This window comes from Brienomyrus brachyistius, chromosome 4, assembly GCF_023856365.1.
Source record: "Brienomyrus brachyistius isolate T26 chromosome 4, BBRACH_0.4, whole genome shotgun sequence".
In the NCBI taxonomy this organism is placed as follows: domain Eukaryota; kingdom Metazoa; phylum Chordata; class Actinopteri; order Osteoglossiformes; family Mormyridae; genus Brienomyrus; species Brienomyrus brachyistius.
This window is the reverse complement of record NC_064536.1, coordinates 177944-418186: the sequence shown is the minus strand read 5'-3', so window position 1 is coordinate 418186 and position 240243 is coordinate 177944. Positions and strand designations below refer to the sequence as shown.

Sequence of the window (240243 nt, the reverse complement as noted above, 5' to 3'; positions counted from 1 at the left end):
TCTGTCATGAGAATGTTTAGGCCCTTGGACTTTTGCTTGGATATGGTCGAGTAATGAAAACCTAAGCAAATACAAAACACAACATAACTTTTAATGGTTAAAGACAAATACAGTGAGGGATGTAAGTTTTTGAACCCTTGCTGAATTCTTAAGTTGACCTATTAATAAAGAACTGGGAAGTCTGTAATTTCACTGGTATGTTTATTTAAACAGGAAAAGATAGATAATTAACAAAATAAGTAAAAAAATCATTATATAACAGTTGCAAACCAATTTGTCATTTATCTAGGGAAATAAGTATTTGATCCCCTACAAGCCAGCAGGAAATTAGGTCAAGTACATGTGCACTAACACAACACAAGTAATACTTAATTAAGTATTAACAGATACCAAGCCATCATTGTCATTTAATAGCACTAATTTGTTAAATAGTATTCTTGGGTCACTAACCTGTCTACGTCTTCAACCTTATCACTCTGGGAAATACCAAAGACACGTCTAAGGACAGCAGAGAAAAGACTGTTGACCTTCACAAAGGTGGAATCGGCTGCATTACCATTAGCAAGCAGCCTGGTGAGAAGGTGACAACTGTTGGTGGAATTATTCATAAATGGAAGAAAGACAAATTAACTTTCAATCTCCCTCGGTCTGGGGCCCCAAGGAAGATTTTATCTCATGCAGCATCACTGATCATAAGAATGGTGAGGGCTGACGCCTGATATACATGGGAGGAGCTCGTTAATGATCCCAAACAGCAGGGACCACAGTCACCAAGAACACCATCGGTAACACATCCTGCCGTTATGGTTTGAAATCCTGCAGTGCTCACAAAGTACCCCTGCTCAAGAGGGCCCATGTTCAGGCCCGTCTGAAGCATGCTAGTGGACACCTGAATAATGTTATGCGGTCAGCTGAGACCAAAATCGAGCTGTTTGGCATCAACTCTACTCGCTGTGTTTGGAGGAAACAGAATGCTGACTAGGAAAACCATGCCTACTGTCAAACACGGAGGTGGAAGCATTATGCTTGGGGGTGTTTTTCTGCCAAGGGTACAGGATGGCTGCACTGCATCGAAGGAAAGATGGACGGGCCATGTACCGTAAAATCTTGGATGAGAACCTCCTCCCTTCCACACCTTCAGCCACCCCTTCAGCGGGTGGGTCTTCCAGTAAGACAACCACCCTAAGCATATGGATAAGGTAACAAAGAAGTGATTCAAGAAGCAACACACTAAGGTCATGGGGGGCCATAGCCAGTCTCCGGACTTTAATCCCTTAGAAAATCTATGGAGGGAATTCAAGCTTCATCTATCCAAGTGACAGCCTAAAAACCTTAAAGATTTGGAGGAGATCTGCAAAGAGGAGTGGATGAAAATTCCTGATGATCTGCACACAATCCTGGTGACCCACTACAAGAAACGTCAGACAGCTGTGCTTGCAAACAATATTTATTCCACCAAGTACTAAAGTATGTGTTCTAAGGGATCAAATACTTATTTCCCTAGATAAATGACAAATTGGTTTGCAACTGTTACATAATGATTTTTACTTGCTTGTTTTGTTAATAATCTATCTTTTGCTGTTTAAATAAGCATACCAGTGAAATTACAGACTTCTCAGTCCTTTATTAATGGTTCAACTTAAGAGTTAAGAGAGAAGTGCTTGGGTGGTACTATACCTTTGCTGGTCAATTTTCTATTATGAGTGCACATCCTTAACCGTTAAGCCAGCACTCTCTCGTAGACGAGATAAGGATAATAAGGAGCCAATTCCAGCCTCCTCACGCAGACGGAGCGAGGAGAAGGTGGAAGTGGAAGAGCAAGATCCGATGGACGAGGTAGGCAGAGGCTCTTTGGTCTCCCGCACTGACCGTAACAGGTCTCACTCCGGAAATCCGATGAAATTTGAGAGCCTGGTATTTAAGTCACATGGATAAAATCCCCAAAAACGGTCCGCCGTGCCACTGAGTCCGCGTTTGACACGAAGCGGATCATTTCCTGTCTGTAAATGAAAGTGAAAGTGGTTTAAAGTTGGACTGGGATAATATAAAGTGATTTTGTATTGTAAGGTAAAATTATAGTTAAGAAATATAACTAATAATAAAATAAACATGAACTTACATGTTACAGGTAATATGGGGAGCTAGATCATTTAGAGCGGGTGCTGTGACTTCGCCCCTTTTGTAGATTTTGGGATCCCCCTCGGTTCATTTCGGGGGGCGGAATTATCGGAACTGGCTGCGGGTGTCTGATCGACAGCAAACACATTTCTCGGAGGGTGAGAGTTCAAATCAGTGAAATCGGGGTGGGGGGTGCAGGATCTTTAATCTCTCCAGTTTGCGTATTAATGAATTACATTCTGACCTCGAAAATACCCAGGGTTTCAACCACTTATTCTTAAAAGAAAAGAGATGCATTAATGCCAAAACTGTACTGTATAGGTACATGCAGTACTTTCAAAGCTACACATAGTTCCATGACAAAAGGTGATCATACTGCCCACAAGATTTTTGGTGGTACTGCATATTGTGTATGCATAGCTTTAATTGCATGCATAGGTGCAAAAACGAAATGTGCAATGAATGCAGTATACACGTGGCAGCATGATGCTTAAGCAAATGCATTGTGAGTGTTGAGTTTAAACCGGCCCTGAGAGCTGACGCCCTTTGCTGGGCAGCTTCTGTAACCGCCCACTCCCCTGTAGATCAGTGGCCCTGGATGTATATCTGCATAGCATGATATGGTACCGCCCACTCCCCTGTAGATCAGTGGCCCTGGATGTATATTTGCATAGCATGATATGCTTTGATTTAACCTATTTATTTTTTTATTCACTGAAGTGGTGTGGAATAGAGCAACAGTATAAAACCCCAGTTATACCAAAGCTCATTGGCTGCTGACATGGTGGGATCTGCTCTTGTGTCTTGATCAGTAGCTGATTCGGAGGCTTTGGTTTGTTCAGGGTGCGTCTTTGTGTGAGGCTCCCTGGTTGGGCCACTAAGGTTCATCTATGGGGGGATGCCATTGATGGAATTAAGGGGATGGAATGACAAACAGGATTCATTAGCCTTTTGAAATGGGCATCCTGGTTCCCTATCCAAGTTAGCCTCATCCCACAAGAAAAATACCCCAAGACCTGTTCATACTAACATTGCTAGACCCCACCCACCAGAGAGAATCCTTCAGGAGTTCTTTGGAGTTACACACCTGTAAGTACTTCTGCAGCACTAAAGGCAAGAAGCCAGTCAGCATACAGCAATGAACTCAGGCAACCTAAAGGATCCTGAAAAATAACTAACAATCAAATGTAGTAGAGACTAATATCTATGGTATACCATCCTTGATCACGCCCCTTATTATTCAGCACCAGGTGCTGGTATTCCCCTTGTTATTTATCATTATATGCAGATACTCCCCTTGTTATTTGGCACTAGGTGCTGGTACTCCCCTTCTTACTAAGTACTATGTGTAGGTACTCCCCTTGTTCTTCAGCACCAATTGCCGGTACTCCCCTTGTCATTCAGTACCATGTACCAGTACTCCCCTTGTTATTCAGTACTATGTGCAGGTATTCCCCATTGTTATTCAGTACTATATGCAGGTATTCCCCATTGTTACTCAGTACTACATGCAGGTACTGTCCTTGTTATTCAGCACCAGGTGCAGGTACTCCCCTTGTTACTCAGTACTACGTGCAGGTGCAGCCCTTCTTATTCAGCACCAGGTGCTGGTACTCCCCTTGTTATTTAGTATTACATGACAGTATTCCCCTTGTTGTTCATTTGTAGGTGTCAGTACGCTCAGCATATAGTGTGAAGTGCCATTGCAAAGAGCTGCTGTACTGAGTACCTGTGAGTACTGACCCATTTCAAGTACTGAATGCATTTATAGAAAAATGTATAATTTCATTATCCAAAGTGCCCATTGAATACTGGAGGAACATGTAAGTATAAATAATAGGGGTGGGTATTGGCAAGAACCTCATGATACAATACGTATCATGATGCATGGGTCACGATACAATTATATCACGATATATTATGATATTCTACAGCAGAGGTCTCCAACTCCGATCCTGGAGAGCTACCGTCCAGTAGGTTTTCTATCCTACCCCGCTTCTGATGAGCCACACCTGCTCTCAGGTAAATACCAGGAACAGCTCATCATAAGCCAAATGGGACAGAAAACCTACTGGACAGTAGCTCCCCAGGACCGGAGCTAGCGACCCCTGTTCTACAGTTCACTGAAAATGTAAAAACAGAGCTGAAATGCAAATTGCTGTGTATGATCTGGGTGGTCTTACTGAATCACATTCCATTAATAATTCAGCCAAAACAACATAACTCAATTGAATTTTAACTTTACCAAACACCAAAAACATTAAGAATAAGTGCATAAGATTGAAAATAAAAAATGAAAGTGCCAGTCAGTTATCTAAGGCTGGTGTGGTGCTTGTAGAGGACTGAGCTGAAATGTAAATATCTACAAAATAAAGCGCATATACACACAGACATCCTCAGTGAACAGACTGACATAGGAGGGGAAAATACTGTGCATATTAACTGCTCTTATAAAGAAAATAAAGTCAGTGAGTATGACGTTAATTAACATACTATAAACCAACTCAAATGTTATTTGCTTGTATTCACTATACTTTGATAATTAACATGGATACATAAAAACAACATGCATACAATGGCAGACCTACACTGAATTCAAATTTTTGTTAGGGTATAGAATTTGATGCAGATGGTCTGGTGTAAGTGCACGCCTCTGAGCTGTAATAATATCCGCTGCGGTAGAGCAAACTCGCTAAGGGGAGACACTAGTCCCTGGGATACACAGGTATCTCTTTGCAATGTGCGACAAGAGAGGATACTGGCTTTGATGCGCTTTCCACCAGTCCAGTGGATGGACAGTGAGAGACAGGGGAGCTTGCTCTCTGTATTTCGCCATCTCCTCCTTTGCCTGGTCCTCTGCAGTTTTTAACTTTCTTTGCCGAACCTGTGGCAGAGAAGGGCAACACAATAAATCAGTATCAGTAACGTCACAATAAAACATCATTCTAAATCCATTATTTTACAGCATCAGGCACTGAGTGACTTTGTCCGACAGCCTTCCATCACAGGCTGCTAGTGATTTGCAATTTTTTAAAGCAAACAACACGTCTTTCAGGGATGTTTATGATGAAACATTATGGTAATTCTTTTTTCCAGGGACCTTTAAAGTAATATCAAACTCATGTTTGACCAAGCAGGTCAGCTAGAGAGCAAGAATGCCTTGATCTCTTTGATGTTACTGCAGAGATATCTTCTTGCTGAGGACCATGGTTGCCGTCCATGTCTTTTTCTGGCAGCACCATCACTTTCTGCCTCTACAATCGCAACTCCTGTCTCACTCCAGAGACGGATTACGGACCGGGCCAGCGGGGCCGCTGCCCAGGGGCCCTTGGGGTGCAGGGGGCCCGTGGGGCCCCTAGCCCAAAACAATTTGCAAAGCTTATCAACAATGTATTTTCGTTTGTCTATTTTAGAGGGCCTACATTCTTTGATCCTCTGCTTACAAGGGCCCCTGACCCTATAGGGAGGGCGTTTGGCTGCCAAGGGCCCTTGAATTGTGGTGGTTGTGGTGGTGGTGCTGGTGGGGGGGCCTCGCGAACGTTTTGCCCAGGGGCCACACAACCCATAATCCGTCCCTGTCTCACTCTGCTGTGAAACAGCAATGCATCAATATCAGCTTTAGAGAATTAGTAAATATAAAATTAGTAAATACAAAATCCAAATGCCAGTTGAATTAAATTTACCAGACTTGTCATATCTGACTATCATTCACCAGTATGTATGATTTTTAAATATGGATGATTTTTAAATGAATAGAAATTTAAAATGTTTATAGAGCGTAAAATATTGTTTACAGTAGTTAAATATTTTAGTTTATGGCATTGTCTATCTTATCTGTAGTGCCCTTTTGCTCCTTGCATACGTTTCTTGGCGCTGGTCCTCTGTAAGATGGGGCAGGACTTTAAACCTTGAATCTACAGCGGAGGCCACATAAAAAGTCTCTTGTTTGTCCAGGTGCCTTTTTTTAAGATACTGGCATATGGCAGATTTTATTTCCTTTGTGAAGCTGGAATTATGTGGGCTGTCTTGTAGATCATGGATCAGTTGGACATGGAGCGAAGCTAAAACTGATAGTGTTGGAGTGGTCTCTTCTGGCATAACGAGTATAGCTACCTTCATGGCAGTGACAATTTCTTCAGCAGCTGTTACGTCTGACTCGCGGAGTATGCATGTCTCCTTCTCCGTCTTCCTCACTTCAGCTGAGAAGAGGGCGGCATGGATTGCTGGCCGTTGTTCTAAAAAGCGCTCCAGCATGTCATGTGCACCATTCCACCTGCTAACAATGGCAGTGAGCAATTTGTGTTGAGGCAAGTACAGCAACTTTTGTTTTTCACGGAGTTCATGGCTGGCTGTAGTGCTGTGTTTGAAAAAGCTGCTTATTCTTCTAACCCTTCCCAGCAATCGGGCGACTAATGGTAGCTTTAGCGCGCGCTGCGAAGTTAAATTCAGTGCGTGAGCAAAGCATTTAAAATGTGGCATATCGGCAAGCTACGCTGCAATGGTCATGTTTGACGCATTGTCTGTGACTATGGCAGGGTCCTTGCTTTTTATGCCCCATTCCTCCACTGCCCCATTCAACACCTCGGCGACGTTACCGCCAGTATAACTCTTATACATTGACGTAGTCTTTTCGGCATAACAGGTCCTCATTAATGTGGTGCGACGTGAACCGGCAAGATTCAGTGCGACGGTAAGATTCAGTGGCTCGCGAAGTCAGGCAATCGTACGTATCGAGCGTACTTTGTCTTTTTGTGTCGATGTTGCTGTACTGTATCTGGATGGTGGCTCAAATGAGCTCGTAAATTGGTTGCGTTACCTTAATATTTTACAGAAGTGTGTCGCAGCTTGCAAATTGCATTTCCTTTATCCAAATCCATACTACCTAGTTTATTTTTAAAACCGAAGTGTGCCCACACGTCGGCTTTATATGTTGAAGTTGTTGTTGATATTATTATTATTATTATTATTATTGTAGTCTGTTAACCGTAGTCTGTGACAAATACAGCCCTCCAGGGCATATAGTTGGAAAAGTGCTTAAAAGTGCTTATGTCAATGGATACACTTTTTTTGACTAAATCACGGTTTCTTTCTTTTTTTAAAAATCCCAAAATAAGTAAATAAAAAAATCAAATTAATAAACTAAGGCTTGCATGTGCAGCTTTAAATTTATTTATTTTTTAATGAAAATTATCATGTCAACATTCTCAGGTAGAAGCAAATTCACAATGTCCCCAGCAGTTGAAAAATCCCTTTCACTAGGAACAGATATGTCTTTGGTAGAGATGAAAGCAGTGGGTACAACTTAGCATTCTCCTTCCACCACCTGAGTGGGCAGCCTTTGCTGAAAATAGACGTTTCACTTCCGTATTTATTAATTTCCGCCTCAATCCCATTCATGGAATCAAACAGTGCTGTTCCTGCTCGTTTACTGAAAGTCCCTCGAAGAAGATCTTCCAATGCTGTCTTCTTGGGAGGAGGTTGTACAGTGGCTCAGCTTCTTCTGTGTCTGCCTGGTTAGCAGGTCGCTGTGCTGAAGGTGTGGGGACATTGGTACCTGCTCCTCCCTCATCTGTTTCCCTCACAGTGAAGTTGGTCTACATATAAAGTAGTATGAGTAAATTGGTAGTAAGTCAGGAGTGGCATGACAAAACCGACATCTGGAAGAAATTTAGGAAAAAAATATAGGCCACAAACTAAGATACTAAAAATCCATATGTGAACATTCAGAGAAAGTGCATCTGAGAAAATAAGTGTATATACATTAAACAATAAAAAATAAAAATAATTGCAACCCCAATTCCAAAAAAGTTGGGATGTTGTGCAAATTGCAAATAAAAACAGAATGCAATGATTTGGAAATCTCATAAATCCGTATTTTTTTCATAGCAAAACATAGAAAACATATCAAATGTTTAAACTGAGAAAATGTATCATTTTAAGGAAAAAATAAGAATTCTGAATGTCATGGTAGCAACATGTCTCAAAAATGTTTATGTCATGTTTACCACTGTGTGGCATCTCCTCTTCTTTTAACAGCAGTCTGTAAATGTCTGGGCACTGAGGAGATCAGTTGTTTGAGTTTTGGGAGAGGAATGTTGTCCCATTCTTGTCTGATACAGGATTCTAGTCGCTCAATTGTCTTAGGTCGTAATATTCGTTTTATGATGCACCATGTTCTCAGTGGGTGAAAGATCTGGACCGCTGGCAGGCCAGTTCAGTACCCAGACCCTTCTTCTACGAGTCCATCATGTTGTAATTGATGCAGTGTGTGGTTTGCCATTGTCATGTTGGAAAATGCAAGGTCTTCCCCGAAAGAGATGTCATTTGGATGGGAGCGTATATTGTTCTAGAACCTGGATATACCTTTCAGCATTGATGGTGCCTTTCCAGATATGCAAGCTGCCAATGACATATGTACTAATGCACCCCCATACCATCAGAAATGCTGGCTTTAGAACTGAGTGCAGATAACACACTGGGTGGTCCTTCTCCTCTTTAGCCTGGATGATACGGCATCCCTGGTTTCCAAAAAGAGTTTCAAATTTAGATCCATCTTACCACAGAACAGTTTTCCACTTTTAAATGAGCTTTAACCCAGAGAAGACATCAATGATTCTGGATCATGTTCAAATACGGCTTCTTCTTTGAATGATACATTTTTAACTGGCTGCGTCGAACGCACCCACAGACAAATACAGGAGCAGGAGGGAAGGAGACGCGCGCGCCAAAATGAATGACTGCAGGAAACACAGTAAAATTTGGATACATTTCAATTACATTCATAATACAAAGGCAGAGTGTAGAGTGTGCAAGGTTAAAATCTCATATCGAACAGGCTCTACAAATAACCTAAATTGGCACTTCAGAACTGTACATCCATCAGTGCAGTGGGAAGTGGGAAAAAAAAGTCAAGCAAGTGAACCTGCTACTAAGGAAAGTGACACTTTGTCTACTGCAACTGTTGAAAGTGCCAGTTTGTCAATGTCTACACAGTCATCCAGTACAGCACCACAACCTCCTAGACCTACAACCTAGAGCTCTGTGAGACAGTTTGTCACTGTCTACACCGTCATCCAGTACAGTGTGATATAAAATTCTTGATTATGCTAATCAGTAATCAATAATGGAATAGAGATGATTATGCAAAATGCATTACCTAATCAGTAATTAACAATTGAGTTTATAATGTGTTGTTGATTTACCTATAATGATTGAAACAATATAACCTCACTTGAATCAATCTGATGTATCAAGCACAATGTACTAATGCAAGCTTGCTTACTGTAAGTAAAGGGATTTATATTTTCTATGAAGGAACTAACGTTTGCCATAATGCAGCTTGCTCAGCAAGGGCCCGGGTCAGCATGACCTGGAAGTGAGATAAAAGTAATTGGGTAATTGGATAAATTTAACTCGACTCAGTATGAAACCGCAAAGGAATTTCTGTGCTGATAAGCCTCAATAAGCAGAAGTGCCTGGTGTCTACAGACACCTGATCCTTTTCTTTGAACTGTCTGATGACTGCATTTTTGGCTATAAGAGATGTATGCACTTGTTGTTCGAGGAGCAGAACACGAGATGCAAGATTGCTGAGTGTCTGTTCCCTTCGAGCTCATCGAATAATAAAGTTCTGTCAAACACTTAAACATCGGACTTCGAGAAATTTCTTCCACAACAGCACCGCAACCACCTAGACCTACAACCTAGAGCTCTATGAGACAGTTTGTGCAAAAAGCTATGACTCCAGTAAAACAGAAAACAATTGATGAGGAAATGATTGCATGTGATTTCCAACCATGGTAATTCATTTCACTAATAATTTGACATTATTTTTTGATAATAAATTCATTTAAGCACTAAAAAAATCTGAAGAGCCATTTGGGAGCTGAAAGAGCCGGCTCTTTTAAGTGAGCCAAGCCATAAGAACCGGCTCTCTTAAAAGAGCCGGAATTCCCATCACTATTGTGATTACCGGAAAGCCAAAATGCTGCCACACCGCCGATTTAAAAATGGGCTGTGCGTCCTCATTTTCAAATTCGCTCGCCATTTCACGTTCTGTCAAAACCACGTACGACGTTGACGTGAAGTACTCCTAAAATAGCTATTCATTTTCTTCATCAGCCGGTTTAAATCGTCATACTGATTTTTACTGATACTGATTTTTAACCGATTCGCGATTAATCATTTAATGCCTATAAGTGAACATCTCTGTCTGTGATTAAAAAATGTCCTGTGGGCTATGTTTGAAAGATATTACAGCTGGTAAACTGACTTTTGAATATAAAACTAACATTACCTTTGGTTTTTATTACAGAGTCAGACTGCGATACACAGGAACTGGTTTCTTTACAGCCATAATCATCTAAGCGATGGCTCATCATTCCCATGGAGAGGTTTGGCTACAACGTTTCAGCATAATGATGTTGTCTGTAAAAACCTGACACTGAAAGGCAGGAGAGCATAAGCTGAGTAACTAAATTCAGATGAAATTTCCTGAAAATAGCAGACAAAAAGCTCACTCTCCGCAGTGCTCTTCCTCAGGCTACTTCCTTACCATACCGCACTGCACCAAATGTTACAGACGTACTGTAACAGAACAGAATAACTTAGCAGACAAAAAGCTCACTCTCTGCAGTGCTCTTCCTCAGGCTACTTCCTTACCATACCGCACTGCACCAAATGTTACAGACGTACTGTAACAGAACAGAATAACTTAGCAGACAAAAAGCTCACTCTCCACAGTGCTCTTCCTCAGGCTACTTCCTTACCATACCGCACTGCACCAAATGTTACAGACTCACTGTAGCAAAACAGAATAACTTAGCAGACAACTAAGCTCACGCTGCACAGTGCTCTTCCTCAAGGTACATTCCTACCATACTGCACTACACAAAATGTTATAGAAATATTGTAACAGAACATCGTAACTTCATATAAAATAAGTATAATTATATTGGATGCTGTCTTAAAATGACATATTTAATCTACATTGTTTTTGACCTTATTGTTTTAATGTGATCTGTTGGGTCTTAAACTATTAGACTCTTACTATAGACTCTTGCTGTCTATCTTTGACAGGTCTGTCTTTTAAAAGAGATTTTAGCAATCAGTGAGATTAACCTGGTGAAAGATTTAATAATAATGCAGAAAATATACGCACACTTGTGCTTCTCATACTAATGAAAGAATCACAGCAGGTGTCTCCTGCAGACATATAAGACTGTGAGCAGGAAACCTGCCTTCTGTTAACGGAAAGGTCAGTGCATGTGTGGGAGTGACATGTACGGGTTTGTGAGTCTCATGGACTCATCTCCGACACCCTGCAGACCCAGACCTCGCTCGCCGACCTCTTGGAGGACTACCTGGAGGAGCTCGATGATGAAGAGCTGAAGATGTTTAAATGGAAACTGAGTTGCACAAAATATAAAGAGTTAAAACCCCTTCCCAGGGGTCTGGTGAAGGGCCTGGATAGAACAGACCTTGCCGACAAGATGATAAGTTCCTACTGTGAAGTCGATGCTCTCAATGTCATGCTTGAAATCCTGAAGAATATGAACATGAATGATCTTGTTCAGAGACTGAATGAAGACCTGCAGAAGGGTAATCATATATTTAACCTTGCTTGTTTTTTTGTCTAAATTGTAAGCTTTTTAATATCTTGAAAAAATAAAATATTGCGTAGCATTATATGGTAAATATTGATGTTTGTTAGATACTGATGCCGAAGACAGAAATGAATCTAAAATTCTTCCTTCTTTCCGGTCCCCGAGCAGGAAGTGAGCTGGGTGACATATTGGAGCAGAGTAAGAGCTGGATGCTGTTCTGTATTTACACTTTGCTTTTATAGCCCACACTTCCTTTTTATATACTGTTATCATGTCTGTGGGGGGGGGGGGGGCAGGGACATATATAAATGCTGCAGGAATGGATCCCAACATGCCCATGTAAAGTGAATGCACCTTGGACTCAGTAGTGAAAGGCGCTATATGAAAATACATTGAATTGAACCCTGTACATCAGGGAAGCCCAAGGCATAGGCAGTACAGGAAAATGCCGGGGGGGGGGGGGGGGAGATCCATTCCAAAGGGGTAGAAAGGGGAGGGGGGAAATAAAATTTTTGACTTTTACTATATTGATTTACTACAATTTTACTCTATTATTTCGAAATAATAAAAAGCTTATTTTATAAGCAAGCCTTATTATATAAGGAATATTTATTTGCTTTGCCTGGCGCCCCCCCCCCCCCCCCCCCGTATCACACACTGTAAGTGACATTGATATGATAGATAAGCGTGTGATACGATTAATGGTATCTAATTCAAACAGACACTATCATGGCAGAAAGACTAAAGCCTACTGGTGCCCAGGAAGGAAAAGGAGGAAGAGGAGAGGAGGAAAAACAGGAAAAAGACAGAGGTAATTACCACTAATCAGAGTAATTACCGTGTTACTGTCTGTGGTCCGTAAGGGCAGAGTGTTACTAGAAAATTTCACTTTTCTTCAGGCAGAGGGCGCCAGTGGTGATGCTCTCCTAGGGCTCCAGATCAGCTAGGACCGGAACTGCTGTACAGATATCCGGGGCTTCAGTAAAAATATGTAGGATGTGAAATTTAAAGCTTAATTTTAACACAATTAAATTCTAGAAAGTGTTTGTTTATGTGTGTACTGGGGGGGGGGGGGGAGAGATTATGTATACCAACAAAAATGCCCGGTTATTTTAATGGAGCGGGGGCCTTTTCTCGGGTCCCCTGAAACATCCTTCAATGCAATCAAAAAACTAAAAATGCCAAAAGTCTCATATTTTGATTGGTACAGTAGCCTGTGGTTAAGGTTAGTGCTGGGTAGGGGTTAGGGTTACACATTGAATGAGGTTTTGCCAGCCAGCTGTAATTTCTCTTGCTGTTTACTTTGTGTTTAGAAATTTACAAACTTCTGTGAATGCTATCGAAAAAACTGAAAATGCTAAAAGTCTCATATTTTGATTGGAAACTTGGTTTTTGATCACTGGTCAGGATCATCTTGGAAATTTTCCTCTCATTTTTCTTCAGGGGAGCTCATGTCCAGCACGATGAAATGTAACCTGAAGCAGAAATGTGAGCGTGTATTTGAAGGGAAAGCTAAGGGAGGACAGCCAACACTTCTCAATGAGATTTACACAGAACTCTACATAACTGAAGGTGGGACTGGAGAAGTCAATGATGAACATGAAGTGAGACAGATTGAAACAGCATCCAAGAAAAGGCAAACAGAAGATACTACAGTCAAGTGCAATGATATATTTAAACCCTTATGTGGGCATGAGACACCTATCAGAACTGTACTCACTAAAGGGGTGGCAGGTATCGGGAAAACAGTCTCTGTGCAGAAATTTATTCTCGACTGGGCAGAAGGAAACGCAAACCAGGATGTTCACTTCATATTTGCTCTTCCTTTCCGGGACCTGAATTTGATTAAGGATGAATACAGTCTGATTGAACTGCTTCACCGCTTTGTCCCAGAACTAAAATCACTTGAATCCACTGAGCTGTTTAGGTACAAAGTCTTGTTCATCTTTGATGGTCTGGATGAGTGTCGCCTTCCTCTGGATTTTCAGAACAATGAGAGCTGGTTTGATGTAACAAAGAAAATGTCACTTGATGTGCTGTTTACTAACCTCATTATTGGAAATCTCCTTCCATCTGCTCTCCTCTGGATAACCTCCCGGCCAGCAGCAGCCAATCAGATACCTCCTGAGTGCCTCCACCGGGTGACAGAGATACGAGGGTTCAGTGATGCCCAGAAGGAGGAGTATTTCAGGAGGAGATTCAGTGATCAGAGCCTGGCCAGCAGGATTATCACACATGTGAAATCATCAAGGAGCCTCTTCATCATGTGCCACATACCTGTGTTCTGCTGGATTTCAGCCACTGTGCTTAAGAGGCTTTTTAGTGAGACTGACAGGGGAGAAATTCCAGGGACTCTGACTGAAATGTACACACACTTCCTGATCTTTCAGTCCAGTTTAAAACATGAGAAGTATATGAAAAACGATGAAATCAAGCTTAAGGAATACAACAAGGAATTCCTTTTGAAACTTGGTAAATTGGCTTTTGACAACCTTGAGAAAGGCAATCTCATATTTTATGAGCAAGATCTGACAGAGAATGGCATTGATGTCACTGAAGTTTCAGTTTACTCTGGAGTGTGCACAGAAGTCTTTAAAGAGGAATATGGGTTGTATGAGGAGAAGGTGTACTGCTTTGTGCATCTGAGCATCCAGGAGTATCTCGCTGCTTTATATGTGTTTCTGTCAAACTCATCAGCTGACCTGCTAAAGACTGCAGTGGATCAGGCCTTAAAGAGCAAGAATGGACACTTGGACCTCTACCTCCGCTTCCTCCTGGGCCTCTCAACAGACTCCAGTAAGACTCTGTTACAAAGGCTACTGGGACAGACAAGAATCAGCTCACATACCACATTAATAAGATTCTTAAAATGGCTACTTGGACAGACAGGAATCAGCTCTCATAACGTAAGGAAAACAGCCAAATACATCAGGGAGAAAATACAGGAGAATTTATCTCCAGAAAGGACCATAAATCTGTTCCACTGTCTGACTGAACTGGGTGACAATTCTTTAGTAGAGGAGGTACATAGATACCTTCATTCAGGGCATCTTTCAGCAGAAGACCTCTCACCTGCACAGTACTCAGCTCTGGCCTTTGTGATGCTGATGTCAGATGAGGAGCTGGATGTGTTTGATCTGAAGAAATACATCAGATCAGATCAAGAGCACTGGAGGCTGCTGCCTGTGGTCAAGAACTCCAGGAGGGCTCTGTAAGTGATGTGGGGATGGGAAATCATGTCTGGTCTGGCAGTAATACATGAATATTGTTTGAAATGTCTGATCCATCCATCCATTTTCTAAACCGCTTATCTTACTCGGTCATGGGGTGTCCGGAGCCTATCCCGGAAGCAATGGGCACAAGGCAGGGAACTACCTAGGATGGGGGTCCAGCCCATCACAGGGCACACTCACACACCATTCACTCACACATGCATACCTACAGGCAATTTAGCAACTCCAATTAGCCTCAGCATGTTTTTGGGGGGAAACCGGAGTACCCGGAGGAAACCCCACGACGACATGGGGAGAACATGCAAACTCCACACACATGTAACCCTGGCAGAGATTCAGAGGGTCTGAGGCAACAGTGCTAACCACTGCACCACCATGCCGCCCCTGAAATGTCTGAAGAATATTATTATTTCGATAATCTCGGCTACAGCTGTTTCTATAGCAGTAGCTAATCTGGATCACAGACTTTATAATGACTGAAGGTAGTGATGTAATAACAAATAAAAAAGTGAGGTTTCCGTTCCCATCCAGTCTGCCTTCTGATCACAGGCACAGCATCCTAACCTGCTATAGAAACAGTGAGGGCTCTTTATCCACAGGGTGTATAAGTGGTATGTGAGTGTTATTGTCAGCAGGCGTGTTCATGTGGTGGAGCCCAGAGCTGGGAGCTTCTGTATGACTGCTGTCTCTGGCTGCTCACTGGCGGCCTCTGCTGGCCACAGCTGCTCCTGGTTGAGGAGCGAATGGAACATAATACAGACGCTCCTCTACTTACGAACTTTCAACTTACAAACTTTCAGACATACAAACAAAGAGGGACTGTAAGTCCAAATTATGTTCATTGGGCTCCCATTTCCTGTCTGCAGCACCAATTGCAGTGCTAATTCTGCCCTGTTCAACTTCTAGCTGCTACTCCCGCCGCACAGCAGCGTAGCGTGCGTACTCCCAGCATCCTAGTTCTTTGTTATTACGTATACCCTTACAATGATGTTGAATAACCACTTACGAACATTTCAAGTTATGAACGGCCGTTTGGAACGTATGTCATTCGTAAGTAGAGGACTGTCTGTATCTTTATTGTTACAGTACATGTACAAAGAAACTGTGTGTTTTCCCACCAATAACAACACCTCCAGTCGGGCTGTTATATATTAACATTGTTTAATGTATATAATGAAAATATACCATTTATTTCCCCTGTGGATTAATCATGAGGCTGGATTTATTTTTTCACCATGACAGTCTGGAAGCCAGATTTTATATTGACTGAAGTTAGTGATGTAGTAAACTGACAGGTTTTCTATGACCGTCCTTTGTGTGACAAACTGCCAAGAGCCAGAATTTCACAGAATGTTCGAACTCTGTGCCTGTGAGTAGAAGGTCACTGGTTCAGATCTCCTGGCCGGCAGAGTGATGTCATCACTGGGCCCTTGAGCAAATCCCTTAATGCCAATAACTGCAGGGGTGCTGGATGCTGGCCGACCCTGTGCTGTGACCCCAAACTTCCTCTCACCTGTGTGTGTCTGTGTGTCTCATGGAGTATAATGGGAGGTGAAAAGACAATTTCCCCATGGGGATAAATGAAGTATCACTGTTCATAAATATGTCTTTTAAATGAATGTTCCTTTTAAAAGCATATCTGAAAGGATTGGTAGTCCTGCAATTAGGGTATTGGTGATGTTATAAGTTCCCAGGTAGAGCAATACAGAAAAAATGATTTCACTGACAGGATCAGGAATTCAGGTGTCATTTAAAAAGCATAAACTCCTCTGGACATCATTCAAATCCCACATAAACACTCACACACACACATATATATCCCAGGCAGGAACCAAACCTGACACCCTAGATGGTCGGCTGTAGTGCTGATCATTGAGTCACAGCGCTGCTCAGAGCTTTATGGAAATACTTATGCAGATATTAAAGAGTCTCAGGGTAACTGGCCCTTTAAGGAACTGAACCCGACACCCTAGATGGTCGGCTGTAGTACTGATCACTGAGCCACAGTGCTGCTCAGAGCTTTATGGAAATACTTATGCAGATATTAAAGAGTCTCAGGGTAACTGGCCCTTTAAGGAACTGAACCCGACACCCTAGATGGTCGGCTGTAGTGCTGATCACTGAGTCACAGCGCTGCTCAGAGCTTTATGGAAATACTTATGCAGATATTACAGAGTCTCAGTCTCAGCCCTTTAAGATCATTAAATAGCGATGCATTAAAAATCTTGGAGTTGAATACAGAGTTTCATGGACATTGAAACAACAGAATAACTGATATATATTAATTAAACTGTGACTGAGTAGATTTTAGAGCATATTCACACTCATGCCCTCATTCAAACCGGCTCTGGAAGATAATGCAATATAACACATATAGAATGTAGCACTTTATACCCCAATGTGAGGTACAATTGTACACATCTGAGACTTGCTTTCTTTTAAATTTCGAGTGTAATGAGCTATTTATTATACAATTCACCAAAAACATATAAATATTTAATGCCATGTATAAAATCAAACGACCATCCTTGAAATAATAACCATTCAAGTAATAAACAAAAGGATTCGCAGAATGACCATACGAATTATAGCTCGAAAAATAAATAAGTAAATAAATAAATAGGTAACAACGAAAATTGCATACGTGTATGCAAATGTCGGTTCAGTTGATAATAAAGTAACACCAACAAAATTAGCGAAATTCAGCACACGGGTGATTATTGGAAAAGATAAAGAAAAAATAGAAACAAAATCATATCTGGAAGTAGGTCCGTATGTCATATCCAGTGATGCTTTGGGATCTATCGGGACTGACTCGCTATCCAACTGGGGTACAATGTTCCAGAACAACAACCAAAAAAACAATTGGAGTTATCAAAAACGGACAAAAAGGGGATTACAACTATAAGGTAAGCGACCTTCTAACCGCAATGTAATCTTCAAATTAAAGTAAAAAAAAAGAAAAAGTTTTGTTCAATCACTATGTTGGGTTCTCCTGTAAGAAGTGCCTGTCTGTGCCTCCACCATCCAAAGCTAGAGCAGAGAAAGGGGATTGTATTTAAAAAAACTCACGTCCTTTTTTGATAAAACGGGATATGACATTAAACCGAGGATCGTATACTTTTCTCTGTACGTGAAAATAATTTTTGAAAATAATGAAAAACTATTTTGATAACCAAAATACACAGTAAACTCACAGGAGATCCTGTGTTGTTCCAACAGCTGCTCATCTGAGTAGATTGATCCAGTTCCTGAATATTCTGCACACAAAACCTTTCAGGATATTTGTGCTTTGAATTGAAAATGTTCAATGTATTGTTCATGACAGGGAATATGATGACCATCAGAGGACTGGCCAGCATTAAAAATGTACCATATTTAATCACTTTTCCTACTGTGGTGATTTAATTTTGTGTTGTGTTTAGCCACTAATTCTCTTTGAACTGTATTCTCTGCCTCTTATTAGGCTGAAAAGAAGTTTGATTGGATATTTCGTATCACTGTGATTACTGATGTGTAGGATATATACTGGTCTCTGTGTGTATAATAACACTGCTCCTTTTGCAGGCTGAACCGCTGTGATCTCACAGAGAAATGCTGTGAGGTGCTGGCTTCAGCTCTCAGATCAAACTCCTCACCCCTGAGAGAGCTGGACCTGAGTGACAATGACCTGCAGGATTCAGGAGTGAAGCTGCTCTCTGCTGGGCTGGGGGAATTACAATGTAAACTGGAGATACTAGGGTCAGTATTACTAGGTATCCCACACTGTAAACTGGTGATACTGATGTCAGTCATATTTGTCCCGTCAAATAGTAAACTGGTATTTCATGATGACACTGCAACTGGCACACAGGTTAAACCACAGGCCACTTTACTATAACTAAGATAGTATTCTACACTGTAAATGGGAGATACTGAGGTCAGTATTACTCAGTATTCCATGCTATAAACTGCAAGTATTGAAATATTTATTAGAGCAGACATACTTGCTTAAAAGTAGTACTTTTAATGGTGAGATGATATTATTTGTTGGAGAGTTTTTGTCTGTCTCTCTGCAGGCTGTCAGGCTGTAGAGTCACAGAAGAAGGCTGTTCTTCCCTGGCTTCAGCTCTGAGGTCAAACCCCTCACACCTGAGAGAGCTGGACCTGAGCTACAATCACCCAGGAGACTCAGGAGTGAAGCTGCTCTCTGCTGTACTGGAGGATCCCAGCTGTAAACTGGAGAAGCTGAAGTGAGTACAGAGTTTGTGTCTGACACGCTACAGATACTTATGCATGTATGTGAAGAAGAGGCACCAATAAATAAATGGATACAGCAGTACTATGTCATTCTGCTTCTCCTATAGTGTGGATCACGGTGGAGAGTGCAGGACCAGACCAGGCGTACAGAGATGTAAGTATGTTTGCATGTTTTTAGCAATAATACCAATAATACAATTTTTTTATTGTATTCATGCAATTGTTGTGATGCGTCAAGTCACATTTATTTATAAAATACTTTAAAAACAGCAATAACAGCTGACCAAAGTGCTGGAGAAGCTAGGAAATATGACCTGATAGACAAACAGAACATACAAAAATAAAATTTAAAAATTAATTAATAAATAAATAAATAACACATTCACGCTGAATTGAATGCCAGGACATAAAAATTAGTTTTAAAACGAGATTTAAAAACAGCCAACAAAGGAGCCAGGCGTATGTGCAGTGGCCAGGCGTATGTGCAGTGGCAGTGCGTTCCAGAGCTTAGCTGCAATCACTGCAAAGGCCCGATCACCTCTGCTTGTTAGTCTAGAGGGAGGAATGACTAGGCGGAGTTGGTCAGCTGACCTAAAAGCCCTGGATGGTGTATGAACTTTCAATAGACCCGATATATATGAAGGCGCCAGACCATGTACAGATTTTTTTATTGTATTCATGCAATTGTTGTGATGCGTCAAGTCACATTTATTTATAAAATACTTTAAAAACAGCAATAACAGCTGACCAAAGTGCTGGAGAAGCTAGGAAATATGACCTGATAGACAAACAGAACATACAAAAATAAAATTTAAAAATTAATTAATAAATAAATAAATAACACATTCACGCTGAATTGAATGCCAGGACATAAAAATTAGTTTTAAAACGAGATTTAAAAACAGCCAACAAAGGAGCCAGGCGTATGTGCAGTGGCCAGGCATATGTGCAGTGGCAGTGCGTTCCAGAGCTTAGCTGCAATCACTGCAAAGGCCCGATCACCTCTGCTTGTTAGTCTAGAGGGAGGAATGACTAGGCGGAGTTGGTCAGCTGACCTAAAAGCCCTGGATGGTGTATGAACTTTCAATAGACCCGATATATATGAAGGCGCCAGACCATGTACAGATTTGAAAATGAATAAAAGAATTTTTAAATGAATCCTATAATGGACAGGGAGCCAATGAAGGGCTGAGAGCACAGGTGTAATATGCTCACGCCTTCGCATTCTGGTTTTGGCTGTGTCTTTCACATATGGTTCTAGGGCGCCTAGGTCTACATATGCATGACAGGCAGAACTAGGCTGAAAGACTAGAACCTCGGTTTTGTGTGCATTAAAGTTTAAAAACTTTATGCGTTGCAGACGAAATTTTCCGGTCCTTATGTAATGCAGTCTAAATTAAGTGAGACTGATTATGTCATAAGTACACCGGATCGCAGGCGGAAAACTCGTGTTTGCCACATCAATATGTTGAAGCCTTATGTTACACGAGAGTTCAAGACGTATTTGGCCTCCGCTGTACTTGTGGCTTTTGCTGCCGTGAGGCCGACTTTATATTGTCTGGAGGAGGATGGTTTTCGTTTGTGTTACGTTCGAGTTACTGGGGGGCGTTTGCCAAATTCTAACATTTTGGGAAAACTGAATGAACATTTGTCGTATTTGTCAGTAAATCCTCGAGAGGAGATCATTTGGGTAAATCGTTTACACTTACCGTTATTTAGGGATGTCCCCTCGCAATGTTATTAGTCACAACATTGATGTTTGTGGTCATGCTCCAATTAAGCAGCATGCGTATCGTGTGAATCCTACAAAACACGCTGTGATGCAGTCCGGGGTTCATTATCTTGTGGAAAATGGTTTTGCTGGGCCTAGTTCCAGTGCCTGGAGTTCTCCGTGTCTGTTGGTTCCAAAGCCAGATAGAGCTTATAGATTTTGTACTGATTACCGTAAAGTTAATGCACGTCACTAAATCCGGTTCATTTCCATTGCCTTGCATGGAGGACTGTGTGGACAAGGTGGGTTCAGCTCGCTTTGTGACTAAATTGGACTTGCTTAAAGGCTATTGGCAAGTACCGTTAACACCTCGAGCAGCTGAAATTTCTGCTTTTGTCACACCTGACAACTTTGTGCAGTATTCGGTTATGGCTTTTGGGCTTAAAAATGCACATGCCACGTTTCAGCAGCTAATGTATATAGTTTTGTCTGGGGTTCCTCGCTGTGAAGCATATCTTGATGATATCGTGATTTATTCCTCCACTTGAGAAGAACATGTTACGGATCTTTTTGGTGGTCTTTTCTCGGCTGGAAACTGCATGCCTTACTCTAAATCTGGCTAAGTGTGAATTTGGAAAAGCCACTGTTTCCTATTTAGGGAAGCAGGTTGGTCACAGCGAAGTTCGCCCTGTTTTGGCTAAAATCCAGGCCGTGGCTGATTTTGTTGTTCCTACTACGAAAAGAGATGGCTGGAGACTACGGTGGGTTTTGCAGGAGTTTTTCTGATGTGGTTTTACGAACTTGCTTGGTGCATCTAGCACTTTTGAGTGAACTAATGATTGCCAGACTGCTTTTGAGGGTATAAAAGCTATTCTGTGTGGTGCCCCTGTTCTTTCAGGTCCTGATTTTAAACGCCCATTCAAGCAGGAAGTAGATGCCAGTGCCACTGGAGCCGGTGCAGTGCTCTTACAAGAGGACAGTAGTGGTCTAGACCACCCTGTTTGTTACGGGTTAAGGAGACATTGGCTCTGCTGCTTGCACTGAAGTATTTTGAAGTATATGTGGGCTCCACCTCGCTTCCTGTCTTGGTTTTTATGGATCATAACCCATTAACGTTTTTATCTCGCATGATGTTTTGGCGGATGCGTTATCGCGTAGATGTTTGAGCTAGTTTGCATAGGATGCTATATTTGTTGGTGAGGGTGTTACGTCCTGCATGGTTTGGGACGAGAGTGGGGATGCTCTGTGCTCTTCGTGTGTGTTCTTTTTATTCTCTTCTAACAGGCAGACACGTCAGGACCGGATTGCAGGATTGATGACTCAGCCTGTTGTTCCGGTTGGCCGTCTAGCCGTCGCGGCGTTTTTAAAGCGGGCTGGCTTGCTGGACGGGAATCTCTTGGAGCACAGCAGCATTTGTTTTCATATGATACTGCCCGTGGCTGTCCGGTGATAGCCACGACCAGTAGTGCTAACTTGGTGTCTGGGCTACTTTTGCTTTGTGAATAAATAACTGGAGGTAAAAACAGACCAAGGACATTGACCGTTTTTTGTTTGCGGCTGGTTATTAGCGTGACAGGGACCCTTTTGTCATTTGCCCTGACCCTAGACAGGGACGTGACACTCGCAAACAAGTCAGATCGGGCGAAGACACTTTGAGAAAGTTGAACAACAAAAAAATTAACAGAATGTCTGTCAGCAGGTGCAATTCATCACATTCAGAGTCATTCAGCTAAATATTCAGGGCACATACTATTCGTGGAGGACAAATTAAATTACAAATTTGCACAAATGTTTTCAGAACCAAAAAAAAGTTGAGTTACAACGGTGCCATTTGTCTGCCCTCCTTCTAAACCGGCGCCGATGCCGGACTCTCAGTCCGCGGGCAGCGCTGCTGTGAAGAGGCGTGCGGTTCGAAGGAAGGTTATATTTTAAAGTAAAGACACTCACTTTTAGTGAGTGTTTTAAATTTTATTTACCCGTAATTACGCTGTTAGTTTAGCTCGCGCCGCATTTTGGCGGCTCTTCCCGCCGGCGTCGCGCGCCGTCCGACATTTCCTGAGCTGTTTAATAAACTTCGGTTCCCGCTTCGTTCGGGGAAGCTGCGCTGTTTTTATATTGTACAGAAACATAAAGTACAGGCGGCCTGATGGTATTAATAATTCTTCCTCCTGCCTACAGACTCCTGCCAGCTGACGCTGGACCCCAACACAGCAAACAGAGAGCTGTCTCTGTCAGGGGGGAACAGGAAGGTGACATGGGGGGCGGAGCAGCCATATCCTGATCATCCAGAGAGATTTGACCACTGTGCTCAAGTTTTATGCAGAGAGAGTCTGACTGGCCGCTGTTACTGGGAGGCTGAGTGGGATGGAGATGAAGCTGATATAGGAGTCACTTATAAAGGGATCAGGAGGAAAGGAGACGGTGATGACTGTGTGCTTGGAGCCAATGACAAGTCATGGAGTCTGTGGTGTTATCCTGACAGATACTCTGTCCTACACAATAATATACAGACTTCCATACCCATACGGCCCTCAAGCCCCCACAGAGTAGGAGTGTATCTGGACTGGAGGGCTGGTGTTCTGTCCTTCTACAGAGTCTCTTCTGATGGACTGACCCTACTACACAGATTCACCTCCTTATTCATTGAACCCCTCTATCCAGGGTTTGGGATTTATAAAAACTCCTCAGTGTCGCTGTGATGTGTTGCTGATTCTCCTGGCAATAAAGTCAAATCTCTGCTTTTTAACCTTTATAATCCTTTTTACTCTGAAATGTATACGTTTGACAAAAATAAATGCCTGTGTTCAGCGAGCTGAATAAACATGAAAAATAACAGATTTTCTCTCTGACTAAAATGTAACTAAATGTAATCCTGATGAGTGGGGGGGGGCTTTCCCCCTCCCCTGTATATGTACATTTTATATATTTATGCCTATTTACTGTATTTCCTCCCTGTACAATAACAATAAAGTCTTTCTGTTCTGTCCTATTAATGTCCTGCTTCAGCGACACCCAAAGCATGACTGAGTAACATAATGAAACCACAGTCTGCTGGATTAAGTTAAATTCACTTTACTGCTGCAGCTGAACATAACTAACATAATTACAATAAATCAATGTATATAATAACCATTTAATTGGAGACATAACAGAAACAAAAAACATAGGAAAATATGATTAGATTCAGTTACTGCCCTGGTTCAGTGGATTAAAGTAAATAAAATTATTATTAATTTATTTTATTAAGTAATTACATTTGTTTTAATAATTATTAATTAAAATAAGATTAAAGTACTATACTAAAGGTACTATATATATATTTATATATGGGGCGGCATCAGGGATGGATTATGGGTTGTGTGGGCCCCTGGGCAAAACGTTCGCTAGGGCGCCCCCCACCACCAGCACCACCACCACAACCACCACAATTCAAGGGCCCTTGGCAGCCAAATGCCCTCCCTATAGGGTCAGGAGCCCTTGTAGGCAGAGGATCAAAGAATGTAGGCCCTCTAAAATAGACAAACGAAAATACATTGTTGATAAGCGTTGAAAATTGTTTTGGGCTAGGGGCCTCATGGGCCCCCTGCACCCCAAGGGCCCCTGGGCAGGGGCCCCGCTGGCCCGGTCCGTAATCCGTCCCTGGGCGGCATGGTGGTGCAGTTGTTAGCACTGTTGCCACACACCTCTGGGACCCCGGTTCAAGTCTCCGCCTGGGTTACATGTGTGTGGAGTTTGCATGTTCTCCCCATGTCGTCGTGGGGTTTCCTCCGGGTACTCCGGTTTCCCCCCACAGTCCAAAAATATGCTGAGGCTAATTGGACTTGCTAAATATCCCGTAGGAATGCGTGTGTGAGTGAACCCATCCTGGGTTGTTCCCTGCCTCGTGCCCATTGCTTGCGGGATAGGCTCCGGACCCCCCACGTCCCAGTAGGATAAGCGGTTTGGAAAATGGATGGATGGATATTGTCATGCCCAGTTCGGACGATCCTCGTGTGTGCCACGCCCCCTGATTATCCACGTATGCTTCCCCGATCTAGCATCTGATTAATTTTGCCCAGTCTTGTCTATTTCAGTCCGTGTCTTGCCTTAGTTCTTTGTCCGTCATTGATGTTAGTCGATGTTCGAGCTGCTGTTCTGTCCTGCCCCTCCTGTTCTTTAATAAATCCCCAGTTTTCCCCGACTTGCGGCTCCTTGCCTGCTTCCTGCTCGCTCGCCTGCCCGTGCGCATTACCCGCTCACCAGCGAAACGTGACATACAGACACACACAAACACACACACACACACACACACACACACACAAACATCCGGATAGATCACACACACAGGTTTGTATTTATATCTTTGTGGGGACTCTCCAGTCATTCTGATGCGGAAAAATCTAATGACCATATGACCTTAACCCCTACCCAGCCCTAACCTTACCCATAAGTGACCAAACAAAATGCGAGACATTTTTACTCTTTTGATTGCATTTACAGATCTTTATGGGGACCTGAAGAATGGTAATGTAAGCCTAACCAACAGCGCCCAGTGTGGTAAAAGAATTATAAATCAACCCAGAGAGTTACTTGGATAATACAGAGAGTTACTTAGAATAAAAGTCTGGATCTCTCAGTGGGTGAGTAAAGTAATCTTTTTTATTCAAGCAATTAATCCAGCAAAGCGCTCCCGTCACACTCTGCCACTCGGTAGCAAGTCACCCGGAGCACACAGAGCATCCAGTTGATAAACCATAAGTCACAATTCCCAATAAGGACTTCTAAGTCCTGATTGGTCACAAAACACCAACAAAACAAAACGTATAAGAAACACAATTCTCCTGCTCTATTGGTTTATCTTGGTAGCGGGGTGAAATCCACCCATTTTGCTCATTTTACCGGAATCTGTCTCGCCTTCTAGACTGTACTTGAGATATGTATATAGATATTGACTATTGACATTTAATCATTGTTAATGTTTGGGTGTTACATTGATTGATTAACACATTGACGTATTGTCATTGAATCACTGCAAATACATGGTTAACAAATGATTAATGTAACAATTACTTATTACATTTGCACTACCGCGTAACATATTGTATATTGTGTACCGCGACTATTTTATAATGGTATAATGGCACCAGTTGGGGCAGCATCAAATCTCTTCCTGCAGGTGGTTTCTTCTCCCCCCTCCGCTGTCTGCTTTTTCGAGATCCGAGCTATGGAGTGAGATCAGTGTCAAATATACGAGTGCAGATGTATAGCTAAACCGAGCAAAACAGATAATACGAGCGCGCAGAATGAAGGAAAACCGAGTTAATTAAGAGGCGGCGAGAGCACAGGATAAGCGCTACGCCTTATTTGAGGCGAATTAAGTTAAATTAAGGAAACTGCTAGGGTGCCACGCCCCCTCGTTAACCTCCCTGTCCTCAGCTGTTTCGAGTTGTTTTCAGTAGTCCAATGTATTTTAGTCTGCGTTAGGGGTGTTTTCCCCATTCCGGTCATTGACATCTGTTTTGCGTTTCTTCCATGGTCCTGTTTTGTCTTCCTTCTGATAAACCCTAATTCACCCGATCTCACGCCGTTTTGCTCGGTTTAGCTATGCATCTGCGCTCTCGTATATTTGGCACTGATTTCACTCCATACACATACACGGACACACGCACACATTCACAATGCCTTGTTAGAGCTTTTGTGACCACACATGCACACACACACACACACCACCCAGTACCAGCATACGGTTACGATCCTCAGTCTAGGGTTGAGGACGGTCAGAAAAGGTAAAGGGAAAGGAGAGGGGAAAACGAGACAACCAGGGGATGGGGAAAGGGAACACAAAGGGATCTTTTGTATATTTATTCACAACACTTTCACAAACAGTAGGGTAACAGACTTCGAGAGTGACACGGCCAAAACAATAAACAAACAGCACTAACGAACACGTCTCAACTAAGCTAATTCTAAACGAAAAGAAAACGGGAAAACAAAATGACAAAACTAACTCTCACTCCCTCACCAAAAAATACAGTAAACCACACGCATAAACTAATGGGCAGTCACTACTTACACATTTAACAGACACGAACATACAGGAAACACCAAAGCCGAAACACAGTATCCGAGGGGCAAGGAAAAGAGAGGGGTCAGTAAGAAGGCAGGAGATCAAAACGGAAGGGCAAAGCAAAAGTCGAAAATCAGGAAACCAAAAATGTCATACACCAATAATCGACACGCAAGCAAACCACATACAAACCAACCAAAAGCAGAGCTGCCGCTAATCTCCCACCACGGCTTTTTCAATACTAGATGCGGAAGCAGCGTCGAAGATCGAGGGCGCGGCCAGGTCCGGCAGGCGGAGTCGAAGGGAGCAACGGGCGACGATCAGGATCAGCAGAGCAACCCCTCCCCTGAACCTTACAGCACGTAACAATACACACAAACAGCGCCCAGGTAGAGCACACACACACAGCACCCAATTAAACCGTGCGCGCGCACACACACACACACACACACACACACACATACACACTGCAGCAAGTTAGAGCATATACACTCACGCACACACAAAGTGCCAAGTTATAATGCATGAACCCACATACACATAGAGCACCCCATTTTACCAAAGTGAGAAGGATGATGAAGGTGTAACCTGTGAAGAAGAAGATGGAAAAGATGACAGTGGTGAAGGTGATGATGATGGAGAAGGTGAAGTCTGAGGAAGGTTTGGTTGCCTATCTTTGTATTTGCTGTTTTCCGTGTACCGATTCCCTGCTTCTGATTTTGATTAGGATTAAGCCCAGTCCCTGGTTTTGGTGCCTGTGAGTGTCTGCTCTTATGTGTGATGGAGTGACTGCCATTTTCTTTGATTCTCTGTTTTATATTTTTGTTTATGGAGATAACATTAGTTGTCTTTTGTTTTCCTTTTTTTTCTTTTTGCAGGTAAGTCAGGCGTCAGACTGTTTTGTTTGTTTTGTTGGCCGCAGTCAGATGTAATACTCCTCTGGTCCAAAACAACCCACATCAACTCAGCACAACTAAACAAACAGTCCTCAGGAGCCGCTTACATCGCTGAGTTGGTGCTTTTCTTCAGGCGATGGAGGAGTTTGTAACAGGTAGACTATATGGCAGGACTACAGCAAGTCTCAGTATGAGAGCGAGCAGCACCAAATCACGCCCTGAAACCATCAAAGAGCCACGTGAAGCTCCTCCACAGACAAAAGCTCTATGTCACGTGGAGGAATGGAAATAAAAACATAATCAAAGGAAAGGAAAATACTCCTCTGGTCCAAGGCCTGAGGTGATGGTCTGTGTCACAGTCAGTGTCCTCCATGGTCAGGGGAGGGCAGATTCAAAACAGGAATAGTGAGGATGTAATACTCCCCTGATCCAAAGTTAGACACGCCTCTGCAGCAGGTGACCGTGCCATCTGAGGGGCAACACCCACGGCCTCCCCCATCTCAGGCAATATACCCCGAGATACCAGATCGCCATACAGCAGGGCTTTCACTTCCATTTTGGAAGCAGCTCGAGGCACCGACACATAAAAGAAAGCAGCGATCTGTAATAGATCTGTCTTTCGACAGGCATTGAAGCTTTCCAAGGAGGGGCACAGAGTAAAGTGCGTCAATTCAAAATCTGCTATTGCCACACCACACTACAGTATACCAGCCCGATACTGTTAATCACACACACCCCACGTGAAAATTATCCCCGATGCCAAGCGAGAACTATCCTAGATGAGCCCCCAGTTCTGGTACATCCCGGTCTAGGGTTGATGCGTAAGCAGCGATAGAAGTAAGGAACAGGGAGTGGGGAGGTAGAGGATATGGAGGTCGAGAAATAATTAACATCCAGGGCGATGATATTAAAAGAAATAGATTTATATATATGTGGGATATATAAATGTGGGATAAGTGAACTTCAGGAGTGACAAAGGCGAACACAATACACAAAACCCAGTGAACTACCTACATGCGTATCAACGAAAACGTCCCTAACCCAAAAGAAGAATAAAACAAAAGACAAATCGCTAACTTCACCCTTTCTAACCGCAAAACAGAGACAAAACAAACAGCAGTCACTCCCTATGACCCTTACACACACACACACATGGTATTTACACAGTATTTACACAGGGCAAACAAATCCAATCTGTAATCCAAAGAATAGCTGTTAATTAGAAAATAAGTCAGAATATCGAATACAAATACAGGAGTATAACAACCAAATCTAAATCGCAATCCAAAAGAGAGTGTACCGAAACCAAAACAGATCATAACAGGCAGTCAGATACAATAATCACAAGCCAAGACAAAAATAGCAAACGCTAGAGCAGAAGCTGTCCGATGGGTTTGTGGGGCTTCATTTATAGTCCATGAGTGGAGAGGCGGGAAACAGGAAGAAGGCGACGGATCGACAGACTTGAGGAGCGGGATCTGAAGGGAAAGATGGATACACATACACACTTTCTCATTAAAATTGGCTTGCAATAGTGATTGGCTAAAGTAGCTTTATGTAGGTATATTTCTTGTTGTTATAAGCCGGTCAGCTGTTCGAATGACGAAATTCTCCTTTTACAGTTGTCATGGTTTCAGTTTCACCTTCAAAAACTGATTTTTGTTTTTAGTTACGGAAAGAGAAAATTCTCACAATGTCTCAAAATTAAAAATGACTGTTTTCTACTCCAGTATGATCACAGATCATTTATTTTTGCTTTACTAACTGCAGTAGGTTTTCAGGGGCTCAAACTGATTTAATGAAAACCAGTGTAAATGTCAGTTGATGTTTCCCAGCTGTATCTGAAGGTGCAGAATACATCGAATATTTTTTTTTTTCAGGTTAATCTTTCCTGCATATTTCATGCAGTTTCCCTAAAGCGCAAAACCGATTCAGGATCGTGGAAAAAGTTGATTCAGTGTGTAACGAAAATTGCAGAGCTGTTCCGGGTCCAGCCACATGAAGCACCGGCCCTGCTTCTCGATCCGTTATTACATGCATTGTGAAAAAGAAAAAGTTAAGATTTAATATTGCAAGGCAACTTACTGCACTAGATTTTATATTTTGAGGCCAACTCAAAGTTTTATGTGATGAAGAAAACCTCATCATTTAACAAACAATATTTGGCCAGATAATTTATCTTTCATATGTATAAAAACTTTTACACATATTAAGAATTCCAAACAATGAAAGTTGAGTTGACTTTGTCTTTTGTTTAGATGATTTATCTGTCATGTGTAAAAACTTTCAAATTTGAGTTTAACATACTAAGATTTGGCAAAATGGCAAAATCTGTGCCAACTGAATATTATTAAGATAAACAACAAAACAATTTAATTAATGATAGTAATTAATAATAATAATTGAGACATTAGAGGGAAGTGGGCGGATCCAGGAGTTGCACTGCAAATCGAATCACAGCTCTGCTAATATCCTTCTGCATGTATTACCCATCAACCACCTGGTAATCAAAACACCCCCACATCCACAAATATACACCCAACCCCCCAGGAGGCATTTCATGAACAACCACAGCTGTTTGGCTTTTGTTATAAATAAAGAGCATCCTGTAAGGTCAGTGTCTGGCAGAGTCTTCTTCATGATGGTGGGTGAAATAACCCACATATGCTTTTAGATTATATACCTAATTTAAATGGAACAAAAGTGATTCAGGTGGTTTAATTAGACATGAGAAAATGTGTGAGATTAATAATAATAATAATAATAATAATAATACATTTTATTTAAAAGCGCCTTTCAAGACACTCAAGGGCACTGTACACAACAAATGATAAAACAAACACAAAAGCAGATAATTAACATAATCCTTAAAAAACAATCCAAAATAAGAAGACAGATTCAAAAAATGGTTATATGGAATAAGCAGTTTTAAACAAGTGAGTTTTGAGTCTAGATTTAAACAGAGGAAGAGAAGTAATGTTTGTAATTTCGGGAGGAAGCGAATTCCAGAGCCGGGGAGCAGAGCAGCAGAAAGCCCTGCTCCCCATAGTGGCAAGACGGTGGGAAGGGACAGAGAGAAGAAGAGAGGAAGAGGATCTGAGGCAGCGAGATGGAATGGCGACCTGAACCAAATCAGACAAATATGGAGGGGAGAGGTGGTGTATGGCCTTAAATGTATACAGGAGGATTTTGAAATTGATGCGATATTTAACTGGTAGCCAGTGAAGCTGCTGCAGAACAGGAGTGATGCGGTGGATAGAAGGGGTCCTGGTGATAATGCGAGCAGCAGAGTTCTGGACAAGTTGGAGCTTATTGATGGATTTTTGAGTAAGACCAAATAAGAGAGAATTACAGTAATCGATACGGGAAGTGACAAGGCTATGGACAAGAATGGCGGTGGCGTGTGGGGTGAGAGAAGAACAGAGACGATTAATGTTGCGCAGATGAAAATATGCAGACCGAGTGATATTATTGATATGTGAATTAAAAGATAAAGTGCTATCTAGTATGACACCAAGGCTTTTCACATGTGGGGACGGGGAAACCAAAGAGTCATCTATGGCAATGGGAAAACAATTAGTTTTGGATATTGTTGATTTGGAGCCTACTAGAAGAAACTCTGTTTTAGTACTATTAAGTTTAAGAAAGTTTGAAGAAAACCATGATTTAAGTTCAGCTAAACAGAGGCTAAGGGAAGGTGGAAGAAGAGTGGAATCAGGTTTAGTAGACAAATAAAGCTGGGTGTCGTCGGCATAGCAGTGAAAATGAATATTATATTTACGGAAGATATGACCAAGAGGAAGAAGGTAAATAATGAAGAGGAGGGGCCCCAGAACAGATCCCTGGGGGACACCAGTGGCAACAGGGGAAGGCTGAGAAGTGAAAGATTTAAGCTGGATAAACTGAGTGCGGTCAGACAAATATGATTTAAACCAATCTAATGGTGTATGGGAGAGACCAATGGAGATTAACCTACTAAGGAGAACAGAGTGAGAGATAGTGTCAAAGACTGCACTCAGATCAAGGAGAATAAGAATGGTAAGAAATCCAGAGTCAGCTGCCATAAGAAGGTCATTGGTTATTTTTATGAGTGCTGTTTCAGTGCTATGGAGAGGGCGAAAACCGGACTGAAACTGTTCATATAAATTGTTATTAGTTAAGTGAGAATGAATCTGGGTTGCAACTATTTTTTCAAGAATTTTTGAAAGGAATGGTAAATTTGAGATAGGGCGGAAATTATCAAAATGATTAGGATCAAGACCTGTTTTTTTCAATACTGGGGTGATAGCAGAAGTTTTGAAAGAAACAGGAACGGTTCCAGTGGTTAGTGAAGAATGAATGATTGCAAAAATAAGGGGAAGCAGAGAGGGTAGACAGGCTTTGACTAGAGGTGTAGGAATGGGGTCTAACTGACAGGTGGAGGATTTTGACTTACAGATAAGATCTGAAATATCAGAAACAGAGGGAAGCTGAAAAGCAGAAAAACAATGTAATGGCAACATAATTTCAGGAGAGGTACTACAAAAAACATCAGGAACCAAGTCTTGATGGATTTTGTGAATTTTGTTAATGAAAAATAACATTAGAGAGTCACAAAAGGAAGATGAATAGAGGTGAACAGGTAGAGAATCTGGTGGCTTGAAAGTAGAGTTAAGCAGTGAAAACAGTGATTTAGTAGAATCTTCATTTGAACAGACAATGTTAGTAAAATAAGTAGATTTGGTTTGGTTAATGCATTCCTTATAATATGAAATATGATTATTATACATTTCTTTATGGATTGTGAGACCAGTTCTTTTATACAGACGTTCAAGCTGTCGACCCTTTGCTTTCATAAGCCTGAGTTCAGCTGTAAACCAGGGTGCTGACTGAGAAAATAATACAGATTTGATTTTTATAGGAGCAACAGAATTTAAAATACTATTAAGACTACTGTTATAATGAGAAACCAGATCATCTAAAGTGAGCAAGTTATTGAAATGCAAAATACTTGAAAAAGCAACAGAAAGGGTGTCAGAATTAATTTGTTTGATGTTACGGTAAGAAATGGTGCGAGGATTCTTTAATACAGAAAGGGTCATTTTAACATTAAAAGAGAGTAACAGATGATCAGTGATTGGCAGTTCGTCAGCCTTACAGTTGAAAGGAGTTAATCCAGAGCAGCAAACTAAGTCCAAAGTATGGCCCTTAGTATGAGTGGGAAAGTTTATATATTGATTGAAACCAAAACTGTCGAGGCAGGATGAAAAGTTTATGGTGAGAGGATGATTACTGTTGTCCATATGTATGTTGAAATCACCCAGGAGTATTATATTAGGAGAAATAGTAGCCAAGTGGGTCAACAGATCGGCAAAGTCACTTATGAAATCAGAATTTGGCTTTGGAGGACGGTAGATAGCAACTACAACAGTTGGAACAGGTCCCGAGAGTTGGCAAACAACGGATTCAAAAGAACTAAAGATAGGTACCGACAACGACCGAACTTTCCAATTCTCACGATAAATTACCGCAAGACCTCCACCACGGCCGGACTCCCGAGGTTGACAGGTGTAAACAAACCCCGGGGGAGTGGAGTCGTTGAGCTGGGAGAAATCTTTGGGCTGCTGCCACGTTTCAGTCAAACAGAAAAAAATCAAACTTACGGTCGGTGAGGAGGTCTTGAACGAGATGTCCCTTGCTCGTAAGCGAGCGGATGTTAAGCAGACCGAAGTTGACACAGGTGCTATCAGACTTGGCGAAAGTGTTAGCCGACCTGGCCAGGCTGGCTAATACACTGTGGTTAACAGCCCGGTCAGAGTTCAGTGGAGAACAACGAGAAGTGGACCAGAAAGATTGTATTGGCTTGGCGTTGTCATAATGAAAGTTCCGGCGAGAGCCCCGATGAATATACTTTCGGCGAGGGAAAAATGCGATGTCCGTGTAAGGATGAAGCACAGCCGGCGGTAGAGCAGCCAGGTGAAAACGAAGTCGGAGGAGCGCATCAGCTGTATACTGGTAAAGGCCAAAACCAGGTCGATGTCGATGGACCAACGACATGAGAGTCCAGGCAAACACGAACAGTACACAGGTCCTACCAGACAACATCACAGGCGAAGACGCCGGAAAACCAAGCAGCCAGGTAAAACGAATCCGTCAGATATTGTAGTCCGTGGGAGACCGCAGCCAAAACAAACCGGTAGGTTAAACTAGGCCCAATACTCAAACTCTTGCAAAATCCGCCAGTAGTGTCAGAAAATATAAATAGATAAAAGGTATTTACTAAAAATATTTAAAAATAAAATTAAAAATAAGAATACCGGTGAGCAGCGGCAGCAAAAACGCGCCAGCGTTCACTCAACCGAGTCCGAGTTTGTATGATTAACTCAGCTATGTTCTGTTCTCAACACAAAGTCAATCCATTACCTTAAAAAGGATGTTTCATTCTAAGAATTCTCATTCCAGGTCGGTGGAACCACTGTCCAAGAATCAACTGAGTTCATTCAACTTTTTTTCCAGTGTGGTTGGTCGACACAAAAACCTTGGTCTGGATTTGTACTTTCTGGACACGAACTTCCCACCTCTGTCTGTAATGGGTTACCTTTGTTAGTAACTTCCCCAACACTGCGTATATGGTTATGCGTGTTGGATCTTCAAAGCAAATACAGACCAATGGTAATCATTTAGTATTCTGGACAGATTCTGGTGCAGACTGTCCTGCCCGGATGGTGCTGGTAACCAGCTTTAAGGAGACGCAGGTGGATCTGACCCAGAATCAGTTGCATTGCAGGTTTTTAATGCATCAAAACATAACATTATAAACAACTTTTGTAGGGAATTTACAAAACAATACAGTTGAATGACAGTCTTATAATGAGGCTTTTGGAATTAAATAATGTTGTTTGGGATTTTTCAGTGAAACTAAATGGGATTCGATGTACAGTAAGTGATAACAGGATGTAAATTTTACTGAAAGGAATTGTAGTTTGCATTTAATTACTATTGATTGCTGGTACTCCCCTTGCTATTCAGCAATATTTTCCAGTACTCCTCTTGTTATTCAGCACCAGGTGCCAGTACTCCCCTTGTTATTCAGTACTGCATGCAGGTATGCCCCTTCTTATTCAGTACCAGGTGCCAGTACTCCCCTTGTTACGCAGTACTATCTGCAGGCACTGCCCTTGTTATTCAACACCAGTTATTCAGCTGTTATTCCTCTTGTTATTCAGCACAGATTCTGGTGCAGACTGTCCTGCCCGGATGTCACTGGAAACCAGCTTTAAGTCGGGGAAACACAGGGTTTAATAAAAGGGCAAGGCAACGCAAACACAGGGTGACGATACAATGACCGGACACAGGAAACAGGAAACAGCTTGTGAACATGGAGAATGGGGGCGTGGCACACAGAAGGAGCGGCCAATCGGGGCAGCACAGGACCCCCCCCCAAAAAGAGGGCGCCCTTAAGGAGAGCGAAGTGACAAGGACCGGGGACACAACAGTACCTGGGAAGACAAAAGCAACAACATCAACGGGGCACAGAGAACAGCACAGACACACAGAACTGGCACAAGGAGGACAACTCACACAATAAGCCACAAACCACGGGGAAGGCGAACAAACACAAAGAGACCAAACACGGAAACTCAGGACCGGGGAACACTAAAGGGGACAACGGAGGGACCACACCAGGGAATGAAGGCACGGAGGGATGAGGAGGAAACACAGGGGGCTCACCCACATTAGGCACGTAGGAACCTGCAGGGGACGAAGGCACAGAAGGACTTGGAGCACACATAGGGGGCACAAAGGAAATGGAATGAACACAGGGGGCATGGAAGCCAAGGGCAAGGGGTAATGTGAAGCTGAAGGGATCCTCAGCGGGCGTAAGGCGTGGGCCACCGGAACAGCAGGCGACTGCGAGACCAGAACAGGGGCTGAATGGGATGCCGAGGGGGGTGAGGAAGCAGGTAAAGGGGCTGGTGGAGATGGCAAAGAGGATTTTATTCTGTTAAATTTACACATTGTTCCCTAATGATGGTTACGATTTTGTATATTTTTTACAGAATTATTCTGGCAACCGCAGCTGCTAGTTTTTCTTCCTTAAAAACAACTTTTTTTTACAGTGTACTCTTACTGTTAGTTGTTTAACAGTTAACATTTTTAACAGTTACTTACTGTAATATTCTGGGCAGCCTGACTCCAGAACATAGCCTGGTGGTAAAATGTCAAGTGTTATGCCAGTATCTGGCAACCTTTTTCAGTTGATTGGTGCTGAATTGTAGTTTGCACTTGATAATGTTTGTTTTGCCTCAGGTTCATGGAACATGGACTGAATGTGGTGCCAACACAAAAGCACTGTTTACAGTTTTATAACTGTAAAATTCTGACGGCATGTGAGTCTTTTGGGAGCAGTGTGTGACTCAGTGGGCCAGGCCTCTGTGCCTGTTATCAAAAAGGTAAAACAAAAAATGTTTTTATAGATAGGAAAGAAATTACCTGAGAAAAATAACAACAATGGGTGGTGCAGTAAGTTCCTTTGAAATTTGACGTTGTCATAACTTTTTCATTTTTAGAGTGCAGTATTTTTTCCTTTGCCTCTGAATATATTAGGTTATGAGTATGTTCTGACCAAAAAGAGATGCATTAATGCTAAAGCTGTACTGTATACATACAAGCAGTGCTTTCAAAGCTGCACATAGTTCCGTGACAAAAGGTGACCATACTGCCCCCAAGATTTTTGTAAGTACTGCATCTCTCGTAATTCCATGCAGAGGTGCACAAACGACATGTGCCACGAATGCAGAATACACATGCCAGCGGTTATGCTTAAGCAAACGCATTGTGAGTTTACACCGGCTGTTAAATCTGATGCCACTGTAGACCAGTGGCCCCTGATGTATATCTGCATAGTATGATATGGTACCGCCCACATCCTTGTAGACCAGTGGCCCTGGATGTATATCTGCATAGTATGATATGGTACCGCCCACATCCTTGTAGACCAGTGGCCCTGGATGTATATCTGCATAGCATGATATGGTACCGCCCACTCCCCTGTAGATCAGTGGCCCTGGATGTATATCTGCATAGTATGATATGGTACCGCCCACATCCTTGTAGACCAGTGGCCCTGGATGTATATCTGCATAGTATGATATGGTAGCACCCACATCCTTGTAGACCAGTGGCCCCGGAAAACTCCACACACATGTGACCCAGGCGGAGACTCGAACCCAGGTCCCAGAGGTGTGAGGCAACAGTGTTAACCAGTGCACCACCATGCCGCCCCTGATTATTGTAATATATATTATAATTTACTGCAATGGTGTCAAATAGGGAAAGTATAAAACCCCAGATATAGCAAAGCTAACTGGCTGCTGACATGGTGGGATCTGCTCTTGTGTCTTGATCAGTAGCTGATTAGGAGGCTTTGGTTTGTTCAGGGTGCGTCTTTGTGTGAAGCTCCCTGGTTGGGCCACTAAGGTTCATCTATGGGGGGATGCCATTGATGGAATGAAATGTGGTAGAGACTAATATCCATGGCAACAGGTGCCAGTACTCCCCTTGTTATTCAACATCAGGTGCTGGTACCCCTTGTTATTCAGTACTACTTGCTGGTACTCCCCTTGTTATTCAGAAACAGGTGCCAGTACTCCCCTTGTTATTCAGTACTGCATGCAGGTACTCCCCTTGTTATTCAGCACCAGGTGCCAGTACTGCCCTTATTATTCAGCACCAGGTGCTGGTACTCCTCTTGTTATTTAGTATTACGTGACAGTATTCCCCTTGTTGTTCATTTGTAGGTGTCAGTACGCTCAGCATATATTGTGAAGTGCCATTACAAAAAGGTGCTGTACTGAGTACCTGTGAGTACTGACCCATTTCAAGCACTGAATGCATTGATAGAAAATGTATCGTTTCATTTCCAAAGTGCCCATTGATTACTGGAGGAACATATAAGCATAAACAAGGTGAGTTATGAAACCAACAGATACAAACAATTTAGAGAGCAGGGTCATTATATCTATCTATCTATCTATCTATCTATCTATCTATCTATCTATCTATCTATCTATCTATCTATCTATCTATCTATCTATCTATCTATCTATCTATCTATCTATCTATCTATCTATCTATCTATCTATCTATCTATCTATCTATCTATCTATCTATCTATCTATCTATCTATCTATCTATCTATCTATCTATCTATCTATCTATCTATCTATCTATCTATCTATCTATCTATTTACAAACTTGGACGAAGGCAGGAGCAAAGCATTCTGGCTAATTTGGGGGTCATTATGGGGGCAGTGTGTGGCTCAGTGGGCTAAGCCTCTGTTCCTGTGATCAGAAGGTTGCTGGTTTGAACCTGGCTTCAGCGCATCTGTAAGTCCTTCAGCAAGGCCCTTAACCTCTGGGTGCTGCTGTGGGAGGCTGCCCTTTGCAGCCAGCTTTCTCTCACCAACCAAGGAGGAGACATACAGCAAAGAGAATTTCCCCATGGGGACTAATAAAGTGTCTATTATTATTATTGTAGTCTGTTAACCTTGGTCTGTGATAAATACAGCCGTCAGAGCATATAGTTGGAACGATGCTTAAAAGCGCTCATGTGTCTAGCATGTAGGCTTTTTTGACTTAAGCACACAGTGAAATACGGCCCATAGTTATTAGTGCAAATGACCTGTGAACATCTCCGTCTCTGATTATAAACTGCCTGCATGTGAGTAAAAACTGCCCAGTTTGCTGTGTTTGAAAGATATTACAGCTGGTAAACTGACTTTTGAATATAAAGCTAACATTATCCTTGGCTTTTATTACAGAGTCAGACTGCAATACACAGGAACTGGTTTCTTTACAGCCATAATCATCTAAGCGATGGATCATCATTCCCATGGAGAGGTTTGGCTACAACGTTTCAACATAAGATGCATGTTGTCTGTAAAGACCTGACACTGAAAGGCAGGAGAGTTTAAGCTAAGTAACTAAATTCAGATGAAATTTCCTGAAAATAGCAGACAAAAACCTCACTCTCTGCAGTGCTCTTCCTCAGGCTACTTCCTTACCATACCGCACTGCACCAAATGTTACAGACGTACTATAACAGAACAGAATAGCTTAGCAGACAAAAGGCTCAGTCTCCACACTGCTCTTCCTCAGGCTACTTCCTTACCATACCGCACTGCACCAAATGTTACAGACGTACTATAACAGAACAGAATAGCTTAGCAGACAAAAGGCTCAGTCTCCACACTGCTCTTCCTCAGGCTACTTCCTTACCATACCGCACTGCACCAAATGTTACAGACGTACTATAACAGAACAGAATAGCTTAGCAGACAAAAGGCTCAGTCTCCGCACTGCTCTTCCTCAGGCTACTTTCTTACCATACCGCACTGCACCAAATGTTACAGATGTACTGTAACAGAACAGAATAACTTAGCAGACAAAAAGTTCACTCTCTGCGGTGCTCGTCCTCAGGCTACTTCCTTACCATACCGCACTGCACCAAATGTTACAGACGTACTATAACAGAACAGAATAACTCAGCAGACAAAAAGCTCACTCTCTGCAGTGCTCGTCCTCAGGCTACTTCCTTACCATACCGCACTGCACCAAATGTTACAGACGTACTATAACAGAACAGAATAACTCAGCAGACAAAAAGCTCACTCTCTGCAGTGCTCTTCCTCAGGCTACTTCCTTACCGTATGATATTTTGTTTTTGACCCTATTGTTTTAATATGCTCTAATGGGTTTTAAAGTATTTTATTGTGATTTATTTTGGATGGGTCTCTTTTAAAAGAGATTTTAAAAATCACTGGACTGACCTGGTTAAATAAAGGTTTAAAAATAATGCAGAAAATAAACACACACATGTGCTTCCTATAGTAATGAAAGAATCACAGCAGGTGTTTCCTGCAGACATATAAGACTGTAAGCATGAAACTTGCCTTCTGTTAACGGAAAGGTCAGTGCATGTGTGGGAGTGACATGTACGGGTTTGTGAGTCTCATGGACTCATCTCCGACATTCTGCAGACCCAGACCTCGCTCGCTGACCTCTTGGAGGATTACCTGGAGGAGCTCGATGATGAAGAGCTGAAGATGTTTAAATGGAAACTGAGTCGCACAAAATATAAAGAGTTAAAGCCCCTTCCCAGGGGTCTGGTGAAGGGCCTGGATAGAACAGACCTTGCCGACAAGATGATAAGTTCCTATGGTGAAGCTGATGCTCTCAAAATCATGCTTATAATCCTGAAGAATATGAACATGAATGATCTTGCTCAGAGACTGAATGAAGACCTACAGAAGGGTAATCAAATTTTTAACCTTGCTTGTTTTTTGTCTAAAATGTACCCTTTTATGCTCTTGAAAAATAAGTATAGTATTTAGCATTATAAAAAAAATTATGAACAATGAGATACTGATAGGGGCGGCATGGTGGTGCAGTGGTTAGCACTGTTGCCTCACACCTCTGGGACCCGGGTTCGAATCTCCGCCTAGTTCACATGTGTGTGGAGTTTGCATGTTCTCCCCATGTCGTCGTGGGGTTTCCTCCGGGTACTCCGGTTTCCCCCCCACAGTCCAAAAACATGCTGAGGCTAATTGGACTTGCTAAATTGCCCATAGGTGTGCATGTGTGGGTAAATGGTGTGTGAGTGTGCCCTGCGATGGGCTGGCCCCCCATCCTGGGTTGTTCCCTGCCTCGTGCCCATTGCTTCCGGGATAGGCTCCGGACCCCCTGTGACCCAGTAGGATAAGCGGTTTGGAAAATGGATGGGATGGATGGAGATACTAATATAAGAGCATAAGAAATTCTCAAACGAAAGGAGGCCATTCGGCCCATTAAGCTCATTTGGGGAAAACTTGACTAATACCTCAGAGTGGTTAAAATGTTATATATGGATAAGAAGACTATTCCATACTCTATCTACATGATGTCTAATGAAGTGCATCCTCAAATTCATTTTAAAATGTTCTCCCACTAATTTCCACTTGTGGCCACCAGTTCTTGTATTTAAACTAATATTGAAATAGCCATTTGGCTGAACAGCATCCAGACCTGTTAGAATCTTATATACCTAGATCATGTCCCCCCTTAATCTCCTTTGCTCGAGGCTAAACAGATTCAGCTCAGATAACCTCTCCTCATAAGACATTCCTCTAAGACCAGGAATCATTCTCTTATCCCTACGTTGCACCCTTTCCAAGGCAGCAATGTCCTTCTTAAGGTATGGTGACCAAACCTGCACACAATATTCTAGGTGTCTTACCAAGGAATTATATAATCGTAGTATCACCTCCCTTGACTTAAACTCCACACACCTTGAGATGTAACCCAACATCCTATTGGCCTTTTTTATTGCTTCCCCACACTGGTGAGAGTGGGACATGGAAGCATCAACATACACACCGAGGTCTTTCTCGTAATCAGCTACCGTTGTTTCAGTGGAACCCATAAAATATCTGTACTTTATATTTCTGCTCCCTACATGGATTACCTTACATTCATCTACGTTAAATTTCATCTGCCAGTTATCAGTCCAGTCGCTAATTAAATCCAGATCCCGTTGTAGCCTCTCCGCTGCTAGATTAGTATCTGCTACACCACCCAACTTGGTGTCATCAGCAAATTTAAACAGTTTACTTTATGTATTGGAATCAATATCATTAATGTAAATAGGAACAATAGTGGTCCTAAAATTGAACCCTGTGGTACCCCACTATGACATTGTGCCTCTAATAACTACTCACTGCTTCCTGTCTGTTAACAAGTTCTCGATCCAAGCTGCTACAGTTCCTTAAATCCCTGCATCTTTGAGCTTAAGCAGGAGCTGTTTGTGGGGGACAACATGAAAGGCCTTCTGGAAATCTAAGCAGATCACATCGTAGTCCTTTTTGTGATCAATTTCTCTTATAGCTCCCTCAAAGAACTCAAGTAAATTCATTAAACAAGATCTACCTCTCCTAAATCCATGTTGGCAATCCCTCAGAATGTTATTTGCATCCAGGAAATCTACCTTTTTCACTTGTATTATAGCTTCCATTATTTTTCCAGTAATGCTAGTTAAACTGATTGGCCTATAGTTTGCTGGGTTATTTCTATTCCCTTTTTTTGAGTATGGACGTTATATTAGCATACTTCCAATCAGAAGGTACCACACCCACAGATAAGGATTTCTGGAATATTAAAGTTAAAGGTTGGCTAAGAATATCGCTCATCTCTTTTAAAACTATAGGTAAGATGCCATCAGGGCCCTGCGATTTATTTATTTTGAGCTTAGCTAGGCTTATTACCATATCAGCCTCAGTTATACATATATTGGTCAAAGACGACGCTATTTTCATACTAAATGGTGGAAAGTTACTCATGTTCTCTACTGTGAACACCCGTGAAAAATAATCATTAAACCCATTTACTATATCAATTTCATTTTCAATTATAAGGCCCTTACTATCCTACAAATTAGCGATTTCAGCTTTTAGAGCTCTTTTGGAGTTAAAATTTTTGTAAGAAACTTTTATTGTCATCCTTAGCCTCCAATGCTATTTTTCCTTCTACACTCCTCTTAGAGAGTCTAATGTTATTTTTTGATTCAACCTGTAGACTTAGATACTCCTGCTTAGTTTTTAAATCATTAGTTATTTTCCATTTGTGGAACAGAGCCCTTTTCCTCCTGACTTTATTCTTAATTTCCATAGTAAACCACCTTGGCTGCAGTTTCCTAGATTTAGTTTTTCTGGAAAAAGTCCTCTTGCACTTAAAACAATGTGCTTTTAAAAAATTCCCATGCCTCTTCAACCGTTTTGCTATGTAACTTCATCCAGTTTACAGTTTCTAGTTTCAGTCTCATACTATTGAAGTTAGTCTTCCTAACATTGTATACTTTTGTTTTGGATTTTGCTGTTTGGACACTAAGATTAACCTCAAATTCAACCATCTTATGATCGTTACCGTCCAGTGGTTCTAAAACCTTTAATTTTCCAATCCTATCTTGGTTATTAGAGAAAACAAGATGAAAAAGGGCTTCTCCCCTGGAAGGGGTATAAAAAAAGTGAGTAAAAAAATAATCCCATAGTAATTCCACCATCTCAAGTTATTGGAGACAGAAATTGATCTGAAATTCTTCCTTCTTTCCCGTCCCCAAGCAGGAAGTGAGCTGGGTGACATATTGGAGTGGAGTAAGAGCTGGATGCTGTTCTGTAGTTTACACTTTGCTTTTATAACCCACTCCTCCTTCTTCTATACTGTTATCACACACTCCGTATCACACTCTTTAGGCGTGTTTATGTGACACTGATACGACTGATAAGCGTGTGATACGATTAATGGTATCTAATTCAAACAGACACTATCATTTCAGAAAGACCGAAGCCCTCCGGTGCCCAGGAAGGAAAAGGAGGAAGAGGAGAGGAGGAAAAACAGGAAAAAGACAGAGGTAATAATCACTAATCAGAGTAATTACCGTGTTACTGTCTGTGGTCTGAGGAGCAGAGTGTTACTAGTTTACCTTGGATAATTCGGCATTTGCTAATGTAATACTGTAAATAGCTAGAATTAACGTCAGTTACTCCCAGCGTAAATTCATTAGGGAAAGTTGTTAATACTTTTCAGGTGTTTGTGATGGGGAATAACCTACAGCATCATTGTCAGAAATACTCTTTATCTTTAACGTGTCCTGCTGCACCTGCATGAACCGTCCACTGTGTCTGTCTCAGGGTAGTAAACTGTAATAGGCAAATAAAATGTTTTCCTGTTCCCATCCCCCTTTTTAACTAATAGTTTAAATCCTCTGCATTTTTATTACTGATTAGTCTTATATGCATAGCAAACAGCATCATCATGTGAGCGACGTGCTCATTGAAGGAGGTTTTGTGCATGAATGTCAGCCAGCTGTCATTTCTTTTGCTGTTTACTTTGTGTTTAGAAATTTACAAACTCCTGTGAATGCAATCAAAAAAACTGAATTTGCCAGAAGTTTCATATTTTGATTGGGAACTTAATGTCAAGATTAGGGCTTGGTAGGAGTTAAGGTCATCATGTTGGGATTAATGTTGTGTGTTTTAATCCTCATACCATACTGGTCAGGATCATGTTGAGAATTTGTGCATTTTCCTCTTTTCTTCAGGGGAGCTCATGTCCAGCACAATCAAATGTAACCTGAAGCAGAAATTTGAGTGTGTATTTGAAGGGAAAGCTAAGGGAGGACAGCCAACACTTCTCAATGAGATTTACACAGAACTCTACATAACTGAAGGTGGGACTGGAGGAGTCAATGATGAACATGAAGTGAGACAGATTGAAACAGCATCCAAGAAAAGGCAGACAGAAGATACTACAGTCAAGTGCAATGATATATTTAAACCCTTATGTGGGAATGAGACACCTATCAGAACTGTACTCACTAAAGGGGTGGCAGGTATCGGGAAAACAGTCTCTGTGCAGAAGTTTATTCTCGACTGGGCAGAAGGAAAAGCAAACCAGGATGTTCACTTCATATGTGCTCTTCCTTTCCGGGACCTGAATATGATTAAGGGTGAATACAGTCTGATTGAACTGCTTCACCGCTTTGTCCCAGAACTAAAATCACTTGAATCCACCGAGCTGTTTAGGTACAAAGTCTTGTTCATCTTTGATGGTCTGGATGAGTGTTGCCTTCCTCTCGATTTTCAGCACAATGAGAGCTGGTTTGATGTAACAATGAAAATGTCACTGGATGTGCTGTTGACTAACCTCATTATTGGAAATCTCCTTCCATCTGCTCTCCTCTGGATAACCTCCCGGCCAGCAGCAGCCAATCAGATACCTCCTGAGTGCTTCCACCGGGTGACAGAGATACGAGGGTTCAGTGATGCCCAGAAGGAGGAGTATTTCAGGAGGAGATTCAGTGATCAGAGCCTGGCCAGCAGGATTATCACACATGTGAAATCATCAAAGAGCCTCTTCATCATGTGCCACATACCTGTGTTCTGCTGGATTTCAGCCACTGTGCTTAAGAGTCTTTTTAGTGAGACTGACAGGGGAGAAATTCCAAGGACTCTGACTGAAATGTACACACACTTCCTGATCTTTCAGTCCAATTTAAAACATGAGAAGTATACGAAAAACGATGAAATCAAGCTTAAGGAATACAGCAAGAAATTCCTTTTGAAACTTGGTAAACTGGCTTTTGACAACCTTGAGAAAGGCAATCTCATATTTTATGAGCAAGATCTGACAGAGAATGGCATTGATGTCACTGAAGCTTCAGTTTACTCTGGAGTGTGCACAGAAGTCTTTAAAGAGGAATATGGGTTGTATCAGGATAAGGTGTACTGCTTTGTGCATCTGAGCATCCAGGAGTATCTCGCTGCTTTATATGTGTTTCTGTCAAACTCATCAGCTAACCTGCTGAAGACTGCAGTGGATCAGGCCTTAAAGAGCAAGAATGGACACTTGGACCTCTACCTCCGCTTCCTCTTGGGCCTCTCAACAAACTCCAGTGAGACTCTGTTACAAAGACTACTGGGACAGACAAGAATCAGCTCATTTACCACTTTAATAAGATCCTTAAAATTGCTACTGGGACAGACAGGAACCAGCTCACATAACATTAGAGAAACAGCCAAATACATCAGGGAGAAAATACAGGAGAATTTATCTCCAGAAAGGACCATCAACCTGTTCCACTGTCTGACTGAACTGGGTGACAATTCTCTAGTAGAGGAGGTACAAAGATACCTGAATTCAGGAAACCTTTCAGCAGAAGACCTCTCACCTGCACAGTACTCAGCTCTGACCTTTGTGATGCTGATGTCAGATGAGGAGCTGGATGTGTTTGATCTGAAGAAATTCATCAGATCAGATAAAGAGCACTGGAGGCTGCTGCCTGTGGTCAAGAACTCCAGGAGGGCTCTGTAAGTGATGTGGGGATGGGAAATCATGTCTGGTCTGGCAGTAATATATGGATATTGTTTGAAATGTCTGATGAATATTATTATTTTGATAATCTCAACTACAGCAGTTTCTATAGCAGTAGCTAATCTGGACCACAGACTTTATAATGACTGAAGGTAGTGATGTAATAACAAACAAAAAAGTGAGGTTTCCGTTCCCATCCAGTCTGCCTTCTGATCACAGGCACAGCATCCTAACCTGCTATAGAAGCAGTGAGGGCTCTTTATCCACAGGGTGTATAAGTGGTATGTGAGTGTTATTGTCAGCAGGCGTGTTCATGTGATGGAGCCCAGAGCTGGGAGCTTCTGTATGACTGCTGTCTCTGTCTGCTCACTGGCTGCCTCTGCTGGCCACAGCTGCTCCTGGCTGAGGAGAGAACAGAACAGAATACATGTACAAAAAAACTCCCACCAATAACACCTATTCAGGCAGTTATATATTAATATTGTTTAAAGTATATAATGAAAATATACCATTTATTTCCCCTGTGGATTAATCATGAGGCTGGATTTATTTTTCACCATAAGAGTCTGGAAGCCAGATTTTATATTAACTGAAGTTAGTGATGTAGTAAACTGACAGGTTTTCTATGACCATCCTTTGTGTGACAAACTGCCAAGAGCCAGAATCTAACAGAATGTTCGGACTCTGTGTCCGTGAGCGGAAAGTCACTGGTTCAGATCTCATGGCCGGCAGAGTGATGTCATCGCTGGGCCCTTGAGCAGATCCCTTAATGCCAATCACTGCAGGGGCCCAGATGCTGGATGCTGGCCGACCCTGTGCTGTGACCCCAAACTTCCTCTCACCTGTGTGTGTCTGTGTGTCTCATGGAGCAGAATGGGAGGTGAAAAGACAATTTCTCCATGAGGATAAATATTTCTTATAAACGAACGTTCCTTTTAAAAGCATATCTGAAAGGATTGGTAGTCCTATGATTAGAGTATTGGTGATGTTACAGGAAGTGAAATACAGAAGAAAAAATGATTTCACTCACACGATCAGGAATTGAGGTGTCCATTTATAAAACATAAACTTCTCTGGACATCATTCAAATGCCACATAAACACACACACACACACACACAAGTAGGCTATACCTAACCTTATGGGGACATTCACTTCTATGGGAAAAATGCTAACGCAAACTATGATAACCTTAATCCCCACCCTGCTCTAACCATAACCATAAGTAATCAAGCAAAATACAAGAGTTTTTGCATTTTTTTCCATAAGGGAAAAAAACGGATATTTATCACGTTATGGGGACATTGTGTCCCCATAAGGATAGTTATACGCACTCACCCCCACACATACACACACACACACACACACACACACACATATCCCAGGCAGGAACTGAACCCGACACAGCTGTAGTGCTGATCACTGAGCCACAGTGCTGCTCAGAGCTTTATGGAAATACTTGTGCAGATATTAAAGAGTCTCAGGGTAACTGGCCCTTTAAGAAACTGAACCCGACACCCTAGATGGTCGGCTGTAGTGCTGATCACTGAGCCACAGGGCTGCTCAGAGCTTTATGGAAATACTTATGCAGATATTAAAGAATCTCAGGGTAACTGGCCCTTTAAGATCATTAAACAGCAGTGCATTAAAAAGTGGTTTGCAGTTGGCTACAGAATTTCAAGGACATTGAAACGACAAATTGACTGGTATATATAAATTAACCTGTTACTGAATGTATTTTAGAGCATATTCACACTCATGCCCTCATTCAAACCGGCTCTGGATATAATACATACTGAACATTATTAGGAATATGGTCTGTATGACTTATTAAAATGTACAGTTTGAATAAAACTAAAGGCTTTTAACCTATGATAGACTTACTTAACCACTGTCAATGATTATATGACTGCAAAAAAATGGCCAAAATACACAGTAAACTCACAGGAGATCCTGTATTGTGCCAATTACTCATTTGAGCATATTGATCCAGTTCCTGAATATTCTGCATACAAAACCTTTCAGGATATTTCTAGATAGATAGATAGATAGATAGATAGATAGATAGATAGATAGATAGATAGATAGATAGATAGATAGATAGATAGATAGATAGATAGATAGATAGATAGATAGATAGATAGATAGATAGATAGATAGATAGATAGATAGATAGATAGATAGATAGATAGATAGATAGATAGATAGATAGATAGATAGATAGATAGATAGATAGATAGATAGATAGATAGATAGATAGATAGATAGATAGATAGATAGATAGATAGATAGATAGATAGATAGATAGATAGATAGATAGATAGATAGATAGATAGATAGATAGATAGATAGATAGATAGATAGATAGATAGATAGAACGATAGAACTTTATTAATCCCTCGGGAAGGTTCCTCTGGGAAATTCTAGTTTCCAGCAGCAGTACACCAGCATATTACAAGTTATAAAAATACAATAAAAAAATACAATATAAGAGAATTTAAAATACACGTACTAAAGTAACAGCCAACATACAGATAAGGATACGAGTAGGGAGGGGGGAAAAGGAAAAACTATTCCCAATAAAAGGGAAATAGAGGGATTTAGCAGCAGTTATGTAGAGAATAGATATTGCGGTATTGCACATGAGATTGCACAGTTATGTGGTCCATTTCTGCTTTGAATTGAAAATGTTCAATGTATTGTTCATGACAGGGAACATGATGACCATCAGAGGACTGGCGAACATTAAAAATGTACCAGATTTAATCACTTTTCTAAATGTAGTGATTTAATGTAGTGTTGTGTTTAGCTACTAATTCTCTTTGAACTGTATTCTGTGCCACTTATTATGCTGGATTGAATATTTTGTACCACTATGATCACTGATGTGTAGGATACATACCGGTCTGTCTGTGTATAATAATTCGGCTCCTTTTGCAGGCTGAACCGCTGTGATCTCACAGAGAAATGCTGTGAGGTGCTGGCTTCAGCTCTCAGATCAAACTCCTCACCCCTGAGAGAGCTGGACCTGAGTGACAATGATCTGCAGGATTCAGGAGTGAAGCTGCTCTCTGCTGGACTGGGGAATTCACACTGTAAACTGGAGATACTGAGGTCAGTCACATTTGTCCATTGTAATAGTAAACTGGCATTTCATGATGATACTGTAACTGTGACACAGATTAAACCACAGACCACAGTATTTGACAGTACAACTGAGACACCCTCCGCCCTGCAGACACAGAAAGGAGTGTCCTGGGAAGGGCTGAGGGATCAGCCACATGGCCACTTCATTTACTCTGACTTAAGCTCCTGTTTAGGCCTCTAGATGCAGCAGAAGGACTAATATTATAAGAGCCTCTCATGTCTGAAGTGCCTCAGCCAGTAATGCGGCTGATCCTGAATCCAAGCTGTCTAAGCATGAACTATGTCAGTACTTTATATTATAAAGTGTTTCTGTGACGTTTGCAAGGCAAGTCAGACGAGTGAACCGCTGCACTCACAGCATTTCATTCCCACTAAGCAGGTATAGATTTTTATTTCTCAGAAAAGAGGACGTGATGCGGATGTTTTGTTTTAATATTGTTATACTGACTTAATATTGTTACACTATGTGCTAAAGTAAATACCTGGACTGGACTTTTCACAGTTTCATAGCAGAGGAACCTAAATCACATTTCCTCAGGTGGAATTACACCAAATAAAATACTCCTTTATTTTGGGTGCCTGCTGCCTGGGCCCCTTCCTGTGTGACATCAGCCGCCTGTCAGCTATGAGAGAGAAATCACTCCTGTAATCAGCTCTCACTGCTCTGTACAGATCTGTGTGGACCACAGTGTTTAAAATGTTCATATGCTAAGGTGTGCTCCTCCTGGGGACTCTCTTGTTCTACTGGGGGACTTCAATGCTCACGTGGGCAATGACAGTGAGACCTGGAGTAGCGTGATTGAGAGAAACAGCCCCCCCGATCTGAACCCGAGTGGTGCTTTGTTATTGGACTTCTGTGCTCGTCACGGACTGTCCATAATGAACACATGTTCAGGCATAAGGGTGTCCATATGTGCACTTGGCACCAGGACACCCTAGGTCACAGTTCGATGATCGACTTTGTAGTCGTGGTCATGCCTATCGCGGCGGCAATCCCCGAGTTGACACACATCTGCAGCATTGCATAGACATCGGGGGCAGTGCCTCTGGACTGGCAGACCGGGGTGTTATGCAGCACCATATAATATTCCATATGGTCTTTATTTCAGGGGGTTAAGGGGGGACATTTAGGAAGGGCAGCTAAACAGCAGCCCAGGTGCAGAATAATGCCCCCAAATGGCAGCTTTTTATAAGGAGAGAACAGGGATGGAGGAAAAAGAGGAGGTGCTGAAGGGCTGTTTGGTCTGGGGGGGTCCAGGCCAGTCGCTGGTCCCAGTCAGGCTGTAGCTGTGGGCATGTCTGCACTGGTGTTTTAATGGGTCACTGCCACTTGTATTTTGTCTGACATTTTTTGGTTTCCTTTCTGCAGTCTGGCAGGCTGTAGAGTCACAGAAGAAGGCTGTTCTTCCCTGGCTTCAGCTCTGAGGTCAAACCCCTCACACCTGAGAGAGCTGGACCTGAGCTACAGTCACCCAGGAGACTCAGGAGTGAAGCTGCTCTCTGCTGTACTGGAGAATCCCAGCTGTAAACTGGAGAAGCTGAAGTGAGTACAGAATGAACATTTTATGTCAGTTCAGATCACGTTTGTTTATGTAGCACATGTTCATACATCAAGGTCATTCAAAGTGCTTTAGAGAAAAGATAAGAAATAAAATGAATAAAGTAAAAGCAGAGAAAGTTAAAGCGTAGGAATAAATATGAAAATAAAAATAAATGAACATGAAATAAAGAACAGATATTAAAAGTGACAAAATGCCATTGGCATCAGTCACGGTTACACAGTCGCCCATGGAGCTGCGGCCTGGGTGCTCTGGTGCCAGGTGTCCTTATAAACACCCTTATGCTGGAACACGGTGTTCGTTATGGACAGACTGTGGTTGGCATAGGAGTCCAATAAGAGAGCAGCTCGGGTTCAGATCGGCCAGGCCGTTCCGTCCAATCACAGCCCTCCAGGTGTCACTGTCGTTACCCACGTGAGTGTTAAAGTCCCCCAGCAGAACAATGGAGTCCCCATGGGGGGGGGCGCCTTCCAACGTCCCACCCAAGGTCTCCAAGAACGCCGCACACTCTGAGCTGGTGTTCTGTGCATAAACACAGACAACAGTCAGAGCCCGTCCCCCGACTCGAAGTCGAAGGGAGGCGACCTTCTCGTTTATTGAGGTGAACTCCAACATACTGGCACCAAACCGGGGGGCTATAAGTAGACAGACCCCTGCCCTCCGCCTCTCACCATGGGCAGCTCCAGAGTGGAATAGAGCCCAGTCCCTCCCCAGGAGTTTGGTTCCAAAACCTGAGTTGTGTGTCAGCAGTCAAACCATCCATCCATTTTTTTGAAGCCGCTTAATTTAATCCCAACTGGGGTTGCAGGGGGGCCTGGAGTATATCCCAGGAACAATGGCCACAGGCAGGAACCAACCCTGGGCAGCCGCCAACACACCACAGGGTGCACACACTCACACAACTACAGGACCAATTTAGACTCACCATTCAACCGATCCTACACACTTTTGGACCGTGGGAGGAAACTGGAGCCCACGGTGAAAACCCACGCGAACACAGGGACCCGGGACCGAACTCAGGACACAATAACCCAAGATCCAGTGAAATCATGTTACACATTATTAAGCAGTAAAGCTGGAAACAAATAATTCTTAGCACATGATTTGTGTTGGTTAGCAGAGCTAATAGATGAAGAAAAATGACAGTTATGTTGCAATTGTGTGCTTGGTTTAAGAAAAGTTACAAATAAAAATATAATGAACACCAGTCAACACCGGTGTGATTGTTATTATGCTTTTTATATATTGTACAATTAAGTCATTGTTTTAAAAAATCTCTTCTGTGATGCTGTGATAACTCACATTACAGTAATATACAGCACAGAGATGCAAAAAGTGGTTTTACAAGTGTTTCATTTTCCTAAGGATGGACCACTGTGAACTCACAGAGAAATGCTGTGAGGTGCTGGCTTCAGCTCTCAGATCAAACTCCTCACCTCTGAGAGAGCTGGACCTGAGTGACAATGACCTGCAGGATTCAGGAGTGAAGCTGCTCTCTGCTGGACTGGGGGATTCACACTGTAAACTGGAGATGCTGAGGTCAGTATTACTGGGTATTCCACAGTGTACACTGGAGATACTGAGGTCAGTATTATTGGGTATTCCACACCGTAAACTGGAGAAACTGAGGTCAGTATTACTGGGTATTCCACAATGCAAACTGGGGATACTGAGGTCAGCATTACTGGATATTGTACACTGTAAACTGGAGATACTGAGGCTAGTCATATTTTTCAGGTCAAATAGTAAACTGTTCTTTCACAATGACACTGCAAATGGCACACAGGTTAAATCACAGGCCACAGGTACTTGACAGTACAACTGAGATAGTATTCCACACTGTAAACAGGAAATGCTGTAAACTGCAATTATTGAAATATTTATTAGACCATACTGTCACGAGAAACAGAACAGAGAGGTTCGGATCCTGGATTGCAACCCCACAAAAGGTTTATTGGTACTCGCCCAACTACAGCACCGAAAGGGACAGGCAGAAAGCAAGGTCGAGGGACAGGCGGAATGGTCGAAAGCCGGAAGGTCAGTTTTACACGTAGGCACGGGACACGACCACACGGGGAGGTGGGGACGAGACGTGCCGGGCTCGGCAGGAAGGGCAGGTCAGGTACGGGAACGGGTCTGGAGAGGGAAGGAGAAACAGGTAAGGAACATACACTGGGCAAACAGATTAGGTCAGGAGCAAGGGTAAGACGATAGACTAGAGAGTGCTTGGTAAGGCTCAAGTACATCGGCGCAATACTTCGCGTTGGCCAGCTGTGATCGGGTTGCCTTTATCCCTCCAGTTATTAGCCCTAACCTCCCACACCGTGTAGGTCCCGCCTGTGTGGGCGTGACACATACATATTTGCTTAAAAGTAATACTTTTAATAGTGAGATGATACTATTTATATTGGAAAGTTTTTGTCTGTCTCTCTGCAGGCTGTCAGGCTGTAGAGTCACAGAAGAAGGCTGTTCTTCCCTGGCTTCAGCTCTGAGGTCAAACCCCTCACACCTGAGAGAGCTGGACCTGAGCTACAATCACCCAGGAGACTCAGGAGTGAAGCTGCTCTCTGCTGTACTGGAGGATCCCAGCTGTAAACTGGAGAAGCTGAAGTGAGTACAGAGTGTGTGTCTGACACACTACAGATACTTATGCATGTATGTGAAGAAGAGGCACCAATAAATAAATGGATACAGCAGTACTATGTCATTCTGCTTCTCCTATAGTGTGAATCACGGTGGAGAGTGCAGGACCAGACCAGGCTTTCAGAAATGTATGTGTGTTTGCATGTTTTATTAATAATACCATTAATACCATTTTATGGTTGTACTCACACAGTTGTTGTGATCGTGGTGCTTTTTACACTGTGTGTAGATGGATTTCCATGTTTGTGTTTAGGTGAGTTTCTCTGTGTGACAGTTTAGACAGAATCCAAAGGGAAAAGACAAAACTGACAAAACATCCAGCCATCACTGTAACTGCTTAATCCCAACTGGGGTTACATGGGGGCCTGGAGCCTATCCTGGGAACAAGGGGCACAGGCAGGAACCAACTCACCACAAGGCGCACACACACACACACACGGCCAATCAGCCTGCCCTGCACACTTTTTGGACCATGGGAGAAAACACAAGGAGAGAGCATGTGAACTCCACACAGAATGGACCCGGGACCAAACCCAGGCCCTTCTTGCCGTGAGACAGCAGCGCTAACCACTGTGCCGCCAACAGAATAAGCAAACATCACCAAAAATATTATTGTCACACTGGATCGCGGGCAGAGCGGCGATCGTGCGGGCGAGCAGGCAGAAACGGGCAAACACGCCGTAATCAGGGCAAACAAGGGGTTTATTCCGAAAGACGGGGCAGGGAACAGAAGACGCCAACTAACATCAATGACAGACAACCGGTTAGTACAAAACAGGAACTTAAATACATGGAACAAGGCAGCAGGAAACAAGACATGACTGGGCACGATCAGGAAATCACACGTGGGTAATTAGGGGGCGTGGCACACACGAGGAGCGGACGGAGCGGGTGTCACAGAACCCCCCCCCAAAGGCGCGCTACACCGGGCGCGCCCGGGAGGAGGCGAAGGACGGGACGAGACCGGGAAACCAGAACCTGAAAGACAAGGGCAAAAAAAATCAACGGGGAACAGGGAACAAGACAGACAGGCAAAACTGACAAAGAGGCAGGAGCCAGGACAGGACACTACACAAGACAGGAAAGGCCGACAGACAGACCAGGAAGGGAGAAACAGCGGGAACAGGAGGAACAAAAGGACCAGGAGTGAACGAAGGGAACAGAGGAGGACGAGGAGCAGAGACGGGAGGAACAAATCGAGGGGGAGCAGAGACAGGCGGGACAAAGAAAGGGGAAGCAAACGAAGGAGGGACCAGGGCAGGAGAGAAGGGAGAGAAGGCGGGGGAACAAAAGGGAGCCCGTGGGAGCCCCAGCGGGCGACGGGCGGCAGCCGGAGGGGCCGCAGACGGCCGGGAGGCCGGAGCCGGAGGGGACCTCGGAGGGGCCGAGGAGACAGGGCGAGGGACCCGCGGAGGGGCCAGGGAGGGAGCAGGAGGGAGCACCAGGGAAGGGGACGAGGGAGTTGGAAGGGGCCAGGGCGAAGGCCCGGAGGAGGGGGGAGCCGCAGCAGGCGGCGACGTCCGGTGGGGGGCCGGAGGTAGGGGCCCCGCAGGCGACCGAGGAGCCGCCGTCGGGGAACCCCCAGGCGACCGACCAGGCACCGGAGGGGGGAGCGAGGCAGGGCGACGAGGCATCGGAGGGGGACCCGCAGGCGACAGCCGACCCGGAGGGCCAGGACCCGCAGGCGCCAACCGAGCCCCAGCGCAGGCGAGGCAGGGCGAGCCAGGGGGCAGGGCGGGCGGGACCCCAGCCCTACGTCTGTGTCCCCTTCCCCTGCGGGACACAGACAGGCCGACCCTAGGTCGGGGTCGACGCTGCCGGGGCGAGGGACCAGGGGTCACAGGAGCGGGGCCAGGGACAGGAGCTGGGCCAGGGACCGGAGCTGGGCCAGGGACCGGAGCTGCAGCAGGCGGCTGCAGTGGGGGCGCCTGCCCGGGAGCTGCAGCAGGCGGCTGCAGTGGGGGCGCCTGCCCGGGAGCTGCAGCAGGCGGCTGCAGTGGGGGCGCCTGCCCGGGAGCTGCAGCAGGCGGCTGCAGTGGGGGCGCCTGCCCGGGAACTGGAGCGCGGTCAGGAACTGGAGCTGGCTGCAGTGGGGGCGCCTGCCCGGGAGCTGCAGCTGGTGGCTGCAGTGGGGGCGCCTGCCCGGGAGCTGCAGCAGGCGGCTGCAGAGGGGGCGCCTGCCCGGGAGCTGCAGCAGGCGGCTGCAGAGGGGGCGCCTGCCCGGGAGCTGCAGCAGGCGGCTGCAGAGGGGGCGCCTGCCCGGGAGCTGCAGCAGGCGGCTGCAGAGGGGGCGCCTCTGCAGGAACAGGAGCGCGGTGAGGAACAGGAGCGCGGTCAGGAACAGGAGCTTGCTGCAGTGGGGGCGCCTGCCCGGGAGCTGCAGGTTGCTGCAGTGGGGGAGCCTGCCCGGGAGCTGCAGCAGGCGAAGGGGGCGCCGGGACAGGAACAGGAGCGCGGTCAGGAACAGGAGCGCGGTCAGGAACAGGAGCTTGCTGCAGTGGGGGCGCCTGCCCAGGAGCTGCAGCAGGCGGCTGCAGAGGGGGCGCCTGCCCAGGAACTGGAGCGCGGTCAGGGACTGGAGCGCGGTCAGGGACTGGAGCGCGGTCAGGGACTGGAGCTGCTGGTGGCTGCAGAGGGGGCGCCTGCCCGGGAGCTGCAGCAGGCGGCTGCAGAGGGGGCGCCTGCCCGGGAGCTGCAGCAGGCGGCTGCAGAGGGGGCGCCTGCCCGGGAGCTGCAGCAGGCGAAGGGGGCTGTGCAGGCAGCGAAGGCGGCTGCGCAGCCGGCTGCACGGGAGCGGGGTCCGCCGGCAATGGCGGCTGCACGGGAGCGGGGTCCGCCGGCAATGGCGGCTGCACGGGAGCGGGGTCCGCCGGCAATGGCGGCTGCACGGGAGCGGGGTCCGCCGGCAATGGCGGCTGCACGGGAGCGGGGTCCGCCGGCAACGGTGGCCGTTCAGACGGCGTAGCCGGGACCGGTGCTCTCCGGACAGGAAAAGCTGCCTGGGGAGACAGCTTAGCAGAGCTAGGGACCTTCCGGGCGATTGGGGAGACCTCCCGATCCTCCTCCGGGAGGGCCGCCGGGATGAGGGCACATGCCCTCAAGGCGATCGTCGGGGCGATCGCCGGTTCCTTCCGTCTCCTCCTCCGGCTTTTGGTAGCGGCGGGAGGTGGAGCTACGTCCGCCAATGCGGACGGCGGAAGGACGGGTCCCCGCTCGCAGGGAGCGACTGAGCGCTGGGTCCGGAGCTGAGCTATCCGCTGGAGACCCTTGCGCAGCGCCTCGGCCAAGCGGGCTTCCAGGTCTAGGGCTAGCTCCCCGAGGGTCCTCTCACACCAGCGGACAAGGCTCCACGCTGGACGATCCTCAGTGATACCGGGTTGGGATCTCCTGTACGCTACCTGTTCTCCGAGGCGGAAGTACTCCTCCTCGGAGATGTAAGCAGCCTTGTTGTGGTCTGTCATTCTGTCACACTGGATCGCGGGCAGAGCGGCGATCGTGCGGGCGAGCAGGCAGAAACGGGCAAACACGCCGTAATCAGGGCAAACAAGGGGTTTATTCCGAAAGACGGGGCAGGGAACAGAAGACGCCAACTAACATCAATGACAGACAACCGGTTAGTACAAAACAGGAACTTAAATACATGGAACAAGGCAGCAGGAAACAAGACACGACTGGGCACGATCAGGAAATCACACGTGGGTAATTAGGGGGCGTGGCACACACGAGGAGCGGACGGAGCGGGTGTCACAATTATTAATGCATTAATCTTTTTTTTGTACAAACAAATACTTTATAGATGCTTATATCGTCTTTGTGTGGGAGTGTAACAGGAGTAAAATATGTTCTGATATAGTTCTGCGTATTTGATTTCACAAAGAAATCCTTTGCGTTTGTTCCTCATGCACATACGGCGAATTTACTTCTATCTTTTTGAGATTCGTTAGTTTTGTCCTAAGATGGCACCTGTAGTCTTCCCCAAACCAGGAGAATGGTCTGGCTGCAGAACACTGGGCGTCTCCACTAGGAGGACTCTTCTGTGGGACCAGGAATCACATGACCTCGACTCTTGGGCCGGACATGACATTACATAAACTTCAGAAACAGAGCTGAAGTATAGGATAGAGATATTATTATTGTTGTTAATAATTATTGTAGTATTATTCTAATTCGTGTTATATATATGTTATATATGTGTCTGTATAATGTTAAACATTGCAACATTTTATATATAATTATAGCATTATATAAGTATTATTATTACTGATAATAGATCATAATTATGTATTACAGTAATATAGGATAGGATATTATTATTATTATTATGATCTCTACTAGGATTATATCGTATCACCCTGTATGACATAGGATATACCACCACTAGAGGGCGCCGGAATCACATGACCTCCACAATAGCGGTGCAGATGACGTCAGTGCAACATCGGGAACTAGCTTTAATAATCCAGCCTATCGAGTTCTCTTTAGTAGCGTCGTGTCCGGGTAGGAGTGGAGTTTCCAGCCCCACAGTAGAGACCCTCCTGGCGGAGTCTGCAGCCAGGTGCTCTTGGGCGAACAGGCACTGATTCTCAGGCGTTTCACACCGTCCGACAGTGGTGTCACACGACCTTTAAGGGGAGAAATATACAGCCAGGAAGTTTAGCTTTAATAAATAGTTTCACTCACAGACAAGTCAGATCAGGATAACCCATAATTAAGCTGTTAGTTTAGCTCGCGACGCATTTTGCTCTTTTTTCCCGCCGGCGTCGTACGGCTGTCGGACATTTCCTGAGCTATTTCATAAACTTCAGTTCCTGTTTCGTTAGGGGAAGCTGTGCTGTTTTTTTATATTGTACAGATAAATACAGTACAGGCTAAATGTAAGTGATAAAATGGCGGAGATGCTGGTCTGCCTGATGGTATTAGCGGCTCTTCCTCCTGCCTACAGACTCCTGCCAGCTGACACTGGACCCCAACACAGCATACAGAGAGCTGTCTCTGTCAGGGTGGAACAGGAAGGTGACATGGGGGGCAAAGCAGCCATATCCTGATCATTCAGAAAGATTTGACAGCCGCCCCCAAGTTCTGTGCAGAGAGAGTCTGACTGGCCGCTGTTACTGGGAGGCTGAGTGGGATGGAGATGCAGCCTGGATAGGAGTCACTTATAAATGGATCGAGAGGAATGGATGGCGGGACTGTCTGCTTGGAGTCAATGACAAGTCATGGAGTCTGTGCTGTGATCCTAACAGATACATTGCCTGGCATAATAATAAACGGACTCTCATACCCATAGAGCCCTCTGGCCCCCGCAGAGTAGGAGTGTATCTGGACTGGGGGGCTGGTGCTCTGTCCTTCTACAGAGTCTCCTCTGATGGACTGACCCTCCTGCACAGATTCACCTCCTCATTCACTGAGCCCCTCTATCCAGGGTTTTTGGTTCCTAAAAAGTATTTAGTGTCACTGTGACGTGTTGCTGGTTCTCCTGGCAAAATGGTAAAATCTCTGATTTTTAACCTTTATAATCCTTTTTCAGGGAAATATATGTTTGACAAAAAATGACTGTTTTCAGCTAACTAAAATATAATTAATTGTAATCCTGAAGAGCGGGGGAGCTTTTCCCCTCCCCTGTATATGTACATTTTATATATTTATGCCTATTTACTGTATTTCCTCATTGTACAATGACAATAAAGGCTTTCTGTTCTGTCCTGTTAATGTCCTGGTTCAGCGTCACCCAAAGCATAACTGAGTAACATAATCTCACTGTGTGGAGTGACAGTGTTCTCCACCATTTATTCTGGAAAATGCTTACTTCTAGTCACCACTTGAGGACACCATGAGGACACGCAGTTTGTCAGCTTTTATCACTCATAATTGACTGTTCGCATTTTGTCGTGTCCCATGTGAGCTTGCCTCTGGCCCTCCGCATTCCAGATGTTGTCCACAGTACTGAAGGGTCTGCTGAATGTTGATAACTATCTGGATGGACGCACATGATCAGAACATGGGACACTGGAAAATGTTCTGCAATGCTTCCAAGAGGCAGACCTCCAGCTGAATACATCTAAATGTCACTTTAGCAGGTCCAGCCTGTGCTTTCTTGGACATACAGTGACAGCGAATGGAATCCACCCAGACGAGGATCACATTGTTGCCATCCTACATGCCCCAGCTTCATCTGATACAGCCAAGTTAAGATCATTTTTAGGACTTTTATCGTGGTATAACAAGTTCATTCCTAAGTTCATTAAAGTGAAGGACTTACCTGTGGGGATGCAGATTTACACTTTGCACAGATCACCAGGCCTTGCTCACCCTCCTGTCAACAAAAGGATCTGATGGCATCGGCATGCATATGACCCGCTGGCCAGCACGACTGCTCTGCTGTCACTGTGAGGTTCCCTACTTACCTGGGTCAGAAAATAAAGGCGTTTTCCACCTCACCAAGTACCATACTTTTGGTACAGTATTTTTGGTACTTTCGCTTTTCCATTGACTTCCAGTGGAGTACCAGTACCAAAAGTTCCAAACCAGCTGGGGTACTTCTTTGGTACTTGATACTTTGGGGTAGGACTTGAAACATTTTCTATGTCAATTGATTATGCAAATCGACTGCCTATGAAACACAATACATGCATTGTCTTGAAAACAATGATAAACAAAGTAAAAAAAAAAAAAACATTGCTATCTGGTCAGAAAAACAGACAAAAAAAATCAGGATGGCATTACAAGAAATTTAGTATTTTGAAAGTATTTTGCTTAATCCACCAGGACAACATGTACACAGTGTGCTGTCCTAGCAATGTGATTTTGTTGTAAAAAAAATATTGGAGTATTTATAAAGCAAAAAGACGTTCATAAATTTCTCACAAACCCATCTAGTAGTGATTTAAACAGCAAGGATGATAATGATTATGATTTTCTCAGAAAATGTGTGCAGAGGTAAACTGATTTTTAAACATATATTAGACAATCTATAAAAGGAATAATAATTTAAATTGCAAAGCTACTGTAGCTATGGTTTCACCACATAGTGAAAATGTTTTAGCGAAACTTAAACTCCCTGCACTGTATTGTGCATACAGAATTGAAGGTAAGAAAATACCTGATCTTAGTCTTGCTTACTAACAACATAAGAATTACATGTGCATAACATGCGATGTTGGTACTGATATCGCAAACTGTCCAGCTCTATGGTATACTACAGCCATTTTTCAAATTCAGTACAAAATACCCCACCTTGCGCTGTGATGTCATCCGGCACCGGTATCAGTTTTACGACAGTGGAAAAACGACACCTTCAAGTATCAAAGTTAGCTGTTGCGGTAGTAAAGCACCCTAAGACTGCGGACTGCCTTTGCTGGCTACCTTTGCTGCCTGCCTTTGCTGCCTGCCTTTGCTGGCTGCCTTTGATGGCTGCCTTTGCTGGCTGCCTTTGCTGCCTGCCTTTGATGGCTGCCTTTGCTGGCTGCCTTTGCTGCCTGCCTTTGATGGCTGCCTTTCCTGCCTGCCTTTGCTGCCTGCCTTTCCTGGCTGCCTTTGCTGGCTGCCTTTGCTGGCTGCCTTTGATGGCTGCCTTTCCTGCCTGCCTTTGATGGCTGCCTTTCCTGCCTGCCTTTGCTGGCTGCCTTTGCTGCCTGTCTTTGTTGGCTGCCTTTGCTGGCTGCCTTTGATGGCTGCCTTTGCTGGCTGCCTTTGCTGGCTGCCTTTGCTGCCTGCCTTTGCTGGCTGCCTTTGATGGCTGCCTTTTCTGCCTGCCTTTCCTGCCTGCCTTTGCTGGCTGCCTTTGCTGCCTGCCTTTGATGGCTGCCTTTGCTGCCTGCCTTTCCTGTCTGCCTTTGCTGGCTGCCGCTGATGAGAAGGTGGAAACTGAACTGGAGTCTGTCGTTATGTTGTCATCTGCTTTGTCTGCTCTCTCCCCAGATGAGTTCGCTTCTGCATCTGCTTCCTCCCTGAACAGTGAGTGTTTCACACACAGATATCAGAGGGTCGGCTCCCTTTCTCTGTGGCTGTCAGTGCTGTCCGATGCCCATACTTCCGACTTTGCAATGAACTGACTGTGCAAGTCGCATTTGTGTTCAGAGGCTTACAACTTATCGCTCCCGTCCCACTGCACTACACCTTGGTTGGGCTGACACATGTAGGCCACCAAGGTATAGTGAGAACAAAGCAACGTCTCCGTGAAATATATCACATCACTTTAACCCTCAATTAGGCTGGAGTCTGGCATTGTTTGGTCTGGTTCCAGAGCAGGGCCAGTCTGACATGCTTTCAGCACAGCAGTTAGATTATACACATAGTCGAACTCAGGAATTTATGCCTTTATAACTTTTCTGCAAGAAATGTCTTCATCATAATGTTATTTTTGAGAAAGTATTAACATCTGCAATAGAAAAGTGCTTGGGTTCACACAAAAATTTTATTGCTTCAAAGGCATTTGAAATAGCGATTACTTTGAAAATCCCCCAGCAGTCCAAATACATGCTGAGGCTAATTGGACTTGCAAAAATTGCCCATAGGAATGCATGTGTAAGTGACTGGTGTGTGAGTGTGCCCTGCGATGGGCTGGCCCCCCATCCTGGGTTGTTCCCTGCCTCGTGCCCATTGCTTCCGGGATAGGTTCCAGACCCCCCGCGACCCAGTAGGATAAGCGGTTTGGAAAATGGATGGATGGATTGAGACTTCAGTCTTCACTTGGACTCTATTTCACAGACTTGAGACTTAACCCTGACTCTGATTTTGTGACTCGTGAACATCTCTGGAAAGCTCTGGTGTAAAGCTCCGGATTGTGCCAGTCTTCAGATAAAACTGCTGCACCTTCTGCTGCTCCACTCCAGGGCCATGGGAGGAGAGGCATCGATGTGGTCGGCCCCTTTGAGACGGCTGCTTACGATTGCTGGTCTGCCCTGACACTAACAGATTACCACAGCAAGTGGCCTCTGCTACTGCTAGGAACGTAATTAGTTTCATCAGTCTTTAGTAGGTTTGGTAACCCACGCACAATGCAAATAATAATAATGGCTTAATTTTTTGTCTGCGGAATTCGCCACATTCCTGACATACAGCACATACGGACCTCAGTGTATCACCCAGCAGGAAACACAGCTGTAGAACGTTTCCAATGCATCCAGTCCACCATTCTGTAAGGGAACCAGTGGAAGACCATGGTCATGGTCTTCCTCCAAGTTGCTCCACATGCGACCACCAGATATTCACCATTTCAGTTATTACACGACAGCAAAATGCACACTCGTCTTAACATCCCCTCTCCACCATTGTCAAACAAAGACTCCGGTGCGCTTTGTCGCAGAGTGTCCTCTCGTTAGAGTAAAATGAAAGCGTACACTGACTCCCAACACAGAGCTTGAGTACCTGATTTTAAAGAGGTGGATAGGGTGCGCATTCGGAATTCTGCTCAGGTTCCCAAGGAGCATCCAGGATACTCAGAGCCACTGGAGATCAGAACGAATGTTGGCCCTTGCAATTACCTACTGACTGACAGTAGGCCTGTCACAATTATTACATAATCACCATATTTGAGCTGACGGTGATTATTTTTGCATAATTGCTAGAATAGTCTCTATTTATCTGTAAAAAAATAGGTGAATGACACTGTTTTATGATGAGCTTTTAAATAAAACAGACGACCATGGGTTCGATGTAGCCTTTACTGTGCACTGGGGTTCTTCCATTAACACGTTTTTACCGGGACTCATTTCCATACCACAATACCCTTCGACATGCGGATTAATCTAATTATTCTAATATCATGACATCCCCCTTCTTTTAGAAAAAACTAAAAAGGTCTTACTATCTTCATTAACCATCCAACAGGTATATTAAACCACTCAAAAGCAAACGTACATATTCATGTTTTAAACCAACATTACAGCATTACCAGTCTCTAATTTCTACTTCTTTCTTTTTCCTTTCTTTGAACAGGATTTTCTAGTAGTACACAACCTCCCTACACATTGTACCAAACATAAGAACATGAAGTATGTACTGGTTACTGAGGCTACTCCTCAATAAGCCTCCTTGGTTTCACAATGACACATCCGCTCGCTGTCTTGACTGGACGCGGTTCTGGTCCTGTTGGACTTACACTCCTTTCTGGTGTGCTGTTTTGAATGTCCTGTTCCTTGGGTGTGCAGGAACTGTCACAATCTTCCTGATGTGGCATTTGCTTACTGTCAGAGTCCAGTAGAGCCATGTTTTCTTGTTGCTTGGTATTCCTCAGAAACTTTCTATTTCTCCTGAACACATGTCCATCCGGTGTTTGTACCACATAAGATCTGGGGTGCCGATCAAGTGCTGTAACCCGTGCCTTATTCCACATGCCATCCTGCCAAAGTCTTACATGGTCTCCAACCTGAAGCTGTGGAAGCAACTTGGACCCTTTATCAAAGTATTGCTTCTGTGTCCTTTGCCTGGCTTCTAACAAACTTTTCACTGGACTGTGCGAGGCTTTAGCAGTTTTTTAGAAATTGGAAGTCTGGTTCTTATCCGCCTGCCCATCAACAGCTGTGCTGGTGATGCTCCAATGTCTTCCATCAGGGTACTTCTCCAGTTTAGCGGAGCGAGGTAAGGATCTCTTCCTGCAGCCTTAGCCTTTTTCACCATGCCTTTGACTGTTTGCACTCCTCTCTCAGCCATACCATTAGACTGAGGATGGTGGGGGCTAGAGGTCTTGTGACAAAACTCCCACTCTTTTGCAAAGTTCTGGAACTCCCTAGAACTAAATTGTGGACCATTATCAGAAATAACAGTTTCAGGGATTCCATACCTGGAAAACTGCGACTTCAGATGGGTTATGATGTTAATACTTCTTGTGTTTCTCTTCAGCCACTCAATTTCGATTAATTTGGAGTAATAATCCACCAAAATCAAATAGTCTTGCTGGTCAAATGTGAATAAATCAACGCCTATCTTTTGCCACGGCCTATCTGGTGCAGTATGTGGACACAGTGGCTCCTTGCTTTGAAACTTTTGGAATGTGAGACACACATCACAATTGCTCACCATATCAGTAATGCTCTTAGACATTCCAGGCCAGAAAAGCACATCTCTTGCTCTTCTCCTGCAACTCTCTATGCCTAGGTGACCTTCATGAATTAGTTCCAACATCTCACCTCTCATTGTTTCTGGAACAATAATCCTCTCTCCTTTGAAGAGAATGCCTTCCATGATCGAAATTTCCTCTCTGTAATTCCAATACTCTTGTATTTCTTTAGCAACGTGACATCTTCTTTCAGGTCATCCACTATGCACAACATCAATTAGCTTCCTCAGTGTCCCATCCTTACTTGTCTCTTCTCTGAACTTGACCAATTTCTGTTTTGTCACAGGTAAGTGTGCCATAACCAGGTGAACCTGAGCTTCAATCTCTTTGTCAGTCATATCAGTCTTTGGTAAGTATGCTCTGGATAAAGCATCTGCAACATACATTTCTTTTCCCGGTTTGTATTGCACACTGACCTGATACTTCTGTAACCTCAGCAACAATCTCTGAATTCTGGCTGGTGCTGTATTCAAGGGTTTTTTTCATGATTGCTTCCAGAGGCTTGTGGTCAGACCATACTTTGACATCTCTGCCATACACAAACTGGAAATGCTCAACTCCAAATACTATGGCCAACATCTCTTTCTCAATTTGCGTAGCGTTGTTCCGTCTCAGTCAGTGCATGTGAAGCATATGCAACTGGTTTGTCTTCTTGCAGCAATACAGCTCCCAATCCACTTTTGGACGCATCAACGGAGACTGTCACTGGTTCATGAACATCGAAGTATCTGAGTACAGGTGTTTTAGTAAGCAGACTTTTTAGCTTTGTAAATGCTTGCTGATGCTTTTCTTGCCATTGCCATGTACTGTCATCTCTGGTGAGTTGACGTAACTGCTCAGTGTGTCGTGACATGTTAGGAATAAACTTGGCAAGATATGTGACCATTCCAAGGAATCGTTCCACGTCTTTTTTGCACTCTGGGCTGGGCATTTCTCTAATGGCCTCAATTTTACTGGGGTCAGGCTTCAAACCATCTCGTGAGAGAATATGACCAAGATATTTGATTTCCTCAACTCCAATTTAGCATTTTTCTTTATTCAGTCGAAAATTCTTAGCTCTGGCTCTCTCCAACACTTGTCTTAACCTTTGGTCATGCAGTTCTTTTGTCTCCGCCCAGACAAGAATGTCATCAATATACGTTTCAACACCTTCAATCCCTTCAAATAGCTGTTTCACTGTTCTGTGGAACACTTCAGGTGCCGAGTTGATCCCAAAGGGAAGATGAAGAAACCTATAGCGACCAAAAGGGGTGTTAAATGTACAAAGATGAGAGCTGGCGTCATCTAACTTAAGTTGCCAAAATCCTGAGCTGGCATCCAGAACTGAGAAGTATTGAGCTTTTGCCAGTTGACTTGTTATTTCTTCCACTGTTGGTAGCTGATAATGTTCTCTCATCACAGCTGTGTTGAGCTCCCGAGGGTCCAGACAGATCCTCAAGCTGCCATTAGTTTTTTCCACCATCACAAAAGGGTTGACCCACTGTGTTGTGTCACGCCCGTCTGGGAAACGGGCGACTGCGCTGGCAGGCGAGCTAACAGGAAACAGGCGAGCCGGCAGAAGTAGGGCAAATGGGGATTTATTGGCAGGACTGGACACAGGGAACATCGCTCGAGGACGCACACGCGGTAACGTCAATGACCGACAAGGGTAACAGGCAAGACCAGGACTTAAAACAGGACAAGACTAATCAAAGTAATCAGACACAGGTGGCAACGATCGGGAAGGAACATGTGGGTAGTCAGGGGGCGTGGCACACACGAGGAGCGGACGGGCCGGGCATCACAGTGTTGGTTCGTCAATCCTTTTAATCACCTCCATCTTTTCCATTCTGTGCAATTCTGTTCTAAGTTTTTCCCTCAATGCAACTGGAACCTTTCTGGGTGGGTGGACTTTTGGAGCTACTCTCTCATCTGTCTGGATTCTGTGATCACCCTCAAGGCAACCTACTCCTTCAAACACATCAGAATATTCAGCGAAAATATCATTTGTGCTCAGTGTCATCACCCTCTGAATAAGTTTAATTTTTTCACAAGTTTGAATTCCCAGTAAGGGTTTTGCCTCATTTTTTACCACTACAAATTCCACAATATTCTTGTCATTCTTGTAGCACACTTCCAGGTTACATGTTACCTTTACAGGTATTTTTTCTCCTGTGTAAGTAGACAAGTTTACAGTGCTGGTTCTCAGTACAGGCTTCTGGTCCAGTCTGTACAACAGACTACAAGGAATTACATTTGCCTGTGCTCCAGAATCTAATTTGAAACTAATGTCGTCCTATTGACGTCCTATTTTTAAGTCAACTCTCCATTCGTCTGATGGTGGTTGTGTCTGCACAACACCCACAAACAAAGTTTTACATTCTTTAGAGTCTTCTTCATCATCAACCACATTAATTTTTTTCGATCTGCACATTTTAGCAAAATGATTCATTTTTTCACAGTTCTTGCACTGTTTACCAAAAGCTGGACAACTTTGCAGTGCATGCTCGGTGCCACATCTTTTACAATGAAATGTGTATTTTGTTTCCTTTTCACTTTTATTTTTATGCATTGGAACTTTTCGGCGCATCTGCTTGTGCTTCACGGCATCAATATGCCTGCCATCACGTGGAGATGCTTGCGCGGTCATATCCTCCTCTTGCATTTGCTGTATTTGTGCCTTAGTAGTCTCCGACTCAACACATATCTGTACAGCTTTTTCGAGAGTAATGTCTGCCTCCCTTAATAGTCGTTCCCTTAAAGCATCAGAGGAAATCCCACAGACGACACGGTCCCGAATGAGTGAGTCAAATAAATCACCGAACTGCCCCGCATGACTGTGCCCTTCGTTTTAGCTCCGTTACATATTGGGTAATAGACATATCCCCTTGCAAACAGGTGAAAAACTTGTACCGTTCGTACGTTATATTTTTTTCGGGTTGCAGTACTCCTCGAATTTCATCATGAGAATTTTCAAGCTATACTTGTCATCAGCATTGTGAAACGCGAAGGTATTATACACTTCCACTGCATTTTCACCAGCCACATGAAGAAAGAGCGAGGACTGTACCTTAGCAGGTTTGCTAGCGCCTCCAGTAGCAGCTAGATACAATTCAAACCGCTGCCGAAATCTTCTCCAATTTTCGGAAACGTTGCCAGTGCGTAAATCAAGTCCTGACAGCGGCTTTAACCCTTCCATTTTTTTTTTCTTCAGTAAGTTGTTTATTTTGTTCTATTATTTTAACAACCAACTTCTGACACCATGTTTTATGATGAGCTTTTAAATAAAACAGACGACCATGGGTTCGATGTAGCCTTTACTGTGCACTGGGGTTCTTCCATTAACACGTTTTTACCGGGACTCATTTCCATACCACAATACCCTTCGACATGCGGATTAATCTAATTATTCTAATATCATGACAGACACAACCGTCATATTTGTAGCACTATTGCGACATAATTTTCTACTGTGTAATGCTTGACTGGGGCTCGTTTAAAGACATCATCTCGTTGCACTTCTGAAGCGATCCGTACCTTCCCTATTTGTACCTCGCATATCTGCGCGTGCCCGTGTGCAGCATTACGCTTTTGTTCATAAAATGAACAAAAAAGACAATTAAAGCATCAATCGTAATTATTTGTATGACAATCGTCAACAAAAATTTCATAATCGTGACAGTCCTAGCCGATTTCTAGAAGTGACATGATCCAGCTTAGCCAAATGCCATGTGTAAATAACCACCTGAAAGGTTTATTATTTTAGTTGAATTACCTGATTGATATTTCACAGTTATTTTATTTTTAATATTGTCTAAAATATTGTAATGACCAGATTAAAAGAAATAAGATCTCCGGTGGTTGCTGCAGAAAATGGATTTATTAACAGCAAGTGGTTCGGTTATATCCCACACACACACTCGTGCAACGGCACCCAAAACCACCCCCAAAAAACCGACTCCCCCCCTCATGTCCCACGTCACACGCAATTCCATAGGCGGGAATGGCAAGTGAGATTAGCAACGCTTACATAGACGGCCACAGTGCATTCAGGAGATAAACTGAAACTAAAGTATCGATCTCATTAAATTGGTATTGATTAATATCAATATTAACATTATTATCGATAGTATCGATACTTGGATCGATCCGCTCACCACTACTGTGCCGATGTGAGCGAGCGTGCAGGCTGCGCTGAGCGCGCGGAGCGGGGACGTTGTGGAGATGCTGCTTGTGAAAGTCCGTCTATGAGCTCAGGAATGAGGCACAAATATAACGCCATAGGTCCCAAGTGACATCAGCGTGTCCCTGGATGAGCAATGTGACCAGAAACAGCTGGGATTCACTATGCAAAGGGCAAAATGTACCACTATGCTTTTGCACTAATTCGTAATAGAGAATTTAAGAAATTAAAAGGTGCCTGTAATTCAGCGCACAGGAGAAAAATAACGAAAACATCAGTGTAAAGCAGCACGGCGACAAATGTGAATTTTATCGTGGTTAGTGCACTACCCCCCGCGACCCAATAGGATAAGCGGTTTGGAAAATGGATGGATGGATTTTATCGTGGTTAGTACACTACCCCCCGCGACCCAGTAGGGTAAGCGGTTTGTAAAATGGATGGATGGATAGTGCACTACCGCGTTTTATATGCACAAATACAATGCAGAATGTGCGTAATGACAGAATTATGTGGCGGCGGAGCTTGTCCCCTTCCGCTTATCGTTTATTATTAAGTTACATGGATAAAATCCCCAAAAACGGTCCACAGTGCCACTGAATCCGTGGTCTGCTCAGACTGCTTCCGCGTTTCACTCGAAGCGGAACATTTCCTGTTTGTAAATGAAAGTGATGTAAAGCTGAAATCGACATTCTGTGAAGACACACAAATAAGATTCTGGAAAAAAAACAAAGATATTTTTATTGCAAGGTAAGATGATCCTTAACAGACACAACTAATAATAAAATTAACATGTATGACACACTTATATAGAGCGGCGGTGTCAATGATTTAAGCGCTACCTCACTTTTTTATCTTTCTCCTTTAAAGTAGAACGTCACTTTGCGATTTCTGTAAATTCTATATATTTTTTCCAAAGCATTTATCAGTAAAACAGTTAAAATGTGTTGCATTGCATATCGATCTAAGTGCTGTGCCTAAGTTTTGTGCTGATGCTCCTAAAATCTTCAGTTACTTTTTCAGTACTAGTGGAGAAAGTCAGTCTGCAGCCCGGACATGAAATTAGGGACTTGGAAATTTTTCACCAAATTGTCTTGATTAACTTCACTATTTTAATGGAAAGAGATTAAAAAACCATAAAAAACGATACCTCATTTGTCAATATATCTTTAATAGAACCAGAGATATTGAAGATTTAATATGCCTGAAATGGGATTTTTGTTCTAATGTAATTACAATTAGAGCTGCAGAAAAAACTGTGACTACTTAGAACAACTTCGCTCTGCATAGGCGGAGGGCAGCCTGCGCCTCATTCAATAAATGTAAGAAATTGTAAATAGGGTATGGTGCACTTAAACAACCAGAACTTTGCCAATATCTAACCAATCTTAGTGATTTTTGTTGTTGAATGTTGAAATGAAAATTTACTTGGGGGTATCTACATTAACTGGCATGATGTCCAACCAATCAGGAGCCAGATCGGTGGTCACGTGACATTGATCCATCCTCCGTACAGCACATAAAATCCCTTCAATCTTCAATCATCCAGAAGTGGGCACACGATTGTATAGTGTGGGCATGCGTCAATCGTCATCATAGTTGGCAATTTTCACATTTAGGGTGCAATAAATATGCCTGTGCACAAATAATCGATGCCCCACGATTCTTTCGATTTTTATTTAGTGCGTGAAAGTTACCTTGTTTTCAAATTGTTGCTCCGCGAATACTGAACCGATTTTGATCCGGTAAAAAATAAGAAAATCAAGGATAAATAAATTATTCAAAACGGCGGATATCTCATAAGTTGAATGCAGAGCTAGCCGCGAAAACCGCATATTCGCACCCACCCCGTAGCCACCGCTGAAAAAATGATGACGTCAGCACACGGAATATTAGAGTGAGCGACGAAAGCAGGATTTCCAAGTCCCTAATGAAATGTGTCAGAGTAACAGAATGGAGACCCAGTGCGCCGATTCAATGCAAAAGTGCCGAGTACCAGATATTGTTTATGTATGTATCTATTTACCCTTCATGTTCACAGAGGCCCCAGCGGGCATCATCTGGTCTGGAAAAAAATGGGAAAGGAGAGAGGAAAACTAAGAGCTGCTTCTGAAATGTGCCCCCCTGTGGGGTGTAAGAGAAAGAGCACTGAGAGGTACAGTAACAGTGTTACAGCCCACTAGCATGCATGTCTCTCTGGGTCTATAGTCAGGCCATAACATAAAGTAAACTGGGACCCTAGCTAGGGCTGGCTCAATGGGCAGCACTGTAATATCTATCCACCCTTCCATCATTTTCCAAACCGCTTATCCTACTGGGTCGTGGGGGTTCCGGAGCCTATCCCGCAAGCAATGGGCACGAGGCAGGGAACAAGCCAGGATGGGGGGCCAGCCCATCGCAGGGCACACTCACACACCTGTCACTCACACATGCACTCCTACGGGCAATTTTAGTAACTCCAATTAGCCTCAGCATGTCTTTGGACTGTGGGGGGAAACCGGAGTACCCGGAGGAAACCCCACAACGACATGGGGAGAACATGCAAACTTGTGTAGCTTAATAAAAAGACCTCGCCATCTTCTTTCTTCGCCTTTTTCTTCCACAATCAGCCAGTTATTTTGTATTATCTTATACTCTTGTCCAATATGGCCACAAAAATAAACAAAAAGAAATATATAAACAAGAAAAAACTACCAAAGACCTGTGTAATGATATAGCTTTTAACAATGATATGAAACCTTTCCTATAATTTACAATAATGTGAATTATAGGTGAGACAATTTATTTCACGGTAAAGTTTACTGTAAACTAGTCTGTTTACATCAAGAGCTTCACAGCATATCAAAGTACATGAAGACAGAGCAGAAGGCTAAACAGCAGTGTGATGCTGTCCCCATTGTATGAATTATATTTATACCATGAGGGTTTGTTTCCTCTCGCTGCCCACAGTGTCCTGATGAAGAGAGCAGACTCCCCTGTACCCAGCAGTGTGATGCCGTCCCCATTGTATGAATTATATTTATACCATGAGGGTTTGTTTCCTCTCACTGCCCACAGTGTCCTGATGAAGAGAGCAGACTCCCCTCTACCCAGCAGTGTGATGCCGTCCCCATTGTATGAATTATATTTATACCATGAGGGTTTGTTTCCTCTCGCTGCCCACAGTGTCCTGATGAAGAGAGCAGACTCCCCTGTACCCAGCAGTGCTTCCCTGAAGAGTGACTGGTCAATGGATCATCCACCACTCAACTTCAGAGAGGAACCTTTTCCTACAGATCAAAGGTAAATGTGCGTTTCAACAAACAATGTTAAAAACACTTAGACTCTAAGTCAAATGGCACAGAGACATACAAGCTGTGAGGAAAAACATTCATAATGAATGCATCATTTTTTAACTTTGTGAAATGCAGTTGTTTTTGAGAATTTAAACAGATGTCCTGTCTGTGTTCTACACTGTTTGGCTAAAAAATGTTGCTATTATAATTTATATCAGTAAATACTTAAAATCCAATGACTGGATCGGTATTATACTGTAGCTCAGCAACGTTATGCTGCAATAAAGTGAAGTCAGCTGAGTACCTGAATCTACTGACAGGCCAGGTTATCACATCAATGGACTTTTTATCTTTATTTTTTCAAATATATTTGCTGCTTCACATGCAGAAGTTTATGGTATTAATAGATACTGTAACACATAGTAACTGCTTGGGATAAAAGAGGCATCAAGATTCATTAATGATGAATTAACATGATCAGTATGTACCTAAGACTTAGTTTGTGGTAATAATACTGTATTATTTGTGCCCTATCAAGTAAAGTCTTACCATTTAACCTGATATTTTTTAGTTAAATCTGGCTACTTTTTGGAAGTGAAGTATAAAGTGTTTTAAATAAATTAAGCTAAAGTCTACCTTCTTTCACAGAACCACTCTATAGGATTTACTCAGATTAATTAAGGCAGCGTTTTTCCACTCACTTTGTTGGTAAATTTATTATTTTTATGAGGAAAATAACCCTTAGTTTAACAAATAATATATCCAGTGCCAATTAAGATAAAGGGTCCTGTTCAGCATCTGGTGCAAAGTGGTACCAGGCATGATGCATGTGTCTCTGTCAGTTTGAGCCTGATGCTGCTTTCTGTCCAGTTGTAAGTTAAGGGCTTTGCTCAAGGACCCATAGACATGTGACCGTTCTGCTGAGGCTGGGCATAAACCGGCGACCTTCCGATCACAGGCCCAGAGGCTCACTCTGCTGAGGCTGGGCATAAACCGGCGACCTTCCGATCACAGGCCCAGAGGCTTATTCTGCTGAGGCTGGGCATAAACCGGAGACCTTCTGATCACAGGCCCAGAGGCTCACTCTGCTGAGGCTGGGCATAAACCGGCGACCTTCTGATCACAGGCCCAGAGGCTTACTCTGCTGAGGCTGGACATAAACCGGCGACCTTCCAATCACAGGCCCAGAGGCTCACTCTGCTGAGGCTGGGCATAAACCGGCGACCTTCTGATCACAAGCCCAGAGGCTCACTCTGCTGAGGCTGAGCATAAACCGGCGACCTTCTGATCACAGGCCCAGAGGCTCACTCTGCTGAGACTGGGCATAAACCGCCAACCTTCTGATCACAGGCCCAGAGGCTTACTCTGCTGAGGCCGGGCATAAACCGACGACCTTCTGATCACAGGCCCAGAGGCTTACTCTACTGAGGCTGGGCATAATTCGGTGACCTTCTGATCACAGGCCCAGAGGCTCACTCTGCTGAGGCTGGGCATAAACCGACAACCTTCTGATCACAAGCACAGAGGCTTACTCTACTAAGGCTGAGCATAAACCATCGACCTTCCAATTACAGGCCCAGAGGCTTACTCTGCTGAGGTTGGACATAATTCGGCGACCTTCTGATCACAGGCCCAGAGGCTTACCCTGCTGAGGCTGAGCATAAACCGGTAACCTTCCGATCACAGGCCCAGAGGCTTACTCTGCTGCGGGCGGGCATAAACCGCCGACCTTCTGATCACAGGCCCAGATGCTTACTCTGCTGAGACTGGGCATAAACCGCCGACCTTCTGATCACAGGCCCAGAGGCTCAATCTGCTGAGGCTGGGCATAAACTGGCGACCTTCTGATCACAGGCCCAGAGGCTCACTCTGCTGAGGCTGGGCATAAACCGGCGACCTTCTGATCACTGCCCCAGAGGCTTACTCTGCTGAGGCTGGGCATAAACCGGCGACCTTCTGATCACAGGCCCAGAGACTTACTCTGCTGAGGCTGGGCATTAACCGGCGACCTTCTGATCACAGGCCCAGAGGCTCACTCAGCTGAGGCTGGGCATAAATTGGCGACCTTCCGATCACAGGCCCAGAGGCTCACTCTGCTGAGGCTGGGCATAAACCAGCGACCTTCTGATCACAAGCGGAGAGGCTTACTCTGCTGAGGCTGAGCTAAACCATCGACCTTCTGATCACAGGCCCAGAGGATTACTCTGCTGAGGCTGGGCATAAACTGATGACCTTCTGATCACAGGCCCAGAGGCTTACTCTGCTGCGGGCGGGCATAAACCGCCGACCTTCTGATCACAGGCCCAGATGCTTACTCTGCTGAGACTGGGCATAAACCGCCAACCTTCTGATCACAGGCCCAGAGTCTTACTTTGCTGAGGCCGGGCATAAACCGACAACCTTCTGATCACAGGCCCAGAGGCTTACTCTACTGAGGCTGGGCATAATTCGGTGACCTTCTGATCACAGGCCCAGAGGCTCACTCTGCTGAGGCTGGGCATAAACCGACAACCTTCTGATCACAAGCACAGAGGCTTACTCTACTTAGGCTGAGCATAAACCATCGACCTTCCAATTACAGGCCCAGAGGCTTACTCTGCTGAGGTTGGACATAATTCGGCGACCTTCTGATCACAGGCCCAGAGGCTTACCCTGCTGAGGCTGAGCATAAACTGGTAACCTTCCGATCACAGGCCCAGAGGCTCACTCAGCTGAGGCTGGGCATAAATTGGCGACCTTCCGATCACAGGCCCAGAGGCTCACTCTGCTGAGGCTGGGCATAAACCGGCGACTTTCTGATCACAAGCAGAGAGGCTTACTCTGCTGAGGCTGAGCTAAACCATCGACCTTCTGATCACAGGCCCAGAGGATTACTCTGCTGAGGCTGGGCATAAACTGATGACCTTCTGATCACAGGCCCAGAGGCTTACTCTGCTGCGGGCGGGCATAAACCGCCGACCTTCTGATCACAGGCCCAGATGCTTACTCTGCTGAGACTGGGCATAAACCGCCAACCTTCTGATCACAGGCCCAGAGGCTTACTCTGCTGAGGCCGGGCATAAACCGACAACCTTCTGATCACAGGCCCAGAGGCTTACTCTACTGAGGCTGGGCATAATTCAGTGACCTTCTGATCACAGGCCCAGAGGCTCACTCTGCTGAGGCTGGGCATAAACCGACAACCTTCTGATCACAAGCACAGAGGCTTACTCTACTAAGGCTGAGCATAAACCATCGACCTTCCAATTACAGGCCCAGAGGCTTACTCTGCTGAGGTTGGGCATAATTCGGCGACCTTCTGATCACAGGCCCAGAGGCTTACCCTGCTGAGGCTGAGCATAAACCGGTAACCTTCCGATCACAGGCCCAGAGGCTTACTCTGCTGAACCACATTCTGCCCCCCCCCCCCCCCCCCCCCGCCCAAGCAAACCCGCTATCACCTCTGGCTGGCTCTCTTGGGGCATTTGGCAGGAACAATGTAAACCGCTTTTAGACAATATAATATTGTGAAAATGCACTGCATAAATAAATTTGAACTGGACTGAATTAGATGAACTGTTCTGTCTTATTCACAGTGACCAAATGGAAGAATGCAGTTCAGATCTACATGACAAATCGGGTATATCATCCATATTGAAGGTATGTACTTATACATATATATCCTTAGCCATTACGTGAATTAACTTATATTTTATACAGCTGTATAATGAGATTATGTTAAAGGAAATATATTTTAAAATATGATTCACAAATGAAACTTTGAAAGGGTTTGCTGCAATTATTAATAATTAACTGGGATTGTGTATTTTAGTTACTAGAGGAAAAAGCCATAAAGTTCCTCAAGGATGAGCTGAAGAAGTTTGTGAGGCATCTAGATCAGAATTACCCAGAATGCTCTGAGCCTCAGCTGGAGGAGAACGATGACCTGGACAGTGATGGTCAGATGCAGAAAACCTGTGGCAGAGAGGGAGCTCTGAAGATCACACTGTACATCCTGAGGACCATGAAGCAAAATGATCTCGCTGACATGCTGGAGAAGAGTAAGAGCCTCATAACATTCTGTACATGTACAGCACTGTGCTAAAGTCTTAGGCAGCCAGAGAGAAAAGGATGTTTAGATGGTCTTCATGTTGGTGTGTGAATCAATCCAAAGCCGCAGTTTTTTGCAGAAATCGTACATCCATGTATTTTTTTGACTTGACCACTAGCAGAGGTCATGTGGCTAATCAGTATCTCATTAACATTTTTAACTAATTTAGTTAGTAAATGAAGTGAGCTGGTGGTGAAATGTAAGGATCACATGGACTGGCTGTGGTCCTCTGAGGAGGTTTGGGAGCTGATGTGATGCTTTAGGTTTTTTTTTCCAGAGCAACTTACTTCCCAGATAAATGGCTTTAAACTCGCGGTGTCAATCGAATAAAAAAAATCCAGTTAATCACAATAATAGACTGTGATTAAGATTGATGGTGGTCAATTATTTGCTACTATTTTTTGGAAGATGAAACAAATACATGTGTGATCTTGGAACAAAGAAATGCAGGACAATCTGGTCAGAGGAATCACGCATTTTTATAATATAACTTCTTGGTTTTGATGATTTATTAATCATAATTGGAATTCTTGCTTTACAAAAAAATAGACCAAATATGATAAATTTGACTCATCACATAATGTACTTCTTTTCTGACAGTTTTCACCCAGGGACCCCCTACCCTTCGTTAAAATGGTTCAGTCTCCCGCTCTGGGCTGCATTTCCTAAAAGCACAGTTGTTGATTTACATAGTTAGGAAACACGCCCCCTGCTGGCAGACGTACTCTTTCGCTGTCTGTATGCTGTTTGCTGAGTACCACAATACAAAATCTCTGGTCCCAGATCAGTGTACATGATTCATTTGCATTAAAAACAAAATAGAGCATTAAGGGTTTCTGATTAATCACAAGCATTAACTTGTTAATGTTGACAGCATCACTTTAAACATTTTCTTTGTCTGCCTAAGACTTATGCACAATACTGTACGTGGTGTTGCAGTAAAATGTATGGTAAAACTATACATTTCACTATCTGTGACCGAAGGCAGAATAACCAAACGGGGATCCAGAAATGCGCACAGCAAGACGGTTTATTGCAGGCGCAGTAAGAGATGGAGCCAAGGGGTAATCAGTAATGGGTAGTCGAAAGCCGAAAGCTGGGGTCGATAGCCGGAAGGTCAGTCCTACACAATCACACGGGACACGACCACACAGGGGAAGGGGAACAGGAGAAGTCGGTCTCAGCAGGTAAGGCGAGTCAGGTACGGGAGCAAGTCTGGGGAAAGGAAGAGGACAAGGTAAGGCGAGCACAGCAGGAACACGAAGCAGGTAAGGAATACTGGGACCACGAAAGACAAGTAAATGCTTGGTAAGGCTCATTGACATGGCACAATACTTCGCAGTGAGCTGTCGGTGTTCCTGGCTTATCTAGGAGTCTCATTAGTGAGACATACGGAACACCTGGGGAACCCTGCCTACTCAGGCGGAGCTGATGAGGAGTGGGCGGCGGGTTCCGCCTGAGAGGGCGTGACACTATCGTCTCAGTGAAATATCTGGACTTGTATGTGTAAAAAAGTGTGTTTTTGGAAAATATTCTTCCTCTCATACTGTTTGGAATCACAATAAGAATTAATGCATTTCCCTCTCATTTCTTTTCAGGACAGCTCATGCTGCAATATCAGCGCAAAATTAATTGTAACCTGAAGCAGAAATGTAATTTAATAAATAGCTAGAATTAACGTCAGTTACTCCCAGCACAAATTCATTAGGGAAAGTCGTTAATACTTTTCAGGTGTTTGTGATGGAGAATAACCTACAGCATCATTTTCAGAAATACTCTTTATCTTTAACATGTCCTGCTGCACCTGCATGAACCGTCCACTGTGTCTGTCTCAGGGTAGTAAACTGTAATAGGCAAATAAAATGCTTTTCTGTTCCCATCCCCCTTTTTAACTAATAGTTTAAATCCTCTGCATTTTTAATAGTCTGATTAGTTTTATATGCATAGCAAACAGCATCATCATGTGAGCGACGTGCTCATTGAAGGAGGTTTTGTTCATGAATGCCAGTCAGCTGTAATTTCTCTTGCTGTTTACTTTGTGTTTAGAAATTTACAAACTTCTGTGAATGCAATCAAAAAACTAAAAATGCCAGAAGTATTTTGATTGGAAACTTAATGTCAAGGTTAGAGCTCGGTAGGAGTTAAGGTCGTCATGTTGGGATTAATGTTTTGTGTTTTAATCCTCCTATCATACTGGTCAGGATCATGTTGAGAATTTGTGCATTTTCCTCTTTTCTTCAGGGGAGCTCATGTCCAGCACGATCAAATGTAACCTGAAGCAGAAATTTGAGTGTGTATTTGAAGGGAAAGCTAAGGGAGGACAGCCAACACTTCTCAGTGAGATTTACACAGAACTCTACATAACTGAAGGTGGGATTGGAGAAGTCAATGATGAACATGAAGTGAGACAGATTGAAACAGCATCCAAGAAAAGGCGAACAGAAGATACTACAGTCAAGTGCAATGATATATTTAAACCCTTATGTGAGACACCTATCAGAACTGTACTCACTAAGGGGGTGGCAGGTATCGGGAAAACAGTCTCTGTACAGAAATTTATTCTCGACTGGGCAGAAGGAAAAGCAAACCAGGATGTTCACTTCATATTTGCTCTTCCTTTCCGGGACCTGAATTTGATTAAGGATGAATACAGTCTGATTGAACTGCTTCACCGCTTTGTCCCAGAACTGAAATCACTTGAATCCACTGAGCTGTTTAGGTACAAAGTCTTGTTCATCTTTGATGGTCTGGATGAATGTCGCCTTCCTCTGGATTTTCAGAACAATGAGAGCTGGTTTGATGTAACAAAGAAAATGTCACTTGATGTGCTGTTTACTAACCTCATTAAGGGGAATCTGCTTCCATCCGCTCTCCTCTGGATAACCTCACGGCCAGCAGCAGCCAGTCAGATACCTCCTGAGTGCCTCCACCGGCTGACAGAGATACGAGGGTTCAGTGATGCCCAGAAGGAGGAGTATTTCAGGAGGAGATTCAGTGATCAGAGCCTGGCCAGCAGGATTATCACACATGTGAAATCATCAAGGAGCCTCTTCATCATGTGCCACATACCTGTGTTCTGCTGGATTTCAGCCACTGTGCTTAAGAGTCTTTTTAGTGAGACTGACAGGGGAGAAATTCCAAGGACTCTGACTGAGATGTACACACACTTCCTGATCTTTCAGACAAGATTAAAAAGAGACAAATATATGAAGAACTATGAGACCAAGCTTAATGAATACAGCAAGGAATTCCTTTTGAAACTTGGTAAACTGGCTTTTGACAACCTTGAGAAAGGCAATCTCATATTTTATGAGCAAGATCTGACAGAGAATGGCATTGATCTCACTGAAGCTTCAGTTTACTCTGGAGTGTGCACAGAAGTCTTTAAAGAGGAATATGGGCTGTATGAGGAGAAGGTGTACTGCTTTGTGCATCTGAGCATCCAGGAACATCTCGCTGCTTTATATGTGTTTCTGTCAAACTCATCAGCTGACCTGCTAAAGACTGCAGTGGATCAGGCATTAAAGAGCAAGAATGGACACTTGGACCTCTACCTCCGCTTCCTCCTGGGCCTCTCAACAGACTCCAGTAAGACTCTGTTACAAAAACTACTGGGAGAGACAAGAATCAGCTCACATAACACTGAAGAAACAGCTCAATACATCAAGGAGAAAATACAGGAGAATTTATCTCCAGAAAGGACCATCAACCTATTCCACTCTCTGAATGAACTGGGTGAGAATTCTCTAGTAGAGGAAGTACAAAGATACCTGAATTCAGGAAGCCTTTCAGTAGAAGACCTCTCACCTGCACAGTACTCAGCTATGGCCTTTGTGATGCTGATGTCAGATGAGGAGCTGGATGTGTTTGATCTGAAGAAATACATCAGATCAGATAAAGAGCACTGGAGGCTGCTGCCTGTGGTCAAGAACTCCAGGACGGCTCTGTAAGTGACGTGGGGATGGGAAATCATTTCTGGTCTGGCAGAAATACATTAACATTGTTTGACTGTATAATATATACATTTAAAATATATCAAATATAAATATCTTTTGTGTATTAATAACTAGGCTGGATTTCTTTTATAATGACTGAAGGTAGTGATGCAATAACAAACAAAAAAGTGAGGTTTCCGTTCCCATCCAGTCTGCCTTCTGATCACAGGCACAGCATCCTAACCAGCTACAGAAGCAGTGAGGGCTCTTTATCCACAGGGTGTATAAGTGGTATGTGAGTGTTATTGTCAGCAGGTGTGTTCATGTGATGGAGCCCAGAGCTGGGAGCTTCTGTATGACTGCTGTCTCTGGCTGCTCACTGGCGCCCTCTGATGGCCTTAGCTTCTCCTGGCTGAGGAGAGAACAGAACAAAATATCTTTATTGTCACAGTACATCCATCTATCCATCCATTTTCCAAACCGCTTATCCTACTGGGTCGCGGGGAGTCCGGAGCCTATCCCGGAAGCAATGGGCACGAGGCAGGGAACAACCCAGGATGGGGGGCCAGCCCATCGCAGGGCACACTCACACACCATTCACTTACACAAGCATTCCTATGGGCAATTTTTGCAAGTCCAATTAGCCTCAGCATGTATTTGGACTGCTGGGGGATTTTCAAAGTAATCGCTATTTCAAATGCCTTTGAAGCAATACAATTTTTGTGTGAACCCAAGCACTTTTCTATTGCAGATGTTAATACTTTCTCAAAAATAACATTATGATGAAGACATTTCTTGCAGAAAAGTTATAAAGGCATAAATTCCTTGGAATGCACTCCTACTGGCAATTTAGCAACTCCAATTAGCCTCAGTATGTTTTTGGACTCTGGGGGGAAACCGGAGTACCCGGAGGAAACCCCACGACGACATGGGGAGAACATGCAAACTCCACGCACATGTAACCCAGGTGGAGACTTGAACCCACGTCCCAGAGGTGTGAGGCAACAATGCTAACCACTGCACCACCATGCTGCCCCTGCCGGGATCATCTCGTTGAATAATTTTGTTGGAACAGGGTCTAGCATACAAGTAGATGAATTTGAAGATAAAATTAAGGACATCAGTTCTGAGTGATTATCCATGGTAAATGCTTCAAATAGGGTGGTTGCAGCATCAGCACATGCCATGTCAGGGCCAGAGAATGAAGTTATTGGAATATTCAAAATGTAATGTCTAATTGAACATATTTTTTGGTCAAAAAATTTCATAAAATCGTCACTGGAAAATAACGCATGCACACTTTGAGAAGTAGTCTGGTTATTAGTCAGCTTGGACACGATAGTAAATAGGAATCTAGGATTATTTTTGTTTATTTCAATTAGTTGTGATAGATACTCTGATTTAGCGGCACTAAGAGCCTTTTTGTAGCTACCCATAGCCTCTTTCCATGCTAGTTCGAACACCACTAGTTTAGTTTGACGCCACTTACATTCTAATTTCTGTGTCTCCTGTTTTACGCAAGTGGTCATTATACCAAGGAGCAGTTTTATTTACTCTGGTCTTTTTTATTTTTAAAGGAGCAATTTTTTCTAGGGTGGAATTAAGTGTAGATGCTAAACAATCCATAATGCTATCAAGTTCAGCAGGATTCGACATTAGTTTGGTTTAAAACGAAAGCTCAGGGAGATTATCAGTAAACTTACTCACTGTATTTGACATGATTGTATGTTTGGCATAGAAGCAAGTCGGGGGGCTAATATTTTGAGCAAGGTAAATATTGCATGTGATAAGATGATGGTCAGAGATAATACTGGTCTGAGGCAGTAGAGTTACATTATCTATATCAAGACCAAACGATAGGATTAAATCCAGGGTATGACCGCAGTTATGGGTAGGCCCAATTACATTTTGAGTGATACCCATAGAGTCTAGTATATTCGTAAAGACTGTTTTCAGGGGATGATGTTCGTTGTCTACATGAATATTAAACCCCCCCACGATTATTGCTCTCTCAGTTGAAGTAACTAGGTCTGAAAGGAATTCTAAAAATTCAGCTAAGAATTCCGAATAAGGACCCGGTGGACGATAAATTATAATGAGGGGGAGAGACAGAGTTTTAGGTTTTGAACAGGTGCTGGAGATTTTGAGGAACAATAATTCGAATGATTTAAATTTAAATCCCGACTTCTGCATTATTGGTAGTGCTTTTTCATAAATTGCTGCAACGCCTCCCCCTTTACCATTGAGTCGGGGTCTGTGCTCATAACTATACCCCGGAGGCGTCGCCTCATTTAAGGCTAAGTACTCGTTAGGTTTTACCCATGTCTCTGTTAGACAGAGCATGTTTAGGACGTGGTCAGAAATGATTTCATTTAGAATAAGTGCCTTAGTAGTTAGTGATCTAATATTTAGTAATCCTATTTTTAGCTTAGTGATGCAGGTGGTCTGTATCAGCTGGTCTAACTTAATACAAATTAAATTTGAAAGGGATGCTTCCCTGAGCCACAACACTGCTGAGAGCTTTATGGAAATACTTATGCAGATATTAAAGAGTCTCAGGGTAACTGGCCCTTTAAGGAACCGAACCCGACACCCTAGATGGTCGGCTGTACTGCTGATCACAGTCACAGCGCTGCTCAGAGAGTTATGAAAATACTTGTGCAGATATTAAAGAGTCTCAGGGTAACTGGCCCTTTAAGGAACCGAACCCAGCACCCTAGATGGTCGGCTGTAGTGCTGATCAATGAGCCACAGCGCTTCTCAGAGCTTTATGGAAATACTTATGCAGATATTAAAGAGTCTCAGGGTAACTGGCCCTTTAAGGAACCGAACCTGAAACCCTAGATGGTCGGCTGTAGTGCTGATCACTGAGCCACAGCGCTGCTCAGAGAGTTATGAAAATACTTGTGCAGATATTAAAGAGTCTCAGGGTAACTGGCCCTTTAAGGAACCGAACCCGACACCCTAGATAGTTGGCTGTAGTGATGATCACTGAGCCACAGCGCTGCTCAGAGCTTTATGGAAATACTTATGCAGATATTAAAGAGTCTCAGGGTAACTGGCTCTTTAAAATCATTAAACAGCAGTTCATTAAAAAGCAGGTTGGAGTTGGATCCAGAGTTTCATGGACATTGAAACGACAAAATATCTGATATATTTTAATGAACCTGTCACTGAATTCATTTTAGAGCATATAATTCACATTCTTACCCTCATTCAAACTGGCTCTGGAAGATAATGCAATATAACACATAAAGAACATTATTAGGAATATGCTCTGTATGACTTATGAAAATGTACAGTTTGAATAAAACTATAGGCTTTAAACTATGATAGATTTACCCACTATCAATGATTATATCACTGCAGAAAATGGCCAAAATACACAGTAAACTCACAGGAGATCCTGTATTGAGCCAACAGCTGCTCATTTGAGTAGATTGATCCTGTTTCTGAATATTCTGCACACAAAACATTTTGGGATATTTGTGCTTTGAAATGAAAATGTTCACTGTATTCTTCATGACAGGGAACATGATGACCATCAGAGGATTGGCCAGCATTAAAAATGTTCCATATTTAATCACTTTTCTAGCTGTGGTGATATAATGTAGTTTTGTGTTTAGCTACTAAATCTCTTTGAACTGTATTCTGTGCCACTTATTACGCTGGAAAAGATTTTGATTGAATTTTTTGTATCAGTATGATCACTGATGTGTAGGATACATACTGGTCTGTCTGTGTATAATAACACGGCTCCTTTTGCAGGCTGAACCGCTGTAATCTCACAGAGTTATGCTGTGAGACGCTGGCTTCAGCTCTCAGATCAAACTCCTCACACCTGAGAGAGCTGGACCTGAGTGACAATGATCTGCAGGATTCAGGAGTGAAGCTGCTCTCTGCTGGACTGGGGAATTCACACTGTAAACTGGGGATACTGAGGTCAGTATTAATGGATATCCCACACTGTAAACTGGAGATACTGAGGTCAGTATTACTGGGTATCCCACACTGTGAGGGAAGATTTTGTTTTAGGGAGATTAAGGGGGGGCATTTAGGAAGGGCAGGTTAAGGGCAGCTTTAGGGCAGCTGGAGTGGAGTTTAGCTCCTTCCTCACACGGCTGGGCCTGGCTCCTTGGTCGCTGACTGAGCAGGTGGGGGGCAGCAGTCCCTTCTGGGTGGTCATCCTCCAGGCTGTCTGTGTTCAGAGAGAGACAACAAGCAGGCTGCTCACCAGTCACCCTGTCCCCCCCTGCCCACGATGCAGCTCTGAGCCGTGCTGGGGGAGGCGATCCCACCCCCTCTCTGGGGTTGTTATCAGCTGTCAGCCACCTTCTGTTGACATTCCTCACTTCCTCATCGGTGGTTCTGCAGCTGACCGCGTGGGGATCTTGTGGTTTCTGTCCGGCATTGTGGTGCTGATCGTCCTCTTTGGGATTTAGCCGAATTTCCCGCCCCTGTGGCGTCACACCGTTTGCTTTTAGCGTCACTCCAGGGCCTCATCCTCTCTGCCATCAGAGCTCTTCTTGTGGCAGGACTGTGGATGAGGGAGTCCAGGTCTAAGTTTCATGCAGTGGGTCGCTGTCACTGGATGGTTTAATGCTGAACTGGGCTGATTATTCATGTCTGTTTCTACACAGTCAGTGAGGATAAAAGGTGAGCTTCAGTGAACAGTGTGTGGGGGCCGCAGGAACAGAGGCACACAGGCAAACCGGGTGCAGAATAATGCCCCCAAATGGCAGCTTCATATCAGGAACAGGGAGAACAGGGATGGAGGAAAAGAGGGAGGTGCTGAATGGCTGTTTGGTCTGGGGGGGTCCTGGCCAGTTGCTGATCCCAGTCAGGCTATGGCTTTGGGCACGTCAGCACTGGTGTTTTCATGGGTTACTGCTAACTGTATTTTGTCCAAAATTTTATGATTTCCTTTCTGTAGGCTGTCAGGCTGTAGAGTCACAGAAGGAGGCTGTTCTTACCTGGCTTCAGCTCTGAGGTTAAACCCCTCCCACCTGAGAGAGCTGGATCTGAGCTACAATCACCCAGGAGACTCAGGAGTGAAGCTGTTTTCTGCTGTACTGGAGGATCCCAGCTGTAAACTGGAGAAGCTAAAGTGAGTACAGAATGAACATTGTATGTCCATTTATGTAGCACATGTTCTTACACCAAGGTCATTCAAATTGCATTCAAGACACCACTAAGGTTCCCTGAGCAAGGTGCCGCCCCAAGCACTGCTCCCTGGGCGCTGAATTAGCTGCCCCCTGCTATGTCACGATGTCACATATGGGTTAAATGCAGAGGACACATTTTGTTGTTGTGCACTGTGTGCTGTGGTGTGTCAACAATAACCACTGATCATTAAATTCTAATTCTAAAACTGTAAATTCTGCTTTTCCTATAGTGTGGACCACAGTGGAGAGTGCAGGACCAGACCAGGCGTACAGAGATGTAAGTGTGCATGTTTTTATTAATAATACCATTAATACCATTATATGATTGTATTCATGCAGTTGTTGTGATCGTGTGGCTTTTTGCACTGTGTGTAGATGGATTTCCATGTTTGTGTTTAGGTGAGTTTCTCTGTGTGACAGTTTAGACAGAATCCAAAGGCAAAAAACAAAACTCCAAAACATCCAGCCATCCATCACCGCTTAATCCCAACTGGGGTCACAGGAGCCCCTGGCGAAACCCACGAAAAACACGGGGAGAGCGTGTGAACTCCACACGAAACCCAGGACCTTCTTGGCGTGAGGCCGCAGCGCTAACCACTGTGCCACCATGCTGCCCACAGACAAAACTGGCATCACAAAAAATATTATTAATGCATTAATCTTTTTTTGTACAAATACTTTATAGATGCTTATATCGTCCTTGTGTGGGAGCGTAACAGGGTTAAATTATGTTCTGATATAGTTCTGCATCTTTGATTTCACAAAGACATGCACATGCAGTGAGTGTACTTTTTTCTTCTGGAGATTTGTCATTTTTGTCCTAAGATGGCACCTGTAGTCTCCCCCAAATCGGGAGAATGGTTTGGCTGCAGAACACTGGGTGTCTCCGCTAGGAGGATCTCCACTGTGGGACCAAAAATCACATGACCTCCACTGCTGGGCCGAACATGACGTTCTATAAACTTCAGAAACAGAGCCGAAGTATAGGATAGAGATATTATTATTATTGTTAATAATGATAATTGTAGTATTAATATAACAATTAGTATAATTGTACATATACATGTATATATGTGTCTGTATAATGTTAAACATTATCACAACATTTTATATATAATTATTGTCACGGGATACGGTCGGGCGAAGCGGGCAGAGCGAGCAAGGAGCAGGCAGGCAAGCAGGATACGGGAAAACGGGGGTTTATTAGGAGCAATCCGGGGCAGGGAATACAGGACGGCAACAGACATCAGGAAACATCAATGACGGACGAAGGACTCAGGTAAGACACGGACTGAAATAGACAGGACTGAGCAAATGAACTGGATACAGCTGGGTACAATCGGGAGAAAACACGTGGGTAATCAGGGGGCGTGGCACACAGGAGGAGCGGACGAGCCGGGCATGACAGAACCCCCCCCCAAAGGCGCGCGTCTCCGGGCGCGCCAAGGAAGGGGGCGACGGACGGGACACGGGAACTGGAGCAAAAAAAAAAAAAAAAAAAAACAGAACCATCAACGAGAGACGGGAAACAGGACCGAGGCACAGAACAGGGCAAGCGACAGGACATGAGACAGGAGCTGACAAAGGGCCGGGAAGGCAGAGAGACAGATCAGGAAGGGAGACACAGCGGGAACAGGAGGAACAAAAGGACCAGGAGTGAACGAAGGGAACAGAGGAGGACGAGGAGCAGAGACGGGAGGAACAAAGCGAGGGGGAGCAGAGACAGGCGGGACCAAGAAAGGGGAGGCAAACGAAGGAGGGACCAGGGCAGGAGAGAAGGGAGAGAAGGCGGGGGAACCAAGGGGAGCCCGTGGGAGCCCCAGCAGGCGACAGGCGGCAGCCGGAGGGGCCGCAGACGGCCGGGAGGCCGGAGCCGGAGGGGACCCCGGAGGGGCCGAGGGACCCGCGGAGGGGCCAGGGAGGGAGCAGGAGGGAGCACCAGGGAAGGGGACCAGGGAGCAGGAGGGGCCCACGGCGAAGGCCCGGAGGAGGGGGGAGCAGCAGCAGGCGACGACGTCCGGGGGAGGGCCGGAGGTAGGGGCCCCGCAGGCAACCGAGGAGCCGCCGTCGGGGAGCCCGCAGGCGACCGACCAGGCTCTGGAGAGGGGAGCGAGGCGGGGCGACGAGGCCTCGGAGGGGGACCCGCAGGCGACGCCCGACCCGGAGGGCCAGGACCCGCAGGCGCCAACCGAGCCAGAGCGCAGGCGAGGGAGGGCGAGCCAGGGGGCAGGGCGGGCGGGACCCCAGCCCTGCGTCTGTGTCCCCTTCCCCTGCGGGACACAGACAGGCTGACCCTAGGTCGGGGTCGATGTCGCCGGGGCGAGGGACAAGGGGTTACAAGTTCTGTCCCCGAGGGGTCCCATTCCAGCTCCTCCACTTCCGAAGAGGGAGGAGCCAAGATGGAGTTGTCCAGGACCACCTCGGGGACTAGGACAGGGACTGGAGCTGCTGCAGGCGGAGGGGGCGCCTCTGGAGCTGCTGCAGGCGGAGGGGGCGCCTCTGGAGCTGCTGCAGGCGGAGGGGGCGCCTCTGGAGCTGCTGCAGGCGGAGGGGGCGCCTCTGGAGCTGCTGCAGGCTGCCGGGGCGCCGGGACAGGAACACGGTCAGGCTGCCGGGGCGCCGGGACAGGAACACGGTCAGGCTGCCGGGGCGCCGGGACAGGAACACGGTCAGGCTGCCGGAGCATCAGCCCGGAAACTGCAGGACGCTGCAGTGGGGACCTCGGCCCAGGTGCTGCAAGCCGCTGCCGTGGGGGCGCCCGCCCGGGAACTGCAGGACGCTGCAGAGGGGGCACCGGCACGGGCGTTGCAAGTCGCTGTCGTGGGGGCGCCCGCCCGGGAACTGCAGGACGCTGCAGTGGGGGCGCCGGCCCAGGCGCTACAAGCCACCGTCGTGGGGGCGCTTGCCCTGGAACTGCAGGACACTGCAGTGGGGGCGCCGGCCCAGGCGTTGCAAGCCGCCGTCGTGGGGGCGCTCGCCCTGGAACTGCAAGACACTGCAGTGGGGGCGCCGGCCCAGGCGCTGCAAGCCGCCGTCGTGGGGGCGCTCGCCCTGGAACTGCAGGTGACTGCAGTGGGGGTGCCTCGGAAGCGGCTGTAGCAGGCGGGGACAGGAGCGTCTCGGAAGCGGCTGCGGCGAGATCAGGAACTGGGGCGAGATCAGGAACTGGGGCGAGATCAGGAACTGGGGCGAGATCAGGAACTGGGGCTGCAGGCAATTGCTGTGGGGGCGCTCGCCCGGGAACTGCAGGGGACTGCAGCGGGGGCACCTCAGGAGCGGCTGCAGCAGGGCGGTCAGGGACAGGAGCGCGGTCAGGGACAGGAGCGCAGTCAGGGACAGGAGCGCAGTCAGGGACAGGAGCGCAGTCAGGGACTGGAGCTGGCTGCAGTGGGGGCGCCTGCCCGGGAGCTGCAGGCGGCTGCAGAGGGAGCGCCTGCCCGGGAGCTGCAGCAGGCGGCTGCAGAGGGGGCGCCTGCCCGGGAGCTGCAGCAGGCGGCTGCAGAGGGGGCGCCTGCCCGGGAGCTGCAGCAGGCGGCTGCAGAGGGGGCGCCTGCCCGGGAGCTGCAGCAGGCGGCTGCAGAGGGGGCGCCTTTGCAGGAACTGGAGCGCGGTCAGGAACTGGAGCGCGGTCAGGAACTGGAGCGCGGTCAGGAACTGGAGCGCGGTCAGGAACTGGAGTTGGCTGCAGTGGGGGCGCCTGCCCGGGAGCTGCAGGTTGCTGCAGTGGGGGCGCCTGCCCGGGAGCTGCAGGTTGCCCGAAGGAGGCTGCGCAGGCGGTGGCGGCTGCACGGAAGCGGGGTCCGCCGGCAATGGCGGCTGCACGGGAGCGGGGTCCGCCGGCAATGGCGGCTGCACGGGAGCGGGGTCCGCCGGCAATGGCGGCGGCCGCCGCACGGGAGCGGGGTCCGCGGGCGGCGGCGGCCGCACGGGAGCGGGGTCCGCGGGCGGCGGCGGCCGCACGGGAGCGCAAGCCGCAGGTGGAGGAAGCTGCGCAGACCTAACGGACAGCGGTGAAGGCTGCTCCGGCTGCGCAGGTTGCAGAGGCTGGAGCTGCGCTGATAGCGCAGGTAGAACTGGCACGTCCTGGGAGGGGGAGACGGGCGCGGTCCTCTTCGGGACCCGGGGTATCGAGTCCCTTACGGCCCTAATACCTCCCCAATTAGCCAGGTGTTCGAGCCGGTGATTATACCGGTGCAGGGGCGGTATTTCATCCGGAGCGAACGGCTCCAGCTCGGGAAACGAGAAGGGAATGTCCTCGTCGTCGCTGCTGGAAGCCCCAACTCTCGCCAGGAAGTGGACTCCCTTATGGAGCGGGTCAGGGATGGAGCCCTGAACGAGCCCCTCTCTCTCGTCCTCAGTGAGAGACCAGGAGTCGGCGAGGGAGCATGTACCCAGTCGGATGGGCTCAGGCAGGGGCTTCCCTCTCCTCTGCTTCCTCCTTTTCTTATGGTCCGTCATTCTGTCACAGGACGAGGTGAGCGATCGCGAGCAGAGCGGCGATCGTGCGGGTAGAGCGAGCAAGGAGCAGGCAGGCAAGCAGGATACGGGAAAACGGGGGTTTATTAGGAGCAATCCGGGGCAGGGAATACAGGACGGCAACAGACATCAGGAAACATCAATGACGGACGAAGGACTCAGGTAAGACACGGACTGAAATAGACAGGACTGAGCAAATGAACTGGATACAGCTGGGTACAATCGGGAGAAAACACGTGGGTAATCAGGGGGCGTGGCACACAGGAGGAGCGGACGAGCCGGGCATGACAATTATAGTATTATATAAGTATTATTATTACTGATAATAAATCATAATAATGTATTAAAATAATGTAGGATAGGATATTCTTATTATTATCATCCACTAAGATTAAATCGGATCACCCCTGTATGACATAGGATATACCACCACTAGAGGGCGCTGAATCACATGAACTCCACAATAGCGGTGCAGATGACGTCAGTGCAACATCGGGAACTAGCTTTAATAATCCAGCCTACTGAGTTCTCTTTAGTAGCGTCGTGTCCGGGCAGGAGTGGAGTTTCCAGCACCACAGTAGATACCGTCCTGGCGGAGTCTGCAGCCAGATGCTCTTGGGCGAACAGGCACTGATACTCAGGCGTTTCACACTGTCCGACAGTGGTGTCACACGACCTTTAAGGTGAGAAATATACGGCCAGGAAATTTAGTTTTACTAAATAGTTTCACTCACATACAAGTTAGATCGGGCGACGACACCTTGGGAAATTTTAACAAAACAAAAAATCTGACGGAATTTCTGTCAGCAGGTGCAATCAGTTATTCACCACATTTAGTGCCATACAGCTAAATATTCAGGAATATACTATTCGTGGAGGACAATTTAAGTTCCAAATTTGCACAAACGTTTTCAGAACCAAAAAAAGGTGAGTTACAACGGTGCCATTTTTCTGTTCCTGTTCTGTTCCTAATCCGGCGGCGATGCCGGACTCTCAGTCTGCGGGCAGCGCTGCTGTGAAGAGGCGTGCGGCTCGAAGAAAGGTTATATTTTAAAGAAAAGACACTCACTTTTAGTATTAATATCTGTGGTTTTGTGGTAAATATGCTTGTGATGAATATGTCTGATGAATGTCGCCGCTTTGTAATTTTATTTACCCGTAATTACGCTGTTAGTTTAGCTCGCGCCGCATTTTGGCGGCTCTTCTCGCCGGCGTCGCGCGCCGTCCGACATTTCCTGAGCTATTTCATAAACTTCGGTTCCCGCTTCGTTCGGAGAAGCTGCGCTGTTTTTATTTTGTACAGAAACATAAAGTACAGGCGGCCTGATGGTATTAATAATTCTTCCTCCTGCCTACAGACTCCTGCCAGCTGACACTGGACCCCAACACAGCACACAGACGCCTGTCTCTGTCAGGGGGGAACAGGAAGGTGACAGGGGGGGCAGAACAGCCATATCCTGATCATCCAGAGAGATTTGACGGCTGGCCCCAAGTTCTGTGCAGAGAGAGTCTGACTGGCCGCTGTTACTGGGAGGCTGAGTGGAATGGAGATGGAGCCCGGATAGGAGTCACTTATAAAGGGATCAGGAGGAAAGGATGGAGTGAGTGTCTGCTTGGAGACAATGACAAGTCATGGAGTCTGCGCTGTGATCCTGACAGTTACTCTGTCTGGCACAATAATAAAGAGACTCGCATACCCATACGGTCCTCAGGCCCCCGCAGAGTAGGAGTGTATCTGGACTGGGGGGCTGGTGCTCTGTCCTTCTACAGAGTCTCCTCTGATGGACTGACCCTCCTGCACAGACTCACCTCCTCATTCACTGAGCCCCTCTATCCAGGGTTTGGCGTTTCTGGAAACTCCTCAGTGTCACTGTGACATGTTGCTGGTTTTCCTGGAAAAAATGTATATGTACATTTTATATATTAATGCCTATTTACTGTATTTCCTCCTTGTACAATGACAATAAAGGCTTTCTGTTCTGTCCTGTTAATGTCCTACTTCAGCGTCACCCAAAGCATGACTGAGTAACATAATGAAACCACAGTCTGATAGATTAAGTTAAATTCACTTTACTTCTGCAGCTGAACATAACTAACAGAATTACACTCAATTAATGTATATAATAACCATGTAACAGGAGACATGACAGAAACAAAAACCATCTGTACAGTTGGAAACATAAAATTATATTGTGCACACACACACAGCACCTGTTGGGACAGACACACACAGCACCGACATACACACACACAGCGCTGAGTTAGAGCACTCTATTATTGGGTGCTGTGTGTTTCTGTGTATATGCTTTAACTTTGCGCTCTGTGTGTGTGTGGGCATATCCTTGCTGCTGCACTGAGGACCAACACCTCTTCCAGCAGTAGCCCAGCTTTCCCAGTTGGTCTCCCATCCAAGCACTGGCCAGGCCCAAAACAGAAAGTGATTGATCAATCAATCAATTACTTGATTAACAAACAGAAAAACAACTAGTAAACAGTATATGAAACTGTTGAAACACTTCACCATGAAATGTAGGTAATGATTAAAAATCTTTTTTGTATTAGTGAGCAGGGCCAGGAGACAAATTGTTTTTGTTAGTGTTCTATTGTTCTAGGTAGCTTTTATTAATGTTTTACATTATGTATCTTACATCTGCAATGAGGACATTGTGTTGGACACTTTGCTTGAAATAACCTGTTTTATAATGCTACTTTTCATGCATTTTTATGCATATAATGTCCTGGGGACAGAAACGGCACGGATTTGGCAGAATGCCCCCGAAACGGTTTGTCAATGAGGATCCTGTGGCTGCGGTAACGTTAGCTGTATGTTTGATATTCAGTCTTCCGGCTGTAGTATCATTCAGCATGTAAGCCAGGTACGTTTTAATCACAGGCTTTTCATGTCCGTGGGCAGAGATGCACACCGATCATTTTTCATTTCGAGTCCTTTGCTGACTGTTCCAAATCATGGTATTATCTAAGAAAAAAGGTGATCTCTGCTGTAACAAGAACATTCAGAAATTGGAGTTTATGGTCACTCTTGCACAACGTCTGGTTTTCCGTATTACTTCACGGGTGAATAGTAATTAATGGTTGCACTTCCGCATGTACACTTCACGTCAATAGCTGGTAGTGAATGGATTCGGTGCAGTTATAAATGACGACGTGTATGTTGTATTCCATGCATACGCCAGTAGGTGGCAGTAATGGTTCTGGAATATGACTTGTTGGGATACGGGGTAGAGGAGGGGAAAGGGATCGCGATAGAGATCTGTCACCATTACGTACCGATTTTATTGAAACTTGTTAACTGTGATTACGTCCAGCTATTCGTGTTCTGCCTGACAACAAAATTGGCGACGAGGTTGTTACCCACTAATGACAGATGACGGCGGCTATTACGGCTCTAAAAGCTCACTTTACCCACGTCGGAATATAGCGGTTGAGCGCCATGCTTTCCGACCGCGCGCTCAAACTTAGAGTGAATCTGTGCTGCGGTACGTTGTCGCTTTATGGGATCTAACGACTATGTGTGATTTTGCATCCAATTTAAATGAAATGCTATGAGACCAGTTGTTGGAAAATGTGGCTAACCAGCGCATACGAGAGCGCCTACTACTGGAATCAAATTTAATTGAACAGAGCCATTACTATCGCTACTCAGATCGAAGCGGCCAGTGAGCAAGCTAAGCAGTGTTGCCATACGTACGATAATTATCGTATTTGTAGGGTAATTTTACCCTCTGTACGATATACGATCAATATGTGCAGTCGTCTCATGTGCCTTTATAGCCAATCAACGCACGATGTAACGCGTGGTGCCGCACATAGTAAACAATGATGAGCGGTTTAAGCGCGGATTTGCGTGGCATTGTTGCAGTTACGGAAGACGCAAGAATAAGTATACGCCATCAGACTTACAGAAATTAATGGGAGAAAGACCCCAGTTTTACTGTGCTAGAGGTGCTGTTCTGCCCAGAGGTGGTTTTTACAAACGTTCTGTAGGTAAAAGTTGTATTATACACTATAATAAGCACAGTCTATGATAATATGTGTTATTGAAGCAGATTTTCTGAGCAACGTCAGAATGGAAATTGCGTGTGTACGATAATTTTTCTCAAAATATGATCATTTTAAGATGCCGGTACGATACTTAAACATTTTGACTCTTGCACAACGTCTGGTTTTCCGTATTACTTAATTCACGGGTGAATAATAATTAATGGTTACACTTCCGCATGTACACTTCACGTCAATAGCTGGTAGTGAATGGAGTGAAAGGTGGGGAAGTAAGCATCCACTTCATTCTCCCTAATCAGCGGCACTCGGTTCACTTGCCGACTTACGTCAAATCCAGGAACTTTACCCACCGGGGAGCCCTGAGGAGCGCAGAGAGCAGTTCCAACCTTCTCCTGGCTGTTTTGATACCCGCGGCTTAGGAACTGGCTTGGGCTGCCCCATACTCAGCAAAGTGCGCAAATACAAGAGCTGTGCATGGTTCTCCTGCTTCTTAATTTCCAGCTCCGATTCCTTCAGCTGGACAGCAAGACGAGGGTCTTCCGGAGCAGAGGGTGGGCTTCCGGGATCCATGCCCAAAGTTAGACCGGTCATCTCACACGCCTCCGCAGCAGGTGACCGTGCCATCTGAGGGGCAACACCCACGGCCTCCCCCATCTCAGGCAATATACCCCGAGATACCAGATCGCCATACAGCAGGGCTTTCACTTCCATTTTGGAAGCAGCTCGAGGCACCGGCACATCAAAGAAAGCAGCGATCTGTAATAGATCTGTCTTTCGACAGGCATCGAAGCTTTCCAAGGAGGGGCACAGAGTAAAGTGCGTCAATTCAAAATCTGCTATTGCCACACCACACTACAGTATACCAGCCCGATACTGTTAATCATACACACCCCACGTGAAAATTATCCCCGATACCAAGCGAGAACTATCCTAGATGAGCCCCCAGTTCTGGTACATCCCGGTCTAGGGTTGATGCGTAAGCAGCGATAGAAGTAGGGAACAGGGAGTGGGGAGGTAGAGGATATGGAGGTCGGGAAATAATTAACATCCAGGGCGATGATATTAAAAGAAATAGATTTATATACATTTGGGAAATGTGGGATAAGTGAAGGGGGCGGCATGGTGGTGCAGTGGTTAGCACTGTTGCCTCACACCTCTGAGACCAGGGTTCAAGTCTCCACCTGGGTCACATTGGAGTTGCTAAATTGCCCGTAGGTATGCATGTGTGAGTGAATGGTGTGTGAGTGTGCCCTGCGATGGGCTGGCCCCCCATCCTGGGTTCCCTGCCTCGTGCCCATTGCTTCTGGAATAGGCTCCGGACCCCCCGCGACCCAGTAGGATAACCGGTTTGGAAAATGGATGGATGGATGGATGGGATAAGTGAACTTCGGGAGTGACGAAGGCGAACACAATACACAAAACCCAGTGAACTACCTACATGCGTATCAACGAAAACGTCGCTAACCCGAAAGAAGAATAAAACAAAAGACAATCGCTAACCTCACCCTATCTAACCACAAAACAGAGACAAAACAAAAAGCAGTCACTCCATACAACCCTTACACACACACACACACACACACACACACACACACACCACACATACACAAGGTATTTACACAGTATTTACACAGGGCAACCAAATCCAATCTGTAATCCAAAGAATAGCTGTTAATCAGAAAATAAGTCAGAATATCGAATACAAATACAAGAGTATAACAACCAAATCTAAATCGCAATCCAAAAGAAAGTGTACCAAAACCAAAACAGATCATAACAGGCAGTCAGATACAATAATCACAAGCCAAGACAAAAATAGCAAACGCTAGAGCAGAAGCTGTCCGATGGGTTTGTGGGGCTTCATTTATAGTCCATGAGTGGAGAGGCGGGAAACAGGAAGCAGGCGACGGATCGACAGACTTGAGGAGCGGGATCTGAAGGGAAAGATGGATACACATACACACTTTCTCATTAAAATTGGCTTGCAATAGTGATTGGCTAAAGTAGGTTTATGCAGGCAGTTTACACTCTAAACACACACATCAGATCTACAGATTTTTTACAACAAACTCGGTGGGTTTACATACTGAATGTGGTTTAAATGTCCAATGTCAGGTGTCAAATCTAAACCTAAGACACCTTATATAGTGCTTGTTTGTTTGCTTGCCTGCTTCATACGTCTGTGACGTATTATGTACCCATTACATTGTTTCTACCTGGAGTTTTAAACAGTGTCTGTGGTCCTGATTTTATATCTCCCCTCCTGAACCACAGTCCAAAACCAGAGACATAGAAATTTCTTTAGAGAGGATAAGACACAAAAAATCACGTTTCCAATGGAACATCACCCTGCCCATATTTAGGGACATTACAGAAACTGAAAAAAGGATGCAGTGGACAAACTTAGAAGCAGAAATGACCTGTAAGCTCCGGAGTCCTTCCTGTTTACATTTACAGAAGCAGAAATGACCTGGAAGCTCCGGAGTCCTTCCTGTTTACATTTACAGAAGCAGAAATGACCTGGAAGCTCCGGAGTCCTTCCTGTTTACATTTACAGAAGCAGAAATGACCTGGAAGCTCCGGAGTCCTTCCTGTTCACATTTACAGAAGCAGAGGACCTTGATATGTTTTACACAGAGCGTGATGACGACCTCAGAGTTCATGGCATGACTGACGCCAAAGAGTGAACCTGAATGTAAGCTGCACATATCAGATCGTGGCTCATTGTCGCAAGGGAGAGAGAGACTGATGTTGTTTTTCTAGTTGTTATAAGCCGGTCAGCTGTTCGAATAACGAAATTCTCCTTTTACAGTTGTCACGGTTTCAGTTTCACCTTCAAAAACTGATTTTTGTTTTTAGTTATGGAAAGAGAAAATTCTCACAATGTCTCAAAATTAAAAACGACTTTGTTTTCTACTCCAGTATGATCACAGATCATTTATTTTTGCTCTACTAACTGCAGTAGGTTTTCAGGGGCTCAAACTGATTTAATGAAAACCAGTGTAAATGTCAGTTGATGGTTCCCAGCTGTATCTGAAGGTGCAGAATACATCGAGCCAGGAATGTAACAAGTGGTATAAGTTTCAGGCGTCGTCGTCTTTCATACTCAGCTGTGTTTTCAGTGGCTCAAAGTGTCTAAGCCCTTCAGGTGCTGATGGCAAATTGCTAAATAATGCCACATAATATCTTGTCAATGCGTATGTGAGCAGAGTTCCAAGCTGTATTTGAAGGTGCAGAATACATTGATCCAGGCAGGTAACAAGTGACATCACTTGTAGACATTATATCCTGTCATCATGAAGTGAGTTTTCACTGCCTCAAAGCGTTTAACCCCTTGAACTCCTGACTGGAAATCATCACATACTGTTACCCTTATAAAAAGTCAGTTTTGTTTAGATGTAATATTCTGTCATGAGAATGTTTAGGCCCTTGGACTTTTGCTTGGATATGATGAAGTAATGAAAACCTAAGCAAATAGAAAACACAACATAACTTTTAATGGTTAAAGACAAATAGAATGAAGTCATATCATTTTCATGTCATTTTCTATCGTGCTTAAGTGCATTTCCATTTGATCACAGTATTTTATTCCTGCTGGCTTCTACCTGGAAGTGTTTACATTACAGCATTCAAGTCCATTTTTTCATGGATTCTGGGCCGTGCATCAGGAGAAGTCACAGCAATTTTATATGTAATATAGAAATGAAGATAATAAAATGTACATAATGAACAAAACATTTCTGTACAATGGTCTGTGTGGTGTCGAAAGTTAAAGAATATTATCGTTCATCTACAGAATAACAACAGAACACAAGCACAAGATCTACAGAATAATAAGCTATAGAGATGTAGAAAGATGATTTAGAATTGGAAGTGGAAAATTGTTTGCGTTTAACTCATTTTATAATAAAATAGTCCTTTTTAATGCCACTTCAAGCCAGATCTAAGACCAAATTGTAAGTGGAAATATGTTTGCGTTTGTCTCCTTTTCTAATAAAGTACACACATACTACTAGTGAAACTGCCAGCCGAATCGTGTTCAGTTAATACGAATCGAGAGCCAAATGGAGTTCTGAAGGTAAGGGTTGGGGTTATGAGGTGATATAGAATGTTATATTATGAACAAAACATTTCTGTACAATGGTCTGTGGTGTCCAAGGTTAAATAATGTTTTTTTTTTATCTACCGAATAATAAGCTATAGAGATTGAGACAGATGATTCAGAATTAGAAGTGGAAAAACGATCGCATTTAACTAATTTTCTAATAAAATAGACTTTTTTTAATGCCACTTCAAGCCAAATTTAAGACCTCCGGTCCGCCGTGCCACTGAGTCCGCGTTTGACACGAAGCGGATCATTTCCTGTCTGTATATGAAAGTGGTTTAAAGCTGGAGTCGCCATTTTGTGAAGAAAGAGGAATACAATTCTGGAATAATATAAAGACAATTTGTATTGCAAGGTAAAATTATAGTTAATAAATATTACTAATAATAAAATAATCATGAACTTATATGTTACAGGTGCTATGGGGGAAATTATTTAGAGCGGGTGCTGTGACTTCGCCCTTTCCGTAGATTTTCCGACCGGAGGGACCCCCCTCGGTTCATTTCCGGGGGACCGAAAACGGGGGGTGCAGGATCTCGGATCTCTCCAACCCGCATATTGATGATTTACATTCTCTAGCAAAATAGCAAAATACGCGCGCGCGTGTGTGTGTGTGTGTGTATGTGTGTGTGGGGGGGGGTTATAAGGGGTATGTTTTCTTGGGCCCGGCGGCGGAGGGCGATTATGTCTTAAACATAGTTAAAATTTTATATTTTTAAATATACTATTTTATTTCTGATATAATTTCATACGTCACTAGTGGGTGGCGTGAAATCGTGTAACAGATAAGTGTGATTATCTTACAGGTAAGATATTCTATAGAGATTCTATCCATCGCAAGAATTGGTACCTGGACGAATAATTTTTTTTTCGGGTTAATCTTTCCTCCGTATTTCACGTAGTTTCTCTAAAGCGCAAAACCGATTCAGGATCGTGGAAAAAGTTGATTCAGTGTGTAACGAAAATTGCAGAGCTGTTCCGGGTCCAGCCACATGAAGCACCGGCCCTGCTTCTCGATCCGTTATTACATGCATTGTGAAAAAGAAACAGTTAAGATTTAATATTGCAAGGCAACTTACTGCACTAGATTTTATATTTTGAGGCCAACTCAAAGTTTTATGTGATGAAGAAAACCTCATCATTTAACAAACAATATTTGGCCAGATAATTTATCTTTCATATGTATAAAAACTTTTACACATACTAAGAATTCCAAACAATGAAAGTTGAGTTGACTGTCTTTTATTTAGATGATTTATCTGTCATGTGTAAAAACCTTCCAATTTGAGTTTAACATACTAAGATTTGGCAAAATGGCTAAATCTGTGCCAACTGAATATTATTAAGATAAACAACAAAACAATTTAATTAATGATAGTAATTAATAATAATAATTGAGACATTAGAGGGAAGTGGGCGGATCCAGGAGTTGCACTGCAGATCGAATCACAGCTCTGCTAATATCCTTCTGCATGTATTACCCATCAACCACCTGGTAATCAAAACACCCCCACATCCACAAATATACACCCAACCCCCCAGGGGGCATTTCATGAACAACCACAGCTGTTTGGCTTTTCTTATAAAGAACATCCTGTAAGGTTAGTGTTTGACAGCGTCTTTTTCATGATGGTGGGTGAAATAACCCACATATGCTATTTGATTATATACCTAATTTAAATGGAATGAAAGTGATTCAGGTGGTTTAATTAGACATGAAAAAATGAGTGAGATTAACTCAGCTATGTTCTGTTCTCAACACAAAGTCAATCCATTACCTTAAAAAGGATGTTTCATTCTAAGAATTCTCATTCCAGGTCGGTGGAACCGCTGTCCAAGAATCAACTGAGTTCATTCAACTTTTTTTCCAGTGTGGTTGGTCGACACAAAAACCTTGGTCTGGATTTGTACTTTCTGGACACGAACTTCCCACCTCTGTCTGTAATGGGTTACCTTTGTTAGTAACTTCCCCAACACTGCGTATATGGTTATGCACGCTGGATCTTCAGAGCAAATACAGACCAATGGTAATCATTTAGTATTCTGGACAGATTCTGGTGCAGACTGTCCTGCCCGGATGTCACTGGCAACCAGCTTTAAGGAGACGCAGGTGGATCTGACCCAGAATCAGTTGCTATGTGGGTTGTTAATCCATCAGAAACATAACATTATAAACAACCTGTGAAGGGAATTTATACAACAATACAGTTGAATGCCAGTCTTATAATGAGGCTTTTTGGAATTTAATGTTTGGGATTTTTCAGTGAAACTGAATGGGATTCGATGTACAATAAGTGATAACAGGATGTAAATTTTACTGAAAGGAATTGTAGTTTGCATTTACTTACTGTAGTTTGCTGGTACTTCCCTTGCTATTCAGCAATATTTTCCAGTACTCCTCTTGTTATTCAGCACCAGGTGCCAGTACTCCTCTTGTTACTCAGTACTATCTGCAGGCACTGTCCTTGTTATTCAACACTAGTTCTGTCACAATCGGCCGGTGATACGGGTGACCGCTCAGGCAGGCAACAGGCAGGAAGCAAGCAAGGTAGGCGGAATCGGGGAAAACGGTGATTTATTAGTGATAAGGGCAGGACGGAACACTGGCATCGACAAACATCAATGACGGACAAGGGACACAGGCAAGCTGCAGGCAGAGGGAGCGCAGGAGCTGCAGGCAGAGGGAGCACCTGCTTGGGAGCTGGAGGCAGAGGGAGCGGCTGCTCGGGCGCGGGAGCTGGAGGCAGAGAGAGCGGCTGCTCGGGCGCGGGAGCTGCAGGCAGAGGGAGCGGCTGCTCGGGCGCGGGAGCTGCAGGCAGAGGGAGCGGCTGCTCGGGCGCGGGAGCCACAGGTGGCTGCTCGGGCTACGCTGAAGCCACGGGCAGAGGAGGGGGTGGCTCGAGCTTCGTAGCATGGGCCGGGGCCTCCTGAAGCCCTCTGCTAATCTCTCCAGGTCCTCCTGCGGAGAGGCGGGAGAGAATGCAGCGAAGTCACGCTGTAGCTGCGCAGCGAGCTGGTCCTCCTCTGGGGAGCCGGCTCGTCCATCACCCTCCAATAAAGTCCCTGGAGGGTGAAGTATCGATTCGCGAGGTCCGCGGGCGTAGCCGGAACCACCAGCGGAGGCGCAGCGGTTGCAGCTGGCAGAGGCGAAGGGAGTGCCTCAGGCTGGTCAGCTGCAGGCGGCGGGACGGCCAGGTCCCACGCAGGAGAGACGGGCGTGGCCCCTTTAAGAACCCGGGGTACACGCGGGATAGCGTCCCGCACCGCTCTGGCCCCTCTATTAGCCAGCCGCTCGGGCTGGAAGAAATACTGCTAGAGGGGCGGCTGCAGCTCCTTGGTGACTGGCTCCCGTTCATGGAGCAGGAGGAGTTCCTCCTCGCTCTCAGGCTGATCGTCGGCTCATCGGGTCTCCTTCTCCTCTGCTTTCTCTTCTTTTGGTCCGTCATTCTGTCACGATCTGTTGAACACTGGTAAGGCGAACGGGCAGGTAAGCAGGCAGGAGGCCAGCAAGGCAGGTGGAATCGGGGAAAACGGGGATTTATTAGTGATCAGGGCAGGACGGAACACTGGCATCAACAAACATTAATGACGGACAAGGGACACAGGCAAGACTTGGACTCAAATAGACTGGACAGATCAAAATAACTAGACACAGCTGGGTACGATCAGGGAAGCACACGTGGATAATCAGGGGGGCGTGGCACACACGAGGATCGTACGAGTTGGGTATGACAAGTTCCAGTACTCCTCTTGTTATTTAGCACTACGCGCTGGTACTCCCCTTGTTACTCTGTACTCTGTGCAGGTACTGCCCTTTTTATTCAGCACCAGTTGCTGGTACTCTCCTTGTTACTCAGTACTATCTACAGGCACTGCCCTTGTTATTCAACACCAGTTCTAGTACTCCTCTTGTTATTCAGCACTATGTGCTGGTACTCCCCTTGTTACTCAGTACTATCTGCAGGTACTGGCCTTGTTGTTCAGCACCAGGTGCTGGAAAATCATTTCTAGGTGTCAGTATTCTCAGCATATATTGTGAAGTACCATTACAAAGAGGTGCTGTACTGGGTACTTGTGAATACTCACCCATTTGAAGTACTGAATGCATTGATAGAAAAATAATTTTATTTTCAAATCATCATTTCATTTTCAAAGTGCCCATTGAATACTGGAGGAACATTTAATTATAACAAAGCTGAGAAATGAAACGAATAGATGTGAACAATTCGAAGAGCAAGGTAATTTCCCCATAGAGACCAATAGAGTGTTTATTATTATTATTATTATTATTATTATTATTATTAGTTGGAACGATGCTTAAAAGCGCTCATGTCAAAGGCTACATGCGTTTTTGACTTACGCACACAGTGAAATACGGCCCATAGTTATTAGTGCAAATGAGCAGTGAACATCTCTGCCTGTGATTATAAACTTCCTGTGTGAGTAAAAACTGCCCAGTTTGCTGTGTTTGAAAGATACTACAGCTGCTAAACTGACGTTTGAATATAAAGCTAACATTACCTTTGGTCTTTATTACAGAGTCAGACTGCGATACACAGGAACTGGTTTCTTTACAGCCATAATCATCTAAGCGATGGATCATCATTCCCATGGAGAGGTTAGGCTACAACGTTTCAACATAAGATGATGTCTGTAAAAACCTGACACTGAAAGGCAGGAGAGTTTAAGCTAAGTAACTAAATTCAGCTGAAGGTTGCTGAGAATAGGAGACAAAAAGCTCACTCTCTGCCATCCTCTTTTCAGACTACTTCCTTACCATACAACACTGTATCAAATGTTATGGATGTACTGAAACAGAACAGAATAACTTAGCAGACAAAAAGCTCACTCTCCACAGTGCTCTTCCTCAGGCTACTTCCTTACCATACCGCACTGCACCAAATGTTACAGACGTACTGTAACAGAACAGAATAATTTAGCAGACAAAAAGCTCACTCTCTGCAGTGCTCTTCCTCAGGCTACTTCCTTACCATACCGCACTGCACCACATGTTACAGACGTACTGTAACAGAACAGAATAACTTAGCAGACAAAAAGCTCACTCTCCGCAGTGTTCTTCCTCAGGCTACTTCCTTACCATACCGCACTGCACCAAATGTTACAGACGTACTGTAACAGAGCAGAATAACTTAGCAGACAAAAGGCTCACTCTCTGCAGTGCTCTTCCTCAGGCTACTTCCTTACCATACCGCACTGCACCAAATGTTACAGACGTACTGTAACAGAACAGAATAACTTAGCAGAGCAAAAGCTCACTCTGCCATCCTCTTTTCAGGCAACTTCCTTACCATATGATATTTTGTTTTTGACCCTATTGTTTTAATATGCTCTAAAGGGTTTTAAAGTATTTTTATTGCTATTTATATTGGATGGGTCTCTTTTAAAAGAGATTTTAAAAATCATTGGACTGACCTGGTTAAATAAAGGTTTAAAAATAATGCAGAAAATAAACAGACACATGTGCTTCCTATATTAATGAAAGAATCACAGCAGATGTCTCCTGCAGACATATAGGACTGTGAGCAGGAAACCTGCCTTCTGTTAACGGAAAGGTCAGTGCATGTGTGGGAGTGACATGTACGGGTTTGTGAGTCTCATGGACTCATCTCCGACATTCTGCAGACCCAGACCTCGCTCGCCGACCTCTTGGAGGACTACCTGGAGGAGCTCGATGATGAAGAGCTGAAGATGTTTAAATGGAAACTGAGTCGCACAAAATATAAAGAGTTTAAGCCCCTTCCCAGGGGTCTGGTGAAGGGCCTGGATAGAACAGACCTTGCCGACAAGATGATAAGTTCCTACAGTGAAGCTGATGCTCTAAATGTCATGCTTGAAATCCTGAAGAATATGAACATGAATGATCTTGTTCAGAGACTGAATGAAGACCTGCAGAAGGGTAATCATATATTTAACCTTGTTTGTTTTTTGTCTAAATTGTAACCTTTATAATCTCTCTAAAAATTAACATACAGGTATTGTATGGCATTATATGGGAAATGCTGATGTTTGTTAGGTACTGATGCTGGAGACAGGAATGGGGGGGGGGGCAGCCAGCTGACCTTGGACCCCCAGAAGTTTTTTTCTCCTTACTTGGGAGTTTTTCGTTCCTCTCCTCTGTTGTCATTTTGGTTTCCTTCTTTCCTTCTGCCTTCTCAGTTTCATATTTTTGAATTATTTTGCATAAATGATGCAGAAATGTGTCTCAACATGCCCATGAAAAGCAGCTTGGACTTGGTAGTGAAAGGCGCTATACAAAGATACATTGATTTGAACCCTGTATGTCAGGGCGGCCAGTGGCAGAGGCAGTACAGGAAAATGCCAGGGGGGGGGGCTCCATTTAAATGGGGGGAGAATAATAATAATAATACATTTTATTTATAACGCCCTTTACATCCCAAGATCTCAAAGGGCTACAAGTTAAAATAAAGATTTACAAAATAGTTAGTTTAAAAGTAAACAATTTTAAAGCCTCTAAGTGGAGGAACCAAAGGTTTTGTTAAAAAGAAATGTCTTTAGATGCTTTTTAAAACAGTCAGTGGGTTGTGGTGCCCTCAGGAAGTGAGGGAGGGCGTTCCACAGGCGTGGAGCAGCAGCACAGAAAGCCCCATCTCCCATAGTCTTCAGATTGGTTTGTGGAGGAGGTTAGCCTGCGTAGAACGGAGGGAACGTGTTGCGCGTTGTGGGTTGATAAGTTCTTTGAGGTGGGGGGGAGGCATGTCCATGGACGCATTGGTGTGTAAGAAGCAGAACCTTATACTCAATCCTGGCGGAGACAGGAAGCCAATGAAGTGAGTGAAGAATGGGAGTGATGTGCTCATGTTCTCGCACTCTCATCAGGATCCTAGCTGCAGAGTTTTGAATGTATTGGAGCCTCTGCAGGCTCTTGCTAGGTATCCCAAAGAGAAGTGCATTACAGTAGTCCAGTCTAATTAAAAGAATTAAGAATTAAAGGAGAATTAAAATTTCGACTTTTACTATATTGCTTTGCTACTATTTTACACTATTATCTCAATTTAATAAAAAGCCTATTAAATAAGCAAACCTTATTTGATATGGGATATTTTTTCCTTTGCCCAGCCTCCCCCCTCCGGCCCGTATCACACACTTTAGGCGTCTTTATGTGACTTTGATACGATTGATAAGCGTGTGATACGATTAATGGTATGTAATTCAAACAGACACGATCATGTCAGAAAGACCGAAGCCCTCCGGTGCCCAGGGAGGAAAAGGAGGAAGAGGAGAGGAGGAAATACAGGAAAAAGACAGAGGTAATAATCACTAATCAGAGTAATTACCGTGTTACTGTCTGTGGTCTGAGGAGCAGAGTGTTACTAGCTTACCTTGGATGATTCGGCATTCGCTAATTTAATAAATAGCTAGAATTAATGTCAGTTACTCTCAGCGTAAATTCATTAGGGAAAGTTGTTAATACTTTTCAGGTGTTTGGGATGGAGAATAACCTACAGCATCATTGTCAGAAATACTCTTTATCTTTAACGTGTCCTGCTGCACCTACATGAACCGTCCACTGTGTCTGTCTCAGGGTAGTAAACTGTAATAGGCAAATAAAATGCTTTTCTGTTCCCATCCCCCTTTTTAACTAATAGTTTAAATCCTCTGCATTTTTATTACTGATTAGTCTTATATGCATAGCAAACAGCATCATCATGTGAGTGACGTGCTCATTGAAGGAGGTTTTGTGCATGAATGCCAGTCAGCTGTCTCTTGCTGTTCACTTTGTGTTTAGAAATTTACAAACTTCTGTGAATGCAATCAAAAAAACTGAATTTGCCAGAAGTTTTATATTTTGATTGGAAACGTAATGTCAAGGTTAGGGCTTGGTAGGAGTTAAGGTCGTCATGTTGGGATTAATGTTGTGTGTTTTAATCCTCCTACCACACTGGTCAGGATCATGTTGAGAATTTGTGCATTTTCCTCTTTTCTTCAGGGGAGCTCATGTCCAGCACGATCAAATGTAACCTGAAGCAGAAATTTGAGTGTGTATTTGAAGGGAAAGCTAAGGGAGGACAGCCAACAGTTCTCAGTGAGATTTACACAGAACTCTACATAACTGAAGGTGGGACTGGAGAAGTCAATGATGAACATGAAGTGAGACAGATTGAAACAGCATCCAAGAAAAGGCGAACAGAAAATACTACAGTCAAGTGCAATGATATATTTAAACCCTTATGTGAGACACCTATCAGAACTGTACTCACTAATGGGGTGGCTGGTATCGGGAAAACAGTCTCTGTGCAGAAATTTATTCTCGACTGGGCAGAAGGAAACGCAAACCAGGATGTTCACTTCATATTTGCTCTTCCTTTCCGGGACCTGAATATGATTAAGGATGAATACAGTCTGATTGAACTGCTTCACCGCTTTGTCCCAGAACTGAAATCATTTCAATCCACTGAGCTGTTTAGGTACAAAGTCTTGTTCATCTTTGATGGTCTGGATGAGTGTCGCCTTCCTCTCGATTTTCAGAACAATGAGGGCTGGTTTGATGTAACAACGAAAATGTCACTGGATGTGCTGTTGACTAACCTCATTAAAGGGAATCTGCTTCCATCCGCTCTCCTCTGGATAACCTCCCGGCCAGCAGCAGCCAATCAGATACCTCCTGAGTGCCTCCACCGGGTGACAGAGATACGAGGGTTCAGTGATGCCCAGAAGGAGGAGTATTTCAGGAGGAGATTTAGGGATCAGAGCCTGGCCAGCAGGATTATCACACATGTGAAATCATTAAGGAGCTTCTTCATCATGTGCCACATTCCTGTGTTCTGCTGGATTTCAGCCACTGTGCTTAAGAGGCTTTTTAGTGAGACTGACAGGGGAGAAATTCCAAGGACTCTGACTGAAATGTACACACACTTCCTGATCTTTCAGTCCAGTTTAAAAAGAGACAAGTATATGAAAAACTATAAAACCAAGCTTAAGGAATACAGCAAGGAATTCCTTTTAAAACTTGGTAAATTGGCTTTTGACAACCTTGAGAAAGGCAATCTCATATTTTATGAGGAAGATCTGACAGAGAATGGCATTGATGTCACTGAAGCTTCAGTTTACTCTGGAGTGTGCACAGAAGTCTTTAAAGAGGAATATGGGTTGTATCAGGATAAGGTGTACTGCTTTGTGCATCTGAGCATCCAGGAGTATCTCGCTGCTTTATATGTGTTTCTGTCAAACTCATCAGCTAACCTGCTGGAGACTGCAGTGGATCAGGCATTAAAGAGCAAGAATGGACACTTGGACCTCTACCTCCGCTTCCTCCTGGGCCTCTCAACAGACTCCAGTAAGACTCTGTTAAAAAGGCTACTGGGACAGACAAGAATCAGCTCACATGCCATTTTAATAAGATCCTTGAAATTGCTACTGGGACAGACAGGAATCAGCTCACATAACATTAAGAAAACAGGCAAATACATCAGGGAGAAAATACAGGAGAATTTATCTCCAGAAAGGACCATCAACCTGTTCCACTGTCTGGCTGAGTTGGGTGACAGTTCTCTAGTAGTGGAAGTGGAAAGGTACTTGAATTCAGGAAGCCTTTCAGCAGATGACCTCTCACCTGCACAGTACTCAGCTCTGGCCTTTGTGATGCTGATGTCAGATGAGGAGCTGGATGTGTTTGATCTGAAGAAATTCATCAGATCAGATAAAGAGCACTGGAGGCTGCTGCCTGTGGTCAAGAACTCCAGGACGGCTCTGTAAGTGACGTGGGGATGGGAAATCATGTCTGGTCTGTCAGTAATGCATGAATATTGTTTGAAATCTCTGATGAATATTATTATTTTGATAATGTTGACTGCAGCTGTTTCTATAGCAGTAGCTAATCTGGACCACAGACTTTATAATAACTGAAGGTAATGATGTAGTTAAGTGACAGGTTTTCCATGACCGTCCTTTGTGTGACAAACAGCCAAGAGCCAGTATTCCACAGAATGTTCGGACTCTGTGCCTGTGAGTAGAAGGCCGCTGGTTCCGATCTCCTGGCCAGCAAAGTGATGTCATCGTTGGGCCCATGAGCAAATCCCTTAATGCCAATAACTGCAGGGGCGCTGGATGCTGGCCGACCCTGTGCTGTGACCCCAAACTTCCTCTCACCTGTGTGTGTCTGTGTGTCTCATTTCCCCATGTGGATAAGTGAAGTATTACAGTTCATAAATATTTCTTTTAAATGAATGTTCCTTTTAAAAGTATATCTGAAAGGATTGGTAGTCTGCAATTAGGGTATTGGTGATGTTATAAGTTCCCAGGTAGAGCAATACAGAAAAAATGATTTCACTGACAGGATCAGGAATTCACGTGTCATTTAAAAAGCATAAACTCCTCTGGACATCATTCAAATCCCACATAAACACTCACACACACACATATATATCCCAGGCAGGAACCGAACCCGACACCCTAGATGGTCGGCTGTAGTGCTGATTACTGAGTCACAGCGCTGCTCAGAGCTTTATGGAAATACTTATGCAGATATTAAAGAGTCTCAGGGTAACTGGCCCTTTAAGGAACCGAACCCGACACCCTAGATGGTCGGCTGTAGTGCTGATCACTGAATCACAGCGCTGCTCAGAGCTTTATGAAAATACTTATGCAGATATTAAAGAGTCTCAGGGTAACTGGCTCTTTAAAGGACTGAACCCGACACCCTAGATGGTCGGCTGTAGTGCTGATCACTGAGCCACAGCGCTGCTCAGAGCTTTATGGAAATACTTATGCAGATATTAAAGAGTCTCAGGGTAACTGGCCCTTTAAGGAACCGAACCTGACACCCTAGATGGTCGGCTGTAGTGCTGATTACTGAGTCACAGCGCTGCTCAGAGCTTTATGGAAATACTTATGCAGATATGAAAGAGTCTCAGGGTAACTGGCCCTTTAAGGAACCGAACCCGACACCCTAGATGGTCGGCTGTAGTGCTGATCACTGAGCCACAGCACTGCTCAGAGCTTTATGGAAATACTTATGCAGATATTAAAGAGTCTCAGGGTAACTGGCCCTTTAAGGAACTGATCCCGACACCCTAGATGGTCGGCTGTAGTGCTGATCACTGAGCCACACGCTGCCCAGAAATTAAGATAAGATAAGATAAGATAAGATAAGATAAGATAAGATAAGATTGCCTTTATTAGTCCCACGGGTGGAAAATTTGCGTTATACAGCAGCAAAGTGGACAGTGCAGCAGAAATAAGCAGAATGCAGAAAAAAAAAAAAAAACCTGTGACTGAATGGATTTTAGAGCATATTTACACTCATGCCCTCATTCAAACTGACTCTGGAAGATAATGCAATATAACACATACATAACACTATTGGGAATATGGTCTGTATGACTTCTGAAAATATTCAGTATGAATTAAACTATATGCTTTTAACCTATGTCAGACTTACCCACTGTCAATGATTATATGACTCAAAATACACAGTAAACTCACAGGAGAACCAGTATTATGCCAACTGCTGCTCATTTGGGTAGATTGATCCAGTTCCTGAATATTCTGCACACAAAACCTTTTAGGATATTTGTGCTTTGAAATGAAAATGTTCAATGTATTGTTCATGACAGGGAATATGATGACCATCAGAGGACTGGCAATAATTTTTATATTACCATATTTAATCACTTTTCCTACTGTGCTGATTTAATTTTGTGTTCAGCCACTAATTCTCTTTGAAGTCTATTCTGTGCCTTGTATTATGCTGAAAAAGAGCATAAAAGTTTGGATATTTTGCACCATTATAATCGCTGATGTGTAGGATACATACTGGTCTCTGTGTGTATAATGACACGGCTCCTTTTACAGGATGAACAACTGTAATCTCACAGAGAAATGCTGTGAGGTGCTGGCTTCAGCTCTCAGATCAAACTCACCCCTGAGAGAGCTGGACCTGAGTGACAATGACCTGCAGGATTCAGGAGTGAAGCTGCTCTCTGCTGGACTGGGGGATTCACACTGTACACTGGGAATACTGAGGTCAGTCATATTTGTCTGGTCAAATAGTAAACTGGTATTTCATGATGACACTGCAACTGGGACACAGATAAAACATCAGGCCACAGGTATTTGACAGCACAATTGAGACACCCTCCACCATGCAGACACAGAAAGGAGTGTCCTGGGAAGGGCTGAGGGATCAGCCACATGGCCACTTCATTTACTCTGACTTAAGCTCCTGTTTAGGCCTCTAGATGCAGCAGAAAGACTAATATTATAAGAGCCTCTCATGTCTGAAGCGTCTCAGCTTGTAATGCGGCTGATCCTGAATCCATTCATACCTGAATCCATGCTCATTCATATCTATTTTTAATCACATTGTGCAGCAGTAGTAATTGCTCCACATTCCTTGAAGGTTACAAGGTCACACTCTGTATGGTTTACATCAGCTTCTGGTTACATCTTCTTAATGGCGTCCTAATGATTACATTCTCTATCTGTTATACAGTAACATATAATATTCCATATGGACACCCCCAAATGACGGTCTTTATTTTAGGGGGATGGGGGGGGGGCATTCAGGAAGGGCAGCTTTAGGGCAGCTGGAGTGGAGTTTAGCTCCTTCCTCACGCGGCTGGGCCCGACTCCTTGGTCGCTGGCTGAGCAGGTGGGGGTGGCAGTCCCTTCTGGGTGGTCATCCTCCAGGCCGTCTGTGTTCAGAGGGAGGGAGAGAGAGTTGACAGTTTAAAACACCTCTATTGAACCATTCTGTGCATCAAGGTCACAGTAAAGGGGCCACGTACTGTAGCCCAAACATCCCAACGTCACGGTATAAGAATACGTATCACCAATGAAACACCAGGGTACCATCATCAACCACTGGAGCCAAACCCTTGTTTCTGCACCTTTTACGTGAGAAATGGTTGATGTTGTCAGTAACATGAATGAAGGCATGTTCTACTCTAACCCTTGTTTCCACTAAAGCCTGAAACATGTCGACTATGTTTACACTTTGCCCTTCTGCCTCTCTAATCTGTTGCTCTTCCATATGGTCAGCTTTGCTTGGCCAATCATAAAGTTTAAGCAGGCACACAGCTCCTTCTGACGTTGTGAATAATCAACCCCAAGAATGAACAGTTCCTTATGAAAAATGAACCCAAGTCTGCAAAAGACTCTATCCATGAGTCGAAAAAGAGAGAGTAATTTCAAATAGTCACAAATACAGTGAAGCAATGTGTCTGGTACATTACAAAGATTGCACAAAGGAGAAAGCTCAGGCCTCAACTTCGTGACAAAGACCTTAGTGGCCATGGCACAATGCAGCACACGCCACTGAACGTCACCAGAGCATTTGGGGATAGGACTTTTATACAGCACTCTCCATGAAGGCGACTGAATCCGGGTGTTAGGAAAATGAGTCCTCCATTTCGTATCAGGTCTCCCATTCAGTATGCTAAAATGCACACATCTAACAACGATGTTATACAAAATCTTTCCAGCTGTAGCAAAATTCAAGTCCTGCATTACTTAGAAGGAGAGCAGTCTCTGTGTCATCATCTACAACCCTGTTTGGACCAAAAAATTATTCCGGAAATGGGGCATAAGCAGGGTTAGGGTCAGAGTAGGGTTAGGGTAAATTGGTTCACAAAGCTCAAAAGGCAGTCAGGTAGCCCCACCTTCAAGTGCTTCACAATGTCCCCTGCTATACTTTCAGACCTACAGCCTAGAAGGGATGCAAGGTCTCGTGCAGGTATCCAGTTTCTGTCAGGCAAGACAAACAACTGACCGAGTGTTGTTACACTTGCTGTGATTAAAAAGGGGCATAACATGTTCAGATATAACACTCTGTCTAAATCAATAAGGATTAAAAATACAATGGCTTGTTAAGACCGTAGTGTCCCATCCATACCACCTATTGTCGCCAAGCCTCAAGAACAGATCTATAGAAGCTGGTGGACGACTTTTATTGTGTGTGACAATAAAAACAACTGTCGATCAAAAAGGAAGCCAGTGCCAGCCCTCAGCAAGGCAGGACCACACTCCACCCAGGGCAGATACGTACCATGCAACTGGGCAGATTGAAGTCTCATTGTCTGCAATTTGGAGGCTAAGTGAACAAGGCCTTGTCCTCCATCTAATACAGGAAAATAAACGACCCCAGGAGGGAGCCAGTGATTCCTGTCCTAAAAAAAGTTCACAAAGCTCTTCTGGAGAGAGATGAGAAGCTCGATAGGTGGATTCAAAGCAGTCAATCAATGCCATACCATTGAAGCAGCCAAGATGGCTGTAAGAGACCTGTAAGAGAGCTGTGGGCGAATCCATTCCCATCTTTGCAATCTCCCCAGTTCCTTTCACGTAATCCGTCCCAGTTCCGTTGCATATATTGGCTTTTTGAAATGCACCAAAGCAGGCAAGCAAGTTCTTCATGTCCTCTTGCGATCAAATGACAGCAGTCACTTCATCAGCATAAGCAAGGAGTTTAACTGTCAAGACACTTTCAGGAGCACAGGCTCAACTTGAAAACTCTTGCAGCTTCATCCTCAACTCTATCAATAGAGGCTCTATAGCTATAGGGTATATAATGGACCAGAGAGACTGCAGCTTTGCCAAATGCCTCTACTTAGAAAGGCCTCGTGAGTGTTCCACTTACCCTCAGCATTCTGTACACATCAGTGTACAGTAGTTTAGTGCACGCGATGAAATAAGGACCCAACCCGAATGCTGCAAGCGTTTTAAAGAGGTAATGGTGGTCTACTCTGTCAAAAGCCTTCTCCTGATCTAGGGAGATAAGGCCTATATCAAGTCTATACATTTTGATAAGGTCCATCATTTCCCTCATAAGAAAAAATCAATCAAGCTTTCCAGAAGGACTGCGTCCAGATCGGGCCCATTGAGAGCCCATTCAGCTTTGTGAAATTTAGCAGTCAGTCCATCCAACCCTGGTCACTTTCCCACAGCCTGCTCACTAGCAGCGGTAGTAAGTTCCGTTAGAGTCAGTGGCTGTTCCAGGCTGAGCCGATCCGTCAGGCATGGAACGTCCTTTAAGAGATCTTCTCCAGCACCCAAGTCACATGGTTCTGCAGAAAATAGCTCCTGATAAAAGGACAAAGTGTGCGAGATGATCTCTTGAGTGTTCGTAGTCAATTGGCCGTCAGGCAGTTCTAAGTTTCTGGTCAGCTTCTTCATGGATCTCCTTTTTTCCAGATTAAAGAAGAAAGAGGTAGGAAGGTCCACATCACTGAGCTGCGCAAAACTGGCTCGAACCATGACACCGTATCGTCTTTCCTCCCAAAGGTTCCTCAACCGCATCTTCTTCCTCTCTATAATCCGAACCGCATCTGTACCTTCTGCCCTACTTAGGTCCAAAATCTCATGTTCTAAAGTCCTCATCCGTCTTTTCAGTGCTCCTGATGTATTCGCTGTATATTGTTGACAAAACACTTGAACCTGTTTCTTATCGACATCCCACCATATGCTTTGGGACGGATAATATTTTTTTATTCTCTCTCCAGGCCACCCAGAAAAGTGTAAAAGATCCCACAAAACTGCAGTCCTGCAGTAACCTATTATTGAACACCCTGTGGGTAGAACACAAAGAACTTTGTAGCAAAGGAAAGGCAATTGAAATAAAATGATGGTCTGAATGAAAAGTGGGGGTTATACAGCTATGGCAAAACAGTCTCCTATGTGTCTCACGAACATACATTCGGTCTAGCCTCGCCCATGAGAGTGAGTCGGAGCTAGTCCTCACCCAAGTGTATTGCTTCTCCTTCGGGAACTCCTGTCCAAACATCCACTGTCCTGGCAAGTAAGCAAGCCTTGCAAAACCTTAGCAGACTTTGGGTGAGGCTCCTCATGATTCCTGTCTAGTGTGTGATTGATGGTGCAATTAAAATCTCCAACTAAAAGTAAAACCCTATCCTCTGAACAGCCAGACACAGCAGTGCTTAGCTTATGAAAAACTCTGCACGTTCTGCACCAACATTAGGGACATAGATATTAAAAAAGGAAAAAAAGATAAAATCCATTAAAGTCTACATCAAATACAAGCTGCCCTGGTACGAGCTCAACAACATTTGTTAGTTGACCCTGAAACTGCTCAGAGTGCAATACAGCAACACCTGCACTGGAGTTAGACCCATGGCTTAAAAAAACTTGCCGCTTCCATTCTCTCTGCCAACCTGCCTGATTGTGGGGATCTGTATGTGTTTCCTGCAAAAACAAAACACCACATCGTTTCAATGACGCAATAGACGCTATATAAAGTTAAACTAAAAAATGTCTCATGGTAGCACCATGTACGTTTCGGCTGTTCAACCTCTTCAAGAGACGCCTTTTTCATTGCAATTGAAACAGATGCCAAAAATCAAGGTAAATCTGGAAAAAAATTCTTCAACCTGTGATTTGTGTGCATTTTTTGTAACATCAAGGAAATCATATTCACAGGGAGAGGGAGAGAGAGAGGGAGACGGAGAGAGAGAGACAGGGAGAGGGATAGATAGAGAGAGGGAGAGAGAGAGGGAGAGAGAGAGAGAGAGAGAGACAGCAAGCAGGCTGCTCACAAGTCACCCTCTTCCCCCCCACCCATGATACAGGTTCTGAACTGTGCTGGGGGAGGCGATCCCGCCCCCTCTCTGGGGCTGTTATCAGCTGTCAGCCGCTTCCTGTTGACATTCCTCACTTCCTCATCGGTGGTTCTGCAGCCGACCATGGGGATCTTGTGGTTTCTGTCCGGCGCTGTGGTGCTGATCGTCCTCTTTGGGATTTAGCCGACTTTCCTGCCCCTGTGGCGTCACACCGTTTGCTCTTGGCGTCACTCCAGGGCCTCATCCTCTCTGCCATCAGAGCTCATCAGAGCAGGACTGTGGATGAGAGAGTCCAGGTCTAAGTTTCATGCAGTGGGTCGCTGTCACTGGATGGTTTATTGCTGAACTGGGCTGATTATTCATGTCTGTTACTACACAGTCAGTGACGCTAAGAGGTGAGCTTCAGTGAACAGTGTGTGGGGGCCGCAGGAACAGAGGTACACAGGCAAACCTGGTGCAGAATAATGCCCCCAAATGGCAGCTTTTTATCAGGAACAGGGAGAACAGGGATGGAGGAAAAGGGGGAGGTGCTGAATGGCTGTTTGATCTGGGGGGGTCCAGGCCAGTTGCTGGTCCCAGTCAGGCTGTGGCTTTGGGCACATCAGCACTGGTGTTTTGATGGGTTGTTGCCACCTATATTTTGTCTGAAATTTTGTGATTTTGTGATACTTGCTTAAAAGTAATACTTTTAATGGTGAGATGATATTATTTATAGGAGAGTTTCTGTCTCTCTCTCTCTGCAGGCTGGCAGGCTGTAGAGTCACAGAAGGAGGCTGTTCTTCCCTGGCTTCAGCTCTGAGGTCAAACCCCTCCCACCTGAGAGAGCTGGATCTGAGCTACAATCACCCAGGAGACTCAGGAGTGAAGCTGCTCTCTGCTGTACTGGAGGATCCCAGCTGTAAATTGGAGAAGCTGAAGTGAGTACAGAATGAACATTTTATGTCCGTTTATGTAGCACATGTTCATACATCAAGGTCATTCAAAGTGCTTTAGAGAAAAGATAAGAAATAAAATATAGAAAGTAAAAGCAGAGAAAATCAAAGTGTAGGAATAAATATGAATTTAAAAGAAAATAACATGAAACATTAAAGAACAGATATTACGTGACAAAGTGCCATTGGCATCAGTCACGGTTACACAGTCGCCCATGGAGCTGCGGCCTGGGTGCTCTGGTGCCAGGTGTCCTTATAAACACCCTTATGCTGGAACACGGTGTTCGTTATGGACAGACTGTGGTTGGCACAGGAGACCAATAAGAGAGCAGCTCGGGTTCAGATCGGCCAGGCCGTTCCTCCCAATCACAGCCCTCCAGGTGTCACTGTCGTTACCCACGTGAGTGTTAAAGTCCCCCAGCAGAACAATGGAGTCCTCATGGGGGGGGGCACCTTCCAACATCCCACCCAAGGTCTCCAAGAACACCGCACACTCTGAGCTGGTGTTCGGTGCATAAACGCAGACAACAGTCAGAGCCCGTCCCCCGACTCGAAGTCGAAGGGAGGCGACCTTCTGGTTCATTGGAGTGAACTCCAACATACTGGCACCGAACCGGGGGGCTATAAGTAGACCCACCCTGCCCTCCACATCTCACCATGAGCAGCTCCAGAGTGGAATAGAGCCCAGTCCCTCCCCAGGAGTTTGGTTCCAGACCCCAAGTTGTGTGTCAGCAGTCAAACCATGTTAGAAATAATTAAGCAGTAAAGCTGGAAACCAATAATTCTTAGCACACGATTTATATTGGTTAGCAGAGTTAATAGATGATGCAATTTAGTACTTAACTGTGTTTGGTTTAACAAAAGTAACGGATAAAACTATAATGGACACTAGTCAACAATGGGGTGAGTGGTCATATGCTTTTTATATATTGTACAATAAAGTCATTGTTTTAAAAAATCTCTTCTCTGATGCTGTGATGGCTCACATTACTGTAATATATGGTACAGCGATGCAAAAAATGGTTCTATAAGTGTTTCGTTTTGCTAAGGGTGAACCGGTGTGAACTCACAGAGAAATGCTGTGAGGCGCTGGCTTCAGCTCTCAGATCAAACTCCTCACCCCTGAGAGAGCTGGACCTGAGTGATAATGACCTGCAAGACTCAGGAGTGAAGCTGCTCTCTGCTGGGCTGAGAGATTCACACAGTAAATTGGAGATACTGAGGTCAGTATTACTTGTTATACTATGGGACCGTTGAATGCTTGAATCTGATTGGCTGACGAACGTTCTGAGGTGTGCAATTATTTTCAGATAAACGCACGGCGAACGTAGTTCCAGGTAGCTCTCTTGACCGCATTACAGTTCCATATAACTTCGCATAGTTAACTGTAATAACGGAAATTAGCATACAGTACCTATACAGCACACAGGACTAACAAAAACAACAACATGACAGACAATTTTCCGAAAGTAAATTTTAATATTTACGGTGAATATGAAACTTTCAACAACTGGGCTGCAGCAGTATTAGTTAGCCTAGTGTACCAACTTAAAGGCTACACATGACATTTCTCACTAGCGAGGTAATAACAGCGCTGCATCTTAAAGCAGACTTACAGTTTAGAGACGGTGCTTCAGAACACTGTTGAGGGACACACAGAGGTAGCCTAATTCATACAAGCTCTCTCTCTCTCTCTGTTTCTCTTTCTCTGTGTCTCTGTCTCTCTCGCTCTCTTTCTAATAACTTCATTATTAACTGCATTAGTCTGCTATCAACGGCTCAAGCCTCCATTGCCAGCTTTAAAATGACGTTTTGGAACTAGCAAAAGAGTCGTTGGATGAGATGCGGAAGAAACAATCCTACTCACAATAGCGATTTAAGTAGAAAAACCGGACGAATCCCTTGAAATATATCATCTGATCGATGTCTTGAGGTGTGGCAACTGTAGTATAAGCGGAATAATTGACTCCAGACCGTTGAATTATTAGAAAATAATGCACACCCAAGGTGGTAATGCGGCCACGACGCGAAGCGGAGTGGCCGTTACACCTCGGGTGTGCATTATTTTCTAATAATTCAACGGCCCGTCGTCAATTATTCCTTACATATTCTACACTATTAACTGGTTATACTAAGGGAAGTCATATTTGTCCGGTCAAAAAGTAATCTGGTATTTCATTATGATCACTATACTCTCTGATGTGTAGGATATATACCAGTCTGTGTGTATAATACCACGGCTCCTTTTGCAGGCTGAACAGCTGTAATCTCACAGAGAAATCCTGTGAGGCGCTGGCTGCATCTCTTAGATCAAACTCCTCACCTCCTCACAGAGAGCTGGACCTGAGTGACAATGACCTGCAGGATTCAGGAGTCAAGCTGCTCTCTGCTGGGCTGGGGGATTCACACTGTAAACTGGAGATACTGAGGTCAGTCATATTTGTCCGGTCAAATAGTAAACTGGCATTTCATGATCATACTGTAACTGTGACACAGATCAAACCACAGACCACAGTATTTGACAGCACAATTGAGACACCCTCCACCATGCAGACACAGAAAGGAGTGTCCTGGGAAGGGCTGAGGGATCAGCCACATGGCCACTTCATTTACTCTCACTTAAGCTCCTGTTTAGGCCTAAGATGCAGCAGAAGGACTAATATTATAAGAGCCTCTTATGTCTCAAGTGCCTCAGCCAGTAATGCGGCTGATCCTGAATCCAAGCTGTCTAAGCATGAACTATGTCAGTACTTTATATTATAAAGTGTTTCTGTGACGTTTGCAAGGCAAGTCAGACGAGTGAACCGCTGCACTCACAGCATTTCGTTCCCACTAAGAAGGTAGAGATTTTTATTTCTCAGAAAAGAGGACGTGATGCGGATGTTTTGTTTTATTATTGTTATACTGACTTAATATCGTTACACTGTGTACTAGAGTAAATACCTGGGCTGGACTTCTCACAGTTTCATAGCAGAGGAACCTAAATCACATTTCCTCAGGTGGAATTACACCAAATAAAATACTCCTTTATTTTGGGTGCCTGCTGCCTGGGCCCCTTCCTGTGTCACATCAGCCGCCTATCAGCTATGAGAGAGGAATCACTCCTGTAATCAGCTCTCACTGCTCTGTACAGGTCTGTGTGGACCACACTGTTTAAAATGTTCATATGCTAAGGTCTCTCAGACAGGATCCCTCAAAGTACTGTTGCATCCAAAAATTTTTCACCATTAAGTTTTCGCTTCTAAATTTGCACAATTTTAATATAAAACAAGCTGTACATCAGGTAGGTCGGCCTGACAGGCCTGCATTAGCTGGTGGGGATGTTCACGTCTCCTCTGGTCAGAGTTCCTAGTCATTTTGGGGACACCTGGCAGAAAGGTGGCTGACGGCTGCCAGTCATTTCTGTCGCTTGTCTAACCGTCTGGAAAATATGATCAATATTGTTTCTTTGCCCAGGAGACTAAGCAAAGCAAAACTTCCCAGGTTTCACTGATGAAAAGTCTTGGCAGTTTCAGCTGCTGCTGAGATGCTCAGCTACAGAACAGACAGGCCTTCATGATACTGTGAAGCTGTGAGACTAATTAAAGTGCAGATTCATGTGACATAGGCTGACATGAGATAGCTGACAGATACAGAAACTCCTAAGCTAACTCAAGCTGCTCATTCACACCTATTTTTAATCACATTGTGCAGCAGCAGTAATTGCTCCAAATTCCCTAAAGGTCACAAGGTCACACTCTGTATGGTTTACATCAGCTTCTGATTACATCTTCTTAATGGCGTCCTAATGATTACATTCTCTATCTGTTATACAGTAACATATAATATTCCATATGGACACCCCCAAATGGCGGTCTTTATTTTAGGGGGATGGGGGGGCATTCAGGAAGGGCAGCTGGAGTGTGGAGTTTAGCTCCTTCCTCACACGGCTGGGCCCGACTCCTTGGTCGCTGGCTGAGCAGGTGGGGGGCGACAGTCCCTTCTGGGTGGTCATCCTCCAGGACGTCTGTGTTCAGAGAGAGACGACAAGCAGGCTGCTCACCAGTCACCCTGTTTCCCTCCCCACCCACAATGCAGGCTCTGAGCCGTGCTGGGGGAGGCAATCCCGCCCCCTCTCTGGGGCTGTTATCAGCTGTCAGCCGCCTCCTGTTGACATTCCTCACTTCCTCATCGGTGGTTCTGCAGCCGACTGTGAGGATCTTGTGTCCGGCATTGTGGTGCTGATCGTCCTCTTTGGGATTTAGCCGACTTTCCTGCCCCTGTGGCGTCACACCGTTTGCTCTTGGCGTCACTCCAGGGCCTCATCCTCTCTGCCATCAGAGCTCTTCTTGTGGCAGGACTGTAGATGAGGGAGTCCAGGTCTAAGTTTCATGCAGTGGGTCGCTGTCACTGGATGGTTTAATGCTGAACTGGGCTGATTATTCATGTCTGTTTCTACACAGTCAGTGAGGCTAAGAGGTGAGCTTCAGTGAACAGTGTGTGGGGGCCGCAGGAACAGAGACACACAGGCAAACCTGGTGCAGAATAATGCCCCCAAATGGCAGCTTCATATCAGGAACAGGGAGAACAGGGATTGAGGAAAAGAGGGAGGTGCTGAATGGCTGTTTGGTCTGGGGGGGTCCAGGCCAGTTGCTGGTCTCAGTCAGGCTGTGGCTTTAGGCACATCAGCACTGGTGTTTTGATGGGTTGTTGCCACCTATATTTTGTCTGAAATTTTGTGATTTTGTGATACTTGCTTAAAAGTAATACTTTTAATGGTGAGATGATATTATTTATAGGAGAGTTTCTGTCTCTCTCTCTCTGCAGGCTGGCAGGCTGTAGAGTCACAGAAGGAGGCTGTTCTTCCCTGGCTTCAGCTCTGAGGTCAAACCCCTCCCACCTGAGAGAGCTGGATCTGAGCTACAATCACCCAGGAGACTCAGGAGTGAAGCTGCTCTCTGCTGTACTGGAGGATCCCAGCTGTAAATTGGAGAAGCTGAAGTGAGTACAGAATGAACATTTTATGTCCGTTTATGTAGCACATGTTCATACATCAAGGTCATTCAAAGTGCTTTAGAGAAAAGATAAGAAATAAAATATAGAAAGTAAAAGCAGAGAAAATCAAAGTGTAGGAATAAATATGAATTTAAAAGAAAATAACATGAAACATTAAAGAACAGATATTACGTGACAAAGTGCCATTGGCATCAGTCACGGTTACACAGTCGCCCATGGAGCTGCGGCCTGGGTGCTCTGGTGCCAGGTGTCCTTATAAACACCCTTATGCTGGAACACGGTGTTCGTTATGGACAGACTGTGGTTGGCACAGGAGACCAATAAGAGAGCAGCTCGGGTTCAGATCGGCCAGGCCGTTCCTCCCAATCACAGCCCTCCAGGTGTCACTGTCGTTACCCACGTGAGTGTTAAAGTCCCCCAGCAGAACAATGGAGTCCTCATGGGGGGGGGCACCTTCCAACATCCCACCCAAGGTCTCCAAGAACACCGCACACTCTGAGCTGGTGTTCGGTGCATAAACGCAGACAACAGTCAGAGCCCGTCCCCCGACTCGAAGTCGAAGGGAGGCGACCTTCTGGTTCATTGGAGTGAACTCCAACATACTGGCACCGAACCGGGGGGCTATAAGTAGACCCACCCTGCCCTCCACATCTCACCATGAGCAGCTCCAGAGTGGAATAGAGCCCAGTCCCTCCCCAGGAGTTTGGTTCCAGACCCCAAGTTGTGTGTCAGCAGTCAAACCATGTTAGAAATAATTAAGCAGTAAAGCTGGAAACCAATAATTCTTAGCACACGATTTATATTGGTTAGCAGAGTTAATAGATGATGCAATTTAGTACTTAACTGTGTTTGGTTTAACAAAAGTAACGGATAAAACTATAATGGACACTAGTCAACAATGGGGTGAGTGGTCATATGCTTTTTATATATTGTACAATAAAGTCATTGTTTTAAAAAATCTCTTCTCTGATGCTGTGATGGCTCACATTACTGTAATATATGGTACAGCGATGCAAAAAATGGTTCTATAAGTGTTTCGTTTTGCTAAGGGTGAACCGGTGTGAACTCACAGAGAAATGCTGTGAGGCGCTGGCTTCAGCTCTCAGATCAAACTCCTCACCCCTGAGAGAGCTGGACCTGAGTGATAATGACCTGCAAGACTCAGGAGTGAAGCTGCTCTCTGCTGGGCTGAGAGATTCACACAGTAAATTGGAGATACTGAGGTCAGTATTACTTGTTATACTATGGGACCGTTGAATGCTTGAATCTGATTGGCTGACGAACGTTCTGAGGTGTGCAATTATTTTCAGATAAACGCACGGCGAACGTAGTTCCAGGTAGCTCTCTTGACCGCATTACAGTTCCATATAACTTCGCATAGTTAACTGTAATAACGGAAATTAGCATACAGTACCTATACAGCACACAGGACTAACAAAAACAACAACATGACAGACAATTTTCCGAAAGTAAATTTTAATATTTACGGTGAATATGAAACTTTCAACAACTGGGCTGCAGCAGTATTAGTTAGCCTAGTGTACCAACTTAAAGGCTACACATGACATTTCTCACTAGCGAGGTAATAACAGCGCTGCATCTTAAAGCAGACTTACAGTTTAGAGACGGTGCTTCAGAACACTGTTGAGGGACACACAGAGGTAGCCTAATTCATACAAGCTCTCTCTCTCTCTCTGTTTCTCTTTCTCTGTGTCTCTGTCTCTCTCGCTCTCTTTCTAATAACTTCATTATTAACTGCATTAGTCTGCTATCAACGGCTCAAGCCTCCATTGCCAGCTTTAAAATGACGTTTTGGAACTAGCAAAAGAGTCGTTGGATGAGATGCGGAAGAAACAATCCTACTCACAATAGCGATTTAAGTAGAAAAACCGGACGAATCCCTTGAAATATATCATCTGATCGATGTCTTGAGGTGTGGCAACTGTAGTATAAGCGGAATAATTGACTCCAGACCGTTGAATTATTAGAAAATAATGCACACCCAAGGTGGTAATGCGGCCACGACGCGAAGCGGAGTGGCCGTTACACCTCGGGTGTGCATTATTTTCTAATAATTCAACGGCCCGTCGTCAATTATTCCTTACATATTCTACACTATTAACTGGTTATACTAAGGGAAGTCATATTTGTCCGGTCAAAAAGTAATCTGGTATTTCATTATGATCACTATACTCTCTGATGTGTAGGATATATACCAGTCTGTGTGTATAATACCACGGCTCCTTTTGCAGGCTGAACAGCTGTAATCTCACAGAGAAATCCTGTGAGGCGCTGGCTGCATCTCTTAGATCAAACTCCTCACCTCCTCACAGAGAGCTGGACCTGAGTGACAATGACCTGCAGGATTCAGGAGTCAAGCTGCTCTCTGCTGGGCTGGGGGATTCACACTGTAAACTGGAGATACTGAGGTCAGTCATATTTGTCCGGTCAAATAGTAAACTGGCATTTCATGATCATACTGTAACTGTGACACAGATCAAACCACAGACCACAGTATTTGACAGCACAATTGAGACACCCTCCACCATGCAGACACAGAAAGGAGTGTCCTGGGAAGGGCTGAGGGATCAGCCACATGGCCACTTCATTTACTCTCACTTAAGCTCCTGTTTAGGCCTAAGATGCAGCAGAAGGACTAATATTATAAGAGCCTCTTATGTCTCAAGTGCCTCAGCCAGTAATGCGGCTGATCCTGAATCCAAGCTGTCTAAGCATGAACTATGTCAGTACTTTATATTATAAAGTGTTTCTGTGACGTTTGCAAGGCAAGTCAGACGAGTGAACCGCTGCACTCACAGCATTTCGTTCCCACTAAGAAGGTAGAGATTTTTATTTCTCAGAAAAGAGGACGTGATGCGGATGTTTTGTTTTATTATTGTTATACTGACTTAATATCGTTACACTGTGTACTAGAGTAAATACCTGGGCTGGACTTCTCACAGTTTCATAGCAGAGGAACCTAAATCACATTTCCTCAGGTGGAATTACACCAAATAAAATACTCCTTTATTTTGGGTGCCTGCTGCCTGGGCCCCTTCCTGTGTCACATCAGCCGCCTATCAGCTATGAGAGAGGAATCACTCCTGTAATCAGCTCTCACTGCTCTGTACAGGTCTGTGTGGACCACACTGTTTAAAATGTTCATATGCTAAGGTCTCTCAGACAGGATCCCTCAAAGTACTGTTGCATCCAAAAATTTTTCACCATTAAGTTTTCGCTTCTAAATTTGCACAATTTTAATATAAAACAAGCTGTACATCAGGTAGGTCGGCCTGACAGGCCTGCATTAGCTGGTGGGGATGTTCACGTCTCCTCTGGTCAGAGTTCCTAGTCATTTTGGGGACACCTGGCAGAAAGGTGGCTGACGGCTGCCAGTCATTTCTGTCGCTTGTCTAACCGTCTGGAAAATATGATCAATATTGTTTCTTTGCCCAGGAGACTAAGCAAAGCAAAACTTCCCAGGTTTCACTGATGAAAAGTCTTGGCAGTTTCAGCTGCTGCTGAGATGCTCAGCTACAGAACAGACAGGCCTTCATGATACTGTGAAGCTGTGAGACTAATTAAAGTGCAGATTCATGTGACATAGGCTGACATGAGATAGCTGACAGATACAGAAACTCCTAAGCTAACTCAAGCTGCTCATTCACACCTATTTTTAATCACATTGTGCAGCAGCAGTAATTGCTCCAAATTCCCTAAAGGTCACAAGGTCACACTCTGTATGGTTTACATCAGCTTCTGATTACATCTTCTTAATGGCGTCCTAATGATTACATTCTCTATCTGTTATACAGTAACATATAATATTCCATATGGACACCCCCAAATGGCGGTCTTTATTTTAGGGGGATGGGGGGGCATTCAGGAAGGGCAGCTGGAGTGTGGAGTTTAGCTCCTTCCTCACACGGCTGGGCCCGACTCCTTGGTCGCTGGCTGAGCAGGTGGGGGGCGACAGTCCCTTCTGGGTGGTCATCCTCCAGGACGTCTGTGTTCAGAGAGAGACGACAAGCAGGCTGCTCACCAGTCACCCTGTTTCCCTCCCCACCCACAATGCAGGCTCTGAGCCGTGCTGGGGGAGGCAATCCCGCCCCCTCTCTGGGGCTGTTATCAGCTGTCAGCCGCCTCCTGTTGACATTCCTCACTTCCTCATCGGTGGTTCTGCAGCCGACTGTGAGGATCTTGTGTCCGGCATTGTGGTGCTGATCGTCCTCTTTGGGATTTAGCCGACTTTCCTGCCCCTGTGGCGTCACACCGTTTGCTCTTGGCGTCACTCCAGGGCCTCATCCTCTCTGCCATCAGAGCTCTTCTTGTGGCAGGACTGTAGATGAGGGAGTCCAGGTCTAAGTTTCATGCAGTGGGTCGCTGTCACTGGATGGTTTAATGCTGAACTGGGCTGATTATTCATGTCTGTTTCTACACAGTCAGTGAGGCTAAGAGGTGAGCTTCAGTGAACAGTGTGTGGGGGCCGCAGGAACAGAGACACACAGGCAAACCTGGTGCAGAATAATGCCCCCAAATGGCAGCTTCATATCAGGAACAGGGAGAACAGGGATTGAGGAAAAGAGGGAGGTGCTGAATGGCTGTTTGGTCTGGGGGGGTCCAGGCCAGTTGCTGGTCTCAGTCAGGCTGTGGCTTTAGGCACATCAGCACTGGTGTTTTGATGGGTTGTTGCCACCTATATTTTGTCTGAAATTTTGTGATTTCCTTTCTACAGTCTGGCAGTTTGTAGAGTCACAGAAGAAGGCTGTTCTTCCCTGGCTTCAGCTCTGAGGTCAAACCCCTCACACCTGAGAGAGCTGGATCTGAGCTACAATCACCCAGGAGACTCAGGAGTGAAACTGCTCTCTGCTGTACTGGGGGATCCCAGCTGTAAACTGGAGAAGCTGAAGTGAGTACAGAATGAACATTTTATGTCCGTTTATGTAGCACATGTTCATACATCAAAGTCATTCAAAGTGCTTTACAGAAAAGATACAAAATAAAATGCATAAAGTAAAAGCAGAGAAAGTTAAAGTGTAGGAATAAATATGAATTTAAAAGAAAATAACATGAAACATTAAAAAACAGATATTAAGTGACAAAGTGCCATTGGCATCAGTCACGGTTACACAGTCGCCCATGGAGCTGCGGCCTGGGTGCTCTGGTGCCAGGTGTCCTTATAAACACCCTTATGCTGGAACACGGTGTTCGTTATGGACAGACTGTGGTTGGCACAGGAGTCCAATAAGAGAACAGCTCGGGTTCAGATCGACCAGGCCGTTCCTCCCAATCACAGCCCTCCAGGTGTCAGTGTCGTTACCCACGTGAGCGCTAAAGTCCCCCAGCAGAACAATGGAGTCCCCAGAGGGGGGGCGCCTTCCAACATCCCACCCAAGGTCTCCAAGAACGCCGCACACTGAGCTGGTGTTCGGTGCATAAACGCAGACAACAGTCAGAGCCCGTCCTCCGGCTCGAAGTCGAAGGGAGGCGACCTTCTCGTTCATTGGAGTGAACTCCAACATACTGGCACCGAACCGGGGGGCTATAAGTAGACCCACCCCTGCCCTCCGCCTCTCACCTTGGGCAGCTCCAGAGTGGAATAGAGCCCAGTCCCTCCCCAGGAGTTTGGTTCCAGACCCCGAGTCGTGTGTCAGCAGTCAAACCATGTTAGAAATAATTAAGCAGTAAAGCTGGAAACCAACAATTCTTAGCAGACGCTTTGTATTGGTTAGCAGAGTTAATAGATGAAGAAAAGTAACAGTTATGATGCAATTTAGAACATAACTGTGTTTGGTTTAACAAAAGTTACGGATAAAACTATAATGGACACCAGTCAACAATGAGGTGATTCTTCATATGCTTTTTATATATTGTAAAATAAAGTAATTGTTTTAAAAAATCTCTTCTGTCATGTCTGTGATGGCTCACATTACTGTAATATACAGTACAGTGATGCAAAAAGTGGTTTTATAAGTGTATCATTTTCCTAAGGGTGGATCGGTGTGAACTCACAGAGAAATGCTGTGAGACACTGGCTTCAGCTCTCAGATCAAACTCCTCACCCCTGAGAGAGCTGGACCTGAGTGACAATGACCTGCAGGATTCAGGAGCGAAGCTGCTCTCTGCTGGGTTTGGGAATTTACACACTAAACTGGAGATACTGAGGTTAGTATTACTGAGTATTTTACACTGTGAACTGGAGATACTGAGATTAGTCATATTTATCAGGTCAAATAGTAAACTGGTATTTCACAATGACACTGCAACTGGCACACAGGTTAAACCACAGCCCACTGGTATTTGACAGTACAACTGAGATAGTATTCCACACTGTAAACAAGAGTTATTGTGGTCAGTATTATTCGGTATTCCATGCTGTAAACTGCAAGTATTGAAATATTTATTAGAGCAGACATACTTGCTTAAAAGTAGTACTTTTAATGGTGAGATGATATTATTTGTTGGAGAGTTTTTGTCTGTCTCTCTGCAGGCTGTCAGGCTGTAGAGTCACAGAAGAAGGCTGTTCTTCCCTGGCTTCAGCTCTGAGGTCAAACCCCTCACACCTGAGAGAGCTGGATCTGAGCTACAATCACCCAGGAGACTCAGGAGTGAAGCTGCTCTCTGCTGTACTGGAGGATCCCAGCTGTAAACTGGAGAAGCTGAAGTGAGTACAGAGTGTGTGTCTGACACGCTACAGATACTTATGCATGTATGTGAAGAAGAGGCACCAATAAATAAATGGATACAGCAGTACTATGTCATTCTGCTTCTCCTATAGTGTGGATCACGGTGGAGAGTGCAGGACCAGACCAGGCTTACAGAAATGTAAGTGTGTTTGCATGGTTTTATTAATAATACCATTAATTCCATTTTATGATTGTATTCACACAGTTGTTGTGATGCGTTTGGCTTTTTGTGTGTTTGGATTTCCATGTTTGTGTTTAGGTGAGTTTCTCTGTGTGACAGTTTAGACAGAATCCAAAGGGAAAAGACAAAACAGACATCAGAAAAAAGATTATTTATTCATTAACCTTTTTTTTTTTTTTACAAGCAAGTACTTCATTCATGTTTATATATAATTATAGCATTATATAAGTATTATTATTACAGATAATAAATCATAATAATGTATTATATAATAATATAGGATAGGATATTATTATTATTATCTCCACTATGATAATATCGTATCACCCTGAATGACATAGGATATACCACCACTAGAGGGCGCCGGAATCACATGAACTCCACAATATCGGTGCAGATGACGTCAGCGCAACATCGGGAACTAGCTTTAATAATCCAGCCTACTGAGGTCTCTTTAGTAGCGTCGTGTCCGGGCAGGAGTGGAGTTTCCAGCCCCGCAGTAGAGACCCTCCTGGTGGAGTCTGCAGCCAGATGTAATCAGTTCATGCTCCTTACCTCTCTCTTCTAAACCGGCGCCAATGCCGGACTCTCAGTCTACGGGCAGCGCTGCTGTGAAGAGGCGTGCGGTTCGAAGGAAGGTTATATTTTAAAGTAAAATCACTCACTTTTAGTATTAATATCTGGTGCTGTTTTGTGGTAAATATGCTTGTAATGAATATGTCCGATGAATGTCGCTGCTCTAATTTTATTTACCGTAATTTTGCTGTTAGTTTAGCTCGCGCCGTATTTTGGCGGCTCTTCCCGCCGGCGTCGCGCGCCGTCTGACATTTCCTGAGCTATTTCATAAATTTCAGTTGAAAACTGAGCTGTTTTTATTTTGTACAGAAACATAAAGTACAGGCGGCCTGATGGTATTAATAATTCTTCCTCCTGCCTACAGACTCCTGCCAGCTGACGCTGGACCCCAACACAGCACACAGACTCCTGTCTCTGTCAGGGGGGAACAGGAAGGTGACATGGGGGGCAGAGGAGCAGCCATATCCTGATTATCCAGAGAGATTTGACAGCCGCCCCCAAGTCCTGTGCAGAGAGAGTCTGACTGGCCGCTGTTACTGGGAGGTTGAGTGGGATGGAGATGGAGCTGATATAGGAGTGACTTATAAAGGGATCAGGAGGAAAGGAAGGGGTGACTGTCGGCTTGGAGACAATGACAAGTCATGGAGTCTGTTCTGTGATACTGACATTTACTCTGTCTGGCACAATAATAAACAGACTCTCATACTCATAGAGCCCTCAGGCTCCCGCAGAGTAGGAGTGTATCTGGATTGGGGGGCTGGTGCTCTGTCCTTCTACAGAGTCTCCTCTGATGGACTGACCCCCCTGTACAGATTCACCTCCTCATTCACTGAGTCCCTCTATCCAGGGTTTTATGTTGATGTAAACTCCTCAGTGTCACTGTGATGTGTTGCTGGTTCTCCTGGCAAAAAGGTAAAATCTCTGCTTTTTAACCTTTATAATCCTTTTTACTCTGAAATGTACATTTGACTAAAATAACTCTGTGTTCAGCAAGCTGAATAAAGATGCAAAATAACAGTTTTTCTCTCTGACTAAAATGTAACTAAATGTAATCCTGATGAGTGGGGGGGGGGGCTTTCCCCCTTCCCTGTATATCCATCCATCCATCCATTTTCCAAACCGCTTATCCTACTGGGTCGCGGGAGGTCCGGAGCCTGTCCCAGAAGCAATGGGCTCGAGGCAGGGAACAACCCAGGATGGGGGGCCAGCCCATCGCAGGGCACATTCACACACCATTCATGCACACATGCACACCTACGGGCAATTTAGCAACTCCAATTAGCCTCAGCATGTTTTTGGACTGTGGGAGGAAACCGGAGTACCCGGAGGAAACCCCACGACAACATGGGGAGAACATGCCCCCATAAAAAAACTCCACACATAAAAAAAGCATAACTGAGTAACATAATGAAACCACAGTCTGATAGATTAAGTTAAATTCACTTTACTGCTATAGCTGAACATAACAAACACAATGACACTCAATCAATTTAATAATTGTTGGAGCCAAATTTAGATTGAATTTGCTTTTGGTTTAGACTCTTACTTTGCTTGAGATTTGCCTTTGGCCTGGAACTTTTATTTCAGCATAGCCTTAGGTCACCTGGCTGGTCAAAGACGGCATTTTCCCCGTGGTTCCTAGTCTCAGGTAGACAATGGAAAATGCCATAGCTGAATAGTTTTTTTACTGCTTTAACTATAAACTTTGAACTAAACTTAAATAGAATTTAGAATACTTTGACTTGACCCCCTTTTGGTGAAACTTGGAATTTATACTTTGGATCAACCCTCTCCTTTGTGGATTACAAACAATTTGGATTTACTCCCTTGAGAACCACCTGCTTGCCTGCCTGCCACCTAACTCTCTCCCTCCCTGCCTGCCTGCTTGTTACCTGCTTGTTACCTGCTTGCTACCTGCTTGCCTGCCTGCTACCTGTCTCCCTCCTGCTTGCCTGACCCTGTGCCCTCTCCCTACCCGGCTGCCTTTTCTACCATCTATGAACACAGGTATGAGCGACAGCCGGACACAGTGTTTAAGATGAGTGCGTAATGACTATGCGGCATATACATTTTGGATTATATTTGACCCTTACGATGAGCATTTAACTGGAGACATAACAGAAACAAGAAACATTAGAAAATATAATTATATCTAGTTACTGCCCTGGTTCAATGGATTAAAGTAAATAAAATTATTATTAATTTATTTTATTAAGTAATAATATTTGCTTTATGAAATCATTTAAAGTAATTAATTAAGATTAAAGTACTATTTAAGTACAATATATGTGTGTGTGTATACATACATACCTATACGTGCATATATATATATATATATATATATATACATATACATATACATATATATATATATATATATATATATATATATATATATATATATATACAGTATCTCATAAAAGTGAGTACACCCCTCACATTTTTGTAAATATTTTATTATATCTTTTCAAGGGACAACGCTAAAGATATGAAACTCTGATAGAATGTAAAGTAATCAGTGTACAGCTTGTATAATGGTGTAAAGTAGCGGGAATCCTCTTCCACATTTTCCACAAAAATGTGAGGGGTGTACTCACTTTTGTGAGATACTGTATATATATATATACTGTATATATATATATATATATATATATATATATATATATATAGACACACACACAGAGCATAACGACCTTAACCAGGCGCTGTATATGGGTATGTGTGAGAGTGCGCTGTGTTTGTGTGCGTGTGTGTGTTTGATATAACTGGGCACTATATGTTTGTGTTCTCTAACTGGGCACTGTGTATGTGTTTGTGCAGATTTACTCTGCAGTTTGTGTGTGTGTATATGTGCACTCTAACTGGGCACTGTGGATTAGGTGTATATTACATTGTGGGGACCACTCTAAAAGTCCCCACAAAGATCTGTAAATGCAATCAAAAGAGTAAAAATGCCATTTTGTTTGGTTACTTATGGGTAAGGTTAGGGCTGGGTAGAAGTTAAAGTACACAAACATACAAATGCACACAGCACCCAGTTAGATCAGACACAGCACCTGAATAGCGAACACACACAAACAAACAGTGCATACACATACCCATATACAGCAGCCGGTTAAAGTACACAGACACACACACACAACGAGTGCGGAGTATACATCTATACACGCACAGCCCAGTTAGAGTAAACACACAGACACACACACCACGCCCTGTTACAACACATACACACACACCACTTCCAGTTAGAGCACACAAACACACTCACAGCGCCTTGGTAGAGTTTTTGCGCCAATACACACACATGCACACACACACACCACGCACTACCAGCATACACTCAACCAGCTAGAGCGTGCATGCAGACACACACACACACATCACCTGGTTACAGCACACACAATGAGTGCCCAGATAGAGCAAACACACACACAAACACACACACATACCCATACACAGCGGCCGTTTAAAGTACACAAACACACACAATGAGTGCCCAGATAGAGCAAACACACACACAAACACACACACATACCCATACACAGCGGCCGTTTAAAGTACACAAACACACACAATGAGTGCCCAGATAGAGCAAACACACACACAAACACACACACATACCCATACACAGCGGCCGGTTAAAGTACACAAACACACACAATGAGTGCCCAGATAGAGCAAACACACACACAAACACACACACATACCCATACACAGCGGCCGGTTAAAGTACACAAACACACACAATGAGTGCCCAGATAGAGCAAACACACACACAAACACACACACATACCCATACACAGCGGCCGGTTAAAGTACACAAACACACACAATGAGTGCCCAGATAGAGCAAACACACACACAAACACACACACATACCCATACACAGCGGCCGGTTAAAGTACACAAACACACACAATGAGTGCCCAGATAGAGCAAACACACACACAAACACACACACATACCCATACACAGCGGCCGGTTAAAGTACACAAACACACACAATGAGTGCCCAGATAGAGCAAACATACACACAAACACACACAGCAGCAAGTGACAACGCACACAGCACCTGGATAGAGAACGCATGCAAACAAACAGAGCCGGACAGAGCACACACACACATACACACACATACACACAGCACCCAATTAGCATGCACACACCCACACAGCTCCCAGTCACAGTAAACACATGGACACACACAGAGCACCCAGTTAGAGCACACAGACACATACGGGCTCACAGACACTAACAGCACCCTTTTAGAGCACACACACAAACACACACACACACAGTGCTCAGTGAGAGCATGCGCACTCACTTACACACAAAGCATCTAGTTAGGGCATATACACAGACACACACAGACACACAGCGCCAAGTGTGAGCTCTCTCTAACTGGCCGCTCTGTGTGTATGTGTGTGCGTGTCCTCATCACTGCACTGGGGCACTGGGATCCACACTGACCACAGGGTGGACTAACCTGTTGGCCACACCAACACCTCTTCCAGCAGTAGCCCAGCTTTCCTAGTTGGTCTCCCATCCAAGTCCCGGCCAGGTCCAAAGCTGCTTCAGATGGATTACCTGGTCTGAGCTACAGGTGGCATGGCTGCTGACATCTCAAAAAGAGAGAAAGTGATTGATCAATCAATCAATTACTTGATTAACAAACAGACAAATAAACAGTATATTGAACTGTTGAAACACTTCACCATGAAATGTAGGTAATGATTAAAAATCTTTTACATTTTGACAGTTTCTGTCAATGTTCTAGGGTTCTATAGGTAGCTTTTATTAATGTTGTACATTATGTATCTTACATCTGCAATGAGGACATTGTGTTGGACACTTTGCTTGAAATAACATGTATTATAAAGCTACTTTTCATGCATATTTATGCCTATAATGTCCTGGGGACTGAAACGGCATGGATTTGGCAGAATGCCCCCGAAACGGCTTGTCCATGAGGATCCTGTGGCTGCGGTAATGTTAGCTGTATGTTCGATATTCAGTCTTCCAGCTGTAATATCATTCAGCATGTAAGCCAGGCATTTTTTAATCACAGGCTTTTCATGTCCGTGGGCAGAGATGCATACCGATCATTTTTCATTTTGAGCCTCTTGCTGTCTGTGCCAAGTCTTGGTATTATCTAAGAAAAGAGGTGATCTCTGCTGTAACAACAATGTTCAGAAACTGGAGTTTATGGTCACTCTTGCACACCGTTTGGTTTGCGTGGGTGAATATTATTTAGTAGCTGAATGCTTGCATGTAGGGGCGGCATGGTGGTGCAGTGGTTAGCACTGTTGCCTCACACCTCTGGGACCCGGGTTGAAGCCCCTGCCTGGGTTACATGTGTGTGGAGTTTGCATGTTCTCCCCATGTCGTCGTGGGGTTTCCTCCGGGTACTCCGGTTTCCCCCCACAATCCAAAAACATGCTGAGGCTGATTGGACTTGCTAAATTGCCCGTAGGTGTGCATGTGTGAGTGAATGGTGTGTGAGTGTGCCCTGCGATGGACTGGCCCCCCATCCTGGGTTGTCCCCTGCCTTGTGCCCATTGCTTCTGGGATAGGCTCCGGACCCCCCGCGACCCAGTAGGATAAGCGGTTTGGAAAATGGATGAATGGACAATTAAAAAACATAGAGTTGTTTATTCCAGTACTTCCAAAAAATAGAGGAATACCATGTATCACTTTTCATAGGATCAATTAAGGTCATAATAATTCCATTCCTTGACTCAGTTAGCCTACATATAAATGTATACATGAGGTTCCTGAGTAGAGCCTGAAATGAGGGAACATTATAAGTCACAAATATACAACTAGCACTTTCCTACCTTGGATACTTCAACAAGATTCTAAGGGCATCACTGTATGCCACCTTAATCTTATTAATCTTTGTTCTGCTATAACTACACCATAGGTGAGCTATATCTAAAGCGAAGGTTACATTTCAGGTCTTACAGTTCAAATCAGTATTTCTGCAGACGTAACGGGCCTCTCCGGTCAACTCTTGCGGTCCGTGTTTCGTGCTCTGCACACATATAATGTTCACTGTCTGACGACACTGCACACGTTGTCCTTTCTAAAACAACAGAAATTTAACATATGATTGCATCTCTTTTCTTTTGGGGTGTAATTGGTGCTAAAACTAGTTCGCATTTCTGCATCGAAATGTTATTTTTAACAAGTATGATTCATCCAATCGAAATTGACATATAATCAATGAATTTACTCTGGTTGAAACATGTGTGATTGTGTGTATGCATGTATGTATTTATAAACTGATCTCTCTTTAAAAAAAAAAAAAAAAAAAAAAAAAAACAATGCAGCTGTCAGGCGACTCATCTCCAGCATCAAATCTTTATTTCTGCTGGAGGACAGACCGCACCAACACTTAAAAGAAAACGATTAACCGCAAACTACGTACAGTTGCGTAAGTTACAGAAGTGCAGGTGTTTCTTATGAATGTAGTTTTAACAGAGAAATAAAAATAATCACAAAGAAAAATCTAATAATTTTGTAGAGTTTACAATAATAATTTTCATTCCGTTAAACAGACCCTCTGTTTTAAATACCATTCACCATTTTTTTCATTTCGCTCGAACAGCAAAGCACCTTAATATGACATAATTATAATTCTGACTTAACTGGGAAGTTGGGCCTTCTGACAAAGTTTTCAATTTAATTCGTATAGTACAGTTAAACATCACAATGGTTCAGTACATTTCTCAACTACTGTTTAATTACAGAGCTGCCAACTCCCGTATCTGGCGTTACACTCACACTTTCAGACTGTCACGCTCACGCTACAAAACTTACGGTAAATCGGTGGCCCTGTTCCCACCAGGTATTAACATGCGCGTCATTTCACTATGAACCGTAAGAAAGTTTTCTGTACCTTTAAGAATGCAGTCGCCTGTGCGAAGGATGGCGAGTGAGCGCGACGAGGAAGAGCGAGGAACGTGCAGGCCGCGTGTTAGCGAATTTAAAGTTTATTCCTGGTCAGCAATATACTTAAATCCTTGTTATATGTACGCGTCACTGCGTTAGTGCTATGTTGTATTTTATTATAATTAATTCCCGAGTGATCAACTAATTTAGTTTGCCTTTAAGTCTGCTGACAGTTTACATGCTACACCATACAATGAATTATTGTAAAATAATTCTAAAAGAATCCCCAAAAAAGAAACCACAAACTGTCAAAAGCTGCTCAGAGGCTAACAGGAGCCTCGGTTCTGCTGAAATTAACAGTGTGATTCGTATTAGCCATTTTTGTTTTCAAAATATAAACCACTAAACACAAAATATTAGTGTATTTTCTTAAATAAAAAACCACAAGTATTCAAATTTTGCTAATACCGAGTGAAATATTACCTCTCATATGTCCGTGTAAATGGTCATTTATATCGAATAAAATTGTGGGGCAATTGCATCTACAAAACCCATTTCCTTATTTTGACAAGATAAACACTGTAATAAGTCAAATAATAAGGTCTCTAAAATACAGCATCACTGACGGCTGCTTATATTACCACGGATATTCGTAATCCGGATGTAATTCGATCTCCGGTTGTGCGTTAACAGGATATTTTGGACGAAAGTCGGAGCATGTTTGGGTAATCTTAATAAATTTGCTTATATTATGAGACTATGTTATTATAAATAATCATTTTGAGTTACTATTCCAATTCGTCATAAAGATTTCATTCTGAAATCATTGTTTTTACAACAATGTTGCACAGCCCTATTGTTTGATGTGGCCGCCAGCGAAAGATTTCCAGCGTCTTTTTCAAACTGAAATTCTAGGTAGGCCTAAACGTATTTTCAATTGGTAGAATAATATTTGTAAATGTTCCTCAATCTTGCAGGCTTGTATCCGTTGGAAAGTGCATGCATTGTGCTATATTTGCCTCATTTAATTTAACAGTCAGTGTTTGTCATTCGGGTAAGGCTGTTATGCATTTGGTAATTAACCGTAATTGGTCGTCTATTTTGCAGAATGGAATGTGGCAAATTTAATTGTACAAAATAATATATCTTGATTTGAATAAGAAACTTTGAAATAAGTAGACAGAAAAACAATTGAGGACATATTGTAACGTGGGGTTGTATTTTGTGATGGGAAAAGAGGCGGTGGAACACTTAGCAGGGACAGCCAAAAACTCACGACATACTGGCACTGGGATTTCCACAGCGATTGTCTTTTAATTACACACGCTCTTCACCATCCAAAGCCCGGTTGAACGGCTGCTGGCTTGTCATACATGAAGCGAGCAATATTCATACAACCCGTGACGATACTGTAGAATATTAACTGTGCACGCAGTAATATTGAACCTTCGCAAATACCGTACTCTTTACTTTACACATGCGCGGTGCTTAAGCTCTCTCTCTCAACATGTTACCAGGTACTGTGATCCCTGTCTGATCCGGTTGTTGCTATTAAAACAACTAAGTTCAGCTCCGCACCGAGTTTCATTATTATCACAGCACTCAACATGGTGTCAGAAGTCTTGGACCACAACGTTTAACGCTATATGGAATACCATATGTGATGGCGGACGGCTTCAGACGACCCGGTCCACTAGTTTTTGATGGCAACATAGCGGAGAACTGGCGTGTATTCGAGCAGGAATACGACATTTTTATCGCAGCGGCGCACTCGGACAAGCCGGCGCGAACCCAAGCTTACATTCTCCTGAACCTGGCCGGACCCGAAGCTATCTAGCACGAACGCTCGTTTGTGTATGCACTAGAGATACGGGCGTCCCCTGGAGAAGACGGGGATGATGGACGCGTATTGGTTCCCGCGGAATCCAAGGAGAACCCCGAATGCCTCAAAAGAAAGTTTCGTGAAATGTGCAATCCCCAAACAAATGTCACTATGGAGAGACACAAATTCAACACACGTAACCATAGGGCTGGTGAGACTATTGAGTCGTATGTGAGTGATTTGAGAATAAAAGAGTTGCAATTTTGGTGGGCTTGGTGAGGAGCCTATCAGGGATAGGCTGGTCTGTGGCATTACTAACGACCACCTCAGGAATGTACTGTTGCGTGATAGTGATCTGACCCTCGCAAAGGCCTTATCCATATGCCAGATCCATGAGATGACTGAGGAACACAATAAAACCTTAATGTCACCACTCAGCCGTGTCACAAAGGTGGACGCTGTTCAAACCACGTACGCGAAAAGGCGGGACGACGATAACGCAAAGTTCGGTAACAGACAAAACAATAACACCACACAATTCATTAGTTGCAGTAATTGCGATAGTAGTCACGTGGTAAAGAGGAACAAGTGCCCTTCTTCTGGTCAACAGTGTAATGCGTGCAAAAAAATGAACTACTTCAGGAAGTGTTGCAGATCTAAGCCCCAATTTGACAGGCAAAGGCCGAGGAAATCTGTCCACCAGGTGGTTACTGAAAGCACAGAGTCTAATGACAATGAGACGTCTAGACAATGAGTCTAATGACTTACTAGACGGCATTTCAGTGGATTTACCTGTTGATTCTACCAATGCACAAAGTTATGACAAGGACGAAGCCTTTGCTACAGTACAAACCAATGACACTACTGTTGAAATGAAAGTTGACACGGGTGCCAAATGTTCTCTCAGCAGTGACTTTTGAACAAGTGAGGAGATGTGAACAATTAAAGCCCTGCAGTAAGCCCACCAACCTTGTAGCATATGGTGTTAGCAAGATTAAAACTGCTCGATTTGTTGACCTATGCTGCCATCTAGGGGTGAAACAATACAATGTACCCTTCTACATTATCAATGAGAAAGTCCAAGCAGTGGCAGTACAAAGTGCCTCCCTGGAGATGGGGCTTGTGTCACTCAGCAAAGAAGTTCACCAGGTAAGCAGCAACACAACTGTAGATTTCTCCCAGCAAATCAGAAATGAATATAATGAACTGTTTTCAGATGAATTAGGAAATCTACCAGTTACATACTCGATGACACTCGACCCAGAGGTGAGACCAGTAGTTTGCCCTGCTCACCGCATTCCTGTAGCCATGAAAGACAGGGTTAAGGCGGAACTGGACAGGATGCAAGAGTTAGGTGTTATCACACCAGTCTCGGAACCTACAGACTGGGTGTCCACCATGGTTGCCACCAACAAAACAGACAAACAGGAGATCAGAATATGCATCAATCCAAAAGACCTCAACACTGCTCTAAAAAGGCCACATCACCCAATGCGCACAGTAGACGACGTCTCCTCACAAATGGCTAATGCTACTGTATTCTCAGTTTTAGATGCTAAGAACTCATTTTGGCAGATTTCCCTGGACCGTAAATCCTCCCTGCGTACTACCTTCAGCACATGTTTCGGTCGTTACAGGTTCCTGCGAATGCCGTTTGGAATTAGCTCTGCCAGTGAAGTTTTCCAACGCACCATGGAGCAGATCTTTGCCGGTTACGCCTGTGCCATTATCGTGGATGACATATTAATTGGAGGCAAGGTCATTGAGGAACATGATGCTAACCTGAGACAAGTGCTCGACCGGGCCAGAGAGGTAAAACTAACACTCAACCCACTCAAATGCAAGTTCAGACTGAACCAAGTCAGCTATGTTGGACATGTATTCACTGCTCAAGGCTTAAAAGCTGATCCATCTAAAACAAAGGCGATAAGCGACATGCCAGTTCCTACAGACATTTCAGCCTTGCAGAGATTCCTCGGCATGGTTAACTACCTCGGGAAGTTCATCCTTAACTACAGTGGGATCACAGCTCTGCTGCGTCAACTCACACATAAAGACACTGTGGTCATGGCATGAACAGCAGCAGCGTGCTTTAGAGACTTTAAAGATATACATGTCAAATCCCCCGGTGCTTTCATATTACAATGTTCACAAAGCAGTCACACTCACATGCGACGCTTCGCAGTATGGGCTTGGCGCGGCGTGCCTGCAAGACAGTAACCCTGTGGCCTTATGCTTCACGCACCCTGACTCATACTGAAACAAGGTATGCCCGAATTGAAAAAGAGCTGTTAGCTGTTGTTTTTGCATGCTCAAAATTTCACGACTACATTTACAAATAACTGTTGAGACTGACCACCAACCTCTCGTGACAATAATAAAAAAGCCCATTCATGCAGCACCAGCCAGACTGCAGAGGATGATGCTAAAACTTCCAAAGTATAGCATTGACCTTGTCTACAGAAGCGGCAAAGAAATGCACTTGGCTGACACTTTATCAAGAGCTCCGAGTTGCTCCACAGTTCAACTTGCAGATGAAGTGGACGATTTTGATGTAACATCTGTGAGTCATGTGTCGTCTGCTCGCTTGGAGGAACTGAGGGAGCACACCGCAGAAGATCCGACCCTCCAGACTCTCTGTGGCATTATTAAGCATGGGTGGCCAAGCAGACTGCACAATCTCCCACATGCAGCACGTCCCTATTTTCCTTTCAGGGATGAACTCACTATTGAGGATGGTGTTATTATGAAGGGACAGAAAACTGTAATTCCCCTCTCGTTGCAAAAGACATATGTGGGGATTCTTCACGGGGGGCACCCGGGTGCAGAAGCCACCAAACGCAGAGCGAGAGGCATAGTATTCTGGCCCACAAAAGACATTGATGATGAAGTAATGGCGTGTTCAGTGTGTAATAGCACTAAACTGCACCAGCAAAAAGAGCCAATGCACTTGCACCCAGTTCCAGAGCTACTCTGGTCTATAGTGGCTGCTGACATTTTTGCCTGGCGCAACCAGCAGTATCTGGTACTTGTGGACTCTTACTCAGGCTGGTTTGAGATCGACCTTCTCCGCGATCTGACGTCAGCCACTGTCATTGGTAAACTGAAATGTCACTTTGCTGTCCATGTAGCACCACATACTCTAATATCGGTCAATGGCAATCAGTTTACAAGCGAACGTTTCAAAGACTTTGCCAAACAGTGGGATTTCATAACCCAATTTCATAGTACAAAACTTACTGCTTTGGGAAAAATCTACTCAAAAAAATCAAAAATCTCTTCACAAAATGTGAACAATGTTGTGATGATGGCAAAGTTGATCATAAACATACCTGGACATCATAAGTCCCAAGAATCTCCTGTAGGGCCTCTATAGCACCCATTCGTGATGCCTTCTGCCTGTCCAGGTTGATCAGTCGTGGTGTGTGTCGGCCAAGCTCTGTGTAGAAAATGTTGTGTAGGTTCACGTTTGTAATGCGATGGAACTCAGCATACACCTGCGGATACACAAATACATCTAAATTTCTACCAAATCAATAACTATTTATTACTGTTATTCATTCTTATTTTATAACTTATTATAAGCATCTTGATAATTTATTAGCTATAGGGATTGTTGCACAGTGCCTGTATTCTATTGCCAAGATCACACATTAACACACACAATAAAATGAGACTTGAATGAGACAAAAATGTTTGGGGAAGGGCAGACTAAGAAAAGCAGTTATTATCTGTGATTCCATTCCTAGGGCCAGCCAGCTATTCAAAAAGTCCCTGACCAGTAGATCTCCCTTAATTACTTGTGAACAAAGAGCAAAGTTGTCTGCATGAGTTTTTCTATTAATAACTGGTTTCAGCTTCTTGCATGGTTTGGAGTCTCATCTGTTCCAGAGTAGCCTCATTCTCTCCTTTTGGAAAGTTGGGAAGAAAGTTATGTCTCATAACATGTTAACAAAGTGAACTTTACCTCTTAACCAGCCTCATTTTATGTTGCTTATTTACAACCCTTACATTAGTCAATCTCCAAAATGAACGCGAAATGACTGCCTCAACTGTAAGGGTATTTCACAAATCCGCAAAACTCTTCTAAAGAGCTATATTAAAAAAACATACCTAATAGATAAACTTCTCTGTCTTCTCCAGAGACATAAAAGATTAACTCTGAGTATTTCTACAGTCACAATGTTGTGGTTGCCCAATGATAGCTACACTAAAAGTTAACAGTTAAAAATGAAAACCAAGTAAGAGATAAGTAAGAGCAACAGTTGTTCCTTAAGTTGGGTCTGCAGTTACTTGCATGAATACAGTCAAACATCTTACTCGAGAAATCTTCTTGCCTTTTTAACGGTATCCATCTTCTTTTTTTTGAAAGCGAGCAACGTTGGTGACGTCAGATGCCACATGACTTTGTATTCTCATAAATTGCGATTTAGTGAACAATGTTAACTCAAAAACATATAGTCAAGCAAAATTAGTACACTTTGACATGCTATAAACACACAAAAGTTAATTGCTGGGTTAACTAATAAACAGTTTTTGATTGCTATACACCATAATGTTTATGGTTAGTAGAACTGTTGGGGTTTACAGTGTGGAACTGGCACCTTATCAGGGTAGAGGGCTTTGCGTGGTCCAATGATCCCAGGAGCTAAGTTGCCTGGGGCTTTATGCCCCTGGTAGGGTCACCCAAGGCAAACAGGTCCTGGGTGAGGAACCAGACAAAGTGTGGCTCATAAGATCCCTTATGATGACAGACAACTTAGATTGATGGTTTCCCTCGCCTGGACGCGGGTCACCGGGATCCCCCCCTGGAGCCAGGCCTGGGGTGGGGCTCGATGGCGAGCACCTGGTGGCCAGGCCCCATGGGTACACCCATGGTGCCTGGCCGGGCACAGCCCGAAGAGGGAATGTGAGGGTATGCTCCCTTCGCCTTCAGGTGGGGGGATGAGTCCTGGCTGTTGTTTGCCCTTATGTGCCAAACGGCAGTTCAGAATACCCACCCTTTTTGGGGTCTTTGGAAGGGGTGTTGGAGAGCGCTCCTCCTGGGGACTCTCTTGTTCTGCTGGGGGACTTCAATATGCACGTGACAATGACCTAGAGGGGCGTGATTGGGAGGAATGCTCCTCCCCCCCCCCGATCTGAACCCGACTGGTGTTTTCTTATTTGACTTCAGTGCTTGTCATGGATTGTCCATAATGAACACCATGTTCAAACAAAAGGGTGTTTATATGTGCACTTGGCACCAGGACACCCTAGGCCGCAGTTCAGTGATCGACTTTGTGGTCGTGTCATCGGACTTGCAGCCGCATGAATTTGACACTCGGGTGAGAAGAGGGGCGGAGCTGTCAACCGATCACCAGCTGGTGTGGGAGGAAGTGGTGCAGCATCAACACTGTTTATGGTGGGGATGGTGCACTGCTGACCTCAGCTCGGGATGTTGTGGGTCAGTGGAGGGAATACTTCGAAGGCCTCCTCAATCCCACCGACACGCCTTCCAATGAGAAGAGTCTGGGGACTTGGGGGTGGACTCCCTTATCTCTGGGGTGGAGGTCGCTGAGGTGGTTAAGAAGCTTCCCGGTGGCCGGGCCCCGGGGGTGGATGAGATCCCCCCGGAGTTCCTCAAGGCTCTGGATGTTGCAGGGCTGTCCTGGTTGACCCAACCCGGAAAGGCGGTAAAATATGGATGGATGGAACACACCAAGGGCTATTTACCATTGCACGCGGGGACATGCTGGGACATGCACCCCGCCGGTGCTACACTATGCTTAAACGGAGCTACAAACCCCTTTTGGGGTACGTATATACCCTAACAGGTGGCTAGATTTAGGTAGCGAGTTGTATGCTAATTATTACCAACAGGTTCCTCGTTCATTTGTGCACTCCGGAACAGATGCTTTTGTGTTTGCATGGAAGGACGCTCTTGGCGTGTTGTTACTACCTTTTATAATGAGCACTGTTAACGCAGTACATTATGTTTCACATATCCAGCCAATAGCAATATATCCTTAGGTCATCTTCTTTTGGTCTGGATGTCGTCCATCCAAATGGAAGGTTTAAGTGATGTCCAAACGATGTTTCGGTGACCTAGTATGGACTTTATAAGGACATTCTCAGGATCAGTTATGAACATTCTGAGCTTCGGTTGAAACACACGAACGCTATTTGAAATACATATCTAGATAGTTCAACACCCACGCAATATTTACCAGTTAATATTTAAAAGTTAACCGTCACTGTAACATTGCTGGGCTTCAAGATGTCCCAGACATACTTCTGTAGTGTTAGCTTGGTTAATTTATGTTATATCAGGGCATCTTGCCGTAACATTTATGTCAGTTAAATATAATGTTAGTGGAATTAGTATACCTTCGATAACGTTAGCTACAGCGCCCTCGCCAATTATTGGCACCCCTTGTAAAGATTTGTAAAAAAGGTTAGAAAAAATCTACCTTTCAATGAAATAAATTCATCTCACACTGGAAAAAAATTGAAAAATTTAAATTTATTCAAAGAAAAAACAAATCCTTCATTAAGAAATAATTATTTTTAACCAAAACACATGTACCACGATTATTGGCAGCCCTGGAAATTACAGTGAACACAATGTAACTGAAGCATGTTTCCCCTGTAAATTGTACATCTTTGAGTTTTTTGGAGTGAAAAGGAACCTTCAAGCTGTCATCCATGACTTCCTGATTAACTGGGGTACAAACATGAGGCGACATAGATCTCAAATTCCCTTAGTCATCCATCAACATGGGAAAGATAAGAGAACACAGACCAAATGAGGGAGAAGTGTGCTGACCTTCATAAGTCAGGGAATGGGTATGAAAACTAGCTACTCGCCTGAAAATGCCCATTTCTACTGTTAGGGAAATAATAAAAAAATGGACAACAACTGGAATTGTTACAAAACTGCCTGGAAGAGGACCCAAGTTTATTTTCCACCCACATACAGTGATGATGATTGTAAGAAAGGCAAAAAATCCCCAAGGATCTCTGTGTCACGCCCAGTCTTGTCTATTTCAGTCCGTGTCTTACCTGAGTTCATTGTCCATCATTGATGTTTGTGAATGTCAGTGCTAGTGTTCCGTCCTGACCTGCTCTTTCCATTAATAAATCCCTGTTATCCCCGTTCTTCGCCGTGCTTGCCTGCTTCTTGCCCGCTTGCCTGCCGTGCGCCTGTGCACTCACCCGTTTAACCAGCGATTGTGCCCGCAACCTGACACTCTGGTGGTGAATTACAAGAAAAAGTAAAATCTTGGGGTTACCACATCTCTGAAAAAAATCGTTAAATGCCACATTCATTCTAACAGATTATTTGGATGTTATGCCAGAAAAAAAAGCTTTTTTTGTCAGCTAACCACAAACGTAAACAGCTGGAGTTTGCGAAAGACTATTACAACTTTGACTGGAACCAAAATTCAATAGTCTGTCGAAACAGAAATGGAGCTTTTTGGTAATAAACATTCAAACAAAACAAATTTATTTTTGTATAGCGCATTATCACAACATTACATCGTCTCAAATCGCTTTACAGCGTCCGTACCCAAAGCCCCCAGTGAGCCAGCCAAAGGCAACAGTGGCAAGGAAAAACTCCCAAGAAGGAAGAAACCTTGGGAGGGACCAGACTAACAGGGGGAGCCCATCCTCCAGGGGGCAGCAGGGAGAGTCAAATAGGAGAGATGGTTAAGTGCCAAGTCACGTTGTCCCAATCATAAGGTAGGTTTGGTGTAAAAAGAAAGACGGCTGTAGTACAAAGAACCTTATCCCAACTAAAATATGGTGGAGGTTCTGAGATGTGAGACTGTTTCTCTTCCAAAGGCCCTGGAAACCTTATGATAGATGGCATTATGGACTCCATGAAATGTCAGGATATTTTAAATCAAAATTTTGCTGCCTGTGCCAGGAAACTAAAACTGGACCTTCCAGTTGGGCCAATACTGGGTCTTCCAGCAGGACACTAATCCTAAGCACATGTCCAAATCAACACAAAAATAGTTAGCTGATCTCAGAATCAAGCTTCTGCCATGGCCATCTCAGTCCTCTGACATGAACCCCATTGAAAACCTATGGGCGGAGCTAAAGAGAAGAGTGCAGAAGAGAGATTCTGTAAAGAGAAATGGTCTCAGATGTCCTGCTTGGTATTCTCCAACCTTATAAAAGGTTATAGAAGACTCAGTGCTGTTATACTGGCAAAGGAAGGTTGTACAAAGTATTAAAAAGAGGGGTGCCAATAAATGTGGCACATGTGTTTTTGTTAAAAATAATTATTTCTTAATGAAGGATTTGTTTTTTCTTTGAATAAATTTATTTCAAAGAAAGATTGGATTTAAATTATTTTTTTCAGTGTGACATGAAGCTACTTCACTGAAAGGTAGATTTTTTTCTAACCCTTTTTACAAATCTTTACAAGGGGGGGGGCAATAATTGTGGAGGACGCTGTAGCTAACGTTATCGAAACCTAAACATACTGTGGCAAATTATAACATTTACGACAATCATAACATTAACCTCAGGGCAAATCTGAAATTAATGCATTACTAACTATTTTAAAATTTAGAAATCTCTACGGAGCCAGCTGGCTAACGTTATCAAAACTACATGTGACGGCAGAATATAGCTTAATAAAATAACATTGGGGAGTGGATCCCTAACATTATAGATAACGTTATTGATTTACAAAGCTTACAGATTATGTATCTAAATTTCTTACCTAATGTTGTCTTTGATTGCTGATTGTTCCCCATTTAGTCTTTTTACATGCGCTCTCACTTTCTATACCGCATCGAAGATAACTCACAAGTGTCACACAGGATTCTTTAATCCTAGATCAATCTATTATTGATTGCACACATCCAAAGGTGTGTGAAGCGGTCTGAAATCTTTGCGCACTGTTGCTGGGCAGAATTTTGCAGAGCATCAAGGCCATTGTGGCCTCTGAACATACGATTTTCAAAGGGGCATCAAAGTCAGAAAGAGGGGCAATGACGTCCATGGCCATTGGTGAAATTCCTGCCCTGTCACCTGTGATCTATTAGGTTGTTTACGGTACAGGTTTATATTTGACACTGTGCGCACCATCACATGCCGGGTCTTCTGCTGGATCTTAAGCGTGGCTATGAGTTATTCCAACCTTTGGCAGAAATCAAAATATGAAATTTAGTCAAATAAATAAATGAACAAACAAACAGTACAACATGACTAGAAACAAAAAAAACACTGTAATGCTTAATTGGCTCAGATGAAGTCACTAACAAGAAGTGAAGTAACTTTATCTGCTGAGGTTTACCTGTGAAAGTGATTCGAATTGGTCCTGCTTGGAAGTATAAGACTTGGACATGGATGTTAAAGAAACAGTTATTAAAATGTTTAATTAGTTATTAAAATGAAAGTACTGACTTGTGGTGAACAATCACTTCCGTGACTGAGTGACAGCTCTGCTTCTCAGTTCCTGCTGTGCGGTGTGACAGTGACAGACAGAAGTGGCCAGGATCTACAAAAGTCCCTGGTCCAGACAGCCCAAGAACCTGTAAACAAGGACCAGGTTCCAGAACTTCGGTGTGAAAGCGCCTGATAAGGTGAGTAATGAAAACGACAAGTGCAAACACTTCAAAGAAGGAGGTGATTCCAAACTGGGAACAGCTATGGGCCGCTGGGCTCTGGTCCGTGACAAATGCAGCCCTCTAGAGCATGTAGATGGAAAAGTGCTTTAAAGTCCTCAGTTCAATGGCTACATGCTTTTCTAACTTAAGCACACAGTAGAATACGGCCCACAGTTGTTAGTCCAAATAATCAGTGCGCATCCATCCATTTTCCAAGTTGTGTATCCTTCTGGGTCACGGGGGGTCCAAAGCCTATCCTGGAAGCTACAGGCACGAGGTGGGGAACAACCCAGGATGGGGGGCCAGCCCATCACAGGGGGCACTCACCCCTATGCGCAATTTAGTAATTCCAATTAGCCTCAGCATGTCTTTGGACTATGGGGGGAAACCAGAGAACCTGGAGGAAACCCCACGACGACATGGGGAGAACATGCAAACTCCACACACATGTAACCCAGGCAGAGACTCAAACCCGGGTGCCAGAGGTGTGAGGCAACAGTGCTAACCACTGCAATACCATGCCACCCTCAGTGTGCGTCTCTACCTGTAATTAAAAACTGACTCGTTTCCTTTCTTTGAAAGATATTATGGCCCGTAAAGTGAATTTTGAATATAAAGCTAACATTACTTCTGCTTTTGATTACAGAGTCGGACTGCAATACATTGGAACTGGCTCTTTACAACCATAATCGTCTAAGTGATGGCTGACCATTCCAATGAGGAGGTTTGGATGTAACATCTTGGCATAAGATGCATGTCGTTAGGGCTGTAAATATCAGACACTGAGAGACAGGAAAGCCTTAAGTTCATAACATGAATAACTATTTTCGGAAAGCTCACTCTCCGCAGTGTTCTTCCCCAACCTACTTCCTTACCATACCGCACTGCACAAAATGTTACAGATGTAATGTAAATATATATATATATATATATTTATATATATATATATATATATATATATATATATATATATACACACATCCATTTTCCAAATGGCCTATCCTACTGGGTCGCGGGGGGTCCGGAGCCTGTCCCGGAAGCAATTGGCACGAGGCAGGGAACAACCCAGGATGGGGGGCCAGTCCATCGCAGGGCACATTCACACACCATTCACTCACACATGCACTCCTACGGGCAATTTAGCAAGTCCAATTAGCCTCAGCATGTCTTTGGACTGTGGGGGGAAACTGGAGTACCCAGAAGAAACCCCACGATGACATGGGGAGAACATGCAAACTCCACACACGTGTAACCCAGGCGGAGACTCGAACCTGGGTCCCAGAGGTGTGAGGCAACAGTGCTAACCACTGCACCACCATGCTGCCCCTATATAATTATATTGGATGCTGTCTTAACATGATATTTTGTCTATTGTTGTTCACCCTGTTGTTTCTATGTGCTCTTAAACTCTTTTTATTGCTATTCCAATTGGACAGGTCTCTCTTTTAAAAGAATTTTATTAAATCAGTGGACTAACCTGGTTAAATAAAGTTTTAATAATAATGCAGAAAATAAACACACACATGTACTTCTTATAGTAATGAAAGAATCACAGCAGGTGTCTCCTGCAGACATATAAGACTGTGAGCAGGAAACCTGCCTTAACCGAAAGGACCGTCATGTGTCTGAGTGACCATAAACAGGTTTGTGAGACTCATGGACTCATCTCTGACGTTCTGCAGACCCAGACTTCGCTCGCCAACCTCTTGCTGGATTATCTGGAGGAGCTCAGTCATGAAGAGCTGAAGAAGTTTAAATGGAAACTGAGTAACACAACATATAAAGATTCAAAGCTCCCTCCTTATAGTCGGGTGAAGGACTTGGATATAATTGATTTCACTGACCTAATGATACGTTCCTATGGTGAAGTCGGTGCTCTCAAAGTCACGCTTGAAATCCTGAAGAATATGAACCTGAATGACCTTGTCCAGAGACTGAATGAAGTTCTGCAGAAGGGTAATCATATATTTAACCTTTTTTTATTACTAAAATGCAACCTTTTTCAAGCTCTTGAAAAATAAGTCTAGTATCATTCTAGTATTTTGCATTATAAAGAAAATTATGAACAGTTTGATAATGTTGGAGTTTTTGGTTCCTCTTCTCTGCTGTCATCTGACTTTCTTTCTTTTATTTCTTTGTCTTCTCTCATCCGTATTTTTGAATTATTCTGCATAAATGATGCAGGAATGTATCCCAACATGCCCATGTAAAGCACCTTGGACTCGGTAGTGAAAGGCGCTATATAAAAATACATTGAACTGAATTGAATTCTGTATATCAGTGCCTGTGGCATAGACAGTGTAGGCAGAGCCTAGGGGTGCCATCCAGTCAGAAGGGGGCGCCCTGGTGCCCCAAAGGATAGGAAGGGAAGGGGGAAAAAATTAAATAAAAAAAATAACTTTGAATATATTTATTTCCATCCATCCATCCATTATCATAACCGCTTAAACCCGGGGGTCCCGGAGCATAAGGGGCGCAGGTGGGAACCAACCCTGAGCAGGTGCCAACACACCACAGATATATTTATTTACTAATATTGTTTTAAATTATTTATTATTTCAAAATACCAAAAAGCTTATTAAATAAGCAAATCTTATTAAATAAGGGATATTTTTTCCTTTGCCCAGCGCACCCCCCCCCCCCCCCCCTGTATCACACACTGTAGGCGTCTGTAAGTGACATTGATACGATTGATAAGCGTGTGATACGATTATTGGTATCTAATTCAAACAGACACTATCATGTCAGAGAGACTGAAGCCCTCCGGTGCCCAGGGAGGAAAAGGAGGAAGAGGAGAGGAGGAAAAACAGCAAAAAGAGAGAGGTAATAATCACTAATCAGAGTAATTACCGTGTTACTGTCTGTGGTCCGTGGAGCAGAGTGTTACTAACTTACCTTGGATTATTCAGCATTTGCTAATTTAATAAATAGCTACAATTAATGTCAGTTACTCCCTGCACAAATTCATTAGGGAAAGTCGTTAATACTTTTCAGGTGTTTGGGATGGGGAATAACCTACAGCATCATTTTCAGAAATACTCTTTATCTTTACCGTGTCCTGCTGCACCTGCATGAACCGTCCACTGTGTCTGTCTCAGGGTAGTAAACTGTAATAGGCAAATAAAATGCTTTTCTGTTCCCATCCCCCTTTTTAACTAATAGTTTAAATTCTCTGCATTTTTAATAGTCTGATTAGTCTTATATGCATAGCAAACAGCATCATCATGTGAGCGACATGCTCATTGAAGGAGGTTTTGTGCATGAATGCCAGTCAGCTGTCATTTCTCTTGCTGTTTACTTTGTGTTTAGAAAGTTATAATCTGACTTAGTTGCTGTTATTGGCTGAGTTTAATGCCCCCCCCAGCCAGGGCCGGTCAGTCCTATAGGCGACATAGGTGTCCGCCTAGGGCACCACCTTCTGAGGGGGCATCGACTTGCCAGCCAGTTTCACTTTGCCTCAGGCAGGGGGCGCCGGTGGTGATGCTCTCCTAGGGCACCACCTTCTGAGGGGGCGCCGACTTGCCAGCCAATTTCACTTTGCCTCAGGCAGGGGGCGCCGGTGGTGATGCTCTCCTAGGGCACCACCTTCTGAGGGGGCGCCGACTTGCCAGCCAATTTCACTTTGCCTCAGGCAGGGGGCGCCGGTGGTGATGCTCTCCTAGGGCTCCACCTTCTGAGGGGCGCCGACTTGCCAGCCAATTTCACTTTGCCTCAGGCAGGGGGCGCCGGTGGTGATGCTCTCCTAGGGCTCCACCTTCTGAGGGGCGCCGACTTGCCAGCCAATTTCACTTTGCCTCAGGCAGGGGGCGCCGGTGGTGATGCTCTCCTAGGGCTCCACCTTCTGAGGGGCGCCGACTTGCCAGCCAATTTCACTTTGCCTCAGGCAGGGGGCGCCGGTGGTGATGCTCTCCTAGGGCTCCACCTTCTGAGGGGCGCCGACTTGCCAGCCAATTTCACTTTGCCTCAGGCAGGGGGCGCCGGTGGTGATGCTCTCCTAGGGCTCCACCTTCTGAGGGGCGCCGACTTGCCAGCCAATTTCACTTTGCCTCAGGCAGGGGGCGCCGGTGGTGATGCTCTCCTAGGGCTCCACCTTCTGAGGGGCGCCGACTTGCCAGCCAATTTCACTTTGCCTCAGGCAGGGGGCGCCGGTGGTGATGCTCTCCTAGGGCTCCACATCAGCTAGGACCAAAACTGCTGTACAGATATCTGGGGCTTCAATACAAACATGTAGGATGTGAAATTTCAAGTTTAATTTTAACATAATGAAATATTGAAAAGTGCTTGTTTGTGTGTGTGTGGTGGGGGGTTATGTATACCAACAAAAACAACCTATTATTTTTACGGTGTGGGAACCTTTTCTCGAGTCCCCACAAACATCTGCGAATGCAGTCAAAAAACTAAAAATACCAAAAATCTTTGTTTGGCAACTTATTGTTATGGTTAGAGCTGGGTAGGGGTTAAGGTCGTATGTTGGTATTAATGTTGTGTGTTTTAATCAGGATCATGTTGAGAATTAGTGTATTTTCCTCTCATTTTTTTTCAGGGGAGCTCATGTCCAGCACGATGAAATGTAACCTGAAGCAGAAATGTGAGTGTGTATTTGAAGGGAAAGCTAAGGGAGGACAGCTAACATTTCTCAATGAGATTTACACAGAACTCTACATAACTGAAGGTGGGACTGGAAGAGTCAATGAGGAACATGAAGTGAGACAGATTGAACCAGCATCCAAGAAAAGGCGAACAGAAGATACTACAGTCAAGTGCAATGATATATTTAAACCCTTATGTGGGCGTGAGACACCTATCAGAACTGTACTCACTAAAGGGGTGGCAGGTATCGGGAAAACAGTCTCTGTGCAGAAATTCATTCTCGACTGGGCAGAAGGAAAAGCAAACCAGGATGTTCACTTCATATTTGCTCTTCCTTTCCGGGACCTGAATTTGATTAAGTGTGAATACAGTCTGATTGAACTGCTTCACCGCTTTGTCCCAGAACTGAAATCACTTGAATCCACTGAGCTGTTTAGGTACAAAGTCTTGTTCATCTTTGATGGTCTGGATGAATGTCGCCTTCCTCTCGATTTTCAGAACACTGAGAGCTGGTTTGATGTAACAACGAAAATGTCACTGGATGTGCTGTTGACTAACCTCATTATTGGAAATCTGCTTCCATCTGCTCTCCTCTGGATAACCTCCCGGCCAGCAGCGGCCAATCAGATACCTCCTAAGTGCCTCCACCGGCTGACAGAGATACGAGGGTTCAGTGATGCCCAGAAGGAGGAGTATTTCAGGAGGAGATTCAGTGATCAGAGCCTGGCCAGCAGGATTATCACACATGTGAAATCATCAAGGAGCCTCTTCATCATGTGCCACATTCCTGTGTTCTGCTGGATTTCAGCCACTGTGCTTAAGAGGCTTTTTAGTGAGACTGACAGGGGAGAAATTCCAAGGAATCTGACTGAAATGTACACACACTTCCTGATCTTTCAGTCCAGTTTAAAAAATGAGAAGTATATGAAAAACGATGAAACCAAGCTTAAGGAATACAGCAAGGAATTCCTTTTGAAACTTGGTAAACTGGCTTTTGACAACCTTGAGAAAGGCAATCTCATATTTTATGAGCAAGATCTGACAGAGAATGAAATTGATGTCAGTGAAGCTTCAGTTTACTCTGGAGTGTGTACAGAAGTTTTTAAAGAGGAATATGGGTTGTATGAGGATAAGGTGTACTGCTTTGTGCATCTGAGCATCCAGGAGTATCTCGCTGCTTTATACATGTTTCTATCAAACTCATCAGCTAATCTGCTGAAGACTGCAGTGGATCAGGCATTAAAGAGCAAGAATGGACACTTGGACCTCTACCTCCGCTTCCTACTGGGCCTCTCAACAGACTCCAGTCAGACTCTATTACAAAGACTACTGGGACAGAAAAGAATCAGCTCACATAATATTTGGGAAACAGCCCAATACATCAGGGAGAAAATACAGGAGAATTTATCTCCAGACAGGACCATCAACCTATTCCACTGTCTGACTGAACTGGGTGACAATTCTCTAGTAGAGGAAGTACAAAAATACCTGAATTCAGGAAGCCTTTCAGCAGAAGACCTCTCACCTGCACAGTACTCAGCTCTGGCCTTTGTGATGCTGATGTCAGATGAGGAGCTGGATGTGTTTGATCTGAAGAAATTCATCAGATCAGATAAAGAGCACTGGAGGCTGCTGCCTGTGGTCAAGAACTCCAGGACGGCTCTGTAAGTAACGTGGGGATGGATCATGTCTGGTCTGGCAGTTTTACATCTACATCATCTGAATAAATAAAATATAAATTTGAAATATAGAAAATATGATATTATGATATGATGATATGATATGAGAACCCTTTATTGCTGTTGCAATACACCATGTCACTAGTCACAGGTACCAGCGAAAAAACTGGCCTCAACCCGACCATACATATACACAAACATCACAGTAGGGGTAGACAGGTCAGGAAGACAGGGGCAAACAGAGAGAAGATAAGAAACAGAATAACATGAGGAGAGAGGAGGAGAATAAAAAAACAGCCCCCAGACTGTTCTCCAGTGGGGAGTACATTGTAGGAACCGAAAAAAACACCTCAGCAACATAAGCACATGGTCACTAATGCCTTACAACATAAAATGACAGAACTTGCAACAGGTGAGGGAAAAGGGGTGGTGGAGGTAGTCCAGCATAGACAAACAGCCATCCGGTCCTGCAGCCATGGGGGGCGCTGGTCAACAGACCCGCCTGTTCACGCTGGGGGCATGAAGCGGCGAAGGTGAGGGAAATGGGGAGGTGGAGGTAGTCCAGCATAGACAAACAGCCATCCGGTCCTGCAGCCATGGGGGGCGCTGGTCAACAGACCCGCCTGTTCACGCTGGGGGAATGAAGCGGCGAAGGCGTTGTTAAAATTTAAATTAAACTTGAAAATATACATTTCTCCTTGTGTATTAGTAACTAGGCTGGATTTTTTTAATATTGACTGAAGTTAGTCACGTAGTAAATAAAGTGACAGGTTTTCCATGACCATCCTTTGTGACGGACAGCCAAGAGCCAGAATTTCACAGAATGTTCGGACTGTGAGTGGAAGGCCGCTGGTTCAGATCTGCTGGCCGGCAGAGTGATGTCATTGCTGGGCCCTTGAGCAAATCCCTTAATGCCAATAACTGCAGGGGTGCTGGATGCTGGCTGACCCTGTGCTGTGACCGCAAACTTCCTCTCACCTGTGTGTGTCTGTGTGTCTCATGGAGCAGAATGGGAGGTGAAAAGACAATTTCCCCATGGGGATAAATGAAGTATCACTGTTCATAAATATGTCTTTTAAATGAATGTTCCTTTTAAAAGCATATCTGAAAGTATTGGTAGTCCTGCAATTAGGGTTTGGTGATTTTATAAGTTCCCAGGTAGAGCAATACAGAAAAAAATGATTTCACTCACAGGATCAGGAATTCAGGTGTCATTTAAAAAGCATAAACTCCTCTGGACATCATTCAAATCCCACATACACACACACACATATATATCCCAGGCAGGAACCGAACCCGACACCCTAGATGGTCGGCTGTAGTGCTGATCACTGAGCCACAGCGCTGCTCAGAGCTTTATGGAAATACTTATGCAGATATTAAAGTCTCAGGGTAACTGGCCCTTTAAGATCATTAAACAGCAGTGCATTAAAAAGTGGTTTGCAGTTGGCTACAGAATTTCAAGGACAATGAAACAACAAAATATCTGATATATTTTAATGAACCTGTGACTGAATGGATTTTAGAGCATATTCACACTCATGCCCTCATTCAAACTGGCTGTGGAAGGTAATGCAATATAACACATACAGACCATTATTGGGAATGTGGTCTGTATGATTTATGAACATGTACAGTTTGAATAAAACTAAAGGCTTTTAACCTATGATAGACTTAACCACTGTCAATGATTATATGACTGGAAAAAATGGCCAAAATACACAGTAAACTCACAGGAGATCCTGTATTGTGCCAACAGCTGCTCATTTGAGTAGATTGATCCAGTTCCTGAATATTCTGCACACAGAACCTTTCAGGATATTTGCGCTTTGAAATGAAAATGTTCACTGTATTCTTCATGACAGGGAGCATGATGACCATCATACAATTGGCCAAAATTAAAAATGTACCATATTGAATCACTTTTCTAACTGTAGTGATTTAATGTAGTGTTATGTTTAGCTACTAATTCTCTTTGAAATGTATTTTGTGCCTCTTATTATGCTAAAAAAAAGTTTGATTGGATATTTTGTATCACATGTATAGGACACATACCGGTCTGTGTCTGTATAATAACACTGCTCCCATTGCAGGCTGAACACCTGTAATCTCACAGAGAAATGCTGTGAGGTGCTGGCTTCAGCTCTCAGATCAAACTCCTCACCCCGGAGAGAGCTGGACCTGAGTGACAATGACCTGCAGGATTCAGGAGTGAAGCTGCTCTCTGCTGGACTGGGGGATTCACACTGTACACTGGGAATACTGAGGTCAGTATTACTGGGTATTCCACACTGTAAACTGGGGAAACTGAGGTCATATAGTAAACTGTTATTTCATGATGACACTGCAACTGGGACACAGATCAAACCACAGACCACAGTATTTGACAGTACAATTGAGACACCCTCCGCCCTGCAGACACAGAAAGGAGTGTCCTGGGAAGGGCTGAGGGATCAGTCACATGGCCACTTCATTTACTCTGACTTAAGCTCCTGTTTAGGCCTCTAGATGCAGCAGAAGGACTAATATTATAAGAGCCTCTCATGTCTGAAGTGCCTCAGCCAGTAATGTGGCTGATCCTGAATCCAAGCTGTCTAAGCATGAACTATGTCAGTACTTTATATTATAAAGTGTTTCTGTGACATTTGCAAGGCAAGTCAGACGAGCGAACGGCTGCACTCACACCATTTCATTCTCACCAAGCAGGTATAGATTTTTATTTCTCAGAAAAGAGGACGTGATGCGGATGTTTTGTTTTATTATTGTTATACTGACTTAATATTAACACTGTGTACTAGAGTAAATACCTGGGCTGGACTTTTCACAGTTTCATAGCAGAGGAACCTAAATCATGTTTCCTCAGGTGGAATTACACCAAATAAAATACTCCTTTATTTTGGGTGCCTGCTGCCTGGGCCCCTTCCTGTGTCACATCAGCCGCCTGTCAGCTATGAGAGAGGAATCACTCCTGTAATCAGCTCTCACTGCACTGTACAGATCTGTGTGGAACACAGTGTTTAAAATGTTCATGTGCTAAGGTCTCTCATACAGGATTCTTGAAAGTACTGTTGTCAGGTTCGCGGGTTCTCTGGTAAGCGGACGGGCAGGCAAGTGGGCAGGAAGCAGGCAAGGAGGCAAAAATCGGGGAAAACAGGGATTTATTAAAGGGACGATCAGGGAAACAGCAGGAAACATCAACTGACGCTAACTAACATCAATGACGGACAACCAAGCAGGACAAGACATGGACCGATAAAGAAAAGACAGGGCGAAATAACAAAGAACAGCTGGGTACGATTGGGGAAGCACACGTGGATAATCAGCGGATGTGGCACACACGAGGATCGGACGAGCCGGACATGACAGAGCCCCCCCCCCAAAAGGCGCGCATTCCGGACCCGCTTCAGGGGAGGCGATGGACGAGACGAGACCAGGAATACAGGATCTAGAAAACAAGAACAGGACCATTAACAGGGCATCGAGAACAAAACTGAAACGCAGAACAGGGACAGGGACAGGAAGTGGGACAGGAGCTGACATAGGACACGGAACGTGGACAGACAGATGAGGAAGGGAGACACTGAGGGAACAGGTGGAACAAAAGGGCCAGGAGTGAACGGAGGAGGAACAAAGGGACGAGGCACAAGCAGAGGAGGGACAGAGATGGGAGACCAGGGAGGGAAGGTCAGGGGGAAAAGGGGAGCACGAGGAAGCCCCAACGGGCGACGGGGTGCAGCTGGAGGGGCTGCAAGCGACCGGGAGGCCGGAGCCGGAGGGAACCTCGGAGGGGCAGAGGAGGCAGGGCGAGGGACAGGTGAAGGGGACGAGTAGGTAGTCACAGGGGGCACCAGGGAAAGGCGCTGAGGGAGCCGGAGGGGACATCGGCAAAGGCAAGGAGGGAGGGGGAGCTGCAGCAGGCGCATAGCAGGCCCAGGCGACGTCCACCGACGCGCCGGAGTAGGGGAACCCGCAGGCGACCGACGAAGAGTCGGAGGCAGGACCGAGGTAGGGCGACGAGGCTTTGGAGGGGGACCTGCAGGCGACCGCCGACCTGGAGTCCCAGGACCTGTAGGCACCTCCCGAGCCCTAGTCAAGGCAAGCAAGGGCGAGCCAGGGGGCAGGGAGGGTGGGACCCTAACCCCGCGCCTGTGTCCTCTCCCCTTCCGGGACACTGACATGCGGGGTCTAGGCTGGGGTCGATCTCGCCTGGGCAGGGACGGAGAAGATAGCAGGGAGGTCCCCGAGGGGTCCCACTCAAGCTCCTCTACCTCAACGGAGGGAGGAGCGGTGGTCGGGCTCTCTGGGGCCTTCTCATGGACCGGAGCTGGAGGGGGTACAGTCACAGGCGGAGGCAGAAGAAGCGCCTCGGGTGGAGGCAGAGGGGCCTCGGGCAGAGCTGCAGAAGGCGGCGGCGGCTGCTCGGGCGTAGGGGCCGGAGACGGAGGCGGCTGCTCGGGCGTAGAGGAGAGCTCCAGCATGGCCACTGCAGCAGGCAGTACCACGGAAGGCACTGTACCTGCTGCTGAAGAAGCCTGCTCCTTCCTCCATTGGAGCAGTCTCCTTAGAGTCTCCTCTGCGACGGCCAACTGCTGGAGTGGAGACTCTGGGGTAACAGCAGCGAGCTCCCTCTGCAGCTGCTCCAGGAGCTCAGCCGCCTCTGGGGAGTCTCTGTTTGCTGGTTCCCTCCTCACGTGCCAGAAAAGATCCTGGAGGGCAAAAATCCACTTGGCAAGGATCATAGCCGCGAGTGGAGCCAGAGCAGGTAGCGGCCGGTAGAAGTACCACTCGCGGGACGGCGGTATCTCCATGGCAATGAGGCGTGCTCCTAGGAAGGGGGGAGCCACCCGTCCAGGCAGCTTAGCGGCGGTGGTGACCTCCGAAGTGATCAGGAAGTGACCCACCGCTCCGGCCGGAGCTTGGCCAGCCGCCGGAAGTTGGTGTGCGTCCTCCTAAAGGGGCAGCCGGTCCAATATATCCTGGTTCCAGCTTACCAGATCCCACGCCGGGGAATCCTCGGCGGAATAGCACCTGGTTAACGTAACCGAGGTACTCCTCCTCGGTTACGGTAGGGGCTTTCTTCCATAGGTCCGTCATTCTGTCAGGTTCGCGGGTTCACTGGTAAGCGGATGGGCAGGCAAGCGGGCAGGAAGCAGGCAAGGAGGTGAAAATCGGGGAAGACGGGGATTTATTAAAGGGAAGGTTTAGGGAAACAGCGGGAAACATCAACTGACGCTAACTAACATCAATGACGGACAACCAGGCAGGACAAGAAATGGACTGATAAAGAAAAGACAGGGCGAAATAACAAGGAACAGCTGGGTACGATTGGAGAAGCACACGTGGATAATCAGGGGGCCGGGGGACACAAGAGGATCGTACGAGCTGAGCATGACAACTGTTGCATCCGTGAATGTTTTTTGCAATTGACTTTTAACTTCATGATTTGTACGATTTTAATGTAAAACAACCTGTGCATCACGTAGGTCAGCCTGACAGACCTGCATTAGCTGCTGGGGATGTTCACATCTCCTCTGGTCAGAGTTCCTGAGATTTCACTTTGGGGACACCTGGCAGAAAGATGGCTGACAACTGCTGGCCATTTCTGTTGCTTGTCTAACCCTCTGGAAAACATGACCGAGGCAATATTTTTTCTTTGCCCAGGAAACTAAGCAAAGCAAAACTTCCCAGGTTTGACTTATAAAATTCTCTGCAGTTTCAGCTGCTGCTCAGCTACTGAATGGAATGTTCTGGGCCTTCAAGATACTCTGAAGCTGAGAAACTAATTAAAGGGCATATTCATGTGACCGAGGTTAACATAACACAGCTGACAGATACAGAAACTCCTAAGCTAACACAAGGTGGTCAAGCTGCCTACTGCATCCTGTGCATTTAAAAGGTGTTTGCTGTTGGCTACTGAGTTTCAAGGACAATGAAATAACAAAATAACATATATTTTAATTAACCTGTGACTGAATGTATTTTAGAGCATATTCACACTCATACCCTCATTCAAACTGGCTGTGGAAGGTAATGCAATATAACACATACAGAACATTATTGGGAATATGGTCTGTATGACTTATTAAAATATACAGTTTGAATAAAACTAAAGGCTTTTAACCTATGATAGACTTACTTAACCACTGTCAATGATTATATGACTGCAAAAAAATGGGCAAAATACACAGTAAACTCACAGGAGATCCTGTATTGTGCCAATAGCTGCTCATTTGAGCATATTGATCCAGTTCCTGAATATTCTGCACACCAAACCTTTCAGGATATTTGCGCTTTGAAATGAAAATATTCACTGTATTCTTCAAGACAGGGAACATGATGACCATCAGAGGATTGGCCAACATTAAAAATGTACCAGATTTAATCACTTTTCTAACTGTGGTGATTTAATATATTATTGTGTTTAGCTAGTAATTCTCTTTGAGGTGTATTCTGTGCCTCTTGTTATGCTGAAAAACGTTTAATTGGATATTTTGTATCACTATGATCACTGATGTGTAGGATACATACCAGTCTGTGTCTGTATAATAACACTGCTCCCATTGCAGGCTGAACACCTGTAATCTCACAGAGAAATGCTGTGAGGTGCTGGCTTCAGCTCTCAGATCAAACTCCTCACCCCTGAGAGAGCTGGACCTGAGTGACAATGACCTGCAGGATTCAGGAGTGAAGCTGCTCTCTGCTGGACTGGGGGATTCACACTGTAAACTGGAGATACTGAGGTTAGTATTACTGGGTATTCCACACTGTAAACTGGAGATACTGAGGTCAATAATATTTGTCTGGTCAAATAATAAACTGGTATTTCACGATGACACTGCAACTGGGACACAGATAAAACCATAGGCCATGAGTATTTGACAGCACAATTGAGACACCCTCCACCATGCAGACACAGAAAGGAGTGTCCTAGGAAGGACTGAGGGATCAGCCACATGGCCATTTCATTTACTCTGACTTAAGCTCCTGTTTAGGCCTCTAGATGCAGCAGAAGGACTAATAGTATAAGAGCCTCTCATGTCTGAAGTGCCTCAGCCAGTAATGCGGCTGATCCTGAATCCAAGCTGTCTGAGCATGAACTATGTCAGTACTTTATATTATAGAGTGTTTCTGTGACGTTTGCAAAGCAAGTCAAACGAGCGAACCGCTGCACTCACACCGTTTCATTCCCACTAAGCAGGTAGAGATTTAAGCTTTTTATTTCAATTCAATTTATTTTATATACCGCTTTTCACAACAAAGTTGCCCCAATGCGCTTTACAGGAGTGTGTTGTGGAAGATCCTTAACAGAGATAAGGACAGAACACAGAAACAGTGAAAATGGAAAAATGAAAGAGAAAGCCAGATGACAGCGGAGGAGAGGAACCAAAAACTCCCAAGTAGGGAGAAAAAAAACCTCTGGGGGTCCAAGGTCAACTGGAAGCCCAACCCCCCTGGGCATGCTAACATTACTGGACAAAGGTAGAGAAGTAGCCGGATTGTTTGCTAAGAGCAAGGTGTAAACTGTGATCCGGTCCTAGTTAAAGTCCATCGGTGAGACAGTCCTCCACATAGGCCTGTGTCGGGTGGCAGGATGGAAGTTGCACCGACATCGTCATAGATCGCAGGTCACATCTGTGATGACACCCTTCCGTAGACCCTGATGGCAGCTCAGAAGGTGCCCCCTCGGGCACCCTCCAGACATGTGGGAAGAAAGGCAGAGAGTGCAGGTGTCAGAGTGCACTGATACATTAATGGACAGGCACGGTAGGTGAAAATGGCGTGTACAGCAGCATCAGCAGCCATAATTACCGTGTTAAGTGTTAACTTGTGGGTAAGCTAAACTGAAGTAATAGGTCTTCAGTCGAGAGTTAAAGACTAAGACCGATTCAGCATCCCGAACATAGGCTGGTAAGCCATTCCACAGTATAGGGGCCCTGTAGCAGAATGCTTTATCACCAACAGTCGCTTTAGTTGTATGTGGGACTATAAGGAAACCTGCATTCTGCGACCTGAGTGGACGGTGCGGGCTGTAAACATGGAGTAACTCTGTTAGGTAGCTAGGTGATAGGCCTTGAAGTGCTTTATATGTGAGTAGGAGAACTTTGAAGTCAATCCTGAACCTCACAGGAAGCCAGTGCAGGGAGCTAAGAGCAGGCATTGTGTTCAAACTTCTTCCTAGTAGTGACAATTCGGGCTGCTGCATTTTGAATCCCCCTGAAAAGTATGCGATGTGCGGTGTGTGCTCCCGGATAACAGAGCATTACAGTAGTCTAACCTACTGTATACAAAGGCATTTATCAGTTTCTCAGTGTCTTGCGTAGAGAGAAATCGTCGTAGTTTGGCAATGTTACGCAGCTGCAGGAAGCACACTTTCGATACTGAGTCCACATGAGATTTGAATGAGAGGCTTGTATCTAAGATGATGCCCAGGTTGCGTGCTATGCTGTTGAGGGAAAAGTTCAGCCCCTTGGAATGGAGTGTGGAAATAATGGCATTCTTATCCGTGGACCTGCCTCCAAACAGAACCTCGGTTTTCTGGGCATTTAATGATAAAAAGCTTTTGTCCATCCAGTCTTTAGTTCAGTAAAACAATTAGCTAAAGTGACAATAGGTGCAGTGTCATTAGGCGTAACTGACATGTATATTTGTGTGTCATCTGCATAGGAATGATAGTTAACATTATATTTTCTCATTATGTCACCTAAAGGCAGCATATATAGAGAGAACAATAAAGGACCGAGACCTCATCCCTGCGGTACTCCATATGTGACTGGTGACATACTGTAGATGATGGAGTACAGGAGTATTTCTCAGAAAATTCAATTCAATTTTATTTATATAGCGCTTTTAACAACAATCATCACAAAGCACTTTACATTTAACCGGCCAGAACCCCACCAAGCAAGTTTGAGGCGACAGTGGCAAGGAAAAACTCCCTCTAGCAGGAAGAAACCTTGAGAGGAACCTAGACTCGGAAGGGGACCCCATCCTCCTCTGGGCAACCGGGGAGCATGAAACTGCATTTATATTGACATTCATTAGAGTTCATATAGTTATAAAGTCCCAGTTGGTTTCATGTTGTTATCTCTAGGAGTCCAGAAAAGAGGACGTGATGCGGATGTTTTGTTTTAATATTGTTATACTGACTTAATATTGTTACACTGTGTACTAGAGTAAATACCTGGACTGGACTTTTCACAGTTTCATAGCAGAGGAACCTAAATCACATTTCCTCAGGTGGAATTACACCAAATAAAATACTCCTTTATTTTGGGTGCCTGCTGCCTGGGCCCCTTCCTGTGTCACATCAGCCGCCTGTCAGCTATGAGAGAGAAATCACTCCTGTAATCAGCTCTCACTGCTCTGTACAGATCTGTGTGGACCACAGTGTTTAAAATGTTCATGTGCTAAGGTCTCCGTGTACCAGATGCAACAGCAGCAGTACTTGATCCACATTCCTTGAAGGTCACACTCTGTATGGTTTACATCAGCTTCTGGTTACATCTTCTTAATGGCGTCCTAATGATTACATTCTCTATCTGTTATGCAGTACCATGTAATATTCCATATGGACACCCCCCAAGGGGGCAGTCTTTATTTTAGGGGGATGGGGGGGCATTCAGGAAGGGCAGCTTTAGGGCAGCTGGAGTGTGGAGTTTAGCTCCTTCCTCACACGGCTGGGCCCGACTCCTTGGTCGCTGGCTGAGCAGGTGGGGGCAGCAGTCCCTTCTGGGTGGTCATCCTCCAGGCCGTCTGTGTTCAGAGAGAGACGACAAGCAGGCTGCTCACCAGTCACCCTGTTTCCCCCCCTGCCCACGATGCAGGCTCTGAGCCGTGCTGGGGGAGGCGATCCCGCCCCCTCCTCTGGGGCTATTATCAGCTGTCAGCCACCTCCTGTTGACATTCCTCACTTCCTCATCGGTGGTTCTGCAGCCGACCGTGGGGATCTTGTGGTTTCTGTCCGGCACTGTGGTGCTGATCGTCCTCTTTGGGATTTAGCCGACTTTCCTGCCCCTGTGACGTCACACCGTTTGCTCTTGGCTTCACTCCAGGGCCTCATCCTCTCTGCCATCAGAGCACTTCTTGTGGTAGGACTGTGGATGAGGGAGTTCAGGTCTAAGTTTTTTTTGTGTACTTTTGATCTGAGTTGATTATTCATGTCTGTTTCTACACAGTCAGTGAGGCTAAAAGGTGAGCTTCAGTGAACAGTGTGTGGGGGCTACAGGAACAGAGGTACACAGGCAAACCGGGGTGCAGAATAATGCCCCCAAATGGCAGCTTCATATCAGGAACAGGGAGAACAGGGATGGAGGAAAAGGGTGAGGTGCTGAATGGCTGTTTGGTCTGGGGGGGTCCAGGTCAGTCACTGGTCCCAGTCAGGCTGTGGCTTTGGGCATGTCAGCCCTGGTATATTACGGGGTGGCTGCCACCTGTATTTTGTCTGAAATTTTGTGATTTCCTTTCTGCAGACTGACATGCTGTAGAGTCACAGAAGAAGGCTGTTCTTCCCTGGCTTCAGCTCTGAGGTCAAACCCCTCACACCTGAGAGAGCTGGATCTGAGCTACAATCGTCCAGGAGACTCAGGAGTGAAGCTGCTCTCTGCTGTACTGGAGGATCCCAGCTGTAAACTGGAGAAGCTGAAGTGAGTACAGAATGAACATTTTATGTCAGTTCCAGTCAAGTTTGTTTATGTAGCACATGTTCATGCACCAAGGTCATTCAAAGTGCTTTACAGAAAAGGTACAAAATAAAATGCATAAAGTAAAAGCAGACAAAGTAAAAGTGTGGGAATATATATGAAAATAAAAAGAAAAGAACATGAAACATTAAAGAACAGATATTAAGTGACAAAGTGCCATTGGCATCAGTCACGGTTACACAGTCGCCCATGGAGCTGCGGCCTGGGTGCTCTGGTGCCAGGTGTCCTTATAAACACCCTTATGCTGGAACACGGTGTTCGTTATGGACAGACTGTGGTTGGCACAGGAGACCAATAAGAGAGCAGCTCGGGTTCAGATCGGCCAGGCCGTTCCTCCCAATCACAGCCCTCCAGGCATCACTGTCGTTACCCACGTGAGCGTTAAAGTCCGCCAGCAGAACAATGGAGTCCTCATGGGGGGGGGCACCTTCCAACGTCCCACCCAAGGTCTCCAAGAACGCCGCACACTCTGAGCTGGTGTTCGGTGCATAAACACAGACAATAGTCAGAGCCCGTCCCCCGACTCGAAGTCGAAGGGAGGCGACCTTCTCATTCATTGGGGTGAACTCAAACATACTGACACCGAACCGGGGGGCTATAAGTAGACCCACCCCTGACCTCTGCCTCTCACCATGGGCAGCTCCAGAGTGGAATAGAGCCCAGTCCCTCCCCAGGAGTTTGGTTCCAGACCCTGAGTCGTGTGTCAGTAGTCAAAGCATGTTAGAAATAATCAAAGGGGCGCTAGAGTGCGCATGGCGGAGTAGACGTGTTTTTCTGTGCTCCCCTCTGACAAAATCGACTTTCAGTAATTGCAAAGTTTTAATGGGACGGTTCCTGGCTTAAAACTTTACTAGAAGTACCTTAATGGTCTGTTCACAAAATGACGAGCAGAAAGCATAAGAAAATGGCTGGAGACGAGGCAAACTCACAGCTAAGCGAGGGGCAGGCTAATGACGGGGATCTGCGGGATGAGCTCAAGCTAACAGCAGAGGCAAATCCAGATTCTGCAGCCATTCTCTCAGCAATTAAGCATACGAGTAAAATGATGGAATAGCGCTTTAGCACTCCAGAGGTCTCTTTTCAGACTATTCAAGTCACCATGGCTGAGCATGGGGACGCATTTCTAGTGTGGAAACGGTCAGCGGTAGCCATGAGGCTCGTCTGTCTGAGTTAGAGCAGCTGATGGTAAAGCTGCAGTATATCAGCAGATCGCTCCGAGATAAACTTACTGATCCGGAGGCGAAGTCCAGACGACAGAACACAAAGCTGATAGGCCTGCCGGAGGGTGTTGGAGGTGGCAATCCTGTGGACTTTCTGGCCAGTTTTATACCTTCTTTACTGGGCCCTGAACTTTTCCCTAACCCTATACAGATTGACCGCGCCCATAGACTGGGTGGAAGGCCGGTGGCAGATTTAACTCGAGCTAGTGCTTTTCAAGCACTGTACAGTTTAAAATTGTTTCAGATAATATAAAATACCTGGGCATAGAAATCTCCAAAAACCCTAAGAACCTATTTAAAGCTAACTTCACTGAGAAGTTGAGTAAGTTGAAGGAAGATACTGAAAGATGGAGAACCCTACCTCTTTCGCAGGTTGGGCGAGTAAATGTTGTGAAAATGGTGTCCTTACCAAGATTTTTATATTTATTTCAAAATATTCCACAGTTTATCCCCAAATCATTTTTTAAACCCATTGACACTATAATTATGCCTTTTATCTGGGGATGTCAAAGATTCACCTTCAGAAACCAAGGGAGCATGGGGGTTGGGGTTACTATGTTTCTTATATTATTATTGGGCTGCCAATGTGACAGCTATGGTATACTGGCAGTATGGATATCAAGTGGAGGACGTCTCATGCCTGCCTCCATGGCTTGCTATTGAAATTGGCCTAACCTCGGGAACCTCTCTCCCGGCTCTCCTTTTCACATCACCTAAACCTCCTGCGACTTTGGAAGATTATCATTTTATAGTGGTCAACGCTCAGATAATTTGGAATCAAATTCGGAAATCTTGTAAACTACCTGACACATCAGTTCATGCCCCAATCTGGCATAATCATTGCTTCTCGCCATCCTTAACAGACATGAACTTTAAGGACTGGAGCAGAAAGGGTAAAATGAAAGATCTTTATGTTGGCAGACGCTTCGCGTCATTCGAACAGCTTCAATCAAAGTTTTCTCTCTCCCATGCTCAGTTCTTTAGGTACTTACAACTGAGGAATTATGTAAGACAGAACATACCGGCATTTGGCTCCATTCCAAAAGATATCTCATTGTATAAGTTGTCGTTGGGCCCTCCAGATGCGAGATATTTAATTTCGGATCTTGTTAGAATATTTTCTGCTAACCTGAATACGTCTACAGACAAAATTAGAGGTGCGTGGGAAACAGAGCTGGATATTAAGATTGATAGTGACATTTGGACTAATACTCTCGGTGGGATTAAAACCTGTTCTACTAATTCCAGATTAAAGCTTATTCAATTTAAGGTTGTGTACAGACTGCACTATGCCAAAGATAGATTGCATAGATTTTGTCCAGATCTGTCACCCATGTGCGATCAATGTATGGAGGCAGAAGCCACTCTAGCACACCACTCCTGGTTATGCCCTAAACTTAGGGATTTTTGGTGCTCCATATTTAAATGGTACTCTGATGCATTTAACATCAATTTGTCGCCGGACCCTGAAATAGCGTTATTTTGGAATTCAACTGCACTGCATTGATCATAACATTCGTCCAGTCTTGGTATATGGTATGGTGATTGTCAAGAGGTGTCTTCTGAAACTGCAGAAAGCAGATTGTGGCCCCTGTTTTAAAATGTGGTTAAGGGAACTCTTGGGAGTTCTCCATGGTGAGAGGTTAAGATATGATCTATCAGGCAGCACTAAAAGGTTTATCAGAATGTGGAATCCATCCATCCATCCATTTTCCAAACCGCTTATCCTATTGGGTCGCGGGGGGTCCGGAGCCTATCCCGGAATCAATGGGCACGAGGCAGGGAACAACCCAGGATGGGGGGCCAGCCCATCGCAGGGCACACTCACACACCATTCACTCACACATGCACACCTACGGGCAATTCAGCAACTCCAATCAGCCTCAGCATGTTTTTGGACTGTGGGGGGAAACCGGAGTACCCGGAGGAAACCCCACGACGACACGGGGAGAACATGCAAACTCCGCACACATGTGACCCAGGCGGAGACTCGAACCCGGGTCCCAGAGGTGCGAGGCGACAGTGCTAACCACTGCGCCACCATGCCGCCAATCTGGAATCCAATGCTACAATTTATGAATGAAAAATGAAACCCCACATTTATTTATGCTAATTATTACCCCTTTGTACTCTTTCAGATTCTGCTGTGTAGAACATAGTGCCTGTTGCCCCCTCCCTTTTTTTTAGTGCTTTACTTGTCAATGGGAATTTGTTGTGGGGGGGTGTATGGTATGTGTTGGTTGTCTGTTTTTTTCTGTCATTTTTCTGAAAATTATAAATAAATGTTTTAAAAAAGAAGAAATATTCAAGCAGTATCAACTGGAAACCAATAATTCTTAGCAGACGATTTGTGTTGGTTAGCAGAGCTAATAGATGAAGAAAAGTGACAGTTATATACTGTACAATAAAGTCATTGTTTTAAAAAAAATCTCTTCTGTGATGCAGTGATGGCTCACATTACTGTAATATACGGTACAGCGATGCAAAAAGTGGTTTTATAAGTGTTTCATTTTCCTAAGGGTGGACCGGTGTGAACTCACAGACAAATGCTGTGAGACGCTGGCTCCAGCTTTCAGATCAAACTCCTCACCCCTGAGAGAGCTGGACCTGAGTGACAATGACCTGCAGGATTCAGGAGTGAAGCTGCTCTCTGCTGGACTGGGGGATTCACACTGTAAACTGGGGATACTGAGGTGAGTATTACTCAGTATTCCATGCTGTAATCTGCAATTATCTAAATATTTATCAAACCAGACACATTTGCTTAAAAGTAATACTTTTAATGGTGAGATGATATTATTTATTGGAGAGTTTTGTTTCTCTTTGCAGGCTGTCAGGCTGTAGAGTCACAGAAGAAGGCTGTTCTTCCCTGGCTTCAGCTCTGAGGTCAAACCCCTCACATCTGAGAGAGCTGGACCTGAGCTACAATCACCCAGGAGACTCAGGAGTGAAGCTGCTCTCTGCTGTACTGGAGGATCCCAGCTGTAAACTGGAGAAGCTGAAGTGAGTACAGATTGTGTGTCTGACACGCTACACTTATGCATGTATGTGAAGAAGAGGCACCAATAAATAAATGGATGCAGCAGTACTATGTCATTCTGCTTCTCCTATAGTGTGGATCACGGTGGAGAGTGCAGGATCAGACCAGGCTTACAGAAATGTAAGTGTGTTTGCATGTTTTATTAATAATACCATAAATACCATTTTATGATTGTATTATGAGTGTGGCTTTTTGCACTGTATGTAGATGGAATTCCATATTTGTGTTTAGGTGAGTTTCTCTTTGTGTGACAGTTTAGACAGAATCCAAAGGGAAAAGACAAAACAAACATCACCAAAAAGACTATTAATGTATTCATCTTTTTTTTTCCAAAGAAATACTTTATACGCGCTTATAACAGGATTAAACCATATTCTGGTATACCCCTGCGTCTTTAATTTCACAAAGGAATCCTTTAGCATTTGTTCTTCATGCACATGCAGTGAGTTTACTTTTATCTTTTTGAGATTCGTTAGTATTGTCCTAAGATGGCACCCATAGTCTTCCCCAAACCAGGAGATGGGTCTGGCTGCAGAACACTGGACGTCTCAGTTAGGAGGATCTCCACTGAGGGGCCGGAAATCACATGATCTCCATTCCTGGGCCGGACATGACGTTATGCAGACTTCAGAAACAGAAGCAAAGTGTAGGATAGAAATATAATTATTATTGTTAATAATTATATGATTCGTATAATATTATATTTACATGTATATACAGTCGTGCCCAAAAGTTTACATACACCTGAGTGAAATACATTCAACTTCCATTTATATATTATTTACTGTTTAATATCTAACATTCAGTGCATTCCAGTAATAATGTCAACCAATCTCTTTTATTTCCATGACTTATTTCAACAGCTCTTTCGTTTTCAATGGTTTTATTCATAGTTCAGTTAATGATGCTACAAAATTAGTAGGCCAAAAGTTTACATACACCAGGGTGATCCGGTGCTTTTTTGTGTTAGCAACAGCGTGGATTATCCCCAAATGATTTTCATGTGTGTCCTATTGATTCTTGACTGCAATTAACTTGTAATAGTTCAGGTGGAGCACACAGGGCTGTATAAAGGGCCAGAGTTACCTGCTAATGCCTCATTTCTACTCGATCCAACATTGAAAAGGAAAAGAACTCTCTGAAGACTTAAGAGCAACAATAATACAATTACAGAAGTCAGGAAACTCTCTAGGTGCCATAGCCAGACAAAAGTTTGGGACAGTTATTAAGACCCTTAAAAGATCAGGCCGAAAGTCGAAATTGACACCAACCGATGAGAGGGCATTGGTTCGAACGGTCCGCTTCAATCCCAAAATGACAAAGATAGAAGTATGCCAAGAACTGACGGCCTCAGGAATCAATGTCTCACTGTTCACAGTCCAGAGGGTCCTACTTCGTAATGGGTTCGTTACAGAGGACTCGGTTAGAAACGTCCATCGAAATGCTTAAACATAAGAAAGAAGCTGCGGCAGCCATCTCCGAAGCAGAAGTATTCAAAGCTGCAGTGGAGTTTAATACAGAGAAAAATAGTTGCAACTTCGATTTAGACTCTAGCCCTATAGAAAACCCACAATACATTGAACAATATGTTGTTGACCAAGCTAAAGCACAAGAGGAAGAGACCCAGCTATGTGGTGATGGTATCCCGGCAAAATCAGAACCAAGCCCTGCTCACATCCACGTCTCCAACCTGAAGGTAAAACTTTTTTTCCCAGGCCAAACAAACAATGTTTCACCTCACCTCACCCCGCAGCAACCATACCTCTATGGAGATGTTTGTAAGCCTACTGTCAAGTCTGAAGACCATGCTACTTCTGCTGGCCATTGCCAACCTCATGATAATTGTCATTCACTCTTACCTGCCCCACATCTCCGAAGTATGGTGATATGCACACAATTGATTTTGTGAGGTACCTCGCTCATTGTGAGCTTGTGACTACATTCTTACCTCAGTTTAATGACAGACCACAGAACTACTGAGCCTGAAAACGTTCCTTTCAGACTGTAATTTGTGGTTTATACATATCAATAACGCAGAAGCAGGACTTGCAGTGTCATGGGACAGACTAGATCAGACATATGGCCCCGCAGAAGTGATAGAAGATGCTCTGTTCAGACGAATAATAACTAATAGAGATTGTGACAATTGAGTGATCCACTGATGGAACTTTTGTTAGCTAAGGCTGAAGGCGACTTGCCTGGTATTTCTTTCCTCAACACAGCGAGAGGAGTTAATCCTATAGTGCAAAAACTCCCTTTTTCACTGCAAGAGAAGTGGGCTTCAGGTGGCGCTTTATACAGTACAAGCATAGACATGGTGTTCATTACCCTCCCTGTGCATATTTTGAAGCTCAGAAGGGGATTAAGAATGACCCAAGCTTCAACTTCATCTCTCATGCAGATATGTCATTTAAGGCTGAGAGATCCGCTTGCAGAAAAAAAATCTTTGTCAACAAAACGGAGATATTCCCAAAATCCATTTCTGACAGTGGGAAGCCTTCAACAAAACTGGATGACTGTGATAGGTTGTGTCTCATTCATAGAAAGCCACACCCTCTACGTAAATGTCGAGCATTTAGGGAAAAGTCAATTGAAGCTCGTAAGGCATTCCTAAAGGAGAATAATGTGTGCTTTAAATGTTGTTCATCATAGTCAGATGTTGCAAAGAACTGCAAAGTCAAAGTCCAATGTGTCGAATGCAAAAAGTGACAGACACCAAATTGCGCTTCACCCTGGACGAGCACCTTGGACAGAAGTTGCAAACCCTGCTCCTGAGCATGGCGGGGAGGAGAATGCTTCCCCTCAAGTTCATGTCACCAATGAAAGCAAATTGAAAACAAATCTGTGGTGGAGACCTGACCACAGATCCTGCTCTAAAATATGCCTTGTGAAAGTATGTCCAGTGGGCCACAGAGACAAGGCAGTAAAGTTCTATGCGATCTTGGATAATCAGAGCAACAGGTCCCTGGTTCACTTGCAGTTTTTTGAAGTATTTCATGGCCAAAGTCCTTACACATTGAGAACTTGTGCTGGAGTAATGGAAGTAGCAGGGAGAAGAGCAAACGGCTATGAAGTAGAATCCCTGGATGGAAATGTCTGCATTCCCTTACCAACTCTCATAGAATATAATGATATTCCTAACAGAGACAAGATTCCAACTCTCAAGGTAGCTCTTCCTCATGCACACTTAAAGTCACTAGCACGTCTCATCCCAGACATTGATCCACAAGCACCCATTTTGCTTCTTCTTGGTCGGGACATTATTCAAGCTCATAAGGTCCGTAAACTGATCAACGGTGCACACAACCTGCCCTATGCCTAGAAGTTGGATCTGGGATGGGTCATTGTAGGCAACGTGTATCTTGGCAACATCCATAAACCTCTAAATATTAGAACATTCCACACAAATCTGACAGAAGTGACGCATCCCACTCTAATTAAACCTTGTCCTAATGCGTTCTGTATCAAAGAAAAATACAGTGACATCCAAACTGCTGATTACCTTTCACCATATTTGGTCCTTGAAAATGCCTGTGATGCTGACCACTTAGGGTGCACAGTGTTCAAACGAGCCAAAGATGATAACCAAGGTGGCTCCTTCAATCCAAAATGCCGCATTCATGAAAATAATGGATGAAGGACTTAAAAAAGATTCAAACAACAGCTGGATTGCACCATTACCCTTTAAAACTCCACTTCCGCGTATTCCCAACAACCGGCCACAAGCACAGAAGTGTTTTATGTCTCTCAGACATATCCTTGAGAAGAGACCTGAAATGAAAGACCACTTTTTCAGCTTCATGAACAAAATGTTCAAAAATGGCCATGCTGAGTTAGCCCCTCCACTGAAAGAGGGAGAAGAACGATGGCATTTGCCAACATTTGGAGTGTTTCATCAAAAAAAACCTAAACAGATTAGAGCAGTGTTCGATTCTAGTGCACGATTCAATGGTCTTTCACTTAACGATGCGCTGTTAACTGGACCCAACTTGAACAACAAGCTGCTTGAAGTACTGATCCGGTTCAGGAAAGAAGCTATTGCCTACACAGCAGATATAGAACAAATGTTCTATTGTTTTTTAGTACGGGAAGAAGACAGGAACTTCCTATGGTTTCTCTGGTTTCAAGACAATGACTCCTCCAAAGATATTGTGGATTATCGCATTAGAGTCCATGTCTTTGGTAACAGTCCCTCACCTGCGATGGCAATTCATGGCCTTCACCAGTCTGTTCAGAGAAGTGAAATTCAAGCCGATTCTGATGTATAGCGGTTTGTAACGCGTGACTTCTATGTAAACAGTAAAGAGATTATGAAAGCCTTTTCATCCCCAGACCATGCAAGTGACCTTAAAGACCTGGACCTTGATTAAGACTCACTGCCAACACAATGCAGCTGTCAGGGTCGCTGGGTGATCGGGTAAGCGCACGGGCAGGCAAGCGGGCAGGAAGCAGGCAAGGAGGCGAAGGACGGGGAAAACGGGGATTTATTAGCGGTACGGGCAGGGCAGGACAGAAGAGCAGCACTAAGACTAACTAACATCAATGACGGACAAACAACCAGGGCAAAACGTGGACTGAAATAGACAAGACTGGGCGAAAATAATCAGACACAGCTGGGCAAGATTGGGGACGCACACGTGGATAATCAGGGGGCGTGGCACACACGAGGATCGGATGAGCCGGGCATGACAGCAGCCTTGGACTTAATTGGAATATCCAAACAGATTGTTTCCTTTTCAGTGTCTCAGAAGAAACAAAACCCTATACTCGGTATGGTGTCTTATCAATGATTAATAGCCTTTATGATCCACTCGGGTTTGGACAATAGATGTCGTGGAGAGCTTCGCTGTCAGCACTGTTTAATCTTTCAATCTCCAGACCCTATACCGAAACTTCTCCATCAGCAGGTGCAAGGAAAGAATTATGCGCTTATACTTAATAAGATCGGGACTGGACCTTCAGCTTCATGCAGTGACCTACTACACAGACAGCAAGGTGGTCCTGGGGTAGTGCCCCCCACACATAAACCCAGACGTGTTTATGTTTATGTCTATAACCGGGTACTACACATCCGCAGGTCCTCCCGTCCAGACCAGTGGCGAAAAGTGCCATCAGACCTAAACCCTGCAGATCATGCAACACGTTCCGTTACCACAGAGCACTTAAAACACACCAACTGGTTGAGTGGCCCCAAATTCCTATCCACTTCAGGAGAAAGTTCCTCAGAGAGCACTCACAACCTTGTCAATCCAAACTCAGACCCAGAAATCAGACCATTAGTGTCCGCTGTAAGTACTGCAACATTGTCAGTGCAGCTAGGTTCTCAACGATTTGCAAAATTCTCTTCATGGACATCACTCACTCATGCAGTCACTAGCCTTATTCACATAGCCCGTCATTTTAAAATAAATCATAATCAGAACAGTGTTTGTAAGGGCTGGTATTATTGCAAATCAGAGTTTGATACAGAGGAACCAGAAGAAGCTTTGAATATTTTCATCCGAACAGTACAAGAGAAAGCCTATGACCAAAACATTAAATGCATCCAAAGGAAAGAAAGGTTTCCCAATAGTGGTCCTCTCAGGAATCTAGACCCGTTCATTGATACAGAAGGCTTATTTCCTGATCTATTTCATAAACTTCAGTTCCCGCTTCGTTCGGGGAAGCTGCACTGTTTTTATATTGTACAGAAACATAAAGTACAGGCTGCCTGACGGTATTAATAATTCTTCCTCCTGCCTACAGACTCCTGCCAGCTGACGCTGGACCCCAACACAGCGTACAGACGCCTGTCTCTGTCAGGGGGGAACACGAAGGTGACACATGTGTGGGGGGCAGAGCAGCTATATCCTGATCATCCAGAGAGATTTGACTGCCTCCCCCAAGTTCTGTGCAGAGAGAGTCTGACTGGCCGCTGTTACTGGGAGGCTGAGTGGGATGGAGATGCAGCCCGGATAGGAGTGACTTATAAAGGGATCGAGAGGAAAGGATGGGGTGACTGTGAGTTTGGAGACAATAAGTCATGGAGTCTGTGGTGTGGTCCTGTCATTTACTCTGTCCGGCACAATAATAAACAGATTCTCATCCCTATACGGCCCTCAGGCTCCCGCAGAGTAGGAGTGTATCTGGACTGGGGGGCTGGTGCTCTGTCCTTCTACAGAGTCTCTGATGGACTGACCCCCCTGTACAGATTCACCTCCTCATTCACTGAGCCCCTCTATCCAGAGTTTGTGGTTTATAAAAACTCCTCAGTGTCACTGTGACGTGTTGCTGGTTCTCCTGGCAAAAAGGTCAAATGTCTGCTTTTTAACCTTTATAATCCTTTTTACTCTAAAATGTATGTTTGACAAAAATAAATGTCACGTCAATAGCTGGTGGTGATTGGACACAGTGCAGTTATTAATGATGTCTAGAAATCTGAAATCATCAGATTTCACAGCATTTTTGCACAAATAACCTTCACTGCTACCATACAGTAACTCAGATACTGTATCCAGACTGTTACCACTGTTAATTTGCACTGTATGTTGTCTTGTCTTATCAATTTGTACTGTTGTGCTTGTGTCCTGTGTGCACTTGTGATGTTGCTCTGTCTTTGTCCTGCTCTGTGTTGCACCATGGTCCTGGAGGAACATTATCTCATTTCTGTATATACTGTGTGTATGGTTGAAATGACAATACGACCTACTTGACTTGATTTGACTTGACTTGAATTTCATGACATGAAATTCAAGTGGTGTGCATTGTGCCCCATAGATCATTGCTTAAACCAGACTTCACTGAACATGCCTATATCTCATTATGTTTAATAGTTAGTCGATGTAGGAGCCATATGCAAGTTTATATTTGTAGCCTTATGATAGGTAATCCTTTTGTATTTTGTACGAGTGCGCCCTCTACAGGTGGTGAGGGTGCTGCCCTGAAATGTAGATGACGTCACACATGGCGGGGAGGAAGCGGGCCGACATGATACGGTCATTGACCTCAGCCTTCGGTCTCAGCCTTAGGCCCGGTCTGTTCGCTGTCCCAGGAAAGCGTCTGACATTAAATTCACCAGCGACGCTTCTGTTAGATTAAGGACGTTTGGAAGATTTGCAGTTCCGTTTTGTAATATGTTTTTTTGCAATAAATTAAGCAGTGAACAGCAACTTGTGGATCCTTTTCTAATGGGCTAAAAGCTGCGAGTTAGACAAATGCACCCGAATTCCCCAGGTGGCAAAACCAAAGTGAGGGTTAAAGGAAGGAAAAACGAAGCTTTTTGCCACTTCAGTCGATATACAAAGTCCATTTACAAAATAAAAAAGACTGATCATATGATATTGAGATGAGAAGTATTCAACAATAAATAGGCTTACGAAAATATTGTACAGATTGTAAAAGTAAATAATTTGAACAAATTAATTAATCCTCTGTTGCTTTTAAAAGTAGTTTAATATCGAATTGTAAACGAAACAGGCAAAATACAAGACTGCTAAACACTAATGATAATGTCTGAAAAAAATGTAAAAGATTTAAAGTGAACGATTTAATAAACGCCGAGTTTTTCACTAAAAATCACATTTTTTTTTCCACCAGGCTTTCTGTTAATATTCATTATTAGCTCTGACCAGGAATTCATTTCTCGACTTTGATAAGACATCCCTACATGGTAGTCTGAAGGCTACCATTGCAGGGCACAGTCACACACACCATTAACTCACACCTTTGGGCAATTTGGTAACTCCAATTAACCTCAGCATGTTTTTTGGACGAGGGGGCTGGGACCCGCAGGAAACCTCACGACGACCCGGGCAGAACATGTGAAAACTACACATACAAGGACCCCGGCGGAGACTCGAACCCTGGTCCCAGAGGTACCAACCACTCCACCACCATGCTGCCCCTAAGCCTACCTTTTAAAATACATTTTTAGTTTATTTCGTTTTGCTTTAAGGTGGTATCCCAACATGCCCACCAATAAACATATTTCGTCTCAAAGATTGTTATCATTAATGCAGTGATATCTTAAAAACTAACGTAGACATAATACAAATTAAAAAGAATAAAAAATAAAAAATGACTGAAAAAAGCCGTAGCACCCAGACTTTACACAGGGAGGTGAGATTAGCATATTTCGTTCTGAGTGCTTTCCAGTGCTGCTTATTTAAAGTATACTTTTTAGTAAACTCTCTATTCCAGCCCCCCCCAGCCAGATGGCGATATTACGCTCGTTTTACTACTGAGCCACACTGTCAATGGCAGAAGAAGAAGAAGATCTCGCCTGTCAACGCTACCATCGCGAGAATGGAAGAGACCATTATCAGATATATCCGATAGCTAAAAGACACATTGGGTTTATATAGCTTAGTCTTACGCAGCGTATTAATTGTTATCTACTGCTTGCTAAAAATTTTGCTTTGATATTTAAAGAAATACAGAGGAAAAGCAGCTTCTGGTGTATTTTGTATTTATGAGTTGCGTATGTGGTCTCGTCTGCCCTCCCTAAGACTGTTCCAGAAGTCACAGCGCGTGGCCCCACGTTACATGGTGCCGTGTCTTTGTGAGGCATCTGTATCTTAATACCTTAGCAGTGTCACGGACACCAGTATCTGACGTCTGAAATGTCTACTTTGGGAACCCTCGCTTTCGATGAATATGGGCGCCCATTCATCATTATCAAGGACCAGGATAAAAAATCCCGCCTGACGGGCCTGGACGCTCTCAAGGTATCTCGCCGGTTAGCCGGCTCGCTTAGCAATGCTTGCTTACTTCTCTTTAGCAATATTTGCTGAAGATATTTCAGCTGACTATAGTGCATAGTAATCTATTAAAATGGGCCCGTTAATCCTTTTTGTGCGTTTTTCCTATAATCGAAGGCTAGTCAGCAATCTTGCGCTAAAACGTTTAAGGGGGTCTTGTTAAGATACACAAAGGAAAGTCGGGCATGCTGCAGGGTAGATGCACATTAACGGTCATGCATAAACAGTGTTTTCGCTGTACTTTAGCTGCATATATTCACGTAGCAATGTATTAATGCAGCGGGGCGCGGCCGTTTAGCGGTGTGCAATCCATCCACGAGCGCATGGCGATAATTATTCAAATTAATAAAAGGAATCCGCGTGTGATAACCCAGAAGCCACCGAGGTTTGCGATCTGTCATATCTAAAATGCCGTGAGTAGTCCGCTTTTTGTGGCTTATTTTACTGTATTTGCACTTTTTAGTCTCACATCATGGCGGCGAAGGCGGTGGCAAATACGCTGAAAACTTCTTTGGGTCCCAACGGTAAGTGTCTTCTGGCTTCTGCACCGTCCCCTCCGTTTCCTGGCCTTTGCAGGTGACTGATAGCCCCACGTTGTGCTTGCCAAGGTCTCGACAAGATGATGGTAGACAGGGATGGCGAGGTGACGATCACCAATGACGGGGCCACCATCCTCAGCATGATGGATGTGGATCACCAGATCGCCAAGCTGATGGTGGAGCTGTCCAAGTCACAGGATGATGAAATTGGAGATGGAACCACCGGTGTAGTGGGTAAGGGACTGTGACTGGGGTACCTGGCGTGGGAACTTAAACTCGTATGGAAGCACCAAGCCATCAGTCATTTCATCAGCCTGACCATTTAAAGTTACATCCACTGACTAGAATTTGTAAAAGAACGCTTATTTCATTAGTATTTTTAGTTACATATCAGCTACATAAAATGAGTCTTATTTAGCAACTAAGGATGCTAGTGACCAGAAATGGCCAATTGTTTGTGCTGATCGGCACTCGCTGGCAATCGATTGGTCAGTCTGAATATGATCTTGGCATATTAACAACAATTTAACCATAGAGGAACTACCACAACATATTTGGAACAACTAATTTAATTTAATTCAACACTTGCGAAGCCATTTGTATTTGAAAAGTTTTTTTTTAAAAAATACATTGCTTTCAGAAAGCTAAGTCGATTTAAAGACGTGTTGAAAAATGGTAGTTTGCTAGTTATTAACCTAAGAACTGGAATCACTGAGGATCAGTATCAGCAAGGCAGGCTTTCATAATAATCGTGATCGGTGAAGGAAGATGCGATCGGTGCATCTCTGTTAGTATATAATGTTTGGAATAAGCAACGTTTAGGCATGAGAGGAGGTGAAATCACCCGCCACTGAAATTCCGACTCCCGGTGCCTCATGTTAGTCTGCTTTAGTCAGCCTTCTGACTCGCTGCTGCTCTCTCTCTCTGCTCAGTACTTGCCGGCGCCCTTCTGGAGCAAGCTGAGCAGCTGCTAGACCGAGGGATCCACCCGATCCGCATCGCCGACGGTTACGACCAGGCAGCCCGCATCGCCATCAAGCAGCTGGATAAGATCGGCGACAGCTTCCTGGTGGACCCCAATAACACAGAGCCTCTCATCCAGACAGCCATGACGACCCTCGGGTCCAAAGTGTAGGCTTGATTGTTTTACCTCTACTGGAAGAAGGTAGCTGTGGGCCTCCACCTCTTTTTAACTTTCTCACTCTGCTGTCCCGCAGGATCAATCGCTGCCACAGGCAGATGGCTGAAATTGCCGTCAACGCCATTCTGACCGTGGCGGACATGGAAAGGAAGGATGTCGACTTCGAGCTCATCAAGATGGAGGGCAAAGTGGGCGGGAAGCTGGAGGATACGCAGATGATCAAAGGCGTCATCGTGGACAAGGAGTTCAGCCACCCCCAGATGCCCAAGGTGGGCTCCTGTCGTTCCTACATGCCGCGTAAAATGCGAGGGGTGTGTGACGAGGCGCAGTTCAGGGAAGCATGATTATATTGACCTGACACTGGTATCGGCCAATAAAACCTTATAAAGTTATTTATCGGCGTCGGGTGATATTAAAATTTCTACCGATGAGCCTGGCTGATAAAGTGACTTAACTACGGACACACGACAACACTGGACACACGACAACACTGGACACACGACAACACTGGACACACGACAACACTGGACACACGACAACACTGGACACACGACAACACTGGACACACGACAACACTGGACATATAAGAGCGCCAGCAACAAGCTTTGGCATGTATGGATGCATTTTGGAGCGTCTGTAACATAAAATTGCTATTTGCCAAGCTTATAAAGCACCAGTGATTGGAGGAGGGGTAAAACGCTCATTTAATACTTTCGATTAAATTACGCATCTTAAGAGTCATCATCCTGAAGAGCATGAAGACTTTGTGAAAATACAGCGCCTGTCAAAACCTGTCAGCAGCCCGTCAGTCATATCTGACAAAGCTAGGAAATGTATTGGCCAAGTGTGTGTATATCTGGCACACAAAAAAAATCCAACGTCTTGCATCGCTGGTGTAATTTTGTTGTTGTATGCTTTGTACCGTTTATTTTAGGTTTTGAAGGATGTGAAAATCGCCATCCTCACCTGCCCGTTCGAGCCGCCCAAACCCAAGACCAAGCACAAGCTGGACGTGACGTCCGTGGAGGACTACAGAGCCCTGCAGAAATACGAGAAGGAGAAATTCGAAGAAATGATCCGGCAGGTTGGTACGGATTTGCGTTTGCGTGGTGTCCTTTTGGAAGCACGGCCCCCATAGTCGTGGTTTAACCCGTGGTCTGGGGTAAGAAGTGGGGGGGGGGGTCTTCCCGGAGCTGACGTCAGTGTCTCGATGCGTCACTCAGGTGAAGGAGAACGGCGCAAACCTGGCCATCTGTCAGTGGGGCTTCGACGACGAGGCCAATCACCTGCTGCTGCAGAGCGAGCTTCCTGCCGTGCGCTGGGTGGGGGGGCCCGAGATCGAGGTGAGTGCAGACCACACGGGGGGGTTCTCTCTTAGGCACAGTGGGCAGACGGGTAGTTTTATCTTAAGCTGCTTGACCAATGGAAGCTGCCGCCGGTCCACAGCTGATTGCCATCGCCACGGGCGGCCGCATCGTGCCCCGCTTCTGCGAGCTGACCCCGGAGAAGCTGGGCACCGCGGGGCTGGTGAAGGAGATCTGCTTCGGCACGACCAAGGACCGCATGCTGGTGATAGAGGAATGCAAGAACTCCAGGGCCGTCACCATCTTCATCAGGGGCGGCAACAAGATGGTAAAGCTTCCTGCGTCATTCCGTTCAGTCAGATACTCCTTAAAATTCCTTCCTAATAAATTCGCCGGCTTTGACTTGCGAATACCTTGTGTATGATAGCCGTTATCTGATGCTGAATGTGTGTCTCTTCGGGGCAGATCATCGAGGAAGCCAAGCGTGCCCTCCACGACGCCCTGTGTGTCATCCGTAACCTGGTACGCGACAACCGTGTCGTGTACGGAGGCGGAGCTTCTGAGATCGCCTGCGCCCTCGCCGTCAACCAAGCTGCCGACAAGGTATGACGCGGCAGGCACACGGCGAGTCGTCTCGCACATCTGGCTCTGCACGTTAATCTGTGTTCGGCCGCAGGAGGTCGTCGAGTCACGGTCTTTCAGGGAAGCTCCCTCGTTGCTCTTCCCAGATGATTTCAGAGACCCATTAAAGGGCGTACCGCGGTGTCTCCCTCTGCAGTGTCCCTCATTAGAGCAGTACGCTATGAGAGCGTTTGCCGACGCACTGGAGATCATCCCCATGGCCCTAGCGGAGAATAGCGGGATGAGCCCCATTCAGACCATGACCGAGGTCCGTGCCAGACAAGTGAAGGAGAACAACCCAGCTTTGGGAATCGACTGCCTGCATCAGGGCACGAATGGTACGTGAGCTCGTCAGCTCGGGGATGAGGGTGATGCAACACACTAATGCAATGATCCTCCCAGGTGGATCTTTTATCTGCTAATGAGGCTCAGGTTTAGTCTTCGACAGAATGGTCCTGCATTTTTGCCGCTCTGTGAAAATAACAGGCAAGTCTACAGCAGAGGTAATTCAGTTACCCAGATATCATGCATTTAGCGAAGGGGTGCAACCCACTGTGCAGAGTAATAGGATAGTGAGAGAGAACTGAAATCAAGCAAAGACAGTCAGTTCTTTTGAAACTGTAGTTGGATTCTGTGGTGATTGTGTTACTGCTACCATAGAATGAGCTGAAGCAGAGTGAAGCAGTGTCCTGCAGCTCCCAGCTAAAGTACATGCGGCCTGTATTCGGCCACTAATCCTCCTGGCACGTTCCCCCAGACATGAAGCAGCAGCACGTGATCGAGACGCTGATTGGCAAGAAACAGCAGATTTCTCTGGCCACACAAGTGGTGAAGATGATCCTGAAGATCGACGACGTCAGGAACCCGGGCGAGTCGGAAGATTAATGCTGGGTCTCCCTCTGCCATGTCTGCCCTTCACTGGGCTTGAGCATGTCCAGTTAGGAGGACAGTTATTTATTCCAAACCATGCTAACCTTCCAGGCTGTCATTGTACGCAGTTCACAAATAAACTGATGTCATAAATTACTTCTGACATATTGGCTTTGGGTTTTTTTTTTTTTTTTTTTTTTTTTTTTTTATAAATGATTTGCTTCAGTTGGCGTTGTATTGCACTACTCTACAGTATTTTGCATTCTTTTATTTCTGAATTACATCTACATAGGTTATTGGAAAGTTTTTCTATTTTTCAATCGAACTATACTAGGCTGTATTCATTGTGAAGAGCTGGGGCACCAATCTTATGAATTAATAAAAATCAGTATCGTAGAACAACTTTGTGTATTTGGCTTAAAAGCTCTGTATATTTACATATCAGAGCCTTAATGTGAGAGTCTGCGTCTGAAAATGACTGCCGTCCAAGTTGCGAGAGACTCAGCATTTACAACAAACATTCTGACACTGCAGTCGGCAACTGGGGCCATAATTCAAATCTGAAAAGGTTACATTTAATACACAGCAAAATCTGGAAAGAATGAAACCAGACTTTTATTTAGAGGTTTTCTATTTTTAAATTTGCTAAACAGGCGTTTATACTGGATGCATTAATATGAACGTTTACATTTTCTTCCCCATTTTTTCATGCCTAACTCAAAGTCTGTTTTATTGCCAGTATGTAGAACATGGGAAATCATCGACATTGAAACTTTGGGCAACACAATATATAGATTTACAACAAAGTGCAAGTATAATTGAAAATTCGCAACACAGTGCAAATCAAAAAAATGTTTGGCTTGTAATGATGCATTGTTATATATTTTATTTTCCATCATTAGACCTACACTATGCACAGAATTATTGAGGCACTTACACCCACAGGAACTTTTATGACATTCCACTCTAAATCCATAGGTATCAGTATGGAGTTAGTCCCCCTTTGCAGCTATAACAGCTGCCACTCAACTGGGAAGACTTTCCACAAGATTTTGGAACGTGTCTGTGGAAATTTTTGCCCATTCACCTAGAAGAGCACTTGTGAGGTCAGGCAGTGATGTTGGATGTGAAGGCTTGGCTTGTAATCTGTTCATCCCAAAGGTGTTTCATGGGGTTAAGGTCAGGGCTCTGTGTGGACCAGTCAAGATCTTCCACACCAAACCCACCCAACCATGTCTTTATGGACCTTGCTTTGTGCACTGGGGCACAGTCATGCTTGAACAGAAAAGGGCCTTCCTTCCCCAAACTGTTCCCATAAAGTTGGAAGCGTAGAATTGTCCTAAATAACATGGTATGCTGAAGAATTGAGTTCCCTTCACTGGACTTAGGGGCCAAGCCCCACCCCTGAAACACAACCACATACCATTATCCCTCCTCCACCAAACTTTACAGTTGGTACAGTGCAGTCAGGCAGGTAACGTTCTCCTGGCAACTGCCAAACCCAGACTCATCCATTGGATTGCCAGGTAGAGAAGTGTGATTCATCACTCCAGAGAACACATCTACACGAGTCCAATGGCAGCAGGCTTTACACCACTGCATCTGACACTTTGCATTGCACTTTGTGATGTAAGGCTTCGATGCAGCTGCTCGGCCATGGAAGCCCGTTCCGTGAAGCTCCCGGCGCACGGTTTTTGTGCTGAGGTTAATGCCAGAGGAAGTTTGGAACTCCGCAGTTATTGAGTCAACAGTCTTGGCTACTTTAATGTAATATGAGTCTTAAGCACTAGGCGACTCTGCTCTGGCTGCCGTTTCGTGACTGAGTTTCTGTTGCTCTTAAATGCTTTGACTTTGCAATAATCCCACTTACAGTTAAACATGGAATGTCTAGAGGCGAAGAAGTTTCACTAATTACAAAGGTTGCATCCTATGACAGTACCATGCGTGAATTCAGTGAGTTCTTCAGAACAAATGTTTGTACACCTGACTGCACAACTGGTTGATTTTATACACCTGTTTTAAAATAAAAAATAAAAAATTCATTCAGACCTGTGGCAATGGGTCTCAATGAAATATCAGAATTCAATGATTAGTGTAACTGTATTACATACATTAATTATAAGTTTTGTATTCATTGCTTTTCATAATTGTTATCAACAGATTTTTAAAAATACAAATAAAGTAAAAAAGCGACAGGGGAAAAAAAGGCACCGCTGGGATTCGAACCCAGGATCTCCTGTTTACTAGACAGGCGCTTTAACCAACTAAGCCACGGCGCCGCACGTTACGACACCAACTATAAAGCTCAGATAACAAAAATATTACACAGTTATAGCCATTTCCTGTATTAGGGAATATGTATATATCCATATCCCTTTTCACCGTCTAACTTGTTTTAGAAAATCGAGTATGCTATGTAAAAATAAAGCACCTTAGACTGACGAACCCCCATGATTCACGTGATGTTTATGGAACAACCTGCATTTTACTCGATCGGAGAATGATCCGTTAATCACTTTTTAAAATACATAAAGGTACAGATAAAAAGCTATGTCACTCATTGGGAAGACATAGCCAAAAGAAACTTAAAAAGGTACTTGAATGCAATTATCTAGTGGCCCCTTATATATTGAGTAGAATCTTAATGGAGTTAATAAATCATTTGTTTATAGAAATACTGACAACCTAGCGCAGGAACCAGACTCATCGGCATGTTATAAATCTTTAGAAAATATTCACACATCTCCAGGAAAACGAGTTCCGGCTTTCTTTATTTCTACAGACCCACAAGCCAACTGCCGTCGCTCATTTGGAGCGCATGCGCACTAGCCTGTCGTAAACATTGTAGTATTGCTGTCAGATACCAAATGCACTTTCACAATTTAGCTGGCTAGTGCGAAGTACCAGTGGGGCTGGAGGAAAGAGTCGTTAGCTACAGTTAACTAACCAACAAAATGGCCATATGTGATGTTGAATAGGTAGTCGAGGAGTTGGTGTCATTATTCGCCGACGGAGTCGACGATAAGGCTGCACATTGTAACGGAAGTGGCTAACGTTGCTAAGTTTGAGTGATTAGCTAGGTAGCTGGCTAGCTGGTTAAAGAAAGGGCCGTGGACCCGGTCCCTCACTTCAAATTAGCCATCTGGTTAGATGTTTCTCTTAAGATTGTGTTTTTATTATCAGACTCCACACGTTATATTGATGTGAAGAGGACAGTCCGCTGTCGTTCAAGATGGAGGCCGCCGAAGAAGGTATCTAGCTACTTACAAATAAACGGGCCAGCTAAAGTGCTACGAAACACAACCGCCAGAATCAGTGTCGCTTCCTCGATAACCTCATAGAAAATAACTGCATATATATTGACTGAATTTTACTGAGCATTGCCACGGAAGCTAACGAGCGCTGCGCTAACACGGCTAGCTAACTTGTCGCGGTGTTGGTTAGTGACCATGCTGGCAGACGGGGCAAACTTTTATTTACAAACTGACTTTAATAATGTCACTTTCTATATATAGGTATTCTGTTCCCAAAATAAGCTTTTTTTGATATTTAGACTGCTACCGATATCAGCCTCTGTCTGGCTAATCGTTTAGAGTGAATGTCAAACAAAATAGTTTCTAGTTAATTTAGTTGAATATAGTTTACTGTAGCTAACTGGGTAATCAGATGACTGTTTATTACTACAGTTCTCGCACAAACGGAAGGGAGGTGCTGTTAAGTGGACATTTAAGGGCTGGTTAGCGCTGGTTAGGCCCCGTAGTTCGGGTCTGTGCCACCGCTCCGCCACCAGCACATCTTGCACTAATGTACTTTACTCAAAACATGAAAACATCTGCATTGTATTGTCTTGTCATGATTTCTTTATAATGTGTATGATGTGTATGTGCTTGCAGGCGCTTGTGTGGCTAGGCTGTCACTGCCCTGTATGACGTTTTGAGGTGTTTGTTCTTTCTGCCCAGTGATTCTGTTTGTTTTCTTGGCAAGCTCTTTTTGATGGGTTTTAATTTTTTACTTATTAATTTTTTTTCAGTTCAGAGGAGTTGATTAATGCGGAATGTATGAATCCACGTGGCATAGCAGAGTTTTATTAGCTCAGTCTGTGATCTTTCGGGTCCTCATCAGCAGCGGCCAATGGCCGTCTCTCCTCCCTTTCACAGCTGATATATGCAGGGTGTGCCGGTCTGAAGCGACCCCCGACAAGCCCCTCTACCACCCCTGCGTCTGCACTGGCAGCATTAAGTTTATCCACCAAGAATGGTATGTACCGCCTACCCCCGCATCTTTGGGTGACGGGGAGACTCTCCAGGGAAGCCAGGAATTGGCTTTTAATTGATTGATTGATACTTTTATCGATCCCCGTGGGGGAATCCTCATTTTACCTCCCCCATCTTGCTCTCCATGAGAACAAGCCTGGCCATGAAGGGCAGCCACCTGTTGTGGTGCTCAAGGAGCTGAGGGTAGGGGGCCACAAACGTACCTAGGTCGGACTTGAACCGGCAACCTTCGGATCACAGGCGCAGACATGCCTGTAGGTCTCATTCCCATATAATGTGTCATGGAGTTCAGTAAGATGTACTTTAATCCTGTAATTGCTTTCCTGGTGCTGCAGTGTATGCTTGTAGTTTATCCTGGACTTGCGAGTTAGATTTTGTTTCCCTGTGTTTAGCACATCCTAATAGGTTTTTGTTAGAGAGTACAGACAAGAGCAGCTTTAACTCCTCTCCCCACACGCCCCCCACATCTGAAAGCCCCATTTCCCACCCAGCTTCCTCATTAGATGCCAATTAGTCGATTTCTCCACTGATACAGGCTGGGGGTGTCTGCTCGTGAACATGAAAGCGCCACTTTGTTCCTTCACAAATGATCTGAAGTGGCTGCATTTTAATTTTTTTCGCAACTGGGACGAAACAATTATCCGCTCGATAAAGTGTAATTGATTAGTTTATGTGGGCTGGGGCTGCCCCACGGCCACCGGCGCTGTGCACCTCACTGACAGAGCGGGGAGAGCATGTTAGCTTAGCATGTCTGTGTTTCCGACATGCCGCATTAACTTAATACTTAGCACTTTCAGCTCAGTTGGCCAGTAATTCCATTTAAGATTTTAGCAGTATTGTATAAGCAGATCTGTGTAGGCTTTCTGTAGTCCCTTATTGCCCGTTGTGAAGCTTCCCCGTTAAATTATGACCTGTTTTTGCTTGGTAATGTGCTCTTTGAGAGGCTTTGGTGCTGTCATTTGCTTCCTCAAAGTCTGTCACTATGCACTGTCTCACTTGGGCTCTTCCTCCGGCTCTTTAACAATGGATTTCCTGGCCGTTTGCAGCATCAGCAGATCATCTGTCCCTCCTTGGCGCAGAGGAGAGCGGCCCACCCCTCCGACTGAAGTCTGGTGGTTTGCTCCACGCCCGCCCCTGTTAAAAGCGCACAATGCGTGAGAGCGGCCTGGTGACGTGGCAGACCTGTAATGAGAGACCACTGCACAAAGGGCTCTGTAAACCCAAGCTTTGGGAACCTGTATTATTAGCTCACGCTCTGTTTCTGGCCAGCCAGCCAAATAGGAGGCACTGCTGTGCAGAGTTCTCCCATCTACTCGCCTGTCTGCCAGCATCACAGAGCATAGGGGCAGGCGTGTTCAGGCGGAGCTGCAAGGCTGCCAAGCAGACGCTTATCGCAGCTGAGCGGCGTCTGCACAGTCTCTGCGGCTCTCTATGACTGTGCCACTAACGTTGTGCCACCTGCTGGCTGCACAGTGTCTGCACACAGGTGCTTCTGATTTTCCTGGAGGGACCAACTGTTTCTTCCATCCTCAGAGCTTGTCTGGCTGGAGTCAGGGGAAGAAATTCGCCATGTGTTCAGTCTTCAAAGAGGCTTCCATCAGTTGTGCGTGACCTGGTTTAACCACAGCTGATCAAGCCGCCAGTTTCCTACGCATCTCCTCTGCACACTTAATCTGGCTTCCTCCTGTCTTTCAGCTTGGTCCAGTGGCTGAAACACAGCAGGAAAGAGTACTGCGAATTATGCAAGCACCGCTTTGCTTTCACGCCGAGTAAGTATTTCCAGCTCTCCACACAGAGGGTCACTGGTTTCTCCCGTAGCTTTAGGTTGTCACTTGGCCACTCATCTCTGGCATTCGTTAAACTTTCCTTTTTACTCTTAAGCTCCGTTTGTACAAAATCTCTGACTGTGCAAACACTGTGTGCTTTTTGTACCTGGTTTTAAAGGGAAACACTGTCTTTTTTGGGAATTCTTTATAACTGCTTTTAAATGCAGAGTGATATGAAAACCACCCCCCCTGTAATTGTTAATGTAATAGAGCATCAGTCCCTTTCCTGTGCTTCTTAACATGGAAGTGTCTGAGTGGTACGGCCCGTCGGGGGGGTGCCCAGGCATCTGACGTTCTCATGGCTTCCTGTTGTGTTTGGCGAAGGTTTGCCCCTCTGGAATTCTTTCAGTGGCAAAAAATGCAAATAATTAGTGCAGAGCGATGTTTAAATCAGGTATATATTTCAGTTCCAACGGCTATCAGCTGAATGCCTGAATATTTTAGCTTTGGCCGCTTTGAGAACATGTTTATGAAGTGAATTTTTTAAATAATAATCTGGGTTCTCAGATTACAGTGCTGACATCGGCCCGGTGTCAGCCCTGTGCAGCAGGATGCTGGTGGACAGTGTCCACAAAGGGAGTCGGGTGTCAAACTCTGCCGGGGCGGGTGCCAATTTTCTGCTAAACGCAAACAGCTGAAGCCTTCTGGCATCTTCTCCCCACCCTCCCTGTCCAGTTTATTCCCCAGACATGCCTTCCCGGCTCCCAGTCCAGGACATCTTCGCTGGACTCGTGACCAGTATCGGCACAGCTATCCGTTACTGGTTCCACTACACGCTGGTGGCCTTCGCCTGGCTGGGTGTGGTTCCCCTTACAGCCTGTAAGTGCTCCATGTTAAACGGATCCCCCGCTCTCCCCCACCGAGGAGTGGGCTTTTTCCTCCTGCAGAGTCCCCTGCCCACGCTCACAGGCTCTGCCTGCACAGCAGCATAAGGCCCGGGGCCTGCAGGCAGTCTCTGTTACTGCTGGCAACCCGCAGGTTCCCGTAGGCGGCAATATCTGGCAACCCTCTCCAGCTGAATGCTGCACCCCTAGGCAGAGCCCTTAACTCAAATATACAGCATTGTTTAATTCCACCTTCAGATCTCAAACCTCTGCTCTTCTCTTGTATAAATAATATGGCAGGCTGAATTGGGTGAAAATATTTATAACATACTTCATGAAATCAGTCGAGTTATTGCAAAGCTGACAAAGGTAAATTTAAAAATGGCTGGGGACAGGTCACCTGTACCAGGTGCCATATGGGCCATAGCAGGATCCACCTGTGTGCCCTACATGTGACACTCCTTGTTCTCCTTTTAACCCCCTTAGGCCGAGTTGCCATTTTACTAACTTCTTACAAGAGGTTTCTAGTAAAGTCAATGTTAGGTTGAAGAAACAGTTGTTAATCATCTTGTTATCATTTCTGTATGATCAGCAATGAATGTAAATACATATATACATTATTTCTTATCTTCTAGCCACATACTTAGGATACAATGGCTAAAAGTATGTGGCTAGAAGATAAGAAATAACGTATATATGTATTTACATTCATTGCTGATCATACAGAAATGATAACAAGATGATTAACAACTGTTTCTTCAACCTAACAGTCAAGTCAGAGGCTCTTTAAATATCCATTGAAAGCTAATCCTAAGCATCTTATTTAGATTGTTTTAGTGTCTCCACCTTCTGCCCGGAGCCACTGGGACAGGTTTTGCACCCCCAGCCACCCTGAATGGGATAAGTGGCTGCAAAAAAATGACGGATGAATAATGTTTTATAGCTGTTTATGAAGATTCTACCTTCTTGGTTCTTTAATCTGTTTTATTGCCCATATACTCTCGCCATGAATACAGTCCTAGTTGCTGGCATAGTGTTAAGTATCGACAGCTAGCCAACAGTCCTCGGTACAGTGACAGCATTTACGAGAGCCCTAGTTGCTGGCATAGTGTGAAATACCGACAGCTAGCCAACAGTCCTCGGTGCAGTGACAGCAGTTACGAGAGCCCTAGTTGCTGGCATAGTGTTAAGTATCGACAGCTAGCTAACAGTCCTCCGAGCAGTGACAGCAGTTACGAGAGCCCTAGTTGCTGGCATAGTGTTAAGTATCGACAGCTAGCCAACAGTCCTCGGTACAGTGACAGCAGTTACGAGAGCCCTAGTTGCTGGCATAGTGTGAAATACCGACAGCTAGCTAACAGTCCTCGGTGCAGTGACAGCAGTTACGAGAGCCCTAGTTGCTGGCATAGTGTTAAGTATCGACAGCTAGCCAACAGTCCTCGGTACAGTGACAACAGTTACGAGAGCCCTAGTTGCTGGCATAGTGTGAAATATTGACAGCTAGCCAACAGTCCTCGGTACAGTGACAGCAGTTACGAGAGCCCTAGTTGCTGGCATAGTGTTAAGTATTGACAGCTAGCCAACAGTCCTCGGTGCAGTGACAGCAGTTACGAGAGCCCTAGTCGCTGGCATAGTGTGAAATATCGACATAGCTAGCAAACAGGAGATTTTACTTTGCAGAATCTCTCGTCTCCGTTGCTTAGTGCTTTAGTGATTTCGCAGGAAATTTGTGCTGTTTGAGATGCACCCAGTGCCTGTCAGCTTGTGCTAAAGGCCCATCTCCCCTCTCCTTTCCAAAAGGTCGCATCTACAAGTGCTTGTTTACTGGCTCTGTGAGCTCCCTCCTGACCCTGCCGCTGGACATGCTGTCCACGTAAGTGCCTCCCCCCCCTCCCGCCCGCCCGCCCGCCCATAAGACGATCGCTGTTGGCATGGCGATTGGCCCACTCCCGCCGTGCTGGCCCCGCCTCCCCTGCTGTGTGGACGGCCTCGGTGTCATGATGGCAGCGTGGTGTGATTCTGTAAACGGAGAGCTATGAATAAGCAGCGTGTCACACTGCAGCTCCTATTTGGCAGTCTGCCTTAGACAGGGAGCAAAGGCACAGACTCAGTCCCTGTGAAGTGAATACACTATATGGACGGAAGTACTGGGACGCCTGGCCATTACACCCACGGGGACTTTTATGACGTCACATTCTACATCCACAGGCATCAATATGGAGCTGATCCCCCCCCTTTGCAGCTATAACAGCTGCCACTCTTCTGGTGACACTTTACACAAGATTATGGAGGGTGTCTGTGGGACGTTTTGTCCATTTATCCAGAAGAGCATTTGCGAGGTCAGGCACTGATGTTGGACGTGAAGGCCTGGCTCGCAGTCTCCATTCTAGTTCATCCCAAAGTTGTTCGGTGGGATTGAGGTCAGGGCTCTGTGTGGGTCAGTCAAGTTCTGCCACGCCAAGCTCTCCCAACATGTCTTTATGGACCGTGCTTTGAGCACTGAGGCACAGTCATGTTGGAACAATAAAGGACCTTCCCCAAATTGTTATGAAAGTTGCAAGCACAGAATTGTCCAATATGTCTTGGTATGCATACCAACTCCATATTGATGTCTATGGATTTAGAATGGGATTTCATAAGTTCCTGTTTGTGTGCTTAAAAACGGTACGCTTCATTTGCTGTTCACGCTTGGGAGACATATTCTTTGTCTTGATAAATGCCCGGGGCAGAGGTGAATCCCTGTGTATGCAGTGCTTATGAGCTTTGTGCCTGCTGATTCCCGCCTGGCGCTGTCTTCCAGGGAGAACTTGCTGGCCGACTGCCTGCAGGGCTGTTTTGTGGTCACATGCACGCTGTGCGCCTTCATCAGCCTTGTGTGGCTGCGGGAGCAGATCGTCCATGGCGGCGCCCCCCAGTGGCTGGAGCAGAATCAGCAGCAGCCGCATAACGTGGCAGGGCCGGCCAATGAGGTGTGTTTAATTTTACCTGTCAGCCGCACACCCGGATTCTACAGGCTGCAGACTGAGGGATCGTTAACACCTTTGAGCTTATTGCATATTTATTGACTGCGGTTGGTGTTATAACCACAGGGGGCGACGTTCACGTTTATGAAATCATCGAATTATATTCCAATTATATGTATGACTGCTGTGCTGTAGCCGTGACTCTGGTGTTATCATCCTCACTCTGGTTATGTTGCCTCAGGCCCCCGGTGCTGGGCACAGACCTGCAGAGAACCAGCCTGCCCCGGCGCCTGTTGACCCCCCGGCCGAGAACGTGGCAGCTGCTGGGGCCCCTGCGGCCCCCGACATCCCGGGGGACCCCGCTGAGGAGCTGGAAGCGGATGACGAAGTCGAAGCAGCAGCTGAGGACGCCGCTGATGGCAACAACGGTGCACAAGGTACTCTGTCCAGAGGGGTGTTGGTTCAAATCCCACAGTTGGCAAAGTCTTTTACTGTTCGGCCCATATGCAAGGGCCTTGACCACAGCTGCCCCTGCCCCACCGGCTGGCCCTGAGCTATGCTCTTTAAATGCTTTGGGTAAACAGTGTCTGCACAGTAAATATAAACATTAGAACTGTGAATTGATTAAACCAAGTAATTGCACAGTTGTCTGTGATTTATCGCAATGAACGTTTTGATTATAGCTGTGAATTCTGGAATTCTGTGCAGGGTCGCGACTGATGCTCTAGCGTTCTTTACAGTCAGGATGGAATGTGTTGACACAACCAAAGAAATACTAAAGTGTTATGACTTTACACGTTACCACTAACGCAATAACTTTGACAGCCCTGATAAATGTATGATATTAAACTCAGCTTTAGTGGATCGGGTGTCACATCAGAGCAGTGCGTGTGTGAGTCGGGGGCCGTTGGATATCTGCCGTGTCTCAGTGCGTGTGTGAGTCGGGGGCCGTTGGATATCTGCCGTGTCTCAGTGCGTGTGTGAGTCGGGGGCCGTTGGATATCTGCCGTGTCTCAGTGCGTGTGTGAGTCGGGGGCCGTTGGATATCTGCCGTGTCTCAGTGCGTGTGTGAGTCGGGGGCCGTTGGATATCTGCCGTGTCTCTGTGCGTGTGTGAGTCGGGGGCCGTTGGATATCTGCCGTGTCTCTGTGCGTGTGTGAGTCGGGGGCCGTTGGATATCTGCCGTCTCTCAGTGCGTGTGTGAGTCGGGGGCCGTTGGATATCTGCCATGTCTCTGTGCGTGTGTGAGTCGGGGGCCGTTGGATATCTGCCGTGTCTCAGTGCGTGTGTGAGTCGGGGGCCGTTGGATATCTGCCGTGTCTCAGTGCGTGTGTGAGTCGGGGGCCGTTGGATATCTGCCGTGTCTCTGTGCGTGTGTGAGTCGGGGGCCGTTGGATATCTGCCGTGTCTCAGTGCGTGTGTGAGTCGGGGGCCGTTGGATATCTGCCGTCTCTCAGTGCGTGTGTGAGTCGGGGGCCGTTGGATATCTGCCGTGTCTCTGTGCGTGTGTGAGTCGGGGGCCGTTGGATATCTGCCGTGTCTCAGTGCGTGTGTGAGTCGGGGGCCGTTGGATATCTGCCGTGTCTCAGTGCGTGTGTGAGTCGGGGGCCGTTGGATATCTGCCGTCTCTCAGTGCGTGTGGGAGTCGGGGGCCGTTGGATATCTGCCGTGTCTCAGTGCGTGTGTGAGCCAGGCTCTGTTGTTCACTGTAAATGGCAGTTAGAGGTCTGCCGTGTCTCTGCTCGCAGACGACATGAACTGGAATGCACTGGAGTGGGACAGGGCAGCTGAGGAGCTGACATGGGAGAGGGTGAGTGGTTCGGAGCCCGTCCTCAAGATTAGCCAACCTGGCACCTAAGCAACTCTCTAGTGTAACTCTGTCTCCGTTTTGCAGATGCTGGGACTGGATGGCTCCTTGGTCTTCCTGGTATGTGCTGTTTGATTCTCGGGGGTGTTGACCGGTAGAGCAGTGATTTGTTTCACGCTATATGAGGATGGTTTGTGGCTCAGAGGGTTAGGATGCAGTGTCTGTAATCAGAAGGTCACAGGTTCAAATCCCTGGGTCGGCAGAGTGATCTCACCATGGGGTCCCAGAGTAAGGCCCATAACCCACGGTCGCTGCAGGGCAGGGGTGTCAAAGAGCCCTGCCCATTTTTGGGTTTCCCCTCACTTAACACATCTGATTCAGGTCCTTGTGCTAATTACCACACAGCTCTTAAGCTGAATCATTTATGGTGGAACAGGGAAAGAACTAAGCTACACTAGGCTCCGGCCCTCCAGGACTGGGGTTTGAGACCCCTGCTACACGGACCGTCCAACCTGCTTTCTGAACAATCAACATTGTTTTGGATAAAAGTCTTTCTTAAGTGAGACGTAATCTGGAAATGTGGCGCTGTGCTTTGCAGGAGCACGTCTTCTGGGTGGTGTCCCTGAACACGCTCTTCATCCTGGTGTTCGGTACGTTCCTCTCTCCCTGCCCCCTGCTCATTGCCTCCGCTTTATAATGCCATCCACAAGCTAACTGGAATCGGGACACCCCTGTCTTTCAGCTTTTTGCCCCTATCACATCGGCCACTTCTCCGTGGTGGGACTGGGGTTCGAGGACTACGTGAGTACCCCGCCGCCTTCCCATTTCCCTGATAACACACTGAGTTATCATGCCCTTACCTCTTATGGTAAAAGTCCAGTTTGCAGTGAAGTCAGTAGGAGCCTTTTTCCCTCTCTTCAGAGCTCGGAAATGTTGCAGAGATTTCTTTGGTTCCCCTCCCCATCCCCCTAACAGTGAACCTCTAAAACATCGTAGGAGCTGATTGTCAGGACCCTGCTCTTGTGTTTCTAGGTCAAAGCCTCGCACTTCGAAGGCCTGATCACCACCATCGTGGGCTACGTCCTCCTGGCTGTCACCTTGATCGTGTGCCATGTATCCTTTCCTGTCCCCGGCCTCGCAGGCACGCTGACACTTCGCACTGTTCCAGCCGGTAAAGCGGGCGTCACCCAGGGCGACCGGGTTATCCTGCCGGTACAGCGGGCGTCACCTGGGGCGACCGGGTAATCCTGCCGGTACAGTGGGCGTCACCTGGGGCGACCGGGTAATCCTGCCGGTACAGCGGGCGTCACCTGGGGCGACCGGGTAATCCTGCCGGTACAGCGGGCGTCACCTGGGGCGACCGGGTAATCCTGCCGGTACAGCGGGCGTCACCCGGGGCGACCGGGTAATCCTGCCGGTACAGCGGGCGTCACCCGGGGCGACCGGGTAATCCTGCCGGTACAGCGGGCGTCACCCGGGGCGACCGGGTAATCCTGCCGGTACAGCGGGCGTCACCCGGGGCGACCGGGTAATCCTGCCGGTACAGCGGGCGTCACCCGGGGCGACCGGGTAATCCTGGTTTTACAGAGGCTCCTGTGCTTGGCTAAATAGTTCTTCTTGTGCCTTGGCTGGTTTTTTCCTTGATTGTGAAACATGCATGAGTCTTTCATTCTCATTAGTGACATATGGATGATTATAAGAAACTGGCCAATCAGCACACATCAAAAACTGCTTAAGTGAAACTCATGTCCGTATAATTGAATGGTAATTTACAAAACCTGTCCTATCCCATCGTGTCCCCCTGACATGGATTATTTGGTCACCCTACTGTCACCTGACTTTGTTGTGTATTTGGCTTTTGTATCCGATGGATGGATGGATCTTTTCTCCTGAATGGGCAGCTTTCCACATGTAGTGTCGTGCTCCTTAACGGCCAAACACAGGGCCTGGCTGCGGTTGTACGCTTCCAGCGATCCCGCCGGTTGCTGGGGGTGTGTTATATCGTGGTAAAGGTGAGAGTTCCAGAGCCACACTGTTAAACATACATTCTCTCTATTTCCACGGTTATGTTGTGCACTGAATTTTTTTCTGTATTTCTGATGTAATGGTGATAGCATTTTAAACATCCCTTTTTATGTTTTTGTGTCGATGCGCCTTAAGCGTATTCTCTGCAGTTTACCGTCTTCCCTCTATTTCAATGAATAAAACTGTAGACAGTATGTTTTAGATGAGTTAAGAAAGAGAAACTGTAATTCCAGTGGTTTTATTAAAACAGAGAGAACCTCAGCCTAGTGAGTTTGTGAGCGGCTGAGGTTTAGGGTTTTGCTAGTTTACGGAGACTCTGTTAGACTCTGATCAGCATCATCCGCTTCAGGTCTCCTTGCTGGTCGTCGTGGAGATTGGTGTCTTCCCGCTCATCTGCGGCTGGTGGCTTGACATCTGCTCCCTGGTAGGATTTCCTGGAGCCCCGCGAGGTCCCGGCCCTCCAGAAAGAGTTTGTGCTGATGCCTTTGCATCACCCTTTTGCAGGAGATGTTCGACGCCTCTCTGAAGGACAGAGAGATGAGCTTCACCTCTGCCCCCGGGACGACCATGTTCCTGCACTGGCTCGTCGGCATGGTCTACGTCTTCTACTTCGCATCTTTTATTCTCTTACTGCGAGAGGTACGGTCTTCTGCCGGCTCCTGCGTGTGCCTGTGTTTGCATGTAAGCCATCGCATCTCATACTGGCGTTCTAACATGCTGATCATTTGTTATTGTTTTTTAATGATTGTTTTACTCTAGCTCTAACCTGGATGACTGACTTAAAATGAGTTCCCTTATTAAATGCCTGCTCTTGGAGCACGCTTATCGTTCCATAAGAGATCATACTGTGTGTGACCTGAGGGCGCGCGCGCTGTCCGGCGTTGTCGCTCCCCGAGGGCGCGCGCGCGCGCTGTCCGGCCTTGTCGCTCCCCGAGGGCGCGCGCGCGCGCTGTCCGGCCTTGTCGCTCCCCGAGGGCGGGCGCGCGCGTGCTGTCCGGCCTTGTCGCTCCCCGAGGGCGGGCGCGCGCGTGCTGTCCGGCCTTGTCGCTCCCCGAGGGCTCACCCGCTCTCTGACTTTGTCCCAGGTGCTGCGCCCTGGCGTCCTGTGGTTTCTGAGAAACCTGAACGATCCTGATTTTAACCCGGTGCAGGAAATGATCCACCTGCCAATATACAGACACCTGCGCAGATTCATTTTATCAGTGGTGAGTGATGCACTGCAGGCGCCTGATTCTCTCTCCCTCTACCTGTGACGGTTTAAGAGCCGCCCGAGTGGGTCTCCTCTCTCCCTGCAGGTCGTGTTTGGGTCCATCGTCCTCCTGATGTTGTGGCTCCCCATCCGAATAATCAAGCAAGTTTTACCGAGCTTTCTGCCGTACAACGTGATGCTGTACAGGTGCGTCTATTGCTTCAATGTCTCTTCATGGTGGGGGATGTTATATTTTCGCTAGGTGTGCGTGTTGGGTCAGGTGTTTGTAGCTGAGGTGACTCGGCTCTCACGATGGCCAGTGGCTGCCTGAATCCATGCCATTTTCCTAGGTTCCCATTCTTTGTCATGTATCCTAAACATAATGGCATCCATTTGAAAACTGAACACCCACACCGGCGCTCCATGGATCAGGTTTGCCAACCCTGGCCTAGACGGTCCATTGTTTTTGGTTCAGTGCATTAAAGCGTGATGCCTGGCCAGTCAGACCGTCTCTGTAGCAGTGGGCAGTGTCGTCCTGAGTAGTCAAGAGGCAGACTGGCCGGCATTTAGACGGGCAGAGTTGTTGGTGACTGTGGAGGACCAGGCGTGTGTTAATGTACGATGTGTACCGTGCTGTATGTCTGTACGCCCTCCTGGTGCTTTATAGGAACTCTGTAGTGGCAGGTAAATCCCAAATAGCACCTTGAGGCTTCAGGAATCCTAGAGCATGAACAGAGGTCATGTGGATGAGCCCCTTAATGCTGATTGGTGGCTTCCTGCCCCGCCCCCGCAGTGACGCCCCCGTCAGCGAGCTGTCCCTGGAGCTGCTGCTGCTGCAGGTGGTGCTTCCTGCACTGCTGGAGCAGGGCCACACACGGCAGTGGCTGAAGGGCCTGGTGCGCGCCTGGACCGTCACCGCCGGATACCTGCTGTGAGCTTACCGCTGTCGCTCCGTGCTGTCACCCGGGCGACGCCCCTCAGCGGGAATCCCCACAGGAATGACCTCTGATACGGTGCCCCTCTGGGAGGCAGGAAACGGGCCACGGTCACACATGGCGTTGTTGGCTGAATCGTGTTTCCAGGCCCCCCGTGATTAGACATTGCATTTTAGGCTAATTAATCTTTGAGATTTTGTGCTTTACTGGTATCACCGTCAGCGTAATTATTTTGTTTGTTTGTTTGTTTGTTTGTTTGTTTAAGCAACGTTTAAAATTCACCTCCCGCTGCTGCACAGGGACCTGCACTCCTACCTCCTGGGAGATCAGGAGGAGAATGAGAACAATGGGAACCAGCAGGCCCGCAACAACAACAACAACGCTGCCGCCGCCGCCGCCCCGGTGGTGGGGGAGGGACTTCACGCTGCCCACCAGGCCATCCTGCAGCAGGGCGGCCCCGTCGGCTTCCAGCCCTACCACCGGCCTATCCGGTTCCCCTTCAGGGTAAAGGCACCACCCCTGTCGCGCTTTGGACCCACACCCTCGTTCATTAGCCGTGGGACCGGCATCAATTCGGTGGGGGAGGGCAGTTTTGATTTGGTCTTGGGATAATTAGCGACAGCCAATCAGACGTTTGGCAGCAGTAAACGGATCGACAGTTGTCGCGGTCAGAGACGGCTTGATGCGTGACTGTTAATGGTGGCCTGTCCTCTGCAGATCGTACTGCTCATCCTGTTCATGTGTCTGACTCTGCTGCTGGCCAGCCTGCTGTGCCTCACGCTGCCCGGTGAGTTCCAGGCCGACTCCGTAGCTCCATAGCCCAGTTAGAGTTTAACCTGCTTACATGGCTTGATAATGGAATATTAGCCATCAGGTTACTAGCTTGTGGTCGTTACCGCTGTGGTCTCGCCTGTCTCCCCCCCCCCGCAGTGTTTACGGGCCGCTGGCTGATGTCATTCTGGACGGGAAGCGCGAAGATCCACGAGCTGTACACGGCGGCGTGCGGCCTGTATGTGTGCTGGCTGAGTGTGCGCGCCATCACCGTCATGCTGGCCTGGATGCCCCAGGGCCGCAGGGTCATCCTGCTCAAGGTGCACGAGTGGATGCTCATGGTAAGCAGCTAGCCTGGAGAAACGCCCACTGAGCTGCTCGCATTCCTCTAAGGCAGTGTTTCCCAGCAAATACAAGGGCTGTGTGGCAGGGAGCCGGGAGCGAGCGAAAACGTGCACTGTCCAGTGGTCCCTGAGGACCAGATTGGGGAAACACCGCTCTAGGGTCCAACAACAGCAGCCATCCCATCCCGGGCTTGTTAGCTGCCTTTCGTCGGCAGTCTGTGGCTGGGTTATCATGGCTGTTGTAGGTTCACTGTACTCCTGTGTTGGCGTATGACGTACATCGCAACCTCCCGCCACGTGCAGATCATCAAGACACTGGTAGTCGCTGCCCTGTTGGCTGGAGTTATCCCCCTGCTGCTGGGGCTGTTGTTTGAGCTGGTCATCGTGGCCCCCCTCCGCGTTCCTTTGGATCAAACACCTCTCTTCTACCCCTGGCAGGTAGGACAATCTGCACATTGGGGGGGGTTAGCATATTTTTATCTCTGTAGCCCGTTACGGCCTTATTTTGTGTCGTGCTCCTTCATAAGTGTACAGGTGTAATATAATCGATGAGATGTGAAGGTTGAGGCTGGGCAGCGTCTGGCTGTGCTGAACGCCGGCTTCTCTCGGTAAAGCTTCCCGGCTGCCCTGTGTTTGCTGCAGGACTGGGCCCTTGGAGTTCTGCACGCCAAAATCATAGCAGCCATCACTCTTATGGGTCCCCAGTGGTGGCTTAAGACCGTGATCGAGCAGGTGGGTTGCAGTTCATGCCCTCCCCTCCGTTCCGGTCGTGTCATCCCTCGCTGCTGTTCCTCAGTGGTAATTGAGGCGGCGTGTCGTGGCCCCCGTCTCCCCAGGTGTACGCTAATGGGATTCGCAACATCGACCTGCATTTCATCATCCGCAAACTGGCTGCCCCCGTCATCGCCGTCCTGCTCCTGTCCCTCTGCGTGCCCTACGTCATCGCCGCTGGGATCGTCCCCGCTGTCGGTACGTCTCCAAGGCACTCCGTCGGCGGTTTGTGGCGAGACTTTTGGCATTTCTCAGTACCAAGAACGCAAAGATCGTACTCATGATCGTGGCAGGACTGGTCTTGCTAACTCGCCTCCCAAGAACGAACTTGGTGTACAATGAATCATGGGATTGATGTTAGGGGGCGGAACAAGAATGACATCCGGGGATTTTTACTGTCGTCTTTGCTTCCATTCTTCAGTATTGTAACTGATCATCAGCATTGAAAGATGATGTAAAACGGGTACGAGAGAACACAGGTATCATCATGTATGCAGGCTGAAAAACATCCCGTGTTAAACTCTTATTCCCTGCCCACCAACAGGTGACACCTTTGGCTTTTGCTGGGCGCTCATAGGGAACGAGGGGTCAGAGTTAAACCCAATGACCTTCTCTGAAATCCCTGATCTGCAAGCCTTCATTAACCGCCCGCGTTTTGGGTGGTTCCGTGGGACGGGCTCTCCTCTGACGTCACGGTGCTGTCACCCCCACAGGCGTCACCAAGGAGATGCAGAACCTGGTCCAGCGTCGGATCTACCCCTTCCTGCTCATGGTGGTGGTGCTCATGGGAATCCTCTACTTTCAAATCCGCCAGTTCAAGCGCCTTTATGAGCACATCAAGAACGACAAGTAAGCTCTCCCGCGGGCGGCCGAGTGGAAGTGGCATCCCCCTGTACCCCCCTGTGCTGTGAGCCGGTTCTGCTACTGCCTTGGGTCACCAGTAGTGGGAATTAGTTTACAGTCCAGTACTTCACATTGTGGAGGGTTAGGGCATGGAGACGTGAGGTAACATTTAAAATCATGATGTTAAAATGTGCTGCAGGACACAGCTTTAACACACTGTAAACTCTAAACAAAAATGCCTGTTTACCTGCCCTTTGGCTCTGACTGCCCCCTGGTGGTGGTGAATGGGATTGCTGTGGCCTGGTCATTTGAATGTAACCAGCCAATCAGAAGCCTCGTTCCCACATACTGTTCTCCTATTGTCCTCCCAGGTACCTGGTTGGCCAGCGGTTGGTGAATTATGAACGCAAATCTGGCAAAGCGATCTCATCTCCCCCCAGCAGTCCCCCACAGGAGTAGCTCCCACATGACTGTCTCTGTGGGGGGGCACTTGCCCTTGTTGTCTCGTTTTGCATCAGAATTTCAAAGCCTGCTCCCCAACCCTACCCCACCCCCCCCGCCCTGTCCCTGCCCCCTCCCTGTAAGTACAACCTGAAAACTGTAAATGTGTAAATAGGCCAGAACAGAATGACCTCTGAGCAAACTTGGATTAATAAGTGTGCGTTGTACATCTTCACAAGAAAATGTATATTAATTTATTAAATCTAGTTGTCACTTTACCTGGTGGTTTCCTGCTTGGTCTGGAACGTGGCTCTCAGCCGGGCAGCTGGCTGGGGTTCAGAGGAACGACAAACGGTGCCACAAATATAGTTTTATTTATTTATTTTTATTTTATTTAGTAGTGCTAGTATCATTTCGTAACTCCTGTCCTTTTGAATAATCACCATTTGTTATGGGGGGATTGTGAATTGTTACGACCCAGATATTCAACAAATGTAATTTTCTTTCTTTCTTCCCCCAAGTTAAAATGATGCAACAAGACTCTAACAGGACAGGTAAAGTATAAGAAAGGAAGCAGGGTTTTAAACAGTTCACTTATTTCCCACGATACATCCGTTTGTCAGTTGATCAGCTTAAAATCAACAGGCTAAAATTAGTGCTGCTTGATACAGGCGTATGTAGACGTCCCTCACCTTAAATGTCCTTTCCGTCTTTGTCTGTTTATACATCACAGCCTGGTTCACATCCACCTTCAGGTCCTTGTCTCCAGGGAAACGAGCACTTTGAAACCTATTCCAAAGTTCATATGCAGTTTTAATGATCCAATGGAAAGCTGCGGAAACTTCACACCCCTTGTGTCTCTGCCAATAGGACTAAGGTCAATTAGCTATTTTTTTTATGTGAACACGCTTTTAAATTGCAGTTAGGGTATTGTTATGCAAAATGCTATGGCTTCTCTCATTTATACTTGTTACCTTGTTAGAAATCCTCTAAAGGATTGCAGTGTACAGCCCAAACATGCTGCATGCTGTCTGTACAATAACTTCGAGGTTTTAAAGTTATTAGATCAGCATATGGTTTATATACATGTTTTACGTATAGCCACCACTTGGGAGAGAGGTTTGTAAGCCTTGTATGTAAAAGCGGCCTGTTTGAATGTCTCACAGCTCTGACTGGACGCTTCCTTCATTTTAACGAATGACACTCACAGCCATTTCGGCCACACCAACATACTCGTTCCCAACACCATATTCTAAGCACTGACTGCACAGAGTGCATATCTACAGCAGTATTCCACGGGCATTTATAATGTCAATTAGGCCCCCAGAGATTGCGGGTCCCTCCTTCACACGCAGTGTCTGGGTTCCATCATTAATTAGTCTGGCAGGCTGGCACAGGGTAGAGATCGAAACTGAATTTATATATATGGGAAAAAAATACTCTAATCATCATGAACTTTAAAAAAAAAAAATCAGTTACTTAGATTAGCACCCCCCCACCCCCCAATATTACAACTGCAGTTTTTGCAAAGACTATCGTGAATACAATGACATTTAATGTTTATGAAGCTGAATCATATGTAGCCACAAGAGGGCGCCATTTGACCAGTCAATATGTACAGCACAGCCTTACCCATGCTGTATAGTTGATTTTATATTAAATCTTTAACTGTCACAGAAAGATCTTTGGCAGTAGACAGCTAGAAAACCCTACAGGGACAGTGGGAGTTTGGCTGTCAGTTTTCTCCATACTGTGTGCTTCATTACAGGAGCCCCTTGCTCAGCAGTTTGGGTTCATGGCGATGCTGTGGATGTCAAACGCGGGTCTCTGCTTGTCACCTCAAAGACGGAATATCTGCCTCATTAGAGAGGCTGCCTCATACTGTGAGGCAGAACAGCAACCAAACAGCACTGCTCCAATTAACTGGCTTATAACCATATAAACAGCAAATTCAAGTGGTATTTATGTAACATTTATTTATCTGACACTCTTACTTATAGTAGCAGGAAGGGTTACATCTGATGAGTGCTTTCGGGGATTCAAACCCATGACCTGTTGTTAGCACAGCGTAGTACTTGTTGGCAGGCAGTTGTTTTCATGGTAGCTTAAGTGGTGTTAAACGTGAAGACAGCAGGTCGGGCAGTATCAGCTCAAAGGCTCAGCAGAGGTATGCTTATAAACCCTCATTTTGACAGGGGCGTTGACCCCTAACAGAAATTTACACCGCCCCTTGGAATTAATACATGGAAAAGCAGTTTTTTTCTGTAAGCTTATTATCTCAAAATATGAAAAATGGCTTTGATTTCTACTGATATGTGATATGATGCTGAGTATCATGCAGAACGTGCTTGGAGCCTCACACATGCCTCAAACCTCAGCACAGCTGTGAGACTGCCTCACACGTGCCTCCACCTTCAGCACAGCTGTGAGACTGCCTCACACGTGCCTCCACCTTCAGCACAGCTGTGAGACTGCCTCACACGTGCCTCCACCTTCAGCACAGCTGTGAGACTGCCTCACACGTGCCTCCACCCTCAGCACAGCTGTGAGACTGCCTCACACGTGCCTCCACCCTCAGCACAGCTGTGAGACTGCATGGACTGCCCTCATTTCCATAGCCCTAATCCGAAAATGTCCCCCTGACACCAGACCATGAGATCATATCTATTACCGTCACATTTCAGCTATGACAAAGGTCTTCAGTAGTGGTCCTGTTCTCCTTCAATCCGTAGAAATCAAAGTGTATCCAAAAACATGGGGAATTAAAACTTTCTTAGAGTGGATTACAATGGATTCCTGAAGTAATGTTCTACCCCTGGAATACTGCGCAGCCAGTATTCCAGTGCTGATGAGCTTTTCCTCACACTGGCAGTTCGCAGCTTCACAATTCATCCTAAATAAAACCTGCACATCTCTCCACCCTCTCCATTAATCTCTGCATTTTAATAACTGCTCATCCAATTAGAGAGAGTGTGATCTAGAAGCTGTACTGTACTGGAAAGCAGTGAATGTGAAGCAGGCAGGACTCTGGTGGTCATGCATGTACACACACACACACACACACATACATGCACAGTCTTATGGACCTACTGCTATGTAGATCACAATGTCTTTAAGGTCAAATTGAACCTGCATGCCTGCAACTGTTACTTTTACCGAAGCATCACTAACAGAGTGTGACGTCCACTACTCAACAATCCCATCACTTCTGATGCAACAGTCTGAAAGCCAGGTGGCCTCAGTGAAACTCTATTATGGATCATAAGGATTGATACTGAGAATGCGCATGGCTCACTTTCTTAGCAGAACTGAGCGAGTAAAAGGTTCACCTGAAAACTGAATATCAATTAGTAATGAGCCTATTTGTGGAAAACGGTTTCAAAGAGGAATTGCAAAAATAAAAAAACCCTCAGTGAGGTTTCCATAAAATGCCTGCTCTTTAAATGAAGTGCTACGCAGATTGTTTTATAGAAGAATAAGAGAGGCGGAGCCTTTTCTTCGGCTGTTCTGCAGTACAGTGCATCTGTGTGGCTGATTTCCGCCGTGCTGACTGTGACCTATTCTGAGCACCCTCGTTAAAGTGGTGACGTCTTCTGAAGGCTAACAGCGGGGGAGCGGGGACCAGAAGACCCCTGCCCACCTTCACCAGAAATCAAAGTAGTTCTTGGTCTATTTTAAACATTCAGTACGGTTTTCATCACAGGTAAACAAGACAAGGTGACTCAAGCAGCAGCGTAAGTTCGGTTGCAGAGGTCTCGAGGTCCATAGCAATGATAAGGAAAGTTGCTTATTTTATATGCCTAGAGTACTTCCCTAAAAATATGGGGTACCTAGCAGATGGGATACTTTCTGACTTTCTGATGTGTGGGCTGCACTTTGGGGGGAGGGGGTTGGATGGAAAAGCTACCGCCAACAGCAGCTGCTGATTTGCCGTCTTGAAGCTGCAACACAAGCCAGACGACACGAGCGAAATGTGTGCAAGACCCCTGGCAGACAGACTCTGTGCAGGCCAGCAGTGGTGTGCGTGGGGGGAGACGGAAGGTGTGACATTTCCCTTAACATTGACTGTAACATGGGTGTGAGACCGGAGCTGTGTGAATTTTACAATGGGGGCTCCAGGTGACCTTTCAAGCAGAAATACACCGAGTGAGACGGTCCATCCACACAGAAGCAGAAGGCCATCAAGCCCAAAGCATGTGTTTTACTTGTGTTTATTCCTTCATCTGATGCTTTTATCTAAAGTGACTTACAATAGAGGGAAGGGTTACACTTTACGTGTGCTCCCTGGGATTTGAACCCATGACCTTCGCGTTGTTAGCGAATTCTGACTAGCTTAAAACGACATGCATGTGAATTGTGTTCAATCGAATAAAATGCTATGAATTTGGTCACCTAACAATCACCCTCATCATACCACACTACAAAAATGAAATAGATGAGTTTTTCCAGCTCTGTTATTTTGATTATATACAAGTGGATTAAAATACATTACATGTATATATTAAATACATCATACTGTATATACAGTGGAATCCACTTATAGTGATCGTGTCTTTGATTACTATAAGCGGGTCGTTATAACCGATTTTTTTTTTTCTTTCCTTTTTTATCTCGGACAGACTACCATCTAATTGACATTTGTATATTTATTGCATGAATATAATAGACCAGACAGCGTCGCTATTTACATAATTTTATTTACTCTCAAAATACAGTACAGCTGTTTCAAAGGCTTCTCAAATTACAGTACTGTACAAATTAAATTATTGAACTATGTATAATTAAAATAAGCTATAATACTGTAGTGCTGGTGGCATCTACATGTCCCTCTCGTGCCTCTCGAGCACGTGTATATAGTGCCATGTGTGTCTTGTGTATAGCCCCTGCTTGTATTCTTTAGTGCAGGAGTCACCAACCTTTTTGAAACTGAGAGCTACTTTATGGGTACTGAACCATACGAAGGGCAACCAGTTTGATACACTCTTCTTAAATAACAAATTTGCTCGGTATAATAAACATGCTTTTTTTAGATATTGTCATTTTCAAATCTATATAAATGCAAATGTAATTAAAGAACAGCAACAGGATAAAATTAAATTTTAGATGCTGCTCACTGGTGAGTTGTGCTGTTTTTAGAACAGGTCCATGGGCTACTTGTGGTCCTTGGGGGCATCCTCATGTTGGTGAACCCTGCTCTTGGGAGTAACATGAACAACTTCGTGTCACTCCACCCATCATCATTTTCATTCGCCACTGTCGCAATTCCTCAGTCTGTTCGGCACTCCAATACGGTACAATATTGTAATAAAATGTAGCTTGTCATAGTTTGGCTCATTTTTGGCGGTTTATCAGAAGCTTCGATGAGTCTATATTTGTCATTGAGAGAAAATGACTTTCTGTTTCCCGTCATTTTCTGTGCCCGCAGCATTAGCCTCAGGTAGCTAGCCGGAAGCTGACAGGTTACTGCAAGGCAAATTAGGCTTAAGTTAAACAAAAAAGAATTAGTGTTGTTTTAAGTTCATGTATAAAAATTTTTTTTAAATGAACACGTAAGCGGACTACTTGATTATTTTAAGTGAATTATTTAAACAGCATTTGTATGGGAATGGTTCTGTCCCAAGCTATTTGATCCATATGAGCGGCTGATCACTATAACCCTGATCACTATAAACAGGTTCCACTGTATTTTCTGTATATGACTATATCTTGGAGGTGGTTAACACTGTTACCTTGCACCTCTGGGACCAGGGTTCGAGTGTTCGCCCAGGTTCCATGTGTGGAGTTTGCATATTCTAGCTGTGTCATCGTGGGATTTCCTCCGGGTACTCCAGCACCACCGGCCCACCCCCCAGTCCAAAAACAAGGTAAGGTTGATTGGAGTTACCGAATTGGCCATAGGTGTGCATGTGTGAGAGGGTCATGTGAAAGGTTCACCCCCCCTTCCCCAAACAACAGGATACGTGGTTACAGAAGAAGGATGGATAGATGGAACACGTTTTAGATAATGAGTAAAATGAACTCGCCTTTCCAATACCTATAAGTAAGCACACTTGAGTAGAATAGGTCACAATGGCAGTTCAAAATCTCAGTATTAGTAAATGCTAGATATAAAGAAGATTAAAAAACATATAACATTATAAAACATATCTCAAAAACATTGTTCAAAAAGTACACCTGAGGGAATTTGGTACTGCATACATGTGCACAGGTGGTTAAGGCAGTATTGCTGAATATAGGCTTAAAAGGTCTGGTTGAAAGAGCCTTAAATAAAGCCGCTTCTCTGCTTTAAGTCCAGGAGCCTGTAGATAAAGTTTTACCATTACAGCTATGATTAGAAAATGGAGCCCAGTGCCAGAGTCCAAATTATTTTGAAGTGTGCTTCGATGTTTAAAATAGTGATTGAAATGTCTTCCTAGAATTATCGGATTTCTTTAAATTGACTTTTTTGTCCAGTAAAAATACATGAAAAACAAACACAAAAGAGCAATCTGTCACGGTGACCAGGCAGGAAATGAGGTCAGCGCAGTGTCCATTTTTCAGGCTTTGCAAACGGTGTGTCAGAAAAGCAACTCAAGGCGCCCCCTGCCCCCCCACACCCCACCCCACAGTGCGTCAGGAACTGCGAAGGTCATTTCAGCATCAGAGAGAGCCAAACAAATATGTTAAAGTAGATGTATATATTGTGTGTGCAAGTGTGTATTTGTGAGCATGTGTGTGTGTACGGTTTTCAGCACGGGCGAGAGTCGCTTACCTTCTCTCTTAATTCACCACTTAACTCCTCCAGGTGTTTACGACACTGAGATCACACTTTTGAATGTAAATACACTCCACTTTATAGCGTCGTTTTAGCACTCTGCCTAGCAGGGCCATAAAGCGGCAGTACTCCTACATTAGCTAACGACCCTGGCCGTGTGGGCTAACGCATCAGTCCGTCTCCACTCTGTGCAGCTTCCCAGTCTCGTTTTGACAGCAGGTGTTGGGCGGGGGGTTTCGGGTCGGCACCACAGGGCAGGAGAGATTCGTCTTTTTCTTTGGAAACTCGCCGACTTCCCCTCCCACATGCAAACGCACACTTTCTCCTTGGACTCTCAGTTTAATGTGGCTCACAGATCCCTCGGCTGATACGTGGTCAGAAATCTATTATAAATACAACAATAGCACATACATCAAGATATGTAAAGAATCTGACAGTGCCTTTGTTGATCATTTTTATGTCACAGACAGGGTATATTTAAAAAAGCAGGCCGGCTCAACCATTTTCAGGGCCTTAAGCGAAATCTGATTAACCTGGTTGTCATTTGTCATCTTCCTTCCGATTCTGACAAGCTGGTCAGATTAGGTCGCCCCCTAGTGGCCACAGGGCCCTAAGCAGACACTGAGTTCGCTTCTGCAGTGGGCCAGCTCTGTAAAAAAAAAAAAACAAAATCTGTATTTTATTGGGGGCGGCATGGTGGTGCAGTGGTTAGCACTGTTGCCTCACACCTCTGGGACCCGGGTTCGAGTCTCCGCCTGGGTCACATGTGTGTAGAGTTTGCATGTTCTCCCCATGTCGTCGTGGGGTTTCCTCTGGGTACTCCGGTTTCCCCCCACAGTCCAAAAACATGCTGAGGCTAATTGGAGTCGCTAAATTGCCCATAGGTGTACATGTGTGAGTGACTGGTGTGTGAGTGTGCCCTGCGATGGGCTGGCCCCCCATCCTGGGTTGTTCCCTGCCTCGTGCCCATTGCTTCCGGGATAGGCTCCGGACCCCCCGCGACCCAATAGGATAAGCGGTTTGGAAAATGGATGGATGGATGGATGTATTTTATTGTATTATACAACTAATGTCCCACATTAAATCAGAAGGTCGGTGCTACATTAGTTATATTTAGTAGCAGAGACCAAATCAGAGACTCAATTGATATTCGATTTCTCAAATGAAAGCAAACCACTATTACAGTTTCCATCCATCCACCTTCTAACCCGTCATCCAGTACAGGGTTATGGGGTGGACTGGAGCACGTGGGCACTGGGAAGGGGTTCCCTCTGGACGGGATGCAAGTCCATCACAGGACACACGCATACATACAAAGACTCAGATGCAGTCACCCCTTAACATTCGCAAATGGTTAGCGGAAGAAGATCCCTGCCAGTGTGAAAATGTGCAAATAATGCTTGGGTCCAATGTTTAAAAATGCAAATTAACAGCACCGAAAATTTTAAAGGTTACTGATAGAAATGTGAGATTCCACGGAAACAGAGACGGCTAAGGCGCGAGTTAGCTAACGGGCGGCTGGCCGCCCACACAAAGATGTGTGTTGTTCCCAAGCCAAGATGCGTAGATCCCACCCTTCTTTTTTGTTTGACCAAAAAATAACTTTAATATTAAAGATGCGGCATGATTAAAGATTAAATCTCTGCTGTCGTGTTGCTTTCTTCCTTTCATTATATCTTTCTTTGTCATCCCTTTCCACAACCATTTAAAATGCATTAGGGCAACTGTGTTAAAGGTGCTATATAAAATATAGATTTTATTGAATTAAAACTGAATTATTGGTCAAAAGCTTGAGTATACCTGTGGGAACCTGTACTCATCTATGCTTTAAAATGGGGTTTGTGTGTGTGGAAAGGAAGCCAGTCTGCTCAAGTGATCAGTCAAAATTCAAAATGTTGGGGTCAAGATATGAGCTCTGCATATGGCCAAGCATGGGGAGGTGGGGTCATGGTGAGGGAGGTGGGGTCATGGTGAGGGAGGTGGGGTCATAGTCAGGGAGGTGAGGTCATGGTCTGGGAGGTGGGGTCATGGTCTGGGAGGTGGGGTCATGGTCAGGGAGGTGGTGTCATGGTCAGGGAGGTGGGGTCATAGTCAGGGAGGTGAGGTCATGGTCTGGGAGGTGGTGTCATGGTGAAGGAGGTGGGGTCATAGTCAGGGAGGTGAGGTCATGGTGAGGGAGGTGGTGTCATGGTCTGGGAGGTGAGGTCATGGTCTGGGAGGTGGGGTCATGGTCAGGGAGGTGGTGTCATGGTCAGGGAGGTGCGGTCATAGTCAGGGAGGTGAGGTCATGGTCTGGGAGGTGGTGTCATGGTCTGGGACGTGGGGTCATGGTCAGGGAGGTGGGGTCATGGTCAGGAAGGTGGTGTCATGGTCTGGGACGTGGGGTCATTGTCAGGGAGGTGAGGTCATGGTCTGGGAGGTGGGGTCATAGTCAGGGAGGTGAGGTCATGGTCTGGGAGGTGGGGTCATGGTCAGGGAGGTGGTGTCATGGTCAGGGAGGTGCGGTCATAGTCAGGGAGGTGAGGTCATGGTCTGGGAGGTGGTGTCATGGTCTGGGACGTGGGGTCATAGTCAGGGAGGTGAGGTCATGGTCTGGGAGGTGGGATCATAGTCAGGGAGGTGGGGTCATGGTCTGGGAGGTGGGGTCATGGTCCAGAAGGTGGGGTCATGGTCAGGTAGGTGGGGTCATAGTCAGGGAGGTGAGGTCATGGTCAGGGAGGTGGGGTCATGGTCAGGGAGGTGGGGTCATGGTCAGGAAGGTGGTGTCATGGTCTGGGACGTGGGGTCATAGTCAGGGAGGTGAGGTCATGGTCTGGGAGGTGGGATCATAGTCAGGGAGGTGGGGTCATGGTCAGGTAGGTGGGGTCATAGTCAGGGAGGTGAGGTCATGGTCTGGGAGGTGGTGTCATGGTCAGGGAGGTGGGGTCATAGTCTGGGAGGTGGGGTCATGGTCAGGGAGGTGGGGTCATTGGCTCTGGCTGCTTATCTTCACCAAACCCATGGCAATCTCGACTGGCCCTAGCCATCGTCACAGAATAACATAGCTCAGTGGTGAGCTAATCTACCACGGCTGAATGAGCGAAAAAATTGCACCTCAAATTTGTGCAAGATCTCTCTGGAGAAAAGGTGAAGGACAAGTCAAACTAATGATCTCACAAACCTTATATGGAACAAAGCATTTATATGAACTTTATGAAGTTATGAAGGCAAATACTGGCATTTTTGCAGAATCCATGATTTGAGGACAATTTTATTGAGCTGTGCTTTAGTGCCCCATATATTTTGTATATTGCAATATGGTTTTTATTATCATATTTACAGAAAAGTATATGATCTGAAATAATAGGAACAGCTTTTAGAAAGTGTAGTAAAATTGGACTTGCACTGTGATTCATATGTATATTGCATGGAGGTGACCTTTATAAATGGTCACAGAACTGTTTCAGTGAGAGATTACATTATCTTGTCATTTATATGGTGGATTTATTTACAGTCCATGCCTGGGCCTGTACAGCTGCCCAAAAGCCTCTCTTAAGGGGTCAAATGTTTCCTGCTGCCTTTCGCTTTTCTGATGTGGGGTGCCTCCCTGATGGATTCTGGGTAGCCTGGATTACACCAATGGGATTTACCTCCCTGAGCAGCAGGTTGGGTGTCTAAGGATTAAGCCGCTCGGAATTAGCGTCATCACACAAGCCAGCGGGTGTCTGTCCTTCACTCAGCCAGGTCTGTATGTGCTATCCTCCAAGGTACTACTTGCATGCCTCAGATCATGGTTCTCATACTTTTGCATTTCTTTCCAGAGTCAGAGGTCCGGAATAATTTCCAACCACAAAACAGTATTTAATGAACTTTAACAACAACCTTCAATGTAGCCATCAAAATATGACAAAAATGGGAACTTTGTGTAACGATCGCTGATCGTTTCAGCTCTGTGTCATGGAGGGACTATGATGAATTATGTGTGGGCAAAATTTGGTGGTTCTATGTTGTATTTTTATTCTTCAAACCATGTTAAGAAATGTATGTTGACGATCTTGATTCATAATATGCGTCATGAGCTGGGTCCAGGTCCAGGTTTGCATCATAACTTTGTGAGCCCCTGCATTAGATGCTAGCAGAACAGCTCTTTCACGGTGCACTGCATTCGGCACCTGATCTTTGCGTTGTGACGCTACCACTAATAAACAAAAACACTTGAGGCTCATATCGCCGTGTCTCACATTGCTGACAGGAGCCGTTTTCGTTTCACTTACTTAGCCTAAGAAAATACAGTAATCAATCCACGCGTGCCTCACAGCGTTACTTTCAATATTTTATTAATAAGTGTCTGTTAGTTCAGGCACGCTAACGAAATGCCTCAGAGAAACAAAACACACAAACCACAGCACACCGGTTACTGTATAACTTGTTGTGTTAGGCCTAATTTTATTAATGGGAAAATAAAATTTCTAGAAATAGTACACATGCATATGTATGATGAGCCAAATTTCCGGAAATTATTTCAGAAGTAATTATCTTTAGATGAATTATTACTTGCTCGACTGTTATACAACCTATTAATTACATTCCTGAGAAATACCCCTTCCAAATGCCCTTGAAAGCAGACCCCTGGAATGGACAGTTACATGAGATTTAGCATCTGTAGCGTCACACAGATCGAGGTTCAACCGTCCAGCACCTGATGCAACACCGAGAAAACAGATATTTTTGGAACCGAGAGCTTTAGCAATCTCCGTAGCGATTGCGAGCTTTGCGACGCCCCTGGGGAACACCTTTCAGTGTCGCTGTCTTGCTGAGGTTCCAGGTCATTTTAATCAGAGCCTCCTGCTAGCTGTCATCGCCGAGGTCGCGCCGCCTTCTGGGGTCGAGGCCCACCGCAGGACACGCGCTCGCCGTTAATCGCTGAGTGGCCAGTTGGATCGCAGGCGTCGCTTTAAAAGTTTAAAAACACACTGAACGGATTTCAGAGACACTTGGAATTGACGTGAGGTACTCCTAGAAAACAAGAGAAAGAGACGGGCAACATAAGACGACCTCTAACACGTCAAAGAATACCGGGACCTGGCGAGACCGTGCCCGGTGCCTCACAGGCGTATCACTGCACAGGGCCGTCCATGCATTGCGTGTTTTTTAAGGTTTCTGCACCAGACACAGTGGAGTCTCACTTATAAACGTGAACCTATAAATACAGACCCGCCTTACACCCACACAGACGGAGAACCTGCCTCAGGAGCCTCACGTTTAAGTAAAGAGTGACAGAATCCAGCTGTCCAAATTCAGGAATGTCCTGTGAACTAAGGGACGTTTGGGCCCCCCAGCAATAATGTACTCTGCATAAATAGTCCTGAGTGCCAGAGTATGATTGTTGGCAGCTGAACTACCATGTGCTTAAATACAGATGGGGGGAGGAGCGTCTCTACATCCGCTTGCGGAGGAATTTAATGAAGAGCTGTTAAATTTCTGCACAAGTCCTTCCACGGGGATGCAGCGTCCCATCTACGCCACAGTACGCGGAGCCTGGATAGGCTTGCAGGTGATAAACTCTCAAAACACAAAGGCGGGTAAGAGGCTGGCATTTCACTTAAGTGTGCTTAATCTAGGAGCTGACCACAGAGCGGCTTACTGTCACGTGGCTGCCGGTGCGTCCGCGCGTTGGCTGCTTTTTTTAAGGTTTCTGAAGCCGCCACACGTCAGACTCACTTAGCAATACATGCGGGTCCCACAGACCCCGCTCACTGTACAGTGAATGCCGCGAACAGCTGCAGAAACTGGTCATGTACCATAAACTATACGTGGGATTTTAAAAAACTGAGAAGAAAAACAAATACCAATCAGTACTAGAACTATACCAGATACTAAAATACATAATGTTTTCATTTTGCAAATCGTAAAAACAGCCTTTGACAGACTTTTAAACCTTTCACAGAAGCTTAGCAGAGACCGAGCTTGTAAATTTTCTGCTAAAACTTTTCATTGGTATCCCATGCACAGACTACTGCTCTCCAAATTAACCTAGGGCTACATCTACAACCATACACCATACCACAAATGCGAGAGGTGTTAATCGTTTTCTTGATTAAGTTACATGCCTCTGAATTCGGCCCTCTCCTCATTAATTCTGATTAATTAATTCTGAAACCATTATACTTGTTTGTTTTTCTGCAACCAATAACAACCAGCTCCCGACAAAATACCTTTACAAGCCATCCTCAGAGTCAGAAATATAGTGTCTGTGGTAGCATGCGACATTTTAAGCAATAAGTCACAGTGCTCAGCGCAACCAGAAATCAAAATCCAAAATGACAAGTCACGTGAGCAGCAGCGGCGCGAGAAGGAGAGAGAGACCTAAACGGATTAGCGGCTGGTTCGTCCACGTGCTTTATATGCTTTTCTAACAGCCGAAAGCAACGCGGCGGATTTGTTGTTAACGTTGCACATAAAGTAAACTTTTGGAATCTCTGTTGAATCATCTGGAAAGCGCTGTTGCCAGTTTATTCATGCATAATGTTTTTTTTACTCCTGAAATGTCAGTAATAGTTATTTATGCATTAATATGCAAAAAGTCACGCGTGCCCTGAGATAAACCGTGGGGCACTTGAAAATGATCTTCGCGTGTATAATTTTCTTATCGTTAGTTCAAATGGCTCAAGCATGTGTTAAAATTGCATTTTTTTCCCCCTGCAGACTTTGTCTGAGAAATTTTGGGTAAAAATGCGCCAAGAATATGAAGTGAGAAGAATATGAGTGTCGTATTGCCCGCACAGCGGATCTTTATTTAGGGGTTAAATGGTTCTGATAAGGGACGATCGAGATGGAGGGGTCTCCTATTCCGTGAAGATAACTCAAGTGCAGCATAAGAGTGAGAGTGAGGACGGCTCGGAGGCCGAGGCCGCCCCGGTGCAGAAGAGCCCCGATGAACCCGCATCGGAGGGGGAATCCCTCGTCTTCGGCCATGCAGATAAAGAAGATGATGATGATGACTATGATGACGACGACGATGTCTATCAGGAGTTTGAGGAGTATGAAGATTTCTCAGGGTTCCCCGACAGCAGGAGCATCGCTTCTGATGACTCCTTTTACCCTCCTGATAACTCGATCGGGTTGCCGCGATCGGCGTCTCCGGAGAGCATCTCCTTCTTCCGCGCATGCTGCACTAATAACGCCGTCATCGTGCGGATCATGATCAGGCAGGGGCTGTCGGAGGAAGACGTCCGGGAGACCGATCGCAACAGCAGGGTGAGCTCCAGTCATACAAATGTTTATAAAAGTTTCGCCGTCATAAAAAAGTTCGATGGCTTGTTTTAATAACTAAATGAATGGGCTCTCCCAACGTCACCCTGACGGGAAAAACGACTAGTTAGATTATTTATAACGCCTAATATCTGTGTTTCTGTTCTGACACTTTCACGCAGCTTAATAAAAATAAAAATACATGAACATTTATTACGAATAATTATATTACACGACAAACAAAAGTTCATGATCCCAATTTTTCCAGCAAACTTGAATAGGGAGGGTGTTACATATGTAAACTGCTTAGCCTAGTCCGTTACACTGTTTTCTTATTATTTATCTGAGATTCCGAACTTTGTTTCGTTAAGTACGGTATTTATTACTTAGTACAAAAAAACGAATTAAATGCATTACTTATTGAATAATTTGTTTTAGAAATATGCAATACATCCATCGCTTTATATGAGGGGAAGTGAACCACTGGTGACTGAAGATCAACATGGAAGTTAATCAAAAATCAAATTAAATCGAGAGGTTTTGACCGCTTATTTTTTGTTCAATTTGTTCACTCATAGTTTGTCCCATTCCAGACGACAGCATTACTCCCGTTTACAGTGTGGCAGCTACGCAGACTCGTCCCATTACACGCTGCTAGCACAGCCCTTTCTGCTTTGTTGAATCTAAATAATTAAACTGGTCTGTGTCTTCCAGTGGATCCTTTTGAATGAATGTTTTATAAGGCACACTTAGAGACTGGGCCGCACTATGCGCATTAGCGCCGCTCTTCAGCGCGTCCCGGACGGTGCGCGTTCTGGTCCCTGCCATTGTGTCCCGGCAGTGCAGCGCCTCCCTCCAGCGCGTCCCCGAAGGTGCGCGCTCTGGGTCCCCGCCATCTCCGCGCTCCCGTCTTTCTTGCATCGAGTTTCTGTATTTAGCGGGACTCCTTCCGGCGTGTAGCGATGCGAGAGGCAGGAAGCTCGTTTTACTCGTAGTCTCACCTTAGCTGTTCCTTCACCTTGAAAAAGCCGCACTTAATTTCCGCATGGAGTTGTTAATCAACGGCACTATCTTAAGACGTAAGGTATACAGACTTATGCGTACAGACCCAAAAATTATGACAAGTATGTTTCTAAAATAGAAATAAGGGAAACCCTGTCAGCTTAAGTGCAGATGTATAGCTGGATAAATGAGATTTATAGCATATGCCTACTGGGCAGGATGTCATATTCTAAAAGGAGGACAGATGTTTTACTCTGGAACTTTGATCAGCTAGTGTAAAACTCGACTTGCCTTAGCATGTTAAAGTTGTGTTTGAGGACAGTGTTGCTGAAGCAACTCAAGAATTGCAGCTAAATCCCTGTGTGTTCAGAAGCCTGCCCTAAAATGGGACGGACGCTTGGAGACAGGATAGCATAGCTGTGTTACCATGCAGGCTGCTGGGACCTGCCTTCACAATCTAATTATGCTGGAATTAGGTGGCAGATGTGTGCTGGTAACCGGCTCAGTCTCCCCTGACTGGTCGATTTGGTGGCCATTTGGTAAGTGACCGTTTGCTTGTCATTTACTAAAACTTGAAATGCGTTGTACATTGTGGGGATTATATGGCAGAAGTGCAGAATGTGATAACAATTTGAGGGTTGAGTCTTGCTGAAAATTAGAATTGAAACGTAGAAATTCAAACAATGTGTTCATGGAGTTCATGCACCCTGGTCCAACAGAATAAAAGGAACTTAAAAAACATCGGTGGATGTTGGATGGATGTATGATGCATTTGCAGGTGCACAGCTAAAAAGCCACTCGATAAAATCCAAAATGGGAAGTCATGTGATCAGTCTTGCACCCCCCCCCCCCCCTTCCCATTATACCAGTAAATCTGGGCCCCCGGAAATCGCAGGTTATCCATACCTCTACTGCGTCTCTGTTTACCTGTAAACAATGTAAAATGTTAATTATGAGCTACACAAACACAACATAAAATAATAAAATGTAACTCCTGTACTTCAGTAACCACTCACATGCACATTGGAAACCCAATGCCCCTATTGAATCTTAACCATACACTTAATCCAAACTGCCAAACACTTATCTGGCCCAAAAGCGAGGCGCTCGCTCAACTTCCTGTTCAAAGCAGAAGCTGCTGTGTCTTGTGACTGTTTTGTTGGTAAACCGAACGGAGCCCAGTTCTCATCCTTTAGCCTCGTCGTAGAAGGATGCTATATTTAGCAGTAACTGGAAACAGCAGTAGCTACAGCTAAATATCATGTGTATGTGTGTGTGTGTGTATAGACTCTGTTTGTTAAGGCTTATTTACTTCAGCACTATAAGTAAATATCAGCCAGATACACTAAGCTCAAAAGGTCTGGAATGGATACAGGCTACAGAGTCAAAAGTCAGGAACTTGCCAAATATTTTTAAGATGTCTAATGTTGGATTGATGTATCCGATATAATTTTGCATTAGACCAGTGGCGTATCTGAGAGGATTTTTCAAGAGCCATCTGAATTCAGCTTCATTTCAAATGAAGGGCCCCAGGCCCCAGTGTCGGATTAATGGGGCTCTGGCACAGGTAACAATAATGGTGTTTTCAGCCTGTTTGAATCAGCATCACGATATCTGTGGCTCAGGAGTTACATTTACATTGACGGCATTTGGCAGGCGCCCTTAGCCAGAGCGACTTACACAAGTGCGTAGACGTCTCATCGGTTAATACGTTCCGATACTCGCTCAATAGTGAGTTAGCCAGAGCAGGAAAGCTAAGTCCAGTAATGGTCAGTGATTCGTTTGTGGAGTTCTTAAGATGCAATAACAAAAAAAATATCTCCCAAAGCACCTCACCAACAGTCAGGTGACACCGAGAGGGTAAAGGCCAGATGGTTAACTGGAGGAAGGTTATTAGCAAAGTCTTAACGAGGGATTGTCTCCAGGATCAGTATCTCTGTGTCTGCTGGCACTAGCCTAATGATGTCAGAGAGCGGCTTATCTGAGTCTACTGATTACCCAGAGTAAATGCTCTTTAATAATTCATGTCTAATAATGAAGACTTTTCCTGCATTCTGTACCATTTTTAAAGAAATGGTTGTAATCAGAGCAGATGGTGGAAACAATATTTTAATTGGGAATCGTCCAACCATATATCAATCTGACATAACTACTTACCCATTGTAGGGCAGGAGTGATTGGAAATTATATAAAGGCAGAATTCATTTGATAAAACTATTATATTACATATGGGTACACCAGTGTTCCAGATAGATATGAATATCTAGTTAACAGCAACCGTAAAACTTAACATTAAAAGCTTTAAGACTGACTAAAATACAGTGAGAGAAGGCTGTGTTCTCAAATTAGTAGAATGGTTGATTCATTGACCTTTTCCTCTAAGTGAGCACGTATTGTTGCATAAACTGCAGCACGGTTTCACAATTCACACGGCACGCTGACAGTTTAATTAGCACTGACCTTTGACGGGGCTGTTAAAATCAATGCCGGCGCTCGTGAAGTTCGCAGCTTTTCCGGAAATGCTGCTTCAGTCGGAGCGAGAGACACTCCGCAAGTCTGTTCTGCTTTTACAATTTTCTAGTGAGTAGTGAGGACGACAGCAGAACCACAGGATGCAAATTTCCCAGGATGCTTATAATGCAAATCATTCCCTCCAGTGTGAGATTACTAATATCAATCCAGAATTAAGCGACTATTTCCCTGGTGCCGGGATTTTTCTGAATTTGAAACGTGGCACGATGAAATGACTCACTGGGATAATTTGTAACTGTAAATGCACACGCGTGTAACTTTGACCCAAGATGAGACTGATACCCAGATACCACGCCAGTGGCGTGCAGTTGAACTCGTAACCTTCTGGTTGGAGGTGAGGTTCGAGTCTCTCCACGTGTGTCCTTTTCATCTAAGGAAAGAAGATCACTTTAATCAGCAAGGCATCTTGGATGAACAGATAAGTTAGTAGGTGCCGTTTAAGCTGGTGAAGCTCACGAAGCAGAAACACTCCTGACGCACGGTCATCCCCGGGTCCTGTTTTAAAAAGCGAGCAGAGACTCGCGTCTCTTTGAATCCCGATCCACTGAGATAGCCTGTCTGGCATTTTGAAGCCTCTAATGACTGGTCTGCTTTGAGGGTAAAACCTACGGTTACTTTGGTACATCTCTGCTTTGGGTCTCTTTGATTCCAAACTAAAAGGCTGATGCCGAACAAGCAAGGTTCCCAGCCATAAAAATGGACATGTATAGTATACATCAAGATAAATGTGACTTAAAACCTGGAATCAAGTCTTTATTTCTTCCATCCATCCATCCATCCATCCATCCATCCATCCATCCATCCATCCATCCATTCATCCATCCATCAGTTAATCAATCAATCCATCCATCCATCCATCCATCCATCCATCCATCCATAAGTGCTTGTCCCATGCATGACCTTGGTGAGTCTGTAGCACAGCCGGACCTAATGGTTGGCAATGCCCACCCAAATTGGTCAACTTCAGCCTGCGCCATCTGAATCTGCCAATCACGTTTATTTCATTCGTCCCATCAGATATTCTTCTGCAGATCATTGGTAGTCGCCTGTGAAAATGGAGGAGGAATGTAACCTTATTCTTATTAAAGCTCCTTCTTGATAAAATGTATCATTTGTTGCTGTAGTTTGTTGTAATGTTGTGTTGAATTCAGATCTTTGCTAGAAGTAGTTTACTTAACTCTTAGATAGTTAGCGAGCTTTATTACCATTGGCCAGGAAGTTGACTAGAACTGTCTAGCGGAACCCCGAACCTGCTGCTTTGGTAACCGCGGTGCAATTTATACATTGAACTTTATAATAGGCGTGTAAATACTCAAAAATACAAAGTAATTGATAATGTTTGCTACGGTTTCGGATTCCTGCGGCAGGACTTGGAGTGTATCGCCCTATTACGGGACACTGCTGTATTTAACGTGACAGTTTGCTAAGGTTGATGTCAGCACAGGGTTGGCAACTTTGCTTAGCTGGCTGGCGTGAGATTTTCAATTCAAGACAAAGTCTGCACACACGTACATGCATTAACATGTACGTAACACTTATTACCTTGATAAATAACAATAATAATAACAAACAATAATCCGTAGGGTTTGCAAACTACCTCAAAGCTTTTGATGTAGCTAATTTTAGGTTTACAATGGAATAATATAGATTTGCCATAAGATTTCTTGCGTGAGAGTGAGAATCTGAAAGTATAAGTGTCACACCAGTGAAGTGTGAGTCTGAAAGTGTGTGTGTCACACCAGAGGAGTGAGAGTCTGAAAGTGTGAGTGTCACACCAGAGGAGTGAGTCTGAAAGTGTGAGTGTCACACCAGAGGAGTGAGTCTGAAAGTGTGAGTGTCACACCAGAGGAGTGAGAGTCTGTAAGTGTGAGTGTCACACCAGAGGAGTGAGAGTCTGTAAGTGTGAGTGTCATACCAGAGGAGTGAGTTGGCAGGCCTATCAGCACCTGGTTAGACAGATTACCTGCTATAATTCACTTGAATGAGTCATACAAAACCATAAACAACATGCAACAATTTTTGCTTCCCAAAGCAAAGTTTGCTACCAGCAGTTCAGTTACAGCTGCTCTCAGCGTGAATAACCAAGCTTCCGGGCTGGTGCCTTCTAACCAAGTGGGGTGCTACTGGGGGCTGTTCAGGCAGTAATGTTACTTCCCTGCCCACTTCTCACCAACGCAGTGCAAGTCGCTTCCAACTTCGTTTGCAAAATTAGTTTGTTTATGGTGCGATAATTATCTTTTAATGCTGTTTCTCTTTAAGGACCATCCTTCCACTATATTACTGTTCATGTTACATGTTCTGCTCTGATGTTCTTATATCAGTTCATGAGTTTGAGTTCCAGATTTGCCTTTAATATGCCAGTAGATAAGCTTATGTTTATGTCAAGTTTATGTTTGGTTAGCAGACACGTCTGTCCAAAGCACCTTACACAAACCCCATAATAATAATAATAATAATAATAATAATAATAATAACAACCATAATAATGATAATAATAATAACATCTTTCTTGATTAGAGAGATGAATATGTCCATGTACCCCACCAATTTCTCTGGTTCTCTGGTCACAAGCCGCTACTGCACTGTAGTTTAGTCCATTGTGAGAAATGCTGCCCACGAAAAATGTCTAATTGCCCCTCTGCCTGAGCAGCCTAGATCCAGGCCTGGCCTGTAGCCTATCCCATGAAACACAGGACCTTGGATGGGATCCCAGTCCATTGCAGGGCAGAGACACACAATCCAGCGATGCCAGCTAAGTAATATTAATAATAATTGGGCTAATTGCTTAGCCTGCCCCTGCAAGTCTCAGAGAGGGTTGAGTTTAAAGCAGGTGTGCAGGGTCTGTGTTGGGAGAAGCCGGCACTGGTGGCTGTACAAGTTTCTTGTTAGTCAGAAAGCAAATGGTTTAGCACATGGCTTTTTCCGCTCCTGAGGCAGCCCCAGGGTGCTAATAAAATCGGCCCAGTCCGTCCTGCACTGCCTGAGTCTGGTGGATCCCTTCATCACCCAGGAGAACCATTCCCTCTCCTCAGGCTATAAATTATCTTCCAGAGAAACTGGCAAAGTATCAGCAGCAGCACGATGGAGGCCGCGGCATTCCCCACACCACTGTTAGACACGGAGAGGCTAGGAAGGCCTGGGGTGCAGAATTGCGGCTGTTGTGGGCCAGGGAATTGCACAGATTCATCAGAGACACACACGCATGCAGTTTGTATTGCATGTGGTTTGAGTAGTGTGCGGTTTGGGTAGCATGCGGATTGAGTAGCATGTGGTTTGGGTAGCATACTGTTTTTGTAGCATGCAGATTGGGTAGCTTCTGGTTTGGATAATGTACTATTTTTGTAGTATACGGTTTGAGTAGTATGCAGTTTGAGTTGCACACGGTTTGGGTGCGTACTGTTTTTGTAGCATGTGGTTTGGGTAGCTTTAAGTCGCATAGCATGCAGTTTGGGTAGCATGTGGTTTGGGTAGTATACGGTTTGAGTAGCATGCAGGTTAAGTACTATACGGTTTGGGTAGCTTGCTGTTGTAGCACACGGTTTGGGTAGAGTAGTGTTTTTGTAGCATGTGGTTTGGGCAGGATGTGGTTTTGAATAGCGTGCAGTTTAAGTACTAACCGGTTTGAGTAGCTCGCTGTTGTAGCATACGGTTTGGGTAGTGTACTGTTTTTGTAGCATGTGGTTTGAGTAGCACACGGTTTGGGCAGCATACTGTTTTTGTAGCATACAGTTTGGGCAGCGTGCGGTTTGAGTAGTGCGCTGTTTTTGTAGCATGCGGTTTGGGTAGCATGCGTAGCATGAAGCTGGTTTCTCGTGTTTTCTCGGACAGACTAAAGCAGAGTAAACCCAGTGCTTAAACACAACTAGACAGGGAAACCTGCAAAGCAGACACCATTGAACTAAGTATTAGAGTTTAGCTAAATTCTAAATACGCTATATGCTAGATAGTAATAACAATAATAATCTTTATTTATATATCACTTTTTCTACATAAAATGCAGCTTCGCATATGAGATTAAAAGAACCAAAAAATAGAGAAGCTGAATAAATTTTGCAGCTAGCATCTAACATACAAGCCAGAAAGTGAATAAAGAAGGAAAGAATCTAAAAATAAAATATTAAGCGGAAAAAAATGAGTGAAGTGTCAAACAATAAGTATGTTCAATAATTTCACATTCTTTAAAATTGAAACTTAGTAAGTTAAAGCTCATTCTTAAACTGTTTTAACTGCTCAGAGGAAACTGGGTATTTCTATTAAGATCTCTCCATCTCTGTGTATTCTGTAGACGGGATTGATAGTAGCCTGTTACCAAGGCTACCTGGACGTGGTCATAGCTCTGGCGCAGTGCCCTTATTTGGATGTCAACTGGCAGGACAAGGAAGGAAACACTGCCCTCATCACAGCTGCTCAGGCAGGTGAGATGCTTGCTGATTGGCTCTTTGGGAAAAAGCTGTAATCCACCAGCCAATCGCTCCTTTTTCTGCTTCTCTGCCACCATTTTACACATAAAACAATGGCAGCACTACCTGTGCCTCATTTTATTGATAGAACCTGCAATATTTACAGACAGCAGGCATTAACATTCTTAAATACAAACACCCTTTTATAGAAATGAGGTGTTTCTAGAGGTCACAGAGTTGGATGTTCCAAAAGATGTCTTCTGTTGAATAATGACAAAAAAATACAGTAATCTCTAACAAAATGTCATTAACTCCAAAGATGTGGTTTCATTAATTTTCAGAAAAATGCAAAGTAAAGCTTGCCTTTGGCCTTTAATTAAGCTAATGTGATATTTATCATGGCATTTTGAAAAGGCGCGTATGAGTATCACCGAATACCAAATCACCGTAGTAGTCTGTCAACACTGCAGATAACTACGAATCGCTTTCATGTATAAATAACTGGCCGATGATTCCCTGTGACCTGATTTTTGAAAACCTGAACCATCCCTTTAAGGTAAACAAAGCACACGACCAAGAAACTATAGAGGTGTCAGTATGCTCAGCTAGGTCTTTGCTCTGCCTTGGAAAGAGTACCAGAGGGGCACATGGCCAGGCCGCTCCCTACCACTATGCTAACTGCTAATAGCACTCTGCTACTCTTCAGGACACACAATGATCTCCCACTATCTGCTCAACTACTTCCCCGGCCTGGACATCGAGAGGAGAAACTGCCATGGCTTCAGCGCCTTGATGAAGGCCGCCATGCAGGGCAGGGCAGAATGCGTCCGGGCCTTGATGCTAGCAGGTACTGCACCTTTTCTGCACCAGCTCGTGGTCTGCACTTTGTTTTAAGGTCATTAGCCTGTTTGTTCTAAAAAATGTTAGAAAGGCGTTAGGGTTCCTGAGGGAACCAAAACAGATAAAATGGATTAAGTACCTTTGCAGCAAACCAGAACTACTTCATTCCTTAAAATCTGCATAACTGGTAAAATATGAGAAACATAGGTTGTTGATTTGATTGAGAAGTGCTGTGCAACAGGGTAATATTATGCTTTTTTAATGTCATTTATTTTTGCTGCCATAAGGGGGCGACATGGAGGCTAGGGACTATGGGCGGAAGCTGACCCCCCAGGAGTGGGCCCTGTTCACAGGCCGCTACGAGACAGCCCGCGTCATGGCACGACTGATGGCTCGGCCATGCGCTGAGCAGTTCTGCGACGCATACCGGCTGGAGTGGCCACAGCTGGCGGAGCGCGTGTCCACGGCGCGCGAGAATGGCAGCTGCCTGCGACGGCTGGCCGAGACCCTTTGCTGCTCCCTGCGGCTGGCCTTCTGCGTGCGGACGGCCCCACAGCAGGATGGCGTGCTGGACCACATGGTGCGCGTCACCACTGCTCTGAGCAGCCCTTTCATAGCCACAGCATGCCGCACTGTGTGCCCGGGCAGCCCACCCTGTGTGGGCAAGCACCGGCCTGCCGTGCAGGAGATCCTGCGCCGCCAGAGGCAGGACGAGCTCAGGGGCCGAGGCCCCATGCATCTCACCCAATACCACCGACTCTTCCAGAACTCACGCGTCCTACTTGTACCTCGGGCTCAGGAGCGGCGCACCAGCCTGCAGCCGCTGCGCCAGGCAGCTGCCACCTCCGCTGGGGCGCTGCGCAGGAGCAGCCTGATGCCACTGCATTTGGTGCGGCGCAGCAGTGTGCGCCCCGGCCTGGCAGTGCCCCGCCTGTTCGTCTCCAAGGCGCCTGTCGCCACATGCGAGCCCAAGAAGGTCCGCACCACTGACTCGCACCTCTTGCAAGTGCCCAGGTGGAAGTACAAGGAGCTGAAGGAGGAGAGGAGGAGGGTCGAGGGGAGCAACACAGGGGGGAGGCTGGAGCCCCTCGCTCAACGTCTGAGCAGCAGGAGGGAGAACTGACCACGATCGAAGTGGAATCAACGATTAACCTCAAAGAGGAACCAGGGAACAACTTACTGTGATTCACTTGACCAGCAGAAAACAAAACAAAACAAAACAAAAATTAGCCATTATACGCTCGTAATTATGTAATAAACTAAATGTTTCTAGTTTGTTATTTGGATGTTACTGGACTAAAGTTCTTGTTTTTATAGGAATGGTTGAGAAAACGGTCCGCAGGAGACAAAAGTAAACAAGAGGAGTGCCGGGGACAACCTCAGTCCTGCTCCTTAATCCAGGACTTTCCATGAAGAAATAAGCGTGAAATGTCACATTTGCACATGCACTACCCAGCTTCTGTCAGCTTGATTGTTTATTCCAAAAGTAGCACGACGGCCGGCAGTTAATATGGCTCCAGGATGAGGCCGGCCATGTTCGTGTGACATCTAGAGTAGTCTGCAGCTCTGCGGCAGCGTTGCAGGACTCACACAAATCTCTTAAGGCAACAGCTCTTGAAGTTAGTTTAACTTACCGTGATGTCAGCGGGCATGCCATATTTCTACAGAATGTGTCTTTAAATCACTTTTACGCTCAATATATCCCTCAGTGATGGATGACTTCCCGAGGTGGAAAAGCACTTTCACATGAGCTGTAGAGAGTGCCCAGGGACGCAAGGAGCAGAAGCGTGCCAGGAATCTGCATCTACATTCCGGAGCCAAGTTTGCGGTGAAGCTAGCTACAGTTGTCCCGTATGGGAATCTCCCCGTAACGGAGGGACGCATGGAAGTATGGATGCCGTCCGTATCTGAAGCCGGGCACGCAGTACGTGAGGCAGTAGCAGCTGAAGCAAATGTGGCTCCCTGATCAAGCTCCACCACTGACCCCCCCTGTCTGAGGCTAAGTGAATTGCCTACATCACCTAATGCACTGAGCGGCACTAACTGGAGGGTGGGGATAGACCCCCCCACGTAATACAGACACCTCAGGGACACACAGGCCCATGCTCAGGGCTCGCAGGTTGAACTGCAAGTATTGCAACATATGCAAATCATCCCCAAAGGGCTCACTTGTAGCCAAAAGGTAAAACGAGTGATGGGAATTAAAAAACGTACACCGAGAGGTTGAGATTTCGAAGCCGATAAACCTCACCGAACGAGCCTTGTGTCTGGCCGTGGTGCTTCACAGGGGTTCGCTGTAAATAATCTCACTTCAGAAGCCAGCCATAATCCACTCGGCAAACCGGGCAGATTAATGGGCCCCACGTTAATGATTCGCACCTGTTTACAGTGAGCGTCGAAGGTTTTTTGTTGTCATATTCATGCCCTGGAGCCCTACATCTTAGGGCCAACCTCGGCCCCTACACCGGGGATGGCCCTGTCAGCCCCTACACCCTATGTGACCTCACAGCCCCTTCACCCTGTGAGCCCCTGGGGCCCAACTCCTTAGGCCCCCCCCTCAGCCTGCTCCCTGGGTGGCCCCCTCAGCCCCTGCACCTCGGGGCTCCTGTTGGCCCCTACACACACTGTGCTTCCTTCAGGGGGAACACTCCAGGCCATCCAGATTGCTGCAGAGGAAGGTAAACCTCCTGGATGATGCTTATCCTTCACCTCCCGTCAGTGGTTGCTTGTCACGACAGGCTGTCCCCGATTCCCTCCAAACTTCAGCTCTTGGGAACCAGATGTTTGCAAATTCCGTGTGACAGCACCTGCTGGTGGCGCCGTGTGCAGCCAGAGGGTCGATGAGGGGCCGGCTAGCCATCTGTGTTGGAGCAGGCAGGATGTACATGTGCGGTCTGGACAAGTCAAAAATGTTTTCAAATGGAAAAACATTTACTTTTAATCAAAAATTCCTGCGTGTTTTTTATTTGTACAATTTCAGAAGAAAAAGAAGGAATAAAATATTTTAATGAAAGTTATGATTGGTCTTTTTTTTGTATACATCAACAGGACGGTCTTAGATTGCCTGATCTAACCTGGGTATCACTGCTAGCCAGCAGTGATGGACAAAATGACGCTCTGTGAACCATTTGCTGTATTTTTTTACCCCACTAGATGTGCTCTCTGTTCAAAAAAGGGCACAAAGCATGCTCCCAAGCAAACCAAGAGCGCCATCTTGTGGAGTCATAAAATACAGCAAATGGTTCATGAGGCGTCATTTTGTCCATCACTACTAGTCAGAATGAGTACGGACTGGCTACAGGACTGACATCAGCACTGATTATATCCTGACCTTATATGCCGTACTGTCTTCACATGTGTGCAAATTTTTGATACAAAAGATTAGGTGGGATGAAGAACCGCTTCTTTGTCTAGCATACACTGACGTGTCTTCAGATGCCAGGCACGTTTTACCTGTTTAGTGTCTAACAGAAAGTGGTACCATTTAGAAGGAAAATATATTTATGCAGCATAAATAATCTCATAGTAAACAATGCAATCAAATGTCAGAATCTCTGTATGCAATTTTAACTCGTAAAACAAATCTTGTAAACAAACGATATAATCTTCACCGAATAAAAAGTTAGAGGTCTGTAAGAAAAGAACAATATTCCCATTGCCAAATGTTCTGTGAAAGGACTGAAACCAGAGGAAATGGCTTCTCTCTGTAGACCTCAAAGTGTCTATTAATACTGGAGAAAAAAAACACCGTAAAAGCAAAAAACATCAAAAACCTACTGGCCACCTTTTATTTGTCAAGAAAATGAAAAATGAATATATTAAGAATGCTCAGAGATAATTATATTAATGAGCACATAGTTAAACATATTATTCAAGACCAATATGGTTTAAGGCATCGCCTGAGAGGTGCTTCATCGAAAATAACTGAATTCTCTTTATATTGAAAAGGGTGCAGCCATCCGAGGTCATGAAGAGATGGACAGCTCAGAGAGTTTGCTGCAGAACATGCTGGGAATCCTAGCACTGCGACGATCCCGCTTCTGAACCAAGAAGAACGACACCGTGTCACTGTTACATATTCAGCACAGCACACGCAAGAAACTCAGCAAGCGGAATGATGTGCAGTGTCATAGCAGAGTTAGCTATTATCCTATTTAATTTCTTTGCCCTGTGGCAGCTTTTCAGACTGGTAACATCTCAAAATGTGAGTATCTGAAGAAATGCTAATACTGAGTCTCGGTGTTAGAGCCCATTTCTTCTCACGCCAACGTGAAGTGAATTTTCCGTGACTTGGCCTTATCTCCTGACTTGCCGCTTGACATGCGTCCTTCCTGCATCCACGCCCTGAGACCGTGGGACCTTCTCGGTGTCAGAACTGGGATCTGAGATCTTGTTGACACGTCTTAGATCTGAGCTTCCTTCTTGTATGGAGATGAGGACGAGTGACTCAGGTCCACCTGCTGAATCCTTCCCACTGGAAACCCCTGGGGATTCTGGGTGATTTACAGAGGCTGCCAGAAATTCACACAAACACCAAGAACACCAGAAAGTGTAGAGCAACAATCCAACTGGTAAAACACAGACAAACTAACATGCAGCATTGATTTCTCTTCCGTGTAGCTCAGGGACAACAAAAATTAACCAATGTCCTACTTTAATAATAACTTTTAAACTGTCAAGAATACTTTCAATAAAAAAGCATTTTTTTTTTAAAATAACGTTATATTTAAAGAAGTATGTTACAGGTTGGTGGGGCAGCACAGTGGTGCAGTGGTTAGCACTGTTGCCTCACACCTCTGGGACTCGGGTTCGAGTCTCCGCCTAGGTCACATGTGTGTGGAGTTTGCATGTTCTCCCCATGTCGTCGTGGTGTTTCCTCCGGGTACTCCGGTTTCCCCCCACAGTCCAAAAACATGCTGAGGCTAATTGGAGTTGCTAAAATTGCCCGTAGGTGTGCATGTGAGAGTGAATGGTGTGTGAGTGTGCCCTGTGATGGGCTGGCCCCCCATCCTGGGTTGTTCCCTGCCTCGTGCCCGTTGCTTCCGGGATAGGCTCTGGACCCCCCGCGACCCAGTAGGATAAGCGGTTTAGAAAATGGATGGATGGATATTACAGGTTGCTTTTGTTCTCAAATTCCATTTTATTGTGAATCGTGAACTCAGGTAAAATAAACTGTTGAACTTTACAGCGTGTGGAGCTGGTGTCTGGTTATGTAAATGCCAGCGTCCCCCAGAAGCACTTTCTCATAGGTTAATAAACTCCAGATTCGGCTGTCTGACAGAACATGGATGAGAAACAGGGTCTTATGTTTGAGCCCTGAAGATTCTATTCCAGTCCATCACAGGGCAGGGGACACCCTGGACGAGATATCAGTCTATCACAGGGCACAGGGTAGGGGACACCCCGATGGGATGCCAGTCCGTCACAGGGCAGGGGACACCCCGTCGGGATGCCAGTCCATCACAGGGCACAGGGCAGGGGACACCCCGACAGGATGCCAGTCCGTCACAGGGCACAGGGCAGGGGACACCCCGACGGGATGCCAGTCCGTCACAGGGCACAGGGCAGGGGACACCCCGTCGGGATGCCAGTCCATCACAGGGCACAGGGCAGGGGACACCCCGACAGGATGCCAGTCCGTCACAGGGCACAGGGCAGGGGACACCCCGACGGGATGCCAGTCCGTCACAGGGCGTATGGCAGGGGACACACCATCGGGATGCCAGTCCATCACAGGGCACAGGGCAGGGGACACCCCGACAGGATGCCAGTCCGTCACAGGGCACAGGGCAGGGGACACCCCGACGGGATGCCAGTCCGTCACAGGGCGCATGGCAGGGGACACATCGTCAGGATGCCAGTCCATCACAGGGCACAGGGCAGGGGACACCCCGACGGGATGCCAGTCCGTCACAGGGCACAGGGCAGGGGACACCCCGACGGGATGCCAGTCCGTTACAGGGCGCATGGCAGGGGACACCCCGTCGGGATGCCAGTCCATCACAGGGCACAGGGCAGGGGACACCCCGACGGGATGCCAGTCAATCATGCTCAGGGGAGTTTTACTTACACAAAAATGTTCTGAGCACAGAATGAAAATGATTGGTTTAGAGAGGTAACCAACCAGATTGTAGAGGAGGTGAGTCCAAGCAACTAGGGGAGGTGGGATCAACCAACCTGTCATCCCTGGACGGGATGCCAGTCCATCACAGGACACACACACACAGACACAATATCACATTATGGATAATTTATTGTTAATTGTACAGTCACCAGAGTACCTGGAGGAATCTTAAGTAAACAGTTACATTGAACAGCCCTAGTTAAGTATTCAACCCCCCAAGCAGACAAATCAGTTTTGAAGAGCGTGCAGCTCAGCGAGTTGGCCCTCTGTGCCCGTGATCGTGTGGTTACCAGTTCAAATCCCACGTCCAATAGAATGGCGCCACCGTTGGCCCTTAACCCCCAACTACTCCAGCGGTGCTGCCTGCTGGCTGACACTCTGGCCCCCCAAGCCTACTCTCACCTCATGCGGCACATGGAGAGCAGGAGCGGCTTAGCGAAAAGAAAAGTCCCCCACAGAGCGGAATGAAGCGAAACGCTATTATATTCTAAGCGAAGAATGGGCTGTGCAGCAGAATGCCGTCAGCGATATTGTACAAACACCACAAATAACATGAAGGAAACATGTGAGGCTCCACTGTGCCTGTCTGATAGTGCTGGATGGGGGAGTGATGGATACATACCGGTGGTGAAGTTCCATGGTAATGCTGACATTCTATGGGCACATGGGCTCATGTCAGTCATTGGAAGACTGAGCTTTTAAACGATCAGGTGTTCACACTGCAAGATCAAATACCTTGCGACGATGTGCTCAAAACGCACACATACTGGATTTTAAAACTAAAAACCTAGAAAAATAATTTATTGCTTATAAGAACCACATTAAAGATCGACATAATTTCACTGTGATTGTTTTGGTTATTGTTATTAGAGCAAATAATCAATACCTGACTTCCTTTCTCGTTCATTCTCCCTCTTTCTGTATTATTCTCTGGTAACGATGTTGTTACATATCACCACACACCCATGAAAAGCGACTCAGGGAAGGAGCCTCCATTGATGACAGTGCGTTGCTGCTCCCACCACACACCCAATCACCTCAGGGATGAGAACCTGAGTGCAGCCGTGTGGCAGGTGATACCTCAGCACCACACTAGTCTCAATGGACCAGTGTGAGATTTTTTCCAATCCTGCCACCAACCCCTAAGTTATTTCCTGTAAGATGGAGGACCTCCTTATAGGGCTGGGTGTAGATTAATGCCATAACCAGGACAAAGCAATCGCAGGTTAAGGGCCTTACCCAAGGGCCCAACAGAGTAGGACCACTCCAGGCATTCACGGGCTTTGAACCAGCAACCTTTCAGTTGCAGGCAACAGATTCCTAACCTCAGAGCCACCACTCCACCCAGTGAAAGGCGCTATATAAAAATTAATTGAATTGAACATATGTTTCAGAGGCTATCTTTACCATTAATCTGAATGAAATTCAACCTTCTTTACGCTTAGGGATGATAAAAATGAGAGTAAGCACCCAACTAAGGCCAAAAAGCTAAATGTTTTGCTAGGTGCTGCAGTGGCTACAGGAATGGACAAATCAGCACAGTAAGAGTCAGCCAGCAGCAACTAGCAGCCTCTTTACTGTGGAAATGGTTTCTTCCTAAAGGGTACGCGATAAACGTCCTTCATGGAGCTGTAAAGCAAACCCCCATAGCTCACTATCACTCCCCTCATTAGCAGTGGACAATTCACTAAATTTCTTACGAGACAGAATTTGGAGAAGCGACGTGAGGATGGAGTTTTACACATCGGCGCGTCACTAAGTGAGATCCGGCTGCCTGCAGCGCCGCTCCATGCTTAGAATAATTGCTCCAGTGCCGGGGCAGATGTGATTGACTCGGGGCGGGTGAATAATCTAATGGAGCGGGCTGGGGGGGCAGACAGGAACAGGGAAGCTCGGGGAGGTCGGCTGGTCGGCGGCATTTTAAATATCGCGATGTCATTGCCTCTGCACAAGAAATGGTCCTGAGGATCTTTCGATTGGAGATTCCGCGTCCGAATCCTCACTTTTATGATCTTTTTAAAGATTTTTTTAAGATGTGTTAAGGATGCCCTCCCCGTAACCAGCACCAAATCCAGAATTTTTTAAGCTGGGGTCATGAGAGGGGTCATAATGTATACCAAGGAGCTGACCTTGTCATTAGCCAATGATATGTTAGGTATCGGTGAGTGACAGAGGAGGGGCACTCCCGGAGCCAATCAGGTGGGGCCAGTTCCCCTGTGGCCACGCCCCCACCTACAGTACATGGCTACGGTACTTTTAGTGCTTCCCTTTTTCCATTGATTTCCGGTCAGGTACCAGTACCAATCGTTCCAGCAGCGTAAGTACCAAACCAGCTGGGGTACAGTTTCCAGCTGCATTTAACATGCAGTTTGGAGTGTGCGTGTCCCCCCCGCACTGACCACGCTTCCCGTCCACCAGGCATCCTGCCAGATACTCTGTGGCCTGTGGGACATACGCAGCACGGTGGCGATAGTGACTGAATGTGTGATCGATGGCTGGATCATGGTGGCATGTTTACTAACTCAATACAAGATAAATTAGACGGAACCAGGCTTCGACGGCAACCTTTTCCTACAAGTAAGCCGTGTGAAGGAGGACAGCTAGGTGAAGGACAGGGTCAAGGGGACTTAAAATCATCCATAACAGATATTTAGCAAAAACAGATGTGGTCAGGCAATAAATGCGTATTCTGTGCATCGCTGTCTCCGAGTAGGATCCTGGATGTTTCACCCTTGACACCTGCGTTGGACAACCAAAACCTTGCTCAGGGATATAAAATAACAATAAGTCCTCTCCTGGCACTCTGCCCAATGACATCATGTACATAACAACTACACTCCCTAGTGTCAAAGCTAGTTTTAAACACATTTCTGGCTTATTTACTTTCCGAACACAGGTGACTTAAGCAGCTGAGGACAGCCTTCAGCGGAGGCGGTATTGATCGCAAGGCACGCAGGCGGAGACCGTGTCATTCATCATGCGGCAACGGTGAGCAGCAAGGTAGCGGAACTGGAACTCGGGATTTTCCATTGCTTCCCCGGTGTCGAGGAAAGTATTGTAGTTTGGGTAAATGCAGCTCGGAAGCAGGCAGCCCCCATAGAAGGTGCTTTTTTTGACCGTCTTATCGAGAAGTATTAATCATTGTAACAATACGGCTTCACACTTTCCTTTATCAGAATACATTTCAGTGCGACCAGTCTCACCAAAAGCAGCCACTTGGGGGCAGCACTGCTTCGACGGAGAGTGTTCCACCTACAGAGGCTGACCTTTTCCCAAAGTGATTCTCAGGTACAAAAACCGTAATCATTTGATGCAAGCGAGTCCGTTAAGCAATGAATGCCACACAACAATGCGCTTGAAGTGTGCATTGTGGGATTGTCTTCATCATTGCCAGTCTGATGAACAGCAAAGCCAGCGGTCTTCGTTGTAAGGGAGGCAGCAATGTGGTTTATTTGAACAGCATGCATTGTTTCGGAATACAGATCTGGTGGAAGGTTGCATGAAGGGAGATAGATATTCATGTTACCTTGGGGTTCGCAGAGGCGAAGCCTGTCCACCAGGACCATCCAAACACTGTCAGTCACACAACCAGCTGCAGACCTTTCGTGAAGGCGCAGGCCACGGAAGAGGACCATGGTAATTAACAGCAGCCTGAATGCTGAATCTGCCAGGCCAAACATCGCCACGGAAACCCTCAGCCCTGTATTTACCGCCGTATTTACAGTCACTGTCCGCTGTGTCAAAATGTACAGGCATGCGGGCTCTGAGAGCTGCCAGCGATGCTGCATGATGCTCAGCGTGTTCCGCTGGATTCAGTCTTAAAAGCTGGCATCTAAGCACACAGGATTATTGATAATAAGCCGTTTCCCTGCCATTTTCCTACAGTATCCACAGGACTGTCTGTCAAGTCTGAGAAAGTTTCGACGCACATATCTTCTTTCCTGAATCATTTAACCGGCAGTCTGAGAACAGCGGTGGACGGCAAAACGTCTAACTCCAGAGTTTAGTAATATTAGTACGTATCTCACGCGCTTTAATGACCTTAACAGGCACGTGAGCAGCATGCTGGCACCAGTGAGATGTAACTGGATCGTTCATGGCACCTTGGACACACAGACAGCTGTGTTTGTGCGGTCAGTCAGCCGTGCTCACGCCCCCATGCCAGTGGCAGGACTCCGGGTGGCAGCACAGCCCGCTGTCCCTTAGCTCAGGCCGTAATTACATGGAGATCGAGCCGCCTCTCCTGCGCAAACACCGCCCAGGCAGCGAAAGATCACAGTGGCTGTCAATCAGCCATTATAGTTAAGCTTCTGTAGAATCACCATGCTTTGCAAGCAAGGGTACGATAAACCTGCCGACGTCACATCGGCCGGGGGGGATTCTAAGGCGGGGGCGGGGCAGGGAGGGCTAGTGACAACATGCATGCCCCCCTCTGTGCCCCCCTAAATACGTATGCTACTTTGGTCTGAAATAAATGCATTATTATTAGTTCTATTATTATTTACATTATTGTTTAAACGTGAAATTAACGAAAAAATAATCAAGCTTGTGGAAGCAAGACGATCCAAGAAATCATATTTGTAAAAACTGTAAAATGTAACCGCGAAGCATTGCGTAAATAACTTATCCGTATTTAAAATTGTCTTTTGATTCTTAATGATGGCAATCTACGGTGTAAGTAATACTTGGAGGAAACTGCATCTGCCCCCAACTCCAGCTGAAATGGTGTAGAACCGCCACTGCAGATCAGCCGATCAGAACACGGCTCCGCTGCTTCAGCGTTTATATCAGGTCGCGTTTCTCAGTGCGGAACCTGCTGAGCTCATTATTTCGAGGAATGAGACGGTACCCAGTGCTCGCCCTGGATTCCCTGTACCCCGACCCGCCCCACGTGCGGTCAGCCAGTAAGATCCCTCCCTCCACGATGTATGAGGCAGACCTCATCACCAGTGCAAGTCAAAACTTTCACCCTATTATTAAAATTTCATCATAATAGTCCTACCGTACACCAGAAAATCAGCTTACCGATAAAAGTACATTAACTGTGCTGCCTTGTTTAAAATTAAGGCATTAAAAGGCTAATTCCCCCCTACAGGATCAGATTTATGTAGAAATTAATTTGAAAAAGATTATATAAACCAAAATTGACTCCATGTTTCAAGATAGATCAAATATTCATTTGGCTTTTCACAAAGAATTTTGGGAATAAGTGAGCTTGCCTTAGCTGTTGAGCTTAACCGTAGCCGAGTGTTGCAGTCTGGTGGACCGTGCCTTTGCTGTCGCTGCAGGAAAGGTGCTTAACCTCAACCTCTGCGTTCAGGAGCACTGTGCATGAGGAAGTGAAAAATGTAAACTGCATGCATGTTGCTTTGGATAAAAGCAGGTAAAAATCAAAAAGGTTATAAATTCAAGAGGATGAATGTGGTTCGGGGCGGCCCGCCGGTGACGTGTGGATCGGGGCGGCCCGGCGGTGGCGTGTGGTTCGGGGCGGCCTGGCGGTGGCGTGTGTATCGGGGCGGCCCACCGGTGGCGTATGGTTCGGGGCGGCCCACCGGTGGCGTGTGTATCGGGGCGGTTTGGTGGTGGCGTGTGGATCGGGGCGGTTTGGTGGTGGTGTGTGGATCGGGGCGGCCCGCCGGTGACGTGTGGTTTGGGGCGGTTCGGTGGTGGTGTGTGATTTGGGGCGGCCTGGCGGTGGCGTGTGGATCGGGGCGGTTCGGTGGTGGTGTGTGATTTGGGGCGGCCTGGCGGTGGCGTGTGGATCGGGGCGGTTCGGTGGTGGCGTGTGGATCGGGGCGGTTCGGTGGTGGCGTGTGGATCGGGGCGGTTCGGTGGTGGCGTGTGGTTTGTGGCAGTTTGGCAGTGGCATGTGGTTTGGAGCGGTCCGGTGGTGGCATGTGGTTTGGGGTGGTTCGGCGGTGGTGTGTGGATCGGGACGGCCTGGCGGTGGCATGTGGATCGGGGCGGTTCGGTGGTGGCGTGTGGATCGGGGCGGTTCGGCGGTGGTGTGTGGATCGGGGTGGTTCGGCGGTGGTGTGTGGATCGGGACGGCCTGGTGGTGGCATGTGGACCGGGGCGGCCTGGTGGTGGTTAACCCTGTCACCACACACCTCTGGTTACCAAATTGCCCAGAGGTATGAGTGACTGGTGTGTGAGTGTATGGTGTGTATTTGTGTGCCCTGTGATGGGATGGCACCCCATCCTGGGTTGTTCCCTGCCTTGTGCCCTGTGATGGGTTGGCACCCCATCCTGGGTTGTCCTTATAGGCTCTGGACCTCCCTCAACCCTGAATAGGATAGGCAGTTTCAGAAAATGGATGGATGTGGTGTTTTTTGCCCTTGAGCAGCCAGGGACACTGCGATTTACACTGTAAATGACTGAGGGCCACTAGTTACTGTGGCATGGGCTGGTGGTGACGTTTCTGAGCTGGTGCTGATAGGTTCAAAGCTGTCGGATGCCAGACAGGAAAGGTCAGGTAACAAGCCTCCTTCTATACCCTGCCCTGCGACTCTACCATCTTTAGCAGGAAAGACTGTAATAGCAGGAGGTGGTAAATGGCAGCCATCTGCCTATGATAGCTCTGCCCGTATTAAAGTCATATGAAAGTGGGTAACCTAGGACACTGGAAGCTAGAAGAACAGCCTAAAGGCAAATTATAGAAACCAGTGATCCTGAGTGAGACGGGATCTGGATATAATTAGTGACGGGGCTGATACCTGGCAGATGAAATTTAACGTAGATAAATGTAAGGTAATCCATGTAGGGAGCAGAAATATAAAGTACAGATATTTTATGGGTTCCACTGAAATAAAGGTAGCTGATTATGAGAAAGACCTCGGTGTGTATGTTGATGCTTCCATGTCCCACTCTCGCCAGTGTGGGGAAGCAATTAAAAAGGCCAATAGGATGTTTGGTTACATCTCTAGGTGTGTGGAGTTTAAGTCAAGGGAGGTGATACTACGATTATATAATTCCTTGGTAAGACCCCACCTAGAATATTGTGTGCAGGTTTGGTCACCATACCTTAAAAAGGACATTGCTGCCTTGGAAAAGGTGCAACGTAGGGCTACAAGAATGATACCTGGTCTTAGAGGAATGTCTTAAGATGAGAGGTTAGCTGAGCTAAATCTGTTTAGCCTCGAGCAAAGGAGATTAAGGGGGGACATGATCCTGGTATATAAGATTCTAACAGGTCTGGATGCTCTTCAGCCAAATGGCTACTCGAATATTAGTTTAAATACTAGAACTCATGGCCATAAGTGGAAACTAGTGGGAGAACATTTTAAAATGAATTTTAGGAAGCATTTCTTTACACAAGTTAGAGTGTAGTTAGAGTGTGGAATAGTATTCATGTTAGTGTAGCGCAAGCTAAAACTCTGGGTTCCTTTAAATCAGAGCTAGATAAGATTTTAACAACTCTGAGCTATTAGTTAAGTTCTCCCCAAACGAGCTTGAGGGCCGAATGGCCTCCTCTCGTTTGTATAGTTCTTATGTTCTTATGGTGACCACTGTCAGAGTGATGTTTGGTTATTCCTGATATTCACACACACACACACATACACACACACACACACACACATGTAGGGTATACATATCCTTATTCATTCACTTCTCATTCACTTCTATGGGAAAAATGCTAACGCTAACTATGACAACCTTAACCCCCACCCTGCCATAACCATAACCATAAGTAACCAAGCAAAATGCAAGAGTTTTTACATTTTTAGTTTTTTTTATAGTAGTCACTGATTTTTATAAAATAGAGTTTTCCCTTATGGGGACCAGGAAACCGGTCCTGTTCAATATTTTCTTTGGGTATAACCCTAATCCCAACATGAAGACCTTAACTCCTACCCAGCGCAAGCCTTTTGTTTGCCTAAATAAGCAAACAAAATATGAGACTTTTGGCATTTTTAGTTTTTGATTGCATTCACAGATATTTGATGGACCTGAAAAACCTAATCCACACACCCACGCACACTCACACTTCCCTCCCTACATATACATGTACAGTGTAATTCTTGCAGTCCACATCTCTAAAATGTATCCGATCTGAGAGAGAAACCGTCCCTTTTTGTAAGCATGTGAGTATCTGCAGGGAAACCATCCCTTTTTGTAAGCATGTGAGTATCTACAGGGAAACCGTCCCTTTTTGTAAGCACCAGTGAGTATCTGTAGGGAAACCATCCCTTTTTGTAAGCACCTGTGAGTATCTGCAGGGAAACCATCCCTTTTTGTAAGCATGTGAGTATCTGTAGGGAAACCATCCCTTTTTGTAAGCACCTGTGAGTATCTGCAGGGAAACCATCCCTTTTTGTAAGCACCAGTGAGTATCTGTAGGGAAACCATCCCTTTTTGTAAGCACCTGTGAGTATCTGCAGGGAAACCATCCCTTTTTGTAAGCACCAGTGTGTATCTGTTGGGAAACCATCCCTTTTTGTAAGCACCTGTGAGTATCTGCAGGGAAACCGTCCCTTTTTGTAAGCACCTGTGAGTATCTGCAGGGAAACCGTCCCTTTTTGTAAGCACCTGTGAGTATCTGCAGGGAAACCATCCCTTTTTGTAAGCATGTGAGTATCTGCAGGAAAACCATCCCTTTTTGTAAGCACCTGTGAGTATCTGCAGGGAAACCATCCTTTTTTGTAAGCATGTGAGTATCTGCAGGGAAACCATCCCTTTTTGTAAGCATGTGAGTATCTGTAGGGAAACCATCCCTTTTTGTAAGCATGTGAGTATCTGCAGGGAAACCATCCCTTTTTGTAAGCATGTGAGTATCTGTAGGGAAAATATCCCTTTTTGTAAGCATGTGAGTATCTGCAGGGAAACTATCCCTTTTTGTAAGCATGTGAGTATCTGCAGGGAAACCGTCCCTTTTTGTAAGCACCTGTGAGTATCTGCAGGGAAACCGTCCCTTTTTGTAAGCATGTGAGTATCTGCAGGGAAACCGTCCCTTTTTGTAAGCATGTGAGTATCTGCAGGAAAACCATCCCTTTTTGTAAGCACCTGTGAGTATCTGCAGGGAAACCATCCCTTTTTGTAAGCATGTGAGTATCTGCAGGGAAACCGTCCCTTTTTGTAAGCATGTGAGTATCTGCAGGGAAACCCTCCCTTTTTGTAAGCATGTGAGTATCTGTAGGGAAAATATCCCTTTTTGTAAGCATGTGAGTATCTGCAGGGAAACTATCCCTTTTTGTAAGCATGTGAGTATCTGCAGGGAAACCGTCCCTTTTTGTAAGCACCTGTGAGTATCTGCAGGGAAACCGTCCCTTTTTGTAAGCATGTGAGTATCTGCAGGGAAACCGTCCCTTTTTGTAAGCATGTGAGTATCTGCAGGAAAACCATCCCTTTTTGTAAGCACCTGTGAGTATCTGCAGGGAAACCATCCCTTTTTGTAAGCATGTGAGTATCTGCAGGGAAACCGTCCCTTTTTGTAAGCATGTGAGTATCTGCAGGGAAACCCTCCCTTTTTGTAAGCACCTGTGAGTATCTGCAGGGAAACCCTCCCTTTTTGTAAGCACCTGTGATTATGCGCAGACTTTCAGTGCTGCACCATCTATTGAATGTATACATGATACATACACTCCATTTCCTCCCCTCCACACTATTAAATACATCAATCTACCACAGGAAACTCTTAGCAATATGCTGAGAAGTTTCCAGAAACTTCTTATTGAAAAAGGCTGCATTGAACTTCAGTATGAAGTATAAAACAGACACACACACAGAAATATCATGCAGAATTGGGGACTGTAACGGATGCAGACACCTCACAGTACATCGACATGCCGGCAGTGTGCAGATTCACTGGAGGTTGTTTCAGACACATGCAGCGAGCGAGGCTGGGCTTGACGCTGCATCCGGGAAATGAACCGAAGCAATAAGAAAAGTCCGGCCGCTACAGAGAGCTGCGGGGGCGACTCGATTGGATGATGGAGAGCGTAGGTTGTAAGAAGGGTTCCTGGCCTGCAATGCCGCGGCTGGGAGCGAGTGCCCCCTAAAAACAGTACTTACTTTCGGGTTCCATCGCTGTGTCCCGGCAGCATTGAGAGTTTGGTTGCAGACTGGCCTCTTCCACACTGGCCTGATGCCTAAAACCCACGACCGGGTCTCACAGAGCACCGTGAAATCATCTCCCGTTTCACATGCCGGCTGGATCGTCCTCCTCGTGTCAGTCTGACCTCTCTTACTTATCTTTTAACATGAAAGCATCATGTTAGAAATCAGGCTGTCTAAGGGCCTTCAGCTGGTTCCCCCAGATCTCTGTTGCAGTCTGTCCTTCCTGCAGGACGCGTGTATTATACTTTCCAGGAAGTTGCAGACTCTCAAAACCAATTTGCTTATCTACCTCCCCCTGCCTCACCTGAGCATGATTGGTTAACAAGGTGACACCCCACAGAGGCATGCTGGGAACACAGTATTACAGCTGCAATTCACAGTGAAGGTTTTTATTTAGTTGAACTTTCAGTGCATTGCGTTGTCGGTATCATTGTGGCTCTGGAGCACTGTCCCCTCATTCAAATCTCTTTGCTGTGTGTGTGTGTGTGTGTGTGTGTGTGTGTGAAGTTTGCATGTTCTGATAATGTGTGCAGTTGGGCTAATGGTATATTGAAATATCCCATAGTCCCTGAGATGGACTGGCATCCCAGCCCTGGTGGTTTTGTGCTACATGCAGCATGTATGAAACGTCACTGGATGGGTTGAAAGGCCAGGATGCTTTGTGGTGGGGAGTACACCGTTACTCTCCCGTCAGGGAGCAAAGAGAGGCTGTTATATGGTGAAGGAGCCAGGCTCTGGACCTGGGGAGGCCAAAGCTGCCAGCTTTGGTCTATCTTCCTGTCAAAAATCTAGTAAATGGTGGCTGATGGGAAAATGCAGTATGTGGGTGCGTGATCCTGTCCGCCGCCTGAGGGACACAGTGTGAAGTGTCATGACCGGCTGCAGGAGGCTGCAGAAATGAATAAATGAATAAATGCCAAAACGGCAGCCCGTGAACGTGGAGACTACAAAGTGGCGACTGAGCTGCGACCGACAGCCGGCCAATCTTATGGAGGCAGAGCGACCAAAATAAAACACAGAGGCGGCAGTTTGCACACGTGAGCACAAGGATGTGAGCGATGAGGTATAGATTCCCCCTGGCAGCACATGCATTCCCGTGACTCAAATGGGAGACACGCTTTAATACTTCACTGCTTCTCTGTCTGTCACAGGAGACAGGACTCACCCCTCCATTGAGAAAACGGAATGTGTTGAAATTCCTCCATGAAACATCCCCGGAAATCCTCGGGTTTCCCGGCCAGTAAGAGGTAAACACGATTTTTCATGTGACACCACTTAACGGGCATAGCTGGAGCGATCCACACAGAGAAGCTGCAGTACTGACCAAAGCCCGGGGGGCACCCTAGGCCAGCTTCACCACCGACGCCCCCCGACCTAGGCGGCTGCCTATGTCGCCTAATGGGTTGACTGGACTTGGGGAGGATATCTACACTCCAGTGATCTCTTCTACAGTGAAGAACATCCAGAAGGTATATTTAATCTTGATGGCTTTCTCCCATGACAGAGAGGTACATGTGTGATGCTTTAATGAAGACAGACCTTGTGCCCAACATCTTCTCGACTCTCCATGAAGACCTTTTTCCGTGTAGTTGTGACTTATAATTAGGCTATTAGCATAAGTCGATGGATGAGGCAGAGATTGCTGAGGTGGGCTCCTTTCTGCTTTAAGGTTAAGCTCCATGATTTTAACAATGCTGCCACAAACTTAACAGATATAATATATTTAATTGAGCTCGGGGGGGGGGGGGGTCTTGCAGTATCATATGAATAAATGGTCCCATTGCATTTATCTCGTCCCCGCCAAAGATGAATACAGTGCAGGGAAAACTGAGAAATGTCACTTCTTCGAGTGCTAATTGAGGTCTTGGGGCTGTATTGTCCCTCGAAAGTGATACCTCAGCAAATACGAAGCATCTAATTCCCCGGGACGCCTTTAACACCTTCCTGGTCAGGTGGGATTGCGCTCATCCTTCACTTTGTGTATTTCGATGCGGAGCCGTGGCAGTAATCTGTTGATGTGGCGAGAACTCACAGGCCTGAGACACGGTCTGCACTGATGTAGCCTTTGTAGGGCTGCGTCCTTCAAAGGTCAAACAGAAAGCGTTGTCAAATGGGACGGTCTGGCCTACGGATAACTTCCTATTTGTATCACCAGGTTTTCCCACCCTTAGCCTTGAGTCACGAAGAATCGCTCCTATCGCCTAGCTGGGACACGCCCACTGAACCTCTGTGCAATGAACCTTGGGATG

General features: G+C 45.3%; 4 protein-coding genes, 4 long non-coding RNA genes and 1 other non-coding gene across 12 annotated transcripts; 5 read left to right on the top strand and 4 right to left on the bottom strand.

The window, feature by feature from the left end:
- The first annotated feature begins 1816 nt into the window (after positions 1–1816).
- Positions 1817–173978, top strand: LOC125740684 (NACHT, LRR and PYD domains-containing protein 3-like). 2 transcript variants are annotated; one of them, XM_049012163.1, is made up of 26 exons: positions 1817–1836; positions 10433–10511; positions 11445–11718; positions 11892–11921; positions 12445–12534; positions 13167–14934; positions 18524–18697; positions 19015–19188; positions 48671–48844; positions 50247–50420; positions 51802–51975; positions 52873–53046; positions 115892–115979; positions 117186–117271; positions 119649–119822; positions 120887–120974; positions 122181–122266; positions 124573–124746; positions 125829–125931; positions 154067–154137; positions 158437–158610; positions 162340–162513; positions 166310–166483; positions 166620–166793; positions 166904–166950; positions 172576–173978. In XM_049012163.1, the coding sequence occupies exons 2-26, from the start codon at positions 10488–10490 to the stop codon at positions 173091–173093; spliced, it is 5361 nt and encodes a 1786-aa protein (XP_048868120.1). In that variant the 5' UTR covers positions 1817–1836; positions 10433–10487; the 3' UTR covers positions 173094–173978. The 2 variants fall into 2 exon arrangements, with proteins under 2 accessions (XP_048868120.1, XP_048868121.1); XM_049012164.1 differs by lacking the exons at positions 1817–1836; positions 10433–10511; positions 11445–11718; ... (3 more) ...; positions 18524–18697; positions 19015–19188 and adding exons at positions 36326–37795; positions 38651–38729; positions 39869–40142; positions 43195–43269; positions 43960–45727.
- Positions 127013–134830, bottom strand: LOC125740687 (uncharacterized). 3 transcript variants are annotated; one of them, XR_007397736.1, is made up of 5 exons: positions 134658–134830; positions 133245–133365; positions 132380–132432; positions 131767–131902; positions 127013–127313 (listed from the first exon to the last, which is right to left on the bottom strand). It is a non-coding gene; the product is annotated as an uncharacterized LOC125740687 (long non-coding RNA). The 3 variants fall into 3 exon arrangements; XR_007397735.1 differs by lacking the exon at positions 127013–127313 and having other exon boundaries at positions 131435–131902; positions 134658–134825; XR_007397737.1 differs by lacking the exons at positions 127013–127313; positions 132380–132432 and having other exon boundaries at positions 131438–131902; positions 134658–134805.
- Positions 143568–146531, top strand: LOC125740686 (uncharacterized). Its single transcript, XR_007397734.1, has 3 exons — positions 143568–143718; positions 145448–145577; positions 146248–146531. It is a non-coding gene; the product is annotated as an uncharacterized LOC125740686 (long non-coding RNA).
- A 1316-nt stretch (positions 173979–175294) lies between the features above and the next one.
- cct5 (chaperonin containing TCP1, subunit 5 (epsilon)) lies at positions 175295–180206 on the top strand. Its single transcript, XM_049011791.1, has 11 exons — positions 175295–175535; positions 176032–176092; positions 176177–176341; positions 177040–177238; positions 177325–177517; positions 178183–178332; positions 178472–178591; positions 178695–178880; positions 179018–179155; positions 179331–179511; positions 179931–180206. The coding sequence occupies exons 1-11, from the start codon at positions 175431–175433 to the stop codon at positions 180056–180058; spliced, it is 1626 nt and encodes a 541-aa protein (XP_048867748.1). The 5' UTR covers positions 175295–175430; the 3' UTR covers positions 180059–180206.
- A 2042-nt stretch (positions 180207–182248) lies between these two features.
- trnat-agu (transfer RNA threonine (anticodon AGU)) lies at positions 182249–182322 on the bottom strand. Its single transcript has one exon. It is a non-coding gene; the product is annotated as a tRNA-Thr (tRNA).
- A 529-nt stretch (positions 182323–182851) lies between these two features.
- LOC125740267 (E3 ubiquitin-protein ligase MARCHF6) lies at positions 182852–199334 on the top strand. The gene is made up of 27 exons (XM_049011180.1): positions 182852–183123; positions 183227–183294; positions 184201–184300; positions 186013–186086; positions 186819–186962; positions 188768–188840; positions 189768–189936; positions 190172–190367; positions 191679–191740; positions 191825–191857; positions 192336–192387; positions 192480–192538; positions 192770–192850; positions 193681–193749; positions 194112–194186; positions 194267–194401; positions 194848–194967; positions 195058–195158; positions 195745–195882; positions 196186–196390; positions 196604–196673; positions 196817–196998; positions 197305–197439; positions 197644–197733; positions 197838–197970; positions 198486–198621; positions 198987–199334. The coding sequence occupies exons 2-27, from the start codon at positions 183276–183278 to the stop codon at positions 199072–199074; spliced, it is 2739 nt and encodes a 912-aa protein (XP_048867137.1). The 5' UTR covers positions 182852–183123; positions 183227–183275; the 3' UTR covers positions 199075–199334.
- On the bottom strand, positions 185421–199817 carry LOC125740268 (uncharacterized). The gene is made up of 3 exons (XR_007397494.1): positions 199749–199817; positions 199336–199385; positions 185421–185451 (listed from the first exon to the last, which is right to left on the bottom strand). It is a non-coding gene; the product is annotated as an uncharacterized LOC125740268 (long non-coding RNA).
- A 12254-nt stretch (positions 199818–212071) lies between these two features.
- Positions 212072–223039, top strand: LOC125740882 (ankyrin repeat domain-containing protein 33B-like). The gene is made up of 5 exons (XM_049012685.1): positions 212072–212174; positions 212495–213046; positions 220860–220989; positions 221681–221821; positions 222102–223039. Exons 2-5 carry the CDS (start codon positions 212597–212599, stop codon positions 222935–222937), a joined length of 1557 nt encoding a protein of 518 aa, XP_048868642.1. The 5' UTR covers positions 212072–212174; positions 212495–212596; the 3' UTR covers positions 222938–223039.
- On the bottom strand, positions 212961–216592 carry LOC125740883 (uncharacterized). Its single transcript, XR_007397801.1, has 3 exons — positions 216503–216592; positions 214949–214969; positions 212961–214058 (listed from the first exon to the last, which is right to left on the bottom strand). It is a non-coding gene; the product is annotated as an uncharacterized LOC125740883 (long non-coding RNA).
- Positions 223040–240243: the final 17204 nt, after the last annotated feature.

Excerpts from the sequence above, each read along its gene's own strand:
- LOC125740684 (XM_049012163.1), top strand. The coding sequence starts at position 10,488 with ATGGCTCATCATTCCCATGGAGAG. Across the intron at positions 48,845-50,246 it reads TGTAAACTGGAGATACTGAG|TCTGGCAGGCTGTAGAGTCA; the intron begins GTCAGTCACATT and ends TCCTTTCTGCAG. Across the intron at positions 51,976-52,872 it reads TGTAAACTGGAGATGCTGAG|GCTGTCAGGCTGTAGAGTCA; the intron begins GTCAGTATTACT and ends GTCTCTCTGCAG.
- cct5 (XM_049011791.1), top strand. The coding sequence starts at position 175,431 with ATGTCTACTTTGGGAACCCTCGCTTTCGATGAATATGGGCGCCCATTC. Across the intron at positions 178,592-178,694 it reads TGGGGGGGCCCGAGATCGAG|CTGATTGCCATCGCCACGGG; the intron begins GTGAGTGCAGAC and ends GCCGGTCCACAG. Across the intron at positions 178,881-179,017 it reads TCAGGGGCGGCAACAAGATG|ATCATCGAGGAAGCCAAGCG; the intron begins GTAAAGCTTCCT and ends TCTTCGGGGCAG.
- LOC125740267 (XM_049011180.1), top strand. Across the intron at positions 195,159-195,744 it reads TACAACGTGATGCTGTACAG|TGACGCCCCCGTCAGCGAGC; the intron begins GTGCGTCTATTG and ends CCGCCCCCGCAG. Across the intron at positions 198,622-198,986 it reads GAGCACATCAAGAACGACAA|GTACCTGGTTGGCCAGCGGT; the intron begins GTAAGCTCTCCC and ends TTGTCCTCCCAG.
- LOC125740882 (XM_049012685.1), top strand. The coding sequence starts at position 212,597 with ATGGTTCTGATAAGGGACGATCGAGATGGAGGGGTCTCCTATTCCGTG. Across the intron at positions 220,990-221,680 it reads CATCACAGCTGCTCAGGCAG|GACACACAATGATCTCCCAC; the intron begins GTGAGATGCTTG and ends GCTACTCTTCAG. Across the intron at positions 221,822-222,101 it reads CCGGGCCTTGATGCTAGCAG|GGGGCGACATGGAGGCTAGG; the intron begins GTACTGCACCTT and ends TGCTGCCATAAG.